Raw genomic sequence first — 288,358 nt, forward strand, 5'->3', positions numbered from 1 at the left:
TTGGTATTTTACGAAAGATTAATAATATCATCAAATTACGATAGATGGCGCACGAACTCTTCGAATACTTAATGATATAGGTTAGGTTTTCGCGTATCGAAGACATTATTAATACTAATATTACAGTTTAATTTCGCATTTGTTATATTATTATTAATATTATTTCCGACGTTTTGAATACTTAACAAATTACTTGGTCATGTAATTATATTTCGTACTAGCTGACCCGGCAGACTTCGTAGTGCGTCAATCGATAAATAAAAGACCTAAGCTTTTGTATAAAATAATCTTAAAACAAACAAAATCCGTCCGACGGGGGACACATCAAAGGAAAAACAAAATTGTTATTTTTATTTAATTCCGAGCATTTTAATATTTATCTAATCTAAATCTAAAATCCTTTTAAGCCTTCTCTGGACTTCTACAAATAATTTAAGACCAAAATTAGCTAAATCGGTCCAGCCATTCTCGAGTTTTAGCGAGACTAACGAACAGCAATTCATTTTCATAGATATAGATTAATAATAGAGAAAAGTTGTTGTTTCAATACTATCAATCTATACTAAATATTCTACACACATTATATTTATACTTATGTGAGTGCCATCACCCAGATTAAAAAGAGACTTGTAACAAATATGAATGTCTGTTAGTTCGTATCCTTGTTACTCAATATACACAAAAATGACCAAACGCACTTTGATGAAATTTGTCACATATGTAGTTTATATCTTAGATTAGCACATAGCATAATCTTTATGATGCTAATTGACATCGGATCTTTATGATGCTAATTGACACCACACCGGGTATTTGTGCTATAATAAATACGACAGTGTGAGTCATTTTATGTAACAATCCACCCTGGACTAGCATGACCTTCAGACTTATTATGTTACGGACGTAAAATCCGTATTAACTCGCAAACAATATCCACTCTATATTTATTTACCTATAATATTTCACTTCAAAGATCACGTAGCCAAGCTAAGAGCTACCAATTATGACTCGCTTACAACAGAAAAAAACATCTGTAACAGCGTAATTTCATTGACATTAGTAAGTTACAGAAAGATATTAACGCAAGACTAAATTATTTAAGCGATAAAATAAATACTAAATATTTTGCTATATCAAAAAAATATTTAATTCAGGTGATTTCTATTCTAATGCTGATTTGAAACGGTATTATTGATATTGAACGGTTATAGCCCCGTAATGTATATCAAGCAATGTTTTCTTGCTGTCATAGCAACGAACGCATTGTGCAACTTTTTTTGAAAGCAAGGACGTTTGTAGAACGTAAAACGGTTCGTACCTCATATTAATTAGTTCAGTTTCTATGAACAAACTATACAGATCAAATTATCTATAATTAGCTTAAACGTTGAAACAGATCTGCAAGCTTTTATTTAATTTTGATGTACATATTTTTTACTATCGTGGCCTAAGGGATAAGACGTCCGGTGCATTCGTGTTGAGCGATGCACCCAGTGTTCGAATCTCAGGCGTCAACAAATGTTCACGATTGATTTCCACGGTGAAGGAATAACGTCGTGTTATAAAAATCAAACCCGCCAAAATTGTAATTTGCGTAATTACTGGTGGTAGGATCTCTTGTGAGTCCGCGCGGGTGGATACCACCACCCTGCCTATTTCTGCCGTGAAGCAGTAATGCGTTTCGGTTTAAAGGGTGGGGCAGCTGTTGTAACTTACTTGAGACCTTAGAACTTATATCTCAAGGTGGGTGGCGCATTTACGCTGTGGATGTCTATGGGCTCCAGTAACCACCCACACATATAAGCAATAAAAAATAAATTAAAAAACGTATTATCCATTGTCTTTCTAACTGCAAAAGACAGATGAAACTAAGGCCTTATTAGGGGTCACAATGAGCTCTAATGACCACTAAACCTGGTGAGCCGTGAGCTTATTTATCCAGCAATAAAATCTAAAATTAATCTAAGATTTTCTCCTAAAATTTACTTAAAAATTACTTATTAATTTACTTTTGCAAGTTCGACCGTTCAATGTTTCGAATGTAGATCAGAAGATTAGGATACCGTTCTCCTCAATCTACGGTAGCTCTCGTTGACTAATTCTTTTTTTAGTTATTGCTTACAACATGAAAGCACCCACCCACCTTGAAACATGAGTTCTAAGTCTCTGTTTTTAAGTAAAACAGCCGCCCCATCCTTCAAACCGAATTAGCGTTACTGCTTCACAACAGAAATAGGCAAGGTGGTGGTACCTACCCGTGCAGGCTCACAAGACGCCCTACCGCCAGTAGACTTTCTTAGCAAATTCACGGCAAGCCCTCTGGGCCAAAGGCAATCTCAATCAATCGATTAACAATCGCAAACCAAATAAAATTTCTAAGTGATTCAATTTTCTATTTGGCGCTTGGATACTGGGATTTGAACTTGTCTCTAGGGCCGTGGAATTTGAAACGTCTTTTGAGTTTGAGCTGAATACAGACTACGACAAGAAACCTACACAATACATCCTTGCTATACAACTAATGCTAGATTGAATATGTAGCTGCCCGTAAACGTAAGCTTGTCTTTATCGAAAACGCCTGCCCTAATCTGGATGCAGTGTTATATGAAATGTAACGGCCACTTATAATATTTTCTGTTATTAAAATATTCTATGTTTACCACACACTTTTACTGGGTCGAATTCCACTAAATTCAAGTATTCTATATTAAATACTTTGTATTTTAACTAATTGTATTGAAAATTTGCTCTCTGTTAATTCTACTATAGTATACACATTCACAACGTGAATGACGCTAATCGCTTCGAGATATCGTTACGTTACGGTCATATTATTGTAATGCTTCGTAGACGAGACGGTCTAGGTGTTGGAAACCGTCCATAGTGACTTGCAACACACCCCCAGTTCTTAAGATAGGAATTAGATGATGGTAAATGCTATTACGGATCGTTTGGAACCTCTGGGTCTGCGGAGGGACTTCGGTTCCCTCTGTATTTTGTACCGTATGTTCCATGGGGAGTGCTCTGAGGAATTGTTCGAGATGATACCGGCATCTCGTTTTTACCATCGCACCTCCCGCCACCGGAGTAGAGTTCATCCATACTACCTGGAGCCACTGCGGTCATCCACCATCCAAGCCACTTAAATGATATTAAGTATTTTTTTAATAATTAATTAAAGCATTTGTTTTTTTATTATTGATTTGGTTTCGAGCTTCTTACTACCAATAACTTTAAATTAATTCTATTAGTTTGGTTAACATGAGAGTAAAAATTAGATGATTAATTTAATTTATAGTTCAACTTAGATGAGTTTAGCTATTATTACTTCTTACCTTCCTGGTAGTCATCGAGCGAGCGAGTTATAATTTATAGCTAATCTTCGATACTGACGTTATACTACAATAATAAGTGTCTTGACCAGTATAAATGAATTTCAATAGATTATAGCTGCTCTTACTTTTCAAAATGGTCACAAAATAGATAGAAATAGAATAGATAGCCACTGCGGTCATCGACAGTGCGTTTCCAGAGGTCTTTTTTGCCACGTACCATCCGGCTATGGAATGAGCTCCCCTCCACGGTGTTTCCCGAGCGCTATGACATGTCCTTCTTTAAAAGAGGCTTGTGGAGAGTATTAAGCGGTAGGCAGCGGCTTGGCTCTGCCCCTGGCATTGCTGAAGTCCATGGGCGACGGTAACCACTCACCATCAGGTGGGCCGGATGCTGCCTACAAGGGCAATAAAAAAAAAAAGATAGCTCGGTAGAACTTATCTTTATTACGCATGAGATCATTTGAGGCGACATAACGACAATACTATTGATACAAATGATTCGTCACATATCAAAACGTGCACTGTGTTTTCTGTTAATTTAAGTGAAATTAGAGATATTGGTTTGAACCAGGAAAATTGTTCACTGCTGACATTGATATCTTCCGATTTACGGAATTTAGAAATATATAGGCTTTCTATCGTCCCACTGCGAAATACGAATCACTGAGCAGACGATATACACCAAAGCGAAATATGCGGAAAACTATTTCAGTATTCTGTATCCGTACAGGGCCGTGTGGAAGGTAGAAGACCTCGAGCTTGTACCCCCACCCGCTGGATTGACCTCATCGCCAGCACTACGAAAGCCACCGCAGTAAAATGTGCTCGCAATGCTAATAGCCACCTCCAATGGAAGACCATTGCTCGACGTACCTTGGTGCCTTGGAAGCAAGTGGCGATAACGAGACTCAACCCAGGCCATCGACAGCCACGACTACTCTGCCAAGAGCATCTGACTAGGAAGGAAGAATTTCAACATTACATTTTGTAACATCTTACAATTTAAATTATTTTGAATCATACGTGCGAAGATGGGGTTGGTCTCTATTCAATAACATTACTTTCTTTTTTATTGCTTAGATGGGTGGACGACCTCACAGCCCACCTGATGTTAAGTGGTTACCGGAGCCCATAGACATCTACAACGTAAATGCGCCACCCACCTTGAGATAGTTCTAAAGTCTCACTATAGTTACAACGGCTGCCCCACCCTTCAAGCCGAAACGCATTACTGCTTCAAGGCAGAAATAGGCGGTGTACGCGGCGGTGTCTACCCGTGCGGACTCACAAGAAGTTCAGTAATTACGCAAATTATGGTTTTGCGGGTTTGATTTTTATTACACGATCTTATTCCTTCACAGTGGAAGTCAATCGTGAACATTTCTTAAGTACGTATTTCATTAGAAAAATTGGTACCCGTCTGCGGGATTCGAACACCGTTGCATCGCTAGATACGAATGCACCGACGTCTTACCCTTTAGGCCACGACGATTACATAGAACCAGTAATCGTATTATCATTCCAATGTAATCAATTACCAATATAACTTTTTTTTATATTACATATTAGCGTCCAGTTGCGTATTTATTCTTCAACAGTAAAATATAGGTATAATTTTATTTCGTTTAGAAACTATACAAAAAGCTCGGATGCGCGACTAGGCAGCTGCACAAGCCTAGAATAAGCCTATAGCTGACCTTTTATGTTGACGCTTTAGGAATGTAACCTTTGAAAGATGAATCTTAAATCTTCACTAATATTTTAGTCGACATAATTTAAACTCAATTAGAATTTTAATACTTCTAATCATAAATTTGATTTGTTTTTAAGCGTTGGCTGTTTTTTTTTCTTCATTGTACGGAGCAACTGGTGTTAAGTAGATAAAATTACCCATAAACACAACAAGGGGTATATTGGCGCGGTGACCACACTAAGACGGGAATATCAAAGTCTCTAATGAATTAGAATAATCGCTATGAATATCTGCATATTTTTTTCCCTACCTAAGCTAATAGCCTTGAGAGGCTTTTTAAGCGTAACCTTAACTAGTAGATGAGCTCACGGAGCTCAAACCGGAGTGATGCCAACACTGATCCTAGTAAGAACAGTGCTTCGCAGAATCTACCACCGGATCGGAAACGCGACCCACTGAGAAGATCCGGCGAGAAACTCAGTGGGCTGTGCCTATGGGTAAATTCTGCATGCTACTTGTATTTGGACGTATTTTAGATACCATCGTTTTTCCTGGTTCTGCCGCGAAATAGTCATGTATCAATGAGCCTCATGCCTCAATATGTGTGACGCCATTAGCGTTGTGATGTTTATATACTTCATAGACTATTTATCGCAAAGTGAGCCCCGTGATCTGGTAGGTATAGCTAAAAGAAAAACAGAACGCATAGTTTTAACGCTGCAGAAACGTGAACACAAATATGCTTTAGCATAGCATTGCCTTAGTACATGCGCAACCATTGCCCACTGCCGCTAAAGCCAAAGTTGGGAGTACACGTTTACTTATAGTGGAATTTAATTGGTTTACTTAGCCGAAACGAGGGCAGCTAACCTTGATATGAATACTTTCTGTGCCTAGTACGTATTACAGATAATGCGGATAATATTTTCGAGGGATTTGTGGTAGATATGTTTTAATAGCTCAAAGCCGAAGTGCCCACGGTGCATACCGTAACTAGTATATATATCACAACATGAATGATGCTAATCGCTTCGAGATATCGTTACGTTACGGTCATATTATTGCGATGCTTCATAGCAGAGACGGTCTAGGTGGTGGAACCCGTCTATAGTGACTTGCAACACACCCCCAGTATGTGAAAGGTTCTTTGGCTTTATTATTATTCTTTAAATTTAAAACATCTCAAAATAAATATGTTTTTGAAATTAAATTCATGATTCATTCACTTTACTGGTGGTAGGACCTCTTGTGAGTCCGCGCGGGTGGGTACCACCGCCCTGTCTATTTCTGCCGTGAAGCAGTAATGCGTTTCGGTTTGAAGGGTGGGGCAGCCGTTGTAACTATACTGAGACCTTAGAACTTATATCTCAAGGTGGGTGGCGCATTTACGTTGTGGATGTCTATGGGCTCCAGTAATCACTTAACATCAGGTGGGCTGTGAGCTCGTCCACCCATCTAAGCAATAAAAAAAATAAAAAAATCATGAAAAACTATCTCGTAAATGATAATAAGTATTTTTATAATAATTAAAGCATATCTTTTTATTATTGATTTGGTTTCGAGCTGCTTCAAATTCCTGCTATACCTACATAGTATAGAAAAATATAATACAATTAATTGTAAATATATTCGCAGTTAAAATTCATTAATGAAATCATCAAAATATAACAAGGAAGTATTCTTAAGAACTTGTTTCGATCGTCCGAGGTGGACAATGCAAATTGTGATTCATAGATGTCGTGCTACAATAAATTACAAGCTTTATTTCTATTCATCATTAAATATTAAGCATTAAAAATTTACCATGTCCTTCTATAGCAATTAATAATATTATCATAACTAAAAAACAGTTTTTATGGTTCATTAATTAAAAAGGAGGTCTTAATAGCAAGTCGAACTAAAAAATAAATCAGTCATTTATTTTTCCTGACAACCCCGGTCCTTGATGTGTTTCCAAATTTTGAAGTTAACCTAACATCCTGAAGTTAGTGAGACGTACATTGAACGATTCTGTTCCACAGGTAAATACAATAGAACTAATACATAAACGTGTTAAAAATATGTTGACTTCTTCAAGCATGTACGAAATTCGACAGCAAACATTTAAAAAATCTCGGATACACTTCTCCTTAACTTAAAGGATAGGTTTTGCGAAATCACGCACTTATTACGACAATTCTCACATCACTTATCCCATGCCCTCTGATCGAGTCCCCGCCATAAAAAATCCATCCAACGAATACTTTTCTCCAGGTAAGGTTGATCCAGAAACCTTGCCTAAAACGTCATCAGTAATCATACAAATCATCAACGACCATCATAAACTCATGGATCACGAACATTTAAACATTAATTTACGAAATAATCAATCGAAATTTTCTCATGAATTAGTGACGATTGTTAAAAGAAACTTCAATGGAAACGAACAGGTGGGTTCTCATGAGACAAATGCAGCCGATTGAAAAGAATACTATGCTGTTTTGCTGTATAAATTCTTGACCGACAACCATCGAGTTTACCAAGATTCGTCCGTCCACTGGTGTTAATTGTTAAAAGCGAAAAAGATTAAGCAAATCTGCGCAGATAAACTCGACGTGCTAATCATTTTGGTCAACGTATGTTTTTGCAACAAACAACTAAGTCCATGAAGGCTGTAACTATACATCTGTTGTACTTTAACACATTTTTATCTAGGACAAAATATACTTTATCTATTATATAGTTACATAAAAAAAATCCGAGCCTTATAGTTTTCGAAGTCACGAATGACCAAACATATTTTGAGATTATACTTTGAAATAACACTAAGGTTTGTTACACGTCAAAGTCTCAGAAATAGTTAAAACTCGCTAAATTTATTAAACAGTCAGAGTACAGTGACCAGTAATATGAAGCTCGGATCGTGATCCAAGCCAGTTCGACGGGTCTACACGTTTAAGGCTAACTGTGTTATTGTTCTCCGTCGCCGTGAAATCGGACTTTACACTTTCCGATCCTTAGCTTATTATTAACATACATATAATTGCAAGTGATCGATCACTCACGCTTCTAAATTGTAAAGTATTTTGCCAAAAGGTTTACGTTATCATTGAATACAGTACCCGGCGATTAATATTGAACATCGACTTTGGAAAGAGATAATCGGCTAACTTCGGCTTTGTATAGCGTTATCTCTGTCGCACACTACTTAAGTGACATCTGTCAGTCGTTATTTAGGTGTGTTAGTGTGTGGTCTTAATGTTTTTTTTCGTAATTAGCCGATTGTCTCCTTCCAAGGGCCGATAAGCAATATTTATCGCCGGGAACTATACTAATGATTCATTTTTGTCTACTGTTAGTTCTTATCAATCTCTCAATTATTAGACAGTAACTCTGAATCTAATCATTACTGCTGCGTAGCCATTCTGTGTTCTAGGAGTGTATATTGTAGCAATATAATAGAGGCCTGTGTATTGCCAATCGGTAGACGACAATATGCACGTCTCCATGGATTTGCTTCAGCGATTGCCAGAGCTGAACTTTCCGTCAGCTCATTCGTCATAAAAATATAGGGTTTTAATTTTGAATTACATTAGCAACATGCAAACATTCATTCAATTCATCGAAGACCACAATTAGGTATAAAAACCTAAAATGCTGACATCATCTCATACATGTTTTGTTTTTCGTGTTCTCTCGTACGAATAAAAAGGGACGGCTGACGTAATTCTTATTTCAAGGGCGAAAGGATGTTTTGGCGTTAGATTTTGGAATTCTAAATTAGGTTTGAGCAATATTTTTCCGGACAGAGCTACAAAAATTTAATTAAGTTTCTATGAAATCTATATCTGTTTTAACGTTGACTCGCAAGTTCTACTTCTTCAAGTTACTACACTCACAATTTTATTAAGTTGCACTCAATATTTTTGTCCTTTTTCCTACTGGCTACCTAATGGCTGGTGGCCTTTTGTCCTGAACACGCATTGTATGCTGGAATTGACGGTCTGTAGATTTTGGGAGCAGGCCTCGGGCCCAATGATATTTAAGGGCCTTCCCCACTAAGCGACTCCCCTTGCACTCTCTCACCCGATATGCGATCTCTGCCCGGGGTCAGAACCCGGTCAGAATAGGAAAGTCCTGCGGTCAACGGTACTACCAGACTCACAGCGCCACGCCTAGGACGCCCGACCGATGGGACGTCCAGGAGATCGACGACTCTACCTCGACCATCTTGGCCGTCAGACCACCCCAGGCGGTACCGCTGGTGTTCCCGAATACCCCGATGGACCAGAACCAGCCTGCCGAGTCAGACCATGAGACACTGCCAATCCGTTGCTCCGTAAAAGTTCCATAGAACTACTGTCATGCAGCGCGCTGAACCTTGAGGGTCTTGCTAACACTAGCCTTAGCAAGAACAGTGCTTCGCTGAATCGAAATTTCGGCCCACTAAGAAGATCCAGCGCGGGTTGTCTCTATGGGCTAGGTTGCAACGGTGACCGGTGATTTTTTGTCCTTCAAAGACACCACTACTTTTAACAATACTAAAAATATCGCTTTATAGTCGACCAGTATTGGTTGAAATAATTTATTGTCATGTTCGTGGTTTGAAAGCTTCGAACAAGATCTTCGGAAGCTTAACTTTAACGGATCTTAAATTTTTATTTCACAATTACGTTGCAACCTATTTATTATACATGCATACGTAATATTCGTTTTATGTTATTTATTTATTTAAATGCAAATAACATATTCTGACTGATGTAATCCTTTTTTTTGTGAAGTGAATATTGGAATGTGAAAATAAATGATTACGTATAGAGTAAGTAACCTTAAAAACGTCATTGGCATTGTGATTTCTTACTTTTCATGTAGGTATAATGGGTGCCTTTTGATTTTTTTTTTGCTTTTATTTTTGTTGCATAGATGGGTGGACGAGCTCACAGCCCACCTGGTATTAAGTGGTTACTGGAGCCCATAGATATCTACAACGTAAATGCGCCACCCACCTTGAGATATAAGTTCTAAGGTCTCAAGTATAGTTACAACGGCTGCCCCACCCTTCAAACCGAAACGCATTACTGCTTCACGGCAGAAATAGGCAGGGTGGTGGTACCTACCCGCGCGGACTTACAAGAGGTCCTACCACCAGTAATTACGCAAATTATAAATTATTTGAATATTTTTTATTTTAATAAGCTCTCCACACCGCCAGGATCAGAAACAGATGATGAAAGATCGTGCAAATGAAAGTGATACAGGATGGTGGTCACTTAGCATTGAGGAATACGATCCAAGGAAGAGGAATGCTGGCTTTAGTTTAATCATTGCAAGAAACTCGAGAGATTGAAAAAACAATTATTTGTGACTAATTTCCAAAACCACTGCAAACTTTAATCCGTTGTAAAAACGGCATATTTATCAATGAGATCATATGTTTATTTCGCGGGGAAAACCTGTTTAGCGTGCGTTCTCACACCACTATGGGACGAGTAATGCTTGTGCATGCATTGAGCATGATGTGATAGAACACCTCTGTCAGTTGAGCCCCAATATATTCTGCCGTGTTCCGTCTTGGGGTGCGGTAATTCATAAACTTACATATTATTATCATTAATATTTTGACTAGATATTAAAAAGTTAGGAAATCTACGCGTCAATGTCAATGACATCAGAACAATAATAGCATCAGCTCTCTTACTCATTTCTTTGACGGTACGTCATTGCAGAAGACCTCCTCACCTCATATGAGTGTTTGATGACTAATCAAGAAGGTCGAACAGTATTTTTTTATTTATTAGATATTACTCAGACATTTTTTATAGTGTCCCAGTCACCAACTTCACTCCAATTACTTAGATTAAAACTTGGTACTTAATAACAAATTAATATATGTAATTGCAAATTAATCTAACAACCTATTAATATTAAAAGAAAAAAAAACTTTCCTAAAGTAATACTTATGTTCTCTTTTTTCCTGTCTAAGCTGATAACCTAGAGGGCTACGTCAGCGTAACCGGGCGAGTAGATGAGCTCACAGGGCTAAGGTGACGATGCTAACACTAGCCCTAGTAAGAGCAATACTTGGCAGAATCTACCACCGGATCGGAAACACAACCTACAGAGGAGATCCGGCGAGAAACTCGATGGGCTGTGTCTGTGGGTTAATTAAGTCGCCGAACCCTTCGTCGCTAGCAACGGGTTCGACGAGAACGATGGCCGGTGCTTGCCAATACCGAAAAGCACCATATAGTGGATCTTTAGTGGTTAGTGTTTTGAGCGACGTCGACTCTTTACCATTCGGTCCGCAGGATCGGGAACGTAGTTACCGGCGGCCACGACAAGAGGGTTTTGTTCCTCAATATTCTCATAATAGTATTTTTTTATTGTCGTTGTATACAGACTCATGGTAAGTGGTCACCGTCGCTCATGGACGTCAGCAATGCCAGGGGCAGAGCCAGGGGCAAGCCGCTGCCTACCATTAAGTACTCTCCGCAAGATCTTTTTTGCCACGTACCATCCGGCTTTGGAATGAGCTCCCCTCCACGGTGTTTTCCGAGCGCTATGATATGTCCTTCTAGTATACCGGGCCGGCTCGCTTTGCTGCCCAATCTATGGTTAATCAACTTCTAGGCCCAAATTAGGCCTAACCCAAAGTCTTTCTCAAAACTTCATCGGAATCGGTCACACACAGCTTTTACATACAAGACCTTATATTTTAAGATAGAGACGCCGGCTTAAGACACCGATGGATGGATGGGGTGCATATTCCTTATTTTTGATAAAAGCCGTCTTTATTGTAGACAACTTACGGCTTACATGGTTTTTAGTGATTACTGTCACTCACAAAATACAGCAAATGCAACTAGTCAAGGTGCCTACAGCGAAAATTATGAAGCCGTCTGCTCACAATCCACTCCTACTCGCGTAGGTTCGGCGGGAAGGCGTCCTGTTAAGGTTTCGTTTCTTCTTTTGGTGAGGATTTATGCAGCAAATTATTCATCATCTGAATAATAAAGATCTGAGCGTAAAAAGCATTTCATGCTCACACATTACGTACTTCTGTTATTTACTGAATATACTCTTATAAAACAAAACATCTTAGAATAAACACCTCGTGACAGATGTTTAGTTAGTAGTTGCAAATGTTATTTGCACAGATATGAGTAGTTCTGTTTGTTCGCCTGAGTTAAACACTTGTGCAACTGAAGGAAACGGACATTGTTTCTTTTTCCTTTTTACAAAATTTTTTTGCCATTTACTTTGTGTATTATTAGATTTATTGAAACTCACCCTAAATTGGGATCCTTCTTGTTATTTAAATATAGCAAATAAACTAAATTAACAGACAAAATATAATAGTAAAAGAAAACGTATAATTTTAAATTGTTTGAACGTTTTATTTAGTAAAAACGAACACATATTTTTAAATTTTTTGAACGTTTATTTATTTATTGCTTAGATGAACGAAATTACGACCGACCTGATGTTAATAGGTTACCGAAACCCACAGAAGGGACCGCGTGTGTGCGACGACCCATCTGGAAATAGGTCTTGTAGTGTACAGCGGCTATCTTGCCATACAAACCAGAACTCGGGACTGCTTCTTGGCAGAAATAAACAGAGTGTCTGCCAGTGCGTACAATACGATCTACCACGCTCCGGCAACAACATACATTCGTATTATTCGCAGATGATACATCTTTATTATTTAAAATTAAACGACAACTGCAAGTCTATCACGAAGTGAATGATGCGATTGCAATAATTGTTACGTTATAATAATCATTGTAAAAAATAACATAAAAAAATAAATGTACTATTTAAATTTTTTTTTATCTAATATTAAACAAAAAACATGCCCGCTGCGTTTCTTGCCAGTTCTTCTCAGGACTGAGGCTAGTTTTTGTGAATTGGTTGTAGTTCTTTTTTACGTTCAACAGGTATGTACTTTCATTTATGTTGAATAAAATTTTTTTTGACTTGATTTGATTTGATTCAAGTATCACTAACGTCTCAAGACGACAATCAACATAAAAATCCCACGATTTACATCAGCCACGTCATAAAGTGACCCGCGAATCCTTATTGCGAACGTCCACGCCTCTCAGGCTATTTTGATGCTTATCTCCTCAAGCCAAGGGCCATAACAGAAAAAATATTCAACAATGACCCGTGCTGCCTCAGTGCGCATCCTGCGATGAGTCATTCCAACCGTCTTCCTCAACCGACCTCGGATCGTGTTTTTTTAACTACTCATTGTTCAAGATCCGAACAAGTGTAACGCATTCACACATTTTTATTAAAACATTTTATGTCTATTACAATTACGTTGGTAATTGCTTAATTTAAATTCTTAGCCATTTATCTCATACCTTTGATATTCACAATCGAATTGTACCAATACTTTTAGTATTACATATATATTGGTATTTAAATTTTCGTAAGCGGTAAACGGTATATATCTATTTATCTTTGTATGTATTTTCTTTAATAATGTATTGGTATAGGACACCGCAAGATATCTGCTGTATCTTTATATTATCAGAATTTCTGTAAAACGGTAATAAAACATAGGCCTATGTCCAGCAGTGGGCAGATAAAGGCTGGTGATGATGATGATGATGATGATGGTAATAAAACGGTTATGTGGGAGATTTTTTTTTACTGGTGGTAGGACCTCTTGTGAGTCCGCACGGGTACCAGGTACCACCACTCTGCCTATTTCTGCCGTGAAGCAGTAATGCGTTTCGGCTTGAAGCGTGGGACAGCCGTTGTCGCTATACTAAGACCTTAAAACCTATATCTCAAGCGTAGGAAAACGTTCCAACTCCATACAAATTAGAGTTAACTTTTACGCGATCGAGAACGTTAAAAAACTTGCACGAAGTACATACATACACTATTCGAAACACGTTCATCCGTGACAACGAAAACTGTAAAATAATTGAAACGTAATCCTATCCCAAAACTACATTTACGATTTAATCTACGGTTCATTACTTTAAATTTTATTAAATTTTTTAATCAAACAAAATTAGTCTCGCGCTGCCACGAAAACTGAAAGATATTGTTAAGGTCGAATATAATAAAATGAAAATATTAAACGTGATATTTAGCCGCAAAAGTAGTTTTAATTACAGAATAACATTATTAAGGAAGTACACACATTTTCAGCCCATTTTCGCTGAACAATAACTGTTGCAAGCTATTATTGAAATTTTAGATCAATTATTACAGTTATATTTCAATCAAGCCAGTTGATTTGGCCTTCTTTTTCTCAATTAACGTATAATAGCCATTTTAATTCATTACATAGGTATTTCATTTGGCTTGGATTTTTCTAGAGCTGCCAACATTTACGGGTGGTGGATGTTGGTGTAAGTTATAATCAGCGAACATCGAGACTCGTACCACAGACACTGCCCACAGGGTTCCTCGTTGGATCTTGTCAGTGGGTCGCGATTCCGATGCAATGGTAAATTCATGCAAGTCGTCGTAGCCTAAATGATAAGACGCCCGGTGCATTTGTTTAAAGCCATGCAAAGGTGTTCGAACCCCGCAGGCAAGTACCAATTTTTGTAACGAAATACGCACCTAACAAATGTTCACGATTAACTTCCACGGTGAAGGAGTAACATCTATACATATAAATAAAATTAGAGTGTCTGTTTGTAATATTGAAATAGCTTCTTTTTACTACATGCATATGAATATATATACCGTACATACACCAAAATAAATTTTTTTACAATTTTTTGTCTGTCTGTCTGTTTGTTCCGGCTAATCTCTGGAACGGCTTGACCGATTTTGACAGGACTTTCACTGATAGGTAGCTGATGATAATAATATAAGGAGTAACTTAGACTACTTTCTTTAGACTTGCTTCGCCCCGCGGCTTCACCCGCAATAACCGCGGCTAACATCGCGGGACTCAGCTATCAATAATAAATAAAATTTAATGTTTCCGAAACGAAGCGAGGGCGGGTCGCTAGTCGTGTAATAAAAATAAAAACCTGCAAAATTATAATTTACGTAATTACTGGTCGTAGGACGTCTTATGAGTTCACAAGGATAGGTACTTCTGCCTTGTCTATTTCTGCCGTGGAGCAGTAATGTGTTTGAAGGGTGGGGCAGCCGTCGTACAACAAACTGAGACTTAAGAACTCTTGTCTCAAGGTGGGTGATGGCATTTATGTAAGTAAAAAAACTAGACTTCAAGTTCATTTCAAGTACTTGCGTTGGGATATCAATGGGTGCTGGCAACCATTCCACACCGAGCTGGCAGTGAGATCGCATGCGTATCGAAAATATCAATACAAAATATTAAAAGCGCATTCAATATGTATCGTTTTTTCATGCAATAGCATCGAACAAACATAGAATCTTATTTCGGAATAATTACTACACATATACACATCTTTATACCTAGTCAGGTCATAAATTCTGTCACATGTTTAATGTAAAATAATTGAAACAAGTTTATTCATTATGTAACCATTCATATACCAAAATTAACTTAACAAAACATAGATTCTTATGACACTAAAGTTTATTCAAAATGACCTCTGTGATTTTGAATACAGGCCTTCAATCTGCGCGGGCAGTCGTCTATCGCAGCACGAACGAGGTCCATGTCAATATCAGCGGCTGCCTTAATCAAGGATGTCTTGAGTGACTCCAAATTGGGATGAGGCTTTGAGCACGCCTTTTCCTCCAAGTGTTGCCATATCTTGTAATCTAACGGATTCAAATCTGGACTGGAGGAGGGCCAGTCTTCGTGCCGGATGAAGTCGATTTCACGCGCCGCCAGCCAGTCTTGTGTGCTCTTCGCTCTATGAGCTGGCGCCGAATCTTGTTGGAATGCCCAGTGCCTGTTATTGAACATGGTATGAGAAACAGGTTCCACAAGGTTCGTCAGGACTGTATTTTGATACACAACTGCATTCGTTTTTACACCTTTCTCACAAAAATGCACCTCTGTTAAGCCCCAATAAGAAACTCCCAACCATACCATGAGCGAGGATGGAAAATGACCTCGTTGGACACGCGGAATACGGTTGCTCGCTTCTTCACTACTGTGTGTGTACACCTTATCATTTTGTTTGTTGTAGCTCTCTTCTACGGTAAAAATTTTTTCATCCGAAAAAAGAATTTCCCGATATTTTTTTCCCGCGTACCGCTTCAACAAAGCGCGGCATCTCTTCAGTCTCAGGTCCATTAGACGAGCATTCAAACGATGTCCTGTTTTTCTTCGATATGCCCGAAGCCCTAAGTCTTCATTTAACACCCTTTTCACCGTGATTCTGCTTAACCCCATCTGAAGGGCCAACAGTTTCTGCTTACGTTTGGGATTTCTTTGAATTCACGCCTTCACAGCTTTTATCACTGCTGGAGTCCTAACAGACCGAGGGCGACCACTTCTTGACCTGTCATCTACACTAGAGTCTTCATTGTATCGTTTGATGGTACGATAAACGAATCTTTTGGTTATATTCAAATTTTTAAAAAACAATTCGAAATTCGAATTCAATAAACTTTTTTGTGGCCAGCATTCTAAAAGAAAAGTTTTTACTGTGTGACAATACTTATGACCTGACTAGTTATATAAAAATGAATTGCCGTTCGTTAGTCTCGCTAAAACTCGAGAACGGCTGGACCGATTTGGCTAATTTTGGTCTTGAATTATTTGTGAAAATCCAGAGAAGGTTTAAAAGGTATATAAATATGAAAATGCTCGGAATAAAATAAAAATAACAATTTCGTTTTTCCTTTGAAGTGTCCCCCGTCGGACGGATTCCTTTTGTTTGTTATAAGTTTATTTTATACAAACGTTTAAGTATTTTATTTATCGATTGAGGCACTACGAAGTCTGCTGGGTCGGCTAGTACAATATATAAAAAGAATCACTCTCTGAGCATTAGCAATGGCTTAAATATCTCAGAGATTGGCGTGTACAAACGCTAAAGTAAATAGTAATATAATATGTCTGTGGATTAGTGTGGATACTCTGTTTGCGATCGTACTATTAAAAACAATTCAGAAAGTACAAGTTTTAGTCGATACGTGTCAATCAAAACGCGAAATTATAGCATAAAGTTTCCTCAATGGTACAATACGCGTTGCACAATCACCAGGCACGTTGGAGTGATGAAATCAAAATCATCCTTTCATTCATGAGCTCGAACCGATAGCTGCAACTATGAATAAAGTCGTGGGCTTAATTGTTTTGCACAATCTGTAAGTCACTAATACGTCTGCCACGCCAAATACTTTAATTACGAATTTAACATAATCGTGATTAGTCTGAAGTGGATTCTCAGATCTAATTCCGTTCAAGGTTCGAGACAAGGTGGACCAGACTCGAGTTGGACATTATTAAAGCAAGTAGACAAGCTTTATACTAACTGAACACATAGAGGGCTTAACATGAGTGTTAACGAATCAACGTCGCGTCATACATTGATGGCTGTGATTGGCCAACGATGACGTCATATCGCGCGAACCAATCACAAAACAGGAAACGCAATAGTGGCACCAAATGTCAAAATTTAAAAATTTATAACACGAAGAAAAAAGATGGACGCGCATTTCAATTTCGTATTTGTAAAATAATTAAAAACAATATAATGAGTATTTGAAGAAGTAAACGCATTTATTCCTTTTCTTGGTCACCTCAAGATACATCTAAGAAATAGACGCAACATTTCTATTGGACCTTCAGCACTGGATCATCAATTAAGTTGAACCAGACGCTTACTTGAGAGACGCATCGGCCATTGAAAAGGAAAATTCGGAAAATCTCACCAGCTTCGCAAGATTACAGTGCTTTGGCAAGGCGTGCTAACCAAAATATGCTAAACCTTTCCCCTTCGCGTATTTAGTACTGTGCTTTTTTCAAACCTTTTTTGCTTTGCATTTTTGTGAACGTACCTACTTTCGCTAATACTGAGCAGCTGTTTAGTTTTATTATTTAAAAACTGTAGGTACACTACCATTTACTTGTTTCCACAATAGCTACATCAGATCATAAGTTTGAATTAATGATGAAAGATCTTACAAGAAAACGCGCATCTATTAAATGTCGTTTGACTAACTTTGGAAAATACGTGAATTCATTTGAAGGTGTAGAATTAACTGTTCATCAACGTACCGAGCTAAAACTGCGGTTGGCAGGATCGCAAAGTTTAATGAATAATTTTAACCTCGTTCAGACTCAAATAGAAGACATTAGTGTAGAAATCGACATAGAAAAACAATTAGAATCGCGTGAAGATTTGGAGCAAAAATATTATAATATTCTTGCCCTTGCTGAATGTCTGACCACCGCTGATGAAAAGTCAAAAGGTATGATGTCTGAACCACCGATTACAAGTTCCAAAAGCATTAAATTACCCACTATATCTGTCCCCACCTTTGACGGCTTATATGAGCACTGGTTAGAGTTCCGCGATACATTTTTGTCATTGATACATAAAATAGTGAAACAATTACAGAAATTCAAAAATTTCATTATTTAAAATCGTCTTTGTCTGGTAACGCTAAATCGGTCATAGATTCCATAGAATTCTCCGCTAATAATTATAAAGTTGCTTGGGAACTACTGTTATATCGATTTGATAATACGAAGTACTTAGTACATAACCATGTCAAATCCATGTTTATCATGCAATCGTTGACCAAAGAATCACCAGTGCAATTTTCTTTTCGGTAGGCAGCGGCTTGGCTCTGCTCCTGGCATTGCTGAAGTCCATGGGCGACGGTAACCACTCACCATCAGGTGGGCCGTATGCTCGTCTGCCTACAAGGGCAATAAAAAAAAAAAAAAACGCATATAATTAATAATATTTTAAAAAACCTCCGCGCTTTAAAGCTTTTAGGGGAACCTACAGAATATTGGGATACGTTAATCGTTTACATCATTGTCACAAAGTTAGATTCCATTACCGAACGGGAATAGGAACAGCACAAGTGTAGTTTAATTACATCAACCAATAACACCAAAACTGTAGTTCAACTAAATGACTTACTTCAGTTTCTCAGGAATAGGGCGGATATTTTGGAAACACTTATAGTATCACATAGTAAAGCAGGCGTATATAGCGCGACAGACAATAATAAAAAGCAATTCAGTAACCAGTTAACATCTAAATTTCATTGCAATATAGTTTCAAATAAACTAAATAATAATAAATCACAAGGAAAGAATGCACGTAATTACAGACCCTGTATAATGTGTAATGATTTACATCCGCTATATTCATGTCAAAAGTTTTTGGACCTTAGTGTACAAAATAGATTAAAATTTATCCAAACTAAACAGTTGTGCCCTAATTGCATGCGTCCAGGACATACTGTTGACACCTGTGTGTTCGGGCCATGTCGAAAATGTGATAAAAAACATAATTCATTAATTTGCGATGTAATTAAAAATTATGATCATAGTTTCCCTAAAGTTACGTTGCCATTTTGTGAACAATCAGCTGTCCCGTCTAATACGAAAGATAACTCGAACGCACACTCTTTTCAGGCGCAATCTACTGACACAATTGATAACATGCATCCAGCGCAACCAGTTTTGCTGTCCACAGCTATTGTAGAAATACGTAGCCAGTCGGGTGTTTACCATCAAGCGCGCGCTCTACTCGATAGTGGCAGCGAACGTTCATTCATCACACAAACACTTTGTGACAAATTAAATCCACAAATATTACAGTCCACTCAAAGAATTAACGGCGTAGGGAATTCAATATTACAGTGTTCGCATACTGTAATATTGAGATCCAATCACGCACTAGTAGTTATGCTGCACGCATTCAGTGTTTAATTCTACCACAAATAACATCAAACTTACCTATGAAGACATATAACGCTAATTTGTTTACCATACCGGATAACATTGTACTAGCAGATCCGACGTTTTATGATAGTCAGCAGATTGATTTATTAATAGGCGCGGATTTGTTTTGGGAATTAGTTAGAGAAGGTAAAATACGACTTAAAAATGGCCCCTTTCTCCAAAATACGCATATTGGTTGGATAATCTCGGGCTCATTTCAATCTATTACACGCAAACAAAGACATGTTAGCTGTAACTTTACGCAAACCGTTGACAATGACACATGCTCATTAGATCAATTATTACGCAGTTTTTGGGAAATCGAAGAATTACCAATTAATTTTCCTAAGTTAAGCTACGAGGAGCGCGCCTGTGAGGAGCACTTTATTAAAACAACCTCACGGACGGCCGACGGGCGGTTTAAGGTTCGATTACCGTTCAAGCACTCTCCGAAGTTACTAGGTGACACGCGCACACAAGCTGAACGTCGTTTTTATGCCTTAGAAAAACGGTTACAACGCAATCCTACTTACAAACAAATGTATATCGACTTTATACACGAATACATTAACTTAGGCCACATGAGTCTTGTACATAGTTATTAAACACCACATTATTTTTTACCTCATCACGGTGTGTTTAAAACAATTAGCGCAAGAGTGTGAGGTTCCGTACGTGAAAGAAACCTAATGATAATTTTTACGTGGACAACTTAATTTGTACTCAAAATAGTATTTCAAGATTAAATCAAATTTGCGAAGCCACTGATAAGGTTTTAAAATTGGCTAGTTTAATTTTACGTAAATGGATTTTTAACTTTGACTGCGCTGATAATGACGATGCGCAAAATGTTACAAAAAAAACTCGGCCTAGCAGGAGATAACGTTCAAAACAAAACTTTAGGTATTGGATGGAATAATAAGTTAGATGAATTAATGTTTTACACGCAAATTAAGTATGATGCCAACAACATTATTACGAAACGCATTATTTTATGGGCGCATCACAAATTTATGACCCCTTAGGTTTAATTAGTCCAGTTATTACTTTCGCTAAGATATTATTACAAAAATGTTGGCTGTTGAAACTTAATTGGAATGAACCGATTCCTTGTGACGTCGCGCAAGCATGGGATCGATTTGTTTCTTGCCTATCATTGTTAAATAACATACACATACAGCTATGCTATGCGTATTGAACCCATATGTATAGAACTATATAATTTTACAGTTTTATTGTTTGAATACGAACACACTCGAATGATGCACGCTGCGCCGCAACTTCTTTTGTATACGTTACGAGAGTCATGGTGGCCTATTGGAGGACGTAATCTTGCCAAGAAGGTGGTACATAGTTGTATGAAGTGTGCCCGATTGCGCGCAGTATCTGTTAATCCCATAATGGGGAATCTGCCTCGAGAACGGCTGCAGCCAGGTTTTCCCTTCTTACGCTGTGGAGTGGATTATGCAGAACCAGTGTTCACTTTAAATCGTAGGGGTAGGGGAGCAAGATTACAAAAATCGTATATATGTTTATTTGTATGTTTTCGCTTCACGCGCCGTACATCTCGAGCTTGTAACCGACCTTTCATCAGATGCTTATTTGTTGGCACTGAAGAGGTTCATTTCACGTCGAGGAAACCTATTGAAATATACTCCGATAACGGGCGCAACTTTGTAGGCGCAATGAATGAATTCGCAAAGTTTTTAAATTGTTGTTCAGATGACATTAAGGTATACGCGATTTCTCAAAATATAAATTTTAGATTGATACCGTGTTATGCTAGTCATTTTGGGGGCTTGTGGGAGGCTGGTGTTAAAAGCTGTAAGTATCATTTGCGGCGTGTGGTTGGCAACGCACATCTTACATTTGAAGAAATGAGCACAGTACTATCGCAGGTTGAAGCTGTCCTCAACTCCCGACCTTTAAACCCTATGTCCTTAGATCCACAGGATTTTCTTCCACTTACCGCAGCTCATTTTTTGGTTGGCCGTCCGCTAACTGCACCTGTACCTGATGACCTTCACGATGTTCCGGCTAGTCGACTTATACCAGAGAGTTGAACAGATCCGCCAGCACTTCTGGAGCCGCTGGGCTAAAGAATACGTGTCAGAGATGCAAACCAGGAGCAAATGGTACCAAAATAAGGGTGAGCTCAAGGTAAACATGTTGGATCTTATAAAAGATGACAACTTACCGCCATTGAAATGGAGCTTGGGACGAATTATCAAAACATATCCAGGCAAAGACAGCTTGTCACGTGTGGCTGATATTCGCAAAGCGGATGGGATTGTGAGACGGGCATTCTCCAAAATCTGTCCGCTTCCCTTACATGAAGAATGATTACGCACGATAGCAGATGCTGGGTTCCTGAATGATCACCGCCAATTGTTGGAACCTGGTGCTTCCAAGGCCGGGAGCATGTTAACGAATCAACGTCGCGTCATACATTGATGGCTGTGATTGGCCAACGATGACGTCATATCGCACGAACCAATCACAAAACAGGAAACGCAATAGTGGCACCAATTGTCAAAATTTAAAAATTTATAACACGAAGAAAAAAGATGGACGCGCATTTCAATTTCGTATTTGTAAAATAATTAAAAACAATATAATGAGTATTTGAAGAAGTAAACGCATTTATTCATTTTCTTGGCCACCTCAAGATACATCTAAGAAATAGACGCAACAATGAGTGATGCTGCTAACCTTGAGACATTAGGTAAACCTTTCACATTTAAGTACTGAGTATCCTTAGGATTACTTGATCACTTCACATTTTTTATTGCTTAGATGGGTGGACGAGCTCGCACCCCACCTGGCGTTAAGTGGTTACTGGAGCCCGTAGATATCTACAACGTAACTGCCGCCACCCACCTTGATATATAAAGTTCTAAGATCTCAGTATAGTTACAATGGCTGTCCCACCCTTCAAGCCGAAACGCATTACTGCTTCGCGGCAGAAATAAGCGGGGTGGTGGTACTTACCCGTGCGGACTCACAAGAGGTCCTACCACTAGTAATTTACAGGACGTCCGCCTTTATACTCAACATTACAGCGAGGGAGAGTAGTAGAGGTTGTCTATACTAATATTATAAAGAGGAAAGATTTGTTTGTTTGTTTGTTTCGAATAGGCTCCGAAACTACTGGACCGATTTGAAAAATTCTTTTGCCATTAGAAGCCGACATTGTCCCTGATGAACACTTTTTTTTATTTATTTTTTTATTTAATTTTTTTGGTTTCATGTGTGTTTTAATGTTTCCGAAGCGAAGTGAGAGCGGGTCGCTAGTTACTTATATATAAAAATGAAACCCGTTTTCCGTTGTCACGACATAACATGAAAACGGCTTGACCGATTTGGCTAATTTTGGTCTTGAATTATTTGTTGAAGTCCAGAGAAGGTTTAAAAGGTTAGATAAATATAAAAATATTCGGAATTAAATAAAAATAACAATTTTGTTTTTCCTTTGATGTGTCCCCCGTCGGACGGATTCCTTTTGTTTGTTTTAAGTTTATCTTAAACAAAAGTTTAGGTCTTTTATTTATCGATTGAGGCACTACGAAGTCTGCTGGGTCAGCTAGTTACTTATAAAAAGAAGAAGAAATAAAATGAGTTCGACGGCTGGATCGCATGCCTGTATATCTTGATGAATAGCTGTGTTAAAATGTTCAAACCTAAAAAAAATCTCATTAGCTGACGTTGCCGAAATTCTTAAATAGCGGTACCTACTATATAAAACCAGACGTACCATCAATAACAGCCCAGAAAAGCTCTGGCTGTAATTTGTATCACACTCTTCAGACAGTGTTTAGAATAACACAGATATGGTTTTCCCAGTACATCAAAACCAATCATGAATTCAAAGAAATGCGAGTACAATTCAATGCTCCGACAACAAAACACGCGAGAAATTGCCCGGAGGTCTGTCTGGTTCACGATAGTGTTACCGATTTCGATTCGTATGATAGTTTTTTTTCTGGCAATCATCATTATATATAGGTATATATATTACGAATTTAACTTGCAAAGATTCAGTTGATATTCACTCACTTTACAAACTTCTGAACGAATTGTTGTTCTTAGGGTTGATTACATACCCGATCCTGTAGACCGAATGGTAAACAATCGGTCCTATTTTTCGTTTAAAAAGTTTTCTGTAGCTTATCCACTAAGTCTGAACGATTTAATTCTCATTTCCATGTCACATGGGCAATAAGCAATCAAATCTATGACTCAAACTGCAAATCTCACAAATAACCTATTTCGAAACACAATTAGATGACATAATATAACGACAGTCTTCATTCAAATTTGTACAAACGCGACATTTCGTCTTCTCGCATTAAAACTGTACTAGAGGTCCCGCAGAGCAGGGGGTCGGGACCGGGGTCGTATCCGTGACCTGGCCCCCTAAGAGCTAGGGGTCCCACCCGTTTTGTGCGGGGAGAGACCCAGACGTGGGGTGCTGTGCTTTGCACGCTCACCCGCAGTAGGAAGCCGGGTGATGGTAGACCGCGTTCCCCCGACCGCTCTGGGGGAAGGTGAAAGCGGGCTCTCGGCCCACTGAACGAGGGAACCGGTGGTCGTGTCGCTGGCGGCCGCCGGTCCGGTGTCCGGGGGACGGTGGGATGGATGTAATGTGCTCTGCGTCAACCCTGTCCCGCCGTCTCAATAGCCCCGACTGGGCTCCGGCCCGGTCCGAGGTAGGGCGCCGGTTGTGAGCGACAGGAGTTTTTAGTGAGGTTCAACTCCCACATACCTGCCGCGCGGGTGGGGATCCGGCGATTTTCTCCTGTGGAAAAAAAAAAAAAAAAGAGGTCCCGCAGTAGTCGAAATTCGACTATAATTAATTGGAATTGTAAGTTTGTGCACTATTATGATTGTATTTTATACTTCTATAATCACAAATTTCACCAAGGCTACACTATAAAAAATATTAATAAAGACAAACAATATTTAATCTATTCTCTATTTGACCACAGACGTCAAGAACAAAAGTTTGACAATAAATAGTATGCATGCGTGTTGCGTCAAATACATGGTATGTAGTGTGTGTAATGTTTTCTTTATTGATTTAATGTATGTTTTATGCATTATTTAAAAAAATATTAGCATTGTGCACTTCTTCTCCATATTCTCTATAAGTGTGGAAAATTTCATACTCCTCCGTCCGCGCAATTTTCGTAAAAAGGGATACAAAGTTTTTGCTTCTCGTATTGATATATAGAAGATAACTTTTAAAATGATAAACTTAGATATTTAAATTTAGACGTCAAGAACAAAAGTTTTACAATAAATAGTATGCATGCGTGTTGCGTCAAATACATGGTATGTAGTGTGTGTAATGTTTTCTTTATTGATTTAATGTATCTTTTATGCATTATTTAAAAAAATATTAGCATTATGCACTTCTTCTCCATATTCTCTATAAGTGTGGAAAATTTCATACTCCTCCGTCCGCGCAATTTTAGTAAAAAGGGATATTAAGTTTTTGCTTCACGTATTATATAGATAATCTCGAAACTTACTAATTTTACAGGAGAGTGTTTTAAAGGTTTAACATGTGATATTTTTAATATTAATCATCTTTGCAACATTTATTTTTTATTTTTTACCAGTCACATTATCTATCTTTGAAAGTAAGATAAAATTATGTATTAATTTTGTTAATTGTAGTAAAAAAAGGGGTAAATTTAATAAAAAAATTAAAACTAAACTACGCTCTTTGACAGTATTTATGAAAAAAATACTGGTGGTAAAAAATTATACCGCATATTAACTCAATTTCGAATATTTTTAGAAATTGTACACCTTTAATGCGAAAAGACAATTTATCAACGTGGAGTCGATACAAAATCTCTCTACGAATGCGGTCCGCTTGCATCGTGGCATTGTGGCCTATAATGGCCCACATGTGCATCACCCTCAACGCTTCCTGTATAACCGCATAACAACGCGGCGACAAATACACTGGTTCATATTACACGTATTTCAATTCAACCTAGTCACCTAGATTAGGTACGCTCAGTAATCTCAGAACTAGATATATATACATAATAAATCAATTTACGTTGATATTGTGAAAATAAAGTTCTGACTTTAATAATTACTAGTGGCCCCGCAGTAGTCGAAATTCGACTATAATTAATTGAAATTATTGTCAAACACTATTGTAATTGGATAATATAATCACAGTATTCACCAAAACTGCACTATAGATCAATAATATTAAATACAAACAATATTAATGAATTTTCAATTATACCACAGACTTTAAACAATATTTTTATGTATGTGTTGTGTCAAATACATGGTAGTGTGTGTAATGTTTTCTTTATTGATTTAAAGTGTCTTTTACGCATTATTTAAAAAAAAAATTAGCATTGTGCACTCCTTCTCTATATTCTCTATAAGTGTGAGAAATTTCATACTCCTCCGTTCGCGCAATTTTCGTAAAAAGGGGAAAAAAAATTTTGCTTCACGTATTAATATATAGATTTATGCAATTTTTGCCATTGGAAGTTTTCGTCAAACAAAAGCGAAACTAGTTATAACTAGTTTAAAGTAACGCAAATGCAAAAATCAAAGGACCACATTCGAGAAAATTCGAATCACTAGCTCGATACCAACACTAGCCCGCGTGCTCGACATAAAAATCGTCTTGTTCAACAAACAAACAATAACTCAATGATATAACAAGAAACTGCAAAGCCTACGTCGATGACTCAACGTGAAACAACAGCCTACCTGAGCTTTTGAAGTTGCACGAAGCTAGACTGCGGTAACACGACCAAATCGTGAACGCTATTCATTCATGCCTTCGCAGCGTCACCAACAAAAGCGCGTACCGCGATCCTATGCGAAGGAATTCTTCATACAGTTCGATGCACTCTACAGACTGTTATTGTTATATGCTTTTGTATGAGATGTGAGAATTATTTTCTCGCTAGCGTATTTTTTTATTTTATTGCTTTGATGGGTGGACGAGCTCACAGCCCATCTGGTGTTAAGTGGTTACTGGAGCCCATAGACATCTACAACGTAAATGCGTCACCCACCTTGAGATATAAGTTATAAGGTTTAAGCATATTTACAACGCTTGCCCCACCTTTAAAACCGAAACGCATTACTGCTTCACGGCAGACATAGGCAGGGCGGTGGTACCTACCCGCGCGGACTCACAATAGGTCCTACCACCAGTAAAATTTGACTTCCAATACGCATGAGACGGTCACCAGAGACCCTATTGGTACACCCGCAAAATTATAATTTGCGTAATTACTGGTGGTAGGACCTCTTGTGAGTCCGCACAGGTAGGTACCACCACCCTGTCTATTTCTGCCGTAAAGCAGTAATGCGTTTCGGTTTTAAAAGTGGGGCAAGCGTTGTAAATATACTTAGACCTTATAACTTATATCTCAAGGTGAGTGACGCATTTGCAAGGTAGATGTCTATAGGCTCCAGTTACCATTTAACACCAGGTGGGCTGTGAGCTCATCCACCGAGCTAAATAATAAAAAAAAAATAAAAAAAAACTAAGAGAAATTGTCAAATTATTGTCGCGACTCGCTGTAAAATAGGTAAAAAAAATAGGAACATTCACTGCATGGAGCTATTTTATTGGCTGTTCTACACCTCAAGTCGATACTTACGATTATTTTGCAGTAAAAATGCTCATTTAACGATGATATTACTTATTTATTTATTACACTTCATGGATGGACTCTGGTAGTCAACCAAAGTCAGTTCAATACCAGTAAATAATGGTAGGTGCATTAACAAATTAAACACACAAACTCAGATAATTACAAAAAAATAAATGAATTAAGATAGGGTTGGTAGTAGAAACCAAAAAAAATATATTATGTATTATATTTTAGTGGGCATGTAGTATTAATTAATCCAGCCGTATTCACTGATTTATGATGCTATTTAATAGACGATACATTGAAAGATTTTTTTTTTAAATAAATCCAAAAAATACTCAAGTCTCGCAACGATAAGATACCTAAATTAAATATCCGATTTTATTTCATCAAAGTTAACCAACTAAGAAACTGAGCGTGTTAAATTAACAGGTGGTTTATAAACAAGAAAGGAACACGAACAGGAAAAGGAAAGGAAGCAGGGGTGCTCACAACTCGGCCGGTTAACAGGTGTCGCGGTGGTCGAGCGCCCGCCACCGACAATGCCGACCCATTCGCGCGCGCACCTCCGCCGAAGCCGCTTGACCGAATCAATCCAGGTCCCGTTGCATTAAAAAAAAAAGTGCCAGTGAGACTGTACTTATAGTGCCAGTGTTTGTTCTGTGACAGTTCTATGACAGGTACATATATATGTTCATTTTATTTCATTTAATTACATGTGATTACTACACGCTTCATCTGACGCGCGTGCCGTTTCAAAGTATTGAAAAGACTTCAACGAACACGCAGACTTTGAAATACACGTTGTGTCTGTGTGGTTTTACGTAATTTTATTTTAATTACTAATTGAAGTATTCAAATATTCTTAGTATACATTACGGGTTTTAATTAAGATTTCTTTATAATTGTAATTTTTTACGTACATTAAATCGTTTAGGATTATTGATTTCGTCACCGACTGTTATTCAATGGCGAACACAAATATAATTCTTTTTACGATTTCCAAGTTTTACCTGAAGTTATATTTAGGTTATGTGGCGTCCCTTGTTCTTTTTTTTTCATTTTAAAATTATGGCCGTATAATTGTGTGTTTACACATCCGTTTTTATACGTTAAGGATTAAAAATAAAGTTCGCCTTGCATTATTCAAATGTATACAGCTTATTCTCTTGAATCTTGATACTTTAAATGCTAAGGACGTTGGTTCAGAAGTCAGCATCGACAATAATTAATGACGGCTCAAGTTATTCTTGTTCAATAAATGTAATCTCAAAGGTTGCTTAAGAAGATTTTTCATTGTGTATGAAACTTAAAATGAAATAATTTTAAAAACCATTTGACACGCTTTGTTTTCATTCATCGTTGCAATTCAACCATTGTGATTCTCTCGATGAGAATAGGAGGTTGAAAGTGAATTTGCATGAGGCTATCAAATTTAAGATTATTCAAGAAGGTCACTTCTAATGTCCCTATTATTTAATGATTGAAATAGTTTTAGGTTATGCAACAACTTGTAACGGTTAGTGAGATTGAAACCAACAATGCAAACTACATTCATCGTAAATATAAATATATAATATACAAAACCAACGCTTATTTCTCAAATTAATCTGTTTCAACAAATTGGTATTTTTGTTGTTCTGCTAAATCTCGCAACAAAAATTAAATGTCGTTTCGATTTATTGACAAATGGACAAAAACTATATGAATAACATACTTTTTGTGCGTCATTCGATTGATTTATACAATTTAAATTTTCAATTAAATCTGCATCTTTATCGTAGTGAATTTATCAGACATCTGCTGAATACCAATCTTAAGTTTCGATTTTGTAGGTTAAGGATACCCTGCAATTCAAATTTCGACCTCAAATCACAACGTCGATACGGTTCATGGACTTATATAATAAATTCTTAGCACTGTTATGACAATGTAGAATATCTCAAAATTTTCATACCTAAACTTTTAACTAACTCAGTTTCGAAATGACTAAAAAAATAGCTCTATCTGCTTAGTGTGAGTTTTTTAACTTCTCGATCGCGTAAAAGTTAACTCAAATTTGTATGGAGTTGGAACAGCGCCCCTAGCGGCAAACTAAGAGAAGCTGTTCCGACTTCATACAAATTTGAGTTAACTTTTACGCGATCGAGAACGTTAAAAAACTCGTACTAAGCGCACTGATTTCAAGGATCTTAATACCTTTCGTGTTACGAACTCGACGTGGCGCGCGGTACCCACTCGCGTGAGTGCTAGCTATAGGGGACCTGTTACCAATCTATTTGACACTGTCATAATCAATAAATCGCACGAATAACGAAGCGTTTTTGAAACTGTTCAAAAATTGACCACTTACGACATCTTCATAAATTTTTTTATCGCATCTTGCATAAAATTATGTTAATGTTATTTTTCATTAACTTTTTTTTTAAATTTTATAATAATTTTTTCAAGAAAGGTTCTAAATCAACAGTGGCCGTACTTAATAGATTTTCATAACTTTTCAGAACAAGTTTTAGTCGTTGAATTGTTTAAATAGTATTTAATATTGTTACCAAACAACTTCTTTGCTGATTCCTTACTTTACGTATCAACGCTTACACCGATTGTGTAAATACACACAGTTTTAATTTCATTTACACAATCAACTCTTTATCACGGGAAAATGCAATGTATCTGATTTTTTTTTAATTACAGATTTAACGCAGATGAAAACTGGGCACTATTTATTATTTAGTGTTTATTATATGAAAAGCCAATAATAATGTACCATACTATTACATAACATAGTATTCAAAAATATAGGATAAATATACCATTAAATTTTAAATAAACAAGTTTGGTCACGGAACTCTTAAACGCAACTTGTAAGAAGCAAACTTATCGAATCCATACTCGTTACATCAGTATTAACGAGTACGAACTAGTACAAACGTATTTTTTTAATTCTTTAGTAACGATTTATAAAAATAGTAAAAGCATAGCGGACAATAATTAATAAGAAAACTCTTTTAAAAAGACAATTACTCATGTCCTTTAAAAAATATGTAAACAGAAAATGGTTAAGTTTTGTCATCGTTGCCAGCGCTGAATTCTCCCCTATTTCGGCTCACGCAGAAGCTAGTCACCGTTGACGCTCTGGACATGTCCTTACGCATTCTTCCGATCCACTAACACTCTTTTTAGACGCCTGGCGATCTAGCTCTAGGACCAAGCTAATGGACCTTGTTAACCGTACTCGTCGAACTCAGCAAAGAGTTCAACGAGGTCTTCGGAGACGCTCGGGCCGTTTTTTTTTTATTGCCCTTGTAGGGAGTAGGTAGAAGAGGGGGTAGAAGAGCATACGGCCCACCTGATGGTGAGTGGTTACCGTCGCCCATGGACTTCAGCAATGCCAGGGGCAGAGCCAAGCCGCTGCCTACAAATCAAAAATACAATTCTTAGCAAATCCCACCCCTCCTGGGTGAGCCCGTGCTCGTCCACCTGTCCTGGTATAACTGGAGGCCTCTACGCCAATAGAAATTCTTACTTCATAAAAAAAACAGTATTGATGAGCTATTGCCGAGCGCTGTCAATATTGTTTAACACTTATTATTAGCTGGATATGTATGTAACTGAATAGATGATAGTCATTTTCACCGGCTTCAAAACGCTATATTAACTGAAAAATAATTTCGCCCTAATGTACTGACCAACTTCGAATAGGCCGGTAAACCAAAAAAAAGGGTGCGTGTACTTACTTATGTACGCGCGTAAGAAGTTATAATTTATTTTTATTAAATTTATTTCTTTTTTTTCTAATTTAAATTTTAATCAATTTGAAAAAAAATCGATTAAACAACATCCTCAAACACACATATTGGACATCCCTTTTCTTGACATCGTATAAATTCGGTAATTCTCGGTACGGTTCGGAAAGTTCACCTGCGGCTATATTCAGACTCGCCAAGTTACGTCGGTCGTATGGTAATGAGCGGTTTAGTGGGCAACTTCATTCTGTTAATTTTGTGTCACGGTGCACGCGCATCGTAAAATTTCAGTCTCCTCAATTTTTCATAACGCGCCTAAAGAAGTATAACTCCAAAAGGAATAAGCCTGTGTTTTGTTTAATTTTTCTAAAATTATACGACTACTTAGGCGAACACTCGTTGAAATAAATACACAATTTTTAGTGCGACATCAAATACTCCGGCGTACTTTAATTTTGTACTAAGTAAACGTACTTCACGGTGGGTGACGAGGTTGAGCCCTGACATTGGTTATCAGCGACCATCAGCTACGTAAAATGGAGGTCTCTATTAAATTGCGTAGGGCGTGTAAAGTGTCCGCTGTGTTTCTCGCCGAATCTTCTCAGTGGGTCGGGTTTCCGATCCAGTGGTAGATGCTGCGAAACACTGCTCTTGCTAGGGCTAGTGTTAGCAATACTCCCGGTGAGCTCACCTGTGGCTCACCTACACGTCAAGGAGAAGCTGAAATAGCCTCTCAAAGCTATCAGCATAGGTAGGGAAAAAAGGACCGATATGAATGATTTTTTTTGTATGCGTTTGGCTGGCGCCCTGGATGGTTTAGATTCACAAATCAGCCCGGCAGTTGGCGCTGCACTCGGTATCTAGGTTATTTATCTATACTGCAGGTAAATGACAGGAACGATTTAAATGATTTTTGTGTAGCATTCATTCATTCATTTCATTCATTTATTGTATGCAGGACAACGTCTGTCAGGACCGCTAGTATACCTAATAACATTCAAACTACATTAAAATGTTAGAGTTCAAATTGATTTATTTTAACAAAAATCAAACGAAATAACCTTGAATTAATTTGAAAGAAAAAACCGAAACTGGATTTAATTCGAACCAGAGTTTGTCACATCTAGTTTTAGCGTTTTTATTATTGTGATTTACAAATAAATGTAATCGTGTTTTACAGGTTTTTTTTTATCGCTTAGATGGGTGGATGAGCTCAAAGCCCACCCGGTGTTAAGTGGTTACTGGAGCCCATAGATATCTACAACATAATGCGGCACCCACCTTGAGATATAAGTTCTAAGGTCTCATATAGTATAGTATAGTTACAACAGGTGCCCCGCCCTTTAAACCGAAACGCATTACTGCTTCACGGCAGAAATAGACGAAGTGGTGGTACCCAGCCGCGCGGACTCACAAGAGTCTCTCATCTCCTACCACCAGTTAAAAGGGTCAACAGTTTTTTTTTAAATTATTGTCCTTGCTTAGTATACGTATTATAATCGTGGAGCGATAGCTGGATAGTATCTCGCACCCGCCACCGTTTCATACACATTTCCTGGAACCAATGCATTTATCTACGACGCGTTTCCACAAATCATTTTTGTCACGTACTGACTCTAGAATGAACTCCCCTTACCGTTTCCCGAGTGCTTTAAAATGTCCCTTTTCTAACAATATTCGACGATGCTAAATAAAAACACAAAACAGTGGACTTATATACTCATACATTGTACAGTTTATGAATATTTTATTTGAAAAATCAATTAAGACTATTTTCCATAGTGCACCGCGACATACCTGCTGTATCTGTTTCAGAATTTCTGTAAACAAAACGGTTGTCTGGAAGATATCATTTTTAGCGATAAGTCCGCCTATTGTTCAAATAACAATCTATCTGTTCACTGTTTTTGAATGTTAACTATGATTTAGTGAGCAATAATCTCTCTTCTCGCGCTCTCTTCCTCTCTAAAACTATTTTCAAATCCATTCTAATTAATATAATTTTTATAAAAACCATAATGAACGCCCTGGAGCTAACATCGCATTCCTACATCGTGATCGCTAAGATGTTAACATTAACTATATAAATAATCAGATATTTGACGTTGGTTTATTTTTTTTAATAAAAGAACACTTATTGCGGCATAACTATAATAGTCAGACATATGTTGTCGTAATACTTTTTTTAAATAATAATGTGTTCTATAGAGTCGTGGTACATTATTTTATTCTATCATGAATAGTTTTCGCAGGGCACGCGATGTAAAGAATATTTTAGGTAATTTTTTACACATTGGGTTACATTATTGGAGTTTTAGTAAGGATCCCTTCCAAGCAGTGAAAGATTTTTTCAATTCGGTTCAGTAGTTTCGGAGCCTATTCAATACAAACAAACAAAGAAACAAACAAATCTTTGCTCTTTATAATATTAGTATAGAAGTATAGATGATTTGTTTAGCTGCTCAAATCTAGCCCAAGCAATTTTCTCAAACCCATATATATACATGCTACAAGTAAAGGTTTCGTGGGATTTATCTAAAAGACACACAGCTCTCCAGCCGAAAGAGTTGGTTTTGTCTTTATCTCAACATCTATTTACATCTGCTCGAATCCGGTATTTAAGATTAGTAACTTGTTATCTGTTGAGATAGTTTCGTGTCACGAACCGGTAGATACGTGTTATATCGCATACTGAGTTCATCTCCCTTTTTTTCTCATTACAATTGGAATACTACACATAAAAGAGTTCGTTTATGCCAGTATCTTTGGGGATGGTGTATCGTACCAGCAACCTCATCACCCCTGCCTCGTCAGGCAGGGAGTTCAAGCCCGGGCAGAGGGGATTGCCCCGAGGCCCGATCCGTGTCTCCGGAAGGGGACACGAAGACCCAACGACAGTATCTTTGGGTCCGCAGTATGCTCCCAACATCTGCAAACGGTCAAGTTTCATATACCCCGCGTGATACCTCGTAGGAGGTCAGGATACTATATCCCGAAAAAAAAAGCCAAGATTATAACAAATCCTTTGCCATGCAGTGAGGAAAAAAATTTAAATTGAAAATAAATTCAAAAGTACCTACGTAATACATACTCTACGGTTATTCAATAATAGCAGTTACGTTTGTTCTTAAATTGAACGTGTCTTATCATCATTTAACACTTGTTAGACGATAAACGCGCGAAGCAATCGACTAATATGATATCAATTTCAAAAGACGTTGTCACAATTTCGGAGAAACATAAGTAATTCTAATGGTTTTAAGCGAAGATCATTATTGTTGTTTCACAGATTAAATATGAGACTTAAATAAAAACCACAGGTTAAAATGTCACCTCTACAACCTTTTTTCATTGTTAAATTTATTTTTGTAAATTAAAAATCAAACTATTAAATATGTTCCATACGCTGGTAGGTGATAAAAATGAAACTCGATGTTATAAATTCATTATTAACGTGAATGTTATCTTTAAAATCAGGTTTGTAAAATTATTTGAGAATTTTAGTGTGTCGCGACCTTGCCGTATCTTGTAGTCTGACCGACCAGAATTAAATCGATACAAACTCATAAAAACAACTACAACCTGGCAAAATTTTCAAATTCTCTTTTTTCAGAAATAGTCTAAATATAGCAAATACGAGTTAAGTCTTGTAGCCATTTTAGTAGATTATGGATTACTAAAATAAAATTTTACAATTAGACCAATCTAGTGGTAGGTGGTGGGACAGATTATCGCTTTAATAGTTCCATTGTTGATTAGTTTCCCGTCTGCGACCTTTATTTATCTCTTACATGACTTTAGAGAATCAATAATTATTGAAAATCATGAAAGGAGCCTTTGACTCAAGCTGAAATCTTCTGTAATGATACAGTTTTAGTTTTCTTCAAATAAAACTAGCCACATCTCATTACATTGACAGGCTGAATGCTTCAAACGCAATCGAATTTATGTATGTAAAAATGTATTTATGTATGTAAATTGCATAATTTAATTACAATAACACTAGTCAAAACCGGCCTGCTTGTTGGCTGATATTTGGTTTGTCTAGGCCACTCTAAAGATTTTGTATAAATTTCATCGTAATCGGCCGCTTTGGAGTCTATAGAAAACATAGACACATTGAGTTTATAAACATAAATATTCATTACATCACATTATATACTAATAAGCACAGAAGACAGGAAAACAAAATGTGTGTGTGTGTAACAATCCTTTTTTTACCTACTTATGCTGATAGCCTTGAGAAGCTATTTCAGCTTCGCCCTAACATTTAGGTGAGCTCACGGGGCTCAAACCGGAGTGTTGCTGACACTGGCCCTAGCAAGAGCAGTGCTTCGCCGAATCTACCACCGGATAGGAAACACGACCCACTGAGATCCGGCGAGAAACTCAGTGGGCTGTCTCTGTGGGTTAATTCGCTCGTCGAGCCCTTCGTCGCAAGCGACGGGTTCGACGGGAACGGTGACCGGTGCTTGTGGTACCTAAAAGCACCGTTAATGGATCGGGTAGATCTGTAATGACGTATTTCGGGCGACGTCGACGACCAACCCTAAACATTCTATCGCATTAAGCAAAACAACACGTTATACCTACTATACTTATATATATTTTAATAACCAAAAAAAATTAGCTTTAGTAATTACTCTATGATGTTGTTAACCCTTTGTTGGGTGTTGTTTAAGTGAACAGCTGATGCAAGTACAAGCTTTCTTCATTTAAGAAGTTTATGTAACATGTAATGGAGGTTATTTTAAATTTTGTACTTTAAGCGGTTACAAACATAATTTAAAAAAAAACTTGTTCACGCATCCATTGTGTAATTTTTATTAGTTCTTAACGTTTTTTTTTTCTCTCAAACACGTTCGAGCCGGATACGTTTTTACTCATCAATCGATATATATCATCGTTTATTATCAAAAGAATCGTGTGTTTTATACGAGTATCTGTAAGTTTTTGTCTATTAGCCTTTTTTGAGCCTACGAAATTGAACCTTGAGACAAGTTAGGTATATTTGAGATTCCAATAAGTGCCAGTGCCCAATGAAAACATAATAATACAATTTAACCTGCTTTCATTAATATTTGGATGTCGTTCTGTAATTTTTTTTATTAATCTTGATCTATATATGAACAATGAATATTGGTGCAAAATTAATGTGTAATAGATCATCTACAATGGCTACTAGAAACGTCATCGATTGGAGCGTAATAGATTTGTCTGGACGAGTACTATTCTTATTCTTTTCTTTCTATCTTTTATTCTTCTCTTTCTTATTATATTCTTACTTTTACATTTTATTTTGACTTTATTACATTATTAGCTGAAAGTAAGTATTGTACTTTTTGACGAAGCTTGTTGCTGATAGCTCTGTTTCTATAATCTGACGAAGCGTGTTGCGGATAATAATATTATGTTTAAAAAAAGTGCTATTTAATTATTGCGAAAAATAAAGAATATAAGCAAGAATAATTTTATTTTGATATGTGGACTGTGAGCTTGTCTGCCTTTTAATGCTATTAAATATATTACATAATTGAATTAATGAAACATATCATCTGAAGGCAAAACGTGAGTACTTCTTTTTTGCTACTTTAAAGGCGACTAAAAAGGCCTAGATTAGATTTCTAAGCTAACTCATTTTTATCACTTCACATAACCCTCACTATCCTCCTTCATTTTGTCGTTCTTGATCGATTTTAGATCGTTAACAGCTGAATATAAATCCAATCACAGTCGCACAGGGTTAGCTACGAAGGAGTGGTGCTGTATGCGTTTTTGTCGCTGCATTTCTGCGTTTTAATTTCGAACGAAAATCACAAGCGATAGCGGGAATTGAAGAATATTTATTTTGAACTATAAAAAAAGAAATCGCATTTGTGTTCCTCCGAGATTCGACACGTGCTAATGACATAACGATCGTAATAAGTAAGCTGTCAATAAAACTCGTATTGCGCTGTGCGTGTCGTTTGGCAGGTTGGTCGTTGTGTCAATAAATTCAACATATCTCGTGTTTGACCTATACTTATACGCTACTTTTATTATGATTACCTACCTACTCATTGAAAAATTCAAGCAGGTGTGGTTTTCAAATACCTAAATCTTTATTAATCGACCCAAAACAGATACCTGAATCTCGCTTGCGACATTTTCGAATTGACGTCAAGGTCACCAGTGTAAGAATTAAGACGAAGGGAAGATCTTACACCGAACGATTGAAATTGTTCGGAAGACTGACAGTCCGAATGCTGTTGTTCGGAACTTGTTTACATGCAGGCTTATCTTGAAAATGTCGTAGGCACGAGATTTAGGCATCTGTCAAATATCTTGTGCTCTATGACAGCGATCGAAAAACTTATTACCCAATGAGCCAAATATATAAATTAAAACAACTTTAAAAAATTGAGAGACAAATCTGTTTGTAAATGTAGTAAGCATTTATTATTACAAATCATAAAATAAATGCTATATTGTATACTGTTTCGATTAATATATATAATAATTGACATCAGTCATATTATTATACCTATGAGATGAGCGTACATACTATTAGCCGGCATTTTCGTCCACAGCCGGTTAATATTAGAGGCCGGGCAAGCCCGTAGGATATTTGTGCCAGAGCCACACTAAAGAGTTCAAAAAGCCGCACTTTGCCAAAGTCTGTTCTATGATGACTACCGCCACATTCTTGATCTTATTTTCATTGAAGTATAATTAGGTCATGCATATGCATATGCTGTTTATATTTTTCTTATTTCTTAATATTGATTGATTATTTTTTTGGTTTACAATAGACAAAATCGCTCGTGCTTATGCCGTAATCCCTATACAAATGCGGTTGCCGTCGGCCTTGTAACGACCGGTTCGTTCGCCGCTTACTTTCGCATTGCATCCACAACCAGCCAGACTCATTTCGGACTTCTAAATAACAACTACGCGTTGTTTCTAACTGTTATTTTCAGAAGACTATGAACGATAAAGCAGCAGAACAATTTTTTGGAACGTCTAACTTAGAGTATCAAAAAACAACTAATTATATTGCAAAAACAATTGGATTTTTCATAAATAAATAAAAGTAATCATAATTGCGGAGAACGGTCTTTCCCAGTGGCGATTTCGTCCAGACAACCTTGAGCTTTGTAAACTAAATCTAGTGTTCAAAAAAGATGAGGCAAGCGTTGAAATATATATCCATTTTTTTATTTATTTATGTATTTATGACACATACCATTGATTATTTAAAAAAATATATATATATATACGTCATCAACCACGAAAACTGTAGTTTTAGGTAGGAGCGTGGTTAATTTTTTTTTAAATGTGATTAAGAGCCTTAAAATTCTTGAATCATGCATAAGACACGTGAAAACCTCGTTTCTTAGTACCGCGAATGAATGCGGCCTGGCCTGCCTTCACTCGGGGTCGCCACTGGTCGTTACGATCACGTCCAACACGACACTATTCATATTGACCTTCACGTGAAATTGAAAATAGACCACCCGATCCGGCTTCAGAACGGAACATTAAAGATCGTTTGCTATATATGCGAGTCATCGACTTCATATATTTACAGTTTAATCTCGATCGAATTGTTCTTGACCACGATAACTGTATTTGAAACATTTATCGTGGCTTCGATGAGCCTTGAGTGCAGTTGTGGAATTTTTTTGGACATTACGCGAATTTTTTTCAGAGTGCTCTTAAAGCAATTAGCCCTTTTTTTGCTTAGATGAGTGGTCCGGTCAGATTAAGACGACTTTGGAATCCAGCATCAATGTCGCTATCCACTGCGCGGAGGACAGAAGTGAATAGAGGAACATAGTCCTAACAAAAGTGCTCAGTAAAGGTCACGACCGTCAGAACTGAGGAATACGACGCACGGAGGAGGAGGGTGGATATGGCTGTATTGAGTGGTTATCGGAGCCCATAGACGTCTACGACGTAAATGCCGCCAGCCACCTCGAAATATGATTTCTAAGTCTCAGTTTTAACAGTACAATGGCAGCCCCACCCTTCAAACCGAAACGCATAACTGCTGGTTAAAATGTGTGAAGCAGTAATGCGTTTCGGATTCGGTCAAATCGACGACACTTCCAGCATCAGATTCACTTTTATTCTATTTTTTTATATTACATATAAATTGACCTTTTGAAGATTACAAAACATTTATACATATTATTTCCAAACTTGATATTCAAAATTGTTTTTTTTTTATGTCGCCAATACTCGTCGTTAACGTCTAGGTAGAAAAAAGTAAAAAATCGGTTAACGAACACGATAACAGATGTTTTTTGAAAAAAATAAAATAAACCGACCAATTTTTATTTATTTATTTATTACAATCAACAAGTCAATAACTGGTAAAGAAAAAAAAAACAGATTATAAACAGAAGATAAAATGGTATTGAATGCTTTTGTCCTTACCTATTTACCTAATTACCTATATGTAGATTTAAACAATATTGAACTATTTTTCTGTATAACTAATCGTTATCCAAATTTTCCTATAGAAAGACAACACGGAAATAAGTAAGATATTGCTCCACACGAACTTTAGCGGTAGTGACGTCATAAGTTACTATTTGCATTCTTTTCTAATTTTATATCTACTTACGCCGTCATATTTAAAATCATTCTTATTTACTCATTAAAAAATACATGAACTTATATCAACATATACGGAGAGTATTTTCTTCAGATTTCGCGAATCGTACACATAATTAAAATTACTTTTACGATTTAATCACGATAAGTGAAAAATGTTTTAAATAGCGGAAATAATATATCTACAATAAAAACGCGAGATTAAGCCGTAAAAGTAGCTTCAATTATAATTTTACGATACAATCAAGAGCGGCAAGAGAGAAATATGTGCATTTCTACATAACAAATATCTTATACTGATTATCTATATATTAATACGTGAAGCAAAAACTTTGTATCCCTTTTTACGAAAAACGCGCGGACGGAGGAGTATGAAATTTTCCACACTTATAGGGAATATAGAGAAGGAGTGCACAATGCTAACATTTTTTTTAAATAATGCATAAAAGATACATTAAATCAATAAAGAAAACATTACACACACTACATACCATGTATTTGACGCACACACGCATGCATACTATTTATTGTCAAACTTTTGTTCTTGACGTCTGTTGTCAAATTGAGAATAGGATTAAATAATGTTTGTCTTTGTTAATATTTTTTATTGTGACGAAATTTGTAATTATAGAAGTATAAAATAGAATCATAATAGTGTACAAACTTACAATTCCAATTAATTATAGTCGAATTTCGACTACTGCGGGACCTCTAGTAATTGAAAATACATGTTTAGTTTATTATTTTTCATAACAAACATTTCGTTAATTTAATCTAATGTATTTCTTATGTAATAAGAAATAAAAATACGTTTACAACGGGCGTCTATACGGTCAATGTCAACCATTATAACGATCCTCATTGACAGGTTCCATGGAAAATTTACGAACATGTTTTGCATGTTTAATGAAATTTATTTTAATGCATGTTTACATTTACGTAATTTTAAACATCTGCATGTATATTATTACCGCTTGTTTATATATAATTATCACGGTCGATAATGTTCGAAGATTATCAGAATCTATTGTGATAATCTTCTAATTTATGTATTGTTAACACCGCAACATATCTGCTGTATCTTTTCCAGAATTTCTGTAAATTAAATGTGGTTGTCTGGAAGAGATCGCTTTTAGCGATAAGACCGCCTGTTGTACGAGTATAATTAATTATCTGCTTGTCGACTGCTTTTAATAATAATTGTGTTTTGGTGTGCAATAAAGTATTCTTTCTCTTCCAGTCTCTCTCACTCTCTCTCTCTCACCCTCTCTCTCTCTCACTCTCTCTCTCACCCTCTCTCTCTCTCTCACTCTCTCTCACACTGTTTGATTTGACGCTGTGCTCGGATGGGGAGAGGGTACATTCCGATTTTCCCACCATTTTTGCCTTTTCCACCATTTTTGCCACCGTAATACGTACGATGAGATTCAACAAAGAATTCGTGACACGCTCCATCTCATTCAGGATAAATTCTGAACCTTGATTAGTGTTTGCTAGGTTTTTTAGTTTCTGTAAACGAAGGTGCAGTCTTAACTTTTATTTATTTACTTCTGAAAATCCGTATTAAGAATGGACTCTGAAACTAAATAGCAATACGAAAATTGAGTAAATATTCCAGGTTATGTTGTATGATTTAGTGAAACATCAATTTGAGCCGCCTCCGGTGTCTCTGGTGACATTTTAGAACCAAAAAACAACAGAATTTTACTAAAAATACATTGTTAATCCTTGTAATTAAACAAAAATGTTTGCAGATATCATCTTTATTAAATTCTTAAACCATTAAATACGACTGTGATAAAATTTGTTAAAGTTGTTGTTGGCAATCTAATTTTAGACTTAATTCTGTTCTAGTACCATCAAGGTACGATAGCTTAAACATTTTTTTTATTGCTTAGATGGGTGGATGAGCTCACAGCCCACCTGGTGCTACATGGTTACTGGAACCCATAGACATCTACAACCTAAATGCACCTCCCATCTTGAAATAAAGTTCTAAGATCTCAGTATAGTTACAACGGCGGCCCCGCCTTTCAAACCGAAACGCATTACTGCTTCACGGCAGAAATAGGCAGGGTGGTGGTACCCACCCGCACGGATTCACAAGATGCCCTACTACCAGTTTCTATGGTTTTCATACAATCAGCGATAGTTCACTACTCAATAGTATTCATTATATAAATAAAACCATCAACCTCTATCGTTACTGTCAAAATCACACAAAAATCAATTACGTAACAACAAAACAGAGAGATACGACACGGACAAGTGAAATTTGTGTGATCATAACGCATGTAAACTTTGCACGTACATTTCTTAAGCTATGTCCACATTATTACGTGCGCGGCGCGCGACTAATTACGTAAACTCGTTTTATTTCGGCGGGTCGTAGGTGTGGCGAGCAGCGGCAGGTCAAAAAATAATGACGAGGCCGCCCGCTCTATCTGAATCGAAATGACATTTAGGTTTTGGAGACGAGATCGCGAACTGATCACGTAAACCAAACAAATTATGTGACCCTGTCTTGTTGACCTATTGAATTTCGTTTCTTGTATAATTATTGTGGGTCATAATGTTTTTTTTATGCACAATCACCATTGTAAACATTTGCGGTTCAACCCAATTTTTGGACAGGTGATTTATGTTGTAACTAGCTGGCCCGGCAAACGTTGTTTTGCCAAATAAATTATTTCTAGGAAAGATAAATAACCTAGATACCGACTGCAGCGCCATCTGCCGGGCTGATTTGTAAATCTAAACCATTCTCGAGTCCACCTGGAAGGTACACAGAAAATTTCATTAAAATCGGTTCAACCTTTTTTTCTATGACTGAAGGATTACTGGTGGCCCGGAGGCCTTTCCAGTTTCACCAGGACAGGTAGGCGAGCAATCGATACAACCGTTTAGGAGTTCAGTGACAAACACACACTCAGAAGAAATATATATTAAGAAGATTATTAAAACAAAAAGAACGAAGAAGTCATGTAAAAAAAAAAGAAGTTGTGAAGGAACATCAAAAGTTGGCTGAAAGAATATTTTTAAATATTAGCACTTGATATATATAAACGTCCGATAATGATAACATTATAATATTAGGTTATTTGTATTCTAATTGTAACTAATTTTAATGTTTATTTCGGCTCATTATGAAAGCGTCTTTTTTAGTATTTTTTTAGACCCAAATTTTCGAGTGTGTTTAGTGTTCTCGCGTCAACTGTCCCTAGCAACATCACTTCTCTCCATCATCATCTCCTTCTTTTTCTTCACCATATCCCACTAAGTGGGGTCGGCACAGCTAATTTTTCTCTTCCATTCTCTTCTATCAGCCGTCTGCTCAACACTCACTCCCCTCTCTCTCTCATATCGTCATTCACACACTCCATCCATGTGTTCTTCGTTCGACTTCTTCCCCCTCTACCTTGCACTACCATTTTCATACATCTCCTAGTAACTTGCATCTCTAAGCATCACATGTCCATACAATTTCATAAAAATCGGTCAAACCGTTTCAGAGGAGTATGGTAACTAACATTGTGACACGAGAATTTTATATATAAGATTAGCGTAAACCTAAACACATTATTTAATATTATGTCTTATTAACGGTAGGCTTTGACCTGGCATTGCTGATGTCCGTGACCGACCGTAACCACTCACCATCGGATGCATCGTATGCACGTCTGCCTATAAAAACCATGGAAAAATGATAATTGCGTCAACATAATTTTTTTTCCACAATTATCAAAATATCTTAATAGCTATTTGATGTATTAAAAATTACATTTTCAGAAACCAGCTTCCTAAATTGCATAATAATTCCTTTTCGTGTTTTTCGTGTGATTGGAATAGATCTCTAATAGATGAGGCCATCTATTATCATACACACGCATTTATACGACTTTCTGGTTTAACATTAATTTGCGTGTTTCAATAAAATGACATTTTATTCTATTTTAAACTATGGTAAGAGATATCATCAAATAATAAATAGGTTGATTTGTTTCGTATCATTCCATATTTCCTGATTGACCGGTTTCTAAATAAAATTAAAAATGAGATTAAAATTAAATTAAAATGTAAAATCAAATATCTTCTAACGTTTTAATTGTATCCAATCATAATTTTAAATCATATTGAGCACATCTTCAATTCATGTGACCACGTAGATGCTCAATTCTTAATATAAACAATTGATTTTAGATATTATATTTTGAGAATGGAGCGGTTTTTTTTTCTACCTATGCTGATAAGCCTTAAGAGGCTATTTCAGTTTCGCCCTAACGTGAGCTCACGGGGCTCAAACCGGAGTGTTGCTAACACTGACGCTAGCAAGGGCAGTGATGCAGAATCTACGGCCGGATCGGAAACGCGACCCAATGAGAAGATCCGGCGAGAAACTCAGTGGGCTGTGTCTGTGGGCTAATTCGCTCGTCGAGCCCTTCTTCGCAAGCGACGGGTTCGACGAGAACGGTGACCGGTGCTTGTGGTGCCTAAAAGCACCGTCCATGGATCGGGATGTGACGTTAATAAACGCTGTATACATAATTTTGTTGTGAAAGCGTAACTATAATTTTATTTGCCACATACTTTGAGATCACAGAAATTTGCCTAATTACCGGGAAAGAAATTTCTACTTAATTACCGGTAGCCTATACGGATTATTCTGGCTTCATCAGGTGTGTAGGCGAGCTCACGGAGCTCAGCTTGAGCTTTGCCATCAATGCCCTAGAAAAAGCAGTGCTTCGTTGAATCTACACCCAGTCACAGCTACGAGGACCATGGTGGACTGGAAGAAGCTGGGCAAATGCTTAGCCGATGCCGCTCCACCAATCCTCCCCTGCGGCCCGGATTCAACTCCATCCCCCGAGGACACAGTCGAATCCATAAACATCATCACGGATCACATCTCTTCCGCGATTATAAGATCCTCAAAAGAAGTCGATGTGGAGGATAGCTTCCACCGCATCAGACTGTCCCCCGAACTTAGGAACCTAACCTAAGAGTTAGAAACGCGGCAATCCGGGCCTACGATCAACTTCCCACGCACTCAAACCGGATTCGGATGCGTCGCACACTGTATTATTATCGAGATCTAGCAGAACTTAATTAAAAATAATACTCTTCTAAATATTCTTAAAACTCCCTTTATTACAAAGGTGTATAACTAAATAACCGATATTGAAAAAAAAAAAAGTGTGTAACACCATACAACACAAGGGAAGTCTCGAAACATAGGTTATGCGTACTAGCACGAGTGTATTGTTTAGTTTTGCTTTATTGCAGAATGCGAACAGGTCTGTTCTTGTCGTTTAAAGTGCTATAATTGATCATTTTTATCGTTTGTTATATCATCGAGGATACGTTAAGGTAAGTTTGAACCTTATAATATTGAAATGTTATTAATTAATAACGTTTTTGCTGTAGTCCTTGAAAAAAAATTTCTTTTTGTATTAGTGTTGACTTTTAAAAATGTATGCAAGTGTATACACCGGGAAATCACTGTTATAGCATTCTACGGTTAATGTTCTTTGAAATTTAGTTGGAATCCCTTGCTCCTATTTGCCCCGCTCATACATTTTTTTTTGTTTTCAGCGCGATGAAAAGGCGAGATATTTTTAATATATGGTTTCCAAGTAATAAAAAAAAGGTCAAAATAACCTTATAATTGAAAAATACTACAATATTATGACATAGAGGACTGTAGAAACCCTCCACGATCACTTCAAATGTTAATAAGTAGTCTTACAGCAAAAATATAATCTAAATGGGAGAAATGTAAGCGAAAATAACAGGGATCAATCTGGATTTAGTCAAACATTTCTGTTATCTTGGAGGCACAAGACATATGCCGAAGAGACAAGAAAACTTTATTTAGTACATTGTTCCTGGTACTACATACCTTCTAGTAGGTATACACAAAATCCTCTCACACTCAATAGAAGTAATTGAAACATGCGTTTTACCTTTGGACCAATTAGCAGAAGAAGCTCAAGAAGCGAACAATAAGGAATATAGGAGGAATCGCGAGTATTTCAGCAGGAATACAAGCAGAATTAACACCAATCGAGACGTACTTAACTTATTTCTGATAGGTTCAGATCTCTATCTTCCAAATCAACAGTGCAAAATAGAACATGGGAGAAGAAACTTACTCGACGGAGGAAGATGGGTAGAAGGTTATGCGAATTTTTTTTAGTCTTTTGAATATATTTAGGGGTGTAAAATATATTTCTTGTGTATTTAGAACAAAGTTGCAGTATTAAAAATAATATTTTTAAAGAAAATAAAGATTAAATGATTTTTATTAATAATTAATGTTATTTATTTATTTATTTAGAAATACGAAATAACATCTAATATTAACATTTTATGACACGTAAAATTAAAAAAAGATAAATTCACGCAAGATTGAATTAAGGTCTGCTAGATTTCGATAATAATACAGTGTGCGTCGTCTACAGCGGGATGTTAAATCTCGCCTAAGCGACGCCCGAAATGAGAATTGGGATAGTTACTTAGAAGGACTCGCGCCCTCTCATCAAGCATACTGGCGACTAGCAAGGACTCTCAAGTCCGAAACTACCGCTACTATGCCTCCTCTCGTACGCCCTTCAGGCCAACCACCGGCTTTCGATGACGATGACAAGGCAGAGTTGCTGGCCGATGCACTGCAAGAGCAGTGCACCACCAGCACTCAATACGCGGACCCCGAACACACCGAGGCAGTCGACAGGGAGGTCGAGCGCAGAGCTTCCCTGCCACCCTCGGACGCGTTACCCCCCATTACCTCTGACGAAGTTAGAGAAGTAATAGATAACCTTCAACCTAAGAAGGCACCCGGCTCCGACGGCATCCGCAACCGCGCGTTAAAACTCTTACCAGTCCAACTGATAACAATGTTGGCTACCATCTTAAATGCCGCTATGACGCACTGCATCTTTCCGGCGCCGGCGGTATGGAAAGAAGCGGACGTTATCGGTATACACAAGCCGGGAAAACCGAATAATGAAACCGCTAGTTACCGTCCGATTAGTCTCCTCCCAGCGATAGGCAAAATTTACGAACGGCTCCTTCGGAAACGCCTCTGGGACTTCGTTACCGCGAATAAAATTCTAATAGACGAGCAGTTTGGATTCCGCGCCAAACACTCGTGCGTACAACAAGTGCACCGCCTCACGGAGCACATCTTAATAGGGCTAAATAGGCGTAAACAAATCCCGACCGGCGCCCTCTTCTTCGATGTAGCGAAGGCGTTCGACAAAGTCTGGCACAACGGTTTGATCTACAAACTGTACAAAATGGGAGTGCCAGACAGACTCGTGCTCATCATACGAGACTTCTTGTCGAACCGTTCGTTTCGATATCGAGTGGAGGGAACTCGTTCTCGTCCCCGTCATCTGACTGCCGGAGTCCCGCAAGGCTCCGCACTCTCCCCGTTACTATTTAGTTTGTATATCAACGATATACCCCGGTCTCCGGAGACCCATCTAGCGCTCTTCGCCGACGACACGGCTATCTACTACTCGTGTAGGAAGATGTCGTTGCTTCATCGGCGACTCCAGATCGCAGTAACCACCATGGGACAGTGGTTCCGGAAGTGGCGAATAGACATCAACCCCACGAAAAGCACAGCGGTGCTATTCAAAAGGGGTCGCCCTCCGAATACCACTTCGAGCACCCCACCCCCCAATAGGCGCGTAAACACCTCCGCCGTTAGCCCCATCACTCTCTTTGACCAGCCCATACCGTGGGCCTCGAAGGTCAAATACCTAGGCGTCACCCTCGACAGAGGGATGACATTCCGTCCCCACGTAAAAACGGTACGCGATCGCGCCGCGTTTATACTAGGACGACTCTACCCAATGCTTTGTAGACGAAGCAAACTGTCCCTCCGTAATAAGGTAACCCTCTACAAAACTTGCATACGCCCCGTCATGACGTATGCAAGCGTAGTGTTCGCTCACGCGGCCCCCACCAACTTGAAACCCCTTCAGGTTATACAATCCCGATTCTGCAGGATAGCCGTCGGAGCACCATGGTTCCAGAGGAACGTGGACCTCCACGATGACCTGGAGCTCGACCCCGTCAGTAAGTATCTACAGTCGGCATCGCTGCGCCACTTTGAGAAGGCGGCACGACATGAGAACCCTCTCATCGTAGCCGCTGGAAATTACATACCCGACCCAGTAGACCGAATGGTAAACCGTCGACGTCGCCCAAAGCACGTCATTACGGATCCTCCTGATCCATTAACGGTGCTTTTAGGCACCACAAGCACCGGTCACCGTCCTCGTCGAACCCGTCGCTTGCGACGAAGGGCTCGACGAGCGAATTAACCCACAGACACAGCCCACTGAGTTTCTCGCCGGATCTTCTCAGTGGGTCGCGCTTCCGATCCGGTGGTATATTCTGCGAAGCACTGCTCTTGCTAGGGCGGTGTTAGCAATTCTCCGGTTTGAGCCCCGCGAGCTCACCTACACAAGCTAGGGTACGCTGAAATAGCCTCTCAAGGCTATCAGCATAGGTTGGAAAAAGAAAATCTATGGAGCGGAATCGCGACCCACTGAGAAGATTCGGCGAGATACTCAGTGGGTTGTGTCTGTGAGTTAAGTTGTTTTGGTTTGAGGGTGGGACACCAATTGTACTGTAAAAACTGAATGCATACGCAAGGTAGGCGGCATTTATATTGTTCATGTCTATGGGTTCCTGCACGATAACCGTACTTGTAGAACTCGACAAAGAGTTCGACGTGCAACCTAACCCATGCATCAGCCCGCTGAGTTTCTCGCCTGATCCTCTCAGCGGGTTGCGATTCCGTTCCGGTAGTAGATTCATTCGCGAAGTAGCTGCTCTTTAGTTGTTAGATCTCCTTCGGAGGCGCTCGGGCACCTGTTAGCAAATCAAACCCCTCCTGGCAGAGCCTTTGCTCGCCTACCTGTCCTGGTGAAACTGAAAAGGCCTCCGGGCCACCAATACACCTTCAATCATAAAAAAAGGGTTCCGGCAACCACTTAACGCCAGGTGAGCCGTGAGCACGTCCACCTGTCTAAGCAATAAAAAAAGGCTTGAAATCCAAGTCTTAATTGTATTGTATGATTGTTTTCACTTTTCTCCTGAAACTATTCAACACACCTGATAATGTTCACCGTTGCTTAGACACATCAGTGTTTCCAGGGTCGCCTCCAAGCCATTGCCTCCGACTGAGGATTCCTCAAACCTTGTTTACGACACCAAAACTAAAATCAGGTTTCTCATGAATAAAATGTAAATAAATAGTGTGTATGAAGACAAACAAAATGAAATAACATCGTTGCGTTTCAAAACTGGAGCAACGCAATCGCAAAATCGACGCATCAGCGTATTGAAACATGTATCTGGTACAGTGTATATCGCAACCGATCAATTTGTGTTTGGTCTGGTGCAGCATTTTAAATAGGCAGTCGCGCGTTACGGCTTTGTATCCGCTCCTTAATACACGAAATAATCGCAAAAAAAAAAAAAAAACTCTAAACAACCTTTCGTAATGCACAACAGCCAATAACATTGACCGTATTAGTTAAGAAATAAGTGAAAAATTTACAAAGAGTACGTACGTTATAAAGTTAAGGATTTTTTACTAGATGCCACTACGTGGGAATGAGGCGTTCGCTCCTGGCCTTTTCATTTTTCATTATTATTATTATTTATTTGAATTGTATTTTTTTGACTTGTTTTTTGGTATAATGTAAATATGTTTTCTTATTTAAAAAAAGAAAAGAAAATATTTGATAAAATCCAAAAAAAAAAAAAAAAAGCCCGCTGAGTTTGTTTCGCCGGTTCTTCTCAGGACTGTGGCTTTTTTGGAACCGGTGGTAGAGTTAACATTTTCTTTTACATTTTAACATTCAACAATAGTGTGTTTTTGATGACATCCAAGTTGAAATAAATGATTTTGAATTTGAATTTGAATTTGTACCGAATGCAACGTGAATGAAATGACGGAATCATTTTTTTGTTGTTGTTTAATGCACATAAATATTAAAAAACCGATAACAATTAATACAATTTTATTCACTGCATGTTTGTCTAAATTCTCCTACTTTAAAACGCAATAATTTTTATTTTATCCTTAAAAATGTTTGAAGGTAAATAATTACATTCAAAAAAACAGCGCCAGATATAATTCATGATTGTTATTTGATAAGCTACAGCTATTTTGCAGATTACTCGTTTTTGTTTTTAAAAATATGTATTATTATTATTATTTTATTTGCTTCGATGGGTAGAGGAGCTCACGACCCACCTGGTGTTAAGTGGTTATCGGAGCCATAGACATAGACATCTACAATGTAAATGCGGCCGCCCACCTTGAGACATGAGTTATAAGGTCACACTTTTAACAGTACAATGGCTACCCTACCCTTCAAACCGAAACGCATTACTGCTTCACGGCAGAAAGATGCAGGGTGGTGGTACCTACACGCGCGGACTCGCAAAACGTCTTACTACCATTAATTACACAAATCATAATTTTGCGGGTTTGATTTTTATTACACAATGTTATTCCTTCACCGTGGAAGTCAATCGTGAACATTTCTTAAGTACGTATTACATTGCAAAAATTGGTACCCGCCTGCGGGATTCGAACACCGATGCATCGCTACATATGCACCGGACGTCTTATCCTTTAGACCACGTCGACTTTAACTTCATTTGTGTTGGACTAATCAGGGTTAAATTACCGTCAGTCAGCGTGTTCTCGTCTGGTACGTGTGGCTTGTGGCTAAATTTGAAGCGAATAGAAATAACCTAAGCCAAAGCGTCTCCACTGCATACTTCAACAATGAGAACGAAATCCCACCCTAATAGGCAATTGATTACCAAAATCGCCACTAAATGTTAAAGAATAACTCCGACATCCTCATCAACAATACCAGCACCTGTATCTGAGAGTATCGAAGCCGCATTCCTGTGTAAGCTGATACCGAAACACAGACACCGAAATAAAACGTGAAAGAATGGAAGCTCTAAATACATTAATTGTTTTGTAATTACAACTCATTTAGTAAATGAGATATGGTGACCGTTTGCGGGTACCGTAATTACACATAAGAATGTACATTAACAGTGATTGTTGTAACCGTTTACCAGCTTGTAATTGTTCGTCTGTAATGTTTAGACTGTTTACAAGATGGAACATTGCAGGTCAACTCTGATTTCGAACTAAAATTATTTACGACATGATTGAAAACGCCTTAGTAAAGACGCTCTCTTTCTTAGTTGGATTCAATAGAGCTAATTTCGAATTAAATATCTAAGTTTATCATTTTAAAAATTATATGTATAAATACATTTATTACATACACGAGGACAAATTTTATCGAAATTTTCATATTCAAATCCGGCATACAGATAGGCACCAATATTTATATGTTCACGAATTACTTCTATGATGAAAGAGTGACGCAATAAAAGAGATGACATTGTGTGATTTATATTCGTATTTTTTTTTAAATTGCTGTATTTATTTTAAATAATCTTTAGACTATATTTTAAATGTCGTCAGACACCAAAAATTTTTTTCTGGGTGAAAAGATGTTGATGATTTATTTGTATTTGAGTTCTCGTCTCATACATACCATTTAAATTTTATCAAGATCTGACCAGTAGTTTTTTTACGAATACTGCATATTTAAATGACATTGTCGATGTTCTCGTCTTAAATATTTTGTTAACATTTTGTATTATTTATCACATAAAATGATTCTATAGCTACTCGTAAAAAAATATAGCATTCGTGTGAAGCGCTCAAATTGAAATAGCTTGAGAGCACACATATATATTGGCCTTCAAATAAAAGAATGTTTGTTTGTACAAACAGCCGTTCCATCACCGGATCGTGACCACATATTCACCGTAGTATTTATCGCCACGTCACGTGCGGATTAAAACGAGGCTACAATTTTATATTTATTGTGTCCTTTATACATTGAAAAACCACGTATGAACGATTCAAGGCTGAACAGAAATGTATAAAAATAATAATAATAAATGGGAATAAATCACGCACGATGATATGTGTGTTTAGTGCGAGTTTCTTAACGTTATCGATAGCGCAAAAGTTAAGCCAAATTTGTATGCAGTTGGAACAGCGCCCCTAGCGGCAAACGTAGGCAAACGATCCCATTCCATACAAATATGAGGTAACTTTTACGCTATCGAGAACGTTAAAAAATTCGCACTAAGCACACTGGCCCCAATTTAGCATTTCATGTGCTATAGGCATCAAAGACTGATAAACATACTTATATAAGTTTTAAATATGTACATATATAGATAATAAACACCCAGACAAAGAGCAAACAAACCTATTCATCAAATAATGTTTGCCCCCCCCCAAGTGGGTATCGAACCCACGAACCTCGGCGCCACAGTCCAAAGCCGCTAACTACTGCTCAACCGAGTCAGTCAGCCAATATGATGAGTTTTAAAGAAACAAACATCAGGTCGCATATGATATGATTTCCACTATTCGATTGAAAATTTCAAGCTATAATTGTATTTATTTCTCATGTAGTTTATATGTACATATTTTCATATATATTATCATATCACATTGCCTTATATCATATTACATTTAAAAGTTGATTTAAAAACAAAATTATTGTTAATTTTAGCTTAGAGATCGATCTTCGAAGGTAAAAACAAAAATAATATAAACGAATATACACTGAGAGGGTTTTTTTGTAAAAAATCAAAGATCATTTTGTGTTTCTGGCTGTCAAGATTCATTAAAATAATTACTTTTTGTTTTGGAGTTCTCACATTATGCTCTAACCAAGCCGAGAATACTTTTCATATTAATTACTTAATTAATTTTCACTTATGATGATTACGTACGTGGCTTGATTATGTCAGCTATCACTGTCGGCTGAAGTCGCGTTGTATCATATTCCATTTTATAATACATTCCTTTTTTCAATAAACTAAACTTGTGATTAAATTCAAATTATTTGTGATGTTTATTAAATAAATAATTACAGTAAGATCAAGCTTGCACGTATACTATAATAACAAATTTCATGACATCGATTAATCGATAATTCCCATATGCGATTTAGCCCATGTAGCGTTTTTGGAACGAAGTTCCTTACGGCAGGCTTGGAGGGGATAGGGATTTTGCTGCGCGACCGAACTGAAAAAAATGTGACAGTAAAACCGTAAGAAAAAATCCGTGGAAAAAAGTGCGTGGAATAAAACCGTTAAATGAGACGTGCGCAGGCGCGACAGTCGCATACACAAGCGTATAGTGTATAATACCTTTCTCTTTCTCCCTCTTTCTTTTCGTTCTCTCATCCATTCTCTTTCTATTATTATTATTTCTATTTTTCTATTTCTATGTAATTTTATGTTGTCAAACAAAAATAAACAGACATATTTTGTTATTTTAGTTGATAATTTGAATTACGATGTTTTTGTTATTTTAAGTAATTTATTATTTCCTAAAATACTGAATTTCCTAAATTACTTTCTTGTACTTAAATAAAAACTAATCAGCAAAATTTAAGAGAAAAATCAAGAAAACCTACATAAAATTGAGCACGATTTTTTTTGCAATTTGTGTCGATTCTACATTAGCCGAAGGAACTTCGTTCCTACCTGGTGTCCCACGACACCACATAATTACTTTTTATTATTTTTTATTGCTTAGATGGGTGGATGAACTCACGGCCCACCTAGTGTCAAGTGGTTACTGTAGTCCATAGACATCTGCAACGTAAATGCGCCAACCACCTTGAGATATGAGTTCTAAGGTCTAAGTATAGCTATAACGGGTGCTCCACCCTTCAAACCGAAACGCATCACTGCTTCACGGCAGAAATAGGCAGGGTGGTGGTACCTACCCATGCGGACTCACAAGAGGTCCTACCACCAGTAATTACGCAAATTATAATTTTGCGGGTTTAATTTTTATTACACGATATTATTCCTTCACCGTGAAAGTCAATCGTGAACATTTGTTAAGTACGTATTTCATTAGAAAAATTGGTACCCTCCTGCGGAATTCGAACACCGGTGCATCGCTAGATACGAATGCACCGGACGGCTTATCCTATAGGCCACGACGACTTCAAATTCTTTTGGATTCTTACAAAATGTCTAACGGTCACCATTCATTTTAATATTTAAAAATATTGGGCCGCCTATATTTTGAACACATACATACATACTTAATGCCTTTTAACACACTTTCGAATAGCTTTTTTAAATAATTTCCAATCCCTTTGCGTTCTTTACTCAGTTTTCTTTTTATTTTCAGACGATGCAACCCATGGCTTATGGACGTAAAATGTGACAGTTTTACATGCAACCATAAGTTTAACTCGAACGTGTGAGACCGAAGTGAAACCGACCGCTGTTAGTGCTAGTGTTGTTATACGGACGGACTTTTTACTATTGGGCTGTTTTGCCTTGGTGAGTTTTTTATATTTTTACACACTTTTATTAGTTCTAAAACGCCTTGTCGTTCAACAAACCGCGTCCGAACCCCGAATGGGGCAGGGCTCATCCGAAGCAGACCGGGAGAAACGTGACGCGAGTCACGCGGACTACATATTATGTACAAATCTACGCGTCACCCTGCCCCGGACCAGTGAGTCCTTATCATATAATAGTTAAATCAAGACGCGATGATTTATTTTTCCTTAGCAAAATAGTTTAATAATCAACTATGTCAAATCTAATTGGTCTTATTACAGAAGACATCAACTCAAAAAAATATAACATAAGAATTGGATTGTTGGAACATTAGTAACTTTCTTGAAATTGGGTCCTTTTACAAGACTTTTCATGCGAATGCGTAGCTATTTATTATGTATAACTACGTAACAATTAGCCAGTTTCTATTAAATCTTTCCGAAACTAAGCATTGCATATATACAATATAAAGCATCTTCTATTGTTCGTTATACGGGATTTAAAAGTCCCAAATTGCAGATTAGAGTCAAGTCTAGACATTAAATCTGAAATCTTCTACAGGCCTGCTTTCTTTCTACTGCTTAATTACATTGTAATCGAAATAAAAACTTTTTAATGAATTCAAACATATTTCATACTATTCAGCCGGTCGCTTTTTATGTCTCACTACGCAATTAGTTAATAACATTATTTGAGCACTTTTCGAAATATTTATATCATTAGTTACGTTGACTAAAAAGATGACGCTGCATTTAACACTTTCTATTTAAAAAAAAAAAGATAAACGTAAAACATACAATTTGAACAGTCGGCTATTTTATATAGAGTTTGTAATTACACAAAATGACGATAGGTCATTTATTGGTCCATGGACCGTGATGGGGCTGTTCCGGGCGTGTCGGATGTCATTACAACGCGACCTTGCTCCACGGTGACAAGGCCATAGACATGTCGACTATTTCACACGCCATTATCAGTGGATTACGTTTTCGTGATGCTACAATGCTATAAACAAAATTGTTTCTGGTATCTTTTAATGGCCAACATTCAAGAAGCAGTTGTAACATTATCGTGTTGGTTTCTCGAATCTTCTCAGAGAACTATTACGCTTTTTGTAGCCACTGGTAGACTTTACTGTTAAATGATAAAAGAAATTCGAATCAAATCCTTTTGAATTTTCACAGAAAAGTTGTTTGGTTTAGGTCATCAATTACTAATTTCAAAAAAATCCAGGTTTGAACTATGAAACTATAGCACAAAATTGCGATTGACGTAATTTTATGAACATATTGTTGTTAGTTAAGTAAGTCGTATTTTTGGTGCAACATTTATTATTTATCTATCTGCTCCCCATTTTTGAGCTCCTGTTTTCAGCTCATACAGATGGTAAAGTCGACTAACCTACTCTCTTTCGACATCTAAGCGACCACATAAACAATGATGGTTCGCATTGAAGTATTTAATGTATCCAGTGATCACGTAAAACCAGTTTTCTTTCTTGCTTCTATATGATCCTAATTTGAGACGGTTAATAAGTCCATCTATATTGCCTCCCACCTTGAGGCATTTGTAGTTAAAGCTTTACAATGAGAGTACTTAGCGTCAGAGATTATCCGAGAAACTGGGCGATAAGCTTGTTTATCAAACGCAGCAATATACGTAAAAATTGACCCAGGTAAAATCGAATCAATAAAACGAATGCTGTATCAAAATCGAGACGTAAGTGGCGTGAGAACTTTAAAAACCGTGAACCATAATTTAATAAGTGATTGGTTGATTCATTAATGGCGGAATCCCGTTTGAGGAATCGGTACAATCTTCTATAAATAACGCTACTTTAGAAACCATTTTATGTCAATAAATTTCGTTTGACTTCATGATTTAAAATGAACGTATTGTATTAAACTTGAAACTTGTAAGTGAGTATCAGTAGAATAGCTGTAGTATCTTAATTAGCACTACTCTGTGGTATTCTCGTCCTTCTCTCTACGGGGGTAATGTCATTATTTGCGCACCAAGCTTCCGGGGTTAATCGAAAATCATTTTTTATTGCCCTTGTAGGCAGACGAGCATATGCCCCACCAGATTGTGAGTGGTTATTGTCGAAAATTTGACGTTAGCAATGACACGGGCAGAGCTTAACTGCCAAAAAGGATCTAATCAAAATAATGGGTTTGTGTAGCTATAAACATTATGAATTCCACTTGAGACATGAGATCTATTTTCGAAAATTTGTCGACTTAATTTTAGTTTAAATATGTATATTTTTTTGCGACGCTTCGGTGAAATGAGTGCCGTGAGAACGTAAAACACTTCAAAACAACTGCTCACAAGCACTCTTAACTTTTTTAAAGAACTCTTCATACAATTAGTTATTTACTTTTTAAATAATTTCTTAAAATACTTTATAATTTATTTATGACAGAGTATTGTAATATTTACAAAAGCTTAATTATTAAAATATGATTTTTACCTACTTCGAAAATATGACTTAACTTTATTGTATACTAAGTGATCATTAAGTCAATAAGAAATACTCTAAAAACATTATATTTTTTTATCCTAATTAGATTCTTATAGCAATGTCAAGGCTCAGAGCTATTATTTTCATAATAAAAAAGTGTGACGTCATACTAGTAACTGTTATTAATGCGAGTGATATTGCTTTCAACGTCAATACTGTGTGACGTCATAATTCTGTAACCCGATCTTATTTGTCACATCGTACGAATAGAACTATACGCAATTATCTTCTATACATTAATACATTTAGCTACTCTTCCAAAGCTTCTTTTGGTTCTAAGAAGTGATACACTGAAATGTCTCGAGGCATTATCGTATTTTTTGGGTAGTATCGTGTGACGTCACACGGCCCACTGAGTGGGTCGCGTTTCCGATCCGGTAGTAGATTCTGCGAAGCACTGCTCTTGCTAAGGCCAGTGTTAGAAACACCTCCTGGTTTGGGCCCCGAGAGCTCACCTACACGCTAGGGTAACGCCGATATAGCCTCTCAAGGCTATCAGTATAAGTAGTAAAAAAAAGTGACGTCACACGTGCGTGTGGCGGGCGGCGGCCGTGTAATGTGCCCGGAGGCGAACCGAGCCGTGGGAGCGGCGAAAGTGCGGGATATAACCGAGGAGGAAGATGCACACGATGCACGTTCGCTGTCGTATACATAATCGCACATGTGTGTGTAGGTATGGACAACTTAGCTGAACGCGTTCGTGGTCTTGTAGCATCACACGTGTCCCTGAAGTCTGAAGTCGTAGGCTCCATGATAATCAAGGACTTGTCCGTTTCCCTTTGTAGAGTGATATGCACTGAACTATCTTCTTTCTGTTATGTGTTTAACTTCTTTGGGTCTGGGAAAACGATCTTTTTTTTAAACCTACCTAAGCTGAGAGCCTTGAGAGGCTATTTCAGCGTAACCTTAACTAGTAGGTGAGCTCACGGGGCTCAAACCGGAGTGATGCTAACACTGACCCTAGCAAGAGCAGCGCTTCGCAGAATCTACCACCAGATCGGAAACGCGACCCACTGAGAAGATCCGGCGAGAAACTCAGTGGGCTGTATCTATGGTGTAATTCGCTTGTCGAGCCCTTCGTCGCAAGCGACGGGTTCGACGAGGACGGTGACCGGTGCTTGTGGTACATAAAAGCACCGTTAATGGATCGGGAAGATCCGTAATGAGGGAAAACGATAACTTAGTCGACTCACACTGAAACTTTTAGATGATCTTTTGATTTTTCATACTCTCACGAATTTTCTGTGCAGATTGGATTGGAATAATATTTACAAATTTTCGTTTTTGGCATCGGCATGTTATTTTAGTTTTTCGTTCAATTTTTCTTTTGTCTGAGCCACAAGTACTTTCACTTGGACCGTCAACTAATGGCGTGGATGGAGGATTGAAGAAGGCATTAGGAAAAAGAAATTCCAAGTTTTATTGTCTTTTACATAAAAATTCACGTGACAATGCTTTACGTATTTGAATTAACGTAATTTAATATTACCGCACGTCATAAGTGACAAACAAATGATAATCGTATGTAATACATACACGTTACGATTGAAATCACAATCGACAAGTCTTGTAAAACTGAAATAGAACCGACCGCGCATAACGAAGGCGCATTGGAGCCTGGACCGGTTCATGCATACCGGAACCAATACGAATTGCAAACTTAAGCGCTTGCCTTTCACGTAATAGCACAAAACCAAGTTGGTTTTGTAAGTACGCTGTGAATACATACGGGTTAGTACCGCCATTCTCCTTACTCGTACAAAATGATACGTCCGAATTTGAAGGGTACAAATAAATTTATATTTAGATACCATATCAGCGACGGGTTCACGTGACGGTATCTATGTAAGCTCCTGTGATGACGTTCATCCAATGATCCGAATTCGAACCGCAGTGACACTTTAAACTTTAGAGCAGGGGTGGGCAAATATTTTGATAGTCGAGCCGGACCACATTGCAGATGAAAATTTGACCTCGGACCAAACAGTTTTTTTTTCTAATTTTAAGTATAGTTTTTGCTAAGGATGTCAATTAATGAATTTTAAAACCAACATTTTTTGAATCAAAATATTTATTTATCAAGTCATTTGAATAAAAAAATTGAAAAGAAAATTTATGTTAGACAAAAACTAATATTTGTGTTTATAATAATAATATATACAATGCTTCACGTACCAGACAAAATTCTACGGCCGCCATTTACCCAGGCCTGCTTTAAAGCCATGTTTATCTGCCGAGAGCAGTAAGGTTTTCCGGTTCGAAGTGTGGGACAGCCGGTTACAAGCAAATTGAGACTTCCTGAGACTGTGTGGGCTAGCGATAACGATTAAGCACCAACCTAGTCCCTCACGGATTTACCCATCGGACCAATAAAATAAAAACCTAAAGAATAAAATTATTTTCCGATTTTTTAACCTATCTCTGTCGTGAAGCAGTAATGCGTTTCGGTTTGAAAGGCGGGGCAGCCGTTGTAACTATAAGTATACTGAGACCTTGGAACTTATATCTCAAGATGGGTGGCGCATTTACGTTACAGATGTCTACGGGCTCCAGTAACCACATAACACTAGGTGGGCTGTGAGCTCGTCCACACATCTAACCAATAAATAAATAAATAAAGATCAAATCAAAACATAGCACTCGTTCTAAATTTATCTTTTTCATGGAGTATGCAAACCGTGTTCAAATCTATACACATTTCTATGTATAAGTACTTTACAGTTCTCACTAGTCGCAGTAAATGCTTTATTTATATTCCTTGCATCCAGTAAGTGCGAGCAAAGGCGACTCTCAGTGGAAAGCTAGCCGACCCACATCAAATCGAACCTGTTTCCGTTTTATATAACACACGCTCAGTTTTCGACGTCAAGGAATATTCCAAGATATTTATTATCTTCGCGAAGTAAAATAAGTGAAAAGTAAGGTAGCAAGTAGTACTAAGTAAGGGCAGTATTTTTATCGATCTTCGCGACTCGTAGATAATATGTAATTTTAAAACTAATTTAAAGTTAGATCTCGTGTATTGTAATTGTAATTACATTATTACCGACGTCTCGGTACAGTACTTGACAGTTTTCGTAGTCACGAACGATTAGTGTTGTTCGTCAATGTTTGAATATTATTTACAATATACTATTTATTTAATTAGTGTGATCGGAAAAATCACAATTAACTTGAGCTATTTAATCAAAACGTAATATGTAATACAGAAACATTATTTCCGAGCGACAACAATAACACAAAATATTTATAAAAAATCTTTGTAAATTTTAAATTCAATTTAGTTTAGTTCTTTCGATTATGAAGTGTTGATATAAGTACATACACTTGTACATACACTAGTTACGTAAATAAGGCAGATGAGTTTTCTAAAAGTCGTTAACGCATAAGAGGCATCTCGCCAACTGAATGGACTTACCTACATGACAAAATTAAACAATAAACTCATTTTTTTTCCTACCTATGTTGATAGCCTTGAGAGACTATATCAGCGTTGTCCTAGCGTGTAGGTGAGCTGTCGGGGCTCATACCGGAGGTGTTGCTAAAACTGGCCCTAGCAAAGGCAGTGCTTCGCAGAATCTACCACCGGATCGGAAACGCGACCCACTGAGAAGATAGGGCGAGAAACCCATTGGGCTTAACTCATAGCTATGTGAACTAAACTGTGACAAAAGATATATTTGTATGTAACTTCATTTGTAGAGGACACGTCTATTTTTGGAGACCAATGTAAAAAAACACGTCACAAATCACTTTTCGAGACACCAACCAGGACAAATCGAACGAAGAACAAATTGACGATAACACTTCTTGGAGCAACGACCTCGAATTCAGCAAAAAACAAATATAACCGCAAATTAAATAATACGACTTGACAATTACGTAGATTGCTTTATGAAACAGTATATAATCACTACATTCTATCTTGTAGACTTCTAAAAATTTTAACAACTGATTGATATCTCAATGTACAATATTAAAAATCAAATTATAAATGTAACCACTTAAGTGAAATTTGAAACTGTTTCGAATCATACCATATAAATAGAATAAAGAATGCTAAAATTTTTATCGAAAAATTTAAATCAAATATCGGTTAGATGTAAATTCTCTCAAATATTTACGTACCAGTAAACAATTAACATGCTACAACATAGAAAGCTTCTCAACACACCGATAAATCTTCATCAGATCTGCTTGCTAATTGATGATGTTGCGCAATAAAAACTTGAATATTCGCTTCGAACGCCCATCGAGATACCAGGACATCAGAAAGTAGATAGAAGTAAAAATACCGAATATAGCTTGCTTGCTTTCCCGCGTGTCGGCAAGTTGTCAGCTGCGCCTCGCCAACGGGACGCGTGGCCATTGCACCTCAAACCAGAAACGAGGTGAAAACACTACGTTTTAACTCGAACAAGTTACCAAGAAATTCTTAAATATATATTTTTACATAAATAATCTTATGAAATGTTTTATTAACAAACAAACGCAACTGCCTGGAGACGTTCGACATTTTGTTTTATTGAAATTATAATTTCACTCTAAATTTCGTATGCTCTGTGGAAATATTTTAGCACGTACATAAATAAAGTTTTAAAATGTTTTATAGTATTACAAATGTTAAATAGATTTATCAGCAAATGACCGACGGTCACAATTTGCGTAAGCTTTCAAAAAAAAAAAAACACGATTACAAACATATCTACGGAATTCGTGAAGGAGTCTTTAGCGGATTTCAATAGAACATTTCTCGTATTGCAAAAATAGTTGTTTAAATAGTGAAATCGGCTATTTGCTGTCGTGCATCGTGTTTCTAGCTCGTGATCCTCTCATTTTCTATCCATCGTATGTAACATGTGAAAATTATCTTTCGAACAGTTTGTACACTAGGTGATCCTTGGATAATTCGACAATAATTAGCGCGGACAAACGGGCTCACGGTTTGAAGACCACCATGGAAACCGAACTGTCTAATAATATCAATATCAATCATCAACAATAATATCAATCAAGAAATAATATCTTGATTTATTTTTGTGGTCTATCACATTAGAATTTGCCATTCATTTTGCTATATGTTAAGTTACAATTATGCAAACTAAATCTATATATAATTTCATTCTGGGTTAATAGAAAGAAAGCTTCGATCGAGAATCAAGAGTCTTATAATAAACATAAGGCGTTTGATTATAATGAAAATAAACTTTACTATGAGATCTTTGAAAGCAAACCAATTGCATGGGTGGACGAGTTTACGGCACACCTGGTGTTAAGTGGTTACTGGAGCCCATAGACATCGACAACTTAAATACGCCACCCACCTTGAGATACAAGTTCTAAGGTCTCGGTATAGTTACAACGGCTGTCCCACCCTTCAAACCGAAACACACTACTGCTTCACGGCAGAAATAGGCGGGGTGGTGGTACCTACCCGTGTGGACTCACAAGAGGACCTATCACCAGTAAAAACAGGGGAACGAACACACGGCCCATCTAATGTTAAGTGGTTACCGGAGCCTTCGGAAATCACAACGCCACTCATCTTAAGATTATAGGTTTGTGTGTAAGACATCATAACTTGAATTATATGCGATGTTATATTTTTTCATCGTGAAAGTCATATTCGTGAACGCGAACCAAGTAAGTATTCCAATAGAAAAAAATTATACCTGTCTGTGGGATTTGAACACCGACCTAGTCGTATCGCTCGATACAAGTACACCGCGGTAACCGTACTCGTCGGACTCGGCAAAGAGTTCGACATGCAACCTAACCTAAACATCAGTCCGCTGAGTTTTTCGTCGGATCTTCTCAGCGGGTCACCATTCCGATCCGGTAGTAGATTCAATCGCGAAGCAGCTGCTCTTCAGTTGTTAGGTCTCCCTTAAAGGCGCTCGGGTAACTGTTATCAAATCCCACCCCTCCTGGCTGGGCCCTTACTTGGCCACCTCCGGGCCAAAAGTGATCCCTCAAGCATAAAACACTGCTTAAACGAGCAGTGTTCGAGCGAAAGTGATTATCACATACTATACCTGTAGATCAATATAAGTATTAGAATTTTAATGGAATTCCTAATGGCATTGACTCACTTGGATAATTGAAACTGGTTTGAGATTTATTCAATTAATACGAAAGTTATATAGTATGTACATATAGTTGATTATAAAAAAACTCTAAAACTAGAATTCCGCGTTTTACTTATTTCTATAGAATATAATTAAAAAAAAATAACTAAATCAGAGGACACTTAATTGAATGGGATATTGAAAATTCAACCTCCAAGAAATGTTCAAATTGTCCGAAATATCAGAATTTTTTAAATAACAAATATTACATTCCATTATTTGCATTACGTGAGAAGCAGTTATTATGTTTGTCACTGAACTCCTCCTAAACGGCTGAACCGATTTGTATGATTTGTTTTGTACGCATTTCAGTCACCTGGATGGTTTAGATTCACAAATCAGCCCGGCAGATGGCGCTGCAGTCGGTAAAAAGGTTATTTATCTATACTAAAACTAAACGGCTTGATCGACTAGAATGAATTTTTGCAGGACAACGTCTGTCCGCTAGTATTCATGTGAAACAGTAAATAGTTCCGTTGCAATGTACATTTATCTATTTTAAGCTATGCACTGGATACGTATCTTTGTTTTTCTTAATATTTCGAAATACATAATAATAATTTTGAAACATACCTTGACTTTTAAATCACTGTACGTAGACGAGATTAAAATAAATGTAAATTTATATCATTCAGTTTCCAAGACGCAAATTCAACAATTTAATAAATTAAAAGGAATATTTTACAATTTAATTCTACGATCTATTTTAGGAGGAATTTCATAATTGCATTATGAAACACGTCAACGGCTAGTAACAAGAAATTTTATTTATCGAAAACTAGAACCGTTCACTTTCATTTGCACTCTCTTGGATTCTTACAACTATCTAATATATACTATATGTATTTAGAATTGGGATCGTGGCGCGTAAAATAAAACTATTCCACTGTTGCACTTTTATTGTTCTCTTCCAAAATCTTCTCTGTTATTACGAGTATAATTAAAAATTTACTGATACCTTTTTACGCCTTACTCCTTTAACCATCTTCGTCGTCTTGTTTTCTCTGTCATTCTCTATTTTTTCTTTCTTACCATTTTCTCTTACTCGCATCTTAACGGTTCATTCCACACTCTTTTTTTATTTTTTTTCTGCCTATGCTGATAGCCTTGAGAGGCTATTTCAGCTTCACCCTAACGTTTGTAGGTGAGCTCGCGGGGCTCAACCGGAGTTGCTAACACTGACCCTATCAAGAGCAGTGCTTCGCAGAATCTACCACCGGATTGGAAACGCGATCCGCTGAGAAGATCCGGCGAGAAACTCAGTGGGCTGTGTCTATGGGTTAGTTCGCTCGTCGAGCCCTTCGTCGCAAGCGACGGGTTCGACGAGGACGGTGACCGGTGCTTGTGGTGCCTAAAAGCACCGTTAATGGATCAGGATTTTTATATACATATAATAAACATAGCAATCAATGCAATATTTTTAATAAGCTACGCAATTATAATTTATTTTTTATTTATGAAAAAATATTTGTGTTTGCTTTGGTTGCATTTTTTTGCTGCCGAAGGTGGACAACCAAGTAGGTACATCGATGCCACATGATGAATGTCAGCAGGACTGAATGGATACTTCGCGACGGACAAGCACAGGATTATTATACCTTATTTTACCACATTTCGCCCTACCATAAGTATTTTACGTTCGTACAAAATCACTCAGTAATTACGCAAATTGATAAAAATACTCGATTGAAATATTTGTATCCATACCAATTTTCAAGCCATGGCACAGCCGCTTCGTCACATAATACCGCTGTATTACGAATATCTCTATTCTTATAGACTATTGCAAACTGGGAATTCCAATTTGTATGTAATGCTAATAAAAGAAGATATAAGTCAAACATTAGCGAAACTATACGATGGTTAATCAATACACGAAAATAATTGAGCATCGGAGGTTCAGGTTAAAGATAGGATGAAAAAAAATTTGAACGGTGGTAGATTCAACGAAATACTTCTCTTCCTAGGGCAGATGTTAGCAAATTCTCTCAGGCTGAGCCATATGTGCATGTTCTCCGGCAATAGTGAAGCCAGAATAGCCACTAGAATGTACTGGCAGGTAGATAAAAAAACACCTTTCTCAAATTAGTGACCCAAACTATATGTTTAGCACAAAAGCGTACGAGGCAAACAGATTGTATAATCCATATATAAATAAAAATTGTCTGTAATATTTGTTCGTGTGAGAGTTATAGTGATGTAACTTCGAATGGACTTTCTATGTGTATTTATTTACGTATTTAACGTACTCGGTAATCGGGACTGCGGAATATTTTGTGTGTGAACGGGATGTTTATTTGCGCATCGTTGAAGTTTTTTGGAACCGGCCTCTTTAAAATACTGATAATACCTAGATTATTTATAAAAGGAATCAGATTTTGAATTATGAATATCAGATTTAAAATGTGTGCTTATTATTGTTGCTTTGCATCGATATAACTCAATTCAAATCTGTTGACGCACGGGGTCGTTGGCCTCGGAGCAGCGCGCGGGGAGGGGAAATTGCCAACTACCTTTACGTTACATTTCTGTTTTACGAAATACCAGCTTACTATACAAAGATTAGTTTGTGTACTTTCTAGTATTTCGTTATTGAATTTAGACTTCGAGAACAATCTCTATATACATCGCATTTAACACTTCACGCTAATCTATATCGGTTAGTTTATAATATAGTCTACTTACTCTACAGTAACAACAAATTTTGTCAAGCCTTGAAAAATAAAATAAAAAAACTTCATCCGATTACATCGCTAACTGTGGAGTCCAATTGTAAATCTAAAACATCCAAGGACCAACTCAAACACACAATCATTTCATCAAGATCCTTCTAATGTTTTAGAAGAATTTTGTTGACAAACACGTATATAAAAATTTCTTTAAACTAATCCTGTGAAGGAAGGGAGGGAAAACAAATAATCGCTTATATATTAATAGGTAGATAATCAAAAATGACGCACAATGTTTACACTACCAATAACCTTATATTATTTCTACTTGACCAATCGTATCTCTAGTAACCAGTGACGCGAAATGTTCCGCGATCGATTCCCAGATTCAATCAGTACCTTTGCTGCAAATACTCTGATCTCAAATACCGATCTATATGGCCTTAACATTGGAAATAAACTTGATTTGGGGTTGATGAATCTGAAACTGAATGAAAATGAATTTTAATAAAAGAACGAAATTTGACGTTTAAAATCATTTCTTATGTGTGAATATAATAATGAAAGTAAAAGGATTGTTAGTATGATAATTCAAAAATAGTTTTACACAACATCACAATATTGGACACAATAAAGCAACGTAATTTCTTTTTATTGCGAACAAAACCGCATTGTACGATACAATTACTCAACTGATCAGACGACCAGAGAATTACAATAACGTCATAATCAATACCCGATATTCACTCTTAAAGCCCGAGAAATACGAATTAAATTACCACAAAAAGGTTTTGTCTGAAACCTACTAGTTGCAAACCGAACAAATTGAAAATAGCCTTAAAATGTACTGTTACGAACCTAGATACAGTGTTCTGTAAACTGAATCGCGTTTAAGTACAACGATGAAATCTTTTGGGTTCATTGACCTTAAATATTACTTAGATTTAGTTATTAGTAATGTTTTCAAACCGCTATGTACCGTAAGTGTCATTATCCGAATTGAGTCAGTATATCTAATAGTTAGGTTTTTTGTGAGAATGTACTGCCATACGACCAAGCAACATGAAAGTATCCACCGGCACGCCATTATCGCCGAAAAATACTTTGCTAATAGTCCGACATCTTCACTCAGAGTACACATGAGCGTTAAATTACTTAAAATTAGTTAAATCGACATGTGTTGAATTATCCGATTACATTTTTTTTTCCTGTAAAGACCTCAATTGGACATTAGTAAATAAATAACGAAATTTTGACGATCGATTTCCGTATATACTAGCCAATCGATCTAAGCGTTCTACGTGCTATATACACATATATTTTAGGTAATATATGGTAGCGGATGGGGCGATGTTAAAACGGAGATAGCGCGATCATTTAAAGAAATTCCACATACCTAGAACATAGTAGGGTAGTTTTCAAATTTGAGGCCAAAAAAGCGAGTTATTTGATTTAAATCTCATAACGTTAATGTTACCGTAATTATAAGTACAGTAAATTTGTTGTCATGACAACAGGCACTTGGTCCTATAACTATATATTCGTAAACATTGTTAAATTAGGAGTTATACATTAAAAACTACCCCAAACCGTAATTCGTATCGGTGGTTCGAAATTCAAATTCTAACTTGTTTGCAATTTTTCCAGTAATGCGTGTTCAAATTCGGCAATTTTATTTAATCAGTATATAATGCAATAATAAAGGAAAACTAACTGGATATTAGAACATTATTAAAAACAAAAGAATTACGATTTCTAAGCTTTTTAAAAAAGTCCCTATTTAAATTGTCATCCGTGTTGGCGTTATCAAATGTGTAAATAGAAAAGTTTAAATGGATATCATATAATATTATCAATAAATGAGTGATTGACTTGATTGTGATGAAGCATTTTTTATCCAGAGCAAGTCGTCGTGGCCTAACGGATAAGACTCCGAAGCATTCGTGTTGAGCGATGCGCCGGTGTTCGAATCTCAGGCGGGTACCAATTTTTCTAGTAAAATACGTACTCAACAAATGTTCACGATTGACTTCCACGGTTAAGGAATAACATCGTGTAATAAAAATGAAACCCGCAAAATTATAATTTTCGTAATTACTGGTGGTAGGACCTTTTGTGAGTCCGCGCGGGTGGGTATCACCACCCTGCCTATTTCTGCCGTGAAGCAGTAATGCGTTTCGGTTTGAATGGTGGGGCAGCCGTTGTAACTATACTGAGACCTTAGAACTTATATCTCAAGGTGGGTGGCGCATTTACGTTGTAAATGTCTATGGGCTCCAGTAACCACTTAACACCAAGTGGGCTGTGAGCTCGTCCACTCATCTAGCAATAAAAAAAATAAAAAAAAATACAAAAAAATGTAAAATTAGAGAAAGCTTAAATTCATGAAATCGTTACTTTTTTGGCCGCAAAATTGAAAACGACCCGGTATCGTAATAAGAATGCCGAAGTATCCCGCTATCCAGCCAGATCATGTCGACTGAATATTATAGTTTAATGCAACTTATAATTTTACGATCGACCATCTGCCGTCGGAGACTAGTTGCAAGACCTTAACTAATTACGTACTTTAAATGCAAGTTATATATAAGCGTGCTTGAAGAATGATGTCGGTGCGTTTGTATAAATAAAATGTGGTGTTACATATGAGTGAGACTTATCCAGCAGTGACTAAATTTAGATCATTAAAGAATACCCAAATAACTCATATACCGAAGTCCGAAAAAAATCAATTAGAATTGGCTTTATTTCTGTGTCCACACTGCTTATTTACAAATACATTCAAGATTGAGTGTGCTCACACGCCAATCTAGATTTCAGAACTCAATTTTTAAGTAACTGCCTTATCATTTAAAAATACAACTATCGCGTAGTTGTATTTTAAGTTAAAATTAGTTCTACTTATTTTTGGCTCCGCTTAAACCTTTTTGGAAAGATTAAAAATACAGCATTTATATATATTAGAGTAACCCAAAATATTATAAAAATCTACTGTATGGAACACTCATGATAACAATTTAAAAAAAAAAACAAATTACCCAATATAACATTTTCAGTTGAACACTTTAGTAACAAAACATTACATACAGGGAAATCCAATCTATTTTAAGAATCGCTCGATTAAAAAACCACTGCGTAAGAACGCCTCGACGTAATAAAAAATTAAATTGCTAAATAAATAATCGCATTACGATAACACATTCGTTTAAGATGGCCGCACCGATACACATCCGGTTGGTTGCAGCGGAAATAACGGTGCATAGTTGCGTGCTTGTCATTTTGATGCTGCTGTATATTTTCAAAATTTTGTGCCGTCTTATAGCCAAAGAACCAGGGGCCAGCAGACTTACGGTATTACGAAAAATCATTTTCCATTCGCATTGCCGCGAAAAAGAAAACTTGTCAGGATTTTTCTAGAGTCATTATTGATCTAGATGAACGAAAAGCACGAAGTTAGAATCGAGGTGCTTGGTCGATTGGTGACAGAAATGGACAGGATTTTAGTCCCAACCCTGGCTGACTCACAATATTACTAGTAAATGCGGGTAGTTTATCGAACTATGCTAATATATAGGGCAGTGAACAGTGAACGCCTTAGTCGCTTTTCGCGATACTTACCTAGCTATAAAATTTTAATAATGAAGTTGTTCAAATTCGCAATGACACGTTTACATTTGCACGATTTATATACTTAATTTTTATTAGTTAAAATATACAATGATACAAACAGGTAATGCAATTAATTCCAAGGCCAGAAGAGAGACTTTTGAAAGGCCCAAAAACAGTATTTTGGCCAGCTCAAACGTATGTACATTATAATAGGAACATTTTAAACTTGTGTGGAAATGTTGAGATTTTGCGAAATTTTTCAATGCCGTAAGTGCTCTGTTGGCTGGCTCTTAAGCTATAGTTTATCGCAGAAATTCACTGATATGTAATAATCTTACTTTAAAACGTAAAATGCTACTAAAGTTTCACGAAGAAATCCTGTGCTGCACTATTTAATCGCGACAACGTAAATTAAGACTGCATTAAATTATACTCTTTCTTTTTTTTGGATTAAGAAATAAGTCTAAAAAAATCAAATATTTGTAATTGTTTTAATCTGCATTTGATAGTTTTTTCATTGTATTAATTTTCAATTATTCTTTTTTATTTCAGAATATTGACTATTTGCATTATTGTTTGCATCTATAATTGAGGTGACGCTTATTATATGTACATTAGTGGGCATTTATCGATTTTTTGTATTGGTTTGGTGGCATGTTTATATTTTTTAAGTTACTTATTAGTTTTTTATACAACCGGTATAAAATACAGTTTGTATATAGGTCTATGGTTTGTCTTAATTAATGCCTTGACTGTCAACTGTCAAACACGGTTGTCAAATATCAAATGTCAATTAACGTTCCCTTAGTAAGGGTTAAAGTGTATTTAGCACTATGTTTAATGTCCGACAAACAAGTTTTGTCGAGGTTCAACTGACCACGATCTGCGGTTCATTGTCAAGTAAAAGTTGATATTATATCCTTGTAGGTGCAATTCAATGACTTCTGTACTAAAATGAGGTTTACGTAACCGAAAAAATAAAAAAGGAACTGTTATTATTAATACATGCAGTAACACTAAAAGCTAAGACGCAAGGTCTGTGGTTCGAGAAAAGCGTTTTAAGCCGTTGTATACCCAAATATAGTATTTTAATTGTTTTTTAATTGCGCGATAAACTTACGATTTCCGTCTTTTTAATGTCCAAGATATATCAAGTTATATCTAGCCTTATATGTGCGATTATTTTGTAGAAATTTGGAATAGGAACCGATTCTTCTCAGCAATGAAACTGTAAATGCGTATTTGAACAAAAAATACTTTTTTATTTAATTGCCATTCTCTGATTTCTTTCTACCCTTGTAATCGGTCAATATGTTTTTGAATAGTCCGCAGATATGCCAAAAAATCTCTGGTCAGAACGATGTGCATGAAAATTATTATTTGAGCAAGCCTCAGAGCCAGACTAATAACAGCATTAAACAGACCTCGGACCCCTCGCTTGTTTCTTTTGTTAATATTCATACAACTTCCCTACATATTTCATATACCTTATATAAATCAGTTTAATAAAAACAATTTCTTTTTTTTTTATTGCTTACGTACGTAGACGAGCTCACGGCCCACTTTGGTGTTAAGTGATCACTAGAGCCCATAGACATCAACAACGTAAATGCCGCCACCTACCCTGAGACACGAGTTCTAAGGTCTCAGATTTTACAGTATAACGGTTGCCCCATCCTTCGAACAGAACCGCATTACTGATTCAGGGCAGAAATGGACAGGGTGATGGTACCTACCCGTACGGAGTCACAAGATGCCCTACCGCCAGTAAGTCCTATTTTTTGAAGAAAAATAAAACTACAACAGGATTTCTTTATCATAATGAATAGTTGTTTTCTAATCATAAAGAAAAATAAAGACTGTGCTTATAACAATTTCTTACAAAACGTTTTGTTCTATTTATATTCTTTGTCTCAATCGCCATTCAGTCACGAAGTTCTCGGAAATGAATCCATTATGCTGCTTTGGATTGTAAAAGGCGAGACAAAACCACTGGATTCCATATCGCTGACAGGTTTCGTAGCAATGCGATTTATGCGTCATAATTTCGAAAAAAATTAAGTCATAGCCTACAACTTTATTTTTTTTTAACGCTGGGGAATCCATTTACGAATACCCTGTCCGAGGGGGTAACGAACCGGGTTATGTCGGACTCCGGCGCCTCCTGAGAGGAAGAGGGGACGAGGAGGGCCAAGGTGCTCCACCTCCCCGAATTCCTCGCAGGAGACTGCGCCTTGTAAAAAGCGCGCGAGGCGCTCGCCCCGCAAAACGAACTATCCACTAAACCCCATCGAGCTCCACCACACCGGCTATACCAGACCTACGGTACCGCAGTGCGCGCCGAAGGTCCGTCCGAAAAAGAAAAGTTAAATAACTCATAATTATATCGACCGTGAGAGGACTCGAACCTGCAATCTTCGGATCCAAAGTCCGACGCCTTATCCATTAGGCCACTCATTGCCTACACCTAAACCAAGTTTAAAGAGTTTCAATGACAAAAAAAAGACTAATTACTTCTTTTTTTTAAGTATGGTAATTGGCTTCTTGCGATGCTATTGTTGCTAGGGTCGAGCTTATAATTTTTTCACTTATATTCTGTTGTATGGAATACTTTAAAGCGAAATGAGATGAAATTTATTAATTTGAGTCATGAATCAATTGGCATGAAATTAAATGAAGCGACATGACATGAGATGAAATAAATTCTCAGTAAAATTGTGGTTATATATTGAAAGTTTTTGCAAAACCCCATTTCATTTTCCCACATTTGTGCACTTTCACAGATACTAAACGGTTCATATCCCACCGTTATTTATTATATGTTTAAACCTGAAGAAACACTAAAGGAACAAAATAAAACAATTCACACAGCTTCACACTTCGTTTTCAACCCGATATTTAAATACATACATACTTTCAAAATTTAAGCGCTTATGGAATAAAAAACTTGTTCTTGTGACAACAATAAAAGCAATAAAAAAATCCCAGAAGTTATATTTGAAATGTTTACAAAATGAGGCATTTGCTTAAATCATCTCAATACGATAAATACCTAATTTGGATATAGTATATCTCAAAAGTATTATCAACTTGAAAGTGGTATCAATATTAGTTTTATTATTTAAAATTAAAATCACAATAAACAGCGACACTACTTATTATTAAATGTTGGTTTAAATATAAACACTAAATTCATATTCATTAACTGAATTGAAATAAACATGATGTTTCGAAATAAAGATGTATCGTGAAATGGATACTAATTTTATATTTACTTTCTACTCAGCTTTACATGAAGGTCATCGGAGGAATTAAAAAACAATGTTTGAGTAAAACCTCAATTATTATTTATATAATGTTTTTAAATGCCTGTACTAAGCACCTTCCTCCACTTTTAATTTCGAGAATCTTCGACCATACAATCTAATTCTCGATATTGTTAAATTGAAAACAGATTAAACCCAAAAACAATACTATTCATAAAAAAAAACAAAAACCCTGAAGATTTTTCAAATGGACAAATTTTAAGCAAATTATCATAAGTATCCATTTTTAAGCTATACTAGCACAAGTAGTACATATACAAAAGTTCGTGCACATCTTTTCTCTTACAAAATCAAATGATAGCGATTTTTTTAAGGATTTTTTTAGGTCTCTCTCGACCATCAGCTTAGATAGGAACCTATGCTGATCTAGAGAGACCATATCGGCGTAACCTTAACTAGTAGGTGAGTTCACGGGGCTTAAACCTGACGATGTTGCCTGACGAACCCTAGCGAGAGTCGTGCTTCGCAGAATCTACCACCGGATCGGAAACGCGACCCATTGAGAAGACCCGGCGAGAAACTCAGTGGGCTGTGTCTATGAGTTAATTTACTCGCCGGGCCTTTCGTCGCAAGCGACAGGTTCGACGAGAACGATGACCGGTGCTTGAGGTACATAAAAGCACCGTTAGTGGATCGGGAGGATCCGAAATGACGTGTTTTGGGTGATGTCGACTGTTTACCATTTGGTCTGCAGGATCGGCTATATAGTTTCCAGCAGCCACGATAAGAGGATTCTCATGTCGTGCCGCTTTATCGAAATGGCGCATTGATGCCGACTGTAGATATTTACTGATGGACTCTAAGTCCAGGTCATCGTGCAGGTCGATGTTCCTGACGAACAACGATGATAGCGACCATAAAAGGCTTACTTAAAAGAATTCAAATAATTAAAAATGACAAGGAAAGCTATAAAATGTATTTTTATTCAAAACAATAGTTAATAAAACAATTACGATCGATAAATCCACTGACGTTAACCACATAACAATAAATGAGTACTTCCGACCTCGTCTTGAATTATAACAAAGAAAATTGCTCTTAATAAGTTCCCATTTGCGTCACAGTTGCGTTACAATTGAATATCCCGTTCAGCTGTCATATAAAATTAATTATGTAGCCTTAATTGCCTTTAAATCTGTAGTCCAGCTAATTTTTGCTAAGAAACAATTTCTTGAGCGAAATGTAGTTATTCTCATCTCTGTATATTATAATAAGAAGTTACTATTTATATATTTCAGATTTTGCATCCATATTATATTCATTAACAATAACATTTCACATAGAATACAAAAATCAAATAAAAACAAATAACAACAATTTCGGAATAAAATATACTTAAATTTTAATAAAACAAAAAAAATTGTCAAAACTACCTTAACCTAAAGGCTGATTTGAATCCAGAGTGCTCAACATGCACACGTGTCCAGTTTTGCATTATTATTATAATCTATATATTACTAGCTGACCCGGCAGACTTCGTAGTGCCACAATCGATAAGCAAAAGACCTAAAACTTTGTATAAAATAAACATAAAACAAACAAAAGGACTCCGTCCGACGGGGGACACACATCAAAGGAAAAACAAAATTGTTATTTTTATTTAATTCCGAGCATTTTCATATTTATCTAATGCCTTTTAAACCCTCTCTGGACTTCCACAAATAATTCAAGACCAAAATTAGCCAAATCGATCTAGCCGTTCTCGAGTTTTAGCGAGACTAACGAACAGAAATTCATTTTTATATATAAGACGAAGAAGAAGAAGATTATCCTTTCTTTCTAAATAACGTGCTAGCTACATCTTTATAGCTCAAACGACTGTTACGATTTAATCACTTGTTCGTCTGGTATAATTCATACAAACAATACATCTAGATTAAATTCATGGTCATACACGAAGCAAACGTAAATTACTCAAGTCACATTCTCCCACGCGGACTAGTTCGTTTACCTCTCGATACTCATTACCTAGGTTGTCGCTGGACCCCACTCCGAAGTCGGGGAGGTATTTAGGATGCTTTATAAAAAAAAAATTGAATACGTGTGGGGAAATTCATAACACGATAGAAAATTTTGAAATGATGAAATCAGCGACATTGGACTATTGATCATCAAATAACTTCAAATAAGTAAACATGCTAGTACTTAATACTTTAACTGTAACTCATTGGCGTCATAAAATGAACACCATGCAAAGATCGGATAGCCTTGAAATACGATGCTGAAATTTCAAACGTCATCGTCTGATGTTTTCTTGAAACTAAATACTGTTGTATTGTCGGAATTCTGATTACGGAACTTTCTAGGATGCTTCATGATGTGTTGTTCGTATGACACGACAATGAACTCTTGAAAGTGACGTCATCATGTAGAATAAGCTCTCAAAGTCCAAAAGTCGGTCTATAACGAGTTCCCAAATCCGCACCTGCACACAACAGTTACAATACCGAATCGGTTTGAAGCACGGAACCGTTTCCGTCCGCCTGACCATAGATGACAGCAAACGTTGATCAATTATTATTTCCTCATAGGAAACTTTATTCCACAATAATAACTATTGTATAAATTTTTATGTTCAGAAAAAGAAAATATATTTTGTGACTAAATACCTAGTCTATGTTCGTTGTACTTACTTATAGTTCAAAAGCCGCTACTAAATTTTGAACTACCACTATCAATACCAAGATATTCATAATTTTTGTCTATTATATTTGTTAAAAGAACAGTACAGAGTTAGATACATACAATAGATGTATCTCGATAACAGAAGTCATAGGTCAGCTACTTTTTACCAATAATACTTGTATACGTACGTATTCGTGAGGTTTTTTCTGTCTCTTAAAGTTTTTGCAATCTATACTATTATTTTCATGTTAATTCTTTGAATAAAACCTATTGTTGAGTCTGTGCTTATAAAGAGCGTGTGTGATATTATGTAGGGTAATAATTATTTACAAGGCACGACAGTTTGCAGCCTGTTTACTTTGCGAAGACTCCACACAGACTGAACTAAGCTAAGCCCGCTACACCTATCTTATTAGTGGCCGTATCATAATTTAGAACAAGTTAAAAATTATGTACAATTTGAAAGCGGACATCTCCATGAGATGGAAATGTCCGATCTGAAGACGCAAGCGATATCTATGGTTTCACTCGATTATGAAGAGGTTTACATCTTACGCTAGAAAAATAAAAATGGGTTAAGCATGGACCCAGCCCAGCTCTGCGCCAACCCTGTAATGCCGTCTCAATGGCCTCTACTAGGCTCTGGGGTCCGGGGTCGGGCACCGGCTGTGAGTGGCAGGAGTTTTTGGTGAGGTTCAACCCGGTCCCCTGTGTCCCGGTGTCCCCGAACCCGGTGATTTTCTCGTGCAAAAAAAAAGCATTTGGTACCGAAAGCAGTCATTTTTGACACGGCGTGTATAGTTTAGAAGTTCCTCACACTAGAGGTTTGGGTCATAGATCGTAGTAGACCATAGACAATACTTGTATATTTTTTTTAAATGAGATTTAATTCTCTATTTTTTTAATTGTATTTTTAATGGGATTTCAATAAACATACTGTAAATAATAATGGAACGGTCGTCTTCATAAACATTTGCTTTTCCAGAATAAAAAGAGATGTTCATGTACAAAGATGACGGAACGTTACAGATAAATATTTACATTGATTTAAATAAATTGCATTTAGAATGCTATTAGCGTTTTTGCTACGCAGTATACTCGGCACTTTACCGGTTAATTAACATCTTAACGATCGCTTGTCTATGATTACATAAAGCTCCTATAACTGGATGATGATCATTAACATCTTGAAATGTTTTCTAACTTCTTCGAGATAAATTCCTGCTGTATTCCAGAGATCTTTATATGGATATATTAAACGAAATCTAAATCGGTAAAATTGAAGAGAATTGACTATCGATAATGTAAAGTAAATCATAGTTGAAAATCCACGAAATTACCGGTATTACCAGCGAATAACTTGTTCCGTAGGTACCAAATTAAAAGCTTAAACATCCAGTGGCGAATATTGATTTCTTAATTTAGAATTACAGTAAAATTTAGGATACAAATCGAATACACGTGTTACTCGTAGATTCGGAGCTCACGGCTGACTTCATGGTGAATATTAACCGTAGGTCGTGGATATCTGTGATGCCAAGGGAACAGCAGAGCCGTTTCCGCTAAAGATTATTTTTAATTTTTTAAAGAGAACCCCTTGATCATCTTTAAATTCATTCAATATGGTAAGTGGCGAAAATCATTTCTAGAGTCGCATTGTGAATTTGGCACAGGGTTTTCATAGAGAAGAGTTTAATATTGATGGCGTCACGGTTAAATGGAAACTTCTTCAAATGAAAGTTATAGAAAGTATTTTCCTCTTTACTTGTCTGCGCACATCTGGCATCTGTTGCGTGCATGACTGATGCTGATCATTTCGTAGTGTCTGCATGACCAACATTTAGTATGATCGCACAAGTTGTGGCCACGACTCGGAAGGCAAGGCCGAATAGACGAACACAACTTTCCTTGACTTTGAATTAAAACGCGACACAGAAGCCTTGAATCTCTAAAATACATGTTAATCCATACTAATATTATAAAGCTGAAGAGTTTGTTGGTTTGAACGCGCTAATCTCAGGAACTACTGGTCCGATTTGAAAAATTCTTTCAGCGTTAGATAACCCATTTATTGAGGAAGGATCTAGACTATATAACATCACGGTAACGCCAATGCAAGTGGAACACCAATAAAGAATGTTTCAAAATAGGGGTTTAAAATATAGCTCCTTAACATTTTAGAATTCAAAAATATTTTCACTTTCTACGTAAATGAAGTGAGAGTAAAATTTAGCGTTATGCCAAAGTGACTATTCCACGCGTACGGAATCGCGGGCAAAAGCTAGTACGAAATAAATGTCATACGAATTGAGTTACTTCAGCAAGTTTAGCTAATGTATTCGGGTGATGTCGTATGAATATGAACGCTGGTCGTGCCGAGGCCGGCGGGTGTCGCCTGAGCTTTAGCGTTGGCGAGAATTGCGACACTGTTACATTCCTATTTTACATAACACAGCATACTTACTAAAAAGGACATATTTCAATCACGATTCAAAATTTCAAGGTTATTAATTCAATGAAAGAATTGGTTATTTAAGTCATGAATTATTTACTTATTTTGTATTTACTGCACGTGTAGTCTTTATGAGCTTTTTTTTATACAATTTTTGCATTTATTTCCCTCAAAATACAATTTTCGTAATTCCTCTACATTGGCAAAGTCAATTTTCCCTTTTATTTTAAAATGAGTAACCGAAATCTTTGTTCAAGGTCTTCAAGTCGATCGATAGTCGAGTGTTGGTTGTATGAATGTGATATGAGTCAGCTCTATTCTTGCTTAAGATAAATGTCATTTCATTGTAGTTAGACTGATCATGTTGTGTAGGAGAGCTCAATCAGGTGATAATGATGACAGCGCCATTTTGTTTTTCATAGAAGTTGTTCTATTTTCCAATAGGAAAGGTAAAGGTATCACACCATAGAGCCTAACCTTTTATATATTATTCTGTTAATTAAAAAATAATATTGAGTGAAAACTATATGGATGAAATGAAGAGAAGTTGGTTAATTTTTGGTTAATTTGAGACCGTAATCAATTACGAATAAATTAAATGAAATAAAGTGAGATGAAATGAAATAAAGTCTCAGTAAAATGATGGTTATTCACATATTTTAGTGGACGTTTTGGAATAACCCGAGCGGCCACATCCAGCGACTGTTTTATTATCTCACGTTCATTTGAACGCAATAGAAAAACAATGTATGGCAGAAAAAAAATTTGAAAACAAACAAGCAACAAAGAGAACAGAACGCTACTGAAAACAAACACTAAAATTATGTAAAAACCCACGGCTGTTAAATTTGTGTTTTATAGGACGCCACCAAGTAAATGTTGTGACGATTTTTTATGACTACTTTTTATCCCGTAACTGTATAAGCGATCTGGTTAGTTTTCGTACAGTCCTTATGTGTATATCGATCGATAGTGCAGCAGGAAAGTACCTAACGTGATTATGTACTACAATGGCCATATCAGCTATCACTTAGACCAATCTTTCCAAGCAGCCTTGTATAATGAAATCAATTCATCTAAAGTCTCATTATTCTAGCTCAATTTATAATTAAGCCTTATTTAAATTAATTTCATTTAAAATTTGAAGCTTGCAAAATAAAACTTGCTTATAATTTGTGCTAATTTAATTAATGAGTTGCGTAATGTTCGCGAATGTCTTGGATCGAATTCAATTGTCTAATATAACAAAACAGTAATTATGTTAAAATGTAATTCTTAAGTCAAGTGTATTCTTTATAATTTTAGGGCTATCACATAAAATAAAAGTTATTTTATTTATTTATTTTGACGGGATCTACATAGATAAATAATACTTCGAAAAAAATCCATAGGCAAGTTTATGGCCGTCGCTTTTATTAAAAAAAATAGAAATGCTGTCAATAATCCAAATCAAGGTACAAGGAATTAGGGATGTGTCGATAAAGACGTGAATGGGTCTGAAAACCGGTGACAATGATTTAGAAAAACTAAAACGTTCTTAATTTCAAATCTGTATTTAAGTCTAATTCTTCTACTTTTAGTGATAGTCTAAGGGGCTATTTCAACTATTTCAACGCGCGCAAGCCTGGTTGGTAAGTTCACAAGACTCAACCTGAGAACAAGTCAGCCTTGTTTAAAAACATCACTAGAAGAAAATAAAGAACATGCAGTAATATCTAGACTATAGCAACATGTTTTTTTTATATATTTCGCATTGACAGTCATTTTTAAGCACACCCGAAAAAGACAAAATTATTTCTAGAACTCTCTATAGTTCTAACAATGGTTTTTAAAATTTGAAGCAGTCAGTATTCGAATTCGATCCTCCAATACAAACTTTAACGCATTAATCTTATAACTAGTCAATTCATCACACGTTCATTAGTATTAAGACTAGTATAATTTAACCTGACAAAAGTCAACAGGTTAAAATTACATAAATTTCATTTAACCGACAACCCTAATAATAAATGTAATGTATCCCACGCACCTCTTTGTAATATCAGACAGCTAACGCGTTCGCTGACGAGGCCGTTCACATTGCTTCGTATAATACGTAATTTTAGTAAAAATTCGTAAAACAAAATTCATCTAATGATTTAATACAAATATTTTTTAAATATACGATTATTAGAATTCTCTTTGTGTATCTCTTTTTTTATTTAGGCATAGCTTTTTTGTTTGCTTCTGATCCTAACCTCAGTCCTGTGTAACATTATATTCTGTCTGCTACCATTATTAGTGCAACCAAAAATATCTTAGATATGCTTATTTTTTGTTTATTTTCTTTGTTAATACTTGTTATTTTGTTACTACAGCTGAACGAGAAGATATCATTTAACTCACCGTAACTAATTTCATCAGCAAAGAGAATATGTTCTTCTTTATCACTTGCCCTGGTGATAAGGAATTGTGCGCCTTCACGGTCACAAAGAAACCATGTTGTATCGATGGCCAATGACCGCCCTGCTCCTTAAGATAATGCCATTATGCTTGTCTACCATCCGCAAACTAATCTACACACATTAATAAAATTGGAGTGTCTGTTTATAATATTGAAATAACCGCTTTTTACTACATGAATATGAATATACATACATACATTGGTACATACACCAAAATAATATTTTTTACAATTTTTGTCTGTCTGTCTGTTTGTTCCAGCTAATCTCTGGAACGGCTGGACCGATTTTGACGATACTTTCACTGATAGGTAGCTGATGATATAAGGAGTAACTTAGGCTTTAGGTAAAATCTCGGGACTCAGCTATCAATAATAAAATTGAATGTTTCCGAAGCGAAGCGAGGGCGGGTCGCTAGTAATAAATACAAAACAATTATCATTCATACATCATAGCCCTCGAGTACTAGCGTTTAAAAACCAAACGAAACGAAAAAAGTAGGCCGGCATTCGTTCATGATGAATATAGCCTTCGTTATTGCAAGACCTATATTTAATTGATGGTAGACCGATTGCTCAAATAATCGGTACTAGATCATAAATTAAACCGTTTTAATTTTAACAAAACCCGTTTAAAATGATCACGGCACACATCACACAACGGCTGCCCAGCTTTCAAACCGAAAGCATTCACAGCAAAAATAGGCAGGATGGTGGTACCTGTAGGTAGGTATGAATCCGCCCGTGTACGGGCGGATTCATAAGTCGTCCTACCACCAGTGAATGTCTCAAGAGTGGCGGTATTTATATTATATTATGACCTCTGATGACCACTTGCAGCTAAGTAGTCAATGCTCTCATTCACCCGTCTGTTCAATAGTAGTAATAAAAAAACATTAGAATTAGGTATACTTAATGTACTTTAAAGACAGAAGATAGTATCGCTTCGTATCAATTTCTTGATGAGACGTTTCCAATGACAATGATGAAGATTTCTTCTAAATGTCCAATTCCAAGCGATGACTAACAATTTGGGATTTTTAAGATAATCGTTTTTGTGATTAGGGTTTAGAACGAAGCAAACAAAAAAAACCACAAATATTTGACTCATACTAAACGAGCTATCCAAACAAATACCATTCTGTTAATCAGAGCTTAAACTAATCAAAAGTATACACACACACACGTAGCCACCACGTTCCAGTGTATCGGTTATGGTCAATTTACGAATTCTCCTCGTGTCGACCCAAGGCCATTCGTGTACCAACATCGGCGGTAGTGTTTACAAATTGACGTTAAACTCTCGATCAGTTATTCAGCGCGGCACGTTGCAGATGCTCAATATTAGGCAATTCGCGATCAATTGCAACACTAAACCGTTTGCATACAATCCCTTGGTCTTTATAGGGTTGAACGAAAATTTTACGTTCCCAAATGTCAGTCAATAAAAAAGGCGCTTTTGCATTTTGTCCTACAATATACTCAATTCCAGGACTATTATGAACTAAGAGTAATAATTAATCAATAAAGATTTAACAAAATTGTAATATACATATATATATATTATTTTTATGGCACCAACATGAATCTGCTTCAAGAAAAAGAGTGATGAACTTGAAATCTGTAGCCCTTTAAAATAGACGTTGATAATTTTTAATTTGATTCTGATTGACTTCTATTATTATATTATACATTAAAACAACTCTTTTCTTCGGTTTAGAATATTAAAAATTGTTCACAGCCCTATTCGGCTATCGATTTTACAGCAACGCTCGACTTAATGATTGCATTTGCAAGATTTATGCTTGAATTGAGATTTACGAATACCATGGATCCAACATTATATTCAAAGAGCCTTCGTTCACTAGTTTTGTAGATATGCCTATGCTATATATTAGGTATATCAAATATCAAAGCCAATTTGATTCCTTCGCTCATAAAGAGTTAAATGTATAGTAAATTTATAAAACTATTACGTAAAGTATATGTTTAACGGTAGCTTCGGATGCTTATCTCCGGGTTAAGTCTAAATAATGTTACAGTTTACCATAAGTGCGTTAAGTCTATAGGAGATCAAAAATTTTCCAACTGGAAGAGACTTCGAGATATTTTTTTATTTTATTGCTTACATGGGTGGACGAGCTCACAGTCCACCTGGTGTTAAGTGGTTACTGGAGCCCATAGACATCTACAACGTAAATGCGCCACCCACTTTGAGACATAAGTTCTAAGGTCCCAAGTATAGTTACAGCGGCTGTCCCACCTTTCAAACCGAAACGCATTACTGCTTCACGGCAGAAATAAGCAGGGTGGTGGTACCTACCCGCGCGGACTCTCAAGAGGTCCTACCACCAGGAAATATGCCTTAAATATGCCTATGTTTTCTTCGATCTTCACGATTATTGGGCATAATCAAAACTGATTGTACGATTTAATCTGTAATTAAGTTTCAACACCTTAGTCTATCGTGACCATTAAAATTCCGAAGCACTCGACACATCGGAAACGATAAAGTGAAAATTATAAACGGGAGATTAATCCTATACAGTAGTTTTAATTGATATGGAATATAGTTCAAAAATACGTGGCTTACGTTGGATATTCCACCGCTCTTGCTAAGGCAGATGTTAGCAAAGTATAACTCTAACAAGCAACTCAGAATTAATATCAACTCACAACACTACCTATTGATTTTCAGTAAAACGGATAATATATTTATCAGTAAACACAAAGTATAATCTTATTCCAATTCACACTTTCCTTAAACGATAAAAATTCTATCAGTGTTTTGTCTAGGCTATGAATAATTCCAATGCGTCGAGATCAGGAAAAATAAATTAATACTTTACCACACCTTCCTCTTTGGAGACTATTTATTATTTTAAGAGGCTCTCGTTTGACTCACGAGGGTTTTCCACCAAGGATCTTGTTTCCAAACTAGTATTTCCTGTAGAGACTACATAAATAAAAACACAAAACGTCATAACATTGGACTAATATCATACATATAGAACTACTTAGATAGATAAGCACTATAAATATTATCGGAGACTATACCTATGCAACATGAATACTGCCACTCACCTTGAAATATGAGTTCTAAACTGAAACACATTACTGTTTCACGGCAAAAATAGACTGAAAAATAGAATAGTGGTACCTATTCGTGCGGACTCATAAAACCTCCTACTACCAGTAATTACGCAAATTATAATTTTGCAGATTTTCAAATCAAATATTTGTTTAATTTTTAAAAGAAAACTACAATGTGATTTTTCCGTAAAGCATAATTAGTATAGGGGCGCCATCTAGTATCAGACAAATGCAACTGCTTCATACCATATAATATTAAGAATATCGAGAAACATTCACAATACGGCCTCTAAATAAATTACATGGTACGGATTGGTATCGTAATCCCGCCTGTTTTAGTCACGAAGCAAAAACTCGTTCCGATTTGAAGGGTAGGATAGCCGTAAATCTAATACAGATAAAATTTGACCTCATGGCGGACAAAGCATTCGATATGTGTCCATGGGCAAATACGACGGGAGCTTCGTTTGCGCATTTGCATTAGTTAAAAAGGAAAGAACGATATTAATAGCAAATGCGGAAATACGTAGGATATGTTTGAAACTGGAAGCTATCTACTACGTTATAAGAAACTGTACGGCTTGCTCCGTACATGACCTCATCTAAGACTGCCTTTCACTCAATACAAAGCAGTAAAACAAAACGCATGACCATTGCGGTTCACTAGTCTCACACCGAACACAACATTTTCTCTGCACCGCGAATTTTGCTCACGTTAACTTTCAGGACTTTTTTTTGTTTTTTTTTACGTAGCTGCAATCGGCAAATTGAGTTTCCGGCTCTTCTAATGGAAGCAATATCTCCTTAGACAGCAGACCATAAACACTGCTGTCTATGTTGAAACAAAATTAAGATAGAACTATCTATTGCTTTAATATAGGCAGAATATTGTATTTTCTTCGTTTTTCGCGAATGGTAGAGGCAATTACACGCGTTGAATATTCGAAATCTGGAAAATAATACAAATATAATGTCATCAAAAGGCGAGCTTAAACCATAAAAGTTAATTTAATTTTTGGAAGAATAGTTGTACTACATACCTTAACTTTTACCTTTTTTGTTTGTTTCCTACCTAAGCTGATACTGTTGCTAACACGAACCCTAGTAAGAGAGAATCGCAGAATCGATCACTGGATCGGAAACGCGACCCACTGAGAAGATCCGGAGAAGATCAGTGGGCTGTGTCTGAGGGTAAATTTACTCGTCGAGCCCTTCGTCGCAAGCGACGGGTTCGACAAGAACGATGACCGGTACTTTTACTACATTTAAATGTTTGTTGGTTTCAAATATTCGAAAAATGCTATTCAATAACAATATAAAAAAAATCCTTGTCTATGAAATATCAAGTAGTAGGTACATACTCGAAGTATTTCCTATTTACATAAAATTCAAAAAGGTCTTTGTAATGCTAAACCAGTTCCCGTTTCGGTTCAACAAGATCGCATCTTAGAAGATTACTTTGAACTGGCGATTTAGTTTTTACAGTAAATGTCAATGAACCCTGTGTAAGCCGAGTACACTCATCACTGTTACTATTATTGTTAGATATTTAGGGTTTATTTTTCTTCAAATAATCCAGATGATAATTATCTTAATATATATAATTCTTCTATCCGTGTGTATGTTAGTCAACTTCTCCTAAACAACTTGATCATATTTTTTTGAGCTTATTCTTGTGGATTCAAGAATGGTTTAGATTTACAAGTCGGTCCACTGTAAAGAAAAAATAATTAATATTTTACAGGTGTTCAAAAGATGAAATTTTTGTATTTAAGACGTGTGTACAAGACAACGTCGATCGGGTCCCCTAGCTAGATAAGATTAAATTAAACCCAAAAAAAAATTATGAAACAATTAAGCTGGTTAAATATTCTCTCATTTTCAAAATTAGTGGTATGACGCACTTGATAGATAAGTTTTACCTAATATCTCCAAATAAAGTTTGTGTTCTCTTTTCGATTAAAACAAAATATAAAAATGGATGTTGCTACTTAAATAATAAGTTTTTGAAACTTCTTGTTCAGAAACATCATTTTTCGACAATTTTGTGTAAACAATAATTTTAATTTTAAAGTACTTTTGTTATGTGATTTTACTTTTTGAATTTTAATACTGTATGCATTAAAATATACTCACATCTCCTACTTTACTTAACTCCGAAGAAGATCTGTCCATAGTAGTCCATTTTATTTTGGTTTTTAAGCCTGGACAGGGACATTTAATTCTTAAGTTTTTTTTAAGTCTATTAACAATAGACCAACATGAATCCAAAAAAATATGATTCTGGTATAATATGAGATTTTCTTCACATTATTTCTATATTATCTGTGATTATCGTTCGTCATAGATCATCAAGTAATCCACATATATCGAGGGGTAAAAGACTATTTAGTTTAAGCGGCATTTTTGCAAATTAGCACGAGAGCCATTTTAAGTTTAGAGTTTGAAAAAAATATCATAACAAAAAAACTTCTTCAACTATTTGAATGGAGTAAACTTAATTGTAGCTCAATTAAAAACATCGGATTGTTGATCTTAATACCAATTAAAACGGACCTTTAATTACAAAGATGAATATCGCGTATTAAGCGAAATGTCGCTTAAACCAAACAACCATTCAACCCTCGATTCTTCTTCTTCTTAGTCGAATACTTCATTGCTGAAGGTCTTTTCCTTGAAAGCCCTTCGTGGCTCTTTGTACCCTCAGCTTCCATTTGTTTCGGTTTTCGGCTTCTCTCAGGGCGTTCGCAACAGAAAGTCCAGTGAGCGCAGTTATCTGATCCGACCAACGGTTTGGTGGCCGGCCGGCGGGTCTTTTCCCTTCTACCTTGCCCACCACAATGATCAAGGTCGTCTGGTGGCCGCCGAGCAATGTGACCAAAGTAACCAAGAACCTTCTGGTAGCAAATCGTCGACAGTCTCGTTTCTATACGAAGTTGCTCGAGGACAGATTTGTTTGTTCTCTCAACCCTCGATATGATAACTTAATGTATGTATAAAAACACTCAAACTTGTCAAATCAATACGTGTATTACACAAACTTACTGGTTTTCGTTCAAATATTTAGTAACCGACAATCGTGCTGAATTTCATGCTTCGTAAATACAAGTTATGGATTTCGTAACCGTCCACCCAATAAATTGACAATTGATAAATAAAACGATTGCAGTATTTGCCAAGCGTCAAGTCAAGCTTTTGAACCAATCGATAAATAATTTGATGCTAATTAAAAGTTGTTGAACAGCTATCATCAAAATGTAAATAATTAGCTTGAAATTATTTAGTCATAGACCTAATCATCTAAGCGTAGAACGAACATAACCTAACTTTTTTGTTTAATTTCCTAGACGTATGAAAGAGCTCACGCCCCACCTGATGTTAAGTGGTTAACGGAGCCCATAGATATATCACAACGTAAATACCTTCGCACATTCTCAGAATTAATTATATAATATTTAGGGGTACGCAGCGGCTTGGCTCTGCCCCTGGCGTTGCTAAAGTCCATGGGCGACGGTAACCACTCACCATCATGTGGGTCGTATGCTCGTCTGCCTACAAGGGCAATAATTTTTTTTTTTTTATTGCTTAGATGGGTGGACGAGCTCACAGCCCACCTGATGTTAAGTGGTTACTGGAGCCCATAGACATCTACAACGTAAATGCGCCACCCACCTTGAGATATAAGTTGTAAGGTCTCAGTATAGTTACAACGGCTGCCCCACCATTCAAACCGAAACGCATTACTGCTTCACGGCAGAAATAGGCAGGGTGGTGATACCTACCCGCGCGGACTCACAACAGGTCCTACCACCAGTAATTACGCAAATTATAATTTTGCGGGTTTCACTTTTATTACACGATGTTATTCCTTCACCGTGGAAGTCAATCGTGAACATTTGCTGAGTACGTATTTCATTAGTAAAATCGGTACCCGCCTGCGGGATTCGAACACCGGTGCATCGCTTCAACACGAATGCACCGGACGTCTTATCTTTTAGGCCACGACGACTTCTAACTAAGACTAATAATAACTCAGTTTCGATAGCTAATTACGCAAATTATAATTTAAGCGGGTTTGATTTTTATTACACGATGTTATTCCTTTATCGTTAAACATAGATTAAGCAAATATGTATTTCAATAAAAAAAATTGGTACCCGTCTGTAGGATGTAAACACTTGCATGTTGGCATCGCTATAAACGAGTGAGTATACGAAAGTATTATTCTTTAGACGATGACAACTTCAAATCCACTGTTAAATATTTATATTAGTTACCAAACTTGATATGCGTAGATATTGTACAAGGTCAAGAATCTATCCAAGAATATATCAAGGGGTGAAAGGATATTTGGTTTAAAAGGCATTTTCGCAACTTTACAGGAGAGCCATTTAAAGTTTAATATTAGGAAAAAAAAAGAAAAAAAAAACGTGTGGCACTCGGGAACTGCCGCGGTAAAGCTATTGCATAGCATTTTTTATCAACTTATGCAATTATAATTAGACAACGATAATTTAATATTAAAACAATAATAAAACAAGACTACGCTATATTAAACATTAATAAAAGCAAAACCTTAACTGTCCCCTTCACACTGAAAGGGCAGACTTTTCATGATGCGCATGCAGTGTGACGTCACGCCACGCGCTTAATCACAAACACTACACAAGCGCAACGTGTGAATGTGTTCAACGCGAGCTACATGGTAGGCGAAGTGAGGGGAGTAAGTTTTTTTTCGTTACGGAATTTCATGATTCGGTCGTCGCGCTCAAGGCCCGCGATAAAAGCTATGCAATAGCTAAAATAAAAATACCAATGCTAATACCAAACAAAACGCATCCTTAATTACAAAGATAAAATTAAATGTCGCGTGTTAAGCGAAATATGTCGTTGTTACTTGTACCGTATTAGTATAAACTAGCCTTCACCCTGTTACTAACACCCTGTAACTATACTTGAGACCTTAGAACTTATATCTCAAGGTGGGTGGCGCATTTACGTTGTGGATGTCTATGGGCTCCAGTAACCACTTAACACCAGGTGGGCTGTGAGCTCGTCCAACCATATAAGCAACAAAAAAAACTGTGTAAACAATATAAATTCTCGTTGTTTTGTCTCTATCGATCTTTTCAGCAATTCACTATCAATGAAAGAGATAGAAGACGAAACGAGTATTCCTTAAATGAAAATTGCATAAACAAACGTACGTACAATACATACGTAACGCTATAGATGTTGCGTGCTGCATCGTGAAAGTGCAATGTATTTCGAATGTAATCAACTAACTGTAATTGATTTAAGCAAAATCATTTCCTTTGTTACACGATTTTTTTTTGTTCGCACGCTGTTTTATCCCCGTCTTCGATCTTAGCTAAGCCTTATTCATTGACAACTCAAAAAAAACTGCAAAGGTAAAGTTGAAGATACCCAGAATACATAGCCCTAGCTAGGTCTGGAAGGTTCGATTGGCTTCCGTTGCAAAGATCGCAACTAATCATCTATATTTTAATACGTGAAGCAAAAACTTTGTATCCCTTTTTACGAAAATTGCGCGGACGGAGGAGTATGAAAATTTCCACACTTCTAGAGAATATAGAGAAGAAGTGCATAGTGCTAATATTTTTTTAAAATAATGCATAAAAGATACATTAAATTAATAAAGAAAACATTACACACACTACATACCATGTATTTGACACATACACGCATGCATACTATTTATTGTCAAACTTTTGTTCTTGACGTCTGTTGTCAAATTGAGATTAAATATTGTTTGTCTTTGTTAATATTTTTTATAGTGTAGTCTTGGCGAAATTTGCGATTATAGAAGTATAAAATACAATCATAATAGTATACAAACTTACAATTCCAATTAATTATAGTCGAATTTCGACTACTGCGGGACCTCTAGTAAATATAATAATGACAATTTTTAAATGACAGATTTGATTATTTTCAATGTTTTCTTGTTTAGTGTGTAGTACAATCTAGTGTTGTGAAGACCGCCACCGACGCCTGAAGTGATGACCACGACCACTCTGTCAAGAGTGATACCGTAAAGGAAGAACATAACCTAAATACGGCCCGCTTAATACAGAAACTACAGGCGAACATTGTCTCTAAAGATAGTATTCGTTGGTTTTTTTTCCCTATCTATGCTGATAGCCTTGAGAAGCTATTTCAGCTTCACCCTAGCGTGTAGGTGAGCTTACGGGGCTCGAACCGGAAGTGTTGCTAACACTGGCCCTAGCAAGAGCAGTGCCACGCAGAAACTACCACCGGATCGGAAACGCGACCCACTGAGAAGATCCGGAGAAGGTCAGTGGGCTGTGTCTATGGGTTAATTTACTCGTCGAGCTCATCGTCGCAAGCAACGGGTACGGCGAGGACGGTGACCGGTGCTTGAGGTACCTAAAAGTACCGTTAATGGATCGGGAAGATCCGTAATGACGTGTTTAGGGCAACGTCGACTGTTTACCATTCGGTCCACAGGATCGGGTATGAATATTCGTTGTGTCACCCATGCTCGTATAAATTTAAGTCAGTAACAATGAAATGTTAATTTAACAAGAAGTATGAACTTATTACGTGAATTAGAGGAACTAAAAATTGTAACTAACGTAAAGAAAGAAATTTACATGTAGCTTTATAATCACCACGTTTTATCTATAAATAGGTGCATCGATTCCTTACCGTAGACAATGAAACATGAATTTCTATTCTAAAATACTCTTGACTAAGCCTTTCGTTTTCAGCTAAATATTTACAGACGGTTGTTTAGGATTGAGATCATCCTATACAAAAATATTATTGTTGATATTATTGCTTTCTTGTGCTCGTAAGTGTGTTATAGTCCTATTGTTCACACGTCAGTAACGAATCTTAACCGACGACATTACTGAGTGTGTTATCATAAAATATGTACCTTTGACAGTGAGAATAATTTTTCGTTTTAAAAAAAAGAACTGTGAGACATCACTACTATTAACAGACAGACTAATATTACAGACTTGTCGGAAATCTGTTTACAATACTTCAGATTTCGATATGATTTTAATCGATTCATACGGTTAATCGATTTTGTTACATCGAATAATTTCTTTTTCGTCGTATTTCAAAATGCCCGGTGGCGGTAATCTGATAAGCCATGAAAGATACAGAAAAAAACCCCGGACCCCGCGACCTGGAAACGCGCGGTATACTATCAAATCCTTAGTGCTAGAACCACACAGAAAGCAAAAAAAATATACACGTCAAATGAGGTGAGAAAATAATGGATAAGTAGTGAATAATTAATCCCCAAAAATATTGTGCAACATTGAGTTGTATTATTTTTTTTGCGATACCCATTTTTTGCAAAGAAAATTGTGACAGATTGACGAAATATATCCCCTTGAACTGTTAGTTAACATAGCATAACAAGGCTCTCTTCCTGGAAAATCTCTCCATTCCAAAAACGGGAACTTCGCCTTTAAGGGTAGGCAGGGGCTTGGCCATATGCTCGTATGCCTACTAAGGCAATAAAAGATAGCAATAATGATGTATTGTAGACAAAAGCTGGAACTCCAATTTTTCGACTTTGTGTGCGTCTCCAGCTACACTTGTCACAGCCATATTAAATACTCACTCGGTACTTTTGATGGGTATATCATATTTTTACGTTACTTAGGGAATCCGCAAAATTTTATTATAATATTAAAAACCAGTTGAATTAAGCATAGGTATAATATTCGTCAAAATCGAATTGTTGTTCATATCAGTTGAATAGAAAAATCGTGATCCAGCGATGTCACGCGAGCCTGTCGAAGCGTTTTCGATTTTTCAGAAAGTTACGTAACATTCGAGATGCCTAGCTTTTGTCAGCACGACAACAATGCGGTTACAATGTACTATACTGAGACCTTAGAACTGATATCTCAAGGTGGGTGGCGCATTTACGTCGTAGATGTCTATGGCCTCCAGTAACCACTTAACACCAGGTGGGCTGTGAGATCGTCCACCCATCTAAGCAAAAAAAAAATCTGTGATATACATTGTTAGTGACATATTTGACGTTTCATCATCATCATCTCAGCCTATAGCTGTCCACTGTTGAACATAGGCGTCTCCAATCGATCTCCAGTGTGTCACCGTTCCATCTGGTAGGCGGACGTCCCACACTGTACTTGCCAGTACGTGGTCTCCATTCAAGCATCTTTCTGACCCATCGGCCTTCCGACCTTCGCGCTATGTGGCCTGCCCACTGCCACTTCAGCTTGCTAATCCTACACGTTTGCATGTAAGCAATTGCTTCTCTTCCAATGCAGCGTAACTATTGTACTCAAAACAAAAGACAAATGAGAAGCAATGACACAAAGACTTAACTTCTTAATCTTTGATATTTAACCATCAGATTTACCATAAGCCATTACGCGCCTTATTTTTGTACAGAAACAAAATGTTAAGCTGTCGTTTTAAGCATTAAATATGTTCAAACGAGCAAAAACATTCATTGAAAATTGATAAATATATCTCTATATGTCTAGTTTTTGTTCGACTTGGCAGATAGATATAAGCATTTTTATTGTTAGCGGATACAGTGAAACCGATATGCTACATTACCTGTGTCTCGATTTTATTTGAAAAACTTGACATCTTTGAATATTTAAAAGGAACCATTGAAATTACAACAAGAGAACATAATTCTTTACATCCGTGAGATTTCATGATATTTAAAAGTTAAGAAACAATAACATTATGAAAATTTCACAACAAAAAGACAGAGAACACGCGCCAGGCATAGTTGGTTAAGCTATAAGATTAGTATAATGATCTTACACATCACGTATATTTAACATCCATATCCGTCTCGCGCATACCGATGAATACGAGTCAACGGAAGGAGTCGCCGGAGGCCTATCTTAAAAGACACGATAAAATAACAAAAGTAGAAGATAGTAGCTAAATGTAAAAAATGTTTTTCTAAATTAAATTTTTTTGATGCAAAAATAGGCTTTAAGCAAAAATATATTTAAAACTAGCTGACCCGGCAGACTTCGTTGTGCCTTAATCGATAAATAAAAGACCTAAACTATTGTATAAAATAAACTTTAAAACAAACAAATCTATGCGACGGAGGACACATCAAAGGAAAAACAAAATTGATATTTTTATTTATTTCCGAACATTTTCATATATATACCTATCCTCTACCTTTGACCCTTCTCTGGACTTCCACAAATAATTTAAGACCAAAATTAGCCAAATCGGTCCAGCCGTTCTCGAGTTTTAGCGAGACTAACGAACAGCAATTCATTTATATATATATTTATTATAAAATAATATATTTGTCGACCGTGAAGATTCATTCTAATTTTGCCGAACCAAAGTATTCAATTTTATGTTGATTTCGTTACTTGTTTACATGTTAAACTGTTTCTTATTTCAGATGCCTATCCGCTCCAAAAGTGATGGATAGCCACAGCAGATCGGCGTCGCCTCGCGACAGGCCGCAGCAGAGGCCGCCTTCGCCGCCCTCCCCACACGGCTACGACAACAAAGTCTTCCAGCACGACGAATCCGACCCAAACCACAACGACTCCTTCGCGTCCAACGGCGCGCAACAGAACCAACTCAACGGAGACACAAAAACATTAGAGGCCGTCAATTTAGAATTGTTGAATTTAGCACCGAAGAATGGTAATGCGAAAAAGAAGGATGTGGAGATAGATATGAACGGCACGAACCCGTACGATGAATACTTCGTGCCCGTCAACGAACACAGGAAGTTTATGAGGTTTGTAGTACTTTCAATACATTAATGATCTTGTAGGTAATCTAGAAGGACAAAGAGAGATGGTATGCTTGATAGTGCACCAATGTAAAATAAACACAAAGGCAAACCATTGAACACAAAAGTACAAAAGGCGGTCTTATCGCTAAGAGAGATCTTTTCCAGACATGTACCAGATAGACACGAATCATCGAAGGAAATAAATTAACTGCCGCGTACTTATCAATTGAAAAAAGAATATATGAGTCGTCTATTATCAAAGGTGGCAATCTGTGCATTTGGACAAAAAAATGTTATTGATATACAATTGGTTTGAATATAATCGTCTCCTTCAAAGAATACGGTTCAAAACCTGCATTAAATAAAGGTTAATACTTAACCTGTTATTTATCTAAGATGTCGTTCAGAAGAGTTTTGTGACTGCCAATGGAATACAAAGTCAATAATTCGTTTTTCTGATTTACCAATAATTGTCCAAAAGTCACATTGCCGGCTTTGATAATAGTCGACTCATATACATGTGCATCAATAACATAATGATAATGCTACTTTACACATATAAAAAAAACAATAACGTTTCATTTTTCTCAAAAATCGGCGCGTACCGAACGCAAAAGCATAAAGCTTACCGATTCAAGTAAAAAAAACTCGCATTTGAGAGTTACCTAATACGCGTGATAGCTGATTGCGTTTATTTACTTTTCTAGCGTCATTTTAATGAAATCAAGATTTCGTGTGGCAGTCGTTGGTAAACACTTTGTTCAGACAAATTAGTATCTGCACTGGATATTATACACTGGACGTCTTATTCATTAAGTCTGTCCACTTCACTTTGTGCTTTTCATATCAGAAATCACCCGTGCTCACTGACTCAATTTAAAAACAAAAAAAGGAACTTTAAAAAGAATGCGCCCAATATATTCTTTAGAGTCTTAATGCGGATAATAAATTTTCAGATTGATAAACTGTTAACAAACTCTGCATATTTCAAATAAATGTGCTCCATCACTATTAGCGATAGATGTAATGCAAACAACGGCTGATTATTACTTCGTATTGATACGACGCAGATACGTTATAGAACATGTATGAATATGTAGACTCAACATAATGCTGAACTATATATCTATTTAATTTACGCAATCAATCATACTTAATTTCATTAATCATGGTTCACAAGTCATCATCATTCTCCTGCCCTTTTCCCAGTCACCTGGGGTCTGCGCAACATGTTTTCTCTTTCCATACTCCTATATCATATACCGTTTATTCGCTCACTCCCCTCTTACACATATCGTCTTTCACGCAATCCATCGATATCTTCTTAGGTCTACCTCTTCCTCTATATTCTTCCACATTCATATTCATCATTAAGACTCTCTAACCAACCTCATTTTCATTTCGTCTCATCACATGTCCAAACGCGCACTTCTCAACTTCTCTGTCACAAATGCCACTCTCAGACTTCCTCTAACATATTCATCAATCATGGTTCACTAGTCCCTGTTTGCAAATGAAATAGAAATAGGCACCGTGAATCCGAGTTAATAGCAAAAGTTTGGTCCCTTTTTACTTTTTTATAAACCACAAATGTTGCTCCTAATGATATTATGTTATTAATTGATACCGAAAAGCTAAACCAGAACATAAGAGAGTGACTATGTAACTGAATTCACACGAATCCTTTTGAAGGCAATTTTTTTAGAAAAATCCTCTACCTTTTACTTGTATACAAGATTTTATCTTAATTGATGTAAAAGTTATAGTCATGACTTATCAAGAAAATTATAAAAAACGTCAAAAAGTACCCACTTTTAGATATGGTCTTGGTGTTTTAATAGTTTTATTTTTTATTTTTATTATAGATTTCCGAATTACTTTACCGAATCTATTTCCTTTGTTTCCCCAATGAAAACATAACTCTCGTAGAATTTAAAGCAGTAAAGCAACATACCCTGGTTATCTCTACTTCTGGTACATACATTAACTGCACATTTAAATATATATTTTTAATTCGTCTTCTATCGAATCACTAGTTTCGTGACGACGACAAACAAAGTGATAGCTGAACAATTTTTTAGACAAGATCAAACCGAAGCGAACAGCAACTCAATTCGTGACGAGGAATAGTATATTATCATTCAGTTAGATTGAAATCGGACAAAATTAAATACAACGCGTGTTAGGAGTTAATACTTTCGTCATATTTTTGTCGTGAAGGATCGAAACTTCATTGAACATAAAACTATTAAAAAAAAGCATTTTAAAAAAATCTCTTGAAAACACCCACACAATTTAATCCCGGGCGGTTTAATTGGATATAGAACCACTATTATAAAAACCATTGAGGATGCAAAACAAAAACGAACTTTCGATCAGCTTGATAAAAAGTTTCTATATTGTACATTTGTATTGAAACAAACTGACTAATTTCAAACACTTGGAACATAATCAACACGATACCAGATATTTAGCTAATTCGTACCAAGCCATGACAGAGCAATCGGTCACAGGCCCGTATTTCCGCATCGCTAACACCCGTTCTCGTTATGTCCTTGAGACAAACTTCGACTGTGAAATCGAAAAATCGTTTGTCGTTTAAACTCCATGAAACTTCAGGCACAATACTTGGATTCGATTCACAGAATTCGAGAAAAAGTTTAAATTAAATATTATGCGGTAGCACGTAGGAAAGGAATTGAAGAATAATACTAACTAGAGGTCCCGCAGTAGTCGAAATTCGACTATAATTAATTGGAATTGTAAGTTTGTACACTATTATGATTGTATTTTGTACTTCTATAATCACAAATTTCGCCAAGACTACACTATAAAAAATATTAATATAGACAAACAATATTTAATCTATTCTTAATTTGATCACAGACGCTAAGAACAAAAGTTTGACAATAAATAGTATGCATGCATGTGTGCGTCAAATACATGGTATGTAGTGTGTGTAATGTCTTCTTTATTGATTTAATGTATCTTTTATGCATTATTTAAAAATAAAAAAAATAAAGTAAAAATATTAGCATTGTGCACTTCTTCTCTATATTCTCTATAAATGTAGAAAATTTCATACTCCTCCTTTTCGCAATTTTCGTAAAAAGGGATACAAAGTTTTTGCTTCACGTATTAATATATAGATTTGTGACACTAGGGTTATTATCACCTATTTCCTTACTTAGCTCCCCAATTTCTATTGCAGTGGTAGCCAACACCGTCCAAATAGATATTTCATATTTCAAGATATTTGCTACACACGAACGCGATTGTTTTCTTTATTTGCTTACATTAATCGACATACTTTACACAAGTTTTCGGTACAACCCAACCTAAATGTCGTCCAAACTATTCGATAAACACGAGTTTCACCTATTATCTTTAATAACTTCGTGAACATGAAACTGAAGGGTAATCATTACAAATACCAGCTATTAATTAATTTAATGATCATTACAACGAACGTTTTCACATCCGACGTGAAGTACTATTTCACGCGTTTTCATGGTTACTGTTAGTTAGAAATTGCATAAGTTCTTGTTCCGCTGACTTTTATAAGGGCAGAACCGAAATAATGTGTAATTCGATTAGATTATCAGTTTTACTGTTATCGAACGAAGAGGATCCCATATATCGGAAATTAACAGAACAATACATAGTGATGCTCCTCTATGATTTCTCTTGGTACTCGATGTTTAATCGTTTTTCAGCCAGTCACGATTAACGATTGGAAGATCTCGATTTGCGTCGCGAGCCGATAGGTCGATGATCGCGAATTAGAAACGTTAAAAAAAACGAACTTGCATCACAACGATCGTCCTACGAGTCGGTTGACTCTGAATAATCGATAAATAACTCGATTGTTGAGTTGGAACGTTTACTCATTCCCGGAATCGTAAATTAATCGTTTTCTTAGAAATTATTCTATCTACATACATTATTCAGTCAATCGATGAACAAAGAGTCCAATATCTGTAGCGAAAGATCGATACAAAACATTTAGAATATTTTTAAGCTTAACTGCTAAATTCCTACTATAAGTCGGAAAGTACAGCCCCCCCACCTGTCCACCTATAAATCACATATACAACCTTGTTGTCCTTGACCTTGAATAGCTCGCATAATACATTTAAATTTGGTATCGGTTTTATGTACGACACATTCTGATAGCCCGCCGTTGAATTAGAAATTAGCGCCACATACCAATAAAATGCTCAACGTGTAATCTTCACATTATGTCATCGACATTATGATTAAACCTACGAATATTATTCTCAAGGTGGGTGGCGCATTTACGTCGTAGATGTCTATGGGCTCCAGTAACCACTTAACACCAGGTGGGCTGTGAGCTCGTCCATCCAACTAAGCAAAACCAAAAAAATGTGACCTCACATGCGTCAATTTTAATCTTTACAACACAAGAAAACTTTAAACGTAACATTTGATTTGATTAACACTTCAATTTACGTCATTTTTCATTTGTTTTTTTTTTCATATGATTAGATTAATTATGTTTCTATTTAGACTTTTGATTAAAATAATGAGTTTGAATAGTTTGAACAATGCATCACATAGTAAATGAATCTACAGAAATCGGGCATAAATATAAAAATCACAACACCGACAAAATGGGTACTTTATTAACACATAATTAAGCACAAAACATTTTTTTTTATTCAATACTTTTATGTTCATCAAGGTATTTACTGATAATGACTAAATACTGACCAAAATCCGGCAAAGAAAACGTTATTTTTTTACGCGGTTTCTAAAAACAAACAATATTACAAACAAGAATTAAATCCCTACGAGCATATTGCGTAAGTCAATTGACGTCCAAGTTTAATGACGTCCTGAAATTCTTCCGCAAACGTTTTCTCATTGTCTACGTTAAACAATTATTAAAAAAAAAACAATTAAGACTTCCACAAAGGAAACAAATGAGGAAATAATGAGTAATGAGAGATATCCTGTGGCGTTAAAACTAAATTTTTGCTGATTTTTTTATTTATTCGTATTAGTTGGGTTGCCTAAACTTTATGTGGGTTATTTTATCGTCTCCCTGCCATCTATACTAATCTATATCTATACTTCTATACTAATATTATAAAGAGGAAAGATTTGTTTGTTTGTTTGTTTCGAATAGGCTCCGAAACTACTGGACCGATTTGAAAAATTCTTTTTCCATTAGAAGCCGACATTGTCCCTGATGATCATAGGCTACTTTTTTTAAATTTTTTTTAATTTTATTTTTTTGGTTTCATAAATATGAATTCATAAATAGAGTGTTTTAATGTTTCCGAAGCGAAGCGAGGGCGGGTCGCTAGTCTAATATAAGGGCCAGTGGTGACTTTACTTATTTTCTAACGTTAACATGTACCATTGCTGTCCAGGTTTACTTAAGTACATTAACAGAAATATATCATTTGAAAATCGTGGTTATTTTACGGTCCGTATAAAACCAATATTTGAATATCAAATTATTTAAAAATCTACGCTTCAAAACCAATAGTTTAATCAACTTGATGCAGTAAAAACACTTTTCTGTATGTTTCAATATTATTATTTTCCGAGTACTGTCAAAAGAGACCGTGGAAGACACTGACTTTTAACTGTGCTACTTACTAATGATTCAAAAGGAATACCAAATAACAGACACAGTTCAGGGGCAGACCGATAACATATCCCTCATTAATTCTTAATCTGTGTTATCTGCTCATTAATGCGATTTATATAATTCCGATACTGGATAGAGCGTGTCCGTTACACTATCTGATTAAAACAATGCAAATATTTAAGCCACTCTTTTTTATATAGATAAACCGCTAATAGGCTGTTTGTGAGCTGTGAACTTAATTACTCACCACTTATTTCCTGTTAGGGAACTCAGGCTCACGGCTTAACCGTTGTTAAGTCATTAAAGGGCCCAAATATGTATGCAGTGAACACAACCGCGCCCACATTAGATGTACCTAATCTATATAAAACATACTTTTAATCTGTTGTGTGAAATATAAAAATAATCTTAAATACATTCTCAGAAAATCGAATAAATACTTGAATTATTTCCTGAACTCATCAATATCTGATCTCATCGATATCTGAACATTTAATATTTTAAAAATTCCACTAACGAGCTGAAAACATCAATGAGCTTTCTCGAATTTCAAATTAAGTCGAAGAAAAACATTTACGTGTTACACAAGCGTATATTGTCTGAAATCCGACAGAGTTTTCAATGAGTCGACACCTCCTGTCCGAAACACAAAACTAGTATAACTTTTTCTAGAAAGCTGTTACATATTCAATAGCTCGGACAATGCCAGCGGGCTGGTACTTGAAGACGGGCACAATAGGAGTACCGTCCACGTGAATAACTGAACGTTTCACTAAGACTAGTTCATATTATCGAATAACATTACACTTTTCGTTCGAAACTAATGAATGTGACGTATCTGCACTGATATACCAAAACATAGAGTTGTTTCTTACCTAATCATTGGTAAGGGGTTATTACTTTTTTATGTTTCAAGGGTTAGTGGTGGCCATTCTAGTTTCATCAGGACAGGTGGGCGAGCAAAGGCTCAGCCAGGAGAGGTGTTATTTGCTAACAACTGCCCGAGCTTGCAACTCAAAAGCAGCTGCTTCGCGAATGAATCTATTACCGGATCGGAATCGCGACCCGCTGAGAAAGATCCGGCGAGGAACTCAGCGGGCTGATGAATGGATTAGGTTACAAGTTGAACTCTTTGCCGAGTTCGACGAGTACGGTTACTGGAGCCCCTACGCCTGCTCCTAGTGTTAGAGCTGAAGGCGTCTAATGCAACAAGGGTTATTACAAATACGCGCGGTTTGGTAGGTAAGCTCATGGGGCTCATCTTTAGGGATTTGCGTTAGCTTACTTTTAACACCTTTTTTATTAGCAAGAGCAGTCCTTCGTTGAACTGACCACCGAATCGGAATCACGACACACTGAGAATATCCAGCGAGAAACTCAGTGGGTTCTGTCTACGGGCTAGATTGCACTGATTGTAAAACAAAGACATTTACTATAAACAATAGCTGTTCACAATATTAAAAAACTGTCTACTATATACAAGTCAATTTTTCAAAAACAAAAGCTTAAGCTCGGATACAGTACAGTATACAGTAGTCATTTGATAAACGAAATACAACTTCGAATGTCGTATTAATTGTATACTCTATGGCACGAATACGTTCTCAATATCAGTGCGTGTGAGTTTTTTAACTTCTCGATAGCGTTAACTCAAATTTGTATGGAGTTGGAACAGCTTACCTTCGTTTGCCGCTAGGGGCGCTGTTCCAACTCCATACAAATTTGCACACAAATGGCTCGTGACTCGATCTACGCAGCGTCGCCAATAAAACAATTTCTAATCACGAACAGCGCACTGAATGATATTATTAAATAATAAGGGTATCCCAAGAACGATATGCTATCGTTGTCCCGCTATCAGCTACATGCAAAAATGTTGTCCTACCGTCCTTAAAGTTGGTGATAAGCAAAGATTAAGAGTATTAAGATATAAATAAATCTGCAATTTATATCACCACGCGGAACGGCGTCCGTGAAAATACAAAGTAAATAACTACATATTATTATTTAAAAAAAAATATTTTGCGATAAATTCGGAAACTACGGAACGTATAGACAATATGTCACACTGTTTTTAGAATGTTTTGTCAGAGTCCTCAAATTGGAATACATACCACCCTCTTATTTCTGCAAAGTGATGATGCTTCGGGATTCCCAATCCATTAACGGTGCTTTTAAATACCACCAGCACCGGTCACCGTTCTCGTCAAACCCGGCGCTTGCGACGAAGTGCTCGACGATTGAATTAACCCATAGACACAGCCCACTGATCATTATCGTATTTTTCGGGTAGTTTTTTTATTTTTATTTTTTTTTATTGCTTTTGTAGGCAGACGGGCCTACGGCCCACCTGATGGTGAGTGGTTACCGTCGCCCATGGACTTCAGCAATGCCAGGGGCAGAGCCAAGCCGCTGCCTACCGCTTAATACTCTCCATAAGCCTCGTTTGAAGAAGGACATGTCATAGCGCTCGGGAAACACCGTGGAGGGGAGCTCATTCCATAGCCGGATGGTACGTGGCAAAAAAGATCTCTGGAAACGCACTGTGGATGACCGCAGTGGCTCCAGGTAGTATGGATGAACTCTACTCCGGTGGCGGGCGGTGTATCGTGTATCGTGTGACGTCACCCGGCCTACTGAGTTTTTCGCTGGATCTTCTCAGTGGTTCGCATTTCCGATCCGGTGGTAGAAACACTCCCGGTTTGAGCCCCGTGAGCTCACCTACACGTCAAGGAGAAGCTGAAATAGCCTCTCAAGGCTATCAGCATAGGTAAGAAAAAATAAGAAGCATCGAGATTGAAAGCTAGTATCATCGCTATTTCAAAGCAGTTGAATGAACGTTCGATGCTGCAATGGTTCCACCTGAAATTAGCATCAGCGACGCGAGTTTCTCTGTCCAATTAGACCAATACCAAATTAAACTCACCTGTTAGTCTGTAATCTGTAAAATGTTTAGTTTTGGTATAACTATATTATTAACTAGTGAAAAGAATAGATCTTTATTTAGACAACGGGACAACAATCTATATATAAATAAAAATGAATTAAGTACTGTTCGTTAGTCTCGCTAAAACTCGAGAACGGCTGGACCGATTTGGCTAATTTTGGTCTTTAATTATTTGTCGAAGTCCAGAGAAGGTTTAAAAGGAAGATAAATATGAAAATTGGAATTAAATAAAGTTTAGGTTTTTTATTTATCGATTGAGGCACTAGGAAGTCTGCCGGGTCAGCTAGTATATAATAGATATAGGAAGAAAGTATGAACACATAGTGTACAAGGCGACAACCAGTACATCACGTTAGCAACACTCACGCGTCTTTAAATCATCGCAGTTTGAAAAGAAATACTTTTCTAATGGTATCATTCTTTAATTTTATATACTTTATACGATATTATTATCAGAGCAAATGGTCAAACGAGTTCACAGCTTTCGACCTGATTTGAAACGGTTACCGGAATCCAGGTATAGCATAGATTGTGAGGGCTATTTCCCGCATTTAAACAGTGATTTTTTTTGCTTATATGGGTGGACGAGCTCACAGTCCACCTGGTGTTAAGTGGTTACTGGAGCCCATAGAAATATACAAATTAAATGCGTCTACCCACCTCAAGATATAAGTTCTAAGGTCTTAGTATAATTACAACGGCTGCCCCACCCTTCAAACCGAAACGCATTACTGCTTTACAGCAGAAATAGGCAGGGTGGTGGTACATACGTGTGCGGACTCCGAAGAGGTCCTACCATCAGTATTTCTCATCTACTCATCTTTCTCTCACCACTATCATTCTTATTTACATAACAGCAAGCGCATGTCTTAAGCACACACGTGTTTCGCCGTGGAAATAAGCGGGCCAGTATCGAGCGATGCTACTGTGCCGGAGTTCGAATCTCGCACACAAGTAGCAATTCCTTTAACAAAATACATATGTACAGTAAAATCTCTTCCTTCCCGGGATATATGTTCCGTAAAGATGCCGCCAATACGGAATCCGTTAATGTGGAAATTTACATATATGGGATATTCCGTCGAACACTTGCATATTTGTGTATGTACCGATGTACTGATTTAGATGCGCGAATAGTGAAAAAGCGAATGAAGGAAGCGCGAATGAGGAGCTTCTACTGTACTTAGCTCGTGTTCACGAATAGTTATTATAATATGACGAAGGAATAACATCGTGTTATAAAAGACAAAACTGACAAACAAAATAATAATTTTCGTAAATGCTGGTTGAAGTTTTTTTTTGTGATATGACGTAAAGGCTTCTCGATAATAAGGGCCTTCGTTTAGATTGAGGTTTGGCCTTGCAAAAGGAGACTGTCGTGGACTAAAATATTTTTCTTTCCGTTTTCAGGGGTGAAAAGTTGTACGTGACGGCGGACAAACGTGGCGATAAGGGAGGTTGTAAGCGACCTCTTTGCTGGACCCTGTTGGCGCTTGTTGTGGCCGCTATTGTTGCACTAATAGTACTGGCAGCCAGTAAGTTACTTTTGAGTTTCATCAGTAGTTCACTTAATATTATATTAGCTTTCGTTGAATTTATTTTAATTAAAAAATCTTCTAAACTGCTAGTCCTGACCATTTTATTTATTTATTATTTTACCACGATTAACAAACACAAGACATTAAATTGTAGGCCTACAGAATCTACAGTTTTTTTTATTGCTTAGATAAGTGGACGAGCTCACAGCCCACCTGGTGTTAAGTGGTTACTGGAGCCCATAGACATCCACAACGTAAATGCGCCACCCATCTTGAGATATAAGTTCTAAGGTCTCAAGTATAGTTACAACGGCTGCCCCACCCTTCAAACCGAAACGCATTACTGCTTCACGGCAGAAATAGGCAGGGTGGTGGTACCCACCCGCGCGGACTCACAAGAGGTCCTACCACCAGTAAATTGTATGGTTTTTACGATAAAAAAAAATTACGGACATTTAACTTCTAAATTTCGATGTGTGTCATTAATAAGCGCTTTTTTTTAGCTTTGAATAATTAGAATATTTTTTTTTCTGTTACAGCCGGAATAGGATTTTCGAATTCTGCACTAGAAAATCATCTCGAACAAAATACATCGATTAGCTCAGCGCGAGCTCTGGGCGGCCTCACCATACCTATAGCGGCAGAAGAGACAAACGACACTGAATTACACGGTAATAACACAAATCCAATACATAATTTAACAAGAACATCATTTTGACAGACTTTTATTAGTTTGACCCGCATAAACATCTAGATATGTGACAGATGCCTGAATCTCGCTTACGTCATTTTCATGATAAGCTTACATATATACAAGTTCGGAACAACCACATTCGGATCTCCATGATGAGCTGGAGCTTGACTCAATCAGTAGATACCTATATGCAGTCGGCATCAATGCGCCACTTTGAGAAGGCGGCACGACACGAAATCCCTCTTGTCGTGGCCGCCGGAAATTACATACCCGATCCTGTGGACAGAATGATTAACAGTCGAGGACGCCCTAAGCACGTCAATACGAATCCTCCCGATCCATTAACGGTGCTTTTAAGTACCTCAAGCACCGGCCTTGGCAAGTAAATTAAACTATAGGCACAGCCCACTGAGTTTCTCGCCGGATCTTCTCAACGGATCGCGTTTCCGATCCGGTGGTAGATTCTGCGAAACACTGCTCTTTGCTAGGGCCAGTATTAGCAACAACTCCGGTTTGAGCCCCGAGAGCTCACCTACACGATAGGGTAAAGCTGAAATAGCCTCTCAAGGCTATCAGGATAGGTAGGTAAAACAGGTAGGCAGCGGCTTGGCTCTGTCCCTGGCATTGCTGAAGTCCATGGGCGACGGTAACCACTCACCATCAGGTGGGCCGTATGCTCGTCTGTCAACAAGGGCAATAAAAAAAAAACGAGCTCATAGCCCACCTGGTGTTAAGTGGTTACTGGGCATCATAGACGTCAACAACGTAAATGCTGCCACCCAACTTGAGACATGAGTTCTAAGCGTCAGTTTTTTTAGTACAACCGCTGCTTCACCCTTCAAACCGCACTGCTTCACGGCGAAAATTGATTTTTATGATCTGATGACGGTTTACTATTTACTATCATCTACTATTGCCCTGTTCCTATCTATTACTAACCTTAATTACTGTAAAAATTAACGATAACCAAAGTCAATGGTCACGAATGCTTCCTCTAACCACACTAAAACACAAGTTCCAAGTCCTTCACACACCGAAGCGCACAACTGTTCCGCCACAGAAATACCTAGGTAGGTAGGTAGATAGGGGTTACACGTGCGGACTCACAGAACGTCCTACATGAAGAGATTGAGACGCTTAAACAAAACAAAAGAGCATCAACACCAAAATAGGTTCTTCCAAACTCTAGAGTACGGAAGTTATTTCCGAAGTTGAAACGGCAAACCACCTCTAACGTATTCAGAAAAACACTACTAATCTATCCTACTAATAACCATCCCTGAGACGGAAGCAGCTACCAGATATTGCATGCTATCCCCAGAAAACAGATATCTAACGCGTCCGCTAAATTTTAATTATGATGCAATATTACAGTACTATTTGTCGGGTTGGTAATATGTAAAAAACTCAGTAAAATAAACAGTAAAGAGTCTGCTCTTTATCTTTTCAGATAATAACGTGATGAATGAGGAGCCGTCTAGTGATGCAGAACCAACACCAGAGCCAGAACCGGCAATCAACGACGTACCGTCAAGAGACGCAGTACCGACCCCAGAGCCAGAGCCCCAGCCAGATACATCAATAAACCAAGAACCGTCTAGAGAAGCAGTGCCAACACCAAAGCCGGAACCCTCAATAAGCGAGGAACCGTCTAGGGAAGCAATGCCAACACCAGAACCAGAGCCAGTAATAAATCAGGAGGCGTCTAGAGAAACAGTACCATCACCAGAGCCGGAACCATCAATAAGCGAGGAACCATCTAGGGAAGCAATGCCAACACCAGAACCGGGGCCATCAATAAACCAGGAACCATCCAGAGAATCAATGCCCACACCAGAGCCGGAGCCATCAATAAGTCAGGAACCATCCAAAGAAGCAGTACCATCACCAGAACCGGAGACACCAATAAACCAGGAACCATCCAGGGAATCAATGCCAACACCAGAGCCAGAGCCAGCAATAAACCAGGAGGCGTCTACAGAAGCTCTACCAACACCAGAGCCGAACCCATCAATAAGCCAGGGGTCATATAGTAATGCAGAACCAACACCAGAGCCAGAACCGGCAATAAACGAAGTAGCATCCAAAGATGCAGTCACAACACCAGAGCCCGAGCCATCAATAAACCAAGAACAATCTAGAAAAATGACACCGACAGTAGAGCAAGACTTATTAATTCATCAGGAACCATTTAAAGAGGCGGTACAAACAACTGAACAACAACCATCAATAAACGAGGAAGAAACAACAGAGCCACATTTCCTAATTAACCAAGAACCATCTAGAGACATTACACTAACGATCGAGCCAGAATCATCAGCAAACCATGAAACATCTAAGGACGTAGAATCTGTGAACAACGGAGAATCTAGTGAAACGACATCAGCAGAATTTGAACCTACAATAAACCATGAATCATCTAGTGAAATGGTACCGACACTGGAGCCAAAAACATCAATAAACGAAGTGCGATCTGAACAAACAGTGCCGGATCCAGAAACATCAGTAAACAAAATATCTTCAAATGAAATGGTGCCTACAGTGACACAATTAGAATTAAACCAGGGACCAACTAGAGACGTAGTGACAACATTAAGGCCGGATATGTCAATAATTGCACAAAAAATTGAGCCAGAAACGTCAATAAATCACGAACTATCTAGAGGAATGCCACACATAATAGAGTCAGAACCGACAATAGATCCAGAGTCAATAATAGAGCCAGAGCCGACGATAGAGCCAGAACCGACAATAGAGACAGAGCCACCGATAGAAACAGAGCCGACAATAGAAACAGAGTCGACGATAGACAAAGAACCATCAATAAACCAGGTGCTATTAAGTGAAATGACTCCAACATCGGACCCAGAAACAATAAAACAGAGAGAAATGACACCGGTAATAAGCCCAGAACTGACAATAAACCAAGAAAAATCTAGAGGAATGATGTCGACTATAGAGCCAGAGCGATCAATAAACTTTGAAAAGACAACAGAGTTCCAACTATCAACAAACGAGAAAGAATCCCGTGAAATGACACCAACATTAACACCTCAATTAAACAATGATGATGTAACAAGAACACAATCGATGGAAAATCAAGAACAACCTAGGGAAACCGAACCAGTAATAGACCTAAAATCATCTTTAACTCACGAATTAGATACAAAAACGATTTCAACAACCGAGCCCCAATTATCAACAGACCGCGAAGAACGCGTAGAACCACCATCATCAACAAATCAAGAACGTTCTAGAGAAATGGCACCAGAAACAGCACAGCGATCAGTTAAGGTGGTAGAAGTAACCAAAGTTCAGTCACCAATAAACCAGGAACAATTTAGAGAGCCCGCACAAACAATAGAGCCCGAACCGCCAACAAACGCTGAAGAAACAACAGAGCAACTACTATCAATGAACCAGGAACCGTTTGGAGAAACGATCCCGACCATAGAACCAGAACCAATTGATAATGAGGAAACTACAGAACAACCATCGTCGATAAATCACGCATCTAAAGATATTGTATTAACATCTGAAGCAGAATTAGCACACCAAGAACGATCGAGAGAACAACCGAACTTTTCCATTGACCAGAAAAACACAACTGAACTAGAATCACAGATTAATCAAACAGAAACAACAGAACCACAATTTTCAGTAAGCAAACAGCCATCTGGCGAAATATCAGCAATAACAGAGTCAGTTTCATTCGTAAATCAGGAACATACAACAGAACCTCAATCATCAATGGATCAAGAACCATCTAACGAAATTTCAGCAACAACAAAGTCACAATCATCAATAGACCAAGAAGAAACAACTGAGCAACAAATATCGGCAAACCAGGAAGAGATAAATGACGAAGATTTCTTAGTGAATTCTGATGACGAAAATAGCCCAGGCTCGTCGGCAAACGAAGTAGAAACAATAGAAACGGATTCCTCATTAAATGAGCAAAAAGTTAAAGAAACAACAACAGAATCTCAGTCATCATACAAACAAGACCTATCTACAGAAACGTCATCAACAACAGAGCTACAACCGTCAGAACAAAAGGAAGAAACAGATGATCGACAGTCATCAACAAACCAAGTTGAAACAACAGAACTAGAAACATCAGTAAATCAAGAACAAGAAGCAGACCTGGCATTGACTGTGGAACCGCTGCCATCTGAAATCCAAGAAGAAACTACAGAGTCACATTCGTCAGCAAACCAGGAAACATCCAAAGAAATATCTTCAACAACAGAATCACAATCTATTGTGAGTCAAGAACCATCTGTAGATGTGTCTTTAACCGTGGGGCCGCTGACAACCACAATCCGAGAAGAATCAACAGAAGAACCTAAAATATCTAAGGAGGTGTCACTGAGAAACAATACGGACAATAATGTAGAGCTAACGGCAGAAAAATCAAGCGAAAACGAACCATCGAGTAAAATACCACAAATACAAATTTACGAAGTGAGGCCCACAGACTTACCTGAAATTTTCTCGCCGGCAACAATGCACCCGCCAATAAAGTCACCCAGCTTTTCAAACGATCGCGAACCTACATCAACAGGACTACCATTTTTGGAAGACATGAATGATATTTATTAGAATAATCCGATTAGAATTAATAAAATTTGAAAGAATTTCATCTAACTGAGAGCTTAATATAGTCTATTAAACATCCCTAGTTAAAGAAAGATTGCAATGGTTATTCTTTAACTTTAGACATATTATTATAAATAACTGGGATTAAATCATTGTCTGGAAAGCTCTGAACTTTAACAAACATTACATTGTAGTTAAAATAAGTGTATATAGTGCTATTTTAGATTACTGTGATGTATGCGATAGCTGTATATCAATGTGGACCAAATAATCAGTAATAATTCAATCTTATTGCAAAGGTAACAGTTTTTTCTAATACCTAATGAAACGAATTATATATTTTTCAACAACATTTAAATCATTCATAGATTTTCATATTGACTAGTCAAACTAGAAAAAGTCAAGAATTTAGATATAGATAAAACACCATATTAGCGATGATTTATTTATCAAACTCAAATACTTTATGTATAAATGAGTCGCAGTAGTTTGTACATTGTCTCATTTCGTTTTTTACTGCATACTTGCAAGGGTTAGTAATCATAATTTATAAGTCTTGTAGGGTAACAAACCAATCTTGGCTGAGAAAAAAATAAAACCTCATAATGACTTTCAGACGACAAGACTATGAAGAAGAGTTATAATGTCTTGCTCATTTGACATGATTTGATATTTCTTGTACGATTTACAAAATTACCCATTATGATTGTTACCACTATAAAAAGTTGCATTATATTAAACTAATCATTGGATGACTTTACTAAACAAAATGTGTCCCTTTTTTTAAATTCAGTACCTACTAATTACATATAATGCAATATCTTTAATATTTTTTAGATACACATTTGTGATGAGAATTTGAATGTTCTGCCATTCTGTTGTGATATGCTGCACACATTCATCCCGTTTGTGCTTAGTGAGGTCTGATTTGTAAAGTAATATTATAATTAATTTAGTATTTGTTAATTAAGACATATTATTTGTATAAATGTTTGACCTTGTAAAGAATTATGTTGTGAATAATTAAAGTTAATTTTAATTAAATTTTGTTTTATTCAACATCTTCTTTGCTTTAAACATGTACGCAATATAAAACCAATAAACGTGCCAAATGACTAGTGAAACTTCGATGATACAGTTCATTTTATTATTAAAGAAAATTGGTATTTCGTTTTAGGAATTATGAACACAAAATAAACACATGCTACAATTAAGTACTCAACAAGTTTTATTTGAACACATGTTAAAATTAATTAACTGGATATTCTTTTGTTATACAAAGTAGTAACTACCATTTAATATAAAGCATCATATGCATATCTTTTAAATTTTTGGTTGTGGTGTAATATTGGCTATTTCTTCTGCGGCTATCTGTTCGAATTTCATTTGAGCACATAAACAGCCTTCGCCGCTTCCGTTGACTATACATTCCCCAAGCATTTCCCTACAACTATTAGGGATTTCAAATTTACTTGTCTGCTTTGCATCCATTACTTCTGGCATTACTATATCGCATATATCAAGCACTTTTATAGCTCCATTCACTACTTTAATAGTTCTATTTTCTAAATCAGTCATTGTTGTTGAAATCATGTTTTGTAAACAAGTTTTGAGTTTCGTATCTTTAACTTCGTCAGCTTTTGAACATTCGCAGCCATCACAAAAGTTTTCGGTCACGTTTTTCTCGCGGTCTAGTGATTTTGTCCAGCTATTCGCATTTGATTGGGGAGCTGGATCATCATAGCCCTCGCCAATTCTCCGGCTCATTTGTTCACATAAACATTCTCGGCCTTCAGACTCGAGTAAACAACCACCCAATATCGTCTTACAACTACTTACGTCTTCCAGAACGTCTACATCAGAAACGCTGTGATCAATAGCTTCTTTATCCGAAGAAAAACTTTGAGATGCCGGTTTATTGTTATCAAAATTACTTTTACACATAACTACATGTTCGTTGTAATAAATTTGGAATACAATTTGACCACAATTCGTGCATAAAGTAGTTTCTGAAAAAGAAAAATAACTTGACATAAGTATCTGACGTACGTATTCGCGAAATAGATTTAATTTGTATTTTATTAAATTACTATGCTTACGTAGACTTTCCTCCTCAACTAATGGTTCGGTTATAGATTTTGTATCTGTAGTTATGATTTCCAATTTACTTCCTAAAATCAAATGAAAATTAGTTTTTATTTTCCATTTTAAATAAAGGGAAGGGAATTACTGGCCCTCCTATTATCCAAATAGCACATGTCATAATTTCTATTGTATATCAAACATCGAATCAGAATGAATGGATGTTTCGCGGCAGAAAAGGACAAGTGGTACCCACTATTGCAGAACCACAAACTACCCCTACCATAATCAAGGGATTTTGTTATGTATAATAGCCGGCAAACTTCTTGAGCATTTGTTGACGTAGTGGGGGTAAGTTTGCGCATGGTACACTCACGTGCAAAAATATTATTTACTCTGCGTCATAATGCAATTAAATTATTAAAATCAACATATGTATTTATTTATATTTATTAGAACATCAACAAAAAATATAGGTTAATAATTGTAATAATTTAATCTTGGGGTAAAATAGATATTCCTTCTATTAAGTCAAAACTAGAGCTGTTGCCAGGTCTTCGTTCAGTTGAAGCGAAGCTGGTATTTGTAATTTTTTTTTCGTTATCATAATCTTGACCATTATCATCATCACTGTTTTCATCACCCGAGTCGCCATCATCGTGTTAAGTCGACATAGGGTCATCGGTGTAGTTTACGACTCGGTCGGTTCGATCTTCTTTTTTGTCTATAATTAATTATTTTTTGAAGATATTCGATTCGTAGTAATCGAATGTTACTTTTTTCAATTACCAGCTTCCGATTATTTTCTGTTTTTTTTTTCCATCTGAAGCCTAGCTCTTTCATAATTCGTCGTAAACTTCATTCCGAGCCATTAAAATGTATATCTTCTTTAAAATTTTCGAAGCCTTTTTATTACAGATTGAACGAAACTATCCATTCCGGTAACTTTCTTCTTCCCTGATCTTTTCTTACCCGGAGTCCCAAGCACGATGAGCAAGCCAGAGCCTTTAGCTTCGTTAATAATGCACCTAACAGTACTCACTGATGTTTTTGTTGCTTCCGAAGTCTGTTTTACTTTTTCCATAATATCATTCTTCCCCTGTTTTATAATGAAGCAATATACGTCGTACACAATTTTTCTACCCTTTCTTTTGAATACTCCACCAGTTTGTCGCGGCATAGTGTATTTTTTATAAAAAATCAACAAACACTCAACAAATAGCAATGGCAACAAAGTCAACAAGCAATTATAATAAAATATAACTTAACGATTAATAACGATAGATTTTTCACTGTACGCAAGCGTACTTTACGCAAGGTTCGACTGATCTACCAATAACGCGCTCGATACGATTTCCCCTGCCGTCGCGCCTCACCCTCACCACCAAAGTGATCTAAAATTCGGTTCTGCGCAGCCAAGGTCATTTGCTCACGATGTTTGCCGGTTACTATAATCCATGTTAACTTCATACACTTACTGTGAGTTTCCTGATGTCTTTTCCTAGCATAATCGGTAGCAAATTTCTTGTTGCAGTTCGTTACATCGCAGTACAGCCAATTATCAGGCTCGTGGGTTCTGAGGTGAGCCTTCAGGTGATGTGATTGTATAAAACCTAAAAATTAAAATAAGAAAGGAATTCCAAAAAATTCGCTGTAGGATTTTTTAAATAAATCGGTGTGCTTAGTGCGAGTTTTTCAACGTTCTCGATAGCGTAAAAGTTAACTCAAATTTGTGTGGACTTTGAAAGTTTACCGCTAGGGCGCTGTTCCAAATGCATACAAATTTGAGCTAACTTTGACGCTATCGAGAACGTTATATATCGAGGTTATTAGCTAATCACAGAAAATGTTTTATTTTTCACCTTTTTTCAGTGTGCTTAGTGCTAGTTTTTTAACGTTCTCGATAGCGTAAAAGTTAGCTCATATTTGTATGGAATGGGATCGATTACGTGCGTTTGCCGCTAGGGGCGCCAACTGCATACAAAATTGGCTTAACTTTTACGCTGTCGAGAACGTTAAGAAACTTGCACTAAGCACACAGATCGGTGATCGCGGACAGACTTCACGTTGCGTGATGTTGTTATTTACAATTTTAAATTGTATTTAGTTTTATCTTCGAGTCATTATTTTTTCTTGTAATTAGATTACTTTAACAGATAACTTTACTCTTCTCTTTCTTTTTAAATATCAACGCTTGATTTTGTCTTCGTGTTCTAGTCGCTGATCCCGAGTGAAACATGATGAGTGGGAACCGGATTTATTCACAATACGTCGTGACGGGAGTCTTAACTTTTTGTGAAAATTGTTTCAGTCTTAGATACGGAATGAATATGTTAGAAGAAGTCTGAAAGTGGCACCTGTGACAGAGAAGCTGAGAAGTGCGCGTTTGGGACGGTATGGACATGTGATGAGACGAAATGAAAATGAGGTTGGCAAGAGAATGTTAACTATGAATGTGGAAGGATATAGAGAAAGAGGTAGACCTAAGAAGAAATGGATAGATTGCGTGAAAGACGATATGGGTAAGAAGGGAGTGAGCGAAGAAATGGTATATGATAGAGGAGTATGGAAGAAAACATGTTGCGCCGACCCCAGGTGACTGGGAGCAGGGCAGAATAACGATGATAAATGATATTTCAGTCTTAGATAAAAAAAAAATTAATACATAAAATTTTATCTTTTGACTGTCATATTTCACCGAGTCACGACTTTTTTTTCGAACGTAATGGTATCATTGCTTGAGCGCGCTCAGTAGGTACTACTACTTAGGCCTTATTCCATCTATATGACGATTTATTGATAAAATTTATAGTCTCATTACCCTGGGCATGAATATTTTGGCCTGAAGTTATCGCCAAATTCGCGAAACTGTACTTACCTTTCCCGCATATACTGCAGAAGTGCGGCTTCTCATTCTTGTGCGTCAGCTCATGGTGCTTTAAATGATGTGGAAAATTGAAAGTCTTACGACATCCATTAACGCTGCACTTGTATCGCCTCTCCGATTCAGGTCTGTGAATCTTCAAGTGAGTTCGAAGAGCCGGTTTGCTGCTAAATGATGCGCCGCATTCCTCACAAATAAATGTACCTACAAGCAGTGGTGGATTTACACTAAGGGCAGTCGGGGAAAGTACCCAGGGCGGCAATTTTTTTAGGGCGGCTAAATTTTTAAAGTGAATTTTTTTTTATTTAGTCTTGTCAAGATTTCTCAATATAATTAATTAATTCTGTAATTAATAAATTTCTGCTTAATTGGTAATTTAAGAAATTCAATTCATCCATTATTTATGAATTATAAGTTTGGCACTTTTAGTAAAAATTAACAATCAAAATGATTTAATCAATTTATTTCCATGGAGTTTTGAAATAATAATCGATTTTTCTATTTTCTAGAATTAAAAAAAAAATATTACTATTTTTTTTTTAAGTAATATAATTATGAGTCGCCCTTAGTGCCAAGTGTATAATTGTTAGAAAAAAAACAAATATTCATTTATGTTTTTGGGAATACATAACATATAATATTTTCTCTGCAATAAATTAGTTTTTTAATTTTGAAAAACAAAATATATAAACTATAAGCTTAGCTAAATTCCAGTATTGAAATTCTATCAATCAACAAGCCAATCGGTCGCCACGTTGGTATTCGTTCAATAACAGAGTGAAGTAGCATTGCATTATAGAATTGTTAGTGCATTGATAAGACTATAACAGGAGTTCAGCAACGCCTAAAACTTTGACTTCGAACACCGATCGCCGGACGCGGTTATTAAAAAAAAACCTAAACTATTCGCGAACGAGGACTAATACACCAAGTGAATTATTTTTACTGGTGGTAGGACCTCGTGTGAGCCCGCGTGGGTGGGTACCACCACCCTGCCTATTTCTGCCGTGAAGCAGTAATGCCTTTCGGTTTGAAAGGTGGGACAGCCGTTGTAACTATACTTGAGACCTTAGAACTTATATCTCAAGGTGGGTGGCGCATTTACGTTGTGGATGTCTATGGGCTCCAGTAACCACTTAACACCAGGTGGGCTGTGAGCTCGTCCGACCATAAAAGCAATAAAAAAATTTTTTTTTAATTTTTCTCGTCAGTGCTCTTGTCCAAGAGCTCCGCGTGGTAGTCCCAGATGCGTATCGGTTCTTAGACTCCTAGACGTAGCCAGGGACCTAGTATGTCTTACTGGGTAAGTCCCGTATGTTTCACAATCATTTGGTCTGTCCAGACCCGATATGATCTCTATTTACTGGCAGTACCAAGTTTACTATACCAAAACAAGCACAGGAAAACACGTCTATTAAATTCCTACTTCATATGTTATTATATTATAATAGATATTTTACTGGTAGTAGGACCTCTTGTGAGTCCGCGCGGGTAGGTACCACAACCCTGCCTATTTCTACCGTGAAGCAGTAATGCGTTTCGGTTTGAAGGGTAGGGCAGCCGCAGCAGCGACTATACTTGAGATCTTAAAACTTATATCTCAAGGTGGGTGGCGCATTTACGTCGTAGATGTCTATGGGCTCCAGTAACCACTTAACATCAGGTGGGCTGTGAGATCGTCAACCCACTAAAGTTATAAAAAAAATTGGCAATTCATTTGGTATACAATAAAGCGCCTCACCACTACTTTATTTTTACAGACTACCTTAGTCAGAACCTTTGACAATATTGCCAATTGATACTATAATATTTTATATGCACTATTACGTACAAACCTTTATGAGCATAATTAAAATGACGCTTCAGTAGAACTTCATCCCTAAATTTTCCTCCACACTTATTACATTGAACACTTCCTTTACGTGAATGCTGTTTTTCGTGTCTCCGTAAGGCTGACCTGACAAAAATAATGTAGTTATAATTTAAAAAAAAAAACAAAAAAACAATCTCAAATAGCAAAAGTCAAGGCAGGTCATGTTATACAATTTCTGTGCTGCTGCTGGTTTTTATAAACAAGCATTTTAAAGCAAATCCAATGTCTTGAAGTCGCTTATTAATTATGTTGAAAAATTTCATTACATATATTTATGGATCTATAGATCAATGAACATATTGGACAATTTAATAAACTACTTGAGCAATTTTTTTTTTTGCTTAGGTGGGTGGACGAGCTCACAGCCCACCTGGTGTTAAGTGGTTACTGGAGCCCATAGACAATGTAAATGCGCCACCCACCTTGAGGTATAAGTTCTAAGGTCTCAGTATAGTTACAATGGCTACCCCACCCTTCAGACCGAAACGCATTACTGCTTCACGGCAGAAATAGGCGGGGTGGTGGTACCTACCTGTGCGGACTCACAAGAGGTCCTACCACCAGTGAAAAAAAATGTGTATTCAATAAAATGTATCTAATGCCATAACTCAGGAAATTAATAATTTCCAAAAAATATATTTTAACTCAAATTACACAAATCAAATATCTGAATGAAAAGATTCGCAAAAGTTTGTAAGAATGTATGGATGTAAGTTTGTTACTCTTACACGCAAAAACTACTGGATGGATTTTGATGAAACTTTACAATAATATAGCTGACACATCACAATAACACATTTAAAAAGATATAGTGTGAATTATCCAAAATAAAACGATAAGTGTCAAGTAAGTAGGAAAAAAATCTGCCATCTTATTTTCATAATCAATAATAATTTACAGTTCCCTAAGCGAAGTGAGGAAGGATCTCTAGTTAATTATAAAATTGATACTTACAAAAAATTAAATTTCTTGGAACAAATTTGGCACTGAAAGTGGAGCGAGTGACTTTGTTCGTGTCTCTTTCTCTCACTTTCATATTTAAATTGCTTATTACACAGAGAACACTGTAATTTGTTTGTAGAATCTTCAGCTGTCATGGCCAAAGTAGTTGAAAGTAGTCACTCAAAAGCGATACAATTGATTTTATTATTAATTTATATTCTAAATAAACATACACATAAATATGTCACGCACGCAACAAAGAATTGGAACATTTTATAAGCGTTACTTTTATTTTTTATAAAGTAAGTTCTCTGGTGTGTTATGTTGTAATTTTTAATTTCATTACTATTTTAACATCACTCTGAGAGAGGAGACATGAAATAAGTATTGTAAGGTCTATGCGTCGCGTTTATATTCTATTTAACGTAAGGCCAGAACTATTACACTTAGGTATCGAGTTACCTTATCACTTTATCACATTTATAAACAGTTCAGTGTCAAGTGTCACAACTAGTAGTTTCATTTTTCAAGAAGTCGAAAGCGAAGGGATCACCACAATTAAAGGAAAATACATTTTATTGATGTATTCTAAAAAAACTTGGGTTATTTATCATGAATTTGCTGGATTGACTATATTTTCTATGCAAGTCAAAATTACTACAACTTAGCTCAAGTAGAATTACCTTAACGGTAATAACGGTAGCACCAATCTGACAAAAAAAAAAGTGTCAACTTGGCGCTTTACACTATTGATTTTGTTAAAATTTGCTATGTACACGTTGTTTATTGTATTTTTAGCCATACCTACTGCTAGTAGCCTCGCGAAGCTACACTAGCTTCATCGAACGTGTAGGCGGGCTCAGCCTAGGAAATTTTGCTAATATCTGCCCTGGCAAGAGCAGTACTTCGCGGATTATATCACGAATAAATCTATTACCTCCAAAAAGGGATCCTCCAAAAAGTCCAATAAAAAATCTCAGTAAATGACCACCATTTTACTGAGATTAAACTTCATCCCATATCATCTCATTTCATTTTATAATATCATTTTTCATACAAAAAAATTATCATTAAAATTAGACTTGACCTAAAGGCCTTAGTTACCAGGTCATAAAATCCCTTAAAAAAAGCATAATTAGATAATAATCTTAATAATATGTACATTATGTACACTCAAGTCAATTTAAGCAGTACCTATGTCAATATCAATGTCTTGCTTATCAACATATTTTTATTTCTTTAAACAAACTTTACGAATGTGCCATAATTCTAATCAGTACTAATTATGTAACTAATTTAAATGACATCATGTACAGCACAAACTGTATCAAATAATCTAAGCCTCAAACGAGGCGACTCTCTTACTTTAATCTTCGACTTTAAAAAATAGAGATTTTTTTATATTAATTTAAAGTTAATTTATTTCGTTTGCTAATGGGAATTAAACTCCAAAGCAAGAAATCAAACTACAGTTACTTAATAAGGATATTAAAATTATATTTCCCAGAATCGTTTTACAATGCTCAATTGGATCAAAGTGACACTTATCCTGTGCTTGTTCGGTCTGCTTCGCGAGATACGACCGTCCGAACCGTTCGTTTCGGATTTTCTTGTAGAATGGAGAAACATCACCAACGAACAATTACAAAGAGAAATTTATCCAGTAGGAACATATTCCTATTTAGCTCAACTCGTGCTGGTCTTCCTTATAACTGATTTCTTGAGATTTAAACCTGTTATTATTTTATCAGGTAAGCATTCAACATGGTATTTGTATACACAATTGTATAATAAGAATTAACAGAAAAATACTACTTACCCTAAAAGAATTTTTTTTTAATGTTTAACATAATAAAAATTATGAACCAAAACAAAGATACATCACAAATATTTTTCAGGTCTCAGTGGAATAACAGTGTATTGTATATTACTATGGACATCCAGTATAAAGTGGCTTCAAGCCTCGCAATTCTTCTATGGAATGTACATGGCCACTGAAGTTGCTTATTACACTTACATTTATGCTAAGGTAATGAAACTCAGGTAATAGAGAAAATAGAAACTTTCATATTTCAATAAAGCTTGTCCTTTGAATTTCTGGTAGATCAAGCAATATGAGATTAAATAATTACATACTTATTCTAAATTTGAAGTCTGGCTTGATCATCTTATTAGATACGTGGTATAGATTCCTGTATCACAGAGGTTCAATTTGTAATTAAAGATCTATCAAATTTCATATTTGAAGTTTTGTTTATTTCTGCATTTAGAATTTTTTGTAAGTTTTGATGGGTTGTTTTGCCAAACTATTTTAATACTTCTCAATGTCTGCAGGTGGATCCGAAGAAGTACCCTTTAGTTACGTCGTGTACTAGGATTGCATCATTGACAGGAAGGTTCCTATCTGGTGTCAGTTCACAACTACTCATACATTTTAAATTCATGGACTACAGGGAACTAAATTACATAACTTTGACAGGTAATAGCATTACTTTATCTCATTAACATATATAAAGACAAACTAACTAAAGAACTAGATGCTACATAATAATGCAAAGTAGCACCTCTATAATCGTACATGGTGAAAAATTATTTATCTGTTATAGCGCAGATACTAGCAACATTTTGGGCACTATGGCTGCCTCCGGTTAAATATGGAATATACTTTCACAGAAGGATATCGACAATTAATATCCCTGTTGACAAATCATCATATAAAAACTCAGAAAAGGTATATATCATCATCACATTAACCTATCATTTTTATAATAAAAGAAAAAAGATTAAGGTGTATGGTGTGGCACTCTCTGCTTTTCTTGCTGGGGAAAATAGAATCACTATGTAACTGTATCTATATCATGTGTTCCTATTAAAATCTTTATGAATCTTACAGTTGATGATGCTTGTTAACATCTGCAGACATTTTTCAAACTATTCTTTTGTTGAAAACCAAACTAACTACTTGTATGGTATATCCAAATAGTGTAATACTATATATCAAATAGTAGAACGTGACAGCAAGGAGAAGTCTGTACCACAAATGGCAATTAAAGCCTGAGACAGCTTTCCAAGCTTAGTTAGATTTATTTATTTATTTATTTATTTTATTATTATTTGTGGTCATAGTTAGTATGACTACAAACTAAAACAACCATTCAATATATTGCTGGCTAGTCTCACTACAAGACTCCATAAGTTTCATCTTGAATGTTAGGATTTGGGCAAACAATTACCCCACCCTTTGTCCCTTGGGATAGTTGTATGTCATTCTCTCATACTCAACTCTTCATATACAAACAAAACCTGCATAAATCTTTAAGAGCCTTTAAATAGCCCTGGATAGTTATTCCTTAAAATGCTCATTCTTGACCTTACCAGGCCGTAAAACTTGCAAAGCATGCAACACATAGTTTTCATCTCAATACATAATCAGCATATTGGATCATAAACTACAAAAACACCCACTGAAACAAGAAATGGTAATGCATTATAATTTGATCCTCCTTAAAATTAAAAAAAATTGCCCATATTTCAATATTTTCATTTTAATCTATTATTCCATTGTTTTTATATACTTTGCAGTGAGTGGAATTCAAAGTACTTAAAAACAGTGCTCTCATCCACATATTCTAGAAAATTAATTTTGTTTTAATGAAAGTAATACACAGCATGTTCCTAAATCTTTCCTTGAAATTATCTTGTTTTTTTTCTACCTATTCTAGTAACCTCGAGGGGTTATTCTAAATTCACGGAACTAGTAGATGAGCTCACGGGGCTCAAACCGGGAGTGTTGCTAACACTGGCCCTAGCAAGTGCAGTGCTTCGCAGAATGTACCACCAGATAGAAAACCCGACCCACTTAGGAGATCCGGCGAGAAACTCAGTGGGCTGTGTCTATGAGTTAATTCGCTCGTCGAGCCCTTCGTCGCAAGCGCCGGGTTCGGCGGGGACGATGACGACGGTGACCGGTGCTTGAGGTACCTAAAAGCACCGTTAATGAATCGGGAGGATCCGTAATGACGTGTTTAAGACGACGTCGACTGTTTACCATTCGGTCCACAGGATCGGGTATGGACTCTTGTGAAAAAGCTATCAATCAAGCTATCTAATCAATATCTTGAGCCTAATAACAATTTTAGCAAAAAATAAAAGAAAAGCCAACATTAAATAGATCTATTTCTTTTTTTTTAAGCGTACATTCAAAAGTAATTTAATAGAGGCTTCGAGTTTAATATTGAAACACTCGAGGGCGGCTTACTCCCGTCCAAAAGTGATAGCGTGGAGCGCTCTGTATGCGGTCGCTTTAGCCCTCTTCGTACAAGCGCAGACTTATATACAAATACTGTGGCGGCACATACAAAAAGAACAATCGAATCCGGTATGTTATTATTTATTTTCACTAGGCTTAAAAGGCAGTGACTAGTATCTAGCTGTCATCAACAATGTTAGAGTCTAGAGGACATTGTTGGCTACTGTAAATTATTTGTTTTAGAGACAATAGTCCGAGTGAGCTATTGTCACCTAATGTATAATAATAAGATATCGCATTATCAAGCTAGGGGATTAATAAGGGGACAAATAAGAGCAAACATACTCATAATCATGTGACTAGATCATAGTCCATAATCTTATGATGAGTACATATCCAAGTAATTAGTAAATATCTAATGTGTGTTCACTGAACATGTAAAGCCTGCAATACATGTTGGCCGAGCGTCGCCGAGTGAACGCCAATACCAACGTATAGACAGTATATTTGTATTGTCTTGCCATCGCTCGGAGTCGCTCGCCTAGTTGGCCGAGCAAAGTCAAGCGCCAACGTGTGTAGAACTCATTTGGCGTAGCTTGCCACAACTTGCGGTCCAACTCGCGACCACTTGCCGCACTTCGGAGCGCTGTCGGTTTTTCTGCACAAATCAAAGGCGCTCACGCGCACTCGGCCGTTAGTACTGTCCACAATCACATGTTTGTCAGCACGCCATTACGTGGTTGGCGTCCGTTGTGTGTACGCGTACAAAATGTCACTCTCAACTGAAGGAGCCCAAAGTGTGGGCACCTTTTCAAAATTTGTCTATATTGGCCATTTGTATTGGTTTTCGGTAAACTTGCCGAACGTGTAGGCAGTAGCACTTGCATTGTATTAATTTGCCTACGCTCGCTTTGGCTCGACCAACATGTATTGCAGGCTTCAAAGGATTTTTTTTAGAATTAATTCCTTTCATAAAACATAATTATTGTTACCAGTTAAAAACAGTTTGCTACCCTAAACTTATTGTCCTACCAATTTCGACCGTGAATTAGACTCGAAGAAATGTTGCATACTGATTTGACAGGCAGGTTTTTTTTTTATATTACTTGGTGAAGAAGTTCATAACTCATCTGGTGTAAAGTAGTCACCAAAGTCCATGGCCATCACAGCTTGAATTCCCTCACCCATTCGCTAGTTCTGCAATTATTGTGATGGGGGTCAGTTAATTTTCAAACTGAACCTGTGCCTTAAGACACAACTTACTTAGATAGTAACTTACATATGTGTGTGAGTGTGTGAGCGTATGTGTGTATGTATACATGTATATATACACAAGGTATAATAGGCATCTGTTCAGTTGTTAATTTTTTTCTGTATGCACCTGTTTAGAATTGCAATCCAGATTGTTATGTTAAATATTTAAACTTATAATTTTCATGTTTGTAATTTGTTTTGTGCATCAATATAAAAAATAAACGCATCCATTTGAATTTTTACACTAAAGGATACATTCTGATTTACAAACACTATCAGGTATTGTACAATGGAGCTGCGGAAGCCGCTACCACTCTGTTAGGAGCCGGGGCTGCGTATATAGCATCGTATGACCGGCAGTCCTTCAGTCCCGCACTTTCTTCAGCCATACAAGGAATCGCTCTGTTTCTAACTACCTACATATCGAACGTATTCGTTTCCTACGCTGGATACGTTGTCATGGGAGTCATGTTTCATTACATCATCACTTTGGCCAGGTGAGGATATATATATATAGATAATTACTTGTGACGTGTTGAGACACCACTGCTATCTACCGTAAATCATTAAATTATTCTGTCACAACATCCATTGTTTCAATAAGAGTCATTGAGTTAGATTTAATAAATAAATTGTAACTTGAATCTTATTTCTTTAGTGTTGCATTTTTTTAAATAGTATACTAGTTTTAAAATACTAATATTATCGGATATAAATTTGGAGGATCAAGGATCGTGTGTGATTTGTACGGGATTTTTAATTGAAGTTATACTTCTTTAGGCGCGTTATGAAAAATTGATGAGAGTGAAATTTTACGATGCGCGCGCACCGTGACACAAAATTAACAGAAATGAAGTTGCCCACTAAATCGCTCATTACAATACGACCGACGTAACTTGGCGAGTCTGAATATAGCCGCAGGTGAACTTTCGCGCTTGTACACTCGTAAAAAAATGTGTTATTAGCATTCATTTTTTAGTAATATCAATGACAAAATTATTATTTAATATAATTCATACTAAATATTAGTAAATTATTAACGTTAAATATTTATTATTAATTATATAATATTAAAAAAAAAAAAAAAAAAAAAGCATAACTTCTTACGCGCGTACATAAGTATGTACACGCACCCTTTTTGTTTTTATTAATATATTAAGAGTTGTTTTTTTCAATTTCAGCGCAAAAATAGCTAGTCAATTAATCGACGACAGTTGTTTCGGGCTGATATTCGGTATCAACACACTCCTCGGCGTCGCTTTGCAGTCTCTCCTCACGTACATACTGTTACAAAACTTGGAGTTTCACATAACAACGCACTATTACATCGTAAGCGGTCTTTTTATAACTCTGGCCACTTGTTGGTTAGTCGGATGGATACTCCATATTGCTCATAATAAAAAACAAAACGTGAACAGTAATTAATCTACGTGAACAGTGAGCGCTTCTAACACATCAGACTTTATCGGAATAAATTAATTTGAATTCGTATAAACTTTACAGTTAGAATCCATTTGCCGATGTTTTATTTTCGAATGATTCGGGGAACTGACTTTAATGCCGGCGCATGTGAAGGGCCGTCAAACATTCATTCGCTAACTTAGCGGCTGTGCAAATGGGTTCGGTACACAATTTGCGAACCCGTTTGCGCTTCCTCCTACACTTGTTTACGAATGTCTCACGAATTTCTCCTCCTTTTTAATTCGTCAATAGAACATTGAAGAGAAAAAGAGTTTTGAATTCTTTCCCAGACATCATTAACAGCCATGCTGTTTTTATGGGATTTCTTTTGATGAAGATACGCTACACAGTAGAGGTCACGATCTATGAAAATAGCGAAACGTCCGTTGCCTTCGCAATCCTGGGCGCAACTGGTCACACGAATGTGTGGGAGACTACGCGAAGGATCGCGGTTCGCGCGCTTTGATGTCTGTTAAAAAACCGACACAGCTGGAAAACCACGAATGCAGCTAAAATTTTGCATAATCATTTGCAAATGTCGTCCTACACTTGCGAGTTTGCGTACGTGCGAATGTGAGTGACCGGTATAATAAGTCAAAGATAGTATTTTTAAAGAAAATTGTCCCCTAGAAGTTCTAGAACCCATCGGGAAGAAATTTATGAAAAGGTATTACACTATCCCTAAAAGCGACGTCAGAAGAGAAACAAATATCCCCCTATTTATTTCAAGGACCTTTAGGTCAAGTCTTATTTTAATTTTAATGAAAACTTTTATATGAAATGAAGTTGCTTAATATGAAACAGGGCATGAAATTAAATAAAATGAAAACGAAATGAGATGAGATGCGTACTGCGACCACCAAACAGCATTTATAGTTATAAGATGTATTCATCATTCATGATGTCAGTCATCACAGTTCCAGTTTAAATGGTAGAACAGCCATTATTTATACAATACAATAGAGACTTCGAGGTCGTCTCAAGATGGGTAGTGATATTCCTTGAAAATATCTCCATAAACAGCAACCTATCTTAGGCTATCTTATACCTTTAAACGAGCAATTCTTGTATATATATAATCTGAATCTCGGAAAGGGCTCCAACGATTTTTATAAAATTTAGTATACAGGGAATTTCGGGGGCGATAAATCGATCTAGCTACGAATTATTTTCAGAAAATGTTGTTTTTTTCGTGTTTTCTATAATCAACTTTATCGATAATCATCTTTATGACTCTTTCCGACATCTATTGGTGAATAATAATACTATTAAGCTATTTCAGCAGATGGCGTTGTTAAGCCACCCGAAGCCAATGAGTGTTTGGTTTAAGGTTAGACCAAGAAAATGAATTGTTTATTTGTATTATTTGTGTCTTTTTCATATAAAAAATTAAAAAAATACCGAGCGAAGCTCTGTCATCGTCTAGTAAAATAATGAAACGCGCATAATGGCTGCTAACATTTTTCATTTGAATTGCATTTCATAAAATAATTTAATTCATAGATAAGCATAGATTATACACTTAATATATTAGATAGATAAGTAAGTACTGTGAGATAGGTATCTACATATCGTATATTAACCGTAACTTCCGCAGTTTCGTAAAGTTTTTTAAGGTCTTTAAGATTTTTTGATGAGCATTACATTGATAGACACAAAGACAGGCGAAGCTAATAAAAGCAGCTTAAGTTTGATCTCAATTCAAGTGCAATATAGTAAAGTATTTTTAGTTATTATATTTGACTTAAAAAATTACCACAATTTACTGGGAAAGTAAATTGGGGAATTGGTGTAAGATATTTATTTTAGTTTACTATCTGAAAATATAGGTACTTGGGGATGTACCTGAACAGGAGACTGACTTGGAGAAAATCTAAAATAGATTCACCAAGTGTCTTGTGATGGGTCCGAGTATACGTAAATTGGCTTCTCAATAGAAAATCTCAACTGTCAGTTGATAATAAGCTGTTACTATATCAATTTCTTATTAAACCCACTTAGGCTTATGGCATCCAATTGTGGAAGTAGGTACTGTTCACATTCTAATATTGTAATACCTCAGACATTTTATTGACCATAAAACATTAATTATGTATATATAATCTAGTATAAATGATTCTGCTGAATTTCCTGAAAAATATCCTTTCTGTGTGAATTAGCACTAAAGTAGTGGCACCTCAAAATATATATCAAACTACCTTTAAGTGTGTTGTCTACAATAATATGAGCTAAGAACATTTCAATAAATACTCATAGGTTCATATTGCTATAACAGCAATGACTTCTTGTATTTACAAATGAGTCTATGTTTTTATTTACAAACTTATCAAACTTATTTTACTAGTATATTTTTCTAAGTTTAGCTGCTATTTATTATAATTGTTAAAACGTTTAGGAATTCGTAACAATTGTATTACTTGAGCTGTGGTAGAAATATCTAATCTTAAAAGTTATTTTTATGTATTGTTGCACTTAATGTATAGGTACTTTAGATAACAATTTCTAAAGTAAGGCAAAATAAAATTATTGTTGATTTATATTTATTGTTATCCTATTTTCCCATACGTAAAAATAAATCCTGGATAGAAATATTTTAATGTAAACCTATTATATTTAGTTTCCCAAAAATTATTTGCAAGTTTGATGAAGTGATTTTATTTATTTAAATCTAATGTGTACTAACAATAACAACCTTAATAACTATGTGATATTAAAGTAGAATATATTACACTTAAATTGTGAATAAAAAAAGAACATATTTTTTCTTGTTTTTATTTCAATAAATATTTTTATTAAACAACACCTTGATATGCTTGGTAAAACTTGGAATGTTTCTGTAATAAACATATAGCACAAAGTCTCTCACTTGCTACCACATTGAGTCCCAATCACAACTTGAAAAACCACCCCCAGAATAAGTCAAGAATGTATATTCTATTTACATAATAAAGTTACTGCTATGCGTCGTGCATCGTCGACGGTCGCGTTTTAATATACACGTACACACAAATTAATAAAAATATTACAACGACAGTTGGTAACACAATCGTATGAATTTGTTTTCGCATTTTCGCGAATTCTTGTTTTCTTTCCCTTTTCTGCCTAGCTGTCTCTTTGACGGGACCCTTCAGCTTCCTCATCTGTAGACAATCAAAAGAAAATTGTAAAATTGAAAATTGCATGCTGTAGACAATCAAAAGAAAATTGTAAAGTCCATCTTGCTGTATAATTTAAACTATGTATTCCTATATATTAAATAGGAAGTTAAACACCATACCCCTACATCATCAAGCCGATCGTAATTAGCTTACCTTCAATGCTAATAAATCCGCAAAAATAAACAAATTAAGTAAGTTTTACAATTTTTGAATATGGACACGTCAGAAACGTCACTGTACGTCACTGAAATGTCATGGTGACCTGTTTTATTTCTCTATTGGACATGCAACGGGAATACAGCCCCTACACTCCATACAAAAAAAAACATATCTCACGAATAAAAAATGAATTAAGGTGAATGGTTAACAACAGGTAGGCCTTGAGTCGTCTACCCATCTAAGCAAAAACAAAAAAAAATTATATACCTCTAATGTTAAAAATATACGGGTATGACAACTGTTATCAAAAAGATCGTGATGATCACTGAAGTATTAAAGGTCTATGGTGATGATACTTTGAATACTTACTGTCTTCTCTTGTCCAATGTCGACATCAATCTTACAGTTAAGATTTTTTATTGGGAATGGGAGGATTGCATTTTGTCCAAAGGCCTTACCGTTTAATTACGACGGTTGGACGAACTCAAAGGCTTAACTAAAAGAGGCACCACCACAAACAGAACCTCAGCGGGCCGATATTATAAGTGGGCTATTGAGTTACACCGTCTACACAAACACCTGTCCGATGCTATATTTATAAACTTTACACCTTCTACTCTTTTATATTGATTACTGAACGAAAACAGTTTCATTTTTAAACAGTGGCTTGGTTATGCCCTTTGCATTGCTGACATCCATGACCACTCGCCATCAGGTGAGGCGTTTCCTCATCTGTCTACAGTGGTAAGGAAAAAATATTTTAGACTATTTTTATGATCAAATGAAATTTTATATAATATTTTTAGGGGACGATAAGCTTACACAACACAATAGATGTTAAAAAGTTAGGTTTCAATAAGAGATATGTAAAGTTAATTATAATATTTAATAATTGGACTTTAAAATCTATATATATAAAAATGAATTGCTGTTCGTTAGTCTCGCTAAAACTCGAGAACGACTGGACCGATTTGGCTAATTTTGGTCTTGAATTACTCGTGGAAGTCCAGAGAAGGCTTAAAAGATATTTATATATGAAAATGCTAGGAATTAAATAAAAATAACAATTTTGTTTTTCCTTTGATCTGTCCCCCGTCGCACAGATTTGTTTGTTTTAAAGTTTATTTTATACAATAGTTTAGGTATTTTATTTATCGATTGAGGCACTAACAAAGCTGGGGGGTCAGCTAGTATCAAATAAAAATCAAGCGATTTTCCTACAGCTACCTTAAATGCATAACCCTATTAATTAATTAATTAAATGTGGGTGTAATTTTAATAAAACGTCGTAGCTACGGTCACTCTATCGCGCTGGCACCAGGAGGATGAGACGGCATGTCATGCATGTCGTCAGCTGCGATCCGCATTGCCGTCATCGCAGTCGTCGCCGAACATACTATAGAAGAGCAACCTGGTCGGCGATATAGCGCGTTCCGACCCGGAAGGCTAGTTCTGACTCAGCGGGGTATCCCGGAACACCAGCATCACCCAGGTGGCCTAGTCGGGCCGCCGTACCGCGGACACCAGCATCATTGGTTGTAGACTATTGCCTCGTCCTCGGCATGGCGAGTCTGGTTGTAATGTTCATCACAGGAACCTGGCCAGGTTTTGACCGGTCTTGTCGAACCCGTCGCTTGCGACGATGCGATCGGCGAGTAAATTAACCCACAGACACAGCCCACTGAGTTTCTCGCCGGATCTTCTCAATGGGTCGAATTTCCAATCCGGTGGTAGGTTCGGCGAAGCACGACTCTTGCTAGGGTTCGTGTTAGCAATGTCAGGTTTGAGCCCCATGAGCTCACCTACTCGCCCGGTGACGCTGATATGGTCTCTCAAGGCCATCATCGTTTAGTGCGGTAGGACCCTAAAAATATCCAGATCGACAAATCCCACATGCCCCGTGCGCTCCTTGGGCACGGGGACCTTGTAGGAGGGATGGCCGCCGGCCCGAAAAAAAAAAGTTTTCCAAGGTTATCACGAGTCGTAGTTTTAATTAAAACCACTTTTACGGGTTTCATAGCACGGTCAAAAACCAAAATATTCGAAATAATAAACACCAGACTATACCATAAAAGTATGTTTAATTAAAGTGAAGTTGTTTCAGTACTTTCAAAGTTTAAAATAAATTATTGTACACAAATGTAGTGTTAATTTTTATTTTTTTCAATTAATTAAACATAAAAAAAAGTTACAATAAAAAAGATAACAAGATAATTTAATTTAGATGCACGATTATAATTCGATATCAGTATCTATGCTTGGGCCATTACAAATGTGCGAACTGAGTCATAAAACATTACGTAAAAGGAATGTCGCGCAACTCGATATCGATAAAGGGATACCGCTTGGGTTCGGGTAGTCAGATGAGGTGGTCGTTGATGACTGGTACACGTAAATTGTAGATTGTAAGTGTTTGTAAAAATTGTGTTAGTTATCATTAGACAATCCTACGCGAACCATTGAAGCATTATTCGATAACATAACTTTGTTAAAATTAAAAGATGATATTAACGCCCAAACTCGTTTGGTTATTCATAATGTGTTAATAGGGTTTAACGAATTAAAAAGTGACCCGGAAAAAATTTAAATAAAAAACTTTTTTTTTTTTGTAATTATATTGATTTAAGTTTTGTACCCGAATGTGTAGACGTGTGAGCGAGAGATCGGATATGCCTATAAGTGTGAACGAGAGGTCTGATAAAAATGATTTATGACTCAGTTGCATGTTTGTAATGACCCAAGCCTACTCATATTCATAAAAAAATATTTAACAATTTTAAAATAATATTAATTTATATTAAGCATATTAGAATCATTAAGGCTTTCTAAATGTTTAATACATTTTTTTATGTTTATACATGGTATTCTCCACCATCTAATTTTTCATCAGACAATGATGACAGAATACTAGCAGATGTACTTTGGGACAACCATATGAGGGACATGAAGAGACCTTCAAGAATTCCAATACCCACACCTCCTATGCTGTCCAGTAGATAGTGACGTTCAGCCAATACCCTGGAAATGGACACTGAAACTACCCAAGCCATAAGTGGGGGGTAGAAAATTATTGATACCGAATCAAAGTATATTAAAATGAACGAGATGAGCACAGCCCTGCTTGCATGTCCGGATGGGAATGAGAACTTATCAGGACCAACTTCCATGAGCTTATTCATTGGTACCGGTCGACGTCTTCTTACAAATGCTTTCAATACAGCTACCACAACAATGTCTAAAATTAGTGCTGAAAAGAAATTAAACTTGTTACAACCCTATTCTGGATGACATTCTTTTTGAATTCCATCAATTTTACTAAATTGCTTTTACAAATAAGTTGCAAATCTGAATATGTATATTGTAACAAATAAGACATGCCTAATACTTTGTTTAAGCCATAGTATATTGTTAATGTCATTTGAGTTTCAAATAACAAATAACCTTAGGAGCCTTATGAGCAAAATAGATTAAAAAAAATATTATTGTTTACGTACCAATCAACATATTAACTTGCAACTGGTAAAGATCTTTACTATTAAACAGCCATATGAAAGTGAGCCAGCCTGCCAGCCAAACTATGCCATGACATGATATCTGGAACAAAGATTATATAAACTGTACTGTGTACATACAAATATTTAAGTGGGACCTTTATACCCAAACAAAGGGATATTTTTTTAACATTTCATAATTTATTTATATTAAGTGGCAATTTCAATAAAACAAGCATAACATATAAATATGTATAAACAGTGTTCAGTTGAAATGGGCAATTACGAAAAGTAATTGAGTCAAAAAAAACTAAGGTAGCGGACTAAAGATTATTTGAAAATAATGAATACAGTTCTCAGCAATACAAGTTAATAATTAATTCAACTATATATTTTTAAACAAATCTTGTAATTATTATTTATTTTCGAATATCCAATAAATTTGATTTCTTTGAATTTTTTGCATACCTCTAGTAATTGAGAATGGTTCCGTAAAGACTTTAGAGCAGTTATTTTTAGTGCTCTGTCAACAAATGTCTTCGTAATTTGAACATCATACTGCAAAATTTTTTTCAACATGGGTGGAGTTTGACGCTTTTTCTCTGTTTCTCCTAACTGCAATAAAAAATTAGTATCATAATAGTAAGTTAATTCCGTCTGTTGAGCATCCGGATTCCGGAGGGACCAATCATTTTAATTATTTTAATTATTCAACAGGTGAAAGGATTTATTATGTTATCTTCAGAGCTGTTTCAAAAATGATAAGATTCACTTTGATTAGACCTTATCAATTAAATGAGAGAGACAACCAATAGCACTAATTAATTCAACTTGGTAAAATTATTAACATTAGTAAACTAATTTGTAATTTCTAATTCCCGAAAATGAATTAATTCCTGAAAATTGTAATACAGTTCCATTCGTTCTGTGTAATTGTATTCAATACAATTGTATCAATAATTGGTCATCTAAAGCGGGTAGTTCATTAGAACAAATAAGCAGGTTACATAAGTCTACAACTAATGAGATTTCAGAACTTAACCAGTTATCAATGATTGTATTCAATAACAATAAGATCCAGTAGTTCCTTAAGTCTTTGCAAATGACGAACGTTACATAAACTGCTTTTCAGATTTATTCTCGAAATTATGATATTCAAATGTCGGTGAATAAGAATACTTAAATGTCGGAAACCTTCGACGATCGTAGAACTGCAATGGGTACGTGATGGAAACGTAATTTAACAATAGTTATAAATATCCCAAGACGTTACACTTGTGTAAATATTGACACATCTCCCACAGTGCAGAACTTAAAGCTTTCAGGCAAAGTGAAGAACTTCATCCTACAGTACATCTTATGGCATATTTTTTGAATGCGTCAAACATTGAATGTAACACAAAATATATACCTAACTCGTACTTAATCCTAAAAAAAGCAAACCCAAGATCTTACCATATCCATAGTACTAGCCTATTTTTTCTACCACAAATGTACTAATTGTACTATTTCATTCGTGTAGTTAAAAGTAAATTTTATAGTTTTACAATAGACACCTAAACTTATATAGAATTTAAAATTTATTTAATGTATGATATCAGTGTAGGTACTATTTAAACGGTCACAGACTACGTCATAGATTATACACTTAATATACTTGGACTACGTACACACACACAGACTGTGACAGACTACAGGACTAATCTTACTCTATGCTACAGGAGATGCTAACGCAGGTGAATGAAGTTAGCCCCTCAAAAAGTTTTTCTTTCCTATTTTCTACTTATTTTCTATTAATTCGTTTGTTCATCATTTGTTCTTGATTGTTCACTGTTAATAATTGTTTGTTCTGCATTTATTTATTTTAAAAAAAATATTAAAAATATATGTACAAGTTAGCCCCTCGATTGCAATTTTTTAAATTTTTTCGTGCTTAATGACTCGTAAATATTCATTTTCGATTGTTCTTATATAAAACACGTTTGTTCTCTTTCGAAATTACTCGTTTTTTGTTTAATTTACTATTTGTATTAGTTGATTAAATGTATGCAAAATATGTGTACTGCGCATGCGTCAACTATAATGCCTAAACTTTCTACACGGTTTTAATCGTGAAAAAAAAAAACAAATATAAATCCTGAAGGAGCAATTAATTAGGTGAATGAAGTTAGCCCCTCAAAAAAATTTTTTTTTCCTGTTTTCTACTTATTTTCTATTAATTCGTTTGTTCATCATTTGTTCTTGATTGTTCACTGTTAATCATTGTTTGTTCCCCATTTATTTATTTTAAAAAAAATATTAAAAATATATCTAAAAGTTAGCCCCTCGATTGCAATTTTTTATATTTTTTCGTCCTTAATTACTCGTAAATATTCATTTTCGATTGTTCTTATATAAAATACGTTTGTTCTCTTTCGAAATTACTCATTTTTTGTTTAATTAATTGTATTAGTTGAATAAATGTATACAAAATATGTGTACTGCGCATGCCATAAGTGTATATTCTATGGCGCATGCGTCAACTATAATGCCTAAACTTTCTACGCGGTTTTAATCGTGAAAAAAAAACAATTATAAATCCTGAAGGATCAATTAATTGGTATACAGTTTAATTCAAAAAATTAAAAAATAAATAAATAAAATAATGTGCATTCGCGTAAAGTTAGCCCAAATACATTTTTTCCATCCTCCTATATACCTATCGCTATGAAGGTATAAAAAAGATAGGTTAAGAGTTCACATAGGTAATATAAACAAATAAGTAAATATGTTCATTATTTATCTTTCAAGAGATAATGTAGGTATACATTATAATAACATTTTGACACAGTCGAAATTATATTCCTAACATTAGTAAAATAACATTTTAATAATTTTTTTATAGGTTATGTATTGAAATTGTTGGAAAATTATTTCATGTTTTAGCTGGAAAACGACATGGAGAATTATATGCAATACAAGATAATGAGCTCCATCAAATGAATTCGAATGAAACCAAACTGTTTACCATCCAAATTCGATTGTCGGGCAGATAGAAAACGAAAATTCACTCATAGTGAACCTCGGCCTGCATTTGTGAAACGGCAAAGACTCACTATTATCAAGGAAATTGAAGAGACGACTAAAAATGAGATGTGTCGTATTATTATACCTTTGCCATCTTGTAGTCAAGGTAGGTGTAACTGTCAATAATTAGTTACACTCACAAATCTCCTAATCAAATAACAATATCAGAAAAAATGAGAATAGTTAGTTAGTTAGTGGAAGTAGCCAAAATGGGCAAGTGGATCTCAGTTCCTATTACATAAGGTACTAGGAAGTTTGTGAAAATGAAAATTTATCACAGTGTAATATCACTTACTTACTTTAACAGTGAAGGAAAACATTGTGATGAAACCTGCACACCTAAATGTTCTTAGGATTTTCTTAGGTGTGTAATCCACCAACCAGCACTAGGCCAGCGTGGTGGACTAAGGCCTAAAAACCCTCTCAATGGTAGTGAAGGCCAGTGTCCAGCAAGGGGATATATTATATGGGCTGATGATGATGACTAGGAAGTTAAATACTACTACTACTACTACGACAGTACACATATAATCCTATATATTTACAAACTATACGTTTGTTGGAAATTGCTAACATTATTTCATATTTCCAGATGTCCAGCCACTTGAAAATAGGTGTAGTAATGACAAAGCTATCCAAGTAGCTCCAGCACAGGAACACAAAGGCAAGGCAAGTGTGTATTGCCACATCACCCCTTAATATATCTGAAGCAAGTATAAGTAAACAATCAGAACCAGCAAAAAAAAAAACTGTTGTTCCTGAGGACAAATTTGACAGTGATGAGTCAAATGCACCAGCAACAGAAGGATCAACTGTTGACTATGGGTTATAGAAGAAGAAGATTAATTCATATTTATTTAAATTAATATTAATGAATATTAATTTAAATTATCGTGCAAAATTCGTGGTCAAAACATATGTGTATTTTATAAATAAATATTCATTCTCAGTATTAATGTTGTTTTAATCATCGATTGAAAAATTGGTTCTTAATGAATTTAGTTGGAGCTAAATGCTGCTTGGAGCTTAATACTTTCGAATAACATAAACACGTGACTTTAAGCATAAACATATTTTTTAGGTAAATACTTTATTTAGCTTTGCTGGATTTATCCAAGATTTCGACATACCAAAATTTCATACAGGAACGACAGATAGATAGCTATCTGATTGAATACCCTTGTAGAATTGAGCTTCGAAGAAAAGTTTATTCTTATTCTTTATTAGACTTTATTCTAGTTGCAGTGTCAGTTAGAGAAGCTGTGCAAGCTTCTCTAACCGATACTGCATGGAATAAATAGTCATTATAATTATAAAATATATTTCTGTTTACATACCATACAATTTTCATAGTTCAAATATGAATTTGGATTGATATGAATTTATTTCGATTATCAAAATAATTTGTATTAAACATTTATATTTCCTCAAAATTTCTATTTTTATAATAATGACTGTGACCACCCCATAAATCACAATATTAAAAATATTAAAGATAACTTATTTTTAAATCATATATTAAAAATTATAAACAGATCGCGAATTAAAATATTATATTATGCCTATCATTCTTAAATAATTCAGTAATGAATTTTCGCATCGCCGCGCCGTATATAATTAATATGAATAATAGGGTATTGCCCACTGTGCTAAAAAAACATAAATTATGTTTTTTTGATAGATCTGCAAACAAGCAAGTGAGTAATGCTATGTTTCCATAAATAAAAAGGCAAAAAAAAATTAAAGAAAGATATTATGCACAAGTTCAAATGCATATGTATTGTGCTAAAAGTAAAACTTGCTACTTTTGTGTAGCATCCAGCAACTTTGAAAAAAATAATCAGGTCACTATAATTAGTAGGTATTGATTTTGATTCCGAGTAAGTTGCACAGTTGTTAGATAATGTAGTTTCTTTTTGGAAGAATAACAATTTTCTAATATTACACAAAAATGTAATGTTAAATATTTTAAAAAAACTTTATACCTATTTTCCTTTTAGGGAGTACAAAATATTGATGTGTACAAAATGAATGTGATTTAATAAAAATAATATTTCAATTTAAATTATGTTTTATTAAAAATTATTCTTAACATACAGGTACAAAGGTTACATAACATTAATATTTATTCCTTTTCATATATATAAGCCCATATTTAGCACATTTGTGGAAAACAGAATCAAAATAATAATGAGTTGCTAGCCATAGAAGACCAGCATAAAAGTCTTATTAAAATCTGTTCAGTAGTTTTTGAATGAAGAGTGAAAATACTTACAAAACTTCCTATTTATAAGTAAGGATTACTTATTTAATTAAAGAGTTTTGTAGGTGGCAAACTATCTAAAAACTTTCTATTTTCCACCAAGTTGACATCAATTATCCTTCCTGCATATATATTTATTGTATTGTTTTTTTTATAGTCTAACAAGGGGTGATATTACATTTGCAATTTCTGGGAGTTTGTTGAAAAATATATTGCTTGCTTGACTTACAGATAAATCGAAATCATCAGCCAATTGAGAGAATGTTCTATTTAATGTTATTCTCATCAGACATAATATAATATTTTGTTCAGAAACATTTGTATGTTTCTCAATCAAGCCTATTATGAAACATAATTCTTGTGGAAGACCAATATATAAACGTTGTTTATTTTTCACTTTAGATAAAGTTGTTAACACATTCATTTTTTCAACTTTTTAGTCTTCTTGAGAGCTATAGTCTGAAGTGCACAAGTCTTTGATGGAGTGGAGATATAGAGAGATAACTCATAGTCAACAGTTGATCCTTCTGTTGCTGGTGCATTTGACTCATCACTGTCAAATTTGTCCTCAGGAACAACAGTTTTTTTTTTTTGCTGGTTCTGATTGTTTACTTATACTTGCTTCAGATATATTAAGGGGTGATGTGGCAATACACACTTGCCTTGCCTTTGTGTTCCTGTGCTGGAGCTACTTGGATAGCTTTGTCATTACTACACCTATTTTCAAGTGGCTGGACATCTGGAAATATGAAATAATGTTAGCAATTTCCAACAAACGTATAGTTTGTAAATATATAGGATTATATGTGTACTGTCGTAGTAGTAGTAGTAGTATTTAACTTCCTAGTCATCATCATCAGCCCATATAATATATCCCCTTGCTGGACACTGGCCTTCACTACCATTGAGAGGGTTTTTAGGCCTTAGTCCACCACGCTGGCCTAGTGCTGGTTGGTGGATTACACACCTAAGAAAATCCTAAGAACATTTAGGTGTGCAGGTTTCATCACAATGTTTTCCTTCACTGTTAAAGTAAGTAAGTGATATTACACTGTGATAAATTTTCATTTTCACAAACTTCCTAGTACCTTATGTAATAGGAACTGAGATCCACTTGCCCATTTTGGCTACTTCCACTAACTAACTAACTATTCTCATTTTTTCTGATATTGTTATTTGATTAGGAGATTTGTGAGTGTAACTAATTATTGACAGTTACACCTACCTTGACTACAAGATGGCAAAGGTATAATAATACGACACATCTCATTTTTAGTCGTCTCTTCAATTTCCTTGATAATAGTGAGTCTTTGCCGTTTCACAAATGCAGGCCGAGGTTCACTATGAGTGAATTTTCGTTTTCTATCTGCCCGACAATCGAATTTGGATGGTAAACAGTTTGGTTTCATTCGAATTCATTTGATGGAGCTCATTATCTTGTATTGCATATAATTCTCCATGTCGTTTTCCAGCTAAAACATGAAATAATTTTCCAACAATTTCAATACATAACCTATAAAAAAATTATTAAAATGTTATTTTACTAATGTTAGGAATATAATTTCGACTGTGTCAAAATGTTATTATAATGTATACCTACATTATCTCTTGAAAGATAAATAATGAACATATTTACTTATTTGTTTATATTACCTATGTGAACTCTTAACCTATCTTTTTTATACCTTCATAGCGATAGGTATATAGGAGGATGGAAAAAATGTATTTGGGCTAACTTTACGCGAATGCACATTATTTTATTTATTTATTTTTTAATTTTTTTAATTAAACTGTATACCAATTAATTGATCCTTCAGGATTTATAATTGTTTTTTTTTCACGATTAAAACCGCGTAGAAAGTTTAGGCATTATAGTTGACGCATGCGCCATAGAATATACACTTATGGCATGCGCAGTACACATATTTTGTATACATTTATTCAACTAATACAATTAATTAAACAAAAAATGAGTAATTTCGAAAGAGAACAAACGTATTTTATATAAGAACAATCGAAAATGAATATTTACGAGTAATTAAGGACGAAAAAATATTAAAAATTGCAATCGAGGGGCTAACTTTTAGATATATTTTTAATATTTTTTTTAAAATAAATAAATGGGGAACAAACAATGATTAACAGTGAACAATCAAGAACAAATGATGAACAAACGAATTAATAGAAAATAAGTAGAAAACAGGAAAAAAAAAATTTTTTGAGGGGCTAACTTCATTCACCTCAATTAATTGGTAAACAGTTTAATTAAAAAAAAAAAAAAAAAAATTAAATAATGTACATTGGCGTAAAGTTAGACCAAATACATTTTTTCCATCCTCCTACCTATCGTTATGAAGGTATAAAAAAGATAGGGAGTTCACATAGGTAATATAAACAAATAAGTAAATAATATGTTCATTATTTATCTTTCAAGAGATAATGTCGGTATACATTATAATAACTTTTTTACACAGTCGAAATTATATTCCTAACATTAGTAAAATAACATTTTAATTTTTTTTTTATAGGTTATGTATTGAAAGTGTTGGAAAATTATTTCATGTTTTAGCTGGAAAACGACATTGAGAATTATATGCAATACAAGATAATGGGCTCCATCAAATGAATTCGAATGAAACCAAACTGTTTACCATCCAAATTCGATTGTCGGGCAGATAGAAAACGAAAATTCACTCAAAGTGAACCTCGGCCTGCATTTGTGAAACGGCAAAGACTCACTATTGTCAAAGAGATTGAAGAGACGACTAAAAATGAGATGTGTTATATTATTATACCTTTGCCATCTTGTAGTCAAGGTAGGTGTAACTGTCAATAATTAGTAACACTCACAGATCTCATAATCAAATAACAATATCAGAAAAAAGGAGAATAGTTAGTTAGTTAGTGGAAGTAGTCAAAATGGGCAAGTGGACCTCAGTTCCTATTACATAAGGTACTAGGAAGTTTGTGATAATGAAAATTTATCACAGTGTAATATCACTTACTTACTTTAACAGTGAAGGAAAACATTGTGATGAAACCTGCACACCTAAATGTTCTTAGGATTTTCTAAGTGTGTAATCCACCAACCAGCACTAGGCCAGCGTGGTGGACTAAGGCCTAAAAACCCTCTCAATAGTAGTGGAGGCCAGTGTCCAGCAAGGGGATATATTATATGGGCTGATGATGATGACTAGGAAGTTACATACTACTACTACTACTACAGTACACATATAATCCTATATATTTACAAACTATAAGTTTGTTGGGTTCCTAGAAATTGCTAACATTATTTCATATTTCCAGATGTCCAGCCACTTGAAAATAGGTGTAGTAATGACAAAGCTATCCAAGTAGCTCCAGCACAGGAACACAAAGGCAAGGCAAGTGTGTATTGCCACATCACCCCTTAATATATCTGAAGCAAGTACAAGTAAACAATCAGAACCAGCAAAAAGGAAACTGTTGTTCCTGAGTACAAATTTGACAGTGATGAGTCAAATGCACCAGCAACAGAAGGATCAACAGTTGACTATGAGTTATAGAAGAAGATTAATTAATATTTATTTAAATTAATATTAATGAATATTAATTTTAATTATCGTGCAAAATTTGTGGTCAAAACATATGTGTATTTTATAAATAAATATTCATTCTCAGTATTAATGTTGTTTTAATCTTCGATTGAAAAATTGGTTCATATTTTCGAATAACATAAACACGTGACTTTAAGCATAAACATCTTTTTTAGATAAATACTTTATTTAGCTTTGCTGGATTTATCCAAGATTTCGACATACCAAAATTTCATACAGGAAAGACAGAGATAGATAGCTATCTGATTGAATACCCTTGTAGAATTGAGCTTCGAAGAAAGCTCTTTTCTTCTTCTCTTCAAAGTTTATTCTTATTCTTTATTAGAATTTATTCTAGTTTGCACAGCTTCTCTAACCGACACTGCATGGAATAAATAATCATTATAATTATAAAATATATTTCTGTTTCCATACCATACAATTTTCATAGTTCAAATATTAATTTGGATTGATATGAATTTATTTCGAAATAATTTGTATTAAACATTTGTATTTCCTCAAAATTTCTATTTCTATAATAATGACTGTGACCACCCCATAAATCAAAAAATTTAAAATATTAAAGATACCTTATTTTTAAATAATGGATTAAAAATTATAAACAAAGATAGCGTATTAAAATATGTCTATGATTCTTAAATAATTCAGTAAAGAAATAATTTTCGCATCACCGTATATAATTAATATGAATAATAGGGTATTGCCCACTATGCTAAAAAAAATCATAAATTATGTTTTTTTTGATAGGTCTACAAAAAAGCAGTGATGGGCAAAAAGTAATCAGATTAATAATTACAAATTACAGTTACATTGTAATTGGTAATTGAGATACTTTGTAACAGGTTACTTACGTAACTGATTACAGCGAGTACTTATTGTAATCAGTTATAAAGTAATTCGATTATAAGTTAATCTAATTACATTAACTGTAACAGATTACTTATGTATTTGAAACAAGTTACTTATAATTACTGATAATTGATCACATAACTATTCTGTTATGTTATGTTAGGTAACCTTACAAAAAATGTCCTACTAATCACTTTTTTGACAAACACAAAAATGAAACACATTTTATATACTTTTTTTTATAATCTTTTATCATTTTACGTTATTTTCTTTAAATTAATCATTGGCAGATTAAATTAAACAACATTATTTTGCTGATTTATAATTTAAATTACTTTTAATATGACTCTTTTTTTCAAACATTTCGTCTGACAGGCGGTTGGTTGGCTTTCGGACAATTAATCATAGTAGCGTACGAAAACAAAAAAAAGTCGAAAAGAAAAAGCAAAGTCGTCCCCCACTCCGCACACCTTCCTGTCTAGTTCACGATGAAGTGAACCTTACCTATTTATGTTTATTGAAGTACATAAAACCTACCTATCTAAAAAACCGATGTATGATATATATAAATATGTGTTTTTATTACAAGTGTTATATCCAAAGTAATTACGATTTACGATGTAATTGATTACTATGTAATTAGGTTAGATTGTAATTTAGTTATATTGCAATTAAATACATAGTATTCAATTACTTTCACATCAAAAGTAACTCTAATTACAATGTAACTGATTACTATATAATCAGATTACAGTGTAATTAAATTATTTTGTAGTTTAATTACTAATTAGATTACAAAAGTAACTAGTTACGCCCATCACTGCAAAAAAGCAAGTGAGTAATGATATGTTTCCATAAAAAAAATGGAAAAAAAAAATTAAAGAAAGATATTATGCACAAGTTCAAATGAATATGTATTATGCTAAAAGTAAAACTTGCTACTTTTGTGTAGCAAACAGCAAATTTGAAAAAAATAATCAGGTCACTATAATTAGTATTGATTTTGATCCCGAGTAAGTTGCACAGTTGTTAGGTAATGTAGTTTGTTTTTGGAAGAATAACATTTTTTCTAATCTTACACAAAAATGTAATGTTAAATACTTAAAAAAATCTTCATACCTATTTACCTTTTAGGGAGTACAAAATATTGATGTGTACAAAGTGAATGTGATTTAATAAAAATAATATTTCAATTTAAATATGTTTTATTTAAAAATTATTCCTAACATACAGGTATAGTAACCGGCAAACATCGTGAGCAAATGACCTTGGCTGCGCAGAACCGAATTTTAGATCACTTTGGTGGTGAGGGTGAGGCGCGACGGCAGGGGAAATCGTATCGAGCGCGTTATTGGTAGATCAGTCGAACCTTGCGTCCCGCACCGCGCCTTCGTTCCGCTTGCTCCCAAAAGTACGCTTGCGTACAGTGAAAATCTATCGTTATTAATCGTTAAGTTATATTTTGTTATAATTGCTTGTTGACTTTGTTGCCATTGCTATTTGTTCAGTGTTTGTTGATTTTTTATAAAAAATACACTATGCCGCGACAAACTGGTGTAGTATTCAAAAGAAAGGGTAGAAAAATTGTGTACGACGTATATTGCTTCATTATAAAACAGGGGAAGAATGATATTATGGAAAAAGTAAAACAGACTTCGGAAGCAACAAAAACATCAGTGAGTACTGTTAGGTGCATTATTAACGAAGCTAAAGGCTCTGGCTTGCTCATCGTGCTTGGGACTCCGGGTAAGAAAAGATCAGGGAAGAAGAAAGTTACCGGAATGGATAGTTTCGTTCAATCTGTAATAAAAAGATGTAATCATAATAATTACATAACAAGCAGCGAAACTCCGTACCGTAGAAAGGCTTCGAAAATTTTAAAGAAGATATACATTTTAATGGCTCGGAATGAAGTTTACGACGAATTATGAAAGAGCTAGGCTTCAGATGGAAAAAAAAACAGAAAATAATCGGAAGCTGGTAATTGAAAAAAGTAACATTCGATTACTACGAATCGAATATCTTCAAAAAATAATTAATTATAGACAAAAAAGAAGATCGAACCGACCGAGTCGTAAACTACACCGATGAGCCCTATGTCGACTTATCACGATGATGGCGACTCGGGTGATGAAAACAGTGATGATGATAATGGTCAAGATTATGATAACGAAAAAAAAATTACAAATACCAGTTTCGCTTCAACTGAACGAAGACCTGGCAACAGCTCTAGTTTTGACTTAATAGAAGGAATATCTATTTTACCCCAAGATTAAATTATTACAATTATTAACCTATATTTTTTGTTGATGTTCTAATAAATATATAAATAAATACATATGTTGATTTTAATAATTTAATTGCATTATGACGCAGAGTAAATAATGTTTTTGCACGTGAGTGTACCATGCGCAAACTTACCCCCACTACGTCAACAAATGCTCAAGAAGTTTGCCGGCTATTATACAAAGGTTACATATTATTAATCTTTATTCCTTTTCATATATATAAGCCCATATTTAGCACATTTGTGGAAAACAGAATCAAAATAATAATGAGTTGCTAGCCATACAAGACCAGCATAGAAGTCTTATTAAAATCTGTTCAGTAGTTTTTGAATGAAGAGTGAAAATACAAAAATTCCTATTTATAAGTAAGGATTACTTATTTAATTAAAGAGTCTTGTAGGTGGCAAACTATCTAAAAACTTTCTATTTTCCACCAAGTTGACATCAATTATCCTTCCTGCTTAAATATTTATTATATTGTTTTTTTTTTATACTGTAACAAGGGGTGATATTACATTTGCAATTTCTGGGAGTTTGTTGAAAAATATATTGCTTGCTTGACTTACAGATAGATCGAAATCATCAGCCAATTGAGAGAATGTTCTATTTAATTTTATTCTCATCAAACATAATATAATATTTTGTTCAGAAACATTTGTATGTTTCTCAATCAAGCCTATTATGAAATATAATTCTTGTGGAAGACCAATATATAAACGTGGTTTATTTTTCACTTTAGATAAAGTTGTTAACACATTCATTTTTTCAACTTTTTTAGTCTTCTTGAGAGCTATAGTCTGCAGTGCACAAGTCTTTGATGGAGTGAAGATATAGAGAGATAACTCATAGTCAACAATTGATCCTTCTGTTGCTGGTGCATTTGACTCATCACTGTCAAGTTTGTCCTCAGGAACAACAGTTTTCTTTTTGCTGGTTCTGATTGTTTACTTGTACTTGCTTCAGATATATTAAGGGGTGATGTGGCAATACACACTTGCCTTGCCTTTGTGTTCCTGTGCTGGAGCTACTTGGATAGCTTTGTCATTACTACACCTATTTTCAAGTGGCTAGACATCTGGAAATATGAAATAATGTTAGCAATTTCTAGGTACCCAACAAACTTATAGTTTGTAAATATATAGGATTATATGTGTACTGTAGTAGTAGTAGTAGTAGTAGTATGTAACTTCCTAGTCATCATCATCAGCCCATATAATATATCCCCTTGCTGGACACTGGCCTCCACTACCATTGAGAGGGTTTTTAGGCCTTAGTCGACCACGCTGGCCTAGTGCTGTTTGATGGATTACACACTTAGAAAATCCTAAGGACATTTAGGTGTGCAGGTTTCATCACAATGTTTTCCTTCACTGTTAAAGTAAGTAAATGATATTACACTGTGATAAATTTTCATGATCACAAACTTCCTAGTACCTTATGTAATAGGAACTGAGGTCCACTTGCCCATTTTGGCTACTTCCACTAACTAACTAACTATTCTCCTTTTTTCTGATATTGTTATTTGTATAACGTAGTGATTACTTGCTCAGTGGTTATTTGATTATGAGATCTGTGAGTGTTACTAATTATTGACAGTTACACCTACCTTGACTACAAGATGGCAAAGGTATAATAATATAACACATCTCATTTTTAGTCGTCTCTTCAATCTCTTTGACAATAGTGAGTCTTTGCCGTTTCACAAATGCAGGCCGAGGTTCACTTTGAGTGAATTTTCGTTTTCTATCTGCCCGACAATCGAATTTGGATGGTAAACAGTTTGGTTTCATTCGAATTCATTTGATGGAGCCCATTATCTTGTATTGCATATAATTCTCAATGTCGTTTTCCAGCTAAAACATGAAATAATTATCCAACACTTTCAATACATAACCTATAAAAAAATATTAAAATGTTATTTTACTAATGTTAGGAATATAATTTCGACTGTGTAAAAAAGTTATTATAATGTATACCGACATTATCTCTTGAAAGATAAATAATGAACATATTATTTACTTATTTGTTTATATTACCTATGTGAACTCCCTATCTTTTTTATACCTTCATAACGATAGGTAGGAGGATGGAAAAAATGTATTTGGTCTAACTTTACGCCAATGTACATTAATTCATTTTTTTTTTTTTTTTTTAATTAAACTGTATACCAATTAATTGCTCCTTCAGGATTTATATTTGTTTTTTTTTTCACGATTAAAACCGTGTAGAAAGTTTAGGCATTATAGTTGACGCATGCGCAGTACACATATTTTGCATACATTTAATCAACTAATACAAATAGTAAATTAAACAAAAAACGAGTAATTTCGAAAGAGAACAAACGTGTTTTATATAAGAACAATCGAAAATGAATATTTACGAGTCATTAAGCACGAAAAAATTTAAAAAATTGCAATCGAGGGGCTAACTTGTACATATATTTTTAATATTTTTTTTAAAATAAATAAATGCAGAACAAACAATTATTAACAGTGAACAATCAAGAACAAATGATGAACAAACGAATTAATAGAAAATAAGTAGAAAATAGGAAAGAAAATTTTTTTTGAGGGGCTAACTTCATTCACCTACCAACTTCATTCAATAACGTTACTGTAATTGTACCTATATGAAACGAATTTTAAAGGTATCGATAAACGGGGTGATTAGGGACAAATCGCAACTTTATGAGCAATTTTAAGGTAGTTGTTGATGTATTGATGCTATATCAGGATCAAAATGATTGAGTCTTGGAGGTATCTTTGTTATTCAATGTAAAAATATGCAATTAGAATTCCAGTTTAGCAAAAATAGGTGATATCCCTATTCACCGGAAATTGGGGTTAATGGGGACGAAAAATTAGTATCAATAGAGAAATTCGCTAGGGCTAGCACTACTTGGTTTTAATTTATTTATTTAGTTGCACCAACAAAGTGATTTTTTTTATTTTTTTATCTGAGCTAAGAGATTAGGTGTGTCGGTTATTCCATGGATTAATTTGCTTAGAAATATACCACCCATTAGTTCCCTCCGGTTAAGAAAAGAGTCTAGATTAAAGTGGCGAAGTATGTCTCTATAGCTGGGTAACTTTCTACCCAGATTGTAGTTGTAAGACAAGTTCCATAGAAACCGTTTCGGGACACTTTCTAATCGTTTCTTGTATATCTCATAATAAGGATTCCACACAATGCAGCAATATTCTAAGGTACTGCGTACGAGAGCATTATAAATTGTGAAATTAATAATAAATTTCCGATTTTGCGAATAAAATTGAAATTATTAAAAAAAAATTTTTTATGCCAATTCGATCTAAATATCCCTTTTAGCGTAAGTTATAAGAATCAAGTGGATACCCCCACTCTGAACAAATATTAATATATTTTATTATATATTTTTCTGCTTCTGCCTTGGACATTTTTGTCCACCTTGAGATTTCATTGTTCTTATTATATGTCTGTGCAAAACCAACGAACTTATATTAAAATGCTTAGCTATTTCAACTAAAGGCTTATTCCCAATTTCATAGGCTTCTATTGCTGTTTTTAATATTAAGGGATCATATCTATACTAATGCCGGCCACTGACATGCGCGCAAATATTCGTACATTGTACGAATGTTTGCGCATGTGAAGGGCCGTCAAACATTCATTCGCAAACCTAGCGGCTGTGCAAATGGGTTCGCTTACTCAATTTGCGAACCCGTTTGCGCTTCCTCCTACACTTGTTTACGAATGTCTCACGAATTTCTCCTCCTTTTTAATTCGTCAATAGAACATTGAAAAGAAAAAGAGTTTTGAATTCTTTCCCAGACATCATTAACAGCCATGCTGTTTTTATGGGATTTCTTTTGATGAAGATACGCTACACAGTAGACGTCACGAACTATGAAAATGGCGATACGTCTGTTACCTTCGCAATCGTCGGCGCAACTGGGCAAGCGAATGTGTGGGAGACTACGCGAAGGTTCGAAGGTTCGCGCGCTTTGATTTCTGTTAAAAAACCGACACAGCTTGGAAAACCACGAATGCAGCGAAAACTTTGCATAATCATTCGCAAATGTCGTCCTACACTTGCGGGTTTGCGTATTCGTGCGCATGTGAGTGACCGGTGTAATATATAAATCTACAGTGGTTTTTACGGATGTTCCGTTAAAACTAATGAACCATGCATTCTATTGACTTGAAACTTGGTATATAACTAAGAAATACATGTACTTAATGGATAGGCTAATATTTATATGAGTGTTGGACTCCCTACACTAGTTGCGGGGGCGTTAATGATGAGAATCTTTGTGGGGTGAGAAATAATCATGTCAATTTTAAATGCCCAGCGAAGCGGACGGGTACAGCTAGTCTCTTATAAGGCTTTGCACTCTTTGATACACGCGAGGCATATATCTACAAATAGAAAACAATACGCAACTGATAATATAAATATTAGCTAAACAATAAAATAACACTGCATTAATAATTAAATAAAAGTTCTAGACAAAAACATCATGAATAAACCAGATTCTTACCAACACATTTAAAAAAGATTGTTATCACTACATAGGCAACCCTACAAACCTGTGCCTATTTATATTAAGGTGCTCCCATTCAACTTATTCTTATCCCAATTGACTCCTTTTTCGTTGTTATTTATACCTGAAACGTCCCCGCTATCCCCAAAAACAACAGATTTTTACATGTATTTTTATATTATCAAAAAAGATTAAAACCAATAACAACTGAGACTTACTCTTAATATATATGATGGTTCAAACACTAAATAACGTTTGTAAATAACAGTTATCTTCTATTATTATCAAATAAATAAAAGAGAGCAAAGTTTCTAGCACTAAAATAATTACCACCACAAGAAGTTAATTTGAAATGTGATTTTTTAAAAGTTAGCAGCTATTATCATGCATATTCAGAGTCGTTTTGTGAACTTTCAACATTCTACTATTAAACTACACAAAATGGAAGATTTTTCAACGAATATAAAACTAATATTGAGCGCCGAAAGATTTTCCTGGTTTTCCCCCATTCACCTCTCAATCTCTAATCACCCCGTTTACGGGACCTATCTATATATTATATTATCTGTTAAATGTCATGGCCTAAAGGTCTAGATACCAGGCCATAAACTCAAAAAAAATATCTGATAAATGTCACCTATCAAATCTGATCAATAACACTTGCTTATAAAATAAAATTTGTAAATAAAATAGTCTAACGAAAGTCTTGGTTTCGTTTCTATGCTGTAATTCATGGACATTTTGTAAGTGATTCAAAATGGATCTTGCCAAATCGTTATTCAGTTCAAGAGATCATGTTGGGTATGTCGGTCGTGAAGACCACGAACGTAAGATTAGTGCAGCGCTGAACGATGATGACCCTGAAGACGTGATCGACGCGATTAGAGGACTAAACATAGCTGATGAACTTCTTCCTGCGCCAGGAGGGTCATTTTCTGCTCTAACGCCTAGTATGGTGCCCCAAGACATAATGGCTAAACTAGCACAACCAGAATCCGAAGGACACGGAGGTGGACTACCAGACTACAGTTTCGACGAGTTTGGCTTTTGTATTGAAGAAGAAGATGGTCCGGAACAAAGCTCAAACAAATTATTAGCTAATGCATTTGTTGAAGATGATCAACATAGACTGCAATGGGAGTTTTACAGCAAAGAAATTAATTTTACCGAAGGCAGTGGTAAGCTTGAAAAATCAGATAAACTACAGAAAATGGTCAAAGATGGTGTACCACATTCACTTAGGCCTCAAGTCTGGATGCATTTATGTGGAGCTAACAAGAAACGAGCATCAACTGAAATAACATATCATGAAATTGTAAGGGCATCAAGTGATGATGGTTTGGTAACCAGCAAACAAATAGAAAAAGATTTAGTCCAAATTCTGCCTAATAATGTTTGTTTCTCACATCCAACTAGCACTGGTGTACCTCGGCTTAGACGCATCCTCAGAGCCTTAGCATGGCTCTATCCAGACATTGGATACTGTCAAGGGACAGGAATGATTGCAGCATCACTATTACTATTAATGGAAGAAGAAGAAGCATTCTGGATAATGTGTACAACAGTGGAAGATCTTTTACCAGCTTCTTATTATTCATCAACACTGATTGGAATCCAAGCAGATCAAAAAGTTTTAAGGAGTCTTATATCAAACTATTTACCAGGCATCGACCAGGTCCTTAATGCTCACGACATTGAACTATCACTTATCACAATGCATTGGTTTCTAACTTTGTATGCTAATGTAGTCCATATGAAAATTTTATTAAGAATATGGGATCTATTTTTCTTTGATGGCTCTATTGTCTTGTTTAAAGTAACATTAGCGATGTTGAAAATAAAAGAGAATAGATTCACAGAAATCTCCAACTCCGCCCAAATCTTCAATGCTCTCTCTGATATACCTGGGGAAATTGATGATGTTGAACTTCTGATAAAAACCATTGATGAGGTATGTGGTGATACTCTAAGTCCTGCATTAATAGAAACACACAGAAGAAGACACTTGGCATACTTAATGGCAGATCAAGGTGCTCTTGTTGGAAATCCAAATGTTGTACCAAACTTGCCTAAGCAGCAATTGCAGAGGCGTCAAATAAAAAGAGCAAGTCTGTAATACAAACTATTTTGTTTGGGGAAGATGGTAGTAATGAAGATGCTATTTCTAAGAATGTGAAGCAAACTGAAATACTAGTGGACTTGAGAGAAGCAATACTACAGGTTGCAAGGCACTTCCTAGCTTTAGAACCACAACTGACTTCAGAAGTTCAAATGACAGCTGATTACACCATGCAGAGTCATGCTGCTGATAGGGAAAGATACGTTAATGTTTCCAGAAGCAAGAGGCGAAGGGCAAAAGCTCTATTAGACTTTGAGAGAAGAGATGGTGATGAATTAGGATTCAGAAAAAATGATGTTATTGAAGTTATAAGTTCCAGAGATGAACACTGTTGGATTGGAGAACTAAACGGGTTGAGGGGCTGGTTTCCTGCTAGATTTGTCAAATTGCTCGATGAAAAGGGTGTAAAATATAGCAAGGCTGGTGATGATTCTGTCACGGAAAAAGCTGCACACTTAGTGAGAGGTGTATTAGCTCCAGCATTTAAAAGAGTTCTCTTGCACGGTATAAAGAGGCCAAGCTTTCTAGATGGACCATGTCATCCGTGGCTATTCATTGAAGAAGCCTCTTCTCGTGAAGTTGAAAAAGATTTTAATTCAGTTTACAGCCGCTTGGTTCTCTGTAAAACATATAGATTAGATGAAGACGGGAAGGTGTTGACTCCTGAAGAGTTATTATACAGATGTGTCCAAGCAATAAATTTATCACATGACAATGCTCATGCTCAGATGGATGTGAAACTGCGCACATTAATATGTATGGGCTTAAATGAAGAAGCACTACATCTGTGGCTTGAAGTATTGTGTTCTTGTGTTGATGTCGTTCAAAAATGGTATCATCCATGGTCATTTATAAATTCCCCTGGATGGGTACAGATCAAATGTGAATTACGTATACTTTCTCAGTTTGGTTTCAATTTGAACCCCGATTGGGAGCTTCCATTGAAAAAAGATACACAAAATCAGCCACTGAAGGAAGGTGTAAGAGATATGCTTGTTAAACACCATTTATTCTCGTGGGACTTGTGAACTACATGAATTTATTATAATACAATGAATGTTGCGTAATGTATACATTCACACATAGTTTTTCCAGTCTTATTTTTTTAACATGCTACAATTGTACATTTTCCGAAAGGTCCTTATATCATAGTACCATCAATTTATGATAGATGGTGCAGTATCTACGTATGTTTGAGTGAACTACATAATCTACATACGTTTATCAAAATCCTATTGGTAACTGAAGTAGAGTGTGACTGGTTTCACTAGTAGTAATAAGTAAAATACTAATTAATAATAAGTTCGATGAGCCTAATTTATTATACAATTTAAAATTCATTAAAAAATAACTATTATGTATTCAGCTTCCATAGTAAATTAAATCATTTTCAGGTAAAACGAAGTAGCACAGTGTGACATTAACACAAAAAACCTATACTGATCTCATAACATTATTTTTGTTATTCTACAGAGAAAGTAAAACTATTTTGTAAACTTAAAAATGTTTTTTGTGTTCTGAAGCCGAAAAGCGAAAAAAACTAAACCTTATCAAACCAAAGCTATCCGTATTTCCGTATTACAGCCACATAAGGTGAATATTTGAGTATCTTACAGATTGTATGTTGGGACTGTTCTCGAAACCTATAGACAACAATATAAAACAAAGGGCGACTCCTATAACTTGAGACTGATTTCATATATCTATTAGAGACCTGTGACGATCGATCATTTTCTGCAATCGGGCTCAATATTTGAGAAAGATCACATATCCGTCGCAGCTTTAGGCGTCCGAGGAATTAGCAGCTTAGGATTCCTATGTCCTTCCCATGTTCCTATGTCTATGAGCGACGGCGCATGATAAGTCCATTAGTTGGGCTACATAACCCTCCAATCCCTATAGTCCCGCTTTTACAGGTTAGCCGTCGCAGCTCCGTGGTTCGTGTGGAACGTTGACCTACACGACGACCTGGGCCTCGAATCAATTCGGAAATACATGAAGTCAGTGTCGGAATGGTACTTCGATAAGGCATCAATGCATGCAATGCATGATAATCGCCTTATCGTTGCCGCCGCTGACTACTTCCCGAATCCTGAACACGCAGGAGCCAGGCCAGTCACCGTCGACGCCCTAGAAACGTCCTTACGGATCCATCGGATTCAATAACCTTTGCATTAGACGCCTTCAGCTCAAACACTAGGAGCAGGCTTAGTTACCCCGGTAACCGTGCTTGTCGAACTCAACAAAGAGGTCGACGTGCAACCTAACCCATGCATCAGCCCGCTGAATTTCTCGCCGGATCTTCTCAGCGGGTCACGGTCATAGATACCTATAGTGTCTATTAAATTTATATAAACTACCTTATATTTGTGTTTTTAAATTTAAAGAACGCGCTTCGTGACTTACTCCACAAACTAGACGTGCCATCTTAACTGTATAACGGCCGTTTTCAATAACCTATCTATCCCTAGTTTCGGTTACTAAAGATAGACAAATCTATATTTTTGTCCTTACTTACGTTCCAATAACCTATCGACGGGCAGCAGTTCCTATCGGATTTATCTATCCATCGTCGGGAGGACGGATAACCTGCTAAAGATAGAACGCTCATACAAATCGTGCTTACTTCCGTTTCAATATGAGTTTTAAGTAACTCTCCGGTAGGCGGCGCTATCTCTAGTATGGGCATTCGCTTATCTGTTAAAATCGGCCGGTTACATGTTTATCTTTCGAAAGTAAATCGCTATAATTTAATAATTGTTTCTCTTCATATTGGCATATTGTAGCAGTGATGATAGTGATATGGAATTATTTCAAATGATAATGGATTGTGATGCAGATAGTGATAGTGAGGCCGATATCATATGGTTAGGAAAATAAAGATCGTATGAATTACATGGCGAAGATCAATAATTACGAATTTGACTATAGATTTCTGAGCAAAGGTGTTGTGAATGAATTGATTAATTTAATGAGACCATATTTGAGTGTAACGTCAAAAAGGTAAGATAAATTTTAACGATAAAAGTACTCGTTATTACAACTTATATTTGTTTATAGCAATTGCAAAATTATACCTAATTTTTGTTGTGTTACAAAATCACACTCAACAGGAATTCTATAATACTGCTGGATTCCCATGGTGCCCTAAATGACATTCATATACTAATACAATAACCTGGTAGGCTATTTACCTTCATTCTTATTACACACTAATACCTCTACATTTTATATTTGTGTTACAGATTCAAATATAGGAGAGGAATTTAGAAATAGAAAAAGAGTATTTTGAATGTGTAATTTGTGTGCAATGCATCATTGATGTTTCAAAATGTTGTTGCTTGATGGCCTGGGTCTACTCATGATACAACTATAATTAACCATTCCGATTGAAAAGGTATTTCTTATTTATATTACCTTATTTATATTATTATTATTATATATTATTATTATATTTTTATTTATTTATATTATATATTTAGGTGTTTATATGAATTTAATATGACACTATTATAATAAATTATCTACATATCAAGAGAACATTGATAACAAGGTGGACTTGGAAATTGCTATTTGCTTGCCGCTAGAGGCTATCCCCACAACCCTATCTTTTAACGTGATTAATTAACCCACATACTCAATCGGAACGATTTAAAATGAATCACATATTAAAACAAGAAATACTATAGAGAGGTAATCTTTTTTTTAGTTAAGAGCTTGTTATACTGTATTGTAAAATAATTTAAGCGAATAATGTATAATTTTCAGATGCATTGGTGTTTGTAAAAGAAGACTCCCTGTATATCATTGAAAAGTAGATTAAAACTAGAAAATATGCAAGCTGTTATTATAGCTGCCATGCTGCATAATATCGTCAGAAGTATGAATTTAGAAGAATTAGAATCAGAAATTTCAGTCGCAGATACATTACAGGAAAATAATATAATTGTTCATAACAATTTTTCAAAACTTACATCTGAAATACAACTATGTACTTATAAATAATTGCTTCCAAAGATAATTTATAAAATAAACTCCAAAGATAATTTGACTATTTTTTATTTTCCAAAATGATAATTACATGGTAGTTAGTACATGCAAGATATTTAATTTAGAATTTGTACATATACTTAAAAAACTATCTAACATAAAATTATTATTGCCTACTTAATTTATGAAATTTAATATTCCTTTTAAGTAATTTTTAATTTTTTAAATTATCTAAATCTAACTTAACTTTTGCTACCCTTTTCTTTATTTTCCAAGTCAAGTCTCTTTTTTGCTATTAGATATTCTGCTAATGCATTGTCCCTATGCTAGCCTTGCATTTCTTTTCTTCCATCTTGTTTCCGCTTGGCTGTAAAAGTGTTAAAAATATTATATGTGACCTACAACAATGTGCATGCTTTATCCAAAATTTCATCTGCAATCCTTACCACCTCCAGCCTGTAACAAAGAGCATAATTATTTCAAATACTACGGCAACCTGAAGAAAAAATCATGTTTATCAATGTGTTATTAGAGACAAACAATCAACTAATTATACTAACCTTACTAAGGTTGTTTCTTATGTTGCCGTAGCGTTCTTTAAGTTTTCCCATTTTAGTCGAAGCTGCGATGGAGTTCGTGGGAAACGACGAATCGACGAATTAAAATCATTTACAAGGGTTTGCCAAGCCTGCTCCTTCAATTTATTGTTTGTGGCATTTGTTGCCTTATTATTGAAATGTTTTTTCACCGCCACAAGTTCTGCTAGAATCATCGTCTCATCTTTTGTCATGGGTGCTGCCTTTCTTGACTGAAAAATATATATTTTCTAAACTTGAACTCAAAGTTTTCAAAGTAAAATTATTATTATCAATGTAGTTCATAGATACTTACAGAATTCATTTTATTTCACTGTAGCTCTTTAATTATAAACACACTTAGAATTATAAACGAAAGTTTTAAAGCGTTTTGGAGGTAAGTCATCATCTAATATAGTAGGTAAACAATAGAAAAACAAACAAAAGAATCTGATCACTGCTTATTGGCAAACGGACTGTCAAAACGTTTCGTTTCATAATTTCGACTAGGATAAAAATAGCAATACGTCCAATTTAAAAAAATCTACATATGTTTTTATTACTTTTTGTTATAAACAAATGTGTTTATCTATATGTATGTCTACAATATGCTGGTTAAATTATAGTAATAATTTAGAATAAAATAAAATAAGTCTTGATCCTGATGTTGTTTCGTATTTGTAGTAGAACGAAACGTATCAAGAGGCTCGGATAAATCGGAGGGAAGAAGCTATCTACTGTTGGTTAAAGAGAGATAGCACTTATCCGTGATTGTGAAACGCAAACTAAGGATAGATACGCTCTTGCTGATATTCGGAGATAGCTATCTATCCGAAAACTCAGATACGTTATTGAAAACGGCCGTAAAATGATGTACTATCATCAAAATTACAGGAATTTCCGAGTTTGTTAAACGAGTATTGTTATATAATTGTGTATAATCTATGTAGATACATTCGCGAAGCAGTTGCTCTTGATTTTCTAGGTCTCCTTCGGGGGCGCTCGGGCAGCTGTTAGCAAATCCCACCCTTCCTGGCTGAGCCTTTGCTCGCCCATCTGTCCTAGTGAAAGTGGAAAGGCCTCCGAGCCACCAGTAATCTTTCAATCATAAAAAAAAGTTGAGCCTTATTATGGGTTCATCTACCAACAATGGCCCAAAACGATGGTTGCGATCAGAATGTGATTTGGCTGTGCCCCTAGCATCGTTGACTTCCTAGAGATACGGAAACCATTCATCAGATGAGCCTGATAGTTTACAATGACATTAAAATATTATTTATTTTCATCTTGACTCAATTCTATTCCACATCGAAAGAACATATACTAACTATATAACTTAATAAACTAACTATAACATAGACCAGTCCAATTTAGATTGAAATACATTAAAACTTTATTAGGTATATCTTATGCATATAAAAAACCGAGGGGCCTAAATCAAATATTAAGAAGTGTGTTAATGTTCTTAAACAGCGAATAAGATTTATTTTAACTAGTTAAATGATATCGGTTTCAAATATCATTTTAAACTAAACAAAATAACGCAGATAAAGTATTTAAAAACTCGATACACGATATAAGCCTATTGACCCAAGAGCCCGCGACAGCCAGACCTTCGTTATTTTATAAAAGCTGAAAATTTCTCTGTGTATGTCTCCAACACAGGTAAGAACGACCCGCGATTATAGAGTTTCGATTGTGGTTACTTGGGCAGGTAACAGGCAGTAAAGGTATATAAAATAGTACCTTAAATTCGTTAAAGTATAAAGGTTTTTTTTTTAATATTTACTCCAGAATATCTTTAGAAATCATGATATCCGTTGCCGGACACTTTTTCCAGTTGTTACCCCCTGCCAGACACCCCTAAACTTTAATAAATTTTAATTATACTTTCGTTATACTATAAAAGCTAAATTTTATATATGTTACTTAGGGACTTATAAAAATATGTTACCCCAATAGCCGGACAGTTTTAATGGTTCTTACATCTTGCCAGACACATTGAGAGCCCGCTGTAGGTGCGAGCGCGAGGTAGCAACTGTTCAAGCGGGTGTGAGCGAGATAGAGTGCTTAGTCTATTGTGATCATTTAAGATATCCAATAAAAAAATTATTTTATTACGTTCATAGCAATATTATAGAAAATAAAAATGTTATTTTAATGTCATAAAGTACAAACAAAATATTACATGTCAAAGAAAAATATTTAATCGTTCTTATAATTTTCCTCATTGTCGTCGATATTGAACTGATGAATAAGCCGATATCAATATCGCCTTATTCATCAGTTTCTGTAAAAAATTAAGAAAAATTATACAATTTGAATAATAAAAAAAATATGTACAATAATTTGTCATAATAATTACATACCTGATTGAGTTTTGAGCGAATCTCTAACATAACTCGGTAGTAGATCTTGGTGTTTGTCATCTTTCAATACCCTGCCATCATTATCCGGTTCCATATGAGGTTGGATTTTTTAGATGAGCATTATTCCAAATGGTATATACAGAATTTGATCGCAAAAATTGCTGCAATAGCTCGCTTTTACAAGGTGGTAGATTGCTAACGTCAAAATTTCGCAATTTCTTTCGGTCAAAAGCTTCGTTTACATTAGAGACTGTATAGGAGTCGATGAATAATTGAAGTCGAGCAGCATCAATATCAATTACATTACGGACATTGTAAGCATTGCATATAGACCTCTATTATAGATGTTTTGTTGTTGATCTAAATTTTCAATTGATTCGCTGTTACGGAAATTTTTGAAAGCTTCCTGGTACTCTGGATATTTTTTAAATGTTTTGTATAGTTTTAATTTTCCTTTCCTGAAGAACGCAGGATAAATCCTTTTTTTTTATGATTGAAAGATTACTGGTGGCCCGGAGGCCTTTCCAGCTTCACCAGGACAATTGTTGAGTGAGTTCCACCTGATGTGTTTACAATTTAGGTCGCCCGCCAGAATGACAAAGCTTCCCATGCCGAGTAGCGCCTCGATATCACTGCTTAGAACGGATAAATCCTATAAACGACAGCTGATGTGCAGTAAAAGATCACAATAGACTAAGCACTCTATCTCGCTCTCACCCGCTTGAACAGTTGCTACCTCGCGCTCGCACCTACAGTGGGCTCTCAATGTGTCTGGCAAGATGTAAGAACCATTAAAACTGTCCAGCTATTGGGGTAACATATTTTTATAAGTCCCTAAATAACATATATAAAATTTAGCTTTTATAGTATAACGAAAGTATAATTAAAATTTATTAAAGTTTAGGGGTGTCTGGCAGGGGGTAACAACTGGAACAAGTGTCCGGCAACTGATATAGTGATTTCTAAAGATATTCTGGAGTAAATATTTAAAAAAAAACCTTTATACTTTAACGAATTTAAGGTACTATTTTATATACCTTTACTGCCTGTTACCTGCCCAAGTAACCACAATCGAAACTCTATAATCGCGGGTCGTTCTTACCTGTGTTGGAGACATACACAGAGGAACTTTCAGCTTTTATAAAATAACGAAGGTCTGGCTGTCGCGGGCTCTTGCTCTATATGAATTTTTAACCTACATAAATTCGCTGACCCTCTCATATCCCAACACAAAGCTTTCATAGAATCCGAATAAAGTGTACACGGTACAACTGGCTATTCGTTTTGTTTTGTGTTATTCCAATAGTTTTAATAACTGCTACATACATAAGTTTTATAAATAGTTTTAAGTTTTAATAATTAATGATTAAAGAACTTGGACTTTTTGGCAGGAACGCGAGGAGTGAAGTTGTGTGATTTGTTTTATTTTGTCTATTTAGTGTTTCTTCAAGTTTAAATGTGTCATATTGGTGGTTTATTAATTGTTTAGTATCTGTGAAAGTACACAAATGTGGGAAAATGAAATAAAGCCGCTGAACGTAACTTCTCGGGATCCTCCAAAGAGTCCACTGAAAAAGCCTCAGTAAATGACCACCATTTTACTGAGATTATATTCCATCCCATATCATCTCCTTTCATTTCATTTCGTGCCATGTTTTATATTAATCAACTTTATATTTCTTTAACTTTACATTTATACAACTTTAAATTTATATTTCATATTATCATTTTTCATATGAAAAAAAATTTGATAAAACGATTAGGCTGTATGTCGGAGATTCAGTTATTAGTTTATTACAATATGCCGATAACTTGGTTATTTAAAAGTCTGACATGTCTTTTCCTTCGTTTTTTATTATTCATAAAGTGTAAATCATTTTAACGGCGAATTATAATAATCTTATTACCGTAGAATGGGGTAAATAGGGACAAAATCGACCTTCAGATTGAATTTTAAAATAGTTCCAATTAAATAGTCATTGCTCAACCAAAGAAATAAGTTGAGTCTTGAACGTACCTAGGTGATAAAAACCGTTACATTATTTTAATTATTCATTTTAAAGAAATAATCGGTAAAATAATGGCCGTCCCAATTTACCCAGCGTCCGGGGTAAATTGACACGGTTGAGGGTTAAATTGGGATATTTGTAAGGGTTGTCAACTCGCAGTACTGCGATATATAGGTAGGTGCCATATAATAATTTATATGGACCGAAATGATGAATACAATCCATAATTTAAGCACAATACACAACATAGTGTAAATTAAGCTGGTTTCTATTCCGAAGCGATGTGACGTGAATGATAATCAACAATACAATGATCAAAAAAAGTATGTGCATGTTATATTTTAGAAAATTATTATTTAATTTCCTTAAAAATCACAACTCTGAAACAAAATCATAAAATAGAATAAAAAATAGAAAACAAAAGGACTGGAAATGCAATAATACAATTTTATTTAATCAACATTTTCAAAATAATCTTTGAGCAAGAGTAAGATATCAGGTGAATAAGATAAAAAAACAGCTTTATCTGATTACTGCCAATAATAACAAAAATAAAAGAAATTCTTTCTAAGCGAAATAACTAAACTCAATTAATTCACTCACTCATAATTGGATATCTCGGATTTTTAATTAATGTGACATTTAAAATCTGAGGCCTGTTTTTATTTGTGTGTGTTCGTTGTGAATGTTAACAAAATCATGATTCGATGCGTGAATAGATTCTGAAATAATAAAAGTTTTGATTCGTTTGAGTTCTTTTAACTTTTAATTTTTTTTATTGCTATAAAGAACATACGACCGGGCAGATATTACAAGGTAAATGTCGCGAAAAAAAAGTAATTATATATATACTTTTCTTTTACCTATAATACTTACATAAACTAACTGATAAACACATTAACCTTCTTTACATCACGCAATTAAGTGATAGTATAGGCTAAAAAATCTATTATAAGATATCAGTGACAACCCTAACAAGCCATCCCTATTTTGTCTTTTGGCGTTCTAATTTTGTGTTTTCTCGTCCCTAATTTTTCCAGTCTCGTTCCAAATTACCCTACATACGTCCCAATTTTCCCCAAAAAGAAAGGAAAAAATATACATTTTTTATTTTGTCGAAATATTGTATTTAAAATAAGAATATTGCAACTTACCGTTTGTTGTGGTATTTCCAGGTGTATTAAAAACTTATATAAACTGTGATCTTATTGAAAAAACAACGATAATATCACTTTTTTTAAAAGTTCTTTAAGCTGTTTTAAAACGCACTTTTCAACCTCTATTTTAAATTTAATTTGACTAATTTTTGGGACCAACTTAACTCATGTTTAGTACTTCCATAGTTAACTTGGTTTTTCTTCCATACATTGATAAATATTACCTTAAAGAAAATTAGGTAGATTCCGTGCTACAAGTACTTTGAGAATCTTCCGCAGGTTTGTCCCAATTTACCCCATGTCATGGTACTTGACACATGCACAACCGTGTCGGAGCCAAAAAAAGAAGATTAAAGAATCCTAGTCATTAGAAATGGGGTTGGCCGGTTAAAGCTTTTCTCAGATGTCGCCAGCGTAGCTTGTTCCTTTGTCACAGAGAGCCGCCATTTTGTGTGTTTTGCGTTCGTGATATTTCGGCATTTTGTGACTTTGATACGGTTCTTATTACTTTCTAAGTAGTGCTAAACAATTTTACAACATGTATTCCTACTGGATAGTTAAAGAATTAAAGGAGGAGTTGAGAAAACGTGGTGCATCTTTACGAGGAAAAAAAGTGGATTTTGTCGAAAGGTACAATGTTGATGTTTTATTTTAACTTAGAAAACTTCTCTCAAACTGTTTCCGGTAGCTATTATAATAATAATATTAAATTGTGTACCTTAGGAACTTTATTCCTTGTAGCATGTGCAAAAAGAATTGCTCATATTACACACATTACCTACCAACTAATGTGTTATTTTACTTTTTTCAGATTAGAGCTATATGACCAAAATTTTAATTTTGAAACAAAATGAAAAAATTGCTCTAGCAAAATATGCTAATATATACGATTTGCTAGTGGAGCCATGTGGCATTTTCATTAGCCAAGAGCGCCCATATCTTGCTGCATCTCCTGATGGTGTGTTGGGCGAAGAAACTATAATTGAAGTGAAATGTCCATACGCTAGCAGAAAACATGAAATAAATATAACAATGGTGCCTTACTTAGAACAATGTAACGGGATATTGTCTCTAAAAAAAACCTGCCCATATTATTATCAAATCCAAGGGCAGTTATACTGCTCAGGCAAAACATACTGGAACTTGGTCATTTACACCTACAAGGACATCAAAGTGATTTATGTTGAAAAAGACAATAATTTTATAAATAATATGTTAAATAAATTAGATATCTTTTATGAAAATATTTTCAAAGAAGCATTGTATGAAAAATATCTGTATTATAACTATACACACTTGTCGAAATAAAAAATCAGGAATATTTTTAATTATTTTTATTGACATTTCCTTCTCTAAAATTACATAACATTACACATATGAAATTAATCGTTCTATGTGAACCCTCTGACTAACTAATTTTTGATCTATCTTTAACTAAACACCTGGGATTTGTGATTTACCTTTTAAAAAAGATGGGATATTTATACTAATTCCTTTAGAGGCAAACAGATCCTGTAAATTAAAACCTCTGTCTGCCATAATACTATCTCCATATATTTTTATGTTTATAGGAACTAAATGACGCTTTTTGAGCATCAGGTTGACTAGGCTTCTGTATGCCTATTTCAGTCCCATCTATAATCACCCTTGTGGAGGGAAAATGTGTTCTAAAACAATTAGGCATATAATAATTTACTAAGCTGGCTAGGCCGAATGTCAATTAGGCTCTAGATATCACTGACAAAATTTATCCATGTTACAACAATATTAGACACTTCAGTTTTACTTACACCGAAAATTTTACTTAATTCAAAATCTGTTGTGTTTCTTCTAAGCTTAATTAGTAACATTAAAAATTGATCTTCTATTGATATGCCAACCACTCTACTCCAGCAATACCTTATATCATTTGCCATTGGCAAAAGTGTGATTAAAACTAATGAAAACTTAGATGCTGTTTCCAACCCGGTGTAGTATTGCACTGTCTCATAATCTGCAAGTAATAGCTCTGTAGAGAACAATCTTAATATATTGGATGTTTGAGTTCCAATAGTAATATGATGCCTTGTAATTGTTTCATCTATACTAGAGTTATTTTCTATTAGAATTTCTTGAGAGACATTTGAATCAAAATGCAAATTGCTGTGTTCTTCAAGGGGTACTATATCTTCACAGTATTGGGAAGTGTTGGGCAGGCTAAACAAGGGGTACTATATCTTCACAGTATTGGGAAGTGTTGGGCAGGCTAAAAAGTTGTTTTTTAAGGTTACGAGTTTGTAACCTTTATTCTCTACTTTTTGTTTCTTCAGAAACTGGTTTCATATTCCATGAAAATATAGATGGTACAGCACCTTTCTTCAGATATTTATGTTAATATTTGACACCTACAACACAAAAAAAAACATTTAAATATACTATCACAAGGAAACCTGACCATAGTTTCAAAATATTTGTTATTACAATGGATGCAGCGATTTAGATAGAACTTTCAATAGTAACAACTGATAATGAACAACAGCTCATGAGGAATGTGTTTCCTCCAGTTTGATTTTGTATTTGTTAAAAGTTTCCTTATAACATAAATCTACTTGCAAAATATGTTAGCAACTAATACTTAGTGTGCCTAACTAATTATTATTGTTTTTTTTTTAAATAAGAGAACAAAGATGTGTGCTACACCTAGTCATGCATTATAAATATTTGACAGAAAGAAGCATACCTGTGTATTTACTAATGTTTTCATAGTAAGATTCCACAAAGTGTTTACGACATAACCTCGAACTTTTTGTGTGAGTACTTTTTTCGCGTCAAATGGCCTTTAATCACAGTCTTCCAATTTTCTTGTCCTTCGGGAATTGATGTACTCCAATTTCTGAGCATATTGGCACAAAACAACGCGTCATTGTGTTTAAAATAATTTTTAATCAAAAATTCCAATACAAATATTGAATGTTATGGGAACAATGCACACCAGCGCCACTTTGACAGTTGCCAACCCCATTATGTAAGTACCGGTAAAATGGGGCGATTAGGGATTGAGAGGCGAATCGGGAAAAACCCGGGAAAATCTTTCGACGCTCAATATAAGTTTTATATTCGTTGCAAAATCTTCCATTTTTTGTAGTTTAATAGTAGAATGTTGAAAGTTCACAAAACAACTCTGAATATGCATGATAATAGCTGCTAACTTATAAAAAATCGCGTTTCAAATTAACTTCCTGTGGTGGTAATTATTTTAGTGCTAGAAACTTTGCTCTCTTTTATTTATTTGATAATAATAGAAGACGACTATGATTTATAAACTTTATTTAGTGTTTGAACCAGCATATATATTAAAGGTAAGTCTCAGTTGTTATTGGTTTTAATGTATTTGATTAAATAAAAATACATGTAAAAATCTGTTGTTTTTGGGGATATTGGGGACGTCTTAGGTACAAATAACAACGAAAAAGGGGTCAATTGGGATGAGAATACGTGAAATGGAAACGACCTAAGTATAAATAGGTACAGGTTTGTAGGGTTGTCTATGTAGTTATAACAATATTTTTTAAATTTGTTGGTAAAAATCTGGTTTATTCGAAGCGAAATTGGGAATAAGTCTTTAGTTGAAATAGATAAGCAATTTAATATAAGTAAGTCGATTTTGCAGAGACATGTAACAAGATCAATGAAATCTCAAGGTGGACAAAAATGTCTAAGTAATACATAATAAAATATTTAATATTTGTTCAGAGTGGGGGTATTCATTGATTAATCCATGGAATAACCGACACACCTAATCTCTTAACCCAGATAGAAATATCAGCACTGTCGATTGCACCTATAATTGAGGTGATGTCTGCCATGTACTTTTGTCAGTTTTTCAATTTTTTTTATTGATCGTCACTTTGTTGGTGCAACTAAATAAATAAATAAATTAAAACTATATATAAAAAAAAAAAGTGTGTGTGTCCGCTCCGACGCACGACTGGAGTTTACTGGATATAAAAAATTAAACGAAACAATACGAGAAATAGTTCTATATTACGACAACACGATACACTACAGATTATTAACAAATTAACGAGACACAAAACAAACGACTAACAAATATATGAAAATACAATAATGAGAGAAACGCGCGATCAGTACGAGGCTTTGTGGCGGACTGCCGGCGCATGTACTAGCATGTCACACGAAATGCGCATAACGCATTTCGTGTGACATGCTAGTACGATTTTGGTCCCCATAATTTTCATACCCCGGGCCTATATATGTAAATCGATTCTAAAGGAGTAAACTCCAATAAAAGTAGTGCCAACCCTAGCAAATTTCTCATTTCGTCCCAATTAACCGCAATTTTCGGGTAAATAGGGATTACACCTATTTTTGCATTTTTCGCTTAAACTGGAATGCTAGTTGCATAATTTTAAATTAAACAACAAAGATGCCCCCAAGACTCAATCATTTTGATCCTGATATAGCATTATATACATCAACAACTACCATATAATTGCTCATAAAGTCGGAATTTGTCCCTAATCGCCCCATTTTATGGTAAGTAAAAAAAAATTACATTGACAATGTGACAGTGACAGCTCAGAAAACTGCTAATTCGAACATAACCTCCTTTCCTGTTTCTCTTTGTTGTCAGAACTCAAACGTGCTTGTTCTCTCTTGAGCTAAGGCCTACGGCAACTTGCACGTTCAAAACTAAAAATGGTGTCAAAAGCTGAATTAGCATGTGTTTACTCTGCTCTCATCCTGGTTGATGATGATGTTGCCGTAACTGTAAGTAATCTTCATATTTGTAATTTTAATATTTTAAGGTTATTGAAGAATGTTTTTGTGACTAAATCCAGGAACATCACACAAAATAGCCACAAAATCAGAACAACAACGCATTTGTTTAGCATAGGAAACGTCTATTTTGTTAAAAATTCTGTATATTTTCTATTAATCTTAACTATTTATTTGGCGCCATATCTTTCGTATAATTGTAGTTTTCTTTCTAAAATATTTTTATGTTTTTGGAGTCTAATGACAGTTTTATTGAAATAGGGTGAGAAAATTTCCACCATCTTGAAAGCGGCGGCTGTAGATGTAGAGCCATATTGGCCAGGTCTGTTCGCCAAAGCCTTGGAAGGCATCAATGTCCGTGACCTGATCACCAACATCGGCTCTGGAGTGGGTGCTGCTCCGGCCGCTGGTGGAGCGCCAGCCGCTGCTGCTGCAGCCGGCGCTCCGGCCGAGGAGAAGAAGGAAGAAAAGAAAGAGGAGGAACCCGAGGAGTCCGATGATGACATGGGCTTCGGTAAGCAATCCATACATATACATGCGATATTCAAAACTTATTTTTGTTCAGATTTAAGTAGTAATTTATAATTTTATTTTAAAGCTTTTTTCCTAGGTAAAACATCTACTTTAATCTTATTAAAACAAAAGTCTATAAAATGAATAACAGTTTCTAGTAAACAAATAAAGGCAGTACATAATTAGAACGATCTGTTGAAAGAATATTCTAATAACAAAGACAATTTTTTTTATATTAAGTAAACTTCAATGATGTTTGATCATGTATTAGCTACTGAATCTTTTGATTGAAAATTTTTTACTGAGTATGTAGAGAATTGTTTAGATCTTAATATTTCTAGTTAACATGTTCATCAATTTAATGTTATTTTCTGTTTCAGGTCTCTTTGACTAAGAAGCTTTATGAAGAAATAAAAATATTCCATTTTGTCTATTGTAAAGCTTTTGTTATAAGAAACTGACTTTATTAAAATAAGTTAAATAAAACCATTGTCTTTTTCCCTTTTTCATAATGGCATACTTTTACATGAATAGCAGTGTAGGACTAGTGTTGCCTATGAGCTTGCCTACACATCTAGTGAAATTAGCTTAACCAGATTGGCCAATATATAGGTCAACAATATTAAGTGTTACAAGACTAAAGGTTTCAAACTAAATTACTCAGAAATTTTGGTAACATTTATCTACCTTGTTGCATAGCCAAAGAAGATTGAACTGTAGAGATATTTGTAAGAAATAGAGAAATTTCATTCAATATTTAATTTAATAATTTTACTACTATCATAGAATAAATTAGATTTTCAGCCCCACATAGCCCTCTGTACTCCTGAAAGTTTGTTGTAATCTGCTAGATGCCTCCAGACTATACGACTCATGCACCATTCCTTCACTATACCTCTGGGTCTGAAATAAATTTCATATTAAACTTTTTATTGCTTAGATTGGTGAACGAGCTCACAGACCATTTGGTGTTAAGTGGTTACTGGAGCCCATAGACATCTACAACGTGAATGCAACACCCAGTTTGAGATATAAGTTCTAAGGTCTCAGTATAGTTACAATGGCTGTCCCACCCTTCAAACGGACACACATTACTGCTGCACAGCAGAAATAGGCAGGGTGGTGGTACCTAGCTGTGCAGACTCACAAGACGTACCACTAACTATCTTAACTAATCAGTTAAGTCCCATGTAAAGGAAAATTTTAAGTGTATCTTGTAGGTATTTCAGTATTGAAGTAGTTACAGTTTAGTTTCAGACACAGTTCAGTCAGACCTGTCACTGGTACAACAATTGATAATTTTATTCCTCTCAATACCAATAAATACTTAATAGATATAGCATAGTTAATTTATATTTCAAATTATGTTGATTTCTAAATCCTCTGCATTTTTCTACAGCAAAATGTACATTGAGTACAAATGCAGGCATCTAGACAAAAGTGAATCATACCGTGAAGTGATAACACATCTGTTGTTAATTCTCATAGGTGTGGCATTCCATTCAAACTGATTGATTTGCTTGTCAGCTATCTCTCTGATTTCAACAGGGAGGATGTCATTTTTCCGCAATGCATTAACTCTGGTCCTTTCAAGAAAGTTCTCTGCACTCAATCTACGTCGCTTTACATCACGAATCATGAGCCAGTTAGCCCATTTATTCCGTACTTGTTGATACTGGAAGTAAGTAATCATATTACATTACAGAGTTCAAGGAATGGCAGATTAGAAGGAGCGATTTGAGGTTATAACATCTATTAATTGACTTCGGATCTTAAATTGAAGATTATGAGGTTGGCAGACAATTAGCCGGTAGTTCAGAATTCACCTTTAGACTACTCTGATAGCATTTAGTACCATTTCGAATAGAATTTAGTTCTACCAAGGAGATTGCTCCTGTGTAACTGAAGTCCCTTAGAAGATCCTATTTTATTCTTAAAAAATTCAGGTCTTATAAAAATTAGTTTTTAAGATCTATTACTATGAAACCCGAGGACAACTGTGATAATCCGCAGAACTGGTACTAACTCATAAAACTGAGACTTGGGGGTTAGCATCGATCGAACGAATTAAATTAGTGTTAAGTAACATAACAGTCCTCGTTTGTTTAGTCTAAAAATATGTTAGATTTTAGTAAGCCTTTAACCTATTACTAACAGTAAACGTGAAACCTTACCCCGACTCCGGCTATTGATTGTGATTTTAGAATGAATTTTCCTAAAATTGAGATATTTAAGTTCATTATAATATTTTCCTAGACTTTTCAATTTAAATCTATTTCAGTGCTTGTATTTAGCAAAAATAATGACAATAATGACATTACAAACAAGTGTTGCCAGCTGTACCACGTTTCTAGGCATTAATTTAAAGTGAATGCCATTGAAATGATTAACTTCATTAATCGCTTAGTTATTGTACATAGTTCAGTGCTACTGCACTATTTCATAAAATAATTTAGTATTTATTATCTCCAAGGAAATCTTTATAGTCAATATGGTGGTGTTTACAGACAATAGGTATCGAAATAATTATAACATGATATGGGGCTCCCAATTAATTGATTGTGGATAATGATTGGTCAACTATACTTAAAAAGGTCAGAGGATTTAATATAAACAATAGTTTCTCTAGCTTGTAATCAAAAAGAAAGAAGAAAGCGAACCCGGTCCTCAAGCTACCACTAGTGATTCTTGGTGGCTGTACCCTTATTTTCGTATTAGTTTTTATTGCAACCAATAAACAGAGCTTAAATTTTGTGATACGAACCATTATCATAGTCGGTTACTCTCGGCAGAGCGATCGTGATCATGTGGACTCCTTTATTATTAAAGCCTTGACAGCTGTTCTCCATAGTTCGCGAAGTGAGGCTTGCCACAAGCACTCGTTAAGTGAAGAAGCAATCATGCGTTAAATGATGGGATAGACATTAAAGCTAAACACAATTGAGCCATTGAGATCCTTTCTAGCCTGGCAGCATTTTCGTTGTGATAGCTATTCTCGACACGAGAACCTTCTCAACGTGGTCGAAGGTAACTACATTCCCGATCCTGCGGACCGAATGGTAAACAGTTGACGTCGCTGTAAGCACGTCATTTCGGATCGTCCCGATTCAATAACTGTGCTTTTAGGTACCTCAAGCACGCTATGCTGACATAGCCTCTAGGCTTCAGCTTAGGTAGGAAAGAAAAAAAAAGGGCCCTCCAGGTGTCATGGCCTTTGATTATATACACGTTGATGGCGTAAATGACAAAACCTTTTTACTTTGTCATGAAATTTAAGTTCCATTGGACAATTGGGAATAATTAAAAGATAGGTAGGTACTTAACATTTTTTTGAAATATTAATATTTCATAAAAGAGAAAGAACTTCATCCCAAAGGGTTGGCATACAACCACACTTACTAGCCAATGATGGTAGGTATTTATCATTTCTTGGGTTTGAACGCATAATGGCGGTATACTCTAGATAACATATGGTTAAAAAAAGTTACTACCTAATCATTAGATGTAGGAAAGCTCACAGGTGGAACAAGATTTGGTCACTGAATGTGATTTCTCATGCTCAAAAAATAGTATTCTCAGTAAATTATATACTTACAATATTTAATTTCTGTTAATAAATTTCCAAATGAAAAATTAGTAAATGAATTTAATGCTAATGAAATCCTTGGCTTAAGAAAAAATCAGGTCTTTGTTTATATAAAAAAGTAGAAAAGTGTTTAGAAAATAATTTGCTTAGTCAATGCATGCTGATATCCCAATTTTGAATTAAAAGAAAAATATTGGTCATAAAATTTATTGTGTTAAATTAGTACAATCTCTGGGGTGGTCCCATCGTTGATTTCATATGCAATGATCGGACATTCTGCCAGTGTTTCTTGAGCAGTGACACAAGGAAGTTGATGGAAAGATGCACATTCTGGGCAAGCTCATCAGGAGTCATGTCCACATGGCCAACTGCTACAGAAAGACACAACACCTGAAATAAAAAACCAATTAGTATGATTTTTTTTTCAATATTTTCTTCAGAACAGGTATGAGTACCAATGAAAAATAAGGGCCCTTCACAGATAACCAGATGTGTTTATAATTTTGTTTTTTAAATTAAATTACCTTCTTCATTTGGAACTTAATGGTTCCCTTGACTTCATCAATCTTCTGCGTCATGGACTCCTGGTGGGAGAGAAGACCAGGGAATTTACCAGCTTTGTTCAAACCGGGACCCAACAAACGGGGAATCTGCTTGATCAGTGACTCTGATGCCAGGAAAGCATCAAATCTAAATAAAAAAGAATAAATCAAACTAAACATATTCCTTACTTTTCCTGTGGCGAATTTAACATAATGAGATTACTTAAATATTTTTAACAGAATAATAGTTTATTAGGTTGAATTGAAGTTGAGCATGAAACAATCTATATATATAAAAATGAATTGCTGTTCGTTAGCCTCACTAAAACTCAAGAAAGGCTGCAACAGATTTGGCTAATTTTGGTCTTGAATTATTTGTGGAAGTCCAGAGAAGGTTTAAAAGGTAAATAAATATGAAAATGCTCAGAATTAAATAAAAATAACACATTCCTTTTCTTTGTTTTAAGTTTACTTTATACAAAAGCTTAGGTCTTTTATTTATCCATTGAGGCACTACGAAGTCTGCCGGGTCAGCTAGTTTGAAATATCAAAGTTTTCTATGTTTAGCAATTTTCGTTTTTGATAAAACAGAGCAGATAAAAAGGAAAATGGCATTCACATATATATGAAGATTGTTACAATTAACTGCTTAACAATAATTTTTTTATGATATATACAAAGAAACCAGACTACTTATAAAGCCCAAATTTGCAATTCAAGTAACAATAGTAATACTCACTTTTTGGCCAGTTTCTTGACAAGCTTTTTGTTCTTATTCAATTTTTTCAAAGCCTCAGCATCCATACATGGCACATTCAAGGTTTTAGCCTCGTCACAATGCTGCTGGTCTCCAAGAACGCAAACTTGCATTTTCGGCCGCGGTATGTATTTTAGCCTAAAAAGTATTAAATCATAAATATTGAAGTGAAACATTTTGTGCTTCAAAATATTTAAAATGCAGTCAGTATTTAGTTTCGTCAATATCAACAGATAATACATGCATTTTAAATCATCATTTGTGGTTTAGTGTAAGTTTAAAAAATGAATGAAGCATACCTCACCGTGTAGCTTCACATTTAATCCAAAATAATCGGTTGGCTTAAGCCACCTGCCCATTATTTAAAGACTCTGGGTCAAGTCCCGTCAGTTTGCACCGACTCCCTGTACAGATTCATTCTGGTGGAATTTTAATAAAAAATAAATATCATTCCACTAAAATGCTCCTTTCAGGTAAACGTACTTTACAGTGCCGGAGAAACGCTTGTCCTTCTGTGGGTCATAGTTCTTCAGACCAATTTGAAGCTCTACAGTCTCCAAAAAGTTACGTTTCTTGTCCTTAGAGGATTGAAGAACGGCATTCACGCACTCGTAGAGCGTGTCACGAGACACTTTAGACCTGAAAATCGAAACGATTTGTGAAAGTTATGCTCTAGCACGGTCGTGGTGATAAAAAGTAACCTGATTTTTTTTTAATTAAAATGACGCAATACCGAGATCTACAGGAATAGACGGTAGAAAATATCGCGAATTCATTTAAATTATAAACTAATTCTGTATGATTTAAAAGATTAGTAAAGATTTACTTACGACATTTTGTTTGTCAGAGAACCACCTATCACAACGCTTGGCAGTTGTAAAAGAAACAGTCGAAGTCAGTCAGTCCATAGATTAAAGGATGACATTACTTTTTTTAAGGGATTTTACGACCTGGTAACTAAGACCTTTAGGTCAAGTATTTTTAATGAAAACTTTAAATGAGAAATTATATTATGAAATGAAAACGAAATGAGATGATGTGAGATGAAATATAATCTCAGTAAAATGGTGGTCATTTACTGAGACTTTATCAGTGGACTTTTTGGAGGTCCCGAGAAGTTACGTTCAGCGGCTTTGTTTCATTTTCCCACATATGTGCACTTTTATAGACACTAAACAGTTACCTACATTATTACCCATTTAAAAAACTTGAAGAAACACTAAATAAACCAAATAAAACAAATCACACAACTTCACTCCTCACGTTCCCGCCAAAAATTCCGGATGATAATAAGTTGTACAATTTGATATAGAGTAAAACAAAATGAAACTAGGAGTATATACTACATAATATGATAAAATTTTAATTTACTAAGTCCTCCAAAACAAACCTAAACACAGTATCGTGGCGTACTTTTAGAATGTATCGACTATATATTCACTGGTGATAGGACCTCTGTGAGTCCGCGCGGATAGGTACCACCACCCTGCCTATTTCTGCCGTGAAGCAGTAATGCGTTTCGGTTTGAAGGGCGGGGCAGCCGTTGTAACTATACTGAGACCTTAGAACTTATATCTCAAGCTGGGTGGCGCATTTACGTTGTAGATGTCTATGGGCTCCAGTAATCACTTAACACCAGGTGGGCTGTCAGCTCGTCCATTCATCTAAGTATTATAAAAAGAAATACTCACACTTCTATAGTTAATTGTAAAATATGCATATAAATGACCTCGACAATTTTCTTAAGCAATTGAAATGAGTTAGTTGGAAACAGTGATAGACGAGGCGATTGAAAAATCTTATTCTATGACGCCGCGCCGGGACGCTTACTTCACTCGGATCAGTTATGTAGTAACAATGATTCGGTCAGAACGATCCGAATTGAAACCAATAATGCGATTTCACAAAAATATTGAAAAGAAGCGTTATTATTTTATTTGTATCGGCAGTACAAACGCGTTAGTGCAAGTGTCAATTCAGGAGCGCACGTCTTCAAAACCATTGCAGGGATCCCGAAGCTCCCGATCGTATTTTGTGTAATGCAGAGCTCAAGCGAGGATCTATCATACGGCAAGACTAAGTATGTGATACGATATATGTATTCGTAGGCAGCCTAACGCCTGCTAAGCTAAGCCTCTGCTAGCGCCATGGAGTTAATAAGTACCTATAGCTAGCGCCTAAAGAAGTTTCACTTCAATAAATGGTATTGCAGTGAAAAGACTTAAGGCGTTATTTTTAATGGATGATATACCATTTATTGGCGAATGGCGCAAGATAATGCAGGAGAAAGTTATTAGAGGAGGCCACGACCCTCAGCACTGAGGATTATCGACGCAAGGAGGAGGATACCATTTATTATGATACTTATTAGGGTATATAGGTATATAGGGTAGGGTAGGCATATTTCATCAGTATCAGCTCAGCAAAATAAATGGTATGTAAAATAAATGGTATGTATTTCATTATTTTGTCTCGAACCCTACTTATCACTGCCACTTGGCTTTTGGCGGTTTTAGTGGGTCCATATGGTTTTCAACATTTTTATGTGAATATAAATTTGAAATGAAAACGATGACAATTTCAATTTTAAAATAGCGAAGCATATTTATTATTTTTTCGAACTTTATCTAGTATTAATGTGTTCGGTGAAGCTGGTTGAGGGTATCTTTTTTCTAATTTATACCACGAAGCATTCGTCACTTCTGCATCTTGCATCCACCACCCATACTGGAAGTGTATTAAGCAATTTTAAAATATAAAAATTTACCTTCTTGATAAAGAAAAAATGTTGATCTATTTTTGTTTCCAGTGGAAATTTTCTAAATCAACGCTTATTATGAAATTAAAAAGAGTGGAATGTTCATTCCCTCTCGATTTCAAGGGATTTTATTTATGGAGGTGTCTTATCGTATATTAAACTATATTTACGTAATTTGAAGTAAATTTTTGTCAAGACGAAAGATACGTATCTAAATTATTACTATTTGTAAATAAGAAATGATTACCTCTATAGAAGTAGTTATGGGTATTCTGTACATATCAGAAGGGCCAACTGGTTTAATCACACCTTTCCTTTTCATTTTTTTAAATATCTCAATCGATCCTAATGCAAATCCATTCACTCTCCCAATGTAGCAGTCAATGAATCTAATAGTATTAACATCAGGTCTCTGGATCTATACACGTTAAGAATCATTAATGTTAGTCAAACATTCATTCATCAGAAAATACGGATGCAGTCGGGCTATCTCGTATTAATTTTATTGATGGTATAATGCTGTTAGCTCGGACTGTTGAGTTTATACCGTCATTCTACTTTTTAACGCTAAAAGAGCCCCTGTTCCAGTCTGTCACAATCCTAACACTACAAGTGTTGATGATATTTTATAGCTATTGGAAAATACGACCAAAGAAGATAGGATAACCATATTGTAATAATGTTATTAGTCATGAAAAGCCGGACTTAATCCTATTTAAAACTTAAGAGTACAGAGAAATTTGCTTTGAGAAAATGAGAGTATGGAGTGTGGAGCACAAACCGTGGATCTCAAGTATCCGTTAAAAAGTCATAAACTAAGATGGCGCCACAATACCACAGTTGATAGAATTTAAAGTTGAAACGGTAGTAAAACAAATTATTTCACACCTAAGTATAATATAGTATAGTAAATAAAATATAAATAAATATATAGTAAATAAAATTTGTACACTTAAATATAATAATTGACAAACATCTGTGAGTGTATATGGGGCTAATAGAAGCAACATAGATTTGCTGACCAGACCAATTCCAAATGTTCACAATCTTCCGATTTCAGAGCAAGGCTAATAATTTTCTTTAACCCTGTTTGAAGGCTGTTTTTATTTTGGAAGCCAAGAAATTGCTTTTTAGTCGTTAATTATTTTAGATTGATTATTAAGATTTTAGTATTCAATTACGTACCGTTTTGGGAAGTAAGGATTGTTGTTCAATTATTTTCATTAAATTTACACAATCTTGTTTTGTCATTGGCTCCTTATATATTTCCCGTAAGCACTCTTTTATATAATTTTGAGGCCCATGTGAAGTGATTCCGAAAAATTCCATTATTTTCTGTGTTAAAAACAGAAATACAAAGTTAGTGTTAAAATATGACGTTATAGAATAAAATTGTTTTGTTAAATTTAGCAAAGAGAATATCATAAGTTGCATAGATTAAACTCTATTTTATAACAAATCCCATCAGTAAAACAATAGTAAAATATCATATATCTGATCATATGATCATACATCATGATCATCAATGATCATATATCATGATCATCAATGATAATATATCATGATCATCAATGATCATATATCATGATCATCAATGATCATATATCTGAATTTCGCACTAAACTCAAGTGGTTACCAATTCGCCTTCGCCGCAATACTCATGTCCTTTCATTACTATACTGTACTCTCTTTAACCCCCATACCCCTACATATCTCAAAGAACGTTTCGAGTTCCTAGGTGATACGCATAATTTTTCTCTGAGATCATCGGATAACCTGAGACTGAAAATGCCGGTGCATTCATCATCATTCTTTGACAATTCATTCACCGTCCAGGCGGTTCGATTGTGGAATGCTCTGCCGGATGCAGTGAGAAGTACCGTAAAATGGGGCGATTAGGGACAAATTCCAACTTTATGAGCAATTATAAGGTAGTTGTTGATGTATATAATGCTATATCAGGATCAAAATGATTGAGTCTTGGGGGCATCTTTGTTGTCTAATTTAAAATTATGCAACTAGCATTCCAGTTTAAGCAAAAAATGCAAAAATAGGTGTAATCCCTATTTACCCGAAAATTGCGGTTAATTGGGACGAAATGAGAAATTTGCTAGGGTTGGCACTACTTTTATTTTTATATATAGTTTTAATTTATTTATTTATTTAGTTGCACCAACAAAGTGATCATAAATAAAAAAAATTGAAAAACTGACAAAAGTACATGGCAGACATCACCTCAATTATATTGAAACGAATGAGATGACGGTTGAGAATGAAGTACTTTATTTCTTGGTAATTGACTATGGTACACTACTAGTACATATTGTAACCACTAGATGCCGCTAGTATAAATTAAACTTATTATTTTGATATTAATAAATAAACATATTTTAACAGCACCACTTATCAAAATAATCTAATATCAATTAACAACAAAATCAAGAACAATAACTTGACCTTGAGATTTTTAAACTTTTTGAACTCCTAATAATTTTACGAAATAGTTATGTTTGGCACCACTTAGACTTTTCGTTAATATATCGGCGGGCATCTCAGACGTTGACAGATAAACAATTTTTACAAGCTTATTAGAAACTGCTTCTCGTATAAAATGGTAGCGCACATCTATGTGCTTAGTTCGTTTGTGAAACAAAGGATTTTCCGTCAACTTTTGAGCTCCCTGGTTATCGTTGTAGATTACTACAGTATAATTACAATCAACAATATCTGATAAAATACTTTTTAAATATATTGCTTCTTTACATGCCTCAGCAATGGCCATGTATTCGGCTTCAGTACTTGACAACGCTACTGTTTGTTGCTTCCTGCATTCATAGGATACTACACAGCCTGACAATTTAAAGCAAAAACCTGTGTAGGATTTCCTATCTATACTATTTGAAGCCCAATCAGCATCTACAAAGCCTTCTAAATTACAAGTGTCTTTAGTAAACTTCAAACCGTAAGACTTAGTTTTTTGTAAATATTTTAAAATTCTTTTTGCATGATGCCAATGAACTGAAGTAAAACAATTATTAAATTGGCTAAGATAGCTCACACTGTATGATATATCTGGACGCGTTAATACTGACAAATACATAAGATTTCCTATAAGCTGTTGATAGGGAAACTGTTTGTCAACACATTCTGCCTTATTTAATCTCAAATTACATTCCATTGGAGTATCTTTTGTATTACAATCATTCATATAAAACTTTTAAGAATTTGTTTTACAAATTGTTCCTGATCAATGGTGATACAATTATTTTCATATTTCACTCGCATGCCTAAACACCTTTTTATTTTACCTAAATCTTTGATTTTAAATTTAGACATTAGCTTTTTCTTGAAATCATTAGTCATAGTCTTACTATTAGAAAAAATGAAAAAATCATCAACAAATATTGCAATGATAATCTGCTCATTTTTACATTTTTTACTATACAAACATGGTTCTGAAACTGACTTTACATAATCCATGTCTATTAAATAATCATTTATTCTGGTATTCCATGCCCTAGCAGACTGCTTCAAACCATAAACTGCTTTTTTAAGTTTAAGAACACAATTACTTGGACAATTTAAGCTAGGAGGTGCGTACATGTACACATTTTCTGTTAAAAAACCATTTAAAAATGCTGTAACTACATCAAGATGAAAGATTTCAAAATGAAATTTTACACTTAATGCAAACAGAAGTCTAAGTGTAGAGTATCTAAGCACTGGTGAGTAAGTTTCGTTAAAATCTACTCCATGCTGCTGAGTGTAACCTTTCGCTACAAGTCTAGCTCTATACCTAACACTGTTATTGCTTTCTAGCTTTTTCTTGAACACCCATTTGCACTCTATCTGCCTCCTCTTGTTTGACAATCTCCCACGCTTGGTTGTCTTCAAACGCTTGAAGTTCATCAGACATAGCCTGCTGCCACTTGTCTTTCTCTGGACCGTTGGTAGCTTCATCATAAGTTATGTCTTCAAACCAAGACTCTGGTTCATCTGAAATACAAAGATTGGTAAAACCATACCTTTCAGGAGGTTTCCTGGTACGCTTTTCCACCAATCGAGGCTCTTCTTTCTCAGATAGCTCTTCTTCTTCAGATAATGTCTGATAAGAGTCTCCTTCAGTAGAAGTTGTACTCTTTTCTGAATCATATACATAAGTGGGATCATCCTGATTTGTCAATGTTATTTCACTTTCTTCAGTAGAACTTTCCTCTTGTGCTGACTGCTGTTTTTCTATCTGTCCTTCGTTTATTTCTATTTGAGTAGTATCTGGTTCCATTACAATGACATCTCTGCTGGTACATATTTTTCTAGTTTCTAAGTTATACAATCTGTAGCCTTTCACATTCTCTGGATACCCCACTAATATGAATTGAACTGCTTTCTTGTCCCATTTCAATCTTTTATTTTTAGGAACATGCATCATTACTGGGCTCCCAAATATTCTGACATGACTGAGATCAGGCTTTTGTCCTGTCCATACTTCAATCGGTGTCTTTTGGTCCAAACCTGAAGCCGGTGATCTATTTTTCAAGTATACTGCCGTGTTAACTGCTTCTGCCCAAAAACTTTTATCCAGTTTGGCCTCGAACAATAAACATCTTGCACGTTCAACTATAGTCCTGTTGAAACGTTCGCTGAGACCATTCTGCTCTGGAGTATATGGGTTCGTCTTCTGATGGATAATTCCACTATCTATCAGATAATTTTCCATCATATCTGAAGAAAACTCCCCTCCATTGTCGGTTCTCAATGTTTTTATCTTTGTTCCTTTTTGATTCTCAACCATTTTTTGAAATTCCTTGAAACGCTGTAGAGTCTGATTCTTCTCCTTTATAAAATATACAAAAGCCATCCTGCTAGCATCGTCAACAAACAATAGAAAATATCTTGCCTGTCCAATCGATCGAACCTCCATAGGCCCACACAGATCTGAGTGAACTAAATCTAGCAATTCTGTACTTCTATGGTTTCGTAATTGGAACGGTAAACGACTCTGTTTCCCTTCACAACATACTTGACAGTTGGATTTTTTTATATTAGCCTTCATATCAAACGATATTCCGTCTACAGCACCATTTTTCATCTTCTGCAAATCATTACTATTAATGTGTCCCAATCTTCTGTGCCACTGTTTTGCATCTGTAGTCTGAACTGCTGCTGCCAACACTTTCTCTGATCTTACTGTATTCAACTTATACACACCATTTTGTAGATTTGCTATTCCAATAAGCTCATTTCGTTGATTATGTATATAACATACATCACTTTTGAAAGAAACTTTGTTTCCTCTTGCTATCAACTGGCTTACTGACAATAAGTTTGTTGTTAGATTAGGTATGTATAAAATGTTGTTTACCTTAATATCAAACTGAGAATTATTCACAACAGTAGTAATCTGTGAATTTCCGGCACACACTACTGGCACAGTCATATTATTTGCAACAATAATTTCCTTCATATCGTGTACTTTTCTCACTTGCAATAAGTTTTCTTTGCTTGATGTCATATGAGCACTAGCCCCTGAGTCGATATACCAGTCTTCCCTATTAAATTCACTATGAAAAAAAGCAGCACTAAATGCGTTTACTTGCTTTTCTTTCAATTCAGGACACTGATTCTTAAAATGGCCAATTTTCTTGCACTTGTAGCATTTTATAATCTTTTTTACATTTTGCGTGTAATTTGAAGTTGGTTTTTCAAATTTTTTATTAAAATTTTGATCTACCCTTTGTTTTTGTTTCGACCATAATGCAATTTCTGAGTCATGGTCACCTACCTCAGAACTCATATCAAGCAATTTGGTTTTTATGACATCAGAATTTATGGCAATTCCGGAATGTTCTATTGCCATAATCATCGGGGCAAACTTTTCTGGCAGCCCCGCCAACAGCAATGATCCGATCCATTCCTCATTAATTTCAAACCCTGTACCTTTTAGTCTTTGTGCAGTTTCCACTATCTGACTTACGTAACTTGTCATGGATTCACAATTATCAAGTCGAATGGATATCAGTGTTCGAAGTAGGCTGATTTTTCTTGTGAACCCGCTGTCATCGAATAACTTTTGTAGTTTCTGCCACAAATCCTTGACTTTGGTTTCATTTTTGATGTGCACATATAGCTTGGGATCAATGGTCATGACGAGTTTTGCTTTCGCTTTTCGGTCTTCGGCATGACTCAAATCAACCGGAATGGCGTCGATGTCTATGCCTTCCAAGATAAGAAAGTTTCTTGCTGCGAATGCCCAGTCGTCATAATTTTCGCGTCCTTTTAATTTCGGCACATTTAATAAATAACTACCTGACGACATTATAATTTATTTTCTGATACACGATAAGAATTAATATAAAATTATTTGAAACACTTTTGCACTGGGCCCATAACCTATTGAAACGAATGAGATGACGGTTGAGAATGAAGTACTTTATTTCTTGGTAATTGACTATGGTACACTACTAGTACATATTGTAACCACTAGATGCCGCTAGTATAAATTAAACTTATTATTTTGATATTAATAAATAAACATATTTTAACAAATTATAGGTGCAATCGACAGTGCTGATATTTCTATCTGGGTTAAGAGATTAGGTGTGTCGGTTATTCCATGGATTAATCAGATAAATACCCCCACTCTGAACAAAGATTAAATATTTTATTATGTATTACTTAGACATTTTTGTCCACCTTGAGATTTCATTGATCTTGTTACATGTCTCTGCAAAATCGACTAACTTATATTAAATTGCTTAACTATTTCAACTAAAGACTTATTCCCAATTTCGCTTCGAATAAACCAGATTTTTACCAACAAATTTAAAAGATATTGTTATAACTACATAGACAACCCTACAAACCTGTACCTATTTCTACTTAGGTCGTTTCCATTTCACGTATTCTCATCCCAATTGACCCCTTTTTCGTTGTTATTTGTACCTAAGACGTCCCCAATATCCCCAAAAACAACAGATTTTTACATGTATTTTTATATAATCAAATACATTAAAACCAATAACAACTGAGACTTACCTTTAATATATATGCTGGTTCAAACACTAAATAACGTTTATAAATCTTAATCGTCTTCTATTATTATCAAATAAATAAAAGAGAGCAAAGTTTCTAGCACTAAAATAATTACCACCACAGGAAGTTAATTTGAAACGCGATTTTTTATAAGTTAACAGCTATTATCATGCATATTCAGAGTTGTTTTGTGAACTTTCAACATTCTACTATTAAACTACAAAAAATGGAAGATTTTGCAACGAATATAAAACTTATATTGAGCGTCGAAAGATTTTCCCGGTTTTTTCCCGATTCGCCTCTCAATCCCTAATCGCCCCATTTTACCGGTACTCCAACTTTAAACTGTTTTAAAAGAATGGTGAAGGAACACTACTTATCTGCTTAGTGCTGTTTGTTGCATCATTATCATTTATCATTTCCATACTGTTGATTTATTATGTGTGTGTAAGTATATAAGTATATATTGTATGTAAGTATGTATATTGGTATGTGTTATATTATGTAAACCGTATATATCTGTATAATATATGTATATATTTTCTATAATAATGTATTGTTTATGGTACACCGCAATATATTATAATTCTACCTACTATATTTTTATATTTTACAGAATTTCTGTAAATTAAACGGTTGTCTGGAAGAGATCGCTTTTAGCGATAAGACCGCCTATTGTACAAATGTATGTGTTTTTGACTGTTTTTTTAAATGTAAATTGTGTTGGTGTGCAATAAAGTGTATTCTCTCTCTCTCTCTAAAATAATAGTGTTATACTCACAGCTTTACAATCCTTAAAGTTACAAAACGAATGTACTTGCGTAGTGTGTGTGTGTGTGTAGCATCGGTGTTCTGGCGCTGACGAGGCGGAGGGCAGTGTGGATCGCGGCCCTCGATCGCGCTTAATTTGCGCACTCAAGCGCTGAAGGCAGACGCAAACATCGTTTTTTATGTTAATTAGAATGGTACACACTTTTTCTATGTACGGACGTGATTGTTCATCCGAGTGCGAATACGTTAAAAAAATTAATTTAAAAATAGAAACCTGAAAACATTCGTTCGCAAGTACATTCGATTCGGAACTGCATGCATTGCAAAACTGTGTCTGTACTGAGGAAAATTTTCCACCATTGACAGCAGTTAGATCACTTAGATCAATACCTATTAAAAAGCATCGTTGATAACATCGATTCGAACACTGACACAGTCGTATCCCTCGATAGAAATGCACGGGGTGTCTTATTCTTTAGGCCGCGATGACGACTTCAAAGACCCGGCGAGAAACGCAGAGAACTTATTTATGGGTTAGGTTTTACGGTTCCTATCTGTCCTTGGTTTGGCTGCATGCGTCTAATAAGTGTGTTAGTGGATCGGGTGGATCCGTTAGCTCGTTTCTAAAGTGTCGACGGCAATTGGCTTCGGTGACGGTGATCAAAAGGCGGGGAGTAGTCAACGGCAGCCATAATGATGTCTTGACACATCGCCATAACGAAGTATCGTTCCGAAGCTGATTTCAGATGTTTTTTGATGGATTCAAGCCCCATATCGTCATAAACCGAACTGCCCATCACTAGTGGTTGCGTTTGGAAATACAAACAAAACGGTAAGGGGCAGTGTCCTTGGAAGCATCTTTGAAAGCGCTACACTCGTGGCGCTTGGGTTCGGTGCTCTTTACAGTAACACCTTAACGGTTCCCCTATGTCGACATTTGGACAGTAATACACGAGCCGCCGCTTGCTAATGGCAGTATAGTTCAATGACGACCGTCATATATATTAACTCGTACTGCGAGCACGAGTTTTTTTTATAGCCTTTATAGGCACACAAACATAACGCCTACCTGATGGTGAGTGGCTACTATCGCTCATGAACGCCAAAGGCAGAGCCAAGCCGCTGTCTACCACTAAAGTATTACACAGAACGCGCAAGACATCAGTTTCAGTCCCACAACCGCGCCACTCTACCCCGCGCCAAAAAATAAAAGACGCGTTTAATGCCGGTACTTCGGCAAATCTTAGGAGGCGCTGGGCGATTGTCGGACCATATATGCAAGAAAGGGAAAATCAAATAGTACGTCCAAGTGTTTTAACGGAACCTGGTGGTGGGACCTAAAATATTACTGGTGGTAGACACCTATTTCTGCCTTGAAGCTGTGATGCGTTTCGGTTTGTAGGGCGGGGCAGCCGCTGTAACTATACTGAAACCTTAGAACTCATATCTCAACGTAGGTGGCGCATTTACGTTGTAGATGTCTATGGGCTCTAGTAACCACTTAACACCAGGTGGGCTGTAAGTCCGTCCACCCAACTGAGCAATAAAATTTAAAAAAGATGTCTATGGGCTCCAGTAACCAATTAACACCAGGTGGGCAACCCGGTCGGCGGTGTATCGCGTTCCGACCCGGCAGGCTGGTTCTGGCCCAGCGGGGTATCCCGGAACACCAGCGGCATCGCCTGGGCGGCCTGAAGGGCCGCCGTACCGCGGAGACTGACGTCGTTGGTCGTCGACTATCGCCTCGACGACCCGTCGGTCGGGCGTCCTCGGGGTGGCGCCGCGTGTCTGGTTGTAGTGTTGACCGCGGGAACCCCCCTACTCTGACCGGGTTTTGACCCCGGACGGAGATCGGACGCCGGGTGTAAGAGTGCAGGGGAGTCGTTTAGTGGGTGGGCCCTAAATTCCTTGGGCCCGCGGTCTGCTCTCAACACCTGCAGATCGTTGAGTCTCACATACCCCGCGCGCCCCCTAGGCGCGGGGACCTCGTAGGAGGTTCGGCCCTCGGCCCGGAAAAAAAAAAAAAAAAAAATGGTGGCGCATTTACGTTGTAGATGTCTATGGGCTCTAGTAACCACTTAACACCAGGTGGGCTGTAAGTCCGTCCACCCAACTGAGCAATAAAATTTAAAAAATATGTCTATGGGCTCCAGTAACCAATTAACACCAGGTGGGCTGTAAGCTCATCCACCCATCTGAGCAATAAAAAAAACTAAATTATTCATTAGGAATATCTAACATAGATGTCTGAACATAATCAGTTATAACATTTTCCTATACAGATGCTAGTTATACTTCATGAAATACGTACCTACCTTAAGAAAATTTGTTTTCTTAAGCAACAGGCAACAGGGTCCATAATAATTCAAGTAACAATATTGAAACTATTATACATACTACCACATTTAATTCTTGAAAAGTTACATTTGTATTTAATTAAATAAAAGTTAAAAATGTATATATACTTGACAATTTTCAAGATCTGCTAATACTGCATTGATCCCTAATTTCATTATGCACTTTTAAAGACAACAAAATATATTTCATTTAACATATCATATTTTTTGTAAATATCTTAAAATTATAAAGTTTCTTCTATATCATTCTTTACATTCTTATAACAATAATTTCAGTCTCTTAACATCTCAATGTCATTGCTTACTAGTTGACTGATTAGTTTCTTTGGAAACTGTATAAGTTGGCTTCCCATCAGAACTCCACTGAGTGCATTTCAATTTCTTAAATGCAAAGGCCATGTATATTGCTAAAAAAGAAAGAAATTAATTTTTTTAATTATGAGTTTTTTGCGTACAAAAGCATTCACAATGATTTATCAAAATTGCTGTAAATTGTTTAATTAAAAAGGTTTCTATATTAAGTTGCAAATAATTATCATAGCAATGCTTCCTACCGGTTTAGTGGGCTAAGTGTCCTTTAGCACCAAAGTCATTTGTGACCACGAGTTAAGCATTTATTTCATTAAAAAAATTGGCATCTATTTGCCTGATTTAATCGAACACTGGAACAATTACATGTCATAATACAAGCACACCTGGTGACTCATATTTAAGGCTGTGATGACTTATACTTAATTAACTTAAAGTTTTATTCATGAGTATACTCACTAGCAACCTCCCATTCACATATACTCATGGTGCCGATACAATTTTGGTCAGCCTTATACTCTTTACTGTCCCAGTATTTTTTTGCGTGCTCATATTCGGACTCTTCACCCATAAGGGTTTTACCATTTGGCGCTGGATAAGTCTCAAAACACATTATCCTTTGAAACAGCTGTTTGTGATTTTCCCAGTGGTCCTTATAAAAATGATCAAAGCCTGCTTTATAAACTAATTCCAAGCCATATTCTGAAGCTAATTTCTTAAACAGCTCAAAATTGACTAAGAACTCTGGACAGTCTACCACTCCTTCCAAGTGAAAGTCATATTTCGCTCCAAAAAGCGGATAGCCATCTTTGGGATCAAACAGTAGTTTTATATTGTAAATCCTGTTACCAAATGCGTAATCTTGGGTCTTCTGTGCCCTTGAAACAATCTCGTTAGCATTCGGAATTGTGCCAAAAAAATAGCCCCCAGGCTTTAGACATTCAGAAATGTTGGTCAACATTCTTCTTGCTTGTGGTAAGCTTTCAAAACTATAATGTAATCCAAATTGACAGCTAACTATATCAAAACTGATTGATGGATCTTTGTATTTATCTCTAAGTGTGTCTTTTGTACAATCCGTAGCAATGAATTCGGCTGAAAAGAGCCGACCGCATCTCCTACGAAGTTCTTCGTAACGAGTTTCGCATTGCTGAACGGAAACCTCAGCTATGTCAGCGAAAATTGCATGTTCCGGTCGAACTTTTTGCCATTTACTTAGATCTCCACCTTTTCCACAGCAGATGTCTAAAATACGGAGCGGACGGCCGTAGTCTTTTTCGCGTATTTTATCTGTGAATTCTTGGATTAGAACACTTTTCACCCAGTTGTTGAAATTCCTTAAGTGAAATATTGGGGAATTGTATCGTTCTTTTAGACCTTTTTCTTCCAGATGGTTGTAGTGTGCTGCTACAACGCTGCTATGTTTTTTGGGAGGAGGTTCATGATTTGAATTATTGGCATTGGTTTTGTTTTCATCGACATTTTCAGTTTGTTTTTGTAGCGAAAGTTCGGAATCTCCCAATTCTGACATTTCTTCAAATTCGTCTTGTTACTTTTGGAAAAATAATATTTTAATTGAATTAATCGAAAACTTACAACATATTTACTTTTAAGTGGTTACACAGTACAAATATTTAAAATGGTTTATTGCGTGAAATAAAGAATAATTATGAGAATTTAATAGATCGCGATTTTCTTACCTTTACTTGGTATACATCACACATTACACAGATTACTTTTTTTAAAGAATTTTATGACCTCGTAACTAGGACCTTTAAGTCATGTCTTATTTTAATTTATATTCTTATTTTTATGAAAAATGATAATTTGGAGTGAAATGAAATAAAATGAAATGAAATGAAGATGATTAATTTGAGACATTAATCGTCGCATTAATTAACGCATCCATCATTTACGGTGTGGTCTTAATTATTTAATCCTATTCCAGCTTTTTATTTCGTATCTACTTGGTGTTCTACTATCGAATGTGATGGGTCGTGAACTCTTTCATTAATTTTTTTTTAGATAATAGACATGATTTCAGCCTTCGTTACAAAATATTTGCAAATGGCTATATAAAATAGGTACTATTTGCCTATTTAACATTTAATTCAAACAAAAAAACTCGGTACGTAAAATGGGGTGATTGGGGATCGAGAGGTGAATGGGGAAAAGAACAGGAAAATCTTTCGACGCGCAATACTAGTTTCTTAATCGCTGTTAAATCTTCCATTTTTTTGTAATAGTAGAATGTTGAAAGTTCGCAAAACAACCCTGAATATGCATGATAATAGCTGCTAAGTTATAAAAAATTGCGTTTCAAATTAACTTCTTGTGGTGGTAATTATTTTAGTGCTAGAAACTTTGCTCTCTTTTATTTATTTGATAATAATAGAAGACGACTGTGATTTATAAACGTAATTTAGTGTTTTAACCACCACATATATTAAAGGTAAGCCTCAGTGGTTATTGGTTTTAATGTATTTGATAAAATGAAAATACATGTAAAAATCTGTTGTGTTGGGGATATTGGGGACGTCTAAGGTACAAATAACAATGAAAAAGGGGTCAATTGGGATGAGAATAAGTGAAATGGAAACGGCCTAAGTATAAATAGGTGCAGGTTTGTAGGGTTTTCTATGTAGTTATAACAATATTTTTTAAATTTGTTCGTAAGAATCTGGTTCATTCATGATCTTTTTGTCTAGAACTTTTATTCAAAATTATCAATGCAATGTTATTTTATTGTTTGGCAAATATTTATATTAACAGTTACGTGTTGTTTTCTATTTTTAGATATGCCTCGCGTGTACGTATCAAAGAGTGCAAATGCTTATAAGAGATATGATCCCTTAATATTAAAAATAGTAATAGAAGCCTATGAAATTAGGAATAAGTCTTTAGTTGAAATAGCTATGCAATTTAACATAAATTAAGTAAGTCGGTTTTGCACAGACATGTAACAAGAACAATGAAATTTCAAGGTGGACAAAAATGTCTAAGTAATATATAATAAAATATATTAATATTTGTTCAGAGTGGGGGTATCCACCTGATTAATCCATGGAATAACGGACACATCTAATCTCTTAACCCAGATAAAAATATCAGCCCCTAAGTACTTACTAAGAACGAGGGAATATAAACCGCTTATAAGAAAGCCCACTCGTTCGAATTTAGGTGCTTACTCTCCCATATACAGAATCGTTTGGGACTACAATAATGTCCACGGTAGTGCAGTCTCCGTCAATGTTCATTCGGAGTTGTCCGATTGCGCTGAACTAACTTTAAGTGATGAAATAGATGTTTTTTCTAATTGTCTCACAACTTACAGGAAAAATCTGTCGCGGATAATTTCCCAAGTAAATATAAATTAATCATAAGTAATTAAATGTAATCAAGTTTTAGTTATATATTTTATATTTTTATTGTTAATGCACTGCCGATTGCACCTATGATTGAGGTGACATCTGCCATGTACTTTTGTGAGTTTTTCAATGTTTTTTTATTGATGATCACTTTGTTGGTACAACTACATAAATAAATAAATTAAAACCAAGGAGTGCCAGCCCTAGCAAATTTCTCTCTTAACACTAATTTCGTCCCCAATAACCATAATTTCTGGATAAAGGGATAACACTTATTTTTGCTTTTTTGCTTAGCCTGGAATGCTACTTGCATAGTTTTAAATTGGATAACAAAGATACCCCCAAGACTCAATCATTATAATCCTGATATAGCATTATATACATCAACAACTATGTACCTTAAAATTGTTTATAAAGTTGGAATTTGTCCCCAATCACCCCATTGTACCGGTACTGATGAATAGGTGATGTAAATAATGAATATGGCTGACGCACAAACCGTGCAGGCCAAGAAATGGGAGAATTAAAAAAAAAAAAAATGAATTAATGACAAGTGTCAAGTGCCATTTACACAAATATTTGGAATTTATGACAAGCGTGATAAAAAAATTATGTTTGTATGGTTTAACGAATAAACGATGTATTTTGTTCTTAAAACCTTATTTTACACCACATACTACAGTATAAAAGAACGAATTCAGTTTGTAATGGAAATTGAGTGATTATCGGGTGAGGCAATAATTCTGTCGAGTAACTAAATATTTTTTTTTATTAAAATCAACAATGGTCCTTTAAAAACTGCTGCTTTCATTAGGTATGTAAATATATACTGCTCCGTCTAATTTATTTAAAAATACTAGTTCATTGCTGTGGGAACTATAACAATGTTGTTTCAAATGCAGTTTATACTTCCAAATTTATTGTAGTTAAGATCTAAGGTAAAAAAAACATATTATATTGTCATTTTATCCATTATTATAAAATAAAAAAATTAGAATATGGCTGTCATGCCAACATTTTTTTAGCTAGTATCATCAGAAATGATGTAGGATTCCAATGGCATCCTATACATCCAAATATGTTAAGGTATTTCGAGGTTATGGTGAAAAATAGTTCACAAAAGAACCCTGAAAACCTTACTCTTATTTTTGGAGTGTTTGTGTAAATATTAATTTGAGTTATTAATTAATTATTGAGCATTATAGATAATTAATAAAGAAAAAAATCATTACACTTACATATACTACATTTCGTTGTTTAGTATAAATAGGCAACTCTTAATGCAGTTTGTACATAAGGATGGCTGTAAAAAAATGCTGTATACACGACTGTAAATCCTGTTCCACAAGAAAAGAGGACAAGGGTGTCACTTATCACAAATTTCCTAAACAATCATCTCTGAATGATGCCTGGGTGTCTATAACTCGCTGTGTAGTAACAGAAGCGCCTGCTTATGTTTGCTCAAGACACTTTTGTAAAAGTGACTTTCAAGTTTATGAGGAATCTAAATATGTTCTAAAATCAGGTACAAAGTAAATAATGGCTTGTAAATGGAGTAATGCGTAACAGATACTTAGTGTAGTATTTAATATAGAGCTTACTTTGGCGCATAGAAGTAGGTAGATTTTTTTATTTGTTCGTTTTGCCACATTTAGTTTTTGAATTTGTTACCTATTTATTATTGTAGGCCTCTTGAAATGCATCTTTATTATTAGAAAGAAGAGTATGAAGTCATAGCTTATATAACATGCTAAATGAAAATGTTACGCTTTAGTACGGAATGGTTCTTCTAGTATTTTTAAATTAAAATAAGCATGATTAGATATTTAGAATTTCATAGTTTGTTATAATTTAAATATATCTATGGAAAAATTGGCAAAGACAAAACAGTTAAGTCCAAAAAACATTCTTAGATTTAACATTTTTTTTGTTTTGTAGTTATTATGGTTTCATGGTACTATTTTTTTGGAAACAGCTTTTTTTATATTTCAATGACAAAACTAAAGAGAAAATGTAATCAAAAATGAATCTAAATCTTGAAGTAGTATATATAATTGGATTATTGCATAGAGCAAAAAAATAATAAATGTTTGAGCTGATAAGTGAACGGACCTTTCAGCTTAGTATATATTTCAGAGAGAATAAGTCGATAAACTTATCTTTTTTAATACATAAATCACATTTTTGAAGCAGTGTTATAAATGACTAATGTTACAATAGTAACATTTTCAGTACATTATTTAAACTACAAATTTATTGCTTGATGGACTTGTTGCTTAACTATTTCAATATATAAAGCCCTTGAAGTGCTTTATGTTTTGACATATATTTGCCTCTAGACTGGGAGTGTTTGTTCTGATGATTCATGATAACATAAAATATGTGAGTTAATAATCTTCCTATTTTGATACATATATAATATTAATGGTTGCTTTGATAGTGTGTGTAATAGAGTTGTGATACAGACGAAAACAAATTTTAGATGCAGTACCGTCTATATTTTCGTGGGGAAAGAGCAAAGTAAAAAAAATGAATGATTCAGAATTAACCACGACAATTATATCTGAGACAGTGCAAGGACAAAAAGAATCCAATATGAACAATAGTAAAATCTCCAGTGAACCTGTAGAGAGCCTGGAGGCCATTCGTAAATACATTGAGGCCCAAGAAAGAGAACTGCAAGATTTAGAAAAAGATAACAAGAAAACACACAGTACGGAACATGAGCCTCCTAGTCTGTCAGTAATAGAGAGCGATGTGGTGGCCAGTACCTCAAGCTTGATGGATATGTTGATTAACGAAACAGATGATAAATTGATAAATAAAAACAATAAAAGTGAAATCAGTAAATCGAATCAAAGTCCCCTTGATAAAGGTATGTATGTAGTTTGTAACCTGTTTTAAAGTGGTTAGGGTTGACGTGACCTGGTAGGTCTTAACGCCTTTATGCCATAATTAGAAAGAAGTTCTCAGTTTTGATTTATGTAGCAGGGAAAATGTATTCGGGCGATAAGAGAACACAATACTAGTGTGAATATGTTCATATTCAACTCATAAAAAAATAAGATTTCTGTGATATATAGATAAAATTGCATTAAATAATAATGGAATTTAATTTTAATTCAGGTAACAGCAGTGTAGCGTTGTCAGTGGGGTCTAAGGTGGAAGCAAGGGATTTTGCCTACAACTGGCATCCGGCACTAATCACGGAGGTTGATTTTGAAGAGATGGAAGTTCTTGTACATTATGACCAGGATCTAAAAGGGTACCTACATAACGATTGTGTTCTTTTAATTTAATATCATATTTGGTGCGATGATAAAAATAAAGAGTCTGTATTTAAAGAAAAATAGTGCATATGTAACTTAGTGCAAGTGATAGAAATGAGAAATCTTAACAGCTTTCTAATTAGCAGACAGCAGTTTAGCTGTGTCCCTGGAATTGCTGACGTCCACGAGTGACGGTGACCACTTACCATCTGGTCGTATATCTAAAATGGTATTTAAAAAAATAGAATGTGAGAAACAGATAAAAAGCTATAGTTGTGTGTCTTTTTTTGCGATACGAACATTGCACCGTGAAATTTGCTACTGCTAAGCCCAAAAAGGTTTTAATTTTAAATACTAATAATGAAAAATTTCGTAATTTAAATGCAAATGTCACTTTAAAGCAAACCGTCATTGAATATGTCAAAAGAAATGGTTTTCTGAAAATGAGTAAAGATTACATACATTTTCAATTTTCATTTGTAAAATATATTTTTAATGAAGTTCAAACTTGCTTAGATTATTAAAAGCGAAACGTCCTTCGAACATAAAAATAAAATGTATCATCCGTACAAAACGCGGTGGTCGACTCGAAGAGACGCGAGGTAACCATGGAAACGTTATTTTTGCTTTAATATTCACAGACGAAGAGCTAACAACAAGAAGTGATTTGAATTTGGGTGTTTTTCAATAATTACTAAATTGACTTAGGTTCGGTGGCTTAGGCAGTGATTAGTTAATGGTGTGGCTAGGATTGTAGTGAGTATTGAGGCAATAGAAGCTGAAAGGCGATTCCTACTTTTCTAGATTTTGCTCCGGCACCTGTCGTTTAATATCTAGATATTAGGACCCTAGGGTCGTCCTGCACCTTCGTATCAGTGATATCAGTGGTAGACCATCGACTGTCGTGGAATCTCTTTCCCTCAATCACACTGCTCAGTTCACATAGAAAAATTTACTTATCCAACTATTATTATTATATATTTTTTCATTTAACCAGTGTTCTTAAGCCTGACGAATGGATCAGCGTGAACAGTCCCAGATTGAGACCGTTCGGAATGGTGACAAAATCAGCTTCCGGTACAGAGGAGAATACAAAGGTTTTGAAGGAGGAACCGCATGAGGTGAAACTCGAAGAAAAGTCTAAAGTGGTGTACGCTGTGGGAGAGAGGTGCTTGGCTCGTTGGAGAGACAACAGGAGGTTTATGGCTACCATACAAAAAGATTTAGGAAACGGTAGGTTTAGGAATTATGCTTATATAAAATTAAAGGTAATTCACCGAGATGACACTGAGTTATCTATCAGTTCTCTTGCTCTTGAAGTCTAATTTTAATGGCCATCTAAAGAAAACTATCTTACTGCCATTACACTCATCTATATAGGCCGCCTCAGAGGCACAGCTAATCTGTTGCTTATCTCTGAAGATTTGCTGAGGGATTAACACGTTTTTCTCCAGTATATGGCACTCTATTACGCTTTTAGAATATCCAAGACATTTCAAGATTTGCTTTATTTAACTTAAGTAAAACTTTAGCGCAATTTGCAAATTAATGTTCATTTCCGTATTTCAATTGTCAATTTTAAATAGTTACCTTAAATCATTTAAGATTCTGTTAACTTTGAAATCAAGTTTAAATTTGAATTTAATTATTTTTTTTGCTAAATGTTAATAAGTGCATTGCTTATTTGGTTAGGTTTGAAAATAAGCGAAGAAGTTGAATGCTTCAATCAGTTTTAATAAGGAATTCCGTCAGTTTCAATTCAGTGCTTCTTTTATTGCTTAAGAGACAAGCAACCTTATTCAGTTACGCAGCATTTAATTTTAATATCTATAACGATGTAAAACAACAATCCCTAAGACATGGAAAATCTTTGTAGGCGCGTACGAGATTATATTCGACGATGGTTTCCTATGGAAGTGTACAACAACAAGGTTATACAAATGGAAACCGGGCAAACACGATACTCTCACGGTGGACACGAATATGCCTTCGCCTACAACGTCTGCGTCTTCGCCCATCCAAACCGGCGGGCCGATCAATTCGAACGCGCCCTCCACGCCGGTTTTCTTCAACAACCATTTGTTTGATCCGAAACGCGACTATTTGAGTTCGAAAAGCGAACGTCGCGAAATGAAAAGGAAACTCAACATTAAGGAGATATTTAACATCGGCCAGAAGCGACAAAAGATACCGAAAGACAAGGACAAAGAAAAAGTTCCGACAGTGAGAAAACCTAGAATCCTTAAAAAGAGACGGAATATGAAGCCGGGGCCGGTTAAGGTGGAGACGACGAAGGCAGTAAATCAAAACGAGATCCCTGGTAAGGTTTTTTAGTGTAGATGCTTTAAAGAACTTAATATGTCCAACAACAAAAATAGAAATTTTGTAATTTATATGGTAGTAGAGCGATGATATAAGATCGTGAGCACAATTGGGAAAAGTTAATTTTTAAGGAACAGAAAAATACACCATATCAATATTTTTTCAACAGTTAAATTGGACATTTTTTGTCTTTGTTTATGTTCAATTTTATTCGCATGTCGTGTGATTTAAAAATATTTGAAATTTTATAAATTTAATGTTTACACGTTACGAATGATTGCTGTAATGGTGTCCGCATTAGTAGCATTATTACTATAGAATTTTTTTTTCCATTGAAAAAAAAATACTGATTTCAGTGGTAATTTATAATGATCTCATTATATCAAAATAAGAAACGTTCAAAATCTTTTTTAGACGCGGTCGCATCGATAATTGGTACTCTGAAGAAAGAAGAATCACAAGACCCTGAAGCTAAGTCTGAAGGTGTAACAGAAAACGAAACTCGATCTAATGTGGATGCAGTGAAAGTAGAGAATAACGACTGTGATGATGTTAGTAAGCCAGTAGATAGCCGTAAACAGATCTACAGTTTCGATAGCGATGAATATAAACTAGATTTCGACCCAGTAAGTAGTTGTGTAAATTTTGTTTTTAACTTTGTCTAATAGTAAACCAGTTTCTTGATTCGATTTGAATTCCTAGGTATTAAAAGAGGAAGTTAAACTAGAGAAATTCGAAAAGATTGACGATTCCAAACACGAAGAAGTAATTGATAGAATCAAGGAAGTGATTAACAAACTCGAGGATGGCTTAAATAATGTTGACAAACCGCTGACACCTAAACCTTTTATTTTGAAACCGTCGACACCGAAATCGTCTGTTCCCAAACCACCCACTCCTAAGCCAACGACTCCCAAACCAGAAACAACATTTGAACCTCCAACTACAAATAATAGTGAACAGTCTGAAGAACAAATGACAGCAGCAGAAGAATTAAGAGTAGAAGATGTAGTAGATGTTGTTGAGAACACCGAAAAATTGCCAGTGGAGAGTGATTCAACAACAAGTATGGCAAACGTAAAGGATAAACCAAAGAAGCTATCGAAGATTAAGAAAGGAAAGAAACTGAGGTTGTTACAAGAGAAAAAGGTAAAGAAACAAGTGGAGAAAGTGAAGAGCGAGTTAGAAGTGATGAAGAAGCAGATGAAACAGATGAGGAAGGAGATGTTGCTGAAGACGCAGCAGCTTGCTAGTGGCGCGCAGATGCCGGAGAGCTTTATGCTTCCCGGCGAGTGGTGCTGCAAGTGGGTGGACGGGCAGCCCCTGGGCACCGTCAGCGAGATCCCGTGCGAGGCCAAACTCGACGGGGACGGCAAACCGGGCTTGCCGCGGAGAAGTGTGCAGGTATTCATCATCATTATTCTCCTGCCCCTTTCCCAGTCACCTGGGGTCGGCGCAACTTATTTTCTCCTTCCATACTCCTCTATCCTATACCATTTTTTCGCTCACTCCCCTCTTACACATATCATCTTTCAAGCAATCATCCATTTCTTCTTAGGTCTACCTCTTCCTCTATATCCTTCCACATTCATAGTTAACACTCTCTTACCAATCTCATTTTCATTTCGTCTCATCACATGTCCATACTATCCCAAACGCGCACTTCTCAACTTCTCATTATAATACAGTAAAAAAAAAAAAAATTACAAATCGTTTTACGTAAACGTGTATAAGGTTTTTGTTTTTGAGTCACGACTTCTGGACTTTAGATTCAAAGAACTCAATTGCTCACATACATCATTGTTGCATCAGAACCGTTACAATCCAAACAGTTGGTATAATGTATAATATATCCGACTTAATGCCTCTAATTTTGCTAAATAGTCGAAAACTTGGCTGCGTAATACATCATAACCGTTTTGATTTGCAGGTTGAAGACAAAAGACTGCCGCCTGGTTGGACGAAGCACATGGTGCGCCGGAGCCTAGGACATTCAGCCGGCAAGTGGGATGTTGTTTTGGTCAGGTAATAATAAAAATCATAAACAATACAATTTTTATTTTTATTCGAACAGACCGCCATTTTTAATTAGACCATGCAAAAATACAACAGCTTACAAATAAATACGGATGTACAAATACATCTGTTTCTTCTATGAAATAGACATATCTTCGAAAAGACCCATAGAATGCCTCGTCATTATGATAATAAAACTTAGTAATTAAAAATTATTTCATATCGTGAAGGGGGAGATATTGACGCGGTGAGCATGGCGACCATTTAATGCCAGTTTGTTTGCCAGATTGTCATGTTTTTATTTAGTGGTCGCCCTGTAGTCAAAATTCGACGAAAATTATTATTAATTTATATTATATGTTTGAAACTTATTATGGTTCTATTGCCAAAGAATACTTCTATAATCACAGATTTCGCTAAGGCTACACTATAGACAAATAATATTATAGAAATCAATATTAATCTAGTCTCAACTTGACCACAGACTTTACAATAAAAAACAACAATAAACAAAATAGTATATATGCGTGTGTGTGTTAAATAATGTGTGTAATGTTTTCTTTATTGACTTAATGTACCTTTTATGCATTATTTAAAAAAAATATTAACATTGTGCACTCCTTCTCTATATACTCTATAAGTGTGGAAAATTTCATACTCCTCCGTCGCGCAATTTTCGTAAAAAGGGGTACAAAGTTTTTGCTTCACGTATTAATATACAGATTAGATACCTAATGCATTGCCGGCAATTCCAGCCCTAACAATCGCCGCTTCCACACGAAGACGGACATGCGAAATTTCTTGGAAAACAACGCAGATGTCTCATTGAAGGCCCACGAGAATGCTCTCATGGATTTTGGGTTGCACCTGAAGCTGTCCAGTCGCCTTGGCTGGATCACGCACACTCCGGAGGGCGTGGCCGAAGGGCCGACTCTACCATCTGGGCTGTTGAGTATCACGTCTCCGATCGTCAAGAAAAATAAGAAGTTTAGTCCGAACAAGGACGGGAAGAAGGAGAAGAAAAAGAAGAGGTTCACATTAAAATTGAAAATTCCTCGCTTTAAACTGAGCCAAAATGTAAGTAAACCCGAAAACGGTATAAAGTTTAAGTCATGGTACGATAATGGTTGATGATTTAATTAAGATTGCAATTGTTTTTTTCTTGGTTCATTACCTGGAGTCAATTTCGTTCAGCTCATGCTTCCCATAAAAATGTATTGTCATCAATTTTAGCAATAAGAGGAAGTGGTATGGTAATTTAGTTTGTCAGATTTGACCGAAAAAAACGTTAATAAAAACATAAAACCTTAATCTTAATAGGATTTCCATACTACAAGAATATCTAGTCTGTCTCATGTCTCAAGGTAGGTGGAAAAAAAAGTGCCTTGTTCTAATTATGAATTAAAAATTTTTCTCCTTATTCTCTGGTAGCCTAAGGGACTATTCCAGCCACGCCCAGATGGGACAATTCTAGAACATTCTAATTTTAATTCAAAATTAATTTGTAAAGGTTGGCAGTACTTAGTGGTAGAACGAATTTAAAGAGAACTCCTTAAGTTTATGTCAACCTGGTACTTTGAAAGATTTTTAGAGGCGCTGCTTAATTCTGTTCAGAGAGCAGAGAGCTCACCTGTTCATAAGTTAGCGAACTTTGCCTCTTAGACGTATGCGCTTCTGATGGGCAGCGGTACAACCTCAAAGTCATCGACGCCTTGAGACATGAGGTCGAAGTTTCTGATTAGTGACGGGAACAGAACTATGGTGGTGCTTGTAGTTTGTTAAACTATGATTGTACAAGAGTTGACACTGTCAACGTGATGTCGATACATAAATTCTGTTTACAATACCGTTTGCATCGTTGAGTACATTGTTTTCTTAGCTTCACTTCTGTGGCGTCGGAGAATGTAGCTCTCTCTTTCTCTTTCCCTCTCAATTATACCTTCTCATGTGAATTGTTTCTAAACGTCTTTAAAAATGTACACTTATTTCTCATCCATTATCACTCCCTGAGAAGTTTCGCTTCGAACTTGTTTCCTAGAAAAACTAACCCTGACGCGTATTTCAGGAAGACATGAAACCCGATGAAGACGTAACTAGCTGTGAGCCTTCGAGCTACGCATCTGGTGCCGATGCCCCACTCAACGATCCTGCTCTGGAACCTTTGGAAGATGGCTATGGTATTGATAGATTTTATTTCACCACTAATAACGATGAGGTTACTTTTTCAACCGAAAAACCTCTGTATGGATTAGGACGAAACATCAAAATGTTGTGGATTATACATCAGAGTGGTGTAAATAATTTTTCTTTTTTCTTAGATGAGTAGACGAGCTCACAGCCCACCTGGTGTTAAGTGGTTACTGGAGCCTATAGACATCTACAACGTAAATGCGCCACCCACTTTGAGATATAAGTTTTAAGGTCTCAGTATAGTTACAACGGCTACCCCACCCTTCAAACCGCAACGCATTACTGCTTCACGGCAGAAATAGGCAGGGTGGTGGTACCTACCCGTGCGGACTAACAAGAGGTCCTACCACCAGTACTATCGACTTGCGACAGGTGGCGTGCGGGTAGTTTCTAGAAATTGGATGTTTTTGGATACAAGTACCGATAGGCGATCCGAGTGTCACTAGTGCCTAGTACCATAAAAGACAAAGCGATACCTTTTGGCCTGAGGTAGCTCGGTGACGCTGACATGGTTTCTCTAGACCGCAGGTTAGGTAGAAAAAAATTTGAGGTTAGGTAACCTAAACTTGAGCCTAAAACATTGAATTGAGTTGAGCTTAGAGTAATTCAACTCACTGCTTACCACCAGGTTGGCCTTAAGTTAGTTCGGCCAAGTCCTCCTCCTTGCGTCGTATTCCTCATTGCTGAGGGTCGTGACCACCCTTTTGTATCACCTTCGCACGCACGATTTTTCTCCATCCATTCTTGTCTCTGGCGGTGTGGAGGGCGTTGTGAAATGTGGAATCAAGAGCGGTGCGGATCTGGTCGGACCAACGTATTGGGCTGCGCCCCCGAGGTCTTTTCCCATCTACCTTACCAGTCACGATGAGCCTCTCGAGATTGCTACCATCCTTCCGTGCGATGTGACCAAAGTATTCAAGGACTCTACGAAGACACTCGGATGACAGCCGCGAGGAGATTTTGAGTTCTTGCAAGATTGATACGTTGGTCCGAAATGCTGTCCACGGAATACGCAGCATCTTTCTCCAGCACCACATCTCAAAGGCGTCAATGCGTCTGCGGTCTGCAGATTTCAGTGACCAGGTCTCAGCGCCATACGAAAAAATCGAGAAAACTAGAGTCCGTACCAGTTTGGTTTTGGTCTTTACGGATATGTTGCGATCTCTCCAGATTTTTCCGAGCTGAGTCATGGCACTCTTAGCCATACCAATTCTTCGGCGCACTTCCTTCTCGCACGAGCCATTGTTACTAATGTTGGAACCCAGGTAGTTAAAATTGTCCACTATTTCTAGGTCTAATGCGCCAGTGAGTTCCAATTTTCCAGACCTATCCACCACCATGACTTTGGTTTTGGACCTGTTTATGGAAAGTCCCATCTCCTTGCTTATCCGCTCCATTCGGTCCAGAAGCGCAACCATTTCCGACTCATTCGCTGCAAGAAGAGTAGTATCATCGGCGTATCGAAGGTTGGTGATTTTCACGCCACCAACTGTAATGCCACCGTCCCAATTCTCGCAGGTCCGTCTCATTATGTGCTCCCCATAGGCGTTGAAAAGAATGGGCGATAAAATACAACCTTGGCGTACTCCTTTGTGAAATTTAAAAGGTTTCGAGGTTGTTCTATCGACTCTTACGACTGCCTGACTTGAGCCATACAAGTTGCGAAGTAAGGCGATGAGATGATTTGGTACCCCAAGTTCTTGTAGAACCTTCCATAAACAACTCCAGTTGACACAGTCGAACGCCTTGCTATAGTCGACGAAACACATTATCACTGGCGTGTCAAACTCATATGCTTTCTCAACAATCTGCCTGATGTTGAGAATCTGTGCACGAGTACCCTTGCCCTTCACGAAACCCGCTTGCTCTTGCGGAATTTGCCAATCAAGGTAGTAACGGATGCGGTTGTTGAGGATGTGAAGCAAGATTTTACTTGCATGTGAGATGAGAGACAAGGTTCGATAATTGTCGCAATTCTTGGTTGATCCTTTCTTGTGTAGCGGAAGAATAATGGATTCCAACCAATCCCGCGGCCAATCACCGTGTTGCCATATATGTGAGCAGATCTTATATAGAGTCATAACACCCAAGTCACCCATAGCATAAAGCACCTCCGCTGTAATCCGATCGCTTCCAGGAGCCTTATTCTTCTTAAGAGATTCCAGTGCGGTGGATATTTCGGAAGGTAAAATCATGGGTTCCAGTTCTAGATCCTTCCATTCAGGATTAATCCCGGATGTCGAGTGGGAATCTGTATACAATTGCTCACAGTACGCCCGCCATCTCTCGGCAATGCGGTCGAACTCGTGTAGTACAGTTCCGTCGGCATCTCTTATGACCCACGATTTAGCCTTGAACTGCCTGGAAAGGACTCTAACTTTCTTAAAAAGGTCTGCAGTCTGCAACTTGTTCGAGAAGCGCTCAATGTCACGGCAAATACCCTCAACAAAGTGGTTCTTGTCAAGGCGACAACTGACCCGAATAGCTCTGCTAAGTTCGGAGTATTTAACTTTTGCACCATCTTGCAAACCGCTAGTTTTTAAGTGTTTTCTGCGTTGAATAAGCTCCCACGTTCGGCCAAGTACGCAATAAAAAATGAAGATTCCGAGAAAATATATAAGAAATATCTATTAAATAATAAATGCTTGAAAATATTAGCAACAATATCAGAAAAATATAGATTGAATAAATGTTGAATTCATATGTAATTCATGTCATTAATTAAAAAAAAAGTATTTAGTTGTTTTTAATGAGAGCTTAAATTGTGTAAACCTATGAAATACCTTAATGAATGTATGGGCTGCGTCACTTGTAAACCAGTTTAAGTGGCACTTACTTTCGTATAAGCTAAAGGTAACATTCTGGAAAGTCATTCTGTGTATGTTAATAGTTTTGTAAGAATCTGGTCCTTTTAATCCTTGAAGTTAGTTTGAGATTCCCCTGTAATTAATGAAAACACTAGCTAGCTACCACTGCGTGGTCAGGAAAGTATTAGTTTCCCGCGAGAATGAGATTTTTTTCGACATAAAACGGAGCCTATGTCTTTACGTGAATGACCTAATACTATTACTTTTGTGGCGGATCTTGAGGGAAAATACTTGCTAATGATTAATACGAGATTTTCTTCCGTATGACCGTCTATTTAGTACATTTACAATATTAAAATTAAGTAAAAATTAGAAAGCTACAACCGATACGTTTCACATATTTTTGACAAGTCTCTTATTTTAAAGACCGTGTTGCCAGACTAATATCTCAAAAGCTACGTTCCGTGAAAACTTTTTTTAATAATCAAATTAATCCATTGCTTCCTTTCAACGTGAAAGAAGGACAAACACACATTCACATTTATAATATCATAAGTCATCATCATATAATATCATCAGTATGGCTTATAACTTATACAAACTTATAAATCGATTGTATGATTCTCTGCATTTATGTGGTATTTGTACCATGATAAAAGTATTTTCGTGAATACGCGTGATCCCACAAGAGATATTTAATAGAAATTGCTTGTTGTTTCAGTATACGTGGGTTCATTAAAAGTTCAGATATCAGACAATCTGTTGAAGTGTCCCGCCGAAGGATGCTACAAGAATTTCCGAAACAGTGCCCTTCTACAGATGCATATTAAACATTATCACAGGGAGATGAAGAAAATGTTAGGAGCGACCCCTAAAGTTCTTGATCTGGCCTATGCAAGAACTAAACCGGTCAGAGGTCAAGTTAAGAAGAAACCTAAAAGGCCAAGGGTGCTGAAACCGAAACGACTAGAGCCGAAAGCGGAGGCGTTTGAAATGAAACCGGACGCGTTGGAGTCTGCGCCCGTCACGCCGGACAGTACGGAGAGCTTCCTAAAGCTGCAAGACTCGCCGAAGCTCCGCGACGCGCTCGTCAGCAAACCGGTGAAGCGACCTCGCGTGCTTCTCCCGGTCCGGCGCCCCGAAGACCAGGCCTCCAACGAGGAAGTGCTGCAGGACAGCGAGTCCGATCTGGTCGGCGCTCAGACGCCCATCTTGGATTTCGAAACGGCCATATCGACGCACACGGTCACCAAGCCTTTACTAGAGAAACTAAAGAGGGCTCACAACAGGAAGTTCGCGTCGGTTTCGCAGAAGCAAAGCGAGGACGAGGACTGGTTCATGGGAACGTCGGACGTGGACACTCGGTCCAGCTTCCCGGGCTCCGGGACTCCAGATTCCAAGAGCATGGACGTGAAACAGCATCAGCCCGTCTCGTCGGAATCCAACAACGAGGAAAAAGATAACAACATGTACATGTATAATGAAAGTAAGTTTTGAATAAGTACAGTGCCCGGCGGTAAATATTACACTTCGAACTTTGGAAAGAGACAGTCGGCTAATTTCGGCTTTGTAGAGCGTTGTCTCTGTCGCACACTACGTATGTGACGTTTGTCAGACGTTATTCAAGTGCGTCAGTGTGCAGTCCCAATAGACACGGGATTGTTAAAGTTTTATGTGCAATATTTATCGCCCGGTACTGTACCTCATCTCCTATCTTCGAAATTCTCTCCCTGCCCCTTGTAACTACACGCCCCTAGGCACGTGCCTAGTTTGCCTTACGGATAATCCGCCTCTGCTGATGATATTTACAATAAATTTTCTTCTAGTCTGTTTTTTTTTGTCGATTTTTTTATTAGGCGGGGAAAGAATTAAAATAGTACACATGAAGCGCGAAGAGATCATCAACTGCCACTGCGGGTTCCGCGAGGAGGACGGTCTAATGGTGCAGTGCGAGCTGTGTCTGTGCTGGCAACACGCGCTCTGCCACAACATACAGAGCGAGTCGCAGGTTTGTAACCCAACCAACCGAACTTGTACGCTACAACTCGACCAAGCTAAGTTTGCACCTCGCTGGAATGCGGCGCTCCGCCTGCTTTTCGCCTTTTCGTCATCGCCCTGCCGCGTCAGTACGGTTAGCAGCTTTGTTGCCGACACGCGTCATACGAGTTTTCGTCTCCCTATCCGTTGAATTTTAATTTTTTTAACTGTTTTTGTTGAAGTTTTGTTGTATTTATTGGACTGTTTTTGTTAAGACTTTGGTGAACTGTTGTTAGTGGACGGTTAACGTTCATTTTTTTTAACTTCGAGAAGATTGTTGTCGACAACAAAAATGAAAGGAAATGTGATACACATTGAAGAGGGAAACATAATCCTGAAAATATTGTGGTTTTTCGAAGAAGAAGAAAAAGCTGATAATAGGGAGATCTCAATTATCCAGGCCAAAAAATAAAAGATTAAGGAAAATTATTACTGAGTATTATAGGAATCCAAATTTAAAAAATTCACGAACGCTCGGGTAGTCTTAATACAAAAACCCGGTATCGCTATATTCGAATGTACGTATGCAAAATATATTGTTAAAAACAAGAAATGCAAAGTAAATTCTAACAAAGATTTGTTTACATTTTTAAAGTCATAAACCTTTTTTCAGACCGTATCTAAGCGGCAAGGTGACGTAATCGACGCGAGGTGCAAACTTAGCTTGGTCGAGTTGTACGTTGTTATTGAGCAGATGGGTGGTGGAATAAACGCAGCGTATAGATATTAGCCAATTTCAATTGTATTGCATAACGACTGACTGAGACCTTAGAAGTCATATCTCAAGGTGGGTGGCGGCATTTATTTTGTAGATGTCTATGGGCTCTAGTAACCACTTAACACCAGGTGGTCCGTGCGGTCGTCCACCCATCAAAGCAATGAGTAAATAGACGGGGTGGTGTCATTCTCAGTCGATACTCTAGAGGCTGTTTTTTTTTTCTTCTTTTTGTTGCCTTTGTAGGGCGACGATCATAATAATATGGCCTACCTGCTAGTGAGGGTAGGGGCGGAGTCAAGCCGCTGCCTACCGCTAGTGATTGTGTGTTACAGGTGCCCGAGAAGTACACGTGCAGCATATGCCTGAACCCGCGGCGCGGGCGGCGCTCTCGCCGGTTCGCGCACGAGCAGGAGCTGGAGTTCCAGGGGCGCGCGGCGGGCGGGCGGCCGCTGGGGGCGCTGCGCCGCGCGCACGAGCTGTCCGGGAACCTGCTGCGGCTGCGGGACTCGCTGCACGCGCTCGCCCTGCACTACCACGTCGCGCTGTAACTATACCGACCGACACTCGCCTTTACACACATGTGACGTCATCCGGATCTGGAACGAACTCCCCCCCTAGCGATGTTTCTCGAGCGCTATGACATGTCATTCTTTAAACGAGATTTAAGGAATCCTCAGCACTAGACAGCTGTATGGTTGTACACGTGACATTGTCAATGTCCATGAGTTGTGTAGACTGTAGTAGAATTATTTTGTCCGTGCAGTGTAGGTCATAAATAATCGGAGCAGTGAAGCGAATATTTCGCTCTCTCTTCCACTCACGAGCCTTATGGACGGGCATAGTGATGTGCTTTATTGTTTTCGAAAAGGCTTATTGATAGTGTATTTAGTTTTGTCATTTTGTGGGTTAATGATAAAAATGAAAGCAAAAATCACTAATCAAACACACCACATATCGCCGCAGCAAGTTCACGAGAACGGTAGAAATTAACACTTTGTAACTTTTCGGGATGTATTTTCATTTCAGTGAATTTTTTTAACACATTGTTGATAACAACACGTGCAAATATTTGAATAAATTCTACCGTTTTGGTACAAAACAAAGGAGTGGCCATTGTGTCACTAAATAAATTCAGAGAGCGAATGCATAAAAAGACATTTATTTTCGACATATGTACTATAATTTTCAGGTAGATACAACAAATGACTCATAACATATCAATGTCTCACCACCCTTCGTATACCACACCGCCGCCGTGTACCTGCCTTCAATGACTCATTTGTTTTTATCGATAATGGCGTTGCGCCCGCGCTACATGCTCACCGCCCTAGCCGGGCTATGTTTTATGACCCAAACTGCAGCGACAAAATAATTCTACTATAGGTGCCGTATGCTTGCATGTCTACAAAGAGACTGAATTGGCTCATTAAACGGTAGAATGGTAGAAACGGTAGAATCTTATTTCCAAATATTACCGTTAAGACTGCAGAAATCACTATGCTAATCTAATACCAGTTAGATATATCCGATCACCAGATTGTCATAAAGCAAGTCAATAACCTAATCATTTTAATTGTAATAATTTACAGTAAAAAGAATCATCCGAAACTATACCTCTGGGCCAAGGACTGGGATCAAGCTGAGGTATTGCAGACCCAAGGGAAGTTTAATTCTGATTATTCTGACCTAAACATAATGATAAGCGCTTTGGGCAAAGAAAACCTACCCATCAAACCCGAAGACGTTAGGGATCTGCAAATAGACGTGCGGTTGACGCCCGGTGAAGAGGACGGCGACAGGTATTGAACAAAAAAATTTAATATTAGTTATGACGTTCATATCTTAAGGTGCTAGGTCGCTGACCCCTTCATAACATACCTAATATGTGAAAATATAACCTTGTCCCTAAACCGTAAAAAGTATAACTCCCAACCATACCATGAGCGAGGATGGAAAATGACCTCGTTGGACACGCGGAATACGGTTGCTCGCTTCTTCACTGCTGTGTGCGTACACCTTATCATTTTGTTTGTTGTAGCTCTCTTCTACGGTAAAAATTTTTCATCCGAAAAAAGAATTTCCCGATATTTTTTTCCCGCGTACCGCTTCAACAAAGCGCGGCATCTCTTCAGTCTCAGGTCCATTAGACGAGCATTCAAACGATGTCCTGTTTTTCTTCGATATGCCCGAAGCCCTAAGTCTTCATTTAACACCCTTTTCGCCGTGGTTCTGCTTAACCCCATCTGAAGGGCCAACAGTTTCTGCTTACGTTTGGGATTTCTTTGAATTCGCGCCTTCACAGCTTTTATCACTGCTGGAGTCCTAACAGACCGAGGGCGACCACTTCTTGACCTGTCATCTACACTAGAATCTTCATTGTATCGTTTGATGGTACAATAAACGAATCTTTTGGTTATATTAAAAATTTTCAGTATGTTAAAAATTTAAATTGGCGCGTAACCGCAACGATGCAACGCAATAACTGCAACACGGTCTTCTTTAAACGTCCACTCCATATTTAAAAATGAGTAAAATTCTAAAAGTATACATTTTTATTTTCATGAACAATTCGAAATTCGAATTCAATAAACTTTTTTGTGGCCAGCATTCTAAAAGAAAAGTTTTTACTGTGTGACAATACTTATGACCTGACTAGTTATATCATCACATGTGTATAGGAGGTGCGGTAGTGGGTGGATAGTCTTGAATGGTTTATAAGATGCCAAATTATCATTTGAAATAGATATCTTATATAATAATAATAATAATAATAGCTAATTTATTTATTTCTCAAAGGTATAATACAAATACAAATATGTAGAAATGAACCTTATAATTTGTTTTGTAAACCGTTTGAAAGAGCTGGAGTTTATACTAGGTTCAAAGACCTGTAGTCGTCGTGGCCTAACGGATAAGACGTCCGGTGCATTCGTGTTGAGCGATGCACCGGTGTTCGAATCCCGCAGGCGGGTACCAATTTTTCAAATGAAATACGTACTCAACAAATGTTCACGATTGACTTCCACGGTGAAGGAATAACATCGTGTAATAAAAATGAAACCCGCAAAATTATAATTTGCGTAATTACTGGTGGTAGGACCTCTTGTGAGTCCGCGCGGGTGGGTACCACCACCCTGCCTATTTCTGCCGTGAAGCAGTAATGCGTTTCGGTTTGAAGGGTGGGGCAGCCGTCGTTACTATACTTGAGACCTTAGAACTTGTATCTCAAGGTGGGTGGCGCATTTACGTTGTGGATGTCTATGGGCTCCAGTAACCACTTAACATCAGGTGGGCTGTGAGCTCGTCCACCCATCTAAGCAATAAAAAAAAAAAAAACCTGTATTTTATTTATTTATTGCATAGATGGATGGACGAGCTCACGCCCACCTGGTGTTAAGTGGTTACTGGAGCCCATAGACATCTACAACGTAAATGCGCCACCCACCTCGAGATATAAGTTCTAAGATCTCAGTATAGTTACAACGGCTACCCCACCCTTCGAACCGAAACGCATTACTGCATCACGGCCGAAATAGGCAGGGTGGTGGTACCTACCCGTGCGGACTCCCAAGAGGTCCTACCACCAGTGAGAAGGTATTACTGATCTCCAGGCTCCCTTCTCTTAAGATAGATTATGTTAGGTTATATCGTGAACAAATGTTGCGGACTAGTGTTGAGAGATCATTAGATGTTATCATTCCAGCTACTCCCGGTCGGGTAGGTGAGATCATCAAAATATCCATCCCGATTTGCATTAAAGTATTTAACGGTCCATACAATTTTTATAAATAATTTACATTGTCTGATCTAGTAAACAGGCAATAAATAGTATGACTAGGTAGCCATTCTACTTTTTTTATTTAAACGTGAGCTGATGTTAGCCAAGTCTCTCAGGCTGGAGACCCTGTGAACTCGCCTACACTAAAGGTGAAGCCAGAATAGTCCCTCGAAGCTACGGGCAGTAGATAGGGAAGAAAAACAAAGTTTTTTTTAAAAGAATTTAGGATGACCTCTGTTAACTTTTTATTAAGGAGCACTTTAATAGTGCGTTTCAAATAAGAATGTGCACGTCAATGACCTTGATCTGTCAAAGTTCGATAAAAAGTATGGACAGCAACAAAAGTGTATTATCTTCAATATTAGTGATTTTTTTAACTAATTATGAAGACTACTAATATGTTTGTTTTAATGAACCATACACACCTATATAATTTTCTTGATATGCTGAGTACTGGTCGAGGTAAATTAAACATGATGATGATGATGAATTTAGATTATATAAAAAAAAAACACCTATATAAAAATCAAGGCTGCAACACTGTCGGGCCCTATAATCTATGAATGGGCGACGATAATGATTATTACTCAAGCAGTGGGATGAGTGGAATCGGCAAACTTGAAGATTTGTGAAATTCGATTATAAATTAATATTTAAAAATACCTATCTTTTTTACTGGCTTTAGCTATTTTTTCGATTTGACAGCTATGACGTCACAATATGGCGCACATTCGTATTTGAAATACTTGTTTATTTAATATACTTGTTGCATTGAAGCGTTATACTTGTTGTTATTGAAGGTTTCTTCAGCGCGACAGTCAGGCGGCGCCGACCGCTATGCTCGGCGGGATGCTTTCAAGCCCCGGTGGAACTTCCCTGGATTTGCCTATAAGCACTTCAGAGTTGGAAAAGCTGGCGAAATCCGTAGAAGGTATTCATTTTACTTTTTGAATTTGGCAAAGACATCTACTGGTGGTAGGACCTCTTGTGAGTCCGCGCGGGTAGGTACCACCACCCCGCCTATTTCTGCCGTGAAGCAGTAATGCCTTTGGGTTTAAAGGACGGGGCAGCCATTGTAACTATACTTGAGACCTTAGAACTTATATCTCAAGATGGGTGGCGCATTTACGTCGTAGATGTCTATGGGCTCCAGTAACCACGTAACACCAGGTGGGCTGTGAGCTCTAAGCAATCTAAGCAATAAAAAAAACACCCGCGTGAATTGTTCTTATAGTTAGTTTTTTTTTAATAATGTTTTAGAAAAGTCACAATTTAAATTTAATTTATTGTATCTATGGCCTGCAGTAATCATTAATACCAGTTGGGTTGTGATCTCGATTGCCCGTCTTATGCTCATAATACTAAACAAGTTGAATTCAACGTCGAAAAAAAAACTGATGTATCGATATGTTGTTGAAGAACAAGAGTTGGTGAGGGCGCCACAACCCGAGGCGGCCATAGACAATAACGTGTGCCGGGAACGACTTCTGCGGCACATCACGTGCTGCCAGGCGCTGCTCGACGCCAGACTGGACTCCATCGAAGCACAGGTCGCAGGCAAGTATTAACAATTCACAATTTGTACTAATTTATCACTGGTGGTAGGAAGTCTTGAGTCCGCACGGGCATGTACCTACCGCCTGCCATTTCTGCCGTGAACAGTAACGTGTTTCGGTTTGAAGGGTGGGGCGGCCGTTGTAACTATACTGAGACCTTAGAACTTATATCTCAGGTGGGTGGCGCATTTACGTTGTAGCTGTCTATGGGCTCTGGTAACCACTTAACACCAGGTGGGCTGTGAGCTTGTCCACCCATCTAAGCAATAAAGAAAAAGAAGAAAAAGTGGTAAGGGTTGTGTAGAAGGCAAGCGCGCTGTGGGCAGAACACCAGTCAGATGGTCGGATCTGGTTAAGAAAGCGGTTGGTGGTAGTCTATACCATGTGGTCCATGCCACCAAACACTATGGAGGAAAGTCACATGTGGTCGCGATCCTCAGCAGTCAGGGTATGATAAAGAAGACTAGATTAAGTGATTCATTGCCTTATTTATATTTTACCTTTAATGGTTGTTATTGCAACTATTTGTGTCTGTATGGTGTCTGACTAGTACATATTCCTACTTGATATCCTACCGACATTACTATAGGAAGAATGTGTTCACTATCTTATTGTAATAATTTTTTTCTTTAACTAGTTATTTTTTTATAGAATTAGAATCACAAGACCCATCGTTTGAAGATGATGAGACACCTGATTACTTTCCGCGGACAAAACAGACTGTTCAGATGCTGTTACGAGACCTTGACACCATGGAAGAATTGGCTCTCGTCACTTAGTTACGTAAAATAGCTGTTATAAGTTTTAAGTGTTATGTGAAATGCAGTAAAATTGGTTTATTATTTAAGATGTTTGAAAATAAATTTCCGAATAAAAAGTAAAAGCTTTTGTTTTTTCATTCTTTTATTAATCTTAAAAAATTACAAAAATATAATTAACCTTCATAAAATTTGGGAAGTTGGTCTCCAAGAATAACAGAGCGTTCCACACCAGCTTCAGTAATTACTCCGAGTCTGACAACACCACCAGAAGAGCCATCACGGAGGATAGCCAATGTCAGTGTGTCCGTAACAAATTTTTTGGCTTCTTCCTTGGTCATATTGGGCTTGAAATTGGCGTCAACGTAGCCATAGACGTAGGAGGATCCGGAGCCCCCAATTGACACCGCTTGGCGCTGCACCATACCACCAATAGGTATGGAGTAAATTTGAGCTGAAAATATTTCAAATAATTTAGATGAGTTTATTTCCTACTTAGTGACCAGTAATATTGAGGAGTTATTCTATTCTGTATAAGTTACATCATCTATTCACCATTATAAAAGGTAATCATCTATAGTATAGTCAGGGGAGAAAGATTATAGAGTGAAAGTTCAATGTAGGTTCAGCAAGGGCACAGTTATCTGTAACATTTTTAATTCTGTGTGAAAGTAATTATTTTGTGTGTGAATATAATGTAGGCTTAATTTCTATGAGATATTTCAATGTAATATTAGTTGCAAGGTTAAAATAAAGATTCTAAAAAAGGATTACCTCCTTTCTTTTTGTCCCATCCGGCAACTAAAATACCAGCCATCAATGAGTCACGATAGTTGTAGCAGAGCTCACGGAATATCGCTGCAGCTGTTTCCACTAGTGGTGGATCTCCTAATTCCATCTTGTGGAAGTCTGTAATAATCACATTTTATTACTATTTATAAAGTTGCTTAAAGTTGAACAAGTCCATGTCATGTAAAATTGTTCTCTGAGCTCATAGACCATTAGGTCTAGGTCATCATTAGGTCAACAGAATTCCCCATAGATTATTAAATCTCTGGGGAATTCTGAAATCTCTTGTTACAATATATTTGGAAACAGATCAGAGATGCAGTACTAGGTGAAAACCATATAGCCAAAATAAAAATGTTACTTTTTATTGCTTAATATGGAATTGAGGACCTTTTGGTGTTAAATGGCTACTAATTTTGTCATTACAATGTGGATGCTTTTACCTGTAGCTCTTAAAACTGATTTAAGACATGAAATCAGTTTTAATAGATAACTGCTTTATTTTTACATAGCACTGTTACACATCATTTTGCATGTCATTTGTTGTTTTTATTAAGAAACCTTCACCATGCCTTGTGTCCATTATGGAATTACCATTTTTTTGTGGCTATGAAAAAGGGACAATACTGTTACCCTACATGATTATTCCATTACATACACACATTACATCTATACAGAGAAGGAAACTCTCTTCAAGTTTGACTAAATAATGATCTTCTTTTCTCCACCTTATCGCACTAGGTGAGGCCAGTACAGCTAATTGTTCTCTTCCATTCTGTTCTATCAACATTCACTCTTCTCTCTCTCTTGTCGTCATTCACACACTCCATGTCTTCTTCGGTCGACCTCTTCCCCCTCTACCTTGCACTACCATTTCCATACATCTCCTTGTCACATGCATCTTCTCTCTACACATCATTGACTAAATAATGGTATTTTAACCTATAACATTAACCACGGATATCTTCATAACCATGGGGTTCTTCAGGTTTGGTGATGGTGCAGGGGGTAAGCTCTTACCCCCCTCCCCACCACAAACCCAAAAATTGATAGACCATAAAGGAAAATTTAACCATATTGAGTTATATATAAATGTGACAGGTAAAGTGGACGGAAGACGATCAAGAGGTCGGAGCCGAGAAAGATGGAGTGACCAAGTGTCTGAGTACCAGGACATGAGACTGAGCCACGCACTACACTGTGCCACTGACCGACATAAGTGGCTACAAATTACAAAAAAAGGTCACAGGCGGGCGCATCACGATGCTCAGCAATGAGTGGTCGACTGAAGGAGGATACTCACTCAAATGATATGTTACAATATCAGCTATGGCTTGAGTGTCGGCAGCGGATCCTGAGCGGCAGCAGTATATCTGGTCCGTGATTTTTGTCAGCTTGTCGGTGACTCGATTGGCGATGTAAGCGCCTGTTGTGGTACGGGAATCAGCTCCAATGACGACTCCACCATCAAACTCGCATGCCATGATTGAAGTTCCCGTACTATGAGGGGCGCTCATCCACTCCGGTAGGGAAGGATCAGAGTAGGTATTGATCACTGATGTCGCCATTTTACGGGTAGTAGGTAATAAACTGGAAAATATATAAGTTACTTGTGATTAGAAAGATGCATTTCATTGTAGTGAAAATTGTTTGTATTTTGTAGCGTCATCTGTAGGTTATGCGAATAATATCTAAAGCCTTAGTGCTTTAATAAAATTAAATGTCTAAGTTACAAAAGTAATCAATAAAATAGGGATTATGTAAAAATTAGTACCTTAATTTTTTGTTTCTTAAACTTTATAATTGTATTTTTTGAAAGTCACTCACTGTTGACTTTTGAATCCGGCGAGAAATGTCATGAATGTCATAATCATAAAGTAGGAGTTCTGTTTTTCCAACTGAAAAGATAGATATCATACCATACAGCCATCATACAGCCTAACCTTCTATATTCTTTTTTATGAAAAATGATATATATGTATTAATACATTATGTATATAAAATTATCAACTTCATTTAAAATTATCAATTTGGAACATTAATCAATTGACATGAAATTAAATGAAATGAGATGAGATAATATGGGATGAAATATAATCTCAGTAAAAAGGTGATTGCTTAATGTTTACTGAGATTTTTTAGTGGACTTTTTAGAGGATCCCGAAAAGCTACGTCCAGCAGCTTTGTTTAATTTTTCCACATTTGTGCACTTTCACCGATACTAAACAGTTAATAAACCATTGTTATTACACACTTAAGCCCGAAGAAACACTAAATAGACAAAATAAAACAATTCACACAACTTCCCTCCTCGCGTTCCTGCCAAAAAGTCACATGATGATAAATTGTTGTGTGATGAAATTAATGAAATATCCATTGGGCATGCAAAGGAAATACAATCTATCAGCAAAATCTTCTAACAAAGGCCGAAGTCTATATGATACAGTATGAAGGTGAAATAGGACGAAATTAAATCAGGCCGATTATGAAATGAAATCAAATGAGTGGAGATGTCATAGTGCCACTATTTCAAGGAGTATTCCTGTAACCTTTGTTTCATATCGAAGGGATTTGGAAGGTGTCGTCAAATTCTAGCTAGCTTCTACGATGTTGTAAGCAAAGACTTGTGTATTACAAAGCACAACTTCGGCCTCTTGTGGAGTAGTGCATCCATCGCTGTACTGGGGCTCTCAAATACCAGCTGCTTTCATTTGAATCTATACAGAAGAGGAGAATCCGAAGGGCCGTTCGTATTATCAATAATCTCGTTCAAACGGATCGTTTGGAATGTTTGGGTCGTCGAACTTCAGTTCTCTCTGTGTTTTTTACCGTATATTCCACGAGGAGTGTTCTCCCACCCCTATTCAGCCAGGTGGGGTGGGATTTGATAATAGACACTCTAGTGTCTCCGAAGGTGACCTAACAGCTCAAGGGTAGCTGCTTCGCATACCTATGTATCTACTACCGGATCCTTAAGAACGTATCTGTATCTAGGGCGTCTACGGTGACTGGGTCCTGGGCGAGGCGGAGACGGAGCATAATAAGCGGGGGAGTCCGTGGTCGAAGACATTATAGGTCCATCCGCTAAAAAAATCCCTTGTACTCGCTGGACGCCCAATGCCTTTCCGAAATCGTTCCCGGACAAGGTAGGAGGGAATCCGCTCTTGGAACGCCGTGAACCGATCGCTCTTCAACACAGTAGTTCCGTAGGGCCGTTCTGTAGAACTATTGCCAGCGCGCTAGAATGCTGGTAATTTTCAAATAGCCCGGGCAGAGTGGTTCGCCCCAAGACCCGTCCAATGCCCCGGTGATGCGGTATGACGACCCCACTAAGAGCGCCGGTATCGTGCACGCGGCCTCGCCGCCCCGTAAACCTCACCGGGGGACCATTGGTTACCTGGGCTTTTTAACGAAATGTGAGTATTTAAGCAAAATACTGATTTATCTGTCATTAAACAATCGTGAAAATTTTAAAGCCGTGCTGGGTAAGCGATTAATATTCATAGCTTCAATATTCATGGAAAGATAATATCAATCAACCTTTCATTTAATAATTTATTAAAACAAGATTAGCTATCGAAAAATTATGAAATTAAAAATTCGTGTTTGCCTGGTAGTTGCTTGAATATATAATAAAATGAACTAAATCAATATTTTATATCTATATTTACGATGTGTTTGATATATTTTTATAATTTGTAATTCTCATAATAAATTCGTTTGATACTAAAGACGTTTCTCACTCTGAAGTATGTCTATCTAAATGTATAACTAGTGACGTATTATAATTTATCCGAACAAAAACAGTTTCACTGTAAAAAATTGCGCCAAGTCCACGTTTATAAAACTCATCTCAATAACATTTGCACTTTACAAAAAAAAGAAGACTTCAATAGCTTTCATTCTCTACAAAAATATGTGAAATACAAAAAAATACCAAGAAACCGTCATAAAGATGAAAAAATTAAAAAAACATTGTTGAAAATTTAAAAATAAAAAAATAAAAATTTTATCGTACTTGGCGCGCGTCATTGAGTACCCCAAAATTTTTCGGAAGAATTTCAACCCGAAAAAAAAACCATTTTGCTTTAATATACAGTGAAAGCTGAAAAAGTTACCCAGGTTGTCTTTTTCGCTCTTGTTAGCGTTTTATGAGAAATTGAGACAGAACTACGGTAATTTTCAACAGCTCTCACTATATACCTATGGGCTATTATATGCCAAATCGACCCCTTTTGCGTTCGACCCCTTTAGATTCAGCTGAAACTTTATTATTCTTTTCTACCCTTTGAAAAACATCTTTGAGAATTTTTTCAAATGTTTTGAAGCCAACGTATACATACGTATCGACTCGTAAGTAGTTTGTATTTGTATAAGCGAACACGAGAGGGTGTTTAGTTCAAATCATAAAAGATGAGTGGGAAATGAAAAAAATTAAAATAACATACGTATGAGATGTCGATTTTACTTAACTTTTGTAAAACTTATTATGAAATAATAATTCATTAATTACATTTATGCATTTCATAGGTTGACCTACTTATAAATTTCTAAACATTGAAAGGATGTTCATTTATCCTGAAAAATTTGGGGTACTCACTCAATGACGCGCGCCAAGTACGATAAAATTTTTATTTTTTTATTTTTAAATTTTCAACAATGTTTTTTTAATTTTTTCATCTTTATGACGGTTTCTTGGTATTTTTTTGTATTTCACATATTTTTGTAGAGAATGAAAGCTATTGAAGTCTTCTTTTTTTTGTAAAGTGCAAATGTTATTGAGATGAGTTTTATAAACGTGGACTTGGCGCAATTTTTTACAGTGAAACTGTTTTTGTTCGGATTTCATATCTTTTTGTTAAGTATTATTTTTTGCTCATTTATTACTTAATAAAGATAAATTATAAATAGTCACTCAGCTTAAAAGCTAATGAAACGCTCAATTAATTAGTGTTTTAATGTTAGGTGCCCGACTGGCATGAGACTCTCGGGTTGTCAGTTCCGGTATCGACCGGGAACTTCAAAGCCTGGCGCGCACTAATTGGGGATGCGAATGATGCAACAGATGCGCGGGCGCGGGTAGCGCGGCGTGGGTCGTCGCGGCACGGACCTGAGTCACATTCTCTTTGGCTGCTGTTGCCCCGCGAAACGGAACGTTGCGTTACATACTCCCCCTCCAAGTTGGGAACGCGTCCCGAGTCCAACTTGGGACTGTTAGTCTGAAGACGCGGCCTTCCTCTCTGCCTCTTTGGCATAATTGGATCCGTACTTGAATTTGACGGAGAGTGGGTTAAATCCGCGGTGTGATACTTGCCGATGACATTGTTTGACAAGTCTGCTATGAACTACGTTGTAGGACTAACTATTTTTACTACGCGATACGGGCCATCCCGTCGTGGCATGAACTTACGTGTTACACCCCTAGACGCATAAGCAAGCCATAACGAAGGAAATACTCTTCCAGTAGGACTCGGGAGCAAGCCACGGCGGTGGCATCAACAAGTGCGTAGAGTTCTACCCATCTTGTAGCTACATCCTCTACCAGGAGTACCCATCGCTCCCCCTGCTCTCCTTCTGGCAGTGGCCCGAACAAATTGATTGCGAGAACCTCTCCTCGCTGTTGAAGCACAGGAGTGAGCCTATACGGCGGTACCGATATAGGCGGATGATCACCGGTATCAATGTGGTGCTCGGCGTAAAGGGTTGGGGCTCCCCCCACCCTAAAGATGTCTCCATTCTGCTGCACTAAATGTGATAGCTGCTGCCGTTCATCGGAGCCAAGCATAGAACCCTTATAATCACGCAGGAAGTCAGCAGTAGAAGCAAACATGCATGGCTTAGGGCACTCATATTCAATTGGATAGGTAACCCGTTTTCCCGAAAAATGCCAAGTGGATGAAGCAAAGTCAAGCACAATACCTGCCGCCACCAAAAAATCCATGCCAAGCAAAGTTTCATTATTTTGAGCATCTGGAAAAACAGTAAATTCAAGGGTTACTGACCTTTCGGGACTTATCCTTACTTCTAGAGTAGTGAGCAAAACTCGGCGGATGCGCGCGGAACCGTCTGCAAGCCTCACCCGACGCCTGGTTTCCTCACACGGATGGTTATGCTTTAACAGCAATTCATAAAGCAACGCACCGGCAACGCTACTCTTAGCTCCCGTATCCAACAAAGCATTACCTCGTATACCTAAAATTTTAACACTTAAAATTGGTCTTAACCTAACCTGGTGCTCAGTAGAGTTACTCTGGGCAACACTTTTCACATTAGAATTAATCGTCGAAAAATGTCCGACGTTTTCCATGGTCACCCTATTTTCGTTCATCATGGTCACCCTATCGCGGCCACTTGGTACCTCGGAATAACTATGTTTTGGTTCGGTACCACTCGAGTAACGCATCAGGGGCCTATTCCTAGAACTAATATTATTGTTTATATTATGATTAAGTCTAGAATAATTTTGAAGTCTAACCTTGTTATCAGTACCGAAAAAGCGCGGAGGAAGAATCGCCTTAAAATCGGTAGGATAATAATTATTTTCATTATCAACAAAACATTGTTTACGATTATTAATATAAATGGACGACTTTACGGTGTTTGAAGTGCAAGCTGTATGCAACGAGCTGTCGCGATAAATAGAGTTCACTGAACTTGACAGCTGTGTATTTACTTTACCAATAGGTAAATCGGTGTTTTTTTTTTTTTTTTTCCTACCTAAGCTGATAGCCCTAGCGGCTATGTCAGCGTAACCCTAACTTTAGTAGGTGAGCTCACGGGGCTCAAACCTGACGATGTTGCTAACACGAACCCTAGCAAGAGCCGTGCTTCGCAGAATCTACCACCGGATCGGAAACGCGACCCACTGAGAAGATCCGGCGAGAAACTCAGTGGGCTGTGTCTGAGAGTTAATTTACTCGTCGAGCCCTTCGTCGCAAGCGACGGGTTTGACGAGAACGGTGACCGGTGCTTGAAGTACCTAAAAGCACCGTTAGTGGATCGGGAGGATCCGAGATGACGTGTTTTGGGCGACGTCGACTGCTTTCCATTCTGTCCGCAGGATCGGGAATGTATCGGATGTGACTGATCGGGTCCGTGCAGCGTCGACGGCGTAATAACTTGCGTTACACTTTGTACACTGAGACCGAGTAACACCTTTGGTACCACACCCGTAACACGAGGATACAGCTTGCGTATTTTCGTTGTCGAATTTCGTTTTTGACGCTAATTTTAAACACTCATCACGAATATGTCCGTACTTTTTGCAATAAACACAGAACAGTCTTTTAACAATCGACGTAGATGATACATTATCAGTGTTCGTGTAGCGAGGCGCGGGGACTCGAACGGTGCTCGGCGCAGCGCTGTCGTCGCGTGGCGGGCCGCCAGCGGCGCCCGAGTTGAATATTTTCCGCGGCGTCATCCGCGCGTATGTATGCTGCGAAGTCGAAGCACCGGCGGGAACTTCGCCTACGGTACTACCCGATGAACGTGGCGTCGCTCGCTGAGGATGATGAATAAATTTAGGCGGACTGGTCTCGTAGATGGAGTCCTCGATATGGCGCGTTTTCTTTAATAACGTGTCGTATGAAGTTATTTCGTCTCTTCTTAATCTTTTACGAACACGACGGTGTAGAAGGCCGTAAAGCATATCAATTTGAACTTTCTCACTAAGGTCACCAGGTGGGAGTCGAGCTAGTAGGGCTCGTGCTCTGGCAACGAAGATCTCCGTCTTCTCTCTTTGTCCTTGCGACATTTTGAAGAGCTCTAAGTAGACTCGATGGGGCGGTCTGCAATCACCGAAAGCGCTTCGTAACGATGATAAAGCGTCGTCCCAGGAAGTGATGCTAGCTTTAACGCCTTGCCACCACACGGCTGCATTTCCGGTTAGTAACATCGAGAGTCCTCGTAACGCGATGGCGTGTCCTACGTCAGCACAATCTTTGTATGATTCGACCGCGTCAAGGAAACCGTCGACTGAGTCGCCGGGCGCTCCGCTGAACCGCGCCGTGCATGACGCGAAGTTCCCAGAATGGTGAGCGGGCGTCGAGGAAGGCGGCGATGTCGGCTCCGACGTCGGTGTTGCTGATGATTCGAGTTGAGTTTTATGCTCAAAAACTCGGTCGAGTAGGCGTTCGAATGCTGCCATTTGACTTTCTTGTAATGACGCCATGTTGTTTGCGGTAAATGTTGGCGTCGGTCCCGCGGTTGAATCAATTTCTTCTTCAACGTCTTGAAAATCGGATTGACGCCGTGACTGACGACGAGTACGTGTCGTAATTACGTAGATTCACTCCGAAATACTAGTTAAAGGGCCCGCGCTTGGGCTGCCAGTTTAATGTTAGGTGCCCGACTGGCATGAGACTCTCGGGTTGTCAGTTCCGGTATCGACCGGGGACGCATGTATTCCGCTTCAAAGTCTGGCGCGCACTAATTGGGGGTGCGAATGATGCAACAGATGCGCGGGCGCAGGTAGCGCGGGGTGGGTCGTCGCGGCACGGACCTGAGTCACATTCCCTTTGGCTGCTGTTGCCCCGCGAAACGGAACGCTGCGTTACAGTGTAATAATAATCAACATCAACTTTTACAAATTTAAACCGAATTAAATTTTGTTTCAAATGTGAAGGGTAGATGACGCTGTTCTTAATTACTTCAGAATTTAAAATTAAAATCTGAAAGCCTTGAAACATCAATCCGCATAAATGTAATTTAAAAACTACAGTAAGAGGCTTAAATAAAAAGCTGAACTTAACTCAGCCTTAATTAGAATTTGCTTCGGAATTCAATAGTAAAGTTCAAGTTATTTTGATGAAATCAAAACCGAAATATTCATAGCATCTTAAACAATCACCTACGAATAAATGTTAGTTATTATATTATTTATTATTCGTAGACAATCACAACGGTTTTATAGTTTTGGGAAGGGATTTTTGTAACGCCATCTCGTAAAGTATTTCGGTATTACATTACAAAACAAAATTGTTTCTCCAACAGTAACAACAGTACTTGCTTCGGCAGTACTTAAACTAAAATACTAACAGTAACAACATTAACGTTATTTAATGTATAAACCGTTCAATAAGAACTGCAAACTATCCCCTTGAAGCTACAGTTTATGTAGGAATAATGACTTTTTGGCGGGAACGCGAGTTGTGAAGTTGTGTGATTTGTTTTAATTTGTCTATTTAGTGTTTCTTCGGGTTTAAATGTGTAATAATAGTGGTTTATTAACTGTTTAATATCTGTGAAAGTGCACAAATGTGGGAAAATTAAACAAAGCCGCTGTACGTAACTTCTCGGTTTCCTCCAAAAAGTCCACTGAGATCTTAGTAAATGACCACCACCATTTTACTGAGATTATATTTCATTCCATATCATCTCATCTCATTTCATTTCATCCCATTTGATTAATGTCTCAAATTAATCATCTTCATTTCATTTCACTCCATAATATCACATTTCATTTCACTCCATAATATCATTTTTCATAAAAATATGAATATAAATTAAAATAAGACATGACTTAAAGGTCTCAGTTACCAGGTCATAAAATCCATTACAAATAGGAATAATTCCAGCGCACCCTGGCGGCCGTAGATTACCATTCTCGAATATTTATAGTCTGTGGCATGTCACTTTTTACATCGAAAAAAGTCAGGATCGAAATTTTTGAGCGAGCCATAGTTTGTGGTGATAAAATTAATAATTTCAAGTAGATTAATTGTTGTAATTGATATAACTAGTTAATATCAGTAAAATAAAGTTGTGAGTGATTGATATAATATACAATTTAGGAACCAGAAGTACCGTAGAATTTAATAAAATTTCGCAACCTCAAAAAACTGTTCTGCTCACAGTAAACACAGTCGGTAGTCTGGCGCTCCGTTTACAACGGGATTTTTGAACGGAACTTGGCGCCAGATTCTACCGAATCTGTGGATTATAAAATACCAAAATAGGTACAATATACCTACAATTTTTTAGTACATATTTACAGTTGATATAATGTTTAAAACGCGATCATTTCTCTAGTGTATAAAGACGCGTATTTTAGCACAGTTCTTCCTATTTCTAACGCAAAGTGTAGGAATAATTTATGAAACTGAGGATGATTTTATTTTATATGATTTTATGCAAACTTTCAACAGAAAAGTTTTTTTTTTTTTTATGATTGAAGGATTACTGGTGGCCCGGAGGCCTTTCCAGTTTCACCAGGACAGGTGGGTGAGCAAAGGCTCAGCCAGGAGGGGTGGGATTTGCTAACAGCTACCCGAGCGCCTCCGAAGGAGACCTAACAGCTCAAGAGCAACTGCTTCGCGAATGAATCTACTACCGGATCGGAATCGCGACCCGCTGAGAAGATCCGGCGAGAAACTCAGCGAGCTGATTCATGGGTTAGGTTGCACGGCGAACTCTTTGTCGAGTTCGACGAGTACGGTTACCGGGGTCCCTAAGCCTGCTCCTAGTGTTAGAGCTGAAGGCGTCTAATGCAAAGGTTATTGGATCTGATGGATCCGTAAGGACGTGTAACAGAAAATTACAACATCAAGAGCGTAGCAATTGGCGGTATCTACACCGAAAATGCTGTTATGAGGCAACGCATGGCTAAAATTTATAATTTAAAATGATTAATAGAGCTTTCTTTATATTATCTAAAGAAAGCAACTTATCGTTAAATGCTATGTTGAAGTTTCCTTGATTGTTTCAAACAAACAATATTATACAAAACCATTGTTACGTTTTTAAATTTATTTCAGCGTCTACAAATAGAAAAAAAAAACATTTCAACATTACACTTTAGAGAAATAAACGTAAAGTCATCGTTTTGCGTAGGCTTCCTCCGCTCCTCATTAGATCCCTTTGTGACATAAAAACTAATACGAGAAAAAAAAAAGAAACTCAAATTCGCCACGCACCACTTTGTATGTCATCCCAAAAACGATGTTTATTTAAAAGTTATAAAAGACCATTCTGAATAGATTTCTATGATAGATCATCTTTTTATTCGACGTTTTCATTCAAAAGGAATATCGAATTTATATTTATTCATGAAGTTTTGCGATTCGCCACCGCTGTTCACGATAGCACACGTCTCAGTCACTCATTAATCTATCGATTTTGATACTTTGAGAAGGTTCGAATTATTTAAACTTTAAATTGTGTAAACAAACTAATAAAGTATTTAAATTATATTTGGGATGGTAGTAATTATATGTGAAGTTCTTTTAGTTTTTTTTCTACCATTTATACTTATTTATCACTTTAGTGAAGGATGTTCAGGAATTAAATATGTAACAACTTTTTTAACTTTTTTTTAACTAACTTAACAGACAGTTTTGTTTTTAGATAAAATAATTACATGTATCTGTTACGGTAAATCTATCACTGATGGCTGTCACGAGATGAAATATATTCCTCACACTAACACGCTATTGATTTGGACGTTGCTAGCTGGTCTTGTTTTATTCTTCTGCTATTCTACTTTTATCTCTGGAAACCCTGTGGCTATGTTTTATCTGCTCTATTTGGGTAGACAGAGCTTACGGCTCAACTCGTGTTCGGAGGTTACAGAATCCCATAGACATTATAATATGTTTGACGGCACCGACCCTCGATGTTTCAATTGGCTTTTCCAACATTCAAACCGGAACGTGGGAGAATTAGGCAGAATGGTGTCTATCTGTGCTAGAATACATTGATACGTCCTAACACCATAACTATTGCCAAAAAATAGCAATAAAAAAAGTAAAAATGGTATTATTTTCAGATGTAGCGAGATGTAGACGTAATCATAACTACTTTTACGTTAATTAATCGCGTTCATTATTGTCATTAAAATTGTCATACGATTAAGGTGTTATTCGTCTACATTTGAATGCACAGCACTAACTACCATCTATTTGTCTATAAAATATATATTTAGACTTAATATAATGACAAAATAAATAAAAAACGCTTCATTAAAACCGTAAAAGTAGTTTTGATAATGTCTAATTTAATAAAATGCAACGTATCAAGATGTTGTATTCTGGCTACAAATTGCTCAGGAGCAATAAGTAGGCGTATTATTGAATTTGATAGCGAAGCGGGTGTCGCGCACCGCAGCCGCGACTAGAGCAATGGAAGTGCCTGTCAATCGTTCGAAAATAATGAAGCGACGCGTGCGGTACCAACGTTTTGTTATTTATTTATTTTATTTGAAGCTACCTATCTGTCCGTAGACTAACAAGCATAGATGCGAAACTACTATCTTTTTTTTTTTCAAAAGCAAGCATAGATGTGTAATTACTTTTTTTTTTAAATATACATAATAATATATATTTTTGTGTGTTCAATGTTGCTACCAGCGGAAAAATATGAGTAATTAAATACAGAATTCAAATATATTTAGAACTGTGTACGAGTTGTATAACTTCTCAAACAGTTTTAATTTTTTTTCCTTTTTTTTATTGCTTAGATGGGTGGACGAGCTCACAGCCAACCTGGTGTTAAGTGGTTACTGGAGCCCATAGACATCTATAACGTAGACGCGCCACCCACCTTGAGATACAAGTTCTAAGGTCTCAGTATAGTTACAACGGCTGCCCCACCCTTCAAACCGAAACGCATTACTGCTTCACGGCAGAAATAGGCATTGCGGTGGTACCTATCCGCGCGGACTCACAAGTGGTCCTACCACCAGTGATTACGCAAATTATAATTTTGCGGGTTCGATTTTAATTACACGATGTTATTCCTTCACCGTGGAATTAAACAGACAAAACAATTAAGATTAACATACAATATTGCTCTTGACGACAAAATGCGTATTTTTTTTTGTTTGAAAGACCTCGTAAATATTTCGTTTATATGTGTACAATATTGACTTATTACATTTTGTTTAAAACATTTGTGTAAATTTAAGCAACCGTGATGGCGTCACGCCTTTTTTGCAGTTTCCAGCGTAAACAAACTCATTTGGAAAAATCTAAAATATATAAAACACGTCAAAAAAGTTGAGTTAAATGAAATTAAATTAAATGACGAGTTCACCTGGGGCTAAGTGGTTACTGGAGCCCATAGACATCTACGACGTAAATGCGCCACCCACCTTGAGATATAAGTTCTAAGGTCTCAGTATAGTTACAACGGTTGCCCCACCCTTCAAACCGAAACGCATTATTGCTTCACGGCAGAAAAAGGCGGGATGGTGGTAGCGTACCGTACCGTACAGTACAGTAATTACGCAAATTAAAATTTGCGCGTTTGATTTTTGTTACACAATGTTATTCTTTCACCGTGGAAGTCAATCGAGAACATTTGTTGAGTACATATTTCATTAGAAAATTTGGTACCCGCCTGGGATTCGAACACTGGTGCATCGCTCAACAAGAATGCACCGGACGTCTTATCCTTTAGGCCACGACGACTTCATCGATCTTTTTTATAGCGGTTTTTTGATATTTTAAATTCTACGAATAAATAATAAGTTTAAATTCTATAAATACGTAGTTAGTGACAACTTCGATTGAAGATCTTTAATTTTCAACTCTGATAATGCAGACTAAGCTTTCGAATTTAAAGACTATCGATCCTTAGAACAGGCAAGCACCAAAATATTTTTCCAAAATTTAATGGAGAGCAACGTCAAAGACCATTTCAGTAGAAATATGAACTATGGTACCTCGATTTCAAGTTATCAACGTACCCTTTAGTAATTCGAGCGCTACAAGAGAACAAATTTCGGCAACATTCAAATGCCACGTCTGAATAACGTGTATTCTATGATGCTAGAGCAGAACACCCCCGCGACCTACTAAACAATGGCCAGATGTTGATATTTTTTGTCCACGATATTACAATATAACTGAAGTTTTGATGGTGACCTTTGTTCGATGATGACTGTTTCCGTTACGCAGACAATGACGTTACGGAAATAACTTTTTAATAGTTTCTCGCACTCGTCGTCCAGGACTATGACAGAAACTAGTCTGAAAGAGAGAGAGAGAGGAAAAGAGGGAGAGAGGAAAAGAGAGAGAGAGAGGAAAAGAGGGAGAGAGGAAAAGAGAGAGAGAGATTAGAGAGAGTGATATTAGAATTTATTAGAGAATTATTTTAATAACTTATTTACCGTATTTACTTATTTCCAGATCATATGGATCTGTCTTGTAATTAATACGTCTGCGGAGGTGATTAATTCGCGTTACCAATTTATTATTAGTTCTATATTCACACAGAAGAGAGGCGTTGGGATTATCGATAGGCTATGAGGGAACGTTTGGAGCCTCTGGATCTACTGATAAACTGGTTTGGATTGGATTTCTTTGTTAATTAAACTATGTTTTTTTATTTATTGCTTAGATGGGTGGACGAGCTCACAGCACACCGGTTACTGGAACCTATAGACATCTACAACGTAAATGCGCCACCAACCTTGAGATATAAGTTCTAAGGTCTCAGTATAGTTACAACGGCTGCCCCACCCTTCAAATACGCATTACTGCTTCACGGCAGAAATAGGCAGGGTGGTGGTACCTACCCGTGTGGACTCCCAAGGTTTTACCGCCGGTAATGAAAGCTGGAACATGTTTTTTTTTTGCCAAGGCAATTTAAAATTATGTGCTTGCTTGAGGAGTTAACGTGGTGGTCCATTGGGATCGAAGGACCCTTCCACTTACAACTCTGAACTGTGGAATTGATGTGAAAGAAAAAAAAAGAAACTTGCGAACAAAAGGTTTACAGCGCAATGAATCGCCAGCAGTCGGGTCTTCTTGAGATACAAGAAGCCTCAATTGATTTATTGCACTAGCTACCCTTCTAGTCGGAACGCATGCCTGCTTGGAGAGATTACTAGGACGGTTATATCTAAAGGCACGTACACTTTTCCCAATGTATCATCTCCTATCACCATTTTACGTTAGCTATAAGCGGAGAATAGGGAAGAAGTCGCAGTGGCTTGAGAAGGTTTTGGTAGCACACGATTACCTTTTAACTAACACTCAGAAGAGCTCCTATCTTTAAATAAAGAAATAACTGGGATCAAATCACGCAAAGTCATTCCTAAATCAGGATTCCCTGTGTTATGGGGTACTAGAGACTGATAAACATACTTATATATGTTTAAATATATACTTATATAGATAGTAAATATATTGAAGTCGTTGTGGCCTAAAGGATAAGACGTCCGGTGCATTCGTATGTAGCGATGCACCGGTGTTCGAATCCCGCAGGCGGGTACCAATTTTTCTAATGAAATACGTACTCAACAAATGTTCACGATTGACTTCCACGGTGAAGGAATAACATCGTGTAATAAAAATCAAACCCGCAAAATTATAATTTGCGTAATCACTGGTGGTAGGACCTCTTGGGAGTCCGCACGGGTAGGTACCACCACCCCGCCTATTTCCGCCGTGAAGCAGTAATGCGTTTCGGTTCGAAGGGTGGGGTAGCCGTTGTAACTATACTGAGATCTTAGAACTTATATCTCGAGGTGGGTGGCGCACTTACGTTGTAGATGTCTATGGGCTCCAGTAACCACTTAACACCAGGTGGGCTGTGAGCTCGTCCATCCATCTAAGCAATAAAAATAAAAAAAATCCAGACAAAGAGGAAACAAATCTGCTTAAGACACTAATGTTTGCTCGATGTGGGAATCTAACCCACGACCCTTGGAGCAACAGGATCACTAACTATTACACCACCGAGTAAGTAGGACTTTTGAGACATTAACCTCGAAAGCCCCACTTCAAATGTTTTCTTAAAAGCTCGTTTCCTAAAAGAATGTACAATTTTACCGCTAAAAGCAATTTCATGGCATTACAGAAGAACTTGTCTTATTGATTTTGTTAAAAAAAAAAAAACAACTGAATACTTCATCGATTTTAGTTTTTGAGGTTAAAAAACCAAAAATAGATGTGACATCACGGCATTAACGCAAATAGAAAAGTGATAAAATTAATGATTAACATAAAATTTACGAACGATACAAATGGTAGTGTATCTGATGTATTTTTAGCTTGAAAGTGTAATACATTAAAATACGTTTTTTTTTTATAATAGAATATTTTAAGAAGGTTTCGTAACCAAATTATAAGAGAAAGAACCTCTTTTATTTCATTTTATAATGAACTAGTGTAACCCGGACATCGGTCGTTTTTTTCCTCTATTTATTAGTTGGTAGCCTAGGGGGCTATTCCAGCTATGCCCTGACGGGTAGGTGAGTTCACGGGCTCAACCTGAGAGAATTTGCTAACATTAGCCATAGCAAGAGCAGTGCTTCGCAGAATCTACTACCGGATCGAAATTGCGAGAAGGTCCGGAAAGAAACTCAGTGGGCTGTGTCCTTGGGTGAGTTCGCTCGTCGAACTCTTGCTAATTATGTATTTTTGCTACTATGATTAAAATGCCAACTATAACTTTAAGCTTTATCGCAATAGGCTTATGAACGCATAAGGGACAAACATAGATACATAAAAATTTTGACTTCATTTATATAGATTACGGCTTATTGTAACGATGACAAAAAGTGGGGGGCGGTCTTTGCTGGTAGTTTGATCAGGTGCTATACAGAAGATCTAGATCTCAGACCACATGCTCATGCAGCGTGGGAGTAGATCTAAAAATCATATGCTTTTACGGTATTTTATTAATACTTCTAATGGGTTAAATAAGAGCCAAGAAATTTAAAAATAAACATTTACTTTCTAACTTCGCTATTAATATAGTTTTAAAACGAGTTTGTTTTTTATTCCGTCTAGCGAAATGAGATTTGAAAGAAGATAAACAGAATTGTAAAGACGCGTGCAAAAAAAAATGATCAAAAATAGAGCTAGAAACTGTTGTCTATGTGATTATTGAGATACCGATTTTGAATTTTCAAATAAAATTTTAATATTAAGTGACAAAAAACACTATTTTTGTAGTCGATGCTCAATCCTAACTGGAGTTTATGGAGATCAACACAAAGTTGATTTTAGTGCATTATCTTTCGAATACTGGTTATGTTTTGGCATATTTGGAAGGTCCGTTAACGGTACGCTGATAAAATGTCAAAACTATTATTAGATTTATCATACTTTACTATACGAGTTTTGCCTAAATTTCAATGAATATTTATTAACATAGATTAAATATATGTCGTAGGCGGGGCGGGGGATGGCTAAGCGGTAGTTTCCGTCATCACTAGTATTTGGTTGAACTCAGTTTATAAAAAGTCAATAAAACCTTTTGAATAATAATTATTGAAACTCAACACACACAACTTTCACAATGACAGGATAAACCGACAGTTTCGTTGCACATACCGACAGACTGACTGCCAGAGACTCACTGACTGAGACGGACGGACCGTCTGATACGGACTGAATGACTGTCTGACACGGAATGCCACGACTCTGTCCACGTACCGCCATTTTATAACTGTGGCGTTACGGAGTCTACCCTTCATTTTGTGATATTTATCAAAACAACATTTCATCATTTAAAATAATAATCAAAACCACCGTCTTAATATTACTAAAAGTCGTCAACCACGACACGGCCATTCTGTCACTTTGACGTTTGTGTATCGTTGATATTCCGAACTATTGACCCGGATGCGACATATATATATGGAAAAAAAGTATTAAAAACGTTGAAAATTATGACTTGAAAACAATATAATACAAATATTTAATAAACTTTTTTTGGAATTGAAATGGAAATATTTAAAAGTGTTATCTCGCGCCATAGGATAGGAAAATTTCGAAAATAACAGTATTATTGTTGATAATCCACATATGAAGTTAAATTAATTGAACTAAAAAGTATGAACGACGTTTAAAGACAAGCTAATTGAAATAATAAGCATCCTATTCTTCAATCCTGAATGCACGACAGAAATACGCGCGTAAGTATGAATAATCTGTGTCGAATCATCATAAGTCAAGATAAGAATTAAGGGGTGTGCTTTTAGGTATAGAAATAAAGTGATGGATGCGTTAGCTCTCCTAATGCTTACCGGTTAGGGAATGAATGAGTCGACTAGTATCAAAGCCGGCAATGTGACTTTTGGACAATTATTGGTAAATCAGAAAAACGAATTATTGACTTTGTATTCCATTGGCAGTCACAAAACTCTTCGGAACGACATCTTAGATAAATAACAGGTTAAGTATTAACCTTTATTTAATGCAGGTTTTGAACCGTATTCTTTGAAGGAGACGATTATATTCAAATTAATCTGTATTGACATATCGATAACATTTTTTTGTCCAAATGCACAGATTGCCACCTTTGATAATAGACGACTCGAATATTGTTTTTGTTAATTGTTGTTAATAGTTTTTGTTATAATGTTGTTTTTAGGTTATCGCGATAATACATTTTACTAATTTATATACATATTTGGGAGATGATAGCAACTCGGCAATATAATATAATTGTTATCCTATTTCCTCGATCAGCTGTGGCTTAACTGAACGCGCAGAATCACAATGTAGCCTTACTTGAATTAATGGTTATTTAAAGAAAAAATCTCATAGAATTTACTAGTCAACCAAGGGTGGTGTAGAAAGTGTTGGTATACAAAATATGTACGTATTGCGTTAATGAAAAAAAAAATTAAAATATTTTATGGATGTATAAATATTGTAAGTATCTATGTATAAATCCATCTATTAATTTAAGTACACATTTATATATATGTATATATTTTTTACTAACAATCACGCCACGTTAACTGGTCCCGTGATAAGTTCGTAAAGAACTTGTGTCGCAGATACCAGACAACGGAAAGAAATGTAATATTTTTATAATACACATACATATATTTAATATACATCCATAACCCTGGAAAAGACATTTATATTTATTATACAAATATCTTCCCTTGGCGGGATTCGAACCCGCGACCCCCTTGTGTAGTGACCATGTCACTTACCACTACACCAGACGGCCGTTATAGAGCATACAAATACAATATAGACAAATTGATCAGTTAAAAAATACACAATGTATTTATGTTTATAACGGGTAGCTATCAGAACACATGTTTGTTTATTTATGTACAAGTCCGAACAATAACATTTGGACCATCGATCTACCAAGCGATTTCACCCGCTCAGACAACGGTCTTTTTGGTCAACGGTAAAATCAGTTTTATTAAAAAAAAGTATGTAGTTAGGTAGTTTTATTAAAAAAATTGTGAGTCCGCACGGGTAGGTAACACCACCCTACCTATTTCTGCCGTTAAGCAGTAATGCGTTTCGGTTTGAAGGGTGGGGCAGCCGTTGTAACTATACTGAGACCTTAGAACTTATATCTCAAGGTGGGTGGCGAATTTACGTTGTAGATGTTTATGGGCTCCAGTAACCACTTAACACCAGGTGGGCTGTGAGCTCGTCCACCCATCTAAGGAATTAAAAAAACAAAGGTAGTTCAATAAAATTCAAATCATAATTTGGAAAATTATTGGTAACTTGGTAATTGAAAATGTTGGTCTTAGCTGAATAGTCATGGGATCGTTGCCCATTATTTTACATAATAATGTATAGATTGCACTGCACTACCTCTTACTATCTATTAGTATGATTTTTGTGTTCTTGCTGTGTTTTACTGGTAGTAGGACTGCTTGTGAGTCTGCACGGGTAGGTACCACCACCGTGCTGTGCCGTGAAGCAGTAATGCGTTTCGGCTTGAAGGATGGGGTAGCCGTTGTAACTATACTGAGACCTTAGAATATATATCTCAAGATGGGTGGCGCATTTAAGTAGATTTTCTCAGTTTTATTCACTAAGACGCTCGAATTTTTATTATAATAATAAGATTTTGTTAATATGTAGGTACCTAAAAGTAATTCTTCTAACTCAGACATGCAGTTTCATTCATGAACGTAATCACAATTTTTTTTCTTTCCATCCAGTGTGCTTAGTGCGAGTTTTTTAACGTTCTCGACAGCCTAAAAGTTAACTCTGATTTGTATGCAGTTGGAACAGCGCCCCTAGCGGCAAACGTAGGCAATCGTCCCAACTCCATAAAAATTTATGTTAACTTTTACGCTATCCAGAACGTTAAAAAACTCGCACTAAGCACACTGAATAGCACTCCCCATATATACAAATTCGATTCGATATTTAATAGCGCATTGTAGGCACGCGCGGTTCACTTCCACGTTTTATTTATATAGGTATGTGTGTGTTTTTTGCGATCTCGCGTGTAAGAGGGTGTCTCCCTAGCGGTCTGAAGGCGGGTAGGGGGAAGGGGAAGACGGCCGCCCCTAAAAAGTTATGTATTTTTTCCTCTTTTTTCCCATCGACGTGATGAAACGGCCCGGGATATTGATCCGGCCCGATGTGAGGACATCGGCTTTCATAGCCTTCACTCACAGCCTATATATTCTTACTCACATTTTTATACGTGTTATTTTAACTTCATAAATATTCATTATATCGGTGACTCAGGACAATGGAAATTTGTCAATATTTTTTTTGTTGTTTGAGTTACTTTTACTGTTTTCCGTTGAATGTTTTTTTTGCAATTTTTTTTCTGTGTCTATTTTTAACGAATTATGAATTTTAATAAGTGAACAAACTTCGGTTATACGTGTAAAATGATGATATTTGCTTTTGTTTGTTTTTTATTATTTGAATGCGGAAGGACGTTCTACACAAAATACTTTTAAGTAATACATACCTAATCTTTTGCCAAACGAATCGAAATGTTTTTATTATAAAACTAGCTGACCCGGCAGACTTCGTAGTGCCTCAATCTATAAATAAAAAACCTGAACTTTTGTATAAAATAAACTTAAAATAAACAAAAGAAATCCGTCCGACGGGGGACACATCAAAGGAAAAACAAAATTGTTATTTTTATTTAATTCAGAGTATTTTCATATTTTTCTACCTTTTAAGCCTTCTCTGGACTTCCACAAATTCAAGACCAAAATTAGCCAAATTGGTCCAGCCGTTCTCGAGTTTTAGCGAGACTAAAGAACAGAAATTCATTTTTATATATATAGAAGATAGATAGATAGATTTTAATTGTTTCACGATCAATCTATTAAAAACGTTTCTATTGTAACATTAACTCTATGTTATACGTCTTCGGTGCTTGCCTTAATTTATAGAACAATCTATTATGTACCTAGTGTTTTATTCGATTTTTGTCATATACAAATAAATATGCTTTGACAAATTTAACAAATCTATCTTGTTTTCTGATTGTAGTTTTTCTGAAGCAGGTGTGTCGCGCAGTATGGCGCGCGGTCATCACTTTATGAAGGGACAAGCTGCGTCGCACTAGACTGGGCACCCAACGTACACATTGCCAATAGTATATACAGTGTGTGTGTTTTTTTTTAATTGTTTTTTTTTTAATTAATTAGTAAAATAATTCGTCTCTGTATAATCTCAAAACTTACTAATTTTACAGGAGAGTGTTCTATAGGCTTAACGTGTAATATTTTTAATATTAATCACATTTGCCACATTATTTTTTTATTTTTTACGTTACATTATCTGTCTTTTAAAGTAAGATAAAATTATATATTCATTTTGTTAATTCATTTTGTCAAAACGTAAGTAAACTAAAAAAAAAAAAAAACGTAAAACTAAACTACGCTCTTTTGACGGTATTCGCGAGAAAAATACTGGTGATACCAAATGTTTACGCGTGTTAACTCAATTTCGAATATAATGATATAATGACAATTTACTTCGCTTGCAAATCATGGGATAGACGAAAACGATTATCGTTCGATGTTTGTATCAGGATTTTTTTAAATCCTTGAACTGCGCGTAATCTATTGGAATTCCTTCAATTCGAATAGACGAGAATTCGCCGATAGTTCCCGTTACAACGCACGATATTATTATCGAGGAGTTTCTCGCCGTATCTTCTCAGCGGGTCTCGATTCCGATCCGGTAGTAGATTCATTCGCGAAGCAGTTGCTCTTGAGTTGTTAGGTCTCCTTCGGAGGCGCTCGGGTAGCTGTTAGGAAATCCCACCCCTTCTGGGTGAGCCGTTGCTCGCCCACCTGTGCTGGTGAAACTGGAAAGGCCTCCGGGCCACCAGTAATACTTCAATCATAAAAAAAAAACGATATTATTAAATTGTTACACATTTAAAACATATACCTCAGATTTGAAATTTAACGGCCGTCTGGTGTAGTGGTAAGTGACATGGTCACTACACAAGGGGGTCGCGGGTTCGAATCCCGCCAAGGGAAGATATTTGTATGATAAATATGAATGTCTTTTCCAGGGTTATGAATGTATATTAAATATATGTATGTGTATAATAAAAATCTTACATTTATTTCCGTTATCTGGTACCTGTAACACAAGTTCTTTACGAACTTATCACGGGACCAGTTAACGTGGCGTGATTGTTAGTAAATATTTATATTTATTCATATTATTCATTCATATTATTAATTTAATTTCTTAAAGTACATATCACTATAAATATTTAGGTAAAAAAACCTTTTGTACCCATCAGAGATATTAATGGAAAATTATCCTTGAGGTACCTACATACCTGTAGCGCGTCACACTTGCGTCGCCACAGTTGTTTAAACATCACTTAATATAAATAAATTTTCTAAAACAAAAAATTGTGGAAGCCACATACATCGAGTGTATATTTTATCTATAAATAACACATAATGTTTGTACATAAGGAACGAAATAACGCTGTTTGCTTAATGTTTTACATGAATTTCGAGTTTATTTTATTGAAAACAGAATTATGATATTAGAAATACAATCGGAATTCAGGATACGAGGATCCGGATGGTCTTATCGATCTATAACAATCTCTTTCCAACAGTAACTGAGCAAATAGCAGTCGTAGAAGAAATACCCAAGTTTTTATAATTATTAATTAGTAATTATATTATATTATATTAATTTGATATTTTATATATATATTTTATATTATATTAAATAGGGACTTTCACAAAAGAGAAAGAGAAAGAGAAAACGTTTTTATCTCATTTTTGTCAAAGTAAAATGGTCAAATACGTCAAAATAGTTTTATTGATGTAACATATTTTTTCTTTAAATAAATTTTGATGTTTTGGTTCCTACAAAAATGTATAAAATTAATTATCTTTAACCATTAATTTTATTTAAAATTAATTAATTAATTTATCTATAATTCTCAAGGAGTACATAATTTAAATTATAATTATTTATTTAGTAAAACACCATGCTGTATATGTCACAAGCGAAGAGCATGCCAAAATGGCCGATTAAGTTTTTTTTTCAATTCGTAGTTTCACCGTATTGAACGGAATTTTTGTTCCCGCATCACAGCCCTGAGTGCTCTTTGGGGTCAGTTTTTGAAGATAATACCCTGATTGTATAGTCGAAGTCGAAAAAGTCGGACAATGATAATATAAAGGGGCTATTGACTGACCGTATAGAAGTATAAAATTTTTAGTACTATGAAGGATTATCGCATGTTTTAATCCGCAGGGGATACGTTTTAGATCTCGATGAAGATGCAACTGGGGTTTGGCATTGTTATTGGCACGTTCGACGGTTACCGCTGTTTATGGCTTGGTAAGTTAAGATGTATCGATGGGATCGAGATAAACTGATGGTTCGTGAAATTGGTTTTAGTGATGTAAAAACTGGAGATAACAATTTCACGTTCCCTCACGGACACGCGTCACGGAAAATGAAACATAAACAAAAATAAAAAAAAGGAAAAACCTTATTTCCTTTTTTATTTTTGTTTATGTTATTAATTCAAGTTTACATTGTCACGATGTGATGATGTCTCGGTTAAAGTTTAATTTTTCCTACTAACAAACATCTATTAATAATATTAAATATGGCAACCAAAAAAAAATCTGGGAAAAAGGATATTAATTTGTACGTGTGTGTGTGTGTTATTTTTTGAACACAGCTCCAAAAATTATTTTAAATTACGAAGACATTCATAAAAAAACCTATAAAATTAAATATAATTAATGTATTTACAAAATATGTTTTTATCACTTGCTTAGGTTGGCTAACACTAAAAAGTTTTTATGTCATCTGAATGTCAACAAGGACATGCCATTGAACTTTTTAAAAAATAACCTCGGCAGCAAATTACACGTTTGTGTCAGTTTTGAATAATATCAGAGGCGTCTCGGAAAACACTACTAGACGCAATACATTTTCTAATAGAACCAGCAGAGTGTCGCGATCTCGCAACCTTGATGGATCGTTTTCTTCGATTATCTTCTTACTTAGATTCGCTTAATGCCTCATTTAGATTAACTATCCGTGCACGAATGCAACCATATAAAGACCTCTTTACATATTCGTCTAAATGAAGTGAATATTGACTTCCAAATTGTAAAACTATACTGCGACCTTAGAACTTATATCTCAAGGTGGGTGGCGCAATTACGTTGTAGATGTCTATGGGCTCCAGTAACCACTTAACACCAGGTGGACTGTGAGCTAGTCCACCCATCTAAACAATAAACAAATAAATAAAACCTCGAGGTAGGGAAAATCGATGAACTGCGACTCGCGGATACGAAAAAAACCGGCAACGTGCTTGAAATAAATGACTGTTCATGGCGAGTATCGAATGCATCCGAATAATCTGGTTTTAATTTCATTCAGACTTTTGCGCCTATTCTTCTGTATTCGGCGAGTATCTAAATCAGGCATTAGAGATGGAGAAACTGACCGGACTGTCGTGATCATTTAAGGGGGTTTCGGTCGAGCTGATACTCGTACTTTAGATTATTGTTCTTGTTCTGATTTTAATAATTTTTTAAAAAGCTCAATGCAATTTGTAGATAAATCTATTGACGCAGCCGGTCAGCGTGGCTTTGCTTAACAAATTTAAAATTGCTTTTTTTTTCTTTATACATGTTAACTATAAATGGTTGTCTCCATTTATTGTTCTAGTTCAGTGTTAGCGGAAACCGGTAGACATCATGACGTTATTGAGGCATTGAGGCCTGAGGTCAAAGTCTCAGTTGCATTGTATGACGGTTACGTTATTCTTCAGACAGAAACGTATCATGACTTCGTAACAGAAACAGTCGCGATGCTGATATATATATTTATGTAGGTTCATATCGCGCCATACAACCAACAAGTGGTTAAGTTTACAAAAAGTTAACATCACTAACTGCTAATAAATCGTTTATCGGCGTTTAACCTGTGATTCGAAGATTAGTATATCGTCGAACAAAAAAAAACTCAGATAAAAAGTCACCCCACTTTTTAAGTTCCCGTATATCTAAATTGCTTTTATTTTACACAAAAAAAGGTTTTTTTTTTTATAACAAAACTGATCATTGTCAACGGAAGTACGAGCATTGAGGTGTTAAAACATTAAGTTTAACTATCTGTGGTATTTTGTGAACTCTACGTGGGTGATCCCTGTTTTGTGGCGGGAACAATTTTCGAATAGTGGTAACTCGTGTTAAAAACTTAATAATGTTGTTTATGGTTTTCAGTTTTTTTTCTTTTCGTTATATGCCAATGTACGTAACCGGGTTCAGCGGCGGTTTCTTTCATCACCAATACTCAGTTCACTAGATATTATCACAAGTCTCTGAAAACTTTACTTAAAGGAGGTAGGATTATTATTTGTTGTTGTTGTTCCACTGTTGGAGCTAGACTTCTTTTGATTTACGTCACTCAACTCCTCATTCCTTTCCAGCCGGAGACCCTTTGCAACTCATTGTTCCCGTGGCTGAGGGACGCCCTACACAAGGTTTGCTCCAGCCATAATTTACTGGTGGTAGGACCTCTTGTGAGGCCGCGCGGGTGGGTACCACTACCCTACCTATTTCTGCCGTGAAGCAGTAATGCGTTTCGGTTTGAAGGCCCACCCTTCAAACCGAAACGCAGCCGTTGTAACTAAACTTGAGACCTTAGAACTTATATCTCAAGGTGGGTGGCGCATCTACGTTGTGGATGTCTATGGGCTCCAGTAGCCACTCAACACCAGGTGGGCTGTGAACTCGTCCACCCATCTAAGCAATAAAAAAAAAAATCGGTTCTCTCTGTGTTTTGTATCGCATGCTTATTGGGGACACTGAGTTTCACGCCGGGTCTTCTCAGTGGGTCGCGATTCCGATCCGGTAGTAGATTCAGCGAAGCACTGCTGGGTCTAGTGCTGGAAATTCTCTGAGCTTGAGCACGTTATCTTAGGTGAGCCGGTCCGCGTGAAGTTGGCATAGCCCTTTAGCCTACCAAAAGCTATTAATTAGGGAAAAAATAATATTACTAGGGACTGTTTTATTTGATATGATACTTCTATCTTCATTTTGACATGTCAACTAAGCGGTTACACGCCACAGGCATGCTTAGTGCGAGTTTTTTAACGTTCTCTATAGCGTAAAAGTTAACTCAAATTTTAATGGAATTGAAACGTTTGCCGCTAGGAGCGCTGTTCCAACTGCATACAAATTAGAGTTAACTTTTACGCTATCGAGAACGTTAACAAACTCGCACTGAGCACACATAGTTTATTCATACAACACTTTTATCACTACGTGTGTGGGACGGTACATTTCCAGAGGCGTTTTTTTTGCCCGCAATTAACTATGACATGTCCTTCTTTAAACGAGGCTTGTGGAGAGTATTAAGCGGTAGGCAGCGGCTTGGCTCTGCCCCTGGCATTGCTGAAGTCCATGGGCGACGGTAACCACTCACCATTAGGTGGGCCGTATGCTCGTCTGCCTTGTAGGCAGGTATAAAAAAAAAAGAACTAAAATAACAATTATCCGTCGTAACGAATCATTAGAAATTCTTTTTACGATATTCTTCCTCCCCTCGTTAACCGCAAATGAGCATCGTATTAACAAATGACACGCACAGTGTTTGGTTTTTTTTTGTTGTGTGTAAAAAACGCAAAAAACCGCGCTACGCCCCTACCACGCTTCCGTACTTCACCGCAATATAAAAATACCATAAACAAGAAATTGCTTTTTTTGGTGTTCGCGTGCGCGTTTTAAGCGCGGGGCTCGCGTCAAGTGCTCAGCTCCCATCGACAACGATCTAGGGGAGTTTTAAAATGATTTTAATAAGGACATTTAATTTTTTTTGAATTAGGGTGATTTTTTGTCTGCTTATTGATCGCCTAAAAATGTTTAAACATCTAATATGTAGTAAGTACTTATAATATGTTAATAACGATGCGGTTAAGATAAATAATGTATCTGTATAAGTTCGAATGTATACGATTGTTTGTATAATTAAATTCATATTAATGTTTCATTTGTGTGTATTTTAATTTTAATTTTATATGAGTTGTCGATATATCGTTGCTGTTGCAAGCGCTGTGATGTAGATGAAAGGATTTTAGGAGTAGGTAAATCTGTTTACGGCTGTTTTTCGGTGTGCTTAAGAAACTCTTTGATTTGACTCGACAATATACCTTCTAAATTAGGATGTCACGTGAGCAGTTTTACTTGCACTAGGTTTACAAAGACGTACAAAAAATAATTATTAAGTAATCTATTTATTTATTTATTCGTAATACAATAAACAACCAAAATGAGTGGCTAGTCTACTTTTGAGTCTTACTTTGACGGATATCGGTTTACATTTGTAAACTCCCAATAGTTGGAAGTTCGTAAATGTGCTGCCAATTGTAAAGAAATAAAAGCTGCAAGCAATCACTATACTTTTTTTAATTTTTTTTATTCTACCGATTCTAGTAAGCCTAGTAAGCCCTGGGGAATTTGTTAACACTAGCCCTAGCAAGAGCAGTACATCGCAGAATCTACCACCGGATCGAAATCGCGACCGCTCTGAGAAGATCTGGCGAGAAACTCAGTTGGCTGTGTCAGAGGGTGAAGGCAGTTTGGAGTTTATATTACGTTGCAAACACTTTACAGCAACCTCAACTATTTTCATCGAGACCGTTCAAAAAAGAATTAAATCGGATTCTCTTGTTATTGCGTCCTAATCTATATTTTTTTCCTACCTATGCTGATAGCCTTGAGAGGCTATTTCAGCTTCACCCTAACGTGTGTTGGTGAGCTCACGGGGCTCAAACCGGAGTGTTGCTAACACCGACCCTAGCAAGTGCTTCGCAGAATCTACCACCGGATCGGAAACGCGCCCACTGAGAAGATCCGGCGAGAAACTCAGTGGGCTGTGTCTATGGGTTAATTCGCTCGTCGCAAGCGAAGGGGTTCGACAAGGACGGTGACCGGTGCTTGGGGTGCCTAAAAGCACCGTTAATAGATCGGGAGGATCCGTAATGACGTACAAGCTATATTGATTTGAGTGCTCGTATTTTATGTAAGATCAATTATCGAAGTTCGCGTGTTTGTTAACCGCAGAGCTAATGTCAAGTGTACAACGCTATTCGTGTCGTAGGGTAATACGAAAAGACATATAGAACGTCGAGGGGACTTTTTATCGACGTCAAAAAAGAGGGAGGCTGTCAATTCGTGTTCCGAACTTTTTTCTAGATTTCTAGGTGAACCTATATTTTATTTATTCAAAAACTGATCTGATTTTGGTTCTATCAAGATTTGACTAGTTTTTGAGTTATCCTGAATAGTGTATGCTTAACACGTTGACTATTGTGTAGGCCACCGGTGCCCTACGCGGCGCACTGAAGTAATTAAGTCGATTTCTGTTACTAAACGTCTGGATTGCCTAACGTTGCCTTCTTTTGTTTGTTAATGTATGCTTTAGTCTCTTAGGTCTTTTAGAAATAGATTCACACAGTATCTTCGGATTTTCCTATCAAATTTCTTTCTAATGATTTTATGTATTTTTTATGCATAATTAAAAAAAAAAGTATTCTGCACTCCTTCTCTATATTCTCTATAATGCTGGGAAATTAGATACTTCTTCGTCCGTGCAATTTTCGTAAAAATGGGTACAAAGTTTTTGCTTCATATATGTATTAATATATATATACATATTTCTATTGTACAAAACACAGTATTTTTCCCGTAAAGCGTAATTATTGGGCGTAATTACTAAAATTTCTAATGTATTTGACACACACATGCATATATACTCTTTTGTTATTTATAAGGTCTATGGTATAAATTGAAAATACATTAGTATTGTTTGTCTTTAGTATTATTTGTCTATAGAGTAGCCTTGGCGAAATCTGTGATAATAGAAGTAATAAAGTCTTTGACGATAGAACCATAATAATGTTCAAACTTATAATTAATTTAAATTAATAACTATGATAAATAAGTACGCAATAGTAGGTGTGGGGACATCGGCATATATGTGTTAAAGTGCTGCGAAATTAGATAATTTTGGTAAATACATATAAGTAAGTTAAATAAATAAAAAATTTCATATTTCGCTATTGTGACGAGTTTCACGAAATATCATAATAATGTGTTTGCCAATAATGACAACAAGAAAAAAAAATACTAAGCGGTATATTTCCTGTATATGTTTTTATTTATTAAGTATAACTCTTTATTGCCAATTTTAAAAGACCCGTTATTTATTATGGCCATGTACGAAGTCTAACCAAACAATACTGCCGAAAATTAATGGCTATTGTTCATTAATCAAAGCTAAAGGGATTCCGAGTCGCAAAAACTTCCGTCTTTTGAAGTTTGTTTAACCCTTTTTTTTTTCTCAAAGCGGGTCAGCCGTACCGTTACTCCGGTGATATTTGGAACGAAACGCATTGTGCGTTTTCTAAGCTTTTTACGAGCGTCCGAAGCGTCGGGTGCCGGTCCTTTTGTCATAAGCATATTTGCATATTCAAAACGGACATATTTGCATATTGTTGTACGTTTGAAAGGTATCTTTTTTTCTTCTACTAGTCTTTTCACGGGTCTGCCTAACGACAAAGAGTTAAAATAAAATAGAATATACTTATATATACATTTTTACGAATCCGTGCTCAAGTTTATGTTTGTTCGTTTTAATGTGTTCAAGGAATTACAGTACGAGACGCACAATTACAAATATTATTTATTTGTGTTTGTTTATTCTGTTGTTTTGTACATAAACGGCTGTGAGAATTTTTTGATAATACGATAACGTTCCTACAGTTAGTTACTTTATAAATGCTTTGTTTGTATAATGAATACACAAACAAATCATTTACTCTGTTGTTTTCGGATAAGGAATGTTTTTATTGCTCCATTTACTAATTGAGAATTTTGATATTTTTCCGTAGAAGGAAGTTTGTTAAGCAGCTACAAAAAGTCAAAGTGAGTTGACAAAAAATTACTTATAGTAATAACTAGCCGTATTAGCTTGCTTCGCTGGGCATTTAAAATTGATATTATTATTTATTGTCATTATTAATAGGGAGTCCAGCACTCGTATTAATATTAGCCTATCCATTAAGTACATGTGTTTTCTACATGGATACCAAGTTTCAAGTCAATCGGATGCATGGTTCAGTAGTTATAACGGAACATCCGTAAAAACCACTGTAGGTTTATGTATTAGTATAGATAATAATAACTGGGAACAAATGCGTCCCCAAATTAGGATTCCCTGTGTTATGGCTACCAGATACTGACGTACATACTTATATACGTTTAAAAATATACAAATATAGATAATAAACGCCCAGACAAAGAGCAAATTAACGTGTTTATCACACGAATGCTCGACCGATGTGGGAATCGAACCCACGACCCTCGGCGCAACACTCAGGACTGCTAATTACTGCACCACCGAGTCAGTCTATCTATAGATATTGTGACATTAGAATGGAGGTACTGGTTCCAGGCAATAGGCAAAGATATTATTCTGTGGCCGGGCGGTGGAGCGGCAAAAGGAAATTTGAGCAGATGTTGAACTTTTCCACCAAACATTGCGCTAAAACACATGGTTTACATACATACTTGTGGTAGGACCTCTTATGAGTCCGCACGGGTAGGTACCACCATCCTGCCTATTTCTGCCGTGAAGCCGTAATGCGTTTCGGTTTGAAGGGTGGGGCAGCCGTTGTAACTATACTGAGACCTTAAAACTCATATCTCAAGTTGGGTGGCGGCATTTATGTTGTAAATGTCTATGGGCTCCAGTAACCGGTGTGCTGTGAGCTCGTCCACCCATCTAAGCAATAAATAAAAAAACATAGTTTAATTAACAAAGAAATCCAATCCAAACCAGTTTATCAGTAGATCCAGAGGCTCCAAAAGTTCCCTCATAGCCAGCCTATCGACAATCCCAACGCCTCTCTTCTGTGTGAATATAGAACTAATAATAAATTGGTAACGCGAATCAATCACCTCCGCAGACGTATTAATTACAAGACAGATCAATATGATCCGGAAATAAGTAAATACGGTAAATAAGTTATTAAAATAATTCTATTTTGAAGGGCAAGGCTGGAATCAAATCAAATCAAATCAAAAAAAAATTTATTCAACATAAATGTAAGTACATACTTGTTGAACGTCAAAAGAACTACCGCCAATTCACAAAAACTAGCCTCCGTCCTGAGAAGAATGTAGTAATACTTCAGTTTTACGACTTATAGGCAAATGAAAATCATTCACATTAGGCCATTTAAATTCTTAGGTATGGGGTGGTTTATTTGAAGTTAATATTTTTGAGCACCGGTTACCAATTAAAATCTGTAATCATGTCTATTTAGAGCAATTGGTGCTCGGAAATATGAAGCGTATTTGTTTATTTTATGTGATTACTAAAACTGTCATTACAGAGTTTTGAAATAGCTTGGAGCCCTATTATTGTTAACGCGCTGTATTAGGTTTGTATGTAACAGAATCTTTGATTGTCATTTTCTTCGACTTCAAAACGGCCGATCAACTAGAAAATTTGCTCAGAGACCTATTACAATGCAATCAATATCTTAATAGATTCGCTTTAATATCCCAACCGGTATTAATTATCAATTCAGTTTCATATTAAAAACGATTTTTTTTAAACTATACATATATTGTTTGAATAATATTTTGACAGATTATAATTTATTCCTTAGCTTGCATGCTAATATCTAACGTCTGAACAATGACTGCATTACAGCTAAAATTAGGAAACTAAATAATATTGTGCATTTGACACGAGAAATTCTTTTATGTTTGTCTAATAATGAAAAATAATAATATGACATTTACAATTTAAAAGGATTACATTTCGAACGAAGTTTTTGCACTTCGTTACAATTTCTCGAGTCGCCATAGAAATGTTGTGTTTGACAAAAGATTTTTTCGTATGGCAATGATGGATATGAAAAGTATTTTTTTGATGTGGCAATCACTGGAACAACGATTTTAAAAACGGAATGCGCATGTGGCTCTTTAGGGACAGTCTTGGGGCAGGTACAAAGCGTTTTTGCATTTCCTTTCCATACTTTTTACAATAAAAACTTTCTTTTAAATAAATAATCCCGACAACGCTTGACAGGGATTCATCTTAAAATAATAATTGCTTGAGTTACCAAAGTCTTTTTTTTTCTTCAAGATTTTTAAGGGTACGGACGGTTACATTTCGTAGGGATGAAAAAATCTATATGTATCCTTCTTACACAAAGTAAAATGGTACTGGGCGAACATGAGGGTGGAATAAAGGGAAGATTCGTGCCGCCATAAATCTGGGCAGTCTCATTTGAATTACTAATCAGTGCATCTGATTACCGCGGTCGTTGCGCGAGCCGGTATGGGGTTTGTTAGCGAAAAAACCATTCCCTCTGGAATACGTACTTAAATCGAGACACGTGATTGGATCTCCAAATGTTCCTACTTTCACCTACTGCTTTGTTATAACGCGACTTTAGTGCGAAAGCGCTCGTGATTGGGCTTTTTCATTCGTGCTTCTAATACTAAGCGAACATCAAAGCGTAAAGTGTGTTCACGAATGTTCATGTTATTGCTTATACGATCCACTTGGTAACTGGCTACAGCAGTCCATAGACATCAACAACGTAAATTCCGTCTCGAGATATAATTACTGTAGACCGAATGGTAAACAGTCGACATCGCCCAAAGCACGTCATTACGGATCCTCTCGATCCATTAACGGTGCTTTTAGGCACCACAAGCACCGGTCACCGTCCTCGTCGAACCCGTCGCTTGCGACGAAGGGCTCGACGAGCGAGAGTTTCTCGCCGGATCTTTTCAGTGGTCGCGTTTCCGATCCGGTGATAGATTCTGCGAAGCACTGCTCTTGCTAGAGTCAGTATTAGCAACACCCCGGTTTGAGCCCCGTGAGCTCACCTACACACTTTAGGGTCAAGCTGAAATAGCCTTTCAAGGTTATCAGAAAAGGTAGGAAAAAAAAGACATAATTAATTCAATATTTTACTGTATGCGGTTAAACATATTTGTGGTGGTCGAAAATAACATATATTTTGTAGACAATAAAACGAATCTATCATGTTTTTGTTCGTCAAACGATACACATTTTAGGATTACTGTAATCCTGATCAAAACGAATTTTGAAAGTGTCGATTGCACGCAAGATTACAAGCGTTTTTAGTCGCCTCTATTGGAGAAGTTGGGAAGGCCTTCGGACCACGAGCTATCCTTGCATCTCAATAAAATGCGCGCGCGAGTTTTTTTTTTTTAATTTTTTTTTCCCTTGTAGGCAGACGAGCATACGGTCCACCTGATGGTGAGTGGTTACCGTCGCCCATGGACTTCAGCAATGCCAGGGGCAGAGCCAAGCCGCTACCTACCGCTTAATACTCTTTTTCTTAATATAATTTCGCTTAATACTTAATACAGATATGAATGTTTTAGATATTATTTGAACGTTTTTGAAGTTTCCGTCTTCATTGACGCGTGATAGCCTCAGGGTTGTTTACGGCCAGCTTTTCAATAATACATTTGATAACGTGGCCCGTCTCACTCACGGTAATCACTTAATTCCAGGTTTTCATCTAATCTCTATATATAAAAATGAATTGCTGTTCGTTAGTCTCGCTAAAACTCGAGAACGGCCGGACCAATTTGGCTAATTTTGGTTATTATTTGTGGAAGTCCAGAGAAGCTGTAAAATGTAGATAAATATGAAAATTCTCGGAATTACATAAAAATAACAATTTTGTCTTCCTTCTTTGATGTGTCCCCCGTCGGACGGATTCCTTTTGTTTGTTTTAAGTTTATTTTATACAAAAGTTTAGGTCTTTTATTTATCGATTGAGGCACTACGAAGTCTGCCGGGTCAGCTAGTTTATATATAAAATCTTAACCTCAAGAGTCCGTTTCGTGGGGAGGCTGGCTATCTAAATGAGTTAATGCACTGGGCATTGTTGTTAATTAAGTATTTGAAAAAAATCTGACCCGGATCGAGAATTATAGCATAATCCTCTGCTCAAAGTACAGCTCAGTAACTCCACAACCGCATGCCACAGATTAACTTCGTTCTTCAAAACCTCCAAAATAGAAAACTAAGGTCTGTTTTGACTAAAAAAAAACATCTTAGTACCTACTGCAGTTTCGTTCGTTTTTTTTTTTATAAAAAACTCTCGCGTGCACGTAACACAGATCGGCCGTCGATCGGGAAACAGAACTCTTTGTTTTGTGTATTCGCAAAAAAGAACTGTCGTATACACGTGTCGTTTCGAAATAATGTAGCCGGGCATGTGTCGTTCGGAGATTAAGCAAGTGTCGTTTCTTCCTGGAACGGGAATAATTTGAAATTTACATTTCGTTACACTAGTTCGATAGCGTGATTTTGTTTATTATTTGAATGGTTATATAGGTTGTTCGAATATGCGTTTTCGATTCGAACATTATTTATGAATGTGCATAGCCAAAAAGAAATTTAAACTGCTTCTATGGTTTAATCCCGCCATTTTTAGTCGTCCGTATACGGAAAAGTATTTAAATCATAAAAGTAGCTTTAATCATGTATAAGATTCCCAAAAAAATTAACAAAATACTATAAAGCCCAAACAGCTTAGTACCTAGTTTTTTTCTTTGTTTGCTAAATTATTATTTTTTGTTTGTTTAATACCATTAAGCTATAGTGTTATAGAAAAAAAGAAATTGGAATCAGTTTTTATTTTATTTTAAATAATGGAAGATGTCAACAACAAAACATCTAATAGATAGATAGCCTAATAATGCATCGAAATCATGAATTTAGTGATTATAGTCGAATTACGAACTCTAGTTGCATTAAAAAAAAATTCGACGCAGTAAAAAAGAAAGAAAAAATCTAATGAAAAGAAATAACTTGATTGCCCACAGAGCCTGTACCGTGTGCAAAGATAATGTTATAAATATTTTTTTGTCTGTTATAATATTAGGAGGTCATGAAAAACAACAGTTCTTTAAAAAAAAAAAAAGCAAAAATGATTCACAAACTTTTGCATCAACCTTTTTGTCCTGATATAGACTTCTTTTGCCTGTTTGTTTTGGGGATTAACATAAAGATTTTTTGTAATACTTTAATCCTGAAGAAGAAAAGAAAACGATTTTTGGTTGCGCCCTCCAAAAACGTGCGGTTTACTTGTTCTTTCTCATTAATGCTTACGTTCCGTTTTTGAACCATTTTTTTTTGTCTAGGAATTATTGAAATTTGCCGATAGTTTAAGTAATAAATACTTTTTTGAGAAACAAGTAATTTTTTTTCCTTGGCTTGTCCGGTAACGTTGAACTCATAAGCCGAGTATACAATGCCGGCAGCAAAGAAATAAAATTAAATTAAATGTTTTATTTTAACTAACTAAATATGTATTACAAAAAATAATAATTAAATTTCGGCATAGAAATAAGCACTAAACACAAAAACAGTATCCACCAATGTACCTACGTATGTACATTTGCATAATAATAAATGTATACTTCATTAAAACAACTTTATGGTTTCAGTAAGATCTCATTTATATTCTTTGTTTTATAGTTTTCTACGACTTTATAGTTTTAGTCTTCTTTTTTACCCTTATCTAGTCGTTGGTAGCTTAAGGAGCTATTTCAACTACGCGCGGTTTGGTGTCCAGCCAGTGACCAAGGACTTGCTGACATAAGCCCTAGCAAGAACAGTTTTGGCGGTCACGGGTGACTGTTCGAATATATTTTTTAGGACGGAAGGATATTATTCAGCCCAGAGGGAAATGTTTGCTAACGACCATGGATGATTTTTTTAGGCGATTTTATGACTTGCTAACTAAGTAAGACCTTTAAGTCATATCTTATTTTAATTCATATTCTTATTTTTATGAAAAATGTTAATATGGAGTGAAATGAAATGAAGATGATTAATTTGAGACATTAATCAACTGCGATGAAATTAATAGAAATGGGATGGGATGAGATATAATCTCAGTAAAATGGTGGTCATTTACGGAGATTTTTTCAGTGAACTTTTTGGAAGATTCTGAGAAGTTACGTCCAGCGGCTTTGTTTCATTTTCTCACATTTGTGCCCTTTCACAGATATTAAACAGATAATAAACCACCGTTATTACACATTTAAACCTGAAAAAACACAAAATACGCAAAATAAAACAAATCACACAACTTCACTCATCGCATTCCCGCCAAAAATCACCATGGATGACGATCACGTCTAGACATAGATAATATAACTGTATGCACAACACTAATATAATCTATATCTATAAATTAAAACTGTCTTTTCCATTTATATATTTATTACGTATTTTGATATCAATAGAATTTATCAGTGAACGTATATAATGTATATGGCCACATGGAAATTCGCCTGAAACTATATTTCTTATTTGACCCTACAATGAAATTATTGGCCACGCGTAGTATGAACATTCATCTTAATTAAAATGGATACAAATCACCTTGCTACAAATTTAGCAGACAGTGATACCAACTAATCGAATCTAATGAAACAAATTGATAGTTCTACCATGATAATAAAAAAATAATATATAGGTATGCCAAAATTGCCAATTTCGTTTGCTAGTTTTTCCCCAACGTTGACAGGTTTCCGAAAATACTTATAAAACATCTGCGCGGTAGCCCCCAGTTCTCTTCAATCAAAGTATCACTTAACAGCACGTTTTGGACAAAAAAATATGAACACTATGAGTGGTCATCGGACGGCAGCTGGCTTCTTAAAGATGAAAAGAAAAAATGCACACTTTTGAGGTTAGGAGCGTGCCGCCCTTGCAACGCCTCCTGCGTTTTACCTTTGTAGTTTTACATTTAATAATCATTTTAAAATCAACGTTTTTTTTTTGAAAACTTTGGTTATAAAGCATGTGGTCTATTTGGTTATCGTCTTCTGTTGTGTTGTTTAAATTTTCATTAGAAGATTAACGTCATTTCCCTTTGCTTGTCCAAGGGGACAAAAAAAACAAACAAAAAAGGTTAATGCTAACTAATTTTCAATCGTTTTCGTACTATTATTTTGTTTATTCAATTTAAATGGGTAACTAATTAATAAATAAAGTAATTATTCGTTCTTACTCGTGTAAAACATTCAAAATAAAGCTATTGGAAGTTACCAATCGATTGAATGTCATTTATAAACATTTTTAGGTGTTTAATTTGTTTTTAATTAATGTATAGTTTACCAGATCCTTTAAAGAAGGTGGCTTTAAAGTTCGGGACTGAATTGTTTTTTGATAAACATCATAAAAACTTTTCCAACATTTTTGGCAAAGTTTTTGTGGGTGTGCGTGAAAAATCACAAATTACGATTCATTTCTTGGAAGCCACAATTAAAATAATTTACCAACTTTATAATTTTTTAAATGATTTAGCAACGATTTTTTGTGTTATTGAGAGTCATTAAATTTCTGTAGTTTGAACCGACGATCTTAATGGTTTGTCGAGTTCTTCCAAAAATCTCCAGGAAATGTCAGTAAATTCTAACTATCGGAATTGGTTTTCCGATAAATTGAACTGATGGTTGAACTCTCAAAACTAAAAACCAAATTAACTAAGATAGCTAGTTAAATGAGCTCTAGACTCATCTTGTGTTAAGTGGTTACCGGGACTCATACATATCATACGATAGTGACACCGTCATCATCTTTTGACATAATATCAAATATTTTATTCAATTACAGTAGAGGATTTAAATTGAAAAGAGTTCTAAATTCATTTGTTGTCTCAGCCGGGAGAGGCTAGAAAAGGCACACAGGGGCACCAACCTTAGCCGGGTCAAACCGCCTATCAGGCAGAGGCGATAGTGAGGTTTGAGGACGAAGAATAGTAGGCTATCATGACACGATATAGCTATAAGGATCGTAGGTCATATTTTCAGTTGCCTAGAGTAATTGAGTTGTTTTTTTTTACCTACCTAATCTGGTTGCCTTTAGAGGCTATGCCAGCGTTACCGAGCGAGTAGGTGAGCTTACGGGGCTCTAACCTGAAAAAGTTGGTAACACTAGCCCTAGCAAGAGCAGAGCTTCGCAGAATCTGCGACCGGATCAGAAACGCGACCCCACTGAGAAGATCCGGCGGGAAACTCAGTGGGCAAATTAAGATAAGATATGCCTCAAGATGAACAATTTCCACTGACTGTTGTTAAATTCATTGGTGAGGTTACGTAGGTGCCCAACGTGCGCTTAAAAATTCCACAATAGAAACTCAATTTCAATACATTTGAATGCATTTTTTTATAGTTCCACTTATAAATGAGTATCAATGAGTATAAAGCTCCATTGTTGCTCACTGAATGCGTGTTTTACGCAGGTCTCTGCCCGATTTTTTGGGAGTCGTTCGATGCCACCTGCCACCGCACGCACCTCGCAAAAACTTAGATTAGCCCGCACCGATTCATGATTTCGAGAAATGTGCGCAGAACAATTCGACTGTGGAGTCGTCGTTACTAATATAATTATTAAAAAAAATAATATATATATATATAATTATTTTTTTGTTATCATATAATCACCGAAATTACGAGTAAACAGTACACTAATATACATTTAATTTATTAAATTAACTTCGAAAGGTTTCAAGCGAAACTTAACGAGACATAAAACGAGTCGTAAAAAGTCAACCTGATTTTATATGATTTATTCTTTAAGATTTTATTACTAGTACGTTTTCTAACTTCTTTTATGTGTTTTCTGTTTTATTTTAACTTATATATAAAAACGAAGTCAACGTCATCCAACGGTCCGTGAACATGAAATTTTACAAGCTGCGTCTAAATAAAACATAAAAATTAGCATTGCAAATATGTATTTTCATTTAATTAGACTCAAACAAAGCTTTTTAATAATGAATAAAATCAGTAATTTTAATATAGGATGATGAACAGTACAGTTATAATTTGTTACAACTACTACTATTAAGAATTATGACAAAAAAAATACATATGTCATAAGTATAGCAAGGCAACCATTACTGCAGTGCAGTTTAAAATTTGACCTCACGTCCCAAGGTAGATGTGTGTGAGTCTTCAGACTTTATTGGTTTCACAGGCGGAGGGTGCCTTTTTTCTTTTTTGAGCAGAATTAAATCACAGGATTTAGTTTTTTGTGGTATATTGGCGTTGAAACAACTCCTCACATAACACGACAACCCACGTCCGAGCCACGACCGTATTATAGTTCTGTCACGGTAACAGATATGGTTCGAAGTGGTTAATGCGCTGCACATTCTTCCATAATTTAAACAAAACGAAATTTATTTTACAATAAAAAAAAATTTACGCATACAAAAAAAAAAACAGTCCATCCCGTTCTTATTCTCTACGTATGTACGTATCTGTAGTGCGGAGTTAAACTGATTTTTTTTTATAAAGCATTTTTTTATTGCAAAACTGCAACATCCGCCAGATTTGGGTCAGGCGACAATTGTATTCGTTTGAAAATTCCAAGTAACGTAATTATTTATGTGACAGTAAAACGTTGCACGGATTTCAAGCATTTCAAGGAGTAGGTGTTTTGTAGGACATTAATCAGGTTGCCTTCTCATGCCAGAAACGGGAGGGACAGTCAATGTCGGAGCAATAGATCTGAGGTATCTACCGAGTAGAATGTACGGTGTGTTTCTCGAATGAGGAGTCCAGCGACCGTTTGAACAAAGTTATACTCGCACCACCAAGTATTTCTTGCGTAAATAAGTAAATAAGTAAGTAAGCTTTACTTTTTTTTACTGGTGGTAGGACTCTTGTGAGTACGCGCGGGTAGGTACCACCACCCTGCCTATTTGTGCCGTGGAGCAGTATGCGCTTCGGTTTGAAGGGTAAGGCAGCCGTTGTAACTATACTGAGATCTTAGAACTTATATCTCAAGGTGGGTGGCGCATTTACCTTGTAGATGTCTACGGGCTCCAGTAACCGCTTAAGACCAGGTGGGCTGTGAGCTCTTCCACCCATCTAAGCAATAAAATAAATAAAATCTCGCGGGGGTAGATATCTCAATCGTGCTACCCAGTGAGTTTCTCGCTGGATCTTCTCAGAAGGTCGCGATTCCAATCCAGCGGTAGATTCAGCGAAGCACTGCTCTTGCTAGGGCTAGTGTTAGCAAACTCTTTCAGATTGAAAATGCGTTTTGGTTTGAAGGGTGAGGTAGCCGTTGTAGTATAAAAATTGAAACCTTAGAATTCATATCTCAAAGTGGTAGCGGCATTTACTTTGTAGATATCTATAGGCTCCGGTAACCACTTAACACCAGATGAGCCGTGAGCTCGTCCACCCATCTAGGCAATAAATAATAATAATTGTAAATATCTTTTTACTATATACGTAATTTGGAAAAATGAAAATTATAATTTTCATTTTCCCAAACATGTGCACGTTCACAGATGCTAAGAAGTTAATAAAACACGGTTTTTACATTTTTAATCCTAAAAAAAACATTAAAACAATCAAATGAAAATAATACAAACGACTTCGCTCCTCGCGTTCCCGCCAAACACTTTTATTTTAACGATAAAATAATAAGCTAAAACGTTTCATTCACTTCAGTGGCTAAAACTAAATCCAAATGTCAATTGAAATCTCATAACGGTTTGTAAGCTTTTATCAGAGAGTATGAATACAAATAACTTTTAACTAAGTAATATACAAAGCTGATTTGAGACAGAATCTGAATATTATTTCTAAAATTTTACTTCAATAAAGATTATTTGCGAAGAATAAAACTAAAAATGCTGTGATATTTATAACAACGAAATTGGTTCGATTTAATTATTACGTGACATAAATTACACAATGAAGCGTAAAATGATAATTCTATAATTTTATGATTATATAAATATACGGAGACCGTGATACACGGCCGCCAAGGACCAGTTAAATAAAAACTTTGTCGTAATTCGTGTAATTCGAGAATTATTTTAAGTCAAGAATCTCATTTAAAAAATATATTTTGGTTCCGCAGACGGAGTTTTCTAGAATTCATTTAAAACTTTTTGGGCAAAGGAAAGTTCCGTCACTGTCATTTTTGTTAAACTGGAGGTCCCGCAGTAGTCGAAATTCGACTACCTATAATTAATTGGAATTGTAAGTTTGTACACTATTATGATTGTATTTTATACTTCTATAATCACAAATTTCGCCAAGACTACACTATAAAAAATATTAATAAAGACAAACAATATTAAATCTATTCTCAATTTGACAACAGACGCCAAGAACAAAAGTTTGACAAAAAATAGTATGCTTGCGTGTGTGCGTCAAATACATGGTATGTAGTGTGTGTAATGTTTTCTTTATTGATTTAATGTATCTTTTATTCATTATTTTGAAAATATATTAGCATTGTGCACTTTTTCTCTATATTCTCTATAAGTGTGGAAAATTTCATACTCCTCCGTCCGCGCAATTTTCGTAAAAACGGATACAAAGTTTTTGCTTCACGTATTAATATATGGATGTCACACGAAAGAATTAATTGTGAGTCAATTAATTTTTTAAGACAAACGCAAAAACCAATCACGTTCGTACAATGCTATATTATCGAATTAATGTTAAATTAATAGTTAAAATATATATAAAAAATACACACTTTAAAGGCAAACCGAAATTAATTTGATTATACAAAAAAGTGGTGCATTTTTTACTATATTTTTGATAATAACTCAATGTTTGTCACATTTGAAGTCAAGTGTCTCATGCGAATTTTACGATGAAATCGTTCTTCAATTATATTGTTGAGATCTTCGTAATTCTTTTGCCTTACCTTTGATTTGATCTTTTTTTTTTTTTTTTGATTTGACCTATAAAATAGAAGAATCAATTGACACAAAGTTCAGTTAATAATAATAAGTAATGTACCAATGAAAATCCAACCTTACATCTCATGGTAGCTTTAATGGTGTCCTCGATAAGGACCTATCTATCTAAAAGCCTCGCTAGAACTACCCAGCTTACAGCGTCCGGCCAGTGAGTAAATTGTTTTGCTTTAAAATTATCTATTCTATGCTAGTAGAGACTGCGTTCATTTATCCGGTACATTTTACTGGTGGTAAGACCTCATGTGAGTCCGCACGGGTAGGTACCACCACCCTGCCTAATTTAGCCGTGAAGCAGTAATGCGTTTCGGTTTGAAGGGTGGGGCAGCCGTTGTAACCATACTTAGACCTTATATCTCAAGATAGGTGGCGGCATTTACGCTGTAAATGTCTATGGGCTCCGGTAATCACTTAGCATCAGGCGGGTCGTGAGCTCGTCCACCCACCTAAGCATTAAAAAAAATTCAATCAAAAGCATTATTATGTAATTGTGAGCCTGTATGATTAGGTGGGTCCGTTACAAGGGTAGGGAACCATTCATTAAAAAAAAAAACGGTTCGTTCCTCGTGTTACCTATGTGTTAAACTTTAAAAAACTAAAAATGACATGCGAAAATTAATTCTGCATTAAATCAGCATAAAATTCAAGGTTCCAATTGACCGCTATAAATAGCATTGCCAAATATCCCAGCACGTGGATACCTCGAAGCGAAGCAACGACACCGTTCCAATGAAAAAATAAAATAAAAGATAGCGCTTGGATCTATTTTAAAATTCTAGTTTTTTTTTTTTTTTTTTTACGACACACCATGTTTAAATTTCGTATTGATTAAAACCTGTTTTGTGACGTCAAACGGCTTAATTCGATGCACGTATGGTAATTGGGTTCGTGAAAATAGATTTTTATAATATTAATAATATGTACATATCATGTTTCGGCTTATGCGGATAATTAAAATGAGCGATAGGCAGTGACTTGACTGTGTCTCTGGCAATGCTGATGTCCAAGAGTGACGATGACCGCTTATCATCAAGTGGTCCGCATTTTGTCAACCTAAAAAGGCAGTAAAAAATAGTGGTTCCTCGATATTTATTATAAATCAAATTCTAGCATTACGTAATAATTTATAATTTAACTTTTATTTTTTATTGCTTAGATAGGTGGACGAGCTCACAGCCCACCTGGTGTTAAGTGGTTACTGGAGCCCAAAGACATCTGCAACGTAAATGCGCCACCCTCCTTGAGATATAAGTTCTAAGATCTCAGTATAGTTACTGATGGTAGGACCTCTTGTGAGTCCACACGGGTAGGTACCACCACCCTGCCTATTTCTGCCGTGAAGCAGTAATGCGTTTCGGTTTCAAGGGTAGGGCAGCCGTTGTAACTGTACTGAGATCTTAGAACTTATATCTCAAGGTGGGTGGCGCATTTACGTCTTAGATGTCTATGGGTTCCAGTAACTACTTCGCACCAGGCGGGCTGTGAGCTCGGCCACCTAACTAAGCAATAAAAAAAAAACGGCATTACTGCTTCACGGCCGAAATAGGCAGGGTGGTGCTACCTACCCGCGCGGACTCACAAGAGGTCCTACCACCAGTAAAAACGATTGTAACTATGCGACCATACAACATTTTAGATTAACATATATTAGAATTTGTTACTATGGTCGTAATGACGCTATTTGGTTAAATTTCGCGATTACCGTTAATTAAATACAAAAATGAACGCTGCTGTATTTTATTTAAGGATTTTTTTTTTGTCTTCTTCTTTGTTTGAGTCGAGCTATTTTTATGATACACTTAAGCACTAAAACTGAACATAACAGTACCCGCAACACAAGCTATATTTAATAACGCGATCTAGTTCTAGTTAATAAGCTCTTATATGTTTTAGCGTTTAAAGCACATAGATAAATATTAGACGCGAAAAATGTTTATGTTTATGCCGCGAATAGGCCTTTTTAATTTCAACATCAAAGTACTCTCAAACATTGTGATATTATTGGGTGGATTTATATTGCTTACTAGCTGACCCGGCAGACTTCGTAGTGCTTCAATCGATCAATAAAAGACCGACAGGGGACACATCAAAGGAAAAACAAAATTGATATTTTTTATTTAATTCCGAGAATTTTCATATTAATCTACCTTTTAAACCTTCTCTGGACTTCCACGAATAATTCAAGACCAAAATTAGCCAAATCGGTCCAGCCGTTCTCGAGTTTTAGCGAGACTAACGAACAGCAATTCTTTTTTATATATAGAGATATAAATTAGTTAGCTTATTCTAGTTTATATACGACGTTGAATTATATTATCTTTGAAATAAAATAAATGAAAAATAAACAAATTAAATCGACATAAGTTTTTGCGATGTTATAAATTCAATTTAACGCAATACTCTCGACTATTTACTACTCGATTTTTTGTACTCAATCAATCTAGAACCTGTGGTAATGCGCGTGCAATGAGCCACGGGATCCCTTCGCCACTGGTTTCACAGTAAAATCTCGCACTTGCCGAAAATATGCCGAAAGGTCCTTCGTCTCGTCAAGTCTCTTAGGCTGTTTTGTGATTTTCTGAATAAAATATTGGTATCCAGTATTTTCTTCAACATTTTTAGAAATAATTAAAACCACTTTTGCGATTTAATTATGTATTTATTATTTCATTATTTCCGGCATTTCGTCCACAATGTTCGAATGTCGACGAATATCTTTGTTTTCCGTGATCACGAAATCTGTTTACAGTATTTATACATAATATAAGGCAAGTATTCGAAAGGTTCTGAGTGGCAGTGAGCACTAGCTGATGTGAAGGTCAGTAAATTGAATCAGCAAGGTCAAGGTCATGTCGTTATTTTTTAAATTGAAATTTATAAGTTATTATGACATAATAACGGGAAATATCGTGGATTTTTGGGTGACTAATTTGTACTGACACTGGCGTGGTCTAAGTTTGGTTACGTGAACGAGCTGTGGACTTTTTGGCGGGCATACATGATTTGAGGTTATGTGGATTATTTTGTTTCGTAATTCAGTATTTCTTCAGTTAAAATGTCACTGAGTTGAGTCACCGCTGAGTTTGTTCCGCCGGTTCTTCACAGGACTGTGGCTTTTTTTGGAACCGGTGGTAGAGTTAACATTGTTATTTGTATTTTGACATTCAACAAGTGTGTCATACTGACATCTAAGTTGAAATAAATGATTTTGAATTTGAATTTGAATTTGACTTGTGGCTTATAGCTGTTTAGAAAACACCGAAGAAGTGGACCGAGAATAATAAGACATGACAACAATAAGACAAGACATGGCTTCGGCCTTACGATTAAGAACAGTGAAGACGTGGCTTCGGTCTTTAAAACTACCAAAATTCTCCAATTATTACCAAGAACAAGACCTGGCTGTATGGACTAAAGTCCTTTGCCTTTCCCATTAGGGATAAATTAATATCATCATCATTATAGCCGTTTAGCTAACTCAAAGTACGTAAGATGAAAAAAATGAATCGAAATCGACGGATTTTTCTTCCTGGATTTCTTCCACTTGAGTCTCAGGAATTTCCCGGAATTCTACTGGGATATTATTTTTATTTCGTTGTCATATTGAAGAAAGGGAGAAGCAGATGGGCTTATTATGGTAGTAGGCGCAAAAATATTGGTGATATTTTATAAATTTTTCTTATTGCTTTAATTAAGAATTTAATAAGCGAAATAATCGAAGTTGAAAACAACAAGAAGCGTTCCGAATTACGTATGTCTTTTTTTAATGTTTCCGTTTGAATAACAAACAAAAATTTATCGATTGGTTATAAAAATTTACACATATGTTTAGTGCTTCTATTGTTCTTGGGAAAAAAATAACCGGCCTACGTCGTGTTTTTCAGGTCACATATGTAGGAATATTTTTTGTATTTACGCATGTTTCCCTAAGTAAATATTTCTGAAAAGTGAGGGACCTGTTTTTCATAGCTTTAGAAGCGTATTTTTGATAGCCGTCGTGGCCTAACGGATAAGACGTCCGATGCATTCGTGTTGAGCGATGCACCGGTGTTAGAATCTCAGGCAGGTACCAATTTTTCTAATGAAATACGTACTCAACAAATGTTCACGATTGACTTCCACGGTGAAGGAATAACATCGTGTAATAAAAATCAAACCCGCAAAATTATAAGTTGCGTAATTACTGGTGGTAGGACCTCTTGTGAGTCCGCGCGGATAGGTACCACCACCCTGCCTATTTCTACCGTGAAGCAGTAATGCGTTTCAGTTTGAAGGGTGGGGCAGCCTTTGTAACTATAGTGTGACCTTAGAACTTATATCTCAAGGTGGGTGGCGCATTTACGTTGTACATGTCTATGGGCTCCAGTAACCACCTAACACCAGGTCGGCTGTGAAATCGTCCACTCATCTAAGCAATAAAAAAAAAAAATTTAGATACCGACGAAATAATATGATGACAGTAAAAAATGCGTAAATTCACTTTTAGTTAACTACCGTATTCAGAAATTTCTTAAGACTTTATCGAAAAACAGACGGTAGTCAGCGCATTATTCAAATGTGGACGTATAGCAAGCACCTTAGTCGTCCGTGATTGCGTAAACTATAAAGCACTTAACAAGTCGGAATTGTATCTACAACTCGCGAAGACCGAAGGAAATACTGTAATTACTTGCCTATTTAAAAAAAAAAGCATATCTCAAGATATAAGATATCTCAAGGTGGGTGGCGCCATTTACGTAGTAGATGTCCATGGGTTCCGGTAACCGCTTCATATCTGATGGACCGGGTGCTCGTTCATCAATCTAAGTAAAAAAAAAAATGTTGGTTCGTATGCTCTTCTGCTTATAAAGGCCATGAAAATAATTTGAAATCGCTTAACTTTCATTAAATGGGTTTCGATAGTCACTTAACATTATTTGGGCCGTCAGCCAGATCTATTAGTTCCCAGAGCAACGGTTGCTTTCCGCAAGAGAAAGTTTAATACTTACATCGATTAAAAATGATGTCGATCGTGATCCTCCGTGAGCATTCTTCATGGTATATTCGTATATTGACAATCCAATAATCTTGCTGTACCCGTATGGTTACGAACTTGTTAATCTAAACGCGTGATAAAAAATGCTACACGCAAAAAAAAGAACCTTAAACATAACAATTTAAATTTAAAGTAGCAAGCAATTTAACTCGTATATACATAGATACTGAATATATATATGTCTATAATTAGATACATTGTTAGTCGAAGACAGAAATAATCTATTCGAAATTAAGTACGGTTGTCGCCGAGTTAACTCTTATAATATAAAAATAACTAGAGTAAAGCATAGAACACATTAGACGGTCGTTCCTTCGTGTGTACAGTAACAGATGCACTTCGAACGCTGAAAGGTGACATTCATTTAACGGCATTGTAGACTGTCTTTTTGATTTTGACTCTTTCTTAGATTTTGGATTTGTTTATTTACCCAGAAGGAGTAGACGTGCTTGATGCGTGTGGCTAGGAGATGTACGGAAATGGTAGTGCGAGGTTGTGGGAGAAGAGATCGATCGAAGAAGACATAGATGGATGTGAACGACGATATGAGAGAGAGGAGTGAGTGTTGAGATGATGGCTCATAGAAGAGAATGAAAAAAATAGCTGAGCCGACCCCGCCTAGTGGGATAAGATGGAGACAAAGAAGAAGAGAGAAAGAAGAAGAAGAAGATAAAGAAGAAGAAGAAGTAAGTATTCTACTTTTTGACGAAGCATGTTGCTAATTACTCTATTTCTGTAATCTGACGAAGTATGTTGCGGATAATAACATGTACTTTTAGGTTATTTAGGAATATTATGTTCTTTTTTTTATACTTATTCAATAAAATAATTACAGTTATTTACTGACTAAGTAACAGGTACTTGGTATTTATCAATTAAAAAAAAATTAAAAAGAAGAAGTGTAGAGTGCTTGGTTTCAGTTAGGAGGTGTGAGGTTTTTCCAACAACTACCCAAGAACTTCCAATTGTGGCCTAATAGCTAACAACTACCATACTACAGCTATAGTGAATTGACTATAGGGGATAGTGAAGGGCTTTATAGGGTTTTTCCCTTGTTCTAGATTATTGTTCGACTGAAGTGGGTGATTGGAGGAGATGGTATGCCTACGTCTAATTGGAGAGAAGATTTGCGTCGAACTCCTCCTTTGAGAAAGCATTTTTTTTTATTTATTTTTTATTGCCCTTGTAGGCAGACGAGCATACGGCCCACCTGATGGTGAGTGGTTACCGTCGCTAAAAAAAAAAAAAAAGCATGACTGTGCTTTTCGCAGGGCCCACCTCGATGCGCTATTTATGGCACCCCTAACCTAGGGTTCTGACTGCGGTTTGGAGTTTTTCGCGATGGAGGACTTGTTCTTAGAAAAGAAATAGCGAAGTCGACGGCAAAGTCGTTTATATATAGGACTGAATTTGATCGAAAAGATGAACTTTGCGTGTTTATTACTACGGTTGGACGGGCAGTGAAGTGAGTTCCTTGGACATGATATCGCAACGACGTCCCGAAAAGAAGGTTCGATAAATAAAGCGTAAAAGCTATTCTAGGAACATAAAATACTCACAATTTCCAAAAAAAATACAATAAGATTTAAATGATTTTTAACAATCAACTATTAACGTAAAATTAACGCGTCAAGTTTTTTTCCCAGACCGCGCATATTCACTTAGGCAAGAATAGATATATGACAAATGTAACCTGCTCATGTATTATTCACGAGCAGTTTTTAAGCCGTAACGGTGACATAAAAATTACATTGTTAGCTTTTAAAAAAAACATACCTCATCGTAACTAACCAAACAAAATATGTTTTTGTCATACAAGAATAGGTACGTTATTTTTAGTTTTATTTTTAAAAGGCTTCTTTTACTTTGTTCAGTTGGTTTCTTTGTTAATTCCATCACGTTTGAGGTTCGATTGTGGATTAAAAGCAGTCTGTTCTTAATTTCGTGGTTACGTGATTAATTTTTTTTTTCTCCATCGATAAAACTGTTTTGTGCTTTAGCTATACCTACAAGTTGCAAAATTATAGTCCTCGACGGAGTTATCCCTCTATAGCCCAACGTCAAGTTCGAAGCGAAGATATCGAACGTAAGAATAAAAAATTTGAGCTGCATGTTTTTTTTAAATCTATTTATATCTTGTGTGAGGTCGATGGATATGTTCACCGCCTACTGGGTTTTTTTTTTTGTCTTTTTCGATGTCAGATGGTTAAAGGAGGTTATTCATATTACAACTTTAATACAGCCGCTTCCCTGAGATTGGCGCGAGACAGAAAATGCTTCGGCCAGACTTGTTGCCCCGTTTAGGCTGCGATGTTCTCTCTTACATTGACCGACCTGTGAACCCTGGAGGTTGAACTATTTTTCCGTCTTTTCCAACATTAGCTTAATAATCGGATCGTATCGAACAGGAATAGTATGTTTTTTTCCCTACCTATGCTGATAGCCTTGAGAGGCTATTTCAGCTTCGCCCTAACGTGTGTAGGTGAGCTCACGGGACTCAAACCGGAGTGTTGCTAACACTGACCCTAGCAAGAGCAGTGTTTCGCAGAATCTACCACTGGATCGGAAACGCGACCCACTGATAAGATCCGGCGAGAAACTCAGTGGGATGTGTCTATGGGTGAATTCGCTCGTCGAGCCCTTCGTCCCAAGCGGCGGGTTCGACGAGGACGGTGACCGGTGCTTGTGGTGCCTAAAAGCACCGTTAATGGATCGGGAGTATCCGTAATGACGTGCTTTGGGCGACGTCAGGATCGGGTATGTAGTTTCCAGCGGCCACGACAAGAGGGTTCTCATGTCGTGCCGCCTTCTCGAAGTGTAGTATGATTGCTAATGGTTTATTTGTTGTGATGATTTTTGTTTATTGCGTCTAACGTGTCAGACCACAGACGCTACAATTAATATTTTTGTTAAAGTTATTTCGGGCCTGGCTGTTTTTGTTTACATTTTTTTAGTACATTCCAGATGGACTCATCATCATCATCATTGATCATTGTAAATAAATTTATTATACCTATAAACAATAATCGAATTGTATGTAATAAAATTCATGACACACATCTTAATGTAAATGAATAATTAATACTTTTCTCCTTCGAATTCTAAATTATGAATATGGACGGAAATTCGACGTGTCTATGTATCTTTGTTCCTTAAGTACTCTGAAGCAGCTGGACCAATTTTGATGAAATGTTTAAGAAATTTTCCCGTTGGCTAAGCGGCTGGGTGATCCTGTGATTTGGATAGCCATCAGGTCAAAGATCGACCAACAAAACGACCCGGGTTCGACAAGTTTTTATGCAACATGACCGAGACTTGACCTTATGTTTTTTTTCTTTTTTTTTATTGCTTAGGTGGGTGGACGAGCTCATAGCCCAACTGGTGTTAAGTGGTTACTGGAGCCCATAGACATCTACAAAGTAAATTCCGCCACCCACATTGAGGTATGAGTTCTAAGGTCTCAGTATAGTTACAACGGCTGCCCCGCCCTTCAAACCGAAACGCATTACTGCTTCACGGGAGAAATAGGCAGGATGGTGGTGCCTAGCTGTGCTGAATCATAAGAAGTCCTACCACCAGTAAAACGTTTCGAAGAGGGTAGCAGTATTCAAGTCGCGACGTCTAAAGTTCCAATCATTTTTTTTTTCATTAAGCGTACCGTGATCTATTTGACAAAGACTTTTAAACTTACCGAAAGAACAAAGGCTAAGGCGCCATGAATAATTAAAAAAAAAAAAACATAGCTTTTTTAAAATATGTATATCGGTAATAATGATGTTGTCGAACTTTCGAGAAAATCAGAGTTATCGCCACGGCTTGCACATTAACTTGAATGAGAACGAGTTTAGTATTGAATCTTCCGTTTTTAATATTTACGTATTACGTTATTAAAACATTATGGCATTTTTGTTCGAATTTGAATATTATTTTGAGACATATTCGCGTAGCAGGATAAAAAAAACATACAATTGTATAATATAACCACTGGTCAGGTCATAAGTATTGTCACACAGTAAAAACTTTTGTTTTAGAATGCTGGCCACAAAAAAGTTTATTGAATTCGAATTTCGAATTGTTCATGAAAATAAAAATGTATACTTTTAGAATTTTACTCTTTTTTAAATATGGAGTGGACGCTTAAAGAAGACCGTGTTGCAGTTATTGCGTGGCATCGTTGCGGTTTCGCGCCAATTAAAATTTTTAACATACTGAAAAATTTGAATATAACCAAAAGATTCGTTTATCGTACCATCAAACGATACAATGAAGACTCTAGTGTAGATGACAGGTCAAGAAGTGGTCGCCCTCAGTCTGTTAGGACTCCAGCAGTGATAAAAGCTGTGAAGGCGCGAATTCAAAGAAATCCCAAACGTAAGCAGAAACTGTTGGCCCTTCAGATGGGGTTAAGCAGAACCACGGTGAAAAGGGTGTTAAATGAAGACTTAGGGCTTCGAGCATATCGAAGAAAAACAGCACATCGTTTGAATGCTCGTCTAATGGACCTGAGACTGAAGAGATGCCGCGCTTTGTTGAAGCGGTACGCGGGAAAAAAATATCGGGAAATTCTTTTTTCGGATGAAAAAATTTTTACCGTAGAAGAGAGCTACAACAAACAAAATGATAAGGTGTACGCACACAGTAGTGAAGAAGCGAGCAACCGTATTCCGCGTGTCCAACGAGGTCATTTTCCATCCTCGCTCATGGTATGGTTCGGAGTTTCTTATTGGGGCTTAACAGAGGTACATTTTTGTGAGAAAGGTGTAAAAACGAATGCAGTTGTGTATCAAAATACAGTCCTGACGAACCTTGTGGAACCTGTTTCTCATACCATGTTCAATAAAAGGCACTGGGTATTCCAACAAGATTCGGCGCCAGCTCATAGAGCGAAGAGCACACAAGACTGGCTGGCGGCGCGTGAAATCAACTTCATCCGGCACGAAGACTGGCCCTCCTCCAGTCCAGATTTGAATCCCTTAGATTACAAGATATGGCAACACTTGGAGGAAAAGGCGTGCTCAAAGCCTCATCCCAATTTGGAGTCACTCAAGACATCCTTGATTAAGGCAGCCGCCGATATTGACATGGACCTCGTTCGTGCTGCGATAGACGACTGGCCGCGCAGATTGAAGGCCTGTATTCAAAATCACGGAGGTCATTTTGAATAAACTTTAGTGTCATAAGAATTTATGTTTTGTTAAGTTCATTTTGGTATATGAATGGTTACACAATGAATAAACTTGTTTCAATTATTTTACATTAAACATGTGACAATTTATGACCTGACTAGGTATTTATTATTTGAAAATATCAGGGTAATTCTGATCTCTTTCAACAACTAATATGGGCGTTTACGACCTTTGAATGCTTTAGACTTTGATGTCTTTTATCAAGAAATTATGAGGAATTGTTTGAGGTTATACAGCTAGCATCGCGCGTCTCAAAGACACAACCCACTGAGTTTCTCGCCAGATCTTCTCAGTGGGATGCGATTCCAATCCCGTGGTAGATTTAGCGAAACACTGCTCTTACTAGTACTAACAATTCCTCCCAGGCTGAGCCTCGTGAGCTCATCTATCAGTTCGCGTGTTGTTTAACCTTTGCAGGGTCATTGGCGCATATTTGTACAATACATATAATCTGCCTTTGGTATAAATTCTTCTCATTTTTATGAAGCTTTAAGAGATATGTACGTTCAAAAGAGTTTTGAAAAGAATTCTCAGCGGTAGAAAAGCCTTACCATAATTTTAGTAAAGTTTTATCTGAAACTTGCTGCGATTTTTTTATTTATTCCTTAGATGGGTGGACGAGCTCACAGCCCACCTGGTGTTAAATGGTTACTGGAGCCCATAGACATCTATAACTTAAATGCGCCACCCACCTTGAGATATAAGTTCTAAGGTCTCAGTATAGTTACAACGGCTCTTCTACCCTTCAAACCGAAACGCATTACTGCTTCACGGCAGAAATAGGCAAGGTGGTGGTATTTACCCGTGCGGACTCACAAGAGGTCGTACCGCCAGTAAATAGGATTTGCTTGTCGCGTTTGACAAAAAAATAACTTGAATAATTAATTTGTTTTTTACTAGCAAAACATGGAATCGATTCTATGTGACTAAAGCTAAATGTGATGGATGATAAACAATGATTTATACTATAAAGGTTTAATTATATTATAAAGGTTCCGTCATCTTGAAAAGTCACGAACTGCGAACAACTGTAGTTATAACATTTGAACTCAGTGATATAAATGACTATATAGACTCACAAACACACAGAGCTGACAGCTTACTACGGCAGTGGGATTTGCTGAACTATAGCACGAAAAAACATTTTACGTACGTAGGTATCTACATGAGAAAATATCTGATGAATGCGAAACGTAATTAATGTAACGAAAATATTTGTAATTTTGTATTTACGGCGGGTACACACACAGTTTCACGTCTCTGGATACATCTGATCGGAACTCCAACATCACTTAGATAATTTTATTTTATTTCTTGCGAAAAAATACCATAACAAAAAACTTCTTCAGCAGATTGAATGGTAAACAGTAAACTTAATTGAAGTTCGATTAAAAACATCGAACTGTTGATGCTAATCACTACATAGTATAAAACGAAGTCGCTTTCTCTGTCCCTATATCTGTGCCCTATGTATGCTTAAATCTTTAAAACTACGCAACGGATTTTGATGCGGTTTTTTTTAATAGATAGAGTGATTGAAGAGAAAGGTTTATATGTATAATAACATCCATTAAATAGTGGAAAAATCAATAATAAATTACAGTTTCCGAAGCGAAGCGAGGGCGGGTCGCTAGTACCAAATAAAACGTACCTTAAATAACAAAGATAAATAATAAATGCCGCTTATTAAGCGAAATGTCGCTTAAACCAAATAGCCTTTCGCTCCCCGATTTGGTATTCGGGATCTGAATGCATGTGCTTGTGACATTGTATAACACGGAGAAATGCTAACTCGAATAATGTTATATACATACATACATGTAAAACAATGATAATATATATTATGTTGTAGTGCGCTCGCCGCTTACTGGTGGTAGGAACTCTTGTGCGTCCCCACGAGTAGGTACCACCACCCCGCCTATTTCTGCCGTGAAGCAGTAATGCGTTTCGGTTTGAAGGGCGTGGCAGCCGTTGTAATTATACTGAGACCTTATAACTTATATCTCAAGGTGGGTGGCGGCGTTTACGTAGTAGATGTCTATGGGCCCCAGTAACCCCTAAACATCAGGTGGGCTGTGAGCCCGTCAACCCATCAAATAATAAAAAATAAAAGTTAAATTATAAATTATTAGGAAATACTAGAATTTGTTTAATAATGAATGTCGAGGAATCACTATTTATTTACTGCCATTCTATATACTCATTAAAAAAAAATTGAGAATTAACATGTACGAACAATGTTTTAATGTTTTTTTTTTTTTATAAAAATGACGACTGTTGCGTGATCTTTGAGCATGCGCGTAAAAAAACCGAATAAATATGAATAATATATTATAATTTCAATAACGCTGTCGAGTTGTTGAGCTTCAAATATTTTTATGCTAGAGGAAAAACATTATATTTTTTTGCTTTTATTATTTTGACTATTTTTGATTCCGAAATTTAATGCTTTTTAAGACATCGTTACGTTGATATGTTCTTTGACATTTAAACTAGTCTAGAATTTTAAATGTAGAATATTTTTACTGCGAGACGAGAATCAGTTGCTTCACACGGAATATTTTGTTTAAGCCTTTGACTGCCGTGTAGGTCACCGGTGCCCTACGCGGCGCACTAAAGTAATTATGTCGATATCTGTTACTAAACACTTGGATAGCTTAACGTTGCCTTCTTTTGTTTTTGTAAATGTAGTTTGTGGAACAAAATTCCTTATGGGACGATGCGGAGGGGTACCCTAACCGGGAAAAAACGTCCGTAACGTAAGATTTTTATTAGTAGGTAATGCACACAGTGTACGACTTAACTTTGTAATAACGTACAAATTAGTAATGCACAGAGTGTACGACTTAAATTTGTAATAACGTATACAAAATAACATATTTTTAAACTATTGCATAGCTTTTATCGCGGCCCTTGAGCGCGGCGACCGAATCATGAAATTCCATAACGAAAAAAACCTTACACTCCTCACTCCGCCTACCATGTAGCTCGCGCTCAACACATTCACACGTTGCGCTTGTGTAGTGTGTGTGAATAAGCGCGTGGCGTGACGTCACACTGCATGCGCATCATGAAAAGTCTGCCCATCTCTCTCTCCCGCGGTCTAGCTTATGAGTGTGAAGGGGACAGTTAAGGTTTTGCTTTTATTAATGTTTAATATAGCGTGTTCTTGTTTTATTATTGTTTTAAGATTAAATTATCATTGTCTAATTATAATTGCATAAGTTGATAAAAAATGCTATGCAATAGCTTTACCGCGGCATTTCCCGAGTGCCACACGTTTTTTTTATCATTCATGGACCACGATCTCAGAGCGTTCGTTTGCGCAATACACTAACTCTTATGCAAACAACCGTGAATGAAGTGTACCACAATAAGTTCGCACGTTACCGAATGAACGTGGGTTGTTGCGAAACCTCCAGTTTTATTTTCTTTATACCTCGAATAGAACTTAAAATCAACATTTTTATGATAAGGAACTTCCTTCTTATCCGGTGTCCCACGACACCACACATCTTTTTAGTCTTTTAGATCCCTTACAAATAGATTCATACTCAGTATCTTCGGATTCCTCTTTGCCAGTTAATTAGATTTTCCGAGGCCTTAATAACAGAAATCGAAATAATTACTTCAGTGCGCTACGTAGGGCACCGGTGACCTACATGGCAGTCAACGTGTTAATTTATTATTATTTAAATTACTAGCTTTTGCCCACGACTTCGTCCGCGTGGAATAGTTCACAAATAATGCTTTATTTTAGAACAAATTTGGTTAGCATTAAAAGACGATATAATGAGCCCACCTTAACATATAGACATATGCTGTCGCAGACTTTTTTTTAGATCTTTTAAAGGGCAACAATTCGGTCATACATTATTTTAGCGAAACTTTAACCGTTTCTGCAGCGCACGCAGCGGAAGCTCTCAAAAGGGAAAAAACCCGATTTTGAAATATTCTTTATTGGTGCTCCGCTTGTATTGGTTTTAGCGTGATGTTATATAGCCTATAGCCTTCCTCGATAAATGGGCTATCTAACATTGAAAGAATTTTTCAAATCGGAACAGTAGTTCCTGAGATTAGCGCGTTCAAACAAACAAAGTCTTCAGCTTTATAATATTAGTATAGATTATATGAATAATGCACGGGTCGGTCTGTGACTCTCCATCTCTCTCTAACCCCAATGGTTATAAGTGGACAATGAGATAGGATAATCTGTGAAATTAACGGGGTTCTATCAAAAATGTACCGTGTTTCCTTTTGGGTTGGATGGGTAGGATAGCCGCGAATGTTATTCTTTAGGGTTAAGTCCTTTTGGATTTATTGGTAAGCTTCATTTGAGAAAAAGAAATAAAAAAATATATTTGTTCAATTACAATTTTCTTTATTACGTACTCAGCACACAAACAAATACCTACTTCAATCGATAATTTCGATCCGGTCCACCGATTACAATAATATTATCTTATTACGCTTTATTATTTATTACATGTCGTTATAAATTAAATCTTGAGAATTTCATAAATTCCGTAACTACACAAAGCACAGCTTAACTTAAGACGAGGAGGATAAATAAATAATTATAATATTAATAAAAATAAAATAATAAAAAAAAAAAACTCTTTTTTTCTCAATAAAATATTCTGACTCGTTTTTTCTAAATTTACACGCGTATAATACAAATAATTTCACTTAATGTTTCTATTATTATTCTTTGTAAATTCTCTTACGATTAGTGCTAATAGGTAACTAAACCGTTAGTATTTAAAGAACGTTTTCTTCACAGCGATGGTATATCGTGTCAGTTTTGCTCCCTTAGTTATAGAGGGTGAAACGCGCTCCGAACTGAGAACTACCTCCTTTATGAAGTCGATTAAACTTAAGTACACCGTTATTGAGCTTTGATACTTAGCATACATATTTCGTTTGGCACAAGAAACGTCAGTATGACAGCGATGACGATAATGAATAATGACGCATAGAAAAGCAAAAGACATGTCAAATAACATACCACGGTGTTTTATTTGGTGTGACGTCATCGATTTTTTACAGATCCTACGGAATTAGAAGCCGTCTGAATCCCAACTTTTTATTTATTAGAGGCTTACGCTGAAAAATTTGAATTGGTCTGATTTTCAGTTGTTTTTTTTTTTATTGCTTATATGAGTGGACGAGCTCACAGCCCACCTGGTGTTAAGTGGTTACTGGAGCCCATAGACATCTACGACGTAAATGCGCCACCCACCTTGAGATATAAATTCGAAGGTCTCAAGTATAGTTACAACGGCTGCCCCACCCTTCAAACCGAAACGCATTACTGCTTCACTGCAGAAACAGGTTGGGTGGTAAACTGGTAAAAGAAACAAAAGAGGATCTCGGAGTATTGACGTCATTTTGGATTTAATAATCTGGAGGCGAGAAGGTCAGTTTTAGTGTTAAGACTAGTTTTGTGTGTTTAGACCATTCGAGTTAACTCTTTTTATTATACGTGAGTAGAAACCTTATTGATATGCTAATACAATTTTAGGTTGCGATCAATTCAATAATACAGATTGTTTAAAAATACTCAGAATCGAAACTAGGAAAACACAAAGGAACGCTTGCGCATTTTAGAAACTCATTTTGACAAATGTCAATTCTGTCAAAATATGCCATCGCCGATAAAGCGAAGCAAAGTATTCGTATTAATAAAGTATTAGGGCCCGTTTCACCAGATCCAAATAAAACACACCTTCAAATGAAGTTATATTTTGTACAGGTAAAATTTTGCGGATAGAGGAAACGTGCCCTTAACAGAATAGAATAGAAAAAAAAAACGGAATTGTCTTTGTACTTACAAAAGATACAGTCTTGTTTGCGCATTGGTCACACTTTCCTAAATGCTACATACATGCTACTACACACGGTATTATTATATATGAATAATACGTGTTTTGTACAATAAGAAAACTAATGTAACTTTTAAAATATCAATAGTTTTTTGTTGTTTTAAGCCAGGGCGTTCGGAATATACCTACTCTAACATTCCACCAATTTTCGAAATTGATCTCTGCTAATAATGGCACCTCAGTAAAATGTTTATCATATTACATTTCTAAATTAAAAAAAAATGTTATTACGCAAAAACAAATGTTTTTCCGTGAAATAATAATAAATTAAAAATATCCTGTTTTTGTTACGAAAATAATCCTGTCAATTGTTCTTCCTCATTTTAACTATCAAATATAGTTTCAATTGTATTTTTTACTAAATCATATTTAATTTGACAGAAACCAATCCAATTTACACCGATTTTTGTTTCACCGAAATTCCGTTCGAAAAAAGTTAAAAGATATTACGATCATTATCACTATACACTCACTTTCAATCAAACTACATCAAAGGACGCTACAAAGATTCATAAAATTATGTTCAGTACACGTAACCGAGCTACAAAACTATTTTATCAAGCAATTCTTTGGCTTAACAATACGTACGAGAGACTACGATAATCTACTTTTCAACATTGAGCTTTGAATGTGCCGCGTGTAAGCGACAAAGCTTTGACTAGGGGCGGTAGGCGCGGATGAGTTAGGCGTGTTGCGCCCTACCCAAGTGGATGAAGAAAGCCACTCGGTCGGCGCTCCTCTCGCCACATTTGTTACACATAAAGGGGTCATTGTATCCGTGGAAACCCATGTGGATCGTGTGCATGGTGAGGTCTCCGAAGGTGATGTCACAGTATTGGCACGCGTAGCTGTTTGTGGACGTAGCGAGGGCCGCGTCCGCCGAAGCTTCCGATTCACTGTCCGATACTTCCGCGTCTCTCATTTTCTCGTCTTCGTGCTGAAGTCTCAACGCGGCCGGTTGTAACTTGAACGCGCGTCCTTTCCGTCTGTTCTTCAGAGCGGTTGTCGGCGTCACGGGCGTCGGTTTCTCTGTGCTCGGCGGCGGCGTGCCCGCTTCGTTGTTCTTCGTGTTGGTCAGGTCGAGAGCGTCGTCGTTGCTCTGGACCGGAGACGCTTCTCGTGCGAGCGTCGGGGTATGCGGTGATGTGGGTGGTGGCTTAGCCGCCGGGGACAGCGGGTTGGATTCCGACTGCGCTTCGTTGAACGCTAAGCGCTGGTGGAGCAGTGACGGTTGTGGTGAGGCACTTTGGGGTTTCTCTGTTGGCGTTTCGTGGCTCCTCGGTGACATCTTTTGTTCGTAGTTGTTGTTAGGGGGAAACAGGAAGGAGTGTGGCAAGAGCGGTGGTAGATACGGCAGGTTTACTGGGAAGTGATTTCCGAAAAGCGGATGCGTTGGCGGCGGCGGCTGTGGGTGAGGGCTGTGGTTGTTCGTGCCGGATTGCTGTTCGAAAATTTTGGACAGCGGTTTCTGTTTAGGCCCTCTTCGTGTTCCGTACACGTCAATAATCGGCAGCGGATTCGGAGTTCCGTCTAAATTTAGAACCATCGCCGGACTGTGCTGGTACTTGCGCAAGTGGAGCTTAAGCGAGTGACAGTATTTGGTTGCGTAATTGCAGTCCGCACATCTGTATTGGTAAACGTTCGAGTGGGATTTCAGGTGGGAATTCAGCATTGATTTGTTCACGCATGAATACGAGCACTGACTGCACTGGAACGGCTTCGAGCCCATGTGGTTCCGCATGTGGTACTCTAGATGGTGCTTATATTCCGTGACGAAGGGACATTTCCGGCAGCACAGCATCTTTTCGGGCTTAATGTGCTCTTTGCTGTGCTCCCAGAAGCTTAGTTTCGTGACCGCTACAAATTCACATTGTTTGCATTTGAATGTTTTAACTTTTCCGTGCGAGTTGACTGCGGGCACCCGGAGGCCGGGCTCCTCGTCGAAGTCGTCCTCAAGACCGGAGCCCTCGTGGCCGTCGTCGCCGTCATGTTTGTTGTGGTCCACACCATCGAAGCCAGAATCGTGGAACCTATCGAACGAACGTCGCTCCGGTGACGACGGTGTCCTGGGTGGCGACTTCGGTGGAGTGGCGTCGGAGCGCCCTAAGGGCGTGGACACGTGGGCGGGTGGCGCTAATGTTCTGGGCGAGTAAGACTCGTAGCTAGGTGAGTGATCGCGCGCGTCGCTAGCCCGAGATTCGAAGCCCGGAGGCGTTAACAAGCTGTATGGTAGACTGTTGCGGAACGAATCCAAGTGCATTCCCAGGTTGGCTTTAGCTTTTAAAGGCATTGCGTCGTAAAACGGTGAAGGTTCTCTGGTACTGCCGACGCTACGCGGAGAATGTCCGTTCGAGTCTTTACTCGAAGAAGAGGGTGACGCGCTGTGAAATCCCTCTGAATAAAAGCCACTGGTTTGTTCTTTCGAAAAGCTTCCATCATCCATCGGTTCAGTTTTCTATGAAAAGAACGTATGATTAATTAACGATCGAATTAAATGGTAGTGTGAAGTATTTTTAATTGAAAGGTAGACTTACGACTGTTGGTGGTTGTAGGAGCGGACCCCACGCTTGGGGGTGGGAGGAGTGGGGTGCGGGCGTCATGCCAGCGGGGGAGGCGCAGCTTAGCATTCCTAAGACATACACAATGTTATGAACGCAACCGATCAATGCGGAAGTGTTATTTTTTGTTAAAAAATGCTTACTAATAACGAACTGGTTTTTTTTTCTATAGTCGGCTAAGCTAATAAAAACATGTAAAAAATGCACACGAAGCATCGTTTTGCGAATGCGGAAAACAATACAGTCACGTCCGTCATATAATCGTAGCACAAAAGAGATCGGTAGCTGATTGACCTCTTTTCAAACACAGCGGAATATTTGTAAAAAAAAAATGTTTTTTTTTCATTCCTTTAACGCGCTTAGAAAGTTCGAGATGAAATATTAGTCACTTATGTAATTCAAAATAACAACATAAACCTAATAATAGTTTTGTGTCCGTGCTTTAAGCGAAAATTATAAATTTTATGTGGAATTCAACTTTCTGTTTAATGCAAATATGTAGTCACATATTTGTTTTTTTATAAACGATATTAGGTTAAAAGAAAATCACAACGTAATATATAATTCATCAAAAGATTTTGGTTTCATTTTAATTTATGGTTTTAATTCTCTTTTGGATGCTCCCAAAATAAGTAATGTAGAATGAACATGAATCAGAAAACAACGTAGGCTTATTTAATTATATACTCAATTCATTAACAAATAACAATAGGTATTGTTAGAAATATTAATTTACGTTTGATGTTTTAAATAAAAAATTATAATAGCCTAATTAAATACAGACCTTCCCCTTTTGTTGTTACACTAATAAAATTACACACAGCACAAGATACTTTTCATGAATAGTTTCTATACACTTTTATCCTTTCACTTATTTTTTAACACATAAAAATGATCAACGTTTTTAATGGTTACGTCCTTTCAGTGCCGCGGCAGGAGACGTTGTGATCGCTTTGACATCTCACGATGAACTGAAAAAAATCTGTCAATTTTTAGGTTCGAAGCATCGATAAAGTATTTGAAGGCGACTTTTTCTAGTGTAAAAGGAATGGATATGTTTTCGCATACATCCGTCCTTGTCGGCGCCCCAGCCTATTTTCATTGGAACCAATGCGGCGCGAGCCGCCGTGGGTGGGGATCGACTTATTAACTTATTGTTTATGCTATCAGCTACATTAATAATAAAAAATAAGCATCCCTAACCGTCGTTACTGTTCGATGTAACAAACTATTAATAGACAATAAATATCCGAAAGACGGGGGCAATTTGATCGAGTTTCGTATTGTCGATGGTAATTTATTTGTTTTTGTCAGGGTTATAAATCAATAAATCAATAAAAAAATAAACTATTTTGTTAATGAAGTAATTAGGTATTCTAGAGAAAACTGCTTAGGTCTACGATTATCCTCAATCTTTATTTATTTAGTCTGTGAAAATGTTTTCGATTTTAGCACATAACGCTCGTCCCCTCGTGCGCTTGCGTTACATAACGCTTTTTACGGGCGTAAGGATGTCGGATAAAAAACAACTGTGTCAGAGCCGCGAAGGGGCAGATCTTTTTACACGAACAGCATAGCCAATGACTGTGGAGCATTAGCTTAAAGAACTCTGTTTACTTTTTTTTTTGTCGAATTGCGTCGACCAATAAAATATAAGTATGATGCTTTTGTAAAACTAGGGTGATGTTTTTAAACTAGGCGAGAACGTTATCGATATGTTTATTTTATCGCGATTTTTATGCATACAGTTGATTTCGTGTTTGTACTGCGGTGTGGTTGACTGACGTTTTCAAATATGTTTTTTTTTTCTAATCTTATGGTATTAGGCTGTACGTTCGAATAATTTTTTACCCATTATTGTGTTTGGCAACATTTTGGTTATGTTTTTAGGTCTTAGTTACCAGGTCATAAAATCTCTTAAAAATAATGTAGCTATTTAGGTGGTAATGGTATGTAATGCTCACGTGGTTTATACTTGTATTAAACAAGTAAAACGGACGTAGGACTTGCCTGTGATTTTGAAATAGATTCTTTAACCACATAACTACAGGGCTTGTATTCGAATAAAACGAATGGACTTTTTCAATTTTAAGTCTAGGTATATTTATGTTATCTACCCGCGGTAATAAACCGAAACGATTAGATAGACTTTGACGAGAACTTATCAATAAATACTTTATTTTGTTCAACGTAGATGACAAAAAATGGAAGAAAAATAATTCAAATAGATTAACAGTAGGTGTCAGCTTACCACCAGGTAAGCCGTATGCTCGTCTGCTTTTAACGTCAAAATTGTGTAGGTACCAATGGATTTGTTAATTTGTTGTCCTATTTGAATTCTTCTAAATTAGTCTTATTTGTTCTTTGCTATCTATAACTATTTTAATTATTTTTATACATTTATTTTTTTAAAACTTCTTTCCTTGTTTTGTATATTTTCCTTATCTCGTTAATCCTTTAATCACAATCATGCTTTTTTCCTTTCTTCTTTTCATTTCTTTCTTTTATTTGATCTTCTTTCTCTCTTGTTCTGTCGTCCATTTTGTTTTTATCCATTCTCTCTCTCTCTCTCTCTCTCTCTCTTGACAATTATGTTCTTTTCTCGGTCTCTTTTCTTCTCATATTTAATAACAATGTCAAGGATTACGTGTCACATGTTGCGTTCCAGTTGTAGTATCGTAACTTTTAATTGTATTTGACGATCAATATTTATTTAAGACGACGCCATGCTTATCTATCGGACATAATATGTACGTACATAACGCATTATTTTCTGTTTAATTGTATATCAAACTGGAAACGTAAATAAATAAAAAATGTTTTTTGTTTGTTTTTAAATTATTTTTAATCGAAATGTTCACGTCCATGTAAATAATAACCCGCAAGAATTGTATTTATAGTTCTATGTAATTCAGTATTAATCTAAGTTTTCATATAGTTATTACGGCCAATTCAAACAGGATTTCGTTGCGAGTTAATTTGTGTGTTACTTCATAGATTGAACATTGTAATCATTCCAAATCTTTTTCTTGTTTTTTTAAATTTGGTTGTGCCTAGACGATTGCTTCCGGAGTCGAAATGCCTATGACTTCTATGATCCATTAACGGTGCTTTTAGGCACCACAAGCACCGGTCACCGTCCGGTCACGGTCCCTTCGTCGCAAGCGACGGGCTCGACGAGCGAATTAACCCATAGACACATCCCACTGAGTTTCTCGCCGGATCTTCTCAGTGGGTCGCGTTTCCGAACCAGTGGTAGATTCTGCGAAGCACTGCTCTTGCTAGGGTTAGTGTTACCAACACTCCGGTTTGAGCCCCGTGAGCTCACCTACACACTGAAATAGCCTCTCAAGGCTATCAGCATAGGCAGGGAAAAAAAATACTTCTAAACGGAAAACAATATTGATTTACCGAACAAAACTGTAAATGTTTGTCGTTTGATTGGCTTTACGAGTCGAAGCTGCATTGTAACGCTAAATCAGTTGACAGGCGCCCCTCGCTTCTACAGAAACGGGGGAGATTGAACTTCAACACAGCAACTTTGGAGTCGTAGTGGCCTAAAGGATAAGACGTCCGGTGCATTCGTATCTTGCGATGCAACGGCGTTCGAATTCCACTGTGAAGTAGTAATGCGTTCCGGTCTGAAGGGTGGGGCAGCCGTTGTACTATACTGAGATCTTAGAATTCATATCTCAAGGTGGGTGGCGGCATTTACGTTATAAATGTCTATGGACTCCGGTAACCATTTAACACCAGGTGGGCCGCGAGCTCGTCCACCCATCTTAGCAATAACAAATAAAATAAGAAAATTAGATTATCTTCTTTTTAGTACATTTCTTCAACTGTCACTCTATCGTTCTATTTATGACCTTAAATTACGAGTAATGCAAAAAAAAACTTATTACACCATAGACAAACAATGCTGGCACAAAAAAAAGTAGTAAATTAAAAGTTGTAGATTGTGGTCGTCCAGTGTTATCGTATTAGGAATCACCATTAACTATACATATTTGTTTTAGGAAAATCTTCACCTTTATTTTCTCTCAATATTCATTTGCAAGTCGATGTAGCGGGTTTGGTTTTAGTACTGAACGTATCTTCTCTTCAGTCAGTCTCTTTTTTTTTTTCTATTAAATTATTGGTAGCTTAAGGATCTCCCCACTTACTGTAAAGATCTAGCAAGAGAGAGTGTGTTCTCAGAAAATGAATGCTCTCAACAATGTAGTTAGTACTACTAATTTTTATTTTAAATACCTTTTGCATGTAGGTACATCACTACATAGTATAAAACAAACTCGCTTTCTCTGTCCCTATATCCCTATGTATGCTTAAATCTTTAAAACTCCGCAACGGATTTTGATGCGGTTTTTTTTAATAGATAGAGTGATTGAAGAGGAAGGTTTATATGTAAAATAACATCCATTGAATAGTGGTGAAATCAATAATAAATTACAGTTTCCGAAGCGAAGCGAGGGCGGGTCGCTAGTACATTGATAAAGATAAAGCGCTGCATTTCTTGCAGATTGTTCTTTAGAGGTGAAATGGCATGCGAAATCGATGGTAAAGGCTTAACGATTTAAAAGTATCTGTATGGCGACATGAATAAAGAGCATTGTCATTTGATTCGGTTTTAGCGACTGCGCATAATTCTTCTTCTTTTTCTCCACCTTATCCCACTAGGTGAGGTCGGCACAGCTAATTTTTCTCTTCCATTCTCTTCTATCAGCCGTCATCTCAACACTGACTCCTCTCTCTCTCATATCGTCATTCACACACTCCATCCATGTTTTCTTCGGTCGACCTCTTCCCCCTCTACCTTGCACTACCATTTCCATTCTACTCCTAGTCACATGCATCTTCTCTCTACGCATCACATGTCCATACCACGCTAACCATCCGCTCTTTAATTTGTTGTTGCGCATGATTTGTTGTTGCCCATAATTAAATGCTCGAAATTCCGTTTAAATTCCGTATCCGTATCACAATGTTTGACATAGTAACCACACTCGCGCAGACATCGAAACTTGGCGGATTCCAGTCGTAATTTCTAATTAGTTATGTTTGTTTTACTCAAGATAATATTGTTTGTATTTTATTGTCTACGTGACTAATAATGTCTACCACCAAAACATTCGTTTGAAGCAACCGTTTTTAGCGGTTTTTTTGAAAAACGTTCGATTTAAAATAAAGATACAATGTCTACATGATTGAGAAGTTGATATTTTATATTTAAAAAAAACAAGAATGTTTTTACTATAGAATCCACATTCCTCATTAAGCTTTTTAAAGTGGAGAGTAGATGTGTTAGTCAAATAACAAAACGGGATGTACTTCATCTAATGTACCGATGTGTGCGAGCGAGATAGCTAGATGTGACTGTTACGTAGTTCCGTAACCGTCTCCTTAGGAATACTAGTTTATTCTGCTCTTCTGTATCGAAGAGTAGAAGACAGGCAAGCTCGAGAACCATTTGTATTATCATTAATCGTTCGTTTCTTAAACTCATGACGTAAAATTGCTTAATTCGAAATTAAAATTTAAAAAGTTTATTTTGTCAGCGTGTCCGTGAAAAAGTTACAAATAAGATTATACCTTTTTCAATTGAACAGTAAGTGCATTTTATGAATCATCATCATCAGACGCTGAACGCGCTTAATGCGTTGGTCAGAGTCAATGTGCACTTAAAACTTGAAAAAAACGTGTAAATTGGATAGGGTTGCAGTTCGTCTAATATCGATATTATAACCTTCGACAATCGACATTGTAACCATCAAACCGATGATTGTTCGCGGTGGGAATAGGTAGTATGACAGTACGTACTAGTCTTACGGTCTATCACTAGTAAAGTTCAATGTAATGGTATTAAAAACGGAATGTTCGGAATGACTGATGGACCTTCCTCCACGGTGTTCCCCGAGCGCTACGACATCTTTTTGAACAAGTTTAAAAAATATTCATAAGTTTGCTGATGCCCATGGGCACTGGTGCTTACTCTAGGCCGCTTTTTTCCCCTACTTAATCGTTACTACTACTACTACTGAACTGGCGCTATGACCCCGAAGTGGGTCTTGGCCTCCGACAATAAACTTTGCCATTCATCCCGGCGCTGCGCAACACCTTGCCAGTCCGACACTTGGAGCTCCCGTAAATTTCCTTCCACAGCGTCACACCAGCGGTACTTGGGCCTCCCTACGGGGTGGTGCCCTCCGGTACACCCGTGTACACCCGTTTCACAGCCCGCTCCTGCTCCATACGTACTACATGTCCGAGCCATCTGAGCCTCCGTGCTTTCATCTCCCCCAGAATATTTGGCTCACCAAAAAGCCTCTCCACATCCTTATTTTTTCGGACGTGCCAAGAACCGTCTTCTTTCCGAACTGGTCCTAGTATTTTTCTCAATACTTTTCGCTCCGTCACGAGAAGTTTTGCCTCTTCTTTCTGTGTGAGCGTCCATGCTTCGCATCCATACAATAGGATCGGTCTGACTAATAATAGTTGGTAGCCTAAAATAGTATCCAAACTACTAAAAGACCGGTAGGTGAGCTCGCGGGCTTAATCTGAGAGTATTGCTAATACTGACTCTAGCAAGAGCAGTGCTTCGCTGAATCAACACCGGATCGGTATCGCGACCCACTGAGAAGATCTGGCGAGAACCTCAGAGGGTTGGGAGGGCCGCATGCTCGTCTCCCTTCTAAGGCAATAATCTACTATATTATTATGATATAATTAAAACAATTTCACGGTTTAATCTTGCGTTTTTTTCTTGTCATTATATCATTTCTGATGCTTCGTATTCATTACAGTTTTCGTGGTCACGGATGATTAAGATGTTATGCGACATTTGAATGTTGTGCTAATCATAAAAAAATAATCAATAAAAAATCATAAAGACCATTTTTGTAGAGAATTTAAAGATCTACAACTTTGGTTTGAGGTTTTATTTTGATAAAACTTACCGTTTTCGAGTTTTTCATTATTTGGCTCTCCGGCAATTTTTGTTATTTGAAATGTCTATATTGACCGGACTATAACTAGCAGGTCATATCTGGACTATCCATATACGCAATAACGTTATATACATATCGACGCTTGAAAGGCAAACATGACTAAGCAACAATAACTGCTTTGTTAATAAATGACAGGCAATAACCATATTCGATGCGCAAAAAAATATATTTCTAGGTCTATTAAAATCATTTCAATCCTACAGCTACTAGCTAGATTCTACTACAGCTAGATTCGTTAAAATAAATTTTGTTTTCAGGTATTTCAAGTTTAAATTAGTCTACTGTAATGTTCACGCATTGTCGCTTAGTCATGTTTGCCTTTCAAGCGTCGATATATTATATAATTAGAATAAGACACATATGTGAATCACCTGAATACGCGCGTAAAAAAACATCGAAAGCAGATAAAAACAATGAAACGATTTCGTAAATTGCTCATTTAATTAATAACGAATCAAAAAAAAATCATTTTTAATCACTTTAATTAATTGAAAAAAAACATAAGAACGGCGCCAAGCTAATCACCGGGAAAGTAATCATTGTATTTGTGTATTAACAGAGCGACCTAATGATTGTTTTAATTATTCATGATAGATAACATACGTAGTATTTTCTTTGGTTGTCACGAGACGTTAGCATAATTAAAACATTTAAACATTAAAAACATTTACTTGACTTTGGTAAAAAGAATCGCGAATTTCTAGTTACTAGAGGTCCCGCAGTAGTCGAAATTCGACTATAATAATTAATTGGAATTGTAAGTTTGTACACTATTATGATTGTATTTTATACTTCTATAATCACAAATTCCGCCAAGGCTACACTATAAAAAATATTAACAAAGACAAACAATATTTAATCTATTCTCAATTTGACCACAGACGTCAAGAACAAAAGTTTGACAATAAATAGTATGCATGCGTGTGTGCGTCAAATACATAGTATGTAGTGTGTGTAATGTTTTCTTTATTGATTTAATGTATCTTTTATGAATTATTTTAAAAAATATTTGCATTTGGCACTTCTCTATATCTATACTAATATTATAAAGAGGAAAGATTTGTTTGTTTGTTTGTTTCGAATAGGCTCCGAAACTACTGGACCGATTTGAAAAAATCTTTTTCCATTAGAAGCCGACATTGTCACTGATGAACATAGGCTACTTTTTTTTTTAATTTTTTTTTTTTTTTTGTTTCATTTGTGTTTTAATGTTTCCGAAGCGAAGCGAGGGCGGGTCGCTAGTTCTCTATAAGTGTGGAAAATTTCATACTCCTCCGTCCGCGCAATTTTCGTAAAAAGGGATACAAAGTTTTTGCTTCACGTATTAATATATAGATTTTTAATTTGAAAATTTGACCGTAGTTAGCACAACATTCAAATGTCAAACGGATAACACTTTAGACGTCCGTGACCACAAAAAGTGGAAGATATTCGAAACATCGGCAGTAATGTGATGACAATAATAGACGTAAGGTTAAACTGTAAATGTAGTTTTAAAAAGGATGACTTAAAATATACTCCGTTTACAAAAAAAAAAAAAAAAACTATCTTCGACCGGGAATAGTGCCTCAGTACCTACATGGTCCTGGGTCTCTAACCGATATAACAAAGCATTGAATGAATAAGTGGCCTAAAAGATAAGACGTCCGGTGTATTCGTATCTAGTGATGCAACGGTGTTCGAATCCCGCAGGCGGGCTACCAATTTTTCTAATAAAATACGTACTTAACAAGTGTTCGTGATTGACTTCCACGGTGAAGGAATAGCATCGTGTAATAAAAATCAAACCCGAAAAATTATAATTTGCGTAATTACTGGTAGTAGGTCCTCTTGTGAGTCCGCACGGGTAGGTACCACCACCCCGCCTATTTCTGCCGTGAAGCAGTAATGCGTTTCGGTTTGAAGGGTGGGGCAGCCGTGGTAACTATACTGAGGCCTTAGAACTTATATCTCAAGGTGGGTGGCGCATTTACGTTGTAGATGTCTATGGGCTCCAGTGACCACTGAACATCAGGTGGGCTGTGAGCTCGTCCACGCATCTAGTAGATTTAGCGAGGCCCTGCTCTTGCTAGGGCTAGTGTTAGCAAGTCTTTCCAGATTGAGTTCCGTGAGCTCACCTACCAAGCCGTGCGTAATAGCCGTTTACGCTACCAACGATTAGGTGAGGAAAAAATATATATTAAATATTGTAAAATGATCGAGTCATTTATAAACAATGATTACTCGTGCTTGATATAGGTACTTTGATATGAGGATATTTAAATTATAAAATTAGATTGTTAAAACAGTTATTTGCGCATATAAGCGATAGCTGTACCGGTCCGCTTCGCTGGGCATTTAAAATTAACATTATTATTTCTCACCCCCACAAAGATTCTCATCATTAACGCCCCCGCAACTGGTGTAGGGAATTCAACACTCATATAAATATTAGCTTATCCATTAAGTACAAATATTTTCTACGTTGATACCAAGTTTCAAGTCAATCGGATGCATGGTTCAGTAGTTATAACGGAACACCCGTAAAAACCACTGTAAATTTATATATTAGTATATAGATAATCCTGACGAGTCAGTTTAAAGCCTAAATGCTCTTTTGACAGCCTCGAGATCAACAAAGAGAAATCTCTCAAGTATGTTGAAACGAATAACGCGGGTTTCGTATCAGCAATAAGAGTGTGGGTAGATGGAGAAAATTCCCATTTTCCGGTCACCGCTCCTGCACGTTAGAAATATGCGGCACATTTAAGCCCCGCAGAAAACCGCCCTTATCGCGTCGAGTAAAAAGTAATGCTGCCGGCCTTTATGGCAGTTTCGGGACACGCTCTTTATTACATGGGGCTGGACAGCTCTGCGGGCCGGTAGCACACTGAGTACATACATATACTTAAACATTTTCGAACTGTTAATAGTTAATTTTGATATCTAAATATGAAAACGCTCGAAATTAAATAAAAATAACAATTTTGTTTTTCCTTTGATGTGTCCCCCGTGGGACGGATTCCTTTTGGTTGTTTTAAGTTTATTTTATACAAAAGTTTAGGTCTTTTATTTATCGATTGAGGCACTACGAAGTCTGTCGGGTCAGCTAGTACTGATTATATCTCGGTAGTTGTTGTATTGGCGCTGATGGCGAAAGTGAAATTTGAAATAAATACTCCTCCTCCTCCTTGCATCGATATTCTTCAATGCTGAGGGTCGTGGCCTTCCTTAATACATATCTCCTGGACTATCTTCCGCCAACCCTGCCAACCCTTGGCTGTGCGGATGGCATCGTGGACTGAGATGTTGAGAGTAGATCTTATCTGGTCTGACCAGCACATTGGATTTCTGCCTTTGGGCCTTCTATCGCATACCTTGCTTGTTATTAGCAGGTTTTCTTGCTCCGCGAGCCATATCGTGCTGAGTATAGCTGCCATATAATGTTGAGTCATATCGAAATCTTGAGCTTAGTTAGAATGGATTCGTTGGTTCTGTGTTCTGTCCAATAAATCCCGAGCATTTTCCTCTAGCACCACATCTCAAACGCGTCGACGCGTTGGCGACCCGGTTTTCTTGAGGGTTCAAGAAATAAATTCAAGGCTTAATAATTTGTACTCTAAACTTTTATCTAGATTGTGTATTTATGGTTCATGGTATTTATGGATTACCGCATATAATCAGCTTCTGTAACTTAGAGACACAACAAAGTGAATGTCGCTCGACAACGTGGACATGATCGAAACGTCCATGCCATATCGAAGATAGTCTTTTTTTGCCTTTGTAAGCAGACGAGTATACGGCCCACCTGTAAGTGGTTACCGTCGCCCATGGACTTCAGCAATGCCAGGGGCAGAGCCAAACCGCTGCCTTCTGCTTAATACTCTCTACAAGCCTCGTTTGAAGAAGGACATGTCATAGCGCTCGGGAAACACCGTGCAGGGGAGCTCATTCCATAGCCGGATGGTACGTGGCAAAAAAAGGACCTCTGGAAACGCATTATCGATCAACGCATCGGTTCCAGATAATATGAAAGAACTCTGCTCCGATGGCGGGAGGTGCTATGATAAGAAGGAGATGAGAGGATCAAAGAGTTATTATTACCATCGATATTATTATCGAGTGATACACTTATGTCAAAGGTAACTCCTCTAGAAAGATACGATTTTACAATACATGTTCACACTTCACAGCCGTCTTCCGTGATGAGGGAATAAGATATTTAAGTGAGATGGGGAGTATAATGAGAATGAATCCTACAAAATCAATTTCAGTAATCACTAGTGTGAGAGCGTATTGTAAGATGGCTACTTTCTGCTGAAAAGCTGTCGAGTGTTGCCGATTTGAAGGCTGGGCTAGCCACTAAGTAATGCTATTGACATTAAGAGTTTTCATGGTGGGTGCGCTATTAATGTTTTGATGTCTATAGATTTATAATTTAATATCACAAACAGGTTGAACGAATTATCTAATCTTTAGTAAGTGTGATCGCACTGCACTCGTTGTATCACCGTCTTTATGCGCGCCAACATTATTTCCCCTCGCATAAAAAATGATTGTACCTCCAAATCTATCCCGGGCGGAGGGCCGTACCCTCGGACCGCCCCTCCCGCGAGCCCTCACCTCCCTTCCCACCCTCGACGAATGACTTGAATGTATAAAATGAATCTTACGTATACTTTTATGATGCTAGCAAAATTCAAGAGTGCTTTGGAAATAGTCTCGATTTCAATTCAAATAATTGCACTAGTTTTTCGACTGACTCATGCAAATCATAGGTTTGTAACTAAGCATGAAGGTATAACTTTATCAAAGTAACAACAACAACCTATTTATAAAAAAGCTTTGGATTTTAAAAATGGTTTTATCAACATCGGGTTCCGTTCCGCCTGATCTTGATATTGACAATCGATGGCAAATTTTAATGTAACCTTCATAGGATAACATTTTTGTAAGTATCCATACATACAATTATTATTTTAGTGTTTTGTTAAAATAACGCTGGCAATATAAATTTGAGAACTACCTTCCTGTTGTCAATTTGAAATAATCCATCAAAACTATTACAGAATAATACAAGTTTTTTTAAATTATATTTAAAATTATTAACACAATATAAATCATACGATGTTAGAATATTGATTTGAACATGAATGGTAAATATTTAGAAATAAACAACACACGTATTTAAAGCTATTTTTACGATATTCAAATGGTAGCTAAGTTTTTTTTTTATTGCTTAGGTTGGTGGACGAGCTCACGGCCCACCTGGTGTTAAGTGGTTACTGGAGCTGGATATCAGTTCTAAGGTCTCAGCATAGTTACAAGTTAAGTAATCTTTCTCAGTTAAGTAATTTTTCTCATTAAGTATTCAATTATCTCATTATTTGAAGTCACATTTTAGTGTTTTTATAGATGCCGGTTTTCATACTGGCTCATACGGTAGGCAGCGGCTTGGCTCTGGCCCTGGCATTGCTGAAGTCCATGGGCGACGGTAACCACTCACCATGGTTGTGTGCTCGTCTGCCTACAAGGGCAATATAAAAAACAATGTCTGGTTTTGAATCGTTACTCTACCCCATAGACCTCACAACGTCAATGCCGCCATCCGCTTTGACATTTGAGGTCAAGATTTTAGTTACTTGTATAGTATATAGCTTCCCATTCGCATTGGCAACGCATGGTGCGTCGGGAACCGAATAATTGTACACAATACGAATGTTATCTTTTAAAGTACTTTATAATGAACAACGTATCGATTTTTATGATAATAATATGTATTTTTGTTAGGTACAATTTTGATTATTTCAAAATTAAATTATCTTTAGTTGGTTAATAAATTGACTTTTTTGTTCTACTTATTCACTGGTGGTGGGTGAGCTCATAGGCTCAACTTGAGAAAATTTGCTAACACTAGCCCTAGCAAGAGCAGTGCTTCGTAGAATCTACCACCGGATCGGAAACGCGACCCACTGAGAAGATCCGGCGAGGAACTCATTGGGCTATGTCTATGGGTTGATTTACTCGTCGAGCCCTTCGTCGCAAGCGACAGGTTCGACGAGGGCGGTGACCGGTGAATTCCCCTAGTGGCTTTCATGTAGTTTTCATTTTGTTAAAATTTTATTCTGATATAAGTTTTCAAACATAAAAAATAGAAGTAAAAATAATTTTGCTATTGTAGATATTGTTAAATATTATGTAATACAATATTGTTATAATAATATTGAAATGAAAATTGCTGCTTGCACTCTTAATCTTCAAATAAGGACAGAAGGTATTTAATTTGGTAAAGTGAAAATAAAATTGAGTTCACCGATTTTCATGAAAAATCAAACGAATACCAACATAGGCAAACACAAAAAGCACAATTCTCTAATTGGCTTATCCAATTGTCTTTTTTTTGCAACGAATTTCCTTATGGGACGATGCGGAGGGGTACCCTAACCGGGAAAAAACGTCCGTAACGTAAGATTTTTATTAGTAATGCACATAGTGTACAACTTAACTTTGTAATAACGTCTAAAAAATTACATATTTTTTTATCCTTCATAGACCACGATCTCAGAGCGTTCGTTTGCACAATACACTAACTCTTAAGCAAACAACCGTGAATGAAGTGTACCACAATAAGTTCACACGCTACCAAATGACCGTGGGCTGTTGCGAAACCTTCAGTTTTATTTTATTTATACCTCGAACAGAACTTAAAATTAATATTTTTATAATAAGGAACTTCGTTCCTATCCTGTGTCCCACGGCCCCACACATCTTTTTATATGTAACGGTTCAATTAAGTTTTTGACGATTAATTAAATCAAAATTTAATACAATTAAATTAAAATTACAACGCTGCTAATAGCATCTTTAATTGTTTATGACAAAACAATAAAGAAAATGTAATACATAGAATTATTCCAAACCTTGAGCTGACAGTAATTAAAGTCGAACCATCGGAGCAGAGTTCATCCATATTATCTGGAACCGCTGCGTTCATCGACATGGTGACAGTGCGTTTCCAAAGATATTTTTTGCCACGTACCATCCGGCTTTGGAATGAACTCCCCTCCACGGTGTTTTCCGAGCACTATGACATGTCCTTCTTCAAACGAGGCGTGCGGAGAGTACTTAATGGTAGGCAGCGGCTTGGCTCTGCCCCTGGCATTGTTGACGTCCATGAGCGACGGTGATAGGACTTTTCACTGGTGGTAGGACCTCTGGTGAGTCTGCGCGGGTAGGTACCACCACCCTACCTATTTCTGCCGTGAAGCAGTAATGCGTTTCGGCTTGAAGGGCGGGGCAGCCGTTGTAACTATACTGAGACCTTAGAACTTATATCTCAAGGTGGGTGGCGCATTTACGTTGTAGATGTCTATGGGCTTCAGTAACCACTTAACACCAGGTGGGCTGTGAGCTCGTCCACCCACCTAAGCAATAAAAAAATAAATAAAAAAAACTTACCATCAGGTGGGCCGTATGCTCATCTGCCTACAAAGGCAATAAAAAAAAAACTTGCGATGTTGCGATAACGATGGTTAGCGATCACTGAGAAGATCCGGCGAGAAACTCAGGTGGTTAATCATGTTAACAGCCACGGTTTGACGAGTGCTCGCGCTTGTATTTTCAATTACTTATTGTTAGATTTTATGTTGTCTTTCAGTGCGGTGTGAGATCCAACAGATAAGAACAAAATAATAATGAAAGTTAACTTTATATTCAAAAACATGCGTCTAACACACACAATGCATTTTTTTGCTGACATACATCTTTGCATAAATAAGGTAATAATACAATGCATTTACATAATACTTTTATTGTAATTTGAATAGGCTACTCAAAAAAATACTGGAAAATACCACGTTCATATTTAAAAAAAATACATACTAAAATTTAATATCAATTGTTTTAAAATTTTCCAAACAATTGTAATTTATACACAGGTATTATTCCTGTGTATTACAGTCGTGTAATTTACATTAAACATTTCTTTCTAAAATATGGAGTTTGTGTTGCCGTACAGGTTAACAGAATCATTAGAAGATACCATAACATGAATGTAGTAGAATCGAGAAGCAAGATGGAATATATGTATAAATTATTCTTATGAATAATCACAAATCGTTTAGCAAGAAGGCTCGACGAATTTCAGCCCTCAGAATAGTCCGTGTTTTGGAGCGGTTATGACAACATAGACCACATACAAAGATGTGGCAGATTATACAAAAGTCCATAGATTATAATTGACCCTTGTGCTTAGAATTAGTGAAGTACGAGTTGGCTTTCGACTCCATCAAGACCCGGGCTGTGCTGGAATCTCTTGGAGAGCAAAGGCGAGGTTATCGCTGTGAATCTTGATATCGCAAAGGCCTTCGATAGGGTCTGGCATAGGGTACTTCTGTCGAAGCTACCATCTTACGGAGGCGTCGAGGGACTCTGCAAGTGGATCACTAGCTTTTTAGATGGGCAGAGCATCACGGTCGTTCTAGACGGTGAGTGCTCCGATACGAGACACACAGCACACAGAGTGCATGCCGCAAGGCCATCCACGACCGGCCAGCTACTGTACCTACCTCTATATTTTCAGACGCCAGAACACATCGACAGTGCGTCTCCAGAGGTCTTTTTGCCACGTACCATCCGGTTATGGAATGAGCTCCCCTCCACGGTGTTTCCCGAGCGCTATGACATGTCCTTCTTTAAAAGAGGCTTGTGGAGAGTATTAAGCGGTAGGCAGCGGCTTGGCTCTGCCTCTGGCATTGTTGAAGTCTATGGGCGACGGTAACAACTCACCAATAATAAAAAATAATAAAAAATTTTAATTAAATAAATAAAGTAATAAAAAAATAAAGAATACATAACTTAGAAACACAGCTATTCGTTCGCGTTGCAAAGAAACGCAGCACTTGTTCAAAGAAACAATATATTTTGACCATTACGCATGTCCCAACATGTGCCGTTTAAAAAATATGCAAACAGAGCACGTAACGGAATAAAAAGTTTCGAGAACAATGCCGAAAATATTAACTCGGAAAATACCGAAGCGGGAGTGTTTGTGCAGCTGTGGGAAATTGCGGTAGCACCGGAGTACTTTTCCATCCAATGATTAGTCAGAGCTCGAATTACAACGCAGTTTTTCTCCTTAGCATCGGTTAAGTAATATAAAATAAATATGAATAAAGAAAGCTATGACAAAGAACGCATTTTTCAACTCAAAACTTATTGTTAACTTTTTTCTTTTCCTATCTAATAGGCTAATAGCCTTGAGAGGCTATTTCAGCTTCGCCCTAACATGTAGGTGAACTAACGGGGCACAACCCGGAGTGTTGCTAACACTGGCCTTAGCAAGAGCAGTGCTTCGCAGAATCTACCACCGGATCGGAAACGCGACCCATTGAGAAGATCCGGCGAGAAACTCAGTGGGCTATGTCTGTGGGTTAATATACTGGCTGAGCCCTTCGTCGCAAGTGACGGGTTCGACGAGGACGGTGACCGGTGCTTGTGGTACCTAAAGGCACCGTTAATGGATCGGGAGGGTCCGTAATGACGTGTTTTGGGCGAAGTCGAAATGTTAACAAAAATGGTTGTTTACCAACCGAATGCTCATCACAGTTGATTTATGTTACGTTCCATGTTCCCTAAATATAAAAATAATAATCGTATAACGTTTTATATTGTTCGAACCACTTATCTTCACAATATTATTTTAAGTACGGACGTTTTTCGATACAATTATTCCAGTAGCACGTACGTTTTTTACCTGCGATTTTAAAAATTTAAAATCTTCCGAAAATGCTACACCGCGTCAGGTACATTTACGTACAATGAATGCCTTAATGTATTCACGTGGAGATTTTGCATCGTGCGAAAGCCCGGAAGCAAAGGACGAGTAGCAAAAAGCGAGAGCGGTCATAAAAGTTTTGTGTTTAAAATAATAATTTATTGTTAGTCCGAAAGAACTAAGGTTTGTTAATTGTTTCGCGAAAAATGCATGCGAAACGCAAATGCGTCTTCTGAATGTACAGACGGTTGTGCAAATGTTCTATGTGAAATAGGAATTATATTTCAGCAAAGAATAAGTCATCCTGGGCCCGCACTTGTGGTCCCGCGGTCTCTCGTGTCATAGCTCGCAATACCGAGACTATTACACGAACTAAAGACTACCTCGGTTGAGCTGTGTTATAGTGTGAAATATGTTTCTCGAATGTTCCCGTGAAGTGAAGAAGATAATTTATTACATAAATTATATTATGTACCACAAAATATAATTAAAATCTAGCCTACGAAACTATAAGCACCTGGAATAAATTTGACTGGCGAATACCTTCAAGCTATTAGGAAGTTAAAAATATACAGACTTGATTAACATAAAAACTTCTCAACAAATAAAAATGAACAGTAGCACATAAGCACACAAATATGTATGTATGTGTCTAAATAAATCATACAATAACATATTTACATAAACTGCCATTGTATTATTTTTTACTAAATACATTTAATGATGAAGTTTAGCAATGTTTATCCATTAATCGCAATTCTATCATAATGCCCCGAGATTTAGATTTATTTTATGTATTTTGTTTTGCTATTGATATTTTCCTTGTAAAGATAGGGGAAATCTGTTTCAGTTATTTTTTACTTATAGCTCTAGAGGTCATCAATCGCCCCCAAAAAGAAAAAAATCGGCAGACAAACAGAGTAGAAAATCATAGACGAGCTCACAGGCCACCTGGTGTTAAGTGGTTACTGAAGCCCATAGACATCTACAACGTAAATGCGCCACCCACCTTGAGATATAAGTTCTAAGGTCTCAAGTATAGTTACTTCAAGCCGAAACGCACTACTGCTTCACGGCAGAAATAAGCAGGACGGTGGTACCTACCCGTGCGAACTCACTATAGGTCCTACCACCAGTAAATCCTGCTACCAGTAGTCCCGAGAGGCTGGCGTTGCCAGGCATGAAAGCAAGCTAACGGGCCTATTTCTGAGAGAATTTGCTGCCATCTACCCTATCATCATCATCAGCCTGTATCTATCCACTGCTGGATGCAGGCCTCTCCCATAGTCCGCCACAATGAACGATCCTCCGCCTTCCGCATCCAATCTCTCCCAGCATATCGCCGCAAGTCATCGGTCCAACGGGCAGGGGGACGCCCAACGCTGCGCCATCTACCCTAGCAAGAGCAATACTTCGGCGAATCTACAACCGGATCGGAATCACTCTTTAAACAAACTCCATTGTGCACATTAATAAGTACATGTTAATAAAATACTAGATAAGTTATTGATAAAGTGCCACACGGACTCACATAAGACCCATTAATATTCTTAAATCTCTCATTGTATGTTTATCTTGACATTACGATGGAGAGGGCTTCTTACAAGCAAGCGGGCATCTTGTTCCAGGAGAACAACTTATATATGGAAGCTATTCTATGATAGCTACCACATTAAGCACGTCGTAGGAGCTTTTGTTTAAAAGTACATAATCATTAAATCACAAATTAATATTTTTGATACCGAACTTCACCCACGCTGTAGATACAACAGACTGTGACCTATGAAAGTGAGTGCTATACAGGCTGTTTTTTTTTACGTTTGGTTCACAGCACGATCGCATTCGACTCAGCTGCCGGTCGTAAATCACTGAGCCATTCATTGGTCCGGTTCGGCTCATTGTGGTTTTTATTTTTGAAATTCGCGCGTTTTTTTACGTACCATTGCGATCATTAGCTATAGCCTGCGACTTTGTAGCGACTACCAATAAAAACTCATAGATGTAGATGAAGTTGACTTCCCCGATACCAAATTCGATTTAAGACTTTGATATAGAACTAAATCTCAGCTGTTTATTAGAATAATGTCTATTTTATTGTTATGTGTGACCTTCTTTCTTTACTGGTGGTAGGACCTCTTCTGGGTCCGCACGGGGTACCACCACCCTGCCTATTTTCTGCCGTGAAGCAGTAATGCATTTCCGTTTGAAGGGTGGAGCAGCCGTTGTAATTATACTGAGACCTTAGAACTTATATCTCAAGGTGGGTGGCGCATTTACGTTGTAGATGCCTATGGGCTCCAGTAACCAATAACGCCAGGTAGGCTGTGAGCTCGTCCAACCATCTAAGCAATAAAAAAAGAAGCTGATTTTTAACAGCGTAGTGTTTTTTACCTATTCGCTGCTAGCCTAAGGGGATATTGCAAATTCTCGCGGACGGGCATGTGAGTTTACGAGCTCAATCTGAGAGACTTTACTAACACTAGCCCTAGCAAGAGCAGTGCTTCGCAAAATGTTTCGGATTGGAATCGTGACCCACTGAGAAGATCTGCCAAAAAAAACACAGTGTGTTCTGTGTGTGTGTTTGCGTGTGTGTGTGCTTGTGCGAGCGTGGTGTGGTTTGGTCGAAACAACAACGAATGAGAATTGATTAAAAAAATTTTTGTTGCGATTTATTTAATTTTTTATTATAGAAAAATAGACAAATTTCAGAACCTCATTTAATTTTTTTTGGAACGAATTTCCTTATGGGATGATGCGGAGGGGTACCCTAACCGGGAAAAAAACGTCCGTAACGTAAGATTTTTATTATTTATGTATAGTCATAGTATGATGGCTATACAGTGTCTAATGTATAGTCTACGTGATGACGGTTATTATTATTATTCATATAAATAGCTGTTTCTTTGTATATTAATATTATATATTTTTTATAAATCTTTGTGAATAAAATAAATTTGATGACTTTGTAAAGTATTTTATTATTATTTTTATCAATAAAAAATCATAAAAAAATGTATACCCGAATAATTATTTTCTTTATACCTCGAATAGAATTTAAAATTAATATTTTTATAATAAGGAACTTCGTTCCTATCCGGTGTCCCACGACAGCACACATCTTTTTTATTAACTGTAGTAATTGTTTTATAATTATTAAATCAAAATGTTATCACTTTTCAAGTTGTTGACA

At 36.4% G+C, this 288,358-nt stretch overlaps 14 protein-coding genes and 8 long non-coding RNA genes across 43 annotated transcripts; 9 read left to right on the plus strand and 13 right to left on the minus strand.

Annotated features, from left to right (window-relative positions):
* The first annotated feature begins 28,033 nt into the window (after positions 1-28,033).
* LOC114248566 (uncharacterized) lies at positions 28,034-109,385 on the plus strand. The gene is made up of 6 exons (XM_028181848.2): positions 28,034-28,175; positions 54,142-54,296; positions 92,593-92,940; positions 102,918-103,042; positions 103,585-103,716; positions 105,190-109,385. Exons 3-6 carry the CDS (start codon positions 92,615-92,617, stop codon positions 108,342-108,344), a joined length of 3,738 nt encoding a protein of 1,245 aa, XP_028037649.2. The 5' UTR covers positions 28,034-28,175; positions 54,142-54,296; positions 92,593-92,614; the 3' UTR covers positions 108,345-109,385.
* Positions 109,386-109,548: 163 nt separating this feature from the next.
* On the minus strand, positions 109,549-116,837 carry LOC114248609 (uncharacterized). 2 transcript variants are annotated; one of them, XM_028181896.2, is made up of 6 exons: positions 116,135-116,837; positions 115,143-115,264; positions 113,302-113,511; positions 111,902-112,036; positions 110,441-110,512; positions 109,549-110,350 (listed from the first exon to the last, which is right to left on the minus strand). In XM_028181896.2, exons 1-6 carry the CDS (start codon positions 116,275-116,277, stop codon positions 109,665-109,667), a joined length of 1,368 nt encoding a protein of 455 aa, XP_028037697.2. In that variant the 5' UTR covers positions 116,278-116,837; the 3' UTR covers positions 109,549-109,664. The 2 variants fall into 2 exon arrangements, with proteins under 2 accessions (XP_028037697.2, XP_028037698.2); XM_028181897.2 differs by having other exon boundaries at positions 115,143-115,259; positions 116,135-116,618.
* Positions 116,838-117,243: 406 nt separating this feature from the next.
* Positions 117,244-125,844, plus strand: LOC114248603 (thiamine transporter 2-like). Of its 2 annotated transcripts, XR_016324266.1 has the most exons (8): positions 117,260-117,873; positions 118,021-118,151; positions 118,457-118,601; positions 118,729-118,853; positions 120,315-120,500; positions 121,905-122,122; positions 122,406-122,546; positions 122,807-123,138. XR_016324266.1 is itself a non-coding variant. In XM_028181890.2 (7 exons), the coding sequence occupies exons 1-7, from the start codon at positions 117,642-117,644 to the stop codon at positions 123,048-123,050; spliced, it is 1,281 nt and encodes a 426-aa protein (XP_028037691.2). In that variant the 5' UTR covers positions 117,244-117,641; the 3' UTR covers positions 123,051-125,844. The 2 variants fall into 2 exon arrangements, 1 of the variants encoding a protein (XP_028037691.2); XM_028181890.2 differs by lacking the exon at positions 122,406-122,546 and having other exon boundaries at positions 117,244-117,873; positions 122,807-125,844.
* On the minus strand, positions 125,843-126,533 carry LOC114248589 (single-pass membrane and coiled-coil domain-containing protein 4). Its single transcript, XM_028181871.2, has 2 exons — positions 126,398-126,533; positions 125,843-126,226 (listed from the first exon to the last, which is right to left on the minus strand). Exon 2 carries the CDS (start codon positions 126,224-126,226, stop codon positions 126,044-126,046), a length of 183 nt encoding a protein of 60 aa, XP_028037672.1. The 5' UTR covers positions 126,398-126,533; the 3' UTR covers positions 125,843-126,043.
* A 2,010-nt stretch (positions 126,534-128,543) lies between these two features.
* Positions 128,544-131,531, minus strand: LOC114248601 (polyisoprenoid diphosphate/phosphate phosphohydrolase PLPP6). Of its 4 annotated transcripts, none has more exons than XM_028181884.2 (4): positions 131,350-131,531; positions 130,363-130,509; positions 129,898-129,997; positions 128,544-129,650 (listed from the first exon to the last, which is right to left on the minus strand). In XM_028181884.2, the coding sequence occupies exons 1-4, from the start codon at positions 131,356-131,358 to the stop codon at positions 129,256-129,258; spliced, it is 651 nt and encodes a 216-aa protein (XP_028037685.1). In that variant the 5' UTR covers positions 131,359-131,531; the 3' UTR covers positions 128,544-129,255. The 4 variants fall into 4 exon arrangements, with proteins under 4 accessions (XP_028037685.1, XP_028037687.1, XP_028037686.1 ...); XM_028181886.2 differs by lacking the exon at positions 131,350-131,531 and adding an exon at positions 131,074-131,318 and having other exon boundaries at positions 130,363-130,505; XM_028181885.2 differs by lacking the exon at positions 131,350-131,531 and adding an exon at positions 131,089-131,230.
* An 841-nt stretch (positions 131,532-132,372) lies between these two features.
* Positions 132,373-133,912, plus strand: LOC149501519 (uncharacterized). 2 transcript variants are annotated; one of them, XR_016324293.1, is made up of 3 exons: positions 132,373-132,493; positions 132,820-133,066; positions 133,553-133,912. It is a non-coding gene; the product is annotated as an uncharacterized LOC149501519 (long non-coding RNA). The 2 variants fall into 2 exon arrangements; XR_016324292.1 differs by lacking the exon at positions 132,373-132,493 and adding an exon at positions 132,500-132,638.
* Positions 133,913-135,013: 1,101 nt separating this feature from the next.
* LOC149501520 (uncharacterized) lies at positions 135,014-137,196 on the minus strand. 3 transcript variants are annotated; one of them, XR_016324291.1, is made up of 3 exons: positions 137,022-137,196; positions 136,449-136,695; positions 135,014-135,962 (listed from the first exon to the last, which is right to left on the minus strand). It is a non-coding gene; the product is annotated as an uncharacterized LOC149501520 (long non-coding RNA). The 3 variants fall into 3 exon arrangements; XR_016324290.1 differs by having other exon boundaries at positions 136,877-137,196; XR_016324289.1 differs by having other exon boundaries at positions 136,449-136,736; positions 136,824-137,196.
* A 224-nt stretch (positions 137,197-137,420) lies between these two features.
* Positions 137,421-138,885, plus strand: LOC149501521 (uncharacterized). 4 transcript variants are annotated; one of them, XR_016324296.1, is made up of 3 exons: positions 137,421-137,608; positions 137,793-138,039; positions 138,530-138,885. It is a non-coding gene; the product is annotated as an uncharacterized LOC149501521 (long non-coding RNA). The 4 variants fall into 4 exon arrangements; XR_016324297.1 differs by having other exon boundaries at positions 137,505-137,664; XR_016324294.1 differs by having other exon boundaries at positions 137,506-137,664; positions 137,752-138,039.
* A 1,970-nt stretch (positions 138,886-140,855) lies between these two features.
* On the minus strand, positions 140,856-144,559 carry LOC149501522 (uncharacterized). Its single transcript, XR_016324172.1, has 2 exons — positions 143,563-144,559; positions 140,856-143,031 (listed from the first exon to the last, which is right to left on the minus strand). It is a non-coding gene; the product is annotated as an uncharacterized LOC149501522 (long non-coding RNA).
* A 2,524-nt stretch (positions 144,560-147,083) lies between these two features.
* On the plus strand, positions 147,084-150,102 carry LOC114248588 (small G protein signaling modulator 3 homolog). Its single transcript, XM_028181870.2, is given in 2 exon segments — positions 147,084-148,572; positions 148,575-150,102. Coding segments are annotated over 2 exon segments (2,388 nt in total). The 5' UTR covers positions 147,084-147,236; the 3' UTR covers positions 149,627-150,102.
* A 1,510-nt stretch (positions 150,103-151,612) lies between these two features.
* Positions 151,613-152,644, plus strand: LOC149501523 (uncharacterized). The gene is made up of 2 exons (XR_016324268.1): positions 151,613-151,995; positions 152,367-152,644. It is a non-coding gene; the product is annotated as an uncharacterized LOC149501523 (long non-coding RNA).
* On the minus strand, positions 152,642-153,634 carry LOC149501524 (uncharacterized). The gene is made up of 3 exons (XR_016324267.1): positions 153,480-153,634; positions 153,149-153,396; positions 152,642-153,044 (listed from the first exon to the last, which is right to left on the minus strand). It is a non-coding gene; the product is annotated as an uncharacterized LOC149501524 (long non-coding RNA).
* A 5,222-nt stretch (positions 153,635-158,856) lies between these two features.
* Positions 158,857-160,026, plus strand: LOC149501525 (uncharacterized). Its single transcript, XR_016324270.1, has 2 exons — positions 158,857-159,328; positions 159,510-160,026. It is a non-coding gene; the product is annotated as an uncharacterized LOC149501525 (long non-coding RNA).
* Positions 160,018-161,705, minus strand: LOC149501526 (uncharacterized). The gene is made up of 2 exons (XR_016324269.1): positions 161,418-161,705; positions 160,018-161,082 (listed from the first exon to the last, which is right to left on the minus strand). It is a non-coding gene; the product is annotated as an uncharacterized LOC149501526 (long non-coding RNA).
* Positions 161,706-163,266: 1,561 nt separating this feature from the next.
* RpLP1 (Ribosomal protein LP1) lies at positions 163,267-164,476 on the plus strand. Its single transcript, XM_028181882.2, has 3 exons — positions 163,267-163,468; positions 163,739-163,991; positions 164,371-164,476. The coding sequence occupies exons 1-3, from the start codon at positions 163,397-163,399 to the stop codon at positions 164,382-164,384; spliced, it is 339 nt and encodes a 112-aa protein (XP_028037683.1). The 5' UTR covers positions 163,267-163,396; the 3' UTR covers positions 164,385-164,476.
* A 258-nt stretch (positions 164,477-164,734) lies between these two features.
* On the minus strand, positions 164,735-166,320 carry mRpS14 (mitochondrial ribosomal protein S14). The gene is made up of 3 exons (XM_028181881.2): positions 166,165-166,320; positions 165,442-165,665; positions 164,735-164,893 (listed from the first exon to the last, which is right to left on the minus strand). The coding sequence occupies exons 1-3, from the start codon at positions 166,228-166,230 to the stop codon at positions 164,791-164,793; spliced, it is 393 nt and encodes a 130-aa protein (XP_028037682.2). The 5' UTR covers positions 166,231-166,320; the 3' UTR covers positions 164,735-164,790.
* Positions 166,321-167,769: 1,449 nt separating this feature from the next.
* On the minus strand, positions 167,770-169,835 carry RpL10Ab (ribosomal protein L10Ab). Its single transcript, XM_028181852.2, has 5 exons — positions 169,706-169,835; positions 169,359-169,514; positions 168,858-169,013; positions 168,101-168,266; positions 167,770-167,966 (listed from the first exon to the last, which is right to left on the minus strand). Exons 1-5 carry the CDS (start codon positions 169,708-169,710, stop codon positions 167,796-167,798), a joined length of 654 nt encoding a protein of 217 aa, XP_028037653.1. The 5' UTR covers positions 169,711-169,835; the 3' UTR covers positions 167,770-167,795.
* A 1,618-nt stretch (positions 169,836-171,453) lies between these two features.
* Positions 171,454-172,978, minus strand: LOC114248613 (uncharacterized). Its single transcript, XM_028181901.2, has 3 exons — positions 172,819-172,978; positions 171,881-172,051; positions 171,454-171,602 (listed from the first exon to the last, which is right to left on the minus strand). Exons 1-3 carry the CDS (start codon positions 172,960-172,962, stop codon positions 171,462-171,464), a joined length of 456 nt encoding a protein of 151 aa, XP_028037702.2. The 5' UTR covers positions 172,963-172,978; the 3' UTR covers positions 171,454-171,461.
* An 8,836-nt stretch (positions 172,979-181,814) lies between these two features.
* Rnmt (RNA guanine-7 methyltransferase) lies at positions 181,815-184,066 on the minus strand. Of its 4 annotated transcripts, none has more exons than XR_016324272.1 (3): positions 183,803-183,902; positions 182,348-183,654; positions 181,815-182,200 (listed from the first exon to the last, which is right to left on the minus strand). XR_016324272.1 is itself a non-coding variant. In XM_028181889.2 (3 exons), the coding sequence occupies exons 2-3, from the start codon at positions 183,631-183,633 to the stop codon at positions 182,088-182,090; spliced, it is 1,185 nt and encodes a 394-aa protein (XP_028037690.2). In that variant the 5' UTR covers positions 183,634-183,654; positions 183,803-184,066; the 3' UTR covers positions 181,815-182,087. The 4 variants fall into 4 exon arrangements, 2 of the variants coding, with proteins under 2 accessions (XP_028037690.2, XP_028037689.2); XM_028181889.2 differs by having other exon boundaries at positions 182,562-183,654; positions 183,803-184,066; XR_016324271.1 differs by having other exon boundaries at positions 182,348-183,831.
* Positions 184,067-186,016: 1,950 nt separating this feature from the next.
* MBD-R2 (PHD finger protein MBD-R2) lies at positions 186,017-207,046 on the plus strand. 8 transcript variants are annotated; one of them, XM_089733372.1, is made up of 18 exons: positions 186,017-186,199; positions 187,691-187,852; positions 187,953-188,345; positions 188,597-188,735; positions 189,737-189,972; positions 190,616-191,059; positions 191,476-191,687; positions 191,764-192,465; positions 192,992-193,086; positions 193,833-194,154; positions 195,143-195,254; positions 198,796-199,560; positions 199,931-200,082; positions 201,162-201,373; positions 202,419-202,628; positions 205,408-205,538; positions 206,027-206,164; positions 206,815-207,046. In XM_089733372.1, exons 3-18 carry the CDS (start codon positions 188,000-188,002, stop codon positions 206,940-206,942), a joined length of 4,344 nt encoding a protein of 1,447 aa, XP_089589498.1. In that variant the 5' UTR covers positions 186,017-186,199; positions 187,691-187,852; positions 187,953-187,999; the 3' UTR covers positions 206,943-207,046. The 8 variants fall into 8 exon arrangements, with proteins under 8 accessions (XP_089589498.1, XP_089589496.1, XP_089589497.1 ...); XM_089733370.1 differs by lacking the exon at positions 187,691-187,852 and adding an exon at positions 186,757-186,995 and having other exon boundaries at positions 186,022-186,284; XM_089733371.1 differs by lacking the exon at positions 187,691-187,852 and adding an exon at positions 186,757-186,995 and having other exon boundaries at positions 186,022-186,199.
* Positions 207,047-207,048: 2 nt separating this feature from the next.
* Prosbeta1 (proteasome beta1 subunit) lies at positions 207,049-209,608 on the minus strand. Its single transcript, XM_028181847.2, has 4 exons — positions 209,485-209,608; positions 209,014-209,300; positions 207,696-207,830; positions 207,049-207,375 (listed from the first exon to the last, which is right to left on the minus strand). Exons 2-4 carry the CDS (start codon positions 209,276-209,278, stop codon positions 207,098-207,100), a joined length of 678 nt encoding a protein of 225 aa, XP_028037648.1. The 5' UTR covers positions 209,279-209,300; positions 209,485-209,608; the 3' UTR covers positions 207,049-207,097.
* A 55,730-nt stretch (positions 209,609-265,338) lies between these two features.
* LOC114248600 (protein hunchback) lies at positions 265,339-269,381 on the minus strand. The gene is made up of 3 exons (XM_028181883.2): positions 269,192-269,381; positions 268,384-268,478; positions 265,339-268,304 (listed from the first exon to the last, which is right to left on the minus strand). Exons 2-3 carry the CDS (start codon positions 268,474-268,476, stop codon positions 266,532-266,534), a joined length of 1,866 nt encoding a protein of 621 aa, XP_028037684.2. The 5' UTR covers positions 268,477-268,478; positions 269,192-269,381; the 3' UTR covers positions 265,339-266,531.
* Positions 269,382-288,358: the final 18,977 nt, after the last annotated feature.

Source organism: Bombyx mandarina, chromosome 15, assembly GCF_030267445.1.
Source record: "Bombyx mandarina strain Sakado chromosome 15, ASM3026744v2".
Taxonomy (NCBI): Eukaryota; Metazoa; Arthropoda; class Insecta; order Lepidoptera; family Bombycidae; genus Bombyx; species Bombyx mandarina.

What these genes read in the sequence shown, in the direction of transcription:
- LOC114248566 (XM_028181848.2), top strand. Translation starts at nt 92,615, where the DNA reads ATGGATAGCCACAGCAGATCGGCGTCGCCTCGCGACAGGCCGCAGCAG. An exon ending in GAACACAGGAAGTTTATGAG is followed by an intron (nt 92,941 to 102,917) that starts GTTTGTAGTACT and finishes TTCCGTTTTCAG; the next exon opens with GGGTGAAAAGTTGTACGTGA. An exon ending in ACTAATAGTACTGGCAGCCA is followed by an intron (nt 103,043 to 103,584) that starts GTAAGTTACTTT and finishes TTTCTGTTACAG; the next exon opens with CCGGAATAGGATTTTCGAAT.
- LOC114248609 (XM_028181896.2), bottom strand. Translation starts at nt 116,277, where the DNA reads ATGACAGCTGAAGATTCTACAAACAAATTACAGTGTTCTCTGTGTAAT. An exon ending in CTGCAGTATATGCGGGAAAG is followed by an intron (nt 112,037 to 113,301) that starts GTAAGTACAGTT and finishes TTTAATTTTTAG; the next exon opens with GTTTTATACAATCACATCAC. An exon ending in AAGACATCAGGAAACTCACA is followed by an intron (nt 110,513 to 111,901) that starts GTAAGTGTATGA and finishes ATTTGATTTTAG; the next exon opens with GAAGTAAATTGGAAATCATA.
- LOC114248603 (XM_028181890.2), top strand. Translation starts at nt 117,642, where the DNA reads ATGCTCAATTGGATCAAAGTGACACTTATCCTGTGCTTGTTCGGTCTG. An exon ending in ACACTTACATTTATGCTAAG is followed by an intron (nt 118,152 to 118,456) that starts GTAATGAAACTC and finishes CAATGTCTGCAG; the next exon opens with GTGGATCCGAAGAAGTACCC. An exon ending in AAAAAGAACAATCGAATCCG is followed by an intron (nt 120,501 to 121,904) that starts GTATGTTATTAT and finishes AAACACTATCAG; the next exon opens with GTATTGTACAATGGAGCTGC.
- LOC114248589 (XM_028181871.2), bottom strand. Translation starts at nt 126,226, where the DNA reads ATGAGGAAGCTGAAGGGTCCCGTCAAAGAGACAGCTAGGCAGAAAAGG.
- LOC114248601 (XM_028181884.2), bottom strand. An exon ending in ACCATTCTCAATTACTAGAG is followed by an intron (nt 129,998 to 130,362) that starts GTATGCAAAAAA and finishes TCTTTGTTCCAG; the next exon opens with ATATCATGTCATGGCATAGT. An exon ending in GCAAGTTAATATGTTGATTG is followed by an intron (nt 129,651 to 129,897) that starts GTACGTAAACAA and finishes ATTTCTTTTCAG; the next exon opens with CACTAATTTTAGACATTGTT.
- RpLP1 (XM_028181882.2), top strand. Translation starts at nt 163,397, where the DNA reads ATGGTGTCAAAAGCTGAATTAGCATGTGTTTACTCTGCTCTCATCCTG. An exon ending in ATGATGATGTTGCCGTAACT is followed by an intron (nt 163,469 to 163,738) that starts GTAAGTAATCTT and finishes TTATTGAAATAG; the next exon opens with GGTGAGAAAATTTCCACCAT.
- mRpS14 (XM_028181881.2), bottom strand. Translation starts at nt 166,230, where the DNA reads ATGAACTTAAATATCTCAATTTTAGGAAAATTCATTCTAAAATCACAA. An exon ending in AATCAATAGCCGGAGTCGGG is followed by an intron (nt 165,666 to 166,164) that starts GTAAGGTTTCAC and finishes ACTTACTTCCAG; the next exon opens with TATCAACAAGTACGGAATAA. An exon ending in AGATGTGTTATCACTTCACG is followed by an intron (nt 164,894 to 165,441) that starts GTATGATTCACT and finishes AATTTATTTCAG; the next exon opens with ACCCAGAGGTATAGTGAAGG.
- RpL10Ab (XM_028181852.2), bottom strand. An exon ending in CGTTTCTCCGGCACTGTAAA is followed by an intron (nt 169,014 to 169,358) that starts GTACGTTTACCT and finishes AATACTTTTTAG; the next exon opens with GCTAAAATACATACCGCGGC. An exon ending in TTAAGTTCCAAATGAAGAAG is followed by an intron (nt 167,967 to 168,100) that starts GTAATTTAATTT and finishes TTTTTATTTCAG; the next exon opens with GTGTTGTGTCTTTCTGTAGC.
- LOC114248613 (XM_028181901.2), bottom strand. Translation starts at nt 172,962, where the DNA reads ATGGAATTTTTCGGAATCACTTCACATGGGCCTCAAAATTATATAAAA. An exon ending in AATCCTTACTTCCCAAAACG is followed by an intron (nt 172,052 to 172,818) that starts GTACGTAATTGA and finishes TAACGTGTATAG; the next exon opens with ATCCAGAGACCTGATGTTAA. An exon ending in CCATAACTACTTCTATAGAG is followed by an intron (nt 171,603 to 171,880) that starts GTAATCATTTCT and finishes ATACACTTCCAG; the next exon opens with TATGGGTGGTGGATGCAAGA.
- Rnmt (XM_028181889.2), bottom strand. Translation starts at nt 183,633, where the DNA reads ATGTCAGAATTGGGAGATTCCGAACTTTCGCTACAAAAACAAACTGAA. An exon ending in ATGTGAATGGGAGGTTGCTA is followed by an intron (nt 182,201 to 182,561) that starts GTGAGTATACTC and finishes TTTCTTTTTTAG; the next exon opens with CAATATACATGGCCTTTGCA.
- MBD-R2 (XM_089733370.1), top strand. Translation starts at nt 186,770, where the DNA reads ATGGCTGTAAAAAAATGCTGTATACACGACTGTAAATCCTGTTCCACA. An exon ending in TGCCGCGGAGAAGTGTGCAG is followed by an intron (nt 192,466 to 192,991) that starts GTATTCATCATC and finishes TTTGATTTGCAG; the next exon opens with GTTGAAGACAAAAGACTGCC. An exon ending in CTGCACTACCACGTCGCGCT is followed by an intron (nt 201,374 to 202,418) that starts GTAACTATACCG and finishes AATAATTTACAG; the next exon opens with TAAAAAGAATCATCCGAAAC.
- Prosbeta1 (XM_028181847.2), bottom strand. Translation starts at nt 209,278, where the DNA reads ATGGCGACATCAGTGATCAATACCTACTCTGATCCTTCCCTACCGGAG. An exon ending in TATTGTAACATATCATTTGA is followed by an intron (nt 207,831 to 209,013) that starts GTGAGTATCCTC and finishes TGATTATTACAG; the next exon opens with ACTTCCACAAGATGGAATTA. An exon ending in ATGGGACAAAAAGAAAGGAG is followed by an intron (nt 207,376 to 207,695) that starts GTAATCCTTTTT and finishes AAATATTTTCAG; the next exon opens with CTCAAATTTACTCCATACCT.
- LOC114248600 (XM_028181883.2), bottom strand. Translation starts at nt 268,476, where the DNA reads ATGCTAAGCTGCGCCTCCCCCGCTGGCATGACGCCCGCACCCCACTCC. An exon ending in TCCTACAACCACCAACAGTC is followed by an intron (nt 268,305 to 268,383) that starts GTAAGTCTACCT and finishes TTCTTTTCATAG; the next exon opens with AAAACTGAACCGATGGATGA.